Consider the following 288,358-nt stretch of genomic DNA (forward strand, 5'->3'; position numbering starts at 1 on the left):
GCACCTGACATACAGCTTGCTACCTTCTTAAATATGGACCCCGCTCCATTACAAGCATTGTTCAGGTGTGGCCAAATTCAGGCTTAGAATCTAGTTGATGTGTTCAGTTTACATTTTATACACTCCTGGAAATGGAAAAAAGAACACATTGACACCGGTGTGTCAGACCCATCATACTTGCTCCGGACACTGCGAGAGGGCTGTACAAGCAGTGATCACACGCACGGCACAGCGGACACACCAGGAACCGCGGTGTTGGCCGTCGAATGGCGCTGGCTGCGCAGCATTTGTGCACCGCCGCCGTCAGTGTCAGCCAGTTTGCCATGGCATACGGAGCTCCATCGCAGTTTTTAACACTGGTAGCATGCCGCGACAGCGTGGACGTGAACCGTATGTGCAGTTGACGGACTTTGAGCGAGGGCATATAGTGGGCATGCGGGAGGCCGGGTGGACGTACCGCCGAATTGCTCAACACGTGGGACGTGAGGTCTCCACAGTACATCGATGTTGTCGCCAGTGGTCGGCGGAAGGTGCACGTGCCCGTCGACTTGGGACCGGACCGCACCGACGCACGGATGCACGCCAAGACCGTAGGACCCTACGCAGTGCCGCAGGGGACCGCACCGCCACTTCCCAGCAAATTAGGGACACTGTTGCTCCTGGGGTATCGGCGAGGACCATTCGCAACCGTCTCCATGAAGCTGGGCTACGGTCCCGCACACCGTTAGGCCGTCTTACGCTCACGCCCCAACATCGTGCAGCCCGCCTCCAGTGGTGTCGCGACAGGCGTGAATGGAGGGACGAATGGAGACGTGTCGTCTTCAGCGATGAGAGTCGCTTCTGCCTTGGTGCCAATGATGGTCGTATGCGTGTTTGGCGCCGTGCAGGTGAGCGCCACAATCAGGACTGCATACGACCGCGGCACACAGGGCCAACACCCGGCATCATGGTGTGGGGAGCGATCTCCTACACTGGCCGTACACCACTGGTGATCGTCGAGGGGACACTGAATAGTGCACGGTACATCCAAACCGTCATCGAACCCATCGTTCTATCATTCCTAGACCGGCAAGGGAACTTGCTGTTCCAACAGGACAATGCACGTCCGCATGTATCCCGTGCCACCCAACGTGCTCTAGAAGGTGTAAGTCAACTACCCTGGCCAGCAAGATCTCCGGATCTGTCCCCCATTGAGCATGTTTGGGACTGGATGAAGCGTCGTCTCACGCGGTCTGCACGTCCAGCACGAACGCTGGTCCAACTGAGGCGCCAGGTGGAAATGGCATGGCAAGCTGTTACACAGGACTACATCCAGCATCTCTACGATCGTCTCCATGGGAGAATAGCAGCCTGCTTTGCTGCGAAAGGAGGATATACACTGTACTAGCGCCGACATTGTGCATGCTCTGTTGCCTGTGTCTATGTGCCTGTGGTTCTGTCAGTGTGATGTATCTGACCCCAGGAATGTGTCAATAAAGTTTCCCCTTCCTGGGACAATGAATTCACGGTGTTCTTATTTCAATTTCCAGGAGTGTATGAGTGAAGTAGGATTCTCTACACCTTATAAAAATGTATTTGTATATATGTGTGTATATGTAGGTATATTCCACTTCTGCTCCTAAACTACCGAATAGATTTCAACAAAATTTGGTATAGATATCTCTTGATATCTGCAAGAAAGCACTGTGGGGCAAGAACCAATGCCTCTCAAAGCGATCAGATGGAGGTGTGAAAGAAGAGTAACTCCATGAGCGACAATACACGGACTATATTCATCCAGTATATGAAAATCTGAGCATTTAGCGACTTGCAACAAATTTTACACATAATTTCAAACCTTTACGAAACATTTTCTCACTGACATGCTCAACAAAGCTAGGAAAGGGAAAAAAGTTTATAGTTTACTATATATTCACTTTTAATGCATTTTACATCTAACTCTCTTCACAACACACTTAGGAGGTAGTATCCGCATATACCAGTGAATATACATGCGAACTAAAATATTTGTACGACACATCAGTCATGACGTTTTAATTTATAACTTTTTTAGTATTAATTCTGTTCGCAATATATTCTACATACAGTATCTACATATGACCCTGAATGCATCTGAAAAACTATCATTGCACGACAAATCATTCAGGAGAAATAGCGTCATGAAATCTGAGATGTGGTGAAAGATTAGGTTTCCTTATGAAGGGGTGCAAATTATCCAGAATATACTCATCCAATGTTTGATAACGAGAACGATTTCCAAGAAATTTTACACATAAGTTCAAATCTCTTCTTACCTATTGCTTGCTTACACGCTTAATATCGAATACTTAACGCATTAACTAGTTTGTAAAGTAATCAGAAGTTCGCAACTATTCAGTTCAGAGGAGTGCAGCTGTTGAAGAAACCGCGGGGTTCTCTGGTTACTTATTTACTATCTGGGAAGAAGTACTGCGGGATTAAGAACTGCCTACATCGTATAGGGGTTGGGATGAAAAGGGAGCCACACTGAAGCATAACTCAGGAGTGTGGGGAGCAATTACAACCCAATTTGTTAGGTAGGTACGTGATTTAGTGTTTGTTTAAAAATACTATGCGAATAAGATTTCCCCTACATCTAAGGGGCCGAGTGGTTCTAGGCAGTACAGTCTGGAACCGCGCGACCGCTACGGTCGCAGGTTCGAATCCTGCCTCGCGCATGGATGTGTGTGATGTCCTTAGGTTAATTAGGTTTAATTAGTTCTAAGTTCTAGGGGACTGATGACCTTAGAAGTTAAGTCCCATAGTGCCCAGAGCCATTTGAACCATTTGAACATCTAGGGAACGTAAACTATTCCAAAACGACCTGTTGGTATTTATTTCCCGTATTTAGTTGATTTGGAATACTTTGAAAAAGGTGAATTTCGGTTTTTCTCTTATTTGTGCTGTTTAATATCTCAGCCAGTTCGCTAGAATTAGCACTGCACTGTGCCAATAATTTTGTGAACGTGTTTCTGGACCTTATGTCAAGCCACACGGCTGAATACCATAGGTAAATTTAATATCGCCTTAATAATGGTATGATGTAAGACAACAAATAGACATGTATGTGTCCAGTATATGCGTAAGTTGAACGACTCCTTCTAAGGCCCTATATCGATATCAACCAAACTTGGTGTACATGTTATTTACTATCTGGAAAGGAATACTATTTGGGTAAAAACCACCAATCTCCCATAGTGGTGCAGGTGTAGGTGAAAACGTGATGATGGACAAAGAGGGGGGGGAGGAGGGGGGTGAGATGCAAAGAGAGAGAGAGAGAGAGAGAGGGGGGGGGGGAAGAATGGATTGAGGGAGGAAGAAGGAGAAATGAACAGATAGAGGGGGAGGAGAAGATGATAAAAATGAGATGGGGAGGAGGAGATGGACAGATAGAAGGGAAAGGAGGAGAAGATGGACAGAAAGCTCACATCAGCAACATAGCAGCAGTCTACAAGAGCTGCAAAATGAATTTCAGTTAACAATGAACTTCTTGGACATCCGTTATGAGGAAATGCACACAATTAAAAATACATAATATCACAACATGTCACTTACTATTACCTGCATTTGTCCTGTTCGACACTGTTTTCATTAGTTCCCTAGGAAACTGTTGGGCGTAGAACATATGTTCATATGACGTTTTTTGTTCAGAATCACTAACACACTCACACTTGAAAGCATGTACCTTTACTCCTGACTCATCCTGTATAGCAATGTTGCATTTACGAGGGGTGTTCAATAAGTGACTCAACATGTGAAACTTCCTGGCAGACTAAACTGTGTGCCGGACCGAGACTCGAACTCGGGATATTTGCCTTTCGCGGGCAAGTGCCCTACCAAGTGAGCTACGCGAGCACGACTGACGACCGATCCACACAGCTTCAATTCTGTCAATACCGCGCCTCCTTTCAAATAATGCAACATATTTTTTCCTGAAAGCAGGTTGGTTTTATTCCAGATTCCTATTCATCATATTATTCCCTACTCTTTTGTCTAGAAAATCCGTTTTTCAACATTGTCTCCGTTCAAAACGACAGCCTTACGCGACATTGCTCTGAGGACCTATATGCCAGTATGGTACCCCTATACTGATCGACGTCGGAACCAACGTCATGCTTCATTGATAACTTTCTCACAATCCGCCTACTACTTGCTGCAGTGTGCAGCCGTTATTGGGTCAAACAGATGGAAGCCGGAAGGTGCGAGACTGCGCAGTAGGGTGGATGACGAAGAAGAGTCCAATGAAGATTTGTGAGCTCCTCTCGGGTGCGCGGACTTGGGTGAGGTATTGCGTTGTCACGGAGAAGGATAAGTTCGTTCGCATTCTTGTGGCGACGAACACTGTGAAGTTGTTTCTTAAATTTCCTGAGGATAGCACAATACATTTCACAGTTTATCGTTGCGCCAGGAGTTCAAATGGCTCTAGCACTACGGGACGCAACTTCTGAGGTCATCAGACCCCTAGACCTAACTAACCTAAGGACATCATTGCTCACTTCCATGCCAGAGGCAGACTTCGAACCTGCGAACGTAGCAGCAGCGCGGTTCCGGACTGAAGCACCTAGAACCGCTCGGCCACAGCTGCCGGCTGCGCCAGGAGGAAGGACATCAAACAGAACAATCCTTTCAAATTGCCGGAAGTCCGTTGCCATGACTTTCCGGGCTCAAGTTGCGGCGGTGAAATTTATCTTCGGAATAGAGACGGTGTGACGCCACTCTACTGAATGCCGTTTTCCTTCCAGTTCGAAGTGATGAACTCATGTTTCATTGCCTGTGACGCTGTTCGACATAATATTGTCACGACCAACGTGGTAACGACCAACCAATTCCACACAGATGGTCCTTCGTGGCTGTTTATGATCTTCTGTTAGGCGTCGAGAAAATGCAGCGGGCGCACACTGCTGAGTACGCGAACTGGTGGACGAGTGTGTCAGTACTACCGGCAGAGACATCTAGTTGTGCAGCGAAGTATTTGACTGTGATTCGTCGGTCACATCGAATGAGAGTGTCCGCACGTTGCAACATTGCAGGAGTTTAATCTGTCCGCGGCGGGCCGGCACGAAGGAGGTGGGACAGGTTTGGGTGACCTTCTTGCAGTGATGACGGACTCCTCGCCCCATGATTCACCGTGCTTTTGTTCACTTCCTGGTCTCTTTAGACACACTGCAAGCCACTGTGAAGATCTGCGATGCTCTGGTTTTCCTCCAAAAGAAATTCATCAACTGTCTGCTCGGAGCGCACCTCCGGGACAGACGAGTATACCTCTGTCTCCTGTAGGAATTTTGTGAAACTATAGGAGCTGAGGCGAAAACATTCCATGGCCTCCCGCAAGAAATTTCGCATTGTTTCAAACAAAATTGGTCGAGAAAAAAAGTGTCGCATTTCTTATTCAGTGCCTCTCGTAGAATATGACATGCGAGGGAAAATGTCTACTTTCTACAAGATTTCCAGCCAGTCCTTTATTGTGTTTCGTTTCTGTTTTTCCCCTCTTTTCATCGATATACTGGGTGTTTCAGCAGAAACAGTAATATTTTTGCAACTAGTACAGATGAATCCGAATAAAACGGTTCATGTAAACGGGGCCCAATTATAGCTGGTTACAGAGATACGACTGCTTACAGAGATAAGTTTTCATTTCATGTATCGGCACTGCAGTTGCTTCGTTTCTTTAGCGACTGGCATTTTGTTTTGAATTGAAAGTTGTAAAGCTGAGCTTGAACTTACAAAACGGAAATTTTTCAACTGTGGTTATGGTTTTTTTTGCCAATTCTGCTGTGTCGTTTATGCATGCCGCACGTGTTTACAAATGCTGAGTACACTGATACGGTATTTGTTGCTGGTTTTGTAATGGAAACGCTGTTGTCCCTTGTAAAGTAATAGACAGTTTTCTAACCGAAAAATAATCGAATGTTTCTGATAAACTCCGTGAAAATGATGTAGTGCCCAGCAGTGATATTTCATTTGAACGTTGTTCAGTTGGTAGAAGACAGCTCGTCAAAAATCGTATGCAGAATTTCTACGCTTGACGATGTTCCACTTGTAGGATTATATAAGACATTACGTATGTGCGGCCACTATCTTAACATTCACAGTCGATACACCAACTTCTAAAAGGGAAAGCAGATGTACGATAGTAAGTTTGTGGCTAGCTAATTGCAAATGGCCGAATAGTCCCATTAATACTATTTACTGATGAAGCCTCCCTGTGACGATATAAATACCACTCGTAAGTCATATCGGAAATGAATAAACAAATAAATAAAAATCCTGCTGAAACGTACGAAAAAATAGATAAAAATTACTGACATAACCTCACATAAAAATTGTTTCTGGAATATCATTGTGTGAGGAAATTCTTGTGCATGCATAAAATATTAAGGTTCAAAGAAAATCAGATAGAATACTTAAAAAGAAAGTAATGGGCCTAGTGTCACATGTTAAATATTCATCAGTAACATAGAATATGAGCGACATAGCGTCCTCGAACTACCTCCGCGGTCCTCAAGATGGAAAGATATGACGATATCATCAGAGGGGGCAGACGTGGCATTGTAAATAAAATCTCAACAAAATTTGAAATAGGGCGTAACGCAGTGCAGGATACGATTCGAAGCTTGATTATCGGAAATTTTGTGTATATTGGGTCTCACATTAACTAGCAGTAAAATAGTTCAGAGAAGAATCATAACTCAGAGCCTTCTTCACGAATTTAAAATTGAAAGAGACAGTTTTCTGCAAATTATTGTAACAGCGATGAAAATTTGGGTCCGTCAGTGTGGCCCCAAAGCAAATTACCAACTTATGAAATTCCATCATTTGGATTCGCCGTAAAAAAAGAAGAAAGCGAAGACAGTTTCAAGGTGCTCGGATAGTTACGGGCAGCGTAGTCTAGGAAGGAGGAAACGGTATCCAAGTCAACTTTCTTGAAGCTGGAAAGACGAAAAATATTCTCAGCTACACTTCCGTATCTCAGTCATGCATAACATGATAAATGACCTGAGTAGAAAATAATCCAACAACACAACATGACTCATCCTCACACTGCTGGTGTCTGTGTAGAGAAAATTAAGACTTATGGATCTGAAAGTGTTGTGCACCCTCTCTGTAATACCGATTTGACTTTCCGACTACCTTCCTCTCGTTTCTATGACCGATTAGCTACGAGGCTAACCTTATGGGTCGCTGGTAGACGAAAAGCGGTGCGCCTCTGTCTTCGGGCACCCTGGGCAGACTTATCACTTAAGGAAGCTGTCAAACTCACAGAACGGTGAGCAAAATGTCTGCAAAGATATTAAGAGTATAATGAAAAATGACTTGAAAGATTGTACACATTGAAGTGGTTCGACGAAGAAAAAGTAAAGACCAGGTAGACAGTAAAAAGCAAGTTTATTGAACTCAGCGTAAAACTTCACTTCCCTTTATTTGGAGCATAATTACACATGTAATAGTTCACAACTAAGTCTTTATCTTTAAAGTGTGTAAGCCGGCCGAAGTGGCCGTGTGGTTCTAGGCGCTGCAGCCTGGAACCGCGTGACCGCTACGGTCGCAGGTTCGAATCCTGCCTCGGGCATGGATGTGTGTGATGTCCTTAGGTTAGTTAGGTTTAAGTAGTTCTAAGTTGTAGGGGACTAATGACCTCAGAAGTTGAGTCCCATAGTGTTCAGAACCATTTGAACAATTTTTTTTTAAGTGTGTAAGATAGGTAAGCCCTGTGAACTGTCAGCCTCTGAAAGCTAGGCGCAAAGTATTTGTTCAGAAGGAAATTATTGTCTCTAATTACGCAAACACTGTGTCAGGCGAAAATAATTGTGCTACACTGGATGTCTGCGCTGTAGAGGCCAATTCCTGACAAAGCTTGAGGACGACAGCTGAGGCTCAACGTTTCACCAGAGGCGAAGATTCCAGGCAGGTAGACTTACGTCGTACGACATGTAAGGATAGGATTCCGGGAGGGCTTCTGAATGAGGGACCACGGTGGCAGTCGGGGTAAAGCCCAGAGACCTCGTCCATGAACTAACTAGCCATAGGCACGGGTCGTCTTTTAAAGGGCGATCATTAATAAAACCGACAAACTGCAGGAACGGATTCCTGACTATAAATGGAGGAAAAAACGTCCGATAAGCCTGTGTACGGAAAAGCATCGTTGCCGCGGTAGATGACACTGATGAATGAAAGTTCTAATGATCACGTGTGCGCCTGTAGCCCACATATAACTATATGCAGATTGTTGATACCAGTTCTGGTTAAAGTTTCTTCGTCGGTATAGTGGACGGATGACAGAAATGCCATAATAGTGATTGTCTGGTGCAAAATCCATCGATAAAATCCTTCCTATAGAAGGAAATCCACTACTGATAATCCTTCAAATGGTTCAAATGGCTCTAAGCACTATGGGACTTAACATTTGATGTCATCAGTCCCCTACACTAACAACTACTTAAACCTAACAACATCGCACACATCCATGCCCGAGGCAGGATTCAAACCTGTGACCGTAGCAGCAGTGCGGTTCCGGACTGAAGCGCCTAGAACCGCTCGGCCACAGCGGCCCGCTGATAATCCTTCGTTGGAGATGATACGGATAGCAGTGGTTTTCATGCAGGATACACACGCATATCGGTACTCTGGCTGACACCATGTTGGCGGGCCACTTGCATGGAGCTTGTACTACGGTTCGTTTTAATATTCTGTAGAACCGGTCGTCCAGATGTGGTGTACTCACAGTCCGCCGCCTCCATGAACGTCCGTCCGTGATGGTCACACAAACGCACACGAAGGCATTGAAATGTTGTGTGAAGTGGCTGGTTTCTGTGAGGGTACATTTCTTGTGTAGCCGTGCTGCCTCTCGACTGTTTCAATCTGCTTGGCCGCAAGCAAGCACTATCTCTGCTTGTTCCCGACATGAATACCGGACCATTCTGCTGCTTGCAGTACGCTACGACAGTCACACAGCCTGCAACACACAAGAAACACACGGCACGTGGACAGTGGAACCATGATTCGTCATCGCCATCTACCGCGGCAACGATGTATTTCCAGACACATGTTTATAGTTCCTTTTTCCCCCAATTTCCAGCCAATAATCCGTCCCTGCAGTCTGTCGGTTTTTTTAGTGTTCACTCTGTACAGTGCTGAGGTGACAGGATATCGTGAGACCTGTTTTCGAGCACGTGATCCTGTGAAAGCTGGTAGGTACACTGTGAATGCACCCTCTTGAGGCGATGCTGTTGATATGCCTCGGTGAAATGTTGTGTGGCTAGGGCCTTGTAACATTTAGCTACAGCTGCCATCTATTCATCTACATAGTCACCGCTCCGATTTAGACATTTGTCATAGCGTGGTACCACCACTTAGTCCACCTGCTTAGCTGGGTGGTAACGTGCTTGCTTCCCATGCAAACGGGCCCAGGTTCGATTCCCGGCCTTGTTGGAGATATTCTCCGCTCGGGAACTGGGTGTTGTGTTGTCCTAATCATCATTTCATCCTCATCACTGGCGCGCAAGTCGCCCAATGTGGCGTCGAATGAAATAAGGCTTGCACTTGGTGGCCGAACTTCCCCGAATAGGGGCCTCCCGGCCATCGATGCTATACGCCCATTTCCATTTTACCACCATTTAATTCAATTTTCACAGATGGCAGCTGCCTTTGCTGTTCACCAATTCCCGTCGCTTTTCTGCATCTGTCAGTTTGTGCCCAAATCCTGTCCTCATAGCGAGTGGTTCGTAACCCCTTAGCAGATACTTCACATTTGGGAGGAGACTCTACTGCTGTAAGCATCTTTACGTGTAGACTGTGCCGCAGAACTGAAAAGCGCAACATGACGTGATCTATGGGCATACTAGAGACACTACGCAACAAACCTGCACAAAGCTTCATCGGATTTTCACTGTGTTATTAATTTCACGATATATCGAAGGTTAAAAACAAAAATATAAAGAGCCGTCATACATTTAAAAATTGAAAATTATAACTTGCAGTTGACCCTTGTATACAGACACTGATGTATAGAAAACATGAACTTTTGAGTGCACATTGAGCAATCAGAACATTATGATCACCGATCTATCACCGATATAAACCTGTACAGCCGATTGGAGCGTCACAAGGCGAGGAATGACTGATTGTCAGACACCCTCGTGGCGCATGTAGTATCCGTGATCGTGCTGTTGGTATGTACTCGTAGAGTGAGGAAGGAGCACGATCTATCTGAGTTTGAACAGGGGCAGATTGTGATGGCCAGGAGCAATTCGGAAACTGCACGACTTGTCGGGTGTTCTAGAAGTACTGTGCTGAGTGTCTCCAACACGTGGTGAAAACAAGGTGAAACCACATCGAGATGTGAGGTTGGACGTCCACTCTTCATTACAGATGTCGGACGTTGTAGGCTGGACAGACAGCGAAGTGTGGCGAAACTAACATCAAATTGAATGCTGGGCGGAGCGAAGTGCATCTGAACACGCAGTGCTCCGAACACTCCTAACGATGGGCCCCACAGTTGACGACCCATGAATGCGCCACTGTCAGCACCACACCTTCGGCAATTATTAAATTGGGATGTGGCCATGGGCACTGGACTTTGGCGTAGTGGCAGAGCGTTGCATGGTCTGATGAACCCGATACTTTCTTCGTCATGCCGACGGGAAGTCGCGAATCCGTTGTCTTCCAGGGAACAGGTCCTTGACACCTGCACTGCGGGCCGGAAACAAGCTGTCAGCGGCTCGAGTATGGTCTGGGGAACATTCATTTGGGCATCCATGGTCCAGTGGAGCTCCTGCGAGGCACAATGGCGACCATGGAGTATCGCATACAGTTTGCAGACCATATACACCCCTTCATGACGATCATGTTTCCCGACGACATTGGCATTTCTCAACAAGAAAATGCTCCATGCCACAAGGCCAGGAGGGTGATGGAGTAGTTAGAGGAACACAGCTGACCCTCCAGCCTGCCAGGTCTGAACCTGATCGAACACATATGGGATGTGACTGAACTGACGGGAAATATGTGACTTGTGCGCGCAGATGTGGTGCCAACTCCCTGCAGCGACCTACCAGGGCCTTACATGCCGTCACATCTCTTATCAGAGCCAGGGATAGACTTACCGGCTGTTAAGTAGGTGTTCTTAATGTTCTGGTTGATCAGTGTGCAGCGCACACACAGCCGAGCAGTCACAGAGGAAAATGTACTAGATTTTCCTTCAAATATCAAAAAGGTGATCATTCCGAAATATGGTAATAGTGAATGGTAGTTACAAACCAGTGTTAAATGATTTATATACATTCGAAGGGATGCTGAAAAGTACTGGTACTGAATTTTTTATGTGAAAACTCTTAGAGATTTTTTAAAGCTTTTTTAAATATTTTTATTAACCTTTGACGACTTCATTCTTCATGACTGCATATTTGCAGCTCTCTGCCGCTCGAGGGGTCCGAAGTGTAGCGTCTAATATAGCGGTTTGCAACGTAACTCTATGTTGGTGAGTTAGAAACAGCGTGTTGTAATTGACTTTCGAATTCGAGGAGTTTGCCCACGTATGGAGCACCCTCCCCTTCAGCGACAGTACTGGGCCACACATGAGGGCTGTGAATCTGCAACAGTCCGACGCCTAGGGTTCACTGTCACCGATCATTCTCCAGTGTGCAGAATTGCTATTTAATTTAGGGGCGACTAGACACTTCAACAGTAACAACAAACAACAGAATTAGCGTTGCCACAACTTAACAAATAGCCTCTGGTTCCCTAATGTTACATCCATGCCCGTTTCCAGCTGGCCATGGTTCACTGGCTAATGCAGATGGATTCCTTCAATAACTGCTTACACAACATTACTAATTTAAGTAATTTATTAGTAATAGTTCACCAAAAACAGCAAGTCTTAAAACACTCCATAAAAGGCTGATTAAATAACTGTTCCTTTGGCTAATAAATTCTCAACCAATAACAATAGAAGAAAATCACTTCCAAACAAAAACTTACACAATCGTAATGGTAGAAAGGTACTTTTTAATCTTCAAAATTAGCTTTCATTTAACACGCAGGTATAAAAACGTATACAAAACTCACAGTTAACAGATATAGTAAATTCCAGTATTTATAACCCGCTGAACTACAGCGCAGAACTGAATTTCAAATCTATCCAATGATTAATCCTGATAACAAAATTATGTTCACAAATAAGAAATGTAATAACTTTATGACAACGCCCATCCGGCATTGGCCACACTTTTACACACTCGTCAGTTCCTTTGAAAAGTCACAGTTACTGCTCAATCTCCACACAGTTAAGTAAACTAACACCGCAGAAGTCACTGAAGGTTAATACACGTACCGTATTCCCTACTTTCTTCTCCAATATGATGACATCCTTATTGTGGGCGATCGTGCTACAGCACAGCGTGTTCGGGTTGGCCCCACGCTGTCTTGTTTATCTGCCGTGGCAAAACACCCACAAACGACATCGGCCACAGTTCGCCGTAATTGCGTCCATACAATTCCAGAGCCCACGGCTTATCGTTACACAGCAGCGTTGAATTCCCAAGCGTCTCGGTTTCACCATCAGTCCACAACGACAGAGTGCCAAAATTATTAAATGCACAATTCGACCCATCCGAACCCCAACACTCTGCCGTTCAGTCTTTCTTGCTCGGTATTGTCTAATTCTCCACTTATCGTCGCCAGAGGGTCTCTCGCCGCACAACTCGGCCAATATCGACCTTAACACTCGCGGCTGGAACACAATCGTGCCGAAAATCGGCACACCATACAGTCACGACTTAACCCCATTCGATTTTCATCTCTTTCCATAAGTTAAAGAACAACTTCGAGGCGGTGCAAGCGGAGGTGAGGTTGTGGCTCCGCCATCAAAGTCAGACATTCCACAGCGACGGTATCAACAAACTGGTGCCTCGTTGGGAGACATGTGATCGCCGCCAGGGTGACTATGTTGGGAAATAACATATAGACAAAAGGAACAAAGATGTACAATTTTAATAACGTCTGTTTCGTTCCAAATTCTCAAAGAATTTTCATTGAAAAATTTCGGATGCATTACTTTTCAGGACGCTCTCGTATACACTCCGCAAGCCACGTCACGGCAGCAGTGCAGAGCAGTTATGGTATCACTGTGGCTTCTGCTCCATACAGATCCTGTCACAAATAGCGCTTGGAAAGAACTAACCTCGGTATGTCTCTATATGGGCTCTAATTTCTGCAATTTCGTCATCGCTGTCATTTCTTGAGAAGTTTTAGGGAAGAAGTAAAATGGTGCCTGGGTCTTCTTTGATCACACACACTCGTTATTTTAACAGTACCTCTCTGTGATGCACAACTCATATCTCGCAGCGTGTGACCACAGCGCCTTCTTGTTCCACAGCACTCTCGCCCTTACTATACCGATCCGTGATGAAATGTACCGCTCATCATTGGGTTTCCTTCACTTTTTCTATTAATCCAACCTAATAAAAGATTCCAGCCTGACCAAAATTACTCAAAATGGATCGAACAAATGTTTTGTGAGCCATTTATTTTGTGGGTGAATCACATTTCCTTAAGATTGTTCAAATGAATCTCAGGCTGGCATCAGATTCTGTTCCACCTTATGTCACTACAAACGGTTGTTCCTACGTGCGAGGCGTGTTTTTTAAGTAAGTACCGTTCTAAAATTTAAAAAAAGACGTGCTAAGATATCTCAATAATTTTATTTTTACATAAAATCCTCTACCTTAATATACGCACTGACGCCATTACAGTCTGATTCTTCCTTGTTTACGTTCTGCACTGAGTGTTTAAGATGCCTCCGATAATCGTGAGTCCCGCCGACTGTGAAGTACGGGCTCTTATAATATTTCTTAGTGCTAAAGGCCTAAAAGCTATCGATATTCATCGTGAGATCTGTGCGGTTTACGGAGAAAACATTATGAGTAATGGAATGGTACGAAAGTGGGTGAGAGCATTTAAAGATGACCGTACAAATGTGCATGATGAACAACAGAGTGGGCGTCCTTCGCTCGTTAATGAAAGTTTGGTGCAGGAAGTGGACAATAAGGTGAGAGAAAACAGACGTTTTACGATTTCCTCCTTTCGGGATGACTTTCGTAATGTTTCTCGTAGTGTTTTGTATGGCATTGTGACCGAACACTTGAATTACCGAAAATTGTGCCCACATTGGGTACCGAAAATGTTGACGGATGTGCACAAAACCAAATGTTTAGACAGTGCATTGACTTTCCTTGAGCGGTGCCACAACGACGGTGATGATTTCGTAAGCCAAATTGTTACGAGCAATGAAACATGGGTGGCCTACGTCACACCAGAATCAAAGCAACAATCCGTGGAAGCTGAGCAAGGGCATCGTTTTGCTGCAAGACAATGCCCGTCCGTATGTGGCGAATCAGATGAAAGATCTCATCACATCTTTTCGATGGGAAACTCTAGATCATCCTCCGTACGGCCCCGATCTTGCGCCCTGTGACTACCATCTGTTCGTGCACTTGCAGGAACACCTGGGCGGTCAGCGTCTTCAAGACGAAGACGAAGTCAAAACAGTGGTGATGCAGTGGTCAATAAAGCAGGCCGCAGACTTCTATGATGGGCGTATTCAAAAACTGGTACAACGTCATGACAAGTGCCTCAATATTGACGGAAATTATGTAGAAAAGTAGATTAAGGTACAGGCTTCCATGTAAAAATAAAATTATTGAGATATCTTAGCACGTCTTTTTTTAAATTTCAAAACGGTACTTACTTAAAAAACACGCCTCGTATTTTACTGTCGTGACTATGTAACTTGTCACTAATCGTGTTACCGAACAGTAATGGATCTCTTCACTTGTTTACATGTAATACGTTAAATTTATTTACGTTCAGGGGAAGCTGGCAGTCCGTGCACCAATCGCTGACCCTATTCAGGTCTTCCTGAAATTCGGTGAAGCGTTCTGGAGTCGCAACTTTCTTTTAGATAACAGAGCTTCCGGCGTTATCCATCATGTTGTTAATATACATTGTACGCATTAACGGTTCTTGGTGAATTTTGTTCTGTGGACATTGGGCCGTGGACCAAGGCATATTTCTCCGCCTAACATTTCATCATCCATTCTGGCATCGTCATCAGAGGCTTCAAAGAATCAGATAGCACTTTTAACGTGTTCAGCAAGCCGAATTGTTTATACGTTTCCACGCAACGGTCGATTCGTTAGGTCATCCGACAGCTGCCTAAGATCGTGGAGTCACTGAGCTTGTTGTGGGGAAGAGTTTGCGGTAACTGCCTTGTTTAGCACTAAGATATACAACTTGTCTGATTCCAATCCTATTTTTTTTTAAGTTATGAGGAAGTGCTGAAAAGTAATAACTCAGAATTTTCCATGGGAAAACTCTAAAAGAAATTTAAGTGAAACAAACGTTATTAACATTCTCCATCTTTATTCTTCATGTCTACATATTTATTTCTCAACATCGTTTCCCTGGTGATGAACACATTCCGGCCAACGATGAACCAGTTTATTGATACCATCACTGTAGAATGACACAGCCACAGACTCCCCTCTGCTTGCACCATCGTTATCAAGGTGACGGCCTCGAAAGCGTTCTTTAATTTTAGAAACATATGAGAATCTGATAGAGGACTGTACGGAGGATGCTCGACGAAAGTGTACCCAAGGTTTTGGATTGTTGTTGATGTCGCAGCGCTCATGTATGGCATAACATTGTCACGTTGTTGGAGAAGGTGCTCCGTGCATCGACCAATTCTTCAAATTTGTACTTTCAGTTTTCTGAGGGTGCGTGCATAGTTTATGGTGATGCCTTTTGGCATGAATTTCAAATGCACCACACCTAAGCGCGGTCGTCCACCCGAGCTCTGCCACACACGTTAAGGTTGGCACCACCATTTCCTTCATTACTAGCATGAACAACACAATGTGGCATATTATTGATGTCGATACAATCATCACTATACACAGATTTCATTGTTCTATGGATTTCAATTGGAGGAGCGTTTTCTGCAGCTGGAATCTTGTGGTGAATCTAGAAATTCTCCTCTGTGACCTGAAATGACATGTAAACGAATAATTAGATCGTCCCACGTTGGGCACCAAAAATGTAGTGAATCGAGAATTCTTTGTGACATCACATAGCGTACAAATTACCAATCAAGCCATCTTGAATGTTAAAAATGTTATGAATTAAGAATTCTTTGATGTCTTACATACATTATCATGCTGGTTACTAATTATGTTGCCACACATTAGTGACGACAGTATTTAAATGAAATAAAAAAGCAAAAGGTTACAAGATTAAATAATTGATAAGCGAACAGAACAGATTGTTTGGATGAATATAACACCAAATGACTGCATTTAGCCAGCCGCTGTGGCCGAGCGGTTCTAGGCGCCTCAGTCCGGAACCGCGATGCTGCTACGTTCGCAGATTCGAAGCCTGCCTCGGGTATGGATGTGTGTGATGCCCTTAGGTTAGTTAGGTTTAAGTAGTTCTAAGGCTATGGGACTGATGACCTCAGATGTTATGTCCCATAGACAATCAAACATTCTACAGTGACCGTATCGACAAACTCAACTCTCTATGGGAAAAAGGTGCTCGTCGTTAGGCGATTGTGTTGAAAATTAAGTGTGTAGACGTGTAGAATAAAGATGTAAAACGTTAATAAAGTTTCTTTAATTGAAGAAGCTTTAGAGTTTTCACCAAAGAAATCCGGAGGCATTACTTTTCAGCCCCCTCTCATGTTTTACTTCCTTGCATTCCCTTTTCGATGTTTATTCTAAGTTGTAAATCTGACAAAATATTTGATCTTTGTATTTCTCTCTCTCTCTTTCTCTCTCTCTCTCTGGCTGTGTGTGTGTGTGTGTGTGTGTGTGTGTGTGTGTGTGTGGCGTGTGTGTGTGTGTGTTTGTGCGTATGTGCTTCCATACTGTAGAGTCTTTTATATTTACTAATCGCAATTTTATTATTCTGTATCGTGTATCCATATCCGTCTCATAAAATTTTAATACGGGCGATACACTGAGGTGACAAAAGTAATCGGATGTCTCCTGATACGACGTCAGACGTCCTTTTGTCCAGTGTAGTGTACCATGTGGCGTGAACTCAACAAGTCGCTGGTAGTCTCCCGCACAAACATTGAGCCCGCTGCCTGTATAGTCATCCATAACTGCGAAAGTGCCATGAATGTTCGAAGGCTGGCCAGATCATTCACTCGAATTGCCCAGAACGTTATTAAAACCAGCCAGGAACAATTGCGGCCCAGTGACATAAGACATTGTCATCCATAAAAATTCCATTGCTGTTTGGAAACATGATGGCGTTGAATGGTTCAAATTTTAGACGAACATAGCAATTTCCAGTCAATGATCGGTTCAGTATGACCAGGGAACCCAGTGCATTCCATGCAAACACAGTCCACACCATTGTGGAGCCACACCCAGCTTGCTCAATGGCTTGTCGACAACTTGGATCCATGACTTCGCGGTGTCTGCACCACACTCGAACCCAACCATCAGCTCTTACCAACTGAAATCGGGACTCATCTGACGAGGCCACGGTTTATCAGTCGTCTAGGGTCCAACCCATATTGTCACGAGCCCAGGAAAGGCGCTGCAGGCGGTGTCGTGCTGGTAGCAAAGGCGCTCGCACCGACTGTTTGCTGCTATAGCCCGTTAACGCCAAATATCGCGGTACAGTCCTAACAGATACGTTTGCCGTCCGTACGACATTGATTTCTACATTGTTTCACGCAGTGGTGCTTGTCTCTTAGCGCTAACAACTCGACGCAGACGCCGCTGCTCTCGGTCGTTAAGTAAAGCTCGTTGGCTACTTCGTTGTCCCTGGTGAAAGATAATACCTGAAATGTGTTATTCTCGGCACACCCTTGACACTGTAGATTTCCGAATATTCAATGCCATAAAGATTTCCAAAATAGATTGTCCCATGCGTCTACTCCAACTGTCATTCGGCGTTCAAAGTCTGTTAATTCCCACCTTGCAGCTATAAACACGTCGGAAACCTTTTCACATGAATTACCTGTGTACAGATGAGAGCTACGCCAATGCACTGTCCTTTTATACCTTGTGTACGCGATACTACCGCTATCTGCATATGTAAATATCACTATCCCCTGACTTTTGTCACCTCAGAGTAAAGACCTTGTTGTCTAGCGTCCAAACCACATCATCATTATAATCATCATCATTATCACTTTCATCATCATCTGCACATTTTCTGTGTAGTATACCGCTACTACAATACCTGAAGGGTATCAACGCATAGATTATTTGACATTGGGAATCTGTAACAACCTCATCAGATGTTATCGCTATATATTCTTGACATCGTATCACCCGCGGGCAATGTGCAATAGTGTGGCCTCTGAAGAAACTTTCAGACGCCATTCTTTCGTAGTGATCTTAGCGTTTGAAATTTCTTCAGAGCCCAGATGTTATAATGTTCTCAATATCAGTAAAACTTGTTCCATAATTCTACAAAAAGATTGGCGTCGGTGATATAGGTCTACAGTTAATTACATCTGTGAATCGATCCTTCTTGAAAACGGGAATGACCTACGCTTTTTTCCTGTCACTAGGTGCCCTTCTTTGCTCCAGCAACCTACGATAAACTGCTGCTGGAATGTGAGGAAATGCTTTGCAAAATTAACAGTTAGCCTCCTCTCGTGATTTAAATTTTAATCTGAAATTTAGGATTTAATTGCTGTTCCTTCCAATTTTAACCAGCTATCTGTTCCTGATACAGAGAGGTCATTCGTAGCCTTAACAAGTGAGGCCAATTTTGTAACATTATGAATGCTCCTGCGGCTTACTAATATAACGGTAACATTTTTCGTTTCCAACGTGGAAGGAGGTAAGCTCTTTTCTTAGAATATTCTACATAATTTTGCTCGAATTATGGAAGGTAATTCACCACATGCTTTGCTACCCTTGTAGCCGCTTTATTTGCGTAGATCATGCCTGACATTTGGGACGGGGTATCACGTACAATTCTCCAGACGATTGCAGAGGTTATGAAATCTACAACGAACTTCTGTGACGAATCGCAGAGACTTTGTTTAAGACCTTCCACTTACCTTAAGGCAAGGGAAGTGTGATCACTTGGATGCTGCAGACAGCCGTACTTTGACTCCATTTGCGAGGCTAGATATCTTCAGTAAATAAGCCAGCAGTCTAAAGGAAACAGAGATAACCTCAGAAAACAGTTCTTCGTGTTGACATGAGGTACAGTTGCACTCAGTGCATTCAATAGCCCCTGGAAGAGCCTCTTACACATTTCAAGCAAGACCAACCCTGATGCATGACTATACATTGGCCTTTTTTCCGATCTGGCAGTGAATTCCAAGAGGAGCTCCATTACCAGCCTATCTTTGGAAATACAGATCACCAACATAATGCACCCTCTCTGGCTTTGTAGGAAAACAGGGCACTAATCTAACTGGTGAGGTTCCCCTTGCTGGCTCAGATCTGCTAGCTAATATATTGGCCAGCTCACTGCTTGCTAATGAATAAGCAGGCAGCCACAACTGTCTGCACCCGTATACACCATCCGCCTTAAGATACATCACACCACTGTCCGCCACACAACACAAGATGAGAACAAAGTGGTATCTTCTTGCACATTGGAAAGTACTATAACACCAACAATTCCAGCGACAGCAGAGATGTGCACCAATGCCATTGCAACTGTGGGTATAGCCAGTGACTTGTCAAGCACCTTCACACAGTGACCATTCAGTAGCTGTCAACCCTCCCTCTCCCCCAGTCGCTGTGCGAAAAAGGATATGGATCCTGAGACATATTTTTTTTATCACAAACCTCCAGTTCAGTTCAGAGCCACTTTTCCCCAATTTGGGAAATTCCCCCGCCTTCATCCCCCCCCCCCCCATTCCACCTCCTCTACCCTTCTCCAATCTCCCTTCTGTCCCTCCCCTCCCCCCTTTGGAAATTCGTGGGAATTGCTCAGTCTGTGCTGAACTATTGGTGTGGAAAGATCTAACGACAGCCGGCCGTGGTGGCCGAGCGGTTCTAGGTTCTACAGTCTGGAACCGCGCGACCGCTGCGGTCGCAGGTTCGAATCCTGCCTCGGGCATCGATGTGAATGATGTCCTCAGTTTAGATAGGTTTAAGTAGTTCTAAGTTCTAGGGGACTGATGACCTTAGAAGTTAAGGTGATGACCTTAGAAGTTAAGTCCCATAGTGCTCAGAGCCATTTCAACCATCTAACGACAAAAATAAACAGTATATCCTTTGATATACTGTTTATTTATAAAATTAAATTTGCATGTTCTTTATTGAAACAGTTTGCGTGAGATAAGGCTTCTGCCTCCCCTCAACCACTTGGAAATTGGTGGGAAAGAGGAAGGACGTAAGGAACCCGCCAGGTTAGTCAAGTGCCCTAACGCACTGCTTCCTGGACTTGGGTAGGTGCGCCGGCCCAGGATCGAATACGCCCAGCCTGGATGTGGTTTTTAGACGGTTTTCTACATCCCCCTAGGTGAATACTGGGCTGGTCCCCACCTCCCACCTCAGTTACACGGTCTCAGACATCTGAACACTTTCGCACTATTCCATGGATTCCACTAGTTGCAGAGAGTTGAGGTACTCTAATTCCTCCCCAGGGGGTACGGGGTGGCGGCAGGAAGGGCATCTGGCCACCCCTTCAACTAAAATTGCCACATCCGATTAACCATGCCGACCCTGCGTGTCCATGTGAAAAATGGCACAGGCAAAAGAAGGAAAAGAGAAGAGGAAGAACGTAAGGTACTGCTTTGGAAACTGTGTTCATTTATATTTATTTATGTGTGTATTATCCTGATGAAAGTATCTCATAATTTGAGTTGGGAAATCAGATTGACAATTAGCCTACAGGCTTCCTGCTAGAAGTTCAAATAAACACAACTGCTTAAAATTAGTGAGACGACACAAAAACGCCCTTGTGAAGAAACGAATCTCACGACATGGAATTAGAGATAAATAAAAGCAACATATAGTTTATTTACTTAAACATTAATTAAATTAATTAATTAAATTGCTGGGAAATGTGTTCAATCGATGAAGTATTAGTATTAGTGAAAGAGGGCATTACTTGTAAGCATACAGCTGAGGGCTGTGTCCATAGCCTCCTACGTGAGAAATGGAGGGATGTGATAGTGATTGAGTGTAGGGGCAATAGTTTTCAGCAAATAATGCTGACACACCACGATGGACTGATAATGCACTTCGCAACTCATAGAAACTTCTGTCTACGTTGGAGCTGCTTCTGTTTTTTGTATTCTACTATCCCAGACTGAATGAACCAGGTATGCTTGTCTTGGTGTATAGAGCTCGACTGAGGACACTTTAAACGCGTTTTGTTCCCTTTCCGATTGCTTGTGTATTTATAATAACCTGGTTGTGTGCCCTAGTCCACAATACCTCTCGAAATTGGTGGGGCAACTGTCCTACTGCTGCTGCAAGGTGATATGTCTGCTACCGATCTACAAGTTTATAGCTGCTGGGGAACCTGTACACAAATACATGATAAGAAGGGGAAGAGTAGCCTACATGTGATATAGCTCTTGAAGAAGCTGCAGACAAACATTCATACAGGGCAACAATGGAGAGATAGCGAACTATCACTGAAGTGTAGAAAGAGTTGCCATCTACCGATCTACAAGTGAAGTAGTTACTGAGGTACTTGTAGACAGATACACGGTAAGAATGGAGAGGTCAGTACACTATCCCTGAAGAAGACGAATAGCCTCCTACCAATACACATTCGATATAGCTGTTGAGGAAGTTGTACACACAATTACATATGTGGTAAGAAGGGACAGGACAGCAAACAATCACTGAAGTGTAGGGAGAAGTGTCTCCACCAGTCTACAATGAAACAAGTGCTGAGGAACTTCTGCTCAGTTACACAGTAAGAAGGGACAGAGCAGCAAACTATAACTGAAGTGTTGCAAGGCCATTACAACTGACAGAAAATGCTTCGCTTGTTTAATTATATATCGAAACCGTCATGAAAAAACCACCATTTGTTAACAATGGATCATAATGCAACACATACACTGGGAACTGAGTAAAATCGTTTATAACACAACTACCGCAAAGCTGATCCCGAAAGATCTCGCCAGGGGAAACTAGTGCCAGCTGCATGTGTGTTCACCTCGATGTGTCGTTGAAGACTAAGAAGCTTAGAAGCAGTCTTGCCTCTCTCTTACCCCCCCCCCCCCCACCCCTCCCCATCTACCCTCCTCTGGTAAGGATGCTCGTTTTCCAGATCTGCTCTAATCTGCTGCTGGTGATACACAAAGAGATCCATCTGCAGGCAGTGATATACTTTTTCTAGTCTGCAAAGATCAGTCACAGATGGACAAAAGACGCAAGAACAGGGCGCTTCCTGCATCCATTAAAAGTATTTCTTGGAAAGGTTGGCCCTCTTGAACAATAGTGAAATACCTGGCTATTTGTCTAAGGCGCTACAGTCATGGACTGTGCGGCTGGTCCCGGCGGAGGTTCGAGTCCTCCCTCGGGCATGGGTGTGTATGTTTGTCCTTAGGTTAATTTAGGTTAAATGGTGTGTAAGTTTAGGGACTGATGACCTTAGCAGTTAAGTCCCATAAGATTTCACACACATTTGAATAACCTGACTGTTTGTCACAGATGAAGACCTGAATGGTCAACAGCAGTGCGGTTTCAAACTTTCTGGATGTGCTGGCACCATCTGAAAGTAGCCCTCAGCTAAGAAAATCAGTCTCGTTTAGGGAAAATACTGAAATAATACCTGTGTAATTGAGAAGAATATTGATCTTCATACTAATCTCCTCACCGTGCACCGATCTGCCCACTCCGCCCCAACAGATGAAGAGCAGCGTCCGCACTCGCTAGACCCTGCCAGTGCATGCTGTTATAACCCAACACTGCTTGCATTTATTCTGCGTCTTAAGACAAACTGTCCAAAGGCTGTCTGGTAGAGGTTTCAGACGCTCCACTGTACTGGGTAACAGCTGTGTGTGTGTGTGTATGTGTGTGTGCTTTTGTAAACTGTGGAAGGATGAGATTACTGCTATACAGACAGCGGCGGAATATGTGAATGAGCAATTTTACACAGATCACTCGCTACACATAAAATAACACACTGCCTATCTGCCTAAAGTGTTGCCATTCTTAGCAGCTCAACTGCCATAATTTCAGCTCATTTACTAAAAAAAAAAAAAAAAAAGACACGTGTACATGTGTCGCTGTTTGGGGTTAGAGGGCTAACGTTATTCTTTTTCAGACACAATGCAATTACACTATTTTACGCGCTGTGTTCCCAGGCGGGGGCTGTAGGCCCTCTCTCCCTCACTCCATGACAATATGTGTCAACACTGAGGGAAAATGAGAGAATACTTACATGTATGCTTGGTGTAGGAAAATTCTTGTACATGGAGACTGTGTGACAGGAAGCGGAATACGAGAAAATTTAACAGGAAAGCGCTGAGAATAAGGTAACAGTAACTGATCAAGAACAGCCGCAAGGTAACTGGAATAGACTGTTTAACGTGGTCACCACCAACTGTAGAGTAATAAATGTATATATGTTGGATCAGAGGTGTGACCCTGAAATTACTGGCAACCACCTTATAAATTTTTATAATGTGTCTGGGCATGTGTCTACGATAAACTTTGCATCTTTCTTAGCTAAAGAGTATTGTTTTACCAGTTTGGGGACTGCAATGTGCAACTACAGAACGGATAGTACATTTGATCCCATGTGAGAGTGATTTAGTGTTTTAAGCTTTAACAAACAGGATTAACAATAAGCTTCTGTGTACTCTCTACCCATCACACCCATGTGATGTCAGCTAAGAAATACCTTACAGAGAAGTTACTGCATGTTTTTTAACAACATCCTGCAGTATGTCTTCTGAGTTAACAAGAATATATATGCAGGCTGTCTGCTGCCCGGGATGCTTTCCTAGAAAAGAGAACTATCTGCCTCTAAATTGACTTGGATCTGCGTTATAGAATGATAGAAAGTAGATGGAGAATTGATTGAGAGGGGTTGAAACAAGGTCAGCTGATGATTCATTCTAGAGAGAGATGGAGATGTTGTGGCAGGCCATTTATCACATATTGAACCATTCTTTCAATTTCCATATTATGTTACAACGTGCGTTCAACTCGGATGTAGTTTTGTGTTCTGGGTGTGAACGTCCCCATACCTCAGCTGGCAGAGACGTTCAATGCACGTGAGATTAATCATGTTCACCAAACGGATGGAAGATCTATTTCGGCACCCTTCTCTAGATGAATGAATCGCATACTATGTGTTCCATTTCCCTGCCACATCTTAGACATAAATCGAATCTTTAGTTTCATAACTACACTGATTCCAAGTCAGAGAGAGGAGCGTATGAGGCACTGCAGTCTTTGTGTATACATTTGCTTGACAGTTATTGTGTGTGGAAGAGACTGTGTTCTTCTCCAAGAGTTACTGCTGCATGGCGTGTAATTTCACATGTCCAACGCCATTACTCTGCATTTCTCTATTTACTAATTAGATGTCATTGTTTCACACATTTTCCATTACTGACGATGACTTTTTCTAGAGAGGTCATGTGTGATGGGTGATGTGAATAAAATGGTTCAAATGGCTCTGAGCACTATGGGACTTAACATCTATGGTCATCAGTCCCCTAGAACTTAGAACTACTTAAACCTAACTAACCTAAGGACAGCACACAACACCCAGTCATCACGAGGCAGAGAAAATCCCTGACCCCGCCGGGAATCGAACCCGGGAACCCGGGCGTGGGAAGCGAGAACGCTACCGCACGACCACGAGCTGCGGACGGTGATGTGAATAAAATTGGTATGAATCAGTCTTCCCAGAATGGGAGTTATGGCATTGGAGTGAGATAGCATTCTGTATCGCGACCGTTGGTCACTTGTGCAACTTCTGAACAGGTGTTATGCTCTTTCCAAAACCAAAATATCAAAATTTAACATCTTAAAGTTTGTCACCATAGTGAATGAGATAGAAAACTAGCTGGGTGAATATAAGTCAGGTGCTGGAAATATCTTGCCTGCATTGGAGTACTAACAGCGTTACATTCCACAACAACATATTGTAAACCACAGTGCTTTAACATTATAACATGTTTATATGCATAACTTTGTAGCCTTAGGATTGTCTCTGTTTGTCTTCTATGATTATTTTTCTCTCTCTCTCCTATACTATATTGGTATGGACTCCAAACACTAGAACAACACTCCACAATTACAGGTACAAGTGATTTATAGAAAATGTTTCAAAAGCCTTCCATTGAGAGCTTCATCATGCATAATCCATACGTTTCCTCTTCTCCTTAACCTCTTTTATTACACCACGATACTCTCACATGTATATGGCTCATATCTGCTATACAACAATAAGCAGTGGTAAGCACCTCAGCATGTATGCGTCTAGGAGACATTGCGAGTACTGGGATGGGTGACGTGAGCAAGAATGGCTTGGAAAAGTATGGCAGTACGGTACTGAAATGAGAATACTGATCTATATCACTAGTGTCAGTGGGTTACACAAGTTTGAAACACATGTTACGCTCTTTCTGAGAGCAAAATTATTGGTTTACTTAAATTTGATATTGATGATGGGGACTCAGCTCATTCTGTTCCATCGCAAGACGTCGAGTGTAGTGGGTATAATGCCCTCTTGCTTCTGGTCAGTTCCAAATTAAATAGGAGACAAAGTTGCAGGGAGAGTTTTTTAAAGACAGAGGAACAGTTACAAGATGTATAGAGAGAATATCTAGAGTTTTACTCAGGGTCCTTAGCCGACAGGTTCAACGAAGGGGCAACTCGTTTCGAAATAGAGGACAGTGTGTTGCTACGGATGTGGTACCTTTATTGGGGTGGTAATTATCGAAGGTGTTTGTGAGATCTTCCAGTCTCCCGCTTTATGCTACGAATGAGAGAATACTTTGCGATTCACATCCACATACGAAGAGACGACCAATCATAACAAAAACAACTCGCCAAATTCATTTAGTGTTTTGGCTATGGACCATAGTTTTTACACCTCCTCTCTGCGGCTGGCAAAATTGTGAAAATTGATGGGAAATACATAAAATTGAGGAAAATGCGACAAAACTAATTGTTGTAGAGCTCCGACCTCAGCAGTTTGTTGATCTGTCATCGACAACAGTATTGTAGTCCAGGTTCATAGATTTACTCAGTTGGATGTTATAAAATAGCAAAGAAGGAGGGGAAACAAATTGCAGCTTGCAGTTGGGTGTAAAAATTGCTGTGCTTTTTTGTCGGACATGCGAATGAATAGCGTGAAAGCCACTGCTCTGTTATGATATTTGTGCATCTACAATATACATTACTGGCCATTAAAATTGCTACACCACGAGCTGACGTGCTACAGACGCGAAATTTGACCGACAGGAAGAAGATGCTGTGATATGCAAATGATTAGCTTTTCAGAGCATTCACACAAGGTTGGCACCAGTGGCGACACCTACAACGTGCTGACATGAGCGAAGTTTCTAACCGATTTCTCATACACAAACAGCAGTTGACCGGCGTCGCCTGGTGAAACGTTGTTGGGATGCCTCGTGTAAGGAGGAGAAATGCGTACCATCACGTTTCCGACTTTGATAAAGGTCGGATTGTAGCCTATCGCGATTGCGGTTTCTCGTATCGCGACATTGCAGCTCGCGTTGCTCGAGATCCAATGACTGTTAGCAGAATAAGGAATCGGTGGGTTCAGGAGGATAATACGGAACGCCGTGCTGGATCACAACGGCCTCGTATCACTAGCAGTCGAGATGACAGGCATCTTATCCGCATGGCTGTAACAGATCGTGCAGCCACGTCTCGATCCCTGAGTCAACAGATGGGGGCGTTTGCAAGACAACAACCATCAGCACGAACAGTTCGACGACGTTTGCAGCAGCATGGACTATCGGCTCGGAGACCGTGGCTGCGGTTACCCTTGACGCTGCATCACAGACAGGAGCGCCCGCGATGGAGTACTCAACGACGAACCTGGGTGCACGAATGGCAAAACGTCCTTTTTTCGGATGAATCCAGGTTCTGTTTACAGCATCATGATGGTCGCATCCGTGTTTGGCGACATCGCGGTGAATGCACATTGGAAGCGTGTATTCGTCATCGGCATGCTGGCGTGTCACCCGGCGTGATGGAATGGGGTGCCATTGGTTACACGTCTCGGTCACCTCTTGTTCGCATTGACGGCACTTTGAACAGTGGACGTTACATTTCAGATGTGTTAGGATCCGTGGCTCTACCCTTCATTCGATCCCCGCGAAACCCTACATTTCAGCAGGATAATATACGACCGCATGTTGCGGGTCCTGGACGGGCCTTTCTGGATACAGAAAATGTTCGACTGCTGCCCTGGCCAGCACATTCTCCAGAGCTCTCACCAATTGAAAACGTCTGGTCAATGGCGGCCGAGCAACTGGCTCGTCACAATACGCCAGTCACTACTCTTGATGAAATGTGGTATCGTGTTGAAGGTGCAAGGGCAGCTGTACCTTTACACGCCATCAAAGCTCTGTTTGACTCAATTCCCAGGCGTATCAAGGCCGTTATTACGGCCAGAGGTGGTGTTTCTGTGTACTGATTTCTCTAGATCTATGCACCCAAATTACGTGGAAATGTAATCACATGTCAGTTGTAGTGTAATATATTTGTCCAGTGAATACCCGTTTATTAGCTGCATTTCTTCTTGGCGTAGCACTTTTAATGGCCAGTAGTGTATGTAACACCCACATGTATGACAATTTACTTACAAAATTTCTACAGAGATTAATTTTGAATGCTCAGAGGCTAGGAGAGCACGCGGGCTGGGTATGGCTGCTGGAAGTAGCCAGCAGCAGTAGGGGTGGTCGACGCTGGTCTACTGAACAGCGATCGCCTGTAGCGACCTCAAAGGCTGGTCATGGTGCCCATCCCTCTGGTGATTGCAGTCCCATAGTGCTGTCTCTTCCTATAGCGAGATCTAGCTGAGTGGGAGTTGTCTGTTACGAATAGTCAAGTATTTTGCTATTGTTCCAGGGGTCGGAATTTCTAGAAACACGTTGGATTTCTGTGGACCTGAAACAGTATGTCAGCAGAGCGTCTCGAGCAGATGGATCTCTTTGTGTGCTGTCAACCCACCAACAAACAAAGTGGATGTGCAACTTTCTGTACCATCAGTGACAGAACAAGGCTGGAAAAGTAGTATTTCTATTTTCGGAGTAGAAGAGGGAGGTAGGAGGGGTATTAGGAGGGGATGTAAGACCGATTATAAGCAATTTTGTCTCTATCCACACATCGAAGTGCAGACACATGTATTGTTCTGGTGGAAGATATTTTTCTTTTCGATAGTTGTGTGATATTACAGTGTTTCATCTTACTGTAGACCTAAGGCCGAAGGGCAAGGTGCACTCGTGGCATACCATTGTCACTGCTATTAAGTTTTTTTAATGGTTGCTAGCTTGTAAGAGGAGTATGTACACTCCTGGAAATTGAAATAAGAACACCGTGAATTCATTGTCCCAGGAAGGGGAAACTTTATTGACACATTCCTGGGGTCAGATACATCACATGATCACACTGACAGAACCACAGGCACATAGACACAGGCAACAGAGCATGCACAATGTCGGCACTAGTACAGTGTATATCCACCTTTCGCAGCAATGCAGGCTGCTATTCTCCCATGGAGACGATCGTAGAGATGCTGGATGTAGTCCTGTGGAACGGCTTGCCATGCCATTTCCACCTGGCGCCTCAGTTGGACCAGCGTTCGTGCTGGACGTGCAGACCGCGTGAGACGACGCTTCATCCAGTCCCAAACATGCTCAATGGGGGACAGATCCGGAGATCTTGCTGGCCAGGGTAGTTGACTTACACCTTCTAGAGCACGTTGGGCGGCACGGGATACATACGGACGTGCATTGTCCTGTTGGAACAGCAAGTTCTCTTGCCGGTCTAGGAATGGTAGAACGATGGGTTCGATGACGGTTTGGATGTACCGTGCACTATTCAGTGTCCCCTCGACGATCACCAGTGGTGTACGGCCAGTGTAGGAGATCGCTCCCCACACCATGATGCCGGGTGTTGGCCCTGTGTGCCTAGGTCGTATGCAGTCCTGATTGTGGCGCTCACCTGCACGGCGCCAAACACGCATACGACCATCATTGGCACCAAGGCAGAAGCGACTCTCATCGCTGAAGACGACACGTCTCCATTCGTCCCTCCATTCACGCCTGTCGCGACACCACTGGAGGCGGGCTGCACGATGTTGGGGCGTGAGCGGAAGACGGCCTAACGGTGTGCGGGACCGTAGCCCAGCTTCATGGAGACGGTTGCGAATGGTCCTCGCCGATACCCCAGGAGCAACAGTGTCCCTAATTTGCTGGGAAGTGGCGGTGCGGTCCCCTACGGCACTGCGTAGGGTCCTACGGTCTTGGCGTGCATCCGTGCGTCGCTGCGGTCCGGTCCCAGGTCGACGGGCACGTGCACCTTCCGCCGACCACTGGCGACAACATCGATGTACTGTGGAGACCTCACGCCCCACGTGTTGAGCAATTCGGCGGTACGTCCACCCGGCCTCCCGCATGCCCACTATACGCCCTCGCTCAAAGTCCGTCAACTGCACATACGGTTCACGTCCACGCTGTCGCGGCATGCTACCAGTGTTAAAGACTGCGATGGAGCTCCGTATGCCACGGCAAACTGGCTGACACTGACGGCGGCGGTGCACAAATGCTGCGCAGCTAGCGCCATTCGACGGCCAACACCGCGGTTCCTGGTGTGTCCGCTGTGCCGTGCGTGTGATCATTGCTTGTACAGCCCTCTCGCAGTGTCCGGAGCAAGTATGGTGGGTCTGACACACCGGTGTCAATGTGTTCTTTTTTCGATTTCCAGGAGTGTATCTCTCTATGTAAGACACACTGGTACCACTCACAAAAAAGTAAATCTTTGTCCAACCCAGAATGTTCACTCAGTATGGGAAAATATCGGATTCCTTAACGATTTCCAAAATGGAAATTTGTCTAGGACCAACTATCATTCAGCGTTCAAAGTATGTAAATTCACATTATGTGGCCATGATCACGTCGAAGACCTTTTCTCCTGAATCACCGGAATGCAAATGACAGTTCCGCCAATGCACTGCCCTTTTATACCTTATGTACACGATATTACCGCGACCTGTATATATGCATGTAGTTGTTCCATGACTTCTGCAAAATCAATGTACATTACGGAGCCTTCATCAAAAGAAGTTCAATAATGGATTGAGTTACCATTCGTAGGAATGTCACCAGTGCATCATACACAGATTTCCTAAAAAATCATCTGCGGCCTCCAATCAAATCAAAGCGACATTGATTGCTGTCAGCAGGTGTCCTTTTGAAAGATGGCAATGCAAGGCTCCACACTGCCCGTACAACAGTTGCAACAATCACAGACCTGCATTTTGAGTGTCTTCCTCATCCACCATACTCACCAGACCTTGCCCCAAGTGATTTCCATATGTCTGGACCACTCAAAGACGCAATGGGAGGAGAGAAATTCCGTTCTGATGAAGAGGTACGCCACACGGTGCATGAGTGGTTGCGCGGACTACCAAAAGAATTTTTTTCTAAAGGAATTTATGCACTTTGTAAGCGCTGGAGGACTTGGAGCGTGGGGCAGATTATGTTGAAAAGTGATTCAACTTCGTACCACTTCTGCACAATCAATAATATTTTTTAAAAAAGTTTAAGGTTTTCATTTGACTTACCCTCGTAGAATTAGTAATTAAGTGGAAAGTTTAAAAAGCGTGGAGGGCAGGTCAATTTTTAAATTTTTTATGAAATTCGTCTAAGGCTCTACAGATCCACTATTTCTTTTCGTCTTGTTTTCCCTGTTGTATTGCGCACGTTGTTACACACGATAGTCCCGACTCCATACAGTGAGAACTGCGCGCTGTGAAAGCACAGCGGCGCGGTACACCAGTGCTGCGACCAGGAGTAGCGACACGGCTTACGAGTCGAAATGGGCGCAGAGTTAATTCCGGTCGCGTTATCACACGGCACGTTGTTTACCGCGGTCGCGCTCGGGCAGTTGGCGGCCCTGCGGCACGGTGAGTGGGAGGGGCGGCGAACGAACGCGCCACGCCCCGGGCCAGCCGTTGCTGTTTAAAGCGCCTCACAGTCAGCCAACGTGATACCAGGCCGTACGCACACCGCGGCGGTACAAGGCATCAAAAGGGTAGGGTATCAAAGTTCTGTACACCACCTCTAAAAGAAGTGTCAAATGGTGCTGCAGGAGGCAGTACTGGTCAAAAACAGAAGTTACTGTAATTATGTACCCACAAACCAATACCTGTTGAGATAGGGGTCTTTTTACTTGTGACGAGTAATGTATAGTATTCGGTGATGTAGATCGCTTTCAAAAGAAATGATGCAGTATATGACCACAATACACAAGATTACGTAGGTGGAAATCCTGGAGCAATCATGGAGATAAGCAATCAGGATCGCGTCAGTATCAGTGTATGGGCAGGAATAGCCGTTGACAGCTCCATAGGGCCATAAACATAACCAAACACAGTTCACCACCTGTTTCTGAGCTATGAATTAGTAGCGTTATTGGAGAACATTATCTACTCAGAAGGACTGTGTTATATGCACGACAGAGCACCACTCAATTTCTACGAATTGTGCAACAGTACTACACATAGTGTTAACCACACAAAGAAGGACATATGTACACATAGCTATACGACCATTAAACATATAGCAAACCAAAGAGATGCACCATGTGATCTAAACTATCCGGACACTCCCAAAAACATTCGTTTTTCATATTACGTGCATTGTGCTGCCACCTACTGCCAGGTACTCCATATCAGCGACCTCAGTAGTCATTGGACATAGAGAGAGAGCAGAATGGGGCGCTCCGCGGAACTCACGGACTTCGAACGTGTGTGTCACTTGTGTCATACGTCTATACGCGAGATTTCCACACACCTAAACATCCCTAGGTCCATTGTTTCCGATATGATAGTGAAGTTCCACTGTTTCCGATATGATAGTGAAGTGCAAACGGGAAGGGACACGTACAGCAAAAAAGCATTACCTCGGTTTCGAGAGTTCCGTAACCTGTACAGAAAATTGCAATAGAGATCAACATAAACATCATTTCCGCTCTTTTTATTGCTCATGGAAACCACACATTTCATGTGGTACCAGTATACAGCGAGATCTTCAGAGGTGGTGGACCAGATTGCTATACACACCGGTACCTCAAACACCCAGTAGGACGTCCTCTTGCATTGATGCATACCTGTAATCGTCGTGGTATACTATCCACAAGTTCATCAAGGCACTGTTGGTCAAGATTGTCCCACTACTCAAAGGTGATTCGGCGTAGATCCCTGAGAGTGGCTTGTGGGTCACGTTGTCCATAAACAGCTCTTTTCAATCTATCGCAGCGATGTCGTTGTCCTGAAGGACGTCATTCACAAGATGTGCACGATAGGAGCGTGAATTGTCGTCCATGAAGACTAATGCCTCGTCAATAGGCTGCCGATATGGTTGCACTATCAGTCGGAGGATGGCATTCGCGTATCATACAGCCGTTACGGCGCCTTCCATGACCACCAGCGGCGTACGTCGACACCACATAATGCCACCCCAAAACAGCAGGGAACCTCCACCTTGCTGCACTCGCTGGACAGTGTGTCTAAGGCGTTCAGCCTGACCGGGTTGCCTCCAAACACGTCTCCGATAATCTTTTTTTTTGTTTGGGGTTTAAGGGCGCTCAACTACTGAGGTCATTAGCGCCCAGTCACAATTGTTAAAGCACATAGAATCTAGTAAAACTCAAGGGGGGGGGGGGGGAGACACCAGAAAGTTCTTACAAAGATGCAGATAAAATAAGTGAAAGAGTTAGATGTCTTTGGACAACCCAGTCAAAGTAATGAAACGAAGAACACGAGCAGCTGCTCGAGCGTCATCCGCTAAAATATCCTGTAAAGTAGATGGCAGAGACAGGACAACACGGGATTGACTAAAACGGGGACACGACAATAAAAAATGGCGCACTGTTAATGCATGACCACAAGGGCATTGCGGGGCTGGGTCACCGGAGAGCAGGTAGTGGTGGCTAAACCGGCAATGCCCAATCCGCAACCTGATCAGAAGGACCTCTTCTCGCCGAGATGGTCGGAAGGAGGTTGTCCAAGCAGTTGGGAACGGTTTTACTGCCCGGAGCTTGTTTCCTTGAAGTGAGGACCAAGTATCCCACCACAAGGACACAAGCCTCTTACAAACAACCCCACTAACGTCAGATGACGGGACACAATGGGAGGCTGGCCGAGGCAGGACGACTGCAGCCTTGGCTGCAGCATCAGCAGCCTCATTCCCAGGCACTCCTACATGGCCGGGAACCCACAGAAAGCTGACAGGAGAGCCACCCTCAGCGAAAGAATGGAGGGACTGCTGGATCCGTTGCACCAAGGGATGGACCGGATATGGAGCTCCAAGGCTCTGAAGAGCACTGAGTGAATCAGAGCAGAGTACATACGATGAATGGCGGTGGCGGTGGGCATACTGAACGGCCTGATGGAGAGCAAAAAGCTCGGCCGTAAAGCTGGAACACTGGTCGAGGAGCCGGTATTTAAAGGTGACGGCCCCGACGACAAAGGCACAGACGACACCATCGTCAGTTTTGGAGCCATCAGTGTAAATAAAGGTGTGACTGGCAAGTCACGCACGAAGTTCGACAAACCGTGAGCAATACACTGCAGCCGGAGTACCCTCCTTCGGGAGCGAGCTGAGGTCGAGATAAACATGAACCGGAGCCTGGAGCCAAGGTGGTGTCGGGCTCTCACCCGCTCTGAAGGTGGTAGGGAGGGCATAATCCAGTTGCCGAAGTAGGCGACGAAAGCTGACTCCAGGGGGCAGCAGGGCAGACACATACAACCCATACTGACGGTCGAGAGAATCGGCGAAGAAGGACTGATAAGAGGGGTGGTCGGGCATTGATAACAGCCGGCAGTCATACCGACAAAGCAGTACGTCGCGCCGGTAGATCAATGGTAATTCGGCAGCTTCAGCATAAAGACTCTCGGCGGGACTAGTGTAGAAAGCTCCGGTCGCAAGACGTAACCCCCTATGGTGGATGGAGTTGAGACGGCGTAAGAGGGATGGCCGAGCAGACGAGTAGACGAGGCTCCCATAATCCAGCTTTGATCGGATTATGGACTGATACAAGCGAACCAAGACAGTGCGATCCGCTCCCCAAGATGAACCACTAAGAACCCTGAGGACATTAAGGGAACGTGTACAACGGGCAGCCAAATAAGAGACGTGCGGAGACCAACAAGGTTTCCTGTCCAGTGTGAGCCCTAGAAACTTAGTTGTTTCCACGAATGGGAGAACAACGGGACCGAGATGTAAGGATTGCGGAAGGAACGCTTTATATCGCCAAAAGTTGATGCAAACCGTCTTCTCTTCAGAGAACCTGAAGCCATTTGCCACACTCCATGAGTATAGGCTGTCTAGACAACGCTGAAGGCAGCGCTCCAGGAGGCATGTTCGCTGAGCACTGCAGTAGATCGCGAAGTCATCGACAAAAATAGAGCCTGAGACATTAGGTGGAATGCAATCCATAATTGGATTGATCGCTATGGCAAAAAGGGCTACGCTCAAGACGGAGCCCTGAGGCACTGCGTTCTCCTGGAGGAAGACGTCGGACAATACAGAACCCACACGGACCCTAAACTGTCGATCTGTTAAAAAGGAAGCAATAAAAAGGGGCAGGCGACCGCGTAGATCCCACCCGTGCATAGTGCGGAGGATACCTCCTCTCCAACAGGTATCATAAGCCTTCTCCAAATCGAGGAACACGGCCACCGTTTGGCGCTTTCGCAAAAAGTTGTTCATGATGAATGTCGACTAGGTCACAAGGTGGTCAACAGCGGAGCGGCGGCGACGAAAGCCGCATTGAACATTGGTAAGTAGCTGTCGAGATTCAAGAATCCAAACTAACCGAGCGTTAACCATGCGCTCCATCACTTTACAGACACAGCTTGTAAGAGAAATGGGGCGGTAACTAGAAGGAAGGTGTCTATCCTTCCCGGGTTTGGGTATAGGAACAACGACGGCGTCACGCCAACGCATGGGGTCTTTACCTTCGGTCCAGGCGCGATTGTAGGTACGAAGAAGGAAGCTTTTGCCTGCCGGAGAAAGGTGTGCCAGCATCTGAACGCGAATGGCATCTGGCCCCGGAGCAGAGGACTGGGACAGTGCAAGTGCACGTTCGAGTTCCTGCATAGTAAAGGGGGCATTATAAGTTTCCAGATTCAGCGAGTGGAAGGAAGGTCGCCGAGCCTCTTATGCCTCTTTCATGGGAAGGAAGACAGGGTGGTAATGGGCGGAGCTTGAAACCTCCGCAAAAAAGCGGCCGAAGGCGTTGGAGATATCCACAGGATCAACAAGGACCTCATCACCTGAAGTCAGGCCAGGTACCGAGGAGTGGGCCTTAATGCCCGACAGCCGGCGCAGGCCACCCCAGACGCCAGAAGAGGGAGTAAAACTGTTAAAGGAGCTGGTGAAAGAGGCCCAACAAGCTTTTTTGCTGTCTTTGATGACTCTACGGCATTGCGCTCGGAGTCGTTTGTATCCAATACAATTCGCCAACGTAGGATGGCGGCGAAAGGTGCGTAAAGCACGTCGTCGAGCACGGATAGCGTCTCGACAAGCCTCATTACACCAGGGGACGGAAACGCGACGTGAAGAAGAGGCAGTACGAGGAATGGAACGTTCGGCAGCATTGATGATAACAGCTGTGAGGTATTCGACCTGACTGTCACAACTGAGAAAATCGTGGTCCAGAAAGGTCGCCAGGGAGGAGTAAAGTCCCCAGTCATCTTTCGGTATGTTCCAGCTCGAAGGACGTGGGGATGGGGTGTGGTGCAGGAGATGAACGACACAGGGGAAGTGGTCGCTCGAATAGGTGTCAGAAAGGACATACCACTCGAACTGACGGGCAAGAGTGGTAGAACAGATCGAGAGGTCCAAGTGGGAGTAGGTATGAGTAGAGTCCGAGAGGAAAGTCGGGGCACCAGTATTGAGGCAGACAAGATTGAGATGGTTGAAGACATCCGCCAAGAGGGAGCCTCTCTGACAGGATGCAGGAGAGCCCCAAAGGGCATGATGGGCATTGAAATCGCCAAACAATAAAAACGGCGGAGGAAGCTGAACAATCAGGTGCATCATCTCAGCCCGACTAACTGCGGATGATGATGGAGTGTAGACGGTACAAACAGAAAAAGTAAAGGCAGAAAGAGTAATACGGACAGCTATTGCTTGGAGTGGGGTGGTCAATGGGAGGGGACGGTAATAGACATCGTCCCGAACGAGCAACATGACCCCACCATGAGCTGGAATACCATCCACAGGGGGGAGGTCAGACCGCTCCGAGGTATAGTGGGTAAAAGCAATACGGTGAGTTGGGTGCAACTTGGTTTCCTGGAGACCAAGGACGAGCGGACAGTGCAGGCGGAGGAGCAGTTGTAATTCCTCCCGATTAGATCGAATACCTCTTATGTTCCAATGTAACAAAGCCATCGCTAGTCAGAAAAGAGGGGGAACGAAACGGGTGAAGAGCTGGTCACCTCGACGGCCGCGGAGGGCCAGGTGTCGAGGGAACAACGCTACAACCAGCGGGAGGCGGATCCTGTTCCATCGAGTCGTCGCCAGCGGCGGCCGCTTTCCCGGGTTGCGTAGGAGGGGCAGCATCATTCGCCGACGAGAGGCCAGCTGAGCGCCTGGCAGCAGAGCGTCCCGGCGAAACTGAGGACGGCCGGGAGCAGCGACTCACGGATGGAGCGTCAGACGAAACACGCCGGGGTGGAGACGGGGATAAAGATTTCTTCTTGGAGGCCTTCTTGGAAGTCCGATGAGGCACGGGGATGGTGGGCTGGACCCGAAGAAGGTCCTCACGCGCGGGCTCCTTGTTTGAACGCCGGACCTCGGAAGCCGGGGTCCGGAACGTTTCCCCGATGGACGCCTGAGAAGAGGATTGCTTCTCAGGCGGCGGAGGGGGAGGAGGAGGAAGGGTGGCCCCGTGGGAGAGGGGGCAGGGTCCGCGAGGGAGGAGGATTTGGAAGTGAGGGATTTGGGAGGCGGAGGCATAGACCCCGGATGGGGTGAGGAGGTGGAGGGGGGACAGGAGAGGGGTGAGGATACTGTGGAAGGAGTGGACACGACTGAGGCAAACGAAGTTGTCAACATAACGGGATGGAGGCGGTCATACTTCTTCCTGGCCTCAGAATAAGAGACGATCGAAAGTTTTTAATTCTTGAATCTACTTCTCCTTCTGATACGTGGGGCAGTCTAAAGATCTAGGCGAGTGGATGCCAGGACAATTGACGCACCGAGGTGTTGGGGTGCATGTATGTTCCTCACGAAGAGGACGTCCGCAGTCGCCACAAAGGGGATCAGCCTCACACCGTGACGACATGTGCCCAAAGTGCAATCACCGAAAGCAGCGCATAGGAGGCAGGACGTAAGGTTGCACGTCTCACAGGTAGCACATCACCTTTACCTTCTCTGGGAGAACGTCCCCCTCGAAGGCGAGGATAAAGGCTCCGGTGTCGACGCGACGGTCTTTGGGGCCGCGCTGAACTCGCCGGACGAAATGCACGCCTCGGCGCTCCAGGTTGGCCCTGAGCTCCTCATCAGATTGCAGCAGGAGGTCCCGATGAAAAATGACCCCCTGCGTCCTATTCAGTGCCAGATGCGGGACAATAGACACGGGGATGTCCCCTAGTCGGTCGCACGCCTGGAGCACCGCTGACTGTGTGGCGGAGGCGGTCTTTATAAGAACGGACCCCGAACGCATTTTACTGAGAGCCTCGACTTCCCCGAAGATGTCCTCGATGTGCTGGACAAAGAACATGGGCTTGGAGGTGGCGAATGTCCCCCCATTGGTCCGAGAACGGACTAAATAGCGGGGGAAGTACTTCGCCCCAAGCCGGCGGGCCTGTCCTTCCTCCCAGGCAGTGGCCAAGGGGGAAAGGGCAGGAGAACCAGAACCAGAGACAGTACCTTTCTGTTTAAAAGACTCGGCCGCAGAGCGACCTGATACATGTTGACGTTTAATCTGCGAAACGTCCGCCCCGATACCTCCCACTCCGACCAGGGGCTCTCCCCACGGGCGCCACCCAGCCTCAGCAAGGGCCACCTGGCAGGATGACTGTTGCCGGGAGTCCCGATGCCCCAAGGAGATGGGCATCTACTCCTTGGCTGACGTGGGGAGGGTGCAGCTCAGGTATCGGCAGTACGATCCCTGTGTTGTCAGGGGGATACAACCTAGAGGGTACATGACGACCCCACCACAACGGGCTGGCTACCGTGCTGGATTTCAGGTGCCATGGAAGGTCCATCATGATCGTAGGTGCAGATGGGGACGCACTATGGGCGTAACTTGTGCAACCCATCAGGCGTTTAGGCCCAATTTGAGGAATAGTGGGTGCGGTTACAACGCTGTTACAATGCTGAGTGCCAAGGTCTGAGTGCACTGAGGACCAGTGATACACCACGTAAGGCGTCCTTCCCCAAAAGGCTCGTACTTCTGTAGAATTTTGAAAAACGGAGGTCAAACCCCAAGGGGGACCTACTACTAGGAGGCCGAAACAGTTGAAACTCCTTTTAGTCGCCTCTTACAACAGGCAGGAATACCTCGGGCCTATTCTTACCCCGGACCCGCAGGGGGGGGGGGGTCTCCGATAATCGTCTGGTTGAAGGCATATAAGACACACATCGGTGAAGAGAACGTGATGCCAATCCTGAGCAGTCCATTCGGCATGTTTCTGGACCCACCTGTACCGTGCTGCATGTTGTCGTGGTTGCAAAGATGGACATCACCATGAACGTCGGGAGTGACGTTGCGCGCCATGCAGCCTACTGCGCACAGTGAGTCGTAACACGACGTCCTGTGGCTGCACGAAAACTACTAATCAACATGGTGGCGTTGCTGTCAGGGTTCCTCCGAGTCATAATTCGTAGGTTGTGGTCATCCACTGCAATAGTAACCATTGGGCGGCCTGAGCGAAGCATGTCATCGACAATAACTGTCTCCGTTTATCTCCTCCACGTCCGAACACCATCGCTTTGGTTCATTCCAAGACGCCTATACATTCCCCTTGTTAAGAGCCCTTCCTGGCACAAAGTTACAATGTGGACGCGATCGAACCGCAGTATTGACCGTTTAGGCGTGGTTGAACTGTAGACAACACGAGCCGTGTTCCTCCTTCCTGGTCGAATGGCTGGAACTGATCGGCTGTCAGATCCCCTCTGTCTAATAGCCGCTGCTCATGCATGATTGTTTACATCTTTGGGCGAGTTTAGTGACGTCTCTGAACAGTCAAAGGGACAGTGTCTGTGGTACAGTATCCACAGTCAACGTCTATCTTCAAGAGTTTTGGAAACTGGGATTGATGCAAAACTTTCTTTGATATGTGTATAATGTTTTTGTAATTATAATACGTCTGCCATTTACAGAAAGAAAGAGGACTATAATCTGCACGAGACCCAACCTCAACAAGGGCAACGGCTCCCGTGGCCTCATCTGAGATTTGCACAGTGGAGGCTGTTCGTTTCGGCTAAGTGGATTCAGTGGGGCATTACGTCCGGCATAGGCGCTACATCCTGGAACAGCGCGACCGCTACGGTCGCAGGTTCGAATCCTGCCTCGGGCATGGATGTGTGTGCTGTCCTTAAGTTAGTCAGATTTAAGTAGCTCTAAGTTCTAGGGGACTGATGACCTCAGAAGTTAAGTCCCATAGTGCTCAGAGCCATTTGAACCATTTTGAACCGGCATAGAACTTGTTAGATGGCTGGCCCTAGTAGTCCAAAGAGATATCGAAAAGATAAACGGTTTCTAACTGCAGCATTTCTTGGGCTATGGATTGATCGGGGAGGTCCAGTAGCATAGCCACCTCGTCCACCAGACCTCAGTCCGATGGATTTCTGGTCGTGGGGACATTTAAAGATTATGCCCACCCCATAGATACTGCGTAAACGTTTCAGGAAGGTGTGGTCCTTGCACGTGACGGAATTCAACCTTAAGCCACGTGCATTTTGACAGTGTGTGTGGTTCACTGCGATAAAGGGTTGAAGAATGCGTGGTAATCAGATGCAGCACTGCCTGTGGTTTCAGCTTCACCGTAAGAGAAAGATGGGCCCACAGGACAGATTGTAGTATCTGAACGAGTATCGGAAACAACATTATAGGAACTTTGCTTCTAGCTTTGAGCAATACTTTTGTTTGTAGGAATATGTGACAGTTTTCTTTAAACATTCTCAGTGAGTGGCAAGCCAACGTTTACAGCCAGCAGCGTATTCGTATGCCCTAGTCAGGGGGCGCTCGAACGAAATTACCCAGTTTGAATGATAGTGGGGGAAATCTTTTATCTGATTGGTTGGCCTCTTTGGGGGAGGGAACCAAACAGTGAGGTCATCGGTCCAATCAGAGTAGGAAGAGATGGGGAAGGAAATCGGCTGTGCCCTTTCAAAGCAAGCATCCCGGCATTTGCCTGGAGTGATTTAGGGAAATTACGGAAAACCTAAACCAGGATGGCCGGACGCGGGTTTGAACCGACGTCCTCCCGAATGCGTGTCCAGTATGTCTTATCTGACGGCACTGCCAGAGGGGATGTCGTCATATAGTGACAAACCATTATCATTCGGGTATCTGCGTTACCTGCGTAGTGGTCGCTCTACTTTAAATCATCGTGCGTACATACTCTCAGATAATTAAAGGATGTCAACGGTTCTAGTGCTTGTTCAGCAATCATGTAATTAAAAAAAAACTGTTTTCCGCCTATTTATTCTCAATACCTCAACAATTCTTTATGTTGTGGGTGAGCCTCCAATTATTGCAGGATGCACAGATCCTCTGCAGGTCTCCCTGAACTTCCCAACAATTTTCTTGCGTTGTGATTTCGCCCATACACCAAGCATCGTCCGCGATCAGCCTCATTGTGTTTCCAATATTATTCTGTAGGTTATTTGTGTATGTAGAGAATAGTAATGCTCCTGTGTAACAGTCATTTCGTACATAACCGAAGTTACTTTTACATCTGAAGATTTGTCTCCCTTAAGATTGATGAGCTCTGTTCCATGTATCAAACTCTTCAATCGAGTCGCAAATTTCGTCAGACTTTGTTCCTTAGATGTCAGTGCAGAAATGTATCTAAGCTATCCTGAAGTTAAGGAACACGATGTTAATCTGGACACTTCAGTTGGTTCTGCCACAAGCGAAAAACTCTGGCCTCCTGAAGACAACCGCCAAGCAACTTCCTGCGGTGAACAAACAAGTGGCAAAGAATCTGTTGTGAAACGTGGTAATTCACAACCACTTGCGAAATCGAAAACTACTCTTGTAACAGTAGGATATGCGGCTGTAATCTTTGACAATTCATGTAGATAATGCCGTCCAGTGTGATCCATCTACAGGACATTAACTTATACATGACGCCAGTCGAAAATAATTTTATGGTTATTCAAGACGACGGAAAAGTGATCGACATCAACGTTTCCGTCTCATTAATGTCAAGGACGGCGTCACGACTAAACCATCTGACAAATTAATAACCAAAGAAATTGCCTCCGAACGCGACTCACTATGTCACATTTGCTTTCAAGAAGATATTCCATACTATACCCCATCCACAAGTGTGGAAACTCTTTGATATACAAAAGGTGGACAAACATCTGCGTCTTCCTCCTGCTAGCGATCTGAAGTCTGTTTGAAAGTCCATCCGTACAGAGTCTAATGATGTCGAACGTACAGGCGGAACAGATAATCTCTGAGGAGCAATTCAGGTTTTGCTGTGGTCATTCTACAGCTGGTGAAGCGGTGAGTGATACAATGATGGGCAGGGATTCCTTGTTGACGTCTTCGTGGACGTACATCTAGATCTACATGTATAGTCTGCAAATCTCACTTAAGTGCCTCGCAAAAGGTTCATCAAACCACCTTCCACGCGGAAAAAACGAACACCTATGTCTTTCTGTGGGAGCTCTGATTGCCCTTATTTTATTATGATGATCGTTTCTTCCTATTTAGGTCGGTGTAAACAAAACGTTTTTCATTGGAAGGAGAAGTTGGTGATCGAAATTTCGTGAGAAGATTCCACCGCAACTAGAAACGCCTATGTTTGAATGACGTCCACCCCAAATCCTGTATCGTGGCCGTGACACTCTCTCCCCTACCCTTATTTGAAATTTATTGACGTACTCCGTTAATCCTATCTGGTCAGAATCCCACACCGCGCAACAATACTCCAAAAGAGAACGGACAAGCGTAGTAAGGCAGTCTCTTTCTCTTTAGTAGATCTGTTGCATTTTCCATGTTTTCTGCCAATAATACGTAGCCTTTGGTTCCCACCACCAACAAAGATTTCTATATTTCCTTTCCAAACCATCTGTAATTGTAATTTATAGTTGTTTAGTTGAATTTACTGCCTTTAGATTAGATTGATTTGTCGTGTAGGCGAAGTTTAACATATTCCTTTTAGCACTCCTGGGATGACCTCACAATTTTCATTATTTCGCGTCAGTTGCCAATTTTCGCACCATACAGATATATCCTGTAGATGGTTTTGCAATTTGTTTTGATATTCAAATGACTTTACTGAACGATAATTTGCAAACAGCCTACGACAGCTGCTCAGATTGTCTCATAAATCGTTTACGCATTGATGAGTCATAACATTATGATCACCTGTTTAATAGATTCTTTGTCCGTCTTTGGAATTAAATACATCACTGATTCTGCGTGTCAGAGATCCGACAGTTTGTTGGTAGGTTTTTGGAGGTATGTGGCATTAGATGTCTACGCACAGTTCATGTGATTCGCGTAAAAAACGGGCCGCTGATTCGCATACGTGATGATGGGGCCCGATAACGACCTAGATGTGTTCCATAGGATTTGCGTCAGACGAATATGATCACTGAGATACCAACATGAGTTCAATAAAATGCTCCTCAAACCACTGTAGCACAATTCTGGCTTCGAGACACGGCAGATATACTACTGAGACATGTCATCACCGTCGAGAAAGACATCAAGCAGGAAGGCATGCAGGTGGTTCGCAGCTGTCAGAGTGTCTTCGATTAATACCGTAGGTCCCATGCAAGCGCAGGATAATGTCTTCTACACCATAATACTGCTCTCACCAGCTTGCGTCCGTGGCGCGCTGCAGGTATCAAGCTGCCGTTCACCTCGATGACCGCGTTTGTGGAGACGATTATCGATCATCGATTCACCCGTAAAGTCGACATATTTCCATTGATTTACGGTGGATCCCCGATGGTCCCGTGCCCACTACAATCGAAATTGACGATGTCGTTAGGTCAACATGTGAACACGTAGGTGTGGTCTGCAGCAGAACTCCATGTTCAACAATGTACGATGAATGATGTGCTCCGAAAGAGTTGTGCGTGCACCAGTGTTGTGCTCTTTTGGCAGAGATGCCACGTATCACCATCTATCCTACTCTACAGAGCAGACAACCCTCCGAAACCCACGTTCTGCGAAGAGTCGTAGAAGTCGAACCACATAGCGCCGAGTGGTAGTTTCACTGTCTTTTAAACTCTTTCCGTAGATGCTCACGAAAGTAGCACGTGGACATTCGACCACCTTCGCCCTTTTTCGAGATACTAGTTCACAGGCTCTGCTTAATAATAATCTGATCGTTGTCAAAGTCGCTTATCTCAAAGGATTTCCCCATTTTCAGCCCATATCTTCGCTAGGGTGATTCCCGTGCGTGTCTGCTCCTCTTGTACACTTTTGTTACCGCGTCACGTGCCTTCAGCGCAACCACTCGGCATCCAACTTCGCGGTGGGCAGTGGTCATAATGTTTTGGCTTATCAGCGTATAGGTAGGGAACAGCACAGAGTCTTATGACTACCTGGTTGAACGCCAGAATCACTTCTGTTTTACTCGATGACTTTCCGTCAGTTACTACGAACTTTGACCTTTCTGAAAAGAAATCATGTATCCAGTCGTAAAACTGAAACGATAGTCCAATACAAGCCGCTTGTGGGGTACGATATCAAAGCCATAAGGAAATGTAAAAATAAGTAGTACGCGGTTCCAACTTATTTTGACGCTGCGTTCAGCCTACTTAGTATAGACTGGGATCTCTATTGATTCATTACAGGTGGTACAGACAAGCCGTCGTGTGAATTACTTTTGAACACATTATCCGAAAACTGTCTTGAGCAGCTAAATCGACAGCCAACGCGTAATGGAAATATTTTAGATCTGGTAGCCATCTACAGACCAGACCTCATCGACGGTGTCAGTGTTGAGACAGGGATTAGTGATCATGATGTTGTCATTACGATTATGGTTATGAAAGTTAAAAAGTCGGTCAAGAAGGATAGGAGAGTATTCTTACTAGAAAGAGCAGATAAGCAGTTGTTAGCATCCCACTTAGTAAATGAATCGAGTTCATTTACTTCCGGTACGATGGACGTGGAAGAATTATGGGCAAATTTTAAACACATTGTAAATCACGCATTGGACAAGTATGTGCCGAAAAAGTGGGTTACGGACGGAAAAGACCCACCGTGGTTTAACAGCGCAATTCGGAGAATGCTCAGGAAGCAAAGGCAGTTGCACTCGCGGTACAAGAAAGATCGGGAGAATGAGGACAGGCAAAAGTTAGTAGAGATTCGTGCTGCTGTAAAAAGAGCGATGCGCGAAGCATTCAACCACTACCACCGTCATACCTTAGCGAAAGATATTGTTGAAAACCCAAGGAAATTCTGGTCTTACGTAAAATCGGTAAGCGGGTCGAAGGCTTCCAGTCACTCACTGATCAGTCTGGCCAGGCAACGGAAGACAGCAAAACGAAAACTGAAATTTTAAATTCAGCATTTGAGAAATCTTTCACGCCGGAGGATCGTACAAACATACCGCCGTTTGAGTCTCGTACATATTCCCGTATGGAGAGCATAGTGATAGACATCCCTGGGGTTGCGAAGCAGCTGAATGGGTTGAAAATAAATAAATCGCCAGGGGCTGATGGGATTCCAATTCGGTTTTACAGAGAGTACTCTACTGCATTGGCTCCTTACGTAGCTTGCATTTATCGCGAATCTCTTGCCCAACGTAAAGTCCCGAGCGACTGGAAAAAAGCGCAGGTGACGCCTGTATATAAGAAGGGTAGAAGGACGGATCCGCAAAATTACAGACCAATATCCTTAACATCGGTTTGTTGCAGGATTCTCGAACATATTCTCAGTTCGAATATAATGAATTTCCTTGAGACAGAGAAGTTGCTGTCCATGCATCAGCACGGCTTTAGAAAGCATCGCTCCTGCGAAACACAACTCGTCCTTTTTTCACGTGATATCTTACGAACCATGGATGAAGGGTATCAGATTCCTTGACTTCCGGAAAGCGTTTCACTCGGTGCCCCACTGCAGACTCCTAACTAAGGTACGAGCATATGGGATTGGTTCACAAGTATGTGAGTAGCTCGAAGACTTCTAAAGTAATAGAACCCAGTACGTTGTCCTCGATGGTGAGTGTTCATCGGAGGTGAGGGTATCATCTGGAGTGCCCCATGGAAGTGTGGTAGTTCCGCTGTTTTCTATCTACATAAATGATCTTTTGGATAGGGTGGATAGCAATGTGCGGCTGTTTGCTGATGATGCTGTGGTGTACGGGAAGGTGTCGTCGTTGAGTGACTGTAGGAGGATACAAGATAACTTGGACAGGATTTGTGACTGGTGTAAAGAATGGCAGCTAACTCTAAATATAGATAAATGTAAATTAATGCAGAGGAATAGGAAAAATAATCCTGTAATGTTTGAATATTCCATTAGTAGTGTAGCGCTTTACAGACACGTCGATTAAATAATTGGGCGTAACATTGCAGAGCGATATGAGGTGGGACAAGCATGTAATGGCAGTTGTGAGGAAGGCGGGTAGTTGTCTTCGGTTCATTGGTAGAATTATGGGAAGATGTGGTTCATCTGTAAAGGAGACCGCTTATAAAACACAAATACGACTTATTCTTGAGTACTGCTCGAGCGTTTGGGATCCCTATCAGGTCGGATTGAGAGAGGACATAGAAGCAATTCAGAGGCGGGCTGCTAGATTTATTACTGGTAGGTTTGATCACCACGCGAGTCTTACGGAAATGCTTCAGGAACTCGGGTGGGAGTCTCTAGAGGAAAGGAGGCGTTCTTTTCGTGTATCGCTAGTGAGGAAATTTAGAGAACCAGCATTTGAGGCTGACTGCAGTACAATGTTACTGCCGCCAAATTACATTCCGCGGAAAGACCACAAAGATAAGATAAGAGAGATTAGGGCTCGTACAGAGGCATATAGGCAGTCATTTTTCCCTCGTTCTGTTTGGGAGTGGAACAGGGAGAGGAAATGCTAGTTTTGGTACGAGGTACCCTCCGCCACGCACCGTATGATGGATTGCGGAGTATGTATGTAGATGTAGATGTAGATGTAAATGAGGTATCCTGAAAGATATTACTAGAGGGATCCCTCTGTCGTACATTTACCTCCTCTACGCAGCATAGCTCCATCGAAGAACATTGCAAATGTCCGTACAGTATGGGCACTCTTCAACAGACCAGAGTATCAATGCGGATGTGCCGCAAGGGTTGCTGCTGAGAAATGCACTTTAGACGGTTTGCATAGCTGAAATGGTAATCGCAGAGAGAATACAGTTGACAACATATACATCGTTTAGGCCTAGCACTTCAGTCGGCATCTGGGAGACCTGACTGATCGCATGAAGTAGCTTCAGTGTTTTAACAGGTAACTGTGATCAACCGTTGGATTAGGGTAGTGTCCGCCTACTTTCTATAGTCACAAACCTGTGGACACCACAAGACCATAAAGAAGATCTCAGCAGAGTGGTCGATACCATCCTTGCAGCCCAGAATATTTTACCTTCAGTGCCAACAGCGACGAAAGCCTGCAGTTTTACACACCACAAGATACCTGTTGTCAGAGGGGCTGGACGCACAGTAACATGAAAACGCCTTGGGTGCATGAGCAACACGAGAAGTAAGGTCCCAGCGATAGACAGAACTATCTGATGGGTAGCGTGCTAAGTGGGTCAATGTTGGTATGAGGTCTATAATTTTTTCAAGGCCCGATCGCTAGCGTAGTAGAAAATGCAATTAAAATTGAGAATAGTATTTTATTTGCAACATTTAGCTACACTATAGTGTCTTCCCTGCACAGCCATCGTTCCGACTTAGACTCTTGTCTTAGACCGATACCAGCATTCCAGTATCCTCGTAATAGAAGGCAGCTGCCTGTGTTTTGCGTCAATCACTTACTCTGGACTGCAGATCGTTGTCTATGCCAAAATACTGTCCTCCCAGCGGTTCCTGTGACCATGGGGATGAAAATCAGAGGAAACGAACTCCGGGCTGTGTGGTGGGCGATCAAACACTTTTCATCGAAAACGCTTGGGAGAATTGTCAAGAAGAAGGACTATTCCTGATGACAAAACTCCTCTTCGCTTGTTCTGAATTCCCCTTCATAGACGATTTACTCGAATCGCCTGATCCGCCGGCCGGGGTGGCCGAGCGGTTCTAGGCGCTACAGTGTGGAACCGCGAGACCGCTCCGGTCGCAGGTTCGAATCCTGCCTCGGGCGTGGATGTGTGTGACGTTCTTAGGTTAGGTAGGTTTAAGTAGTTCTAAGTTGTAGGGGACTGATGACCTTAAAAGTTATGTCCCATAGTGCTCCGAGCCATTTTAACCATTTTAGAATCGCCTGATCCACTTTTGGACAAGATCGTCGGTTGACAATCACTTCCTTCTCAAAGCGCATGCGTCATGAACGTCTGTACGTCCTACTTTTAAGTTGCTGCACCATTGCCACACTATGTAGTCACGCATGACAGTTACGTTACGTGGGCTGCAATGAATCAGGCGGGACCTCTTAGCATAAAGAAATCGAATGGCAGCACGCACTTCACACTTGGTGGGAGAAACTGTTATCATAGGCATCTTTACGTACTCATTGTGGGCTCACAACAGAAAGGTGCGATGTGACACGATCAACAGGAATACTAGAGACACTGCGAAACACATATGCGGACAGACTCATCGGATTTTTACTGTGGCTTTAATTTCGCGTCCGATCAGACTCAGAAAAAAAAGTCATTATACACTCCTGGAAATGGAAAAAAGAACACATTGACACCGGTGTGTCAGACCCACCATACTTGCTCCGGACAGTGCGAGAGGGCTGTACAAGCAATGATCAACCGCACGGCACAGCGGACACACCAGGAACCGCAGTGTTGGTCGTCGAATGGCGCTAGCTGCGCAGCATTTGTGCACCGCCGCCGTCAGTGTCAGCCAGTTTGCCGTGGCATACGGAGCTCCATCGCAGTCTTTAACACTGGTAGCATGCCGCGACAGCGTGGACGTGAACCGTATGTGCAGTTGACGGACTTTGAGCGAGGGCGTATAGTGGGCATGCGGGAGGCCGGGTGGACGTACCGCCGAATTGCTCAACACGTGGGGCGTGAGGTCTCCACAGTACATCGATGTTGTCGCCAGTGGTCGGCGGAAGGTGCACGTGCCCGTCGACCTGGGACCGGACCGCAGCGACGCACGGATGCACGCCAAGACCGTAGGATCCTACGCAGTGCCGTAGGGGACCGCACCGCCACTTCCCAGCAAATTAGGGACACTGTTGCTCCTGGGGTATCGGCGAGGACCATTCGCAACCGTCTCCATGAAGCTGGGCTACGGTCCCGCACACCGTTAGGCCGTCTTCCGCTCACGCCCCAACATCGTGCAGCCCGCCTCCAGTGGTGTCGCGACAGGCGTGAATGGAGGGACGAATGGAGACGTGTCGTCTTCAGCGATGAGAGTCGCTTCTGCCTTGGTGCCAATGATGGTCGTATGCGTGTTTGGCGCCGTGCAGGTGAGCGCCACAATCAGGACTGCATACGACCGAGGCACACAGGGCCAACACCCGGCATCATGGTGTGGGGAGCGATCTCCTACACTGGCCATACACCACTGGTGATCGTCGAGGGGACACTGAATAGTGCACGGTACATCCAAACCGTCATCGAACCCATCGTTCTACCATTCCTAGACCGGCAAGGGAACTTGCTGTTCCAACAGGACAATGCACGTCCGCATGTATCCCGTGCCACCCAACGTGCTCTAGAAGGTGTACGTCAACTACCCTAGCCAGCAAGATCTCGGGATCTGTCCGCCATTGAGCATGTTTGGGACTGGATGAAGCGTCGTCTCACGCGGTCTGCACGTCCAGCACGAACGCTGGTCCAACTGAGGCGCCAGGTGGAAATGGCATGGCAAGCCGTTCCACAGGACTACATCCAGCATCTCTACGATCGTCTCCATGGGAGAATAGCAGCCTGCATTGGTGCGAAAGGTGGATATACACTGTACTAGTGCCGACATTGTGCATGCTCTGTTGCCTGTGTCTATGTGCCTGTGGTTCTGTCAGTGTGATCATGTGATGTATCTGACCCCAGGAATGTGTCAATAAAGTTTCCCCTTCCTGGGACAATGAATTCACGGTGTTCTTATTTCAATTTCCAGGAGTGTAGTTCGTGCTGTAACGTCGGCACCAGCTTACAAGCCTACAAACTGCAACGACTCCAGTGTACCATTTTCATGCAGTAGAACTGAGTATTACCTCAGCATCAATTGGAACACTCAGTTAGCACACATCAGCATGTACAAGAACTGCAAAGAAAAGCGCTGGCTTGCCGCAAGTTCTTCTAGCCATAGCTAAACACTACATTGACGATCAAAATATCCACGGGTGTACTGCCGGTCTACAGTGCCCGTTGGACACTGTAGACCGGCAGTACACCCGTGGATATTTTGATTATCAAATACGCCGGGAGAAACTCAAGAATCACACTACATTGACGTTTCCAGAAACACCTCGGTGTCAAACTTTAGAAGTCTCTCCTCTGAAAATTTTGTGGGTTCAGTCTACGTAGTGTGTGTCAATGCTGCGAACTCACACATACAGGTAATGCAGTCTGTCCAGAATCGTGTAGTGCCACTGGTACACCAACAGCCAAGGCAGTGCATTACAGGATTGTCGTACAGCGCAACTACAGCAAGTCAGAGGGACGTTTTTGGACGGCTGTTCGAATCTCTTCCGAGAAGATGCGTAGCTATCATATCCAGGCACTAGAGCACAAGGTACAACGTATTCTCAACACAATACAGCTAGATTCTCACGAATGAACGTGTTGAATACGTCATAAAAGGATAACTAAATGTAGCTATATGATCCCCAGTGGGACAAAATGGAAGACGAGACGGTCGCGAATTTCTTCAGCTGCATAGATACTCTGTGAACTACTGTGGAGTATGTAGCACGGGGTACGTCGCACTATCACACAGGTTACGTGTTCCGTACACTGAAGATGTTTCAGGCAGGTGATTTTCGCCACAGTGATGCCACTGCGCTATTGCTGTGGCACCAAAGCGATAGCGGGGCGGTTCCATCGGATGGCCTCTTCCACACTGGAGCAAAACGTTTCGCAGTAGCACCGATGCTTGAGGACCTGTGCACACAATACATCAATTCCTCTGCAGTCAGTTGTCATCATTCGTAGTCTGACAAGACCAGACGGTTCTATTACACTGGCCAAAAGAATTTCTATCTCAAGAAATGCGGAAGACTTCCATGTAGTGCATTAAAAAATGAACAGTCGTCTGACCAGGCTCATCTAACCCATTGTTCAGTAGCATTTTTATCACAAAGAATGTAAATGATATTTTAGTGCCGTCGTGGGTCATTCATCTATATGTATTACTAAAGTCCCCCGCCGCGTTTTTCTATCTGCACGTGTAGGCTAATCTCAGAAACTACTGTAGGGACTTTGATTCAGTTTTATCTGACAGATAAGCTGATTCAGAAGGAAGGTTTATGCTTCTAATCTATTATAGGTACGCCGCACGGGATTAGCCGAGCGGTCTTAGGCACTGCAGTCATGGGCTGTGCGGCTGGTCCCGGCGGAGTTTCGAGTCCTCCCTCGGGCATGGGTGTGTGTGTGTTTGTCCTTAGGATAATTTAGGTTAAGTAGTGTGTAAGCTTAGGGACTGATGATCTTAGCAGTTAAGTCCCATAAGATGTCACACACATTTGAAAATTTTTATTATAGGTACGCCAGACATGGCATGCACCCTATATGACTGCATCAGTTCCTTGTACCGATGGGCTTCCACTGCGAGGATCATCTTCAGTTGACTGTCTCCTTTCTGCAAAAGTCTTAAACCACCGAAACACCTGAACCCTTGACGAAACACTTTCGTAGGCTTGCCGAAGTTTTGCAAAAGTTTTCATTGCACAGTATCCAAGTTTTAAGCAAAATATGATCGCAAGCCTTTGCTTAAAATACGTGTCATTCACTGTCAGAATCCAAAAGCAAAACCTTTTACACTGACAAACCACTATGACCAACCAACCTGACACTTGCGCAGTCCAACATGCAGTTGCGGTACATCACGCATTACCTGCCTGTCCTCCAAATCCGGAGTCACCAGCATTGTTGGGTACAACACCACACTGTCTTCTTACTGTAGTAACCCATCTCATATATCTAGCTCCTAATAATATATCAAGCTCTTATCTGTTTTTTTTTTTGCAAAAAATAAAGATAAAGAAGCAAACAAAATTAGTTTTATATCATTATTTTACTTCAATTTGAACTTCATAGCTGCAACTTCGCTCTTGTATGAGTATGTCACATATACTGCACACATCTGCTTCTCTCCCATCTCTCTGCCCATCTTCTCTTCCCTCTTCTCTATCTATCTCAACATGACCCTCTCTCTATCCACCTCTTCCTCCCCCCTCTCTCTCTGTCCATCTCTCTCTTCCACCTCTCACTATCCATCTCCTCCTCCCCATCTCTCTTCTTGGTCTTGTCCATTTACACATATGCCCACTGAATCACATTCATTGTGATACTATCCCCAGAACACACCAGTCACACAGGGCAGCCTACACATCAGGCAACCCAACCTTTATCATTCCCACCCCATCTCTACCAAATGGGCCAATAAGTTAGAGAGACAATGTTGCACTGACATATAGTTCCGAGTAATGTTTAAAATTTCAAGTTTCTAACTGTTGGTGGAATTCGATTAATATAAATTTACAAAAACTGAACCAAACAGACACAGGCAAGAAAGCGACCTAACAAAAACTTTTTGAAAACCTATCAAACATAGAATGCTGATGAGAAAAATCGCCCCATAGTTTCAAATGTCTTACATACAAATGACTATGCAAATTAAAGTAATATTAGTAGTTGTTATTTACACTAATTTCCTTAACAAGTTAATTGTTATGAGAATCTAATGTGCCACAGACTCAAAGAAGAAAGTAATATGAAAATAAACATTTTTATATTATAGCTTGTGTGCACCATATTCAATACACTAAGTAGTTCTCATGTCTCAAATGGTAAACAATTTTGCAGTTAAACTAATTAAGCCAGAATTCGAAATTCTCCATGTAGTGTGAAATCCAGAGCGCATACATTACCTGTTTATGTCTTAGTGATTATAATGTATGCAGTGCTTACGTTGGTAATATTATATTTTTTGATATCTGCGGTTAAGGCTTTTGCTATGTGAATACGGTGAGTAGTGTAATGTAAATTGTGAGGGCACCAGGTGAAAGGTCGTCGTTGACAGACAATTCAGTTTAACTGTGGCCACTTACATTCATATTATAACTGGTGCACACTTCCGTAACATAAACCAGAGGTTTAAAAAAGTTGCAGTGCCTCTTCTTTTAAGCAGGTAGACATTTACAAAGCATACACTCCTACATGCACAAAATAAATAAAAGACGATTAGGTTCTGATCATTAAATTTAAAGTTTATTCAAGTGTTTTGTGAATGTGGCTACGCAGCTAGGAACGTCACATGTATTTCACAACAAGGATTTAACACATTTCACAAATTTTTATTCACACATTTCATCAGTATCTCCAGTTTGCCTTGCAGATTGATCTGAATTGTGAGGAAACTGGTAATTCTGCCAGTGATTGATTGTCGTTTCGCGAAAAATGACTGTCTCTGGAACTGCGTAATTCTCCACTGTTGTTCAACAAGCGTCTGTAAAGAGGAAATTATATGTCTCTGTAGTATTGAATGATTTTTGACGCCGAGACGTGATGACAAAACTATTGGCTCACGATGTGGTTGACGCTTTGAACAATGCAAATAAAAGATAGACGGCAATTCATACTTTTAAAGTATTCCAAGTTATCTAATTGCAGGAAAGAAATACCAACAGGCCGTTTTCGGACTTTTCTGCATATCACTTCCTGTCTTCACCCCCATCCCTAGCGATAGTAGGTGTATCTTCCTCCATAATATTTTTATACGAATAATCAGGCATGTGTATACCAGATTTGGTTGAATTGCTCCAGGCGTTATGCTCTTACGAGTATGTTACTCCTGCTCATCCTAAACCCTCCGCCATAGCGGTGTTAGGTGTGTTATAAGGTCGCAGTAAATTTTTTTTAAGATAGCAAGTGACTTGGTGAAAATTTGGTAGAAGTTTCTGCAGAAACGCTGCCCTCCTCTCTTCTCCCCCCCCCCCCCACCCGCACAATCCATCCCCCCCCCCCCCCCCGCCCAATCCATCTCACCACCAACTCAAGCTGCAAAAAGTTATCGTGAGTGGCACCAATAAATCTAGAGATCTCTAAAACCGTGAATTTGATAATAATATCGGTCATTATAGAACGTTTGTAGATGATAAATCTTCTCGTCCCCACTTCCAGCCCTATTGTTGTTTATTTTCGTATGAGTACTTATACAAATTGTGAGTCATTTACACACCTAAAATTTGATAGAAACTGCTCCTGAGTCATCTCCTTTGCACCCAAATTCCTATGGGTGGTAGACATTTTGACCCCCACAGAAACTTTCTCGGGGGTGCACGCAACAACTCAGCAAAATTTCATCTGAATACCACAAATTGTATAGCAATGCATAGAAGACGAACAAACAAAGAAATAACTTATTTTCGTATATTAGACAAGAGAAACAAGAGACTATGTTTTCCAGACTTTCTTATGTTTACTAGACTTTCTTGCTTCGAATGAAGGTTTCTGTCATGTCTTTGTATGGTGACCACATCTTCTGGGTATAATATTGTACCAACAGTCGTTATTTAGATATTGTTTCCTGAGACAAGCAGTCTCGACGTCCTAGGCACGTCATCTTCAGGGCTGTCGCATGAGTGACGCCGAGTACCACTGGTGCATGTGTAAGACAAGACACCAATATTCGTATCTGGTTCCACAGGTATTCGAACTTTGTGAGCATGTGTGTTCTTCGCTCACGTGACAGCAGCTACACATGAACAGTAACTTGCTGTCATGTGTGTGGGGAGCACACATGCTCATGAAGTACGAATATCTACGGAAACAGACACAACTATTAGTGCCTTGTTCTATAAATGCTCGGTTGTTACTTTGTGTCATTCACGCGACAAGCTGAAGACGACGTGACTGTGACGTCGAAACTGGTTGGCTACTAAAACAATATCAAGATAACGGTTGTTGGTTCAGTATTATTACATTTTATCGACCAACCACTGTCCTTCACTCCTGAATCCAGGAAGGTGTTATATCTACCCAATATAAAGCATGTCACTCCAGTGCCGTGGGTCCTAAAGCGTGTCAGCCGCGTCAGAACATTATATTATGCACGAGTTTTTGAATTATGTTTTATTTCACCATTCCCGGATGGTAGCTGCTTGTTGACTGTGAAAACATTAATTTTAAATTAATTTTAGCCTATGAAGACAGCTGAAATATTACCTCTTTTCTAGTGTTTCAATCTACTGCAGTGAAATAAAAACCATTGAAATTATTTTCTCGTAAACTAATACCTCCAATGAGAAATTAAATAGGTATTTTTGGACACTTTTATTACTGCTGTTAGCCGGTCGCTGTGGACGAGCGGATCTAGGCGCTTCAGTCCGGAACCGCGCTGTTGCTGCGGTCGCAGTTTCGAATCCTGCCTCGGGCATGGATGTGTGTGATGTCCTTAGTTTAGTTAGGTTAAAGTAGTTCTACGTCTAGGGGACTGATGACCTCAGATGTAAAGTTCCATTGTGCTTAGAGCCATTTGAACCATTTTTACGGCTATTCAGTGACTATCTTCTTCTTCTTAGTGTTAATCGGTCTAGTACGGAGTCGACTGTACCCAATATTTGGCAAATTTATTTTATTTAACACTGCAGCCGGGTGCCCTTCCCTCAGTCGCAGCGCTCAGTGACCTGAGGGATGGAAGTCGTGTGCACTTCCTGTGTTAACCTTGTTGTGTGTGTTACCGTCTTTCATCTGTTTGTGTATCGTATTTTCTGAAGCGGGAAGAGGGGACCAGCCCAGTATTTGCGAAAACCAGTGTGGGAGACCGTCTAAGTACCACACTCGGATATTCTATTTGGGTCTGGCTCACCCGCCTGTCTCACAATATAGGGCGCTGCACGTTACGCTGCCGAGTCGGCCATTGCTATTCGCTGACTATAATATCATATAGTTAATTTTAACTACGGATTATTTTAAAGTCCTTTCGAACCTTGAAATTTGGCGCCCAGGATGACGTCTAGGAGTAAGCACCGACTCACGATACGTCTAGGACCGTGGTCGAAAATTGCGATCCGCAAGCCACATGTAGCACAAGAATTCTTTTGTGCGGCGAAAAGATTCGTTAATACTGAGGAGATGATACAAGAAACAAAATTACCAGAGATTTTATGTGTATTTCGTACTAGGAAAAGGATTTTTGAAATACATTGCTCAAAAGAATCACGAGAACGTGGCTTTGGGCGCGTGCCACACTTCATTGAGCAGTAACTCAGAGCTGAGTACGTTGCCTAATTATATCCTTGCGTTTCGCAAATTAAGTACGCAGCAAACCATCATTACATCCTCCATCGTTTACTTAAAAAGGCTTTAAAGGTTGTAAGTAGGCTGTTTAGGTTTTTTTATTGGTAACGCCACCTCTGTATGAAAATCACTGGCTGTGCTGTGTGCAGCCTGTGGCTGTTTTGCATTGTTGTAATACTCGCCATTGTAGTGTTAGGCAGCTGGCTGTGAACAGCGCGTAGCGTTGCGCAGTTGGAGGTGAGCCGCCAGCAGTGGTGGATGTGGGGAGAGAGATGGCGGAGTTTTGTAATTTGTCATGAACTGCTATATATATGATGATATCAAGGTAAATACATTGTTTGTTCTTTATTAATATCTTTCATTTGCTAACTATCCCTATCAGTAGTTAGTGCCTTCCATAGTTTGAATCTTTTATTTAGCTGGCAGTAGTGGCGCTCGCTGTATTGCAGTAGCTTGAGCAGCGAAGATTTTTGTGAGGTAAGTGATTTGTGAAAGGTATAGTTTAATGTTAGTCAGGGCCATTATTTTGTAGGGAATTTTGAAAGTCAGATTGCGTTGCGCTAAAAATATTGTACGTCAGTTTAAGCACAGTCGAGTAAAATTATTGAAAGGGGACGTTTCAAGGTGTCTAACACAAAGTGGAAACAAAATGTGTGGGAGGTGTCCAACACAAAGTGGGAACAATCTCATCATCCTAGGTGCTTTTCTTTGGTCTTTAAGAGCTTCAGTAACGTGTATGCCCTCCGTGAGCGTTTATCATAGACTGACACTTACGTGGCATGTTCCGTATAATTCTGTGGAGGTCACCCTATGGCGTCCATTCCCATTCTTCAGTTGTAGCCCTTGAGAGTTCTCAGAGAGTCTGTGGTGCAACTTGACGACTGCAAACACGTCTGTCAAGCATGACCTCAGGCATGTCCCACATATGCACAATGGGGTTTAAGTCAGGACTCACCGCCAGCCATTCCATTACTTCGATGTCCAGGCTTCGCGAGACATCCCTGCTGAGGTCCGCCACGTGGGCCTTGGTATTAGAAGCAATTCAGGGCCATCACTGTATGAAGCACATGGTCCATCGGGGCCTGTTCGATGTTCTGTGTGGCGGCAAGGCGGTCAACACTAAAGCTTCTGCATAACATCACAGAATATTGGAAACTGTCGATTTTCTGGACAAATTTTGGCATCTACCGCTCACCACGGCTCTCCACATACGGATGCGGTCATCGCCTTGCGTCAGAGGGTATCTGGGCTCCCCTGTGAATAACACGTCTCGCTAGTGACGAAGTTTCAAGTTGACACGGAAACGGCAGAACTGAAGGGGAGGTGCAAGATGTTGTCCTGTCGTGCAACCTTTTCATTAGGTGCTGATCGAACACAGCGGCTCCAGTGGCCCTTCTGAGATCGTCTTGCAGTGCTCTGGCGGAATCCGTACGACGCCGCAAAGCAGAAACGGCCAGATGTCGGTCTTCAAGTGAGGCTGTGATGCGATGGCAATCTTGTCCAATTCATCTTGTATACTGACCAGTCTCCATGTAGCGTGGCCACTACCTGTGGATGCCACATGGAGAGGCTTTGGCATCTGCAGCAACACGATCGAAAGTCCATCCTTTTTTGATCAAACAGACGCCTCTTGGAACTTGCACTGCACTAAGATGCCGCATTACATGCGCTTGGTTGAGTAAAACGACCACAAATGACGACTGTCATCTTTGTGTCTCCCCAGGAAACACTTGGGCACTGGTACTCACTTCCTTCAGAGGGATTACCCGACGCTGTAATGCATAAAATGCCAGACTTTATCACCGTTAACTCACGAGGTGTGGTCCCCCAGACCACGCGAAAGTTTTCCAACTCGCTCTCCAAGGCTAGTTGTGGTGGAATACTTCTGTTCTTCCCCCACTCTACTTTACTTGCCAAGCCTACGATATTTTACTGACGGTTGCGTTAACGCCTTCTGTATTTATTGTTGACACGTGTTACTGATAGGTACTGGAGTCTCCTAGACCGCGGGTAGTGAACTACGCACCTGTTTTCTTCAGTACGGTACGTATAGCTCAAAATATGTTGGCACGCATGTGTCATTTGTAACTTTCCCGAGTTTGATGAAATTGTTAGTCGGTCTATGGAGGAAGGTGTCTGTGATACAGATCAAGAAATAAACGAAAAAGACGACGATTTTAAATTAGCCAGTGATCACGGTTTTGCTATCGAACAAGAGTATCATTCAGAGGAAGAGCTTCAGGAAAGTTTTGATGGGGATCTGTCTGTTTATTCAATGAAATACTTAAAGTGTCTGTTAAAATCGAATTTGTTCTGAGTGGTGATAAAAATGTAGTTCCCACCAATGAATGTCAATTTGACAGACTTTCTTTTTGTACCTATCGGGCGGAGTTTTTATGCGCAAATGTAACCCTGGAATTTAGTATGATTTGGAAATTTATTTGATACAGAGATTGTATAATTTTTCAGAACGTAAAAGTCAGTACTGTAACAGTCTATTTATGTTTACTGTTTAAAAGAACCACACAAAATTATGTGCTTTTGTGTGATAAATAGTAAAATTCTGCAGGCTTTGTTTAGTGCAATAAAATAAACTAGAAGAATTTAAACAACACTTAAATAATTGTAAAAATAAATGTTATGTAGCATAAATTAAAAATTTGAAAAGATTTTTGCCTTAAATAACGGTTTAAACATGGGGGTTCCAGAGACCCCATCTCGTGGTATGCATCACAAAAAAGTCATCTCGCAACTTAAGGGTTAAGGGGAATTTCCAATAACTGTGAAAATTGGTTCTGCTTCAGCTATTTTTTGCAGCAGGAACTTAGGTCTACTGTCAGATGATCTGGAATAGAGTCATTAAAATAAAGTCTTATCTGAATGGTTTAGCACTGTTTTGTGATCGAAGTTTATTTCCTTATAGATACTACGAGTAACGAAGTGCAAGTGTTTCAAAGCTTTGCAGTGATTTTATCGACTTCTCCGGAGTTTACTTGATAATATGCAAGTGCATCTTTGACATGAAAAGTTTCGTACAGAAAACGTAACCTTGAGCCTCATATATGGATACTAAATAATATTAAAATAGAGCCCCAAAAAATGTTTGTGGCAGCCTGAACAGCAATTATCCCTTCAAGTAAAGAAATTTTGAGATGAATAGATTTTCCTATGTTTTATCACTCGGACACAGAGATATTAGGGGCGATCAGATAATTTCGGTTCGAGGGCCGTACAATTCAGAATCGGTATGCCAATCAAGCGAAATCGTCGTCAGTATTGAAGCGATCATCCCACCGTTGCGCGAAGTTGAAGATACCTGTTTGAAAAATCACAGTTTCCTGTTGCGTCAAGTCCATAACAGACTGCTCCTACGGGAATCGCCGACCCTTCTGAGGCCGTTTTTTAAGGAACCGAAGATGTGGTAATCGCATGGGGAGAGATCAGCACAATAGCACGGATGCTCGAGTGTCTTCCACTTCATCTGGCGTAACTTCCGCGTTACGATGTTTGCAAATTTGGAGACGTGCGATATCATGCAACAACAGCACCTCTTGTTGCAGTTTTCTCAGACGTTTGTTTTAGACAGACATACTGAACCATACACATTCGCCATTCCTCGAACGTCCAGCGGTGTTTGTCCTTCGGCAGTCAAGAAAAGAATAACAGCACGTTGGTTCACTTTGGACGCATTTGGTAATAATGTGGCTATAGTTAATGTTTCTTCACTTACCGCCCGCACGTCGGAAAGACGAATGCCTCTCTAATCCCTTACCTACACGTGAGCGCTTATATACCCATATTGGAGTCGATCTACTTTTGATATGCGCTGCAACAATGCCCTTAAATAGAAACTTTTTGGTCGGCCCTTATACATGGTGCTTAGATAATGACAGCTCGCAATAAAATTTCCAGAATTATGCGACTGCAAAATGCGTCTACTGTAAAATACCAACGAATGTTTCCTCGAACCCTTTATGGTTGAAATGGCTCTAAGCACTATGGGACTTAACATCTGAGGTCATCAGTCCCCTAGACTTAGAACTACTTAAACCTAACTAACCTAAGGACATCAGACACATCCACGCTCGAGGCAGCATTCGAACCTGCGACCGTAGCAGCAGCGCGGTTCCGGACTGAAGCGCTTGGCCACAGCGGCCGACCCAACCCTTTATGCTGGGTTTATTTGTTTCCTTAAATAACAATAATACTGTCTTGAAATTGTAAATTCTCTCTTTTACACGGCTGTATGTTTCTTTCATTGAATTACTATGCATGTTTTAAGCTAACCTCAAACAATGTTAATTGCAGAAGAAAAAATATGATGAATTTTAAATAATTCTTTATTCAACATCGTATTAATATTAGGCTGAAAATATGTGTAGCACAAAAGATATTCAGCATCTGACAATGCGGCCCATGGATAATGAAAGATTATGAGCCTTTGTTATAGAGGAATCTCGGTTCTAGGCGCTTCAGTCCGGAACAGCGCTGCTGCTACGGTCGCAGGTTCGAATCCTGCCTCGGGCATGGATGTGTGTGATGTCCTTAGGTTAGTTAGGTTTAAGTAGTTCTAAGTCTAGGGGACTGATGTCCTCAGATGTTAAGTCCCATAGTGCTCAGAGCCATTTTATAGAGCAATCTGACAAATCACTTTAGACAACGAACTAGATGATGAAGCGTTATTCTTCTGTTTTGTCCGATAGCCAAATATGGAAATATCACAGGTTACTTCTTTAACTCAATGGTCTGTATCATTTCCGATTTTCTAGTTGTCCCAGTTAAGAAGCGCTGACCTTCGTATACTGTACAGACTTTTCCCTATCACTTCGAAAATAGTCGAGCAAGTTGTTTGCACGGTTCATTTGCGCCGCGTCCCTGAATGAAGGTCGCTAGAATATTCTCAGGCGTTACAAAAGTTCTTAATTCCGCAGTTTTGTCTGATTGCCCTGCTCGAGCATGGCAACAGAGTTGGGTGCGTTATCTCCGAGCTTCGCTGCTCGTCACGTTGCGCCGGATTTCATCCTCCGTTGGTTTGCAGCCGCAGCGACCACGGGCACGCTCACGAAACCTACTTTGCCGGGGCTCGTCAGTCCCGCCACCCCCTCCATTGTGCAGTGCCGTTTTACGAGGGCCGAGGCAGAGAGCAGCGCCGGAGATTCAATCAGCGGCCGCCTCGGGAACTAATTCCCAGGGCGCTGCCGTCGAGGGGAGTCCCCTACCCCTTTCCCTCGCCGCGTCGTTCTGCTCGTAGCTCCCTCCCTCTACGTCTCACTCCGCCGACCCTTTCGCGACGAGCACAACACCGTAACTCATTCCGTATTACGGGAACTATTATACTGTTTGCAGCCGACACTGCAACTCAGTCGTTCGTCAAACTAGGCTCTCAGTCGGCGAAAGAAATCAAATTGCTTTTCCTGCGGAAGTGTTTGTGCAGGTTGCTCGGAAAATCGGTCTGATTAGCGTTTCTTATCTAAACGCCCTCCAGATCCAGCGACTTAATTCACTTTCCCTGCCTCCCCCTTCCTTTTGTAGCAGACCGGCCGAGGTGACTGATTAATTCTCTCTCCCTTCTTCCTTTCCTCGCGGCTCTCAGAAACCAATTATGTCCGTCGTGAGCCCGTGTCGCCGGGAAGCCAGACAGATAGATCCGGAGAATTTTAAACTGCCCCGGGACGTGGGGTACACCTGTTATTTCTTCCGGTCCGACGAAGGCGATTCCGCTTCCTCAGATGGGTTCAGTCTGTGACTGACGGATTAAATGGTCCGGCGGACGCCCCAGTTGGTAACAGCTCACTTCAGCAGCACTTCTCTCGTATTCTGTGGGCTCGGAGAGAGTCCTTTGGTAGGTCGACTTGTTTAAATTTATCGATATGATGACGGTAAACATCGGTTTATCAAAGTTCTTATACGACTGGCGTTGATGAGCCAAAACATTACAACTACAACGCACAGCGAAATTCATTGCGCAGTGAGTAAAGTACAGGACTACTATAGATGATTCATTCGTTTTGAAAGCTTTATTTTTTCCAAAGTATTACGTATACAAATGGGTGCGCGTGCTACAGCTGCGCTACTTAACATGTTCCAAAATTTAACGCATGAAAACGATATTTTGAATGGGCTTATACCTCTGGTTCTCTTTGTGATAGGGAGGTAGGGCCAAGTGTTTTGGATAGCCCTTCGTCTAGGGATCGTTTGTATCCGCAACAGAAGGATCACCTTAATATAACTGTTCTGGAGTACGAGGTTAAAGTTTGAATATTACACACGTCCTCCAGCTTAGGAAAATGGAGCAAATCAGTTGATTAATTTTGCGTTATATGCTGTCTATGATACTCCTTAAGGGGCTTATCGAGGCACCATTCAGTTAATGGGAGGTTCCTGAGAAAACCCGAAAAACATGGTTTTGGGTACCAAATCAGACCCGCGAATTCCTAAACGGTTAGGCACATAAGATGGCTGAAATTTTTGCGATATATTACTAAGATTCCGATATGGAACAACCTTGAAAATTTTCGTTGTTGTTGTAGCATACAATCCACGCCAATGGCTGCTCGGGACATGCAACGCGCCATGTACGCAGTCCCACGGAGACAGTAGTGTGCTATGCGAGACACTCTAATGGGATCTGTGGCAATAATCGGAGAAACAATGGTAGCTGTGAACCAGGCAGGACTAAACTTTGTGCCAGACCACCTGCATCCCTTCATGCGTGGTGTATGTGTCTCCCAAGAGCGATGGCATCTTCCAGCAGGATGAATTTCCAACTCACAAAGCTAAAACCTAGCTACAGTGGCTTGAGCAGCATAATGATGAAATCGCGTTAATGTCTTGGCTATCAGATACTCCTGATGTGAACCCAACCGAATACATATGCGAAGCCATCGTGCTCCAGTTCCGCATCAACAAACCATCGGCCCGTTGTCTACTAGAATAGTGTCACCTATGCGTAGACATGTCGCCCCACATACCTCCGGAAATTTACCAAGAACTTCTCGGATCGGCGCCACGCCAAATCGCTGCCGTACTGCGTTGCTAAATTGGACTAAGACTCTGCTAAGCATGTTCATAATACTTTTGGCTGTTGAGGAGGATCGTATGTTTATCAGATCATTCTAGTGCGACATGACCAGCAAATACAAAAAGGAGGTTTGTACGCTATCATGCGCCACATTACACTTAGAATGTGCAACATAAATGCTGAATAACTAAAAGTTCATTTTCGCTAAGGGATACTTACTTAGATATTTCTGAGAAATCATAATGTATGTTAAAAAAGGTGCCCTCCGCGATGCAGTTAATGTGTATACCATAGGTTTGAATTTAGCTGTGATACGTCCGGAAAAGGATACAATGACATTCTCATATGTTGATAAAACAGGTCTTTCTCTTAGATATTGAGAAGTATAATTAGGAAGACGTACTTTTGAAAAATTTGTCTTGCTGCTGTCACGAATATCTGACTAGTATCTACGGGAACAGTTGAAAGTAATGCGGAAGTGTGGAACGTACTTTACATACTAGACAAAGGAATTGTCTAGTGTGAGCTGCTTACAGGCAACTCTTTAAATATAACTAATAAATTATAGAGTGCAGCAATCAGCCGTCCTTTTTTAGATTTTATTACGCAAATGCATATGTCGGCTACTAGCTAGCCATTCTCAATGCACTATTTTCTATTCTCAATGCTAGCAACCAGCCGAAATCTGGATTTGCGTAATAAAGGACGACTGATTGCTGCACTCTATAATTTATAAGTCACATAACAGCCGCTGAGTGCACCCACTTTCAGAATGGAAGGTAACCTGATGAACTCTTTAAATGTGATAATCATCCAAGATATCGCAAATGATGTGCACCATAGCTCGGTACACAGTGTGATGTTACATATTTTGAAACCTCACAAGGTTAACCACGCACAGTCGGGCTTCATAAATGAAAAAAAAATGGCTCTAAGCACTATGGGACTTAACTGCTGATGTCATCAGTCCCCTAGAACTTAGAACTACTTACAAGGGGAGGCCGCCAATTGTGAAATTCAGATTCGATTCATACTGCGCAGAATAAAAGCTCATGGCCAGAGGTGTAATGTGGCAAAGCACCAAGATGCACTTCTCAGCCGTTGTCGAGAAAATCGAGTTAATAGAAACCGTTGCGGTGAAATGCTCTCTACGATGTATAACTTCGTATAGCGTCGTGGCGCAGTGGTAAGTGCTTGGGTTTGTAAGTCTAAGGTCGCCGGATCGAATCTCGCACCATGCAAGTTGTTTTTAGTATTTGTTTTTTGTAATTCAAATATATATATATATATATATATATATATATATATATATATATATATATATATATATATATATCATGGGGTCTCTAATTCGAACGTTTGACTTACACTATACGTATTCGTTTCGGAATATCGTTTCAACGTCTTCCGTTAACTACACGTGTAAACAATATGAAGACAATTAATAACATTTGTGACATACAACTTTGTTTGCAGAAAACATAATCATGTTCGAAGTCGCCAGTTTTTCCACGACAAACGACTTTCAAGAACTTATTATATGCATAATTGTTGCAACTGATTGCTGTGAATTTCCGCTCGGGTTCGTAATCCGAAGGTCACCGGATCGAATCTCGCACCATGCAACTTTTTTTTTTGTATTTGTTATTATATATATATATATATATATATATATATATATATATATATATATATATATATATATATATATATATATATATATATACACTTGACACTGGTGGGGTGTGAACGGAGGTGAGGGGCTGGGGGTAGGGACGTTAAAAGATCACCATTTGAAGATCTGAGGATGGTGATTACAGACTGAAACCGGTCTTCGTCTAAAGAATTCGATCCGGTGACCTTCGGATTACGAACCCGAGCGCTTACCGCTGCGCCACGACGCTGTAGAAATTTACAAATCGTAGAGAGTATTTCACCTCAACGGTTTCTTTTAACTGTCGATTTTCTCGACAACGGCTGAGAAGTGCATCTTGGTGCTTTGCCACATTATACCTCTGGCTATGAGCTTTTATTATGCGCAATATGAATCGAATCTGAATTTCACAATTGGCGGCCTCCCCTTGTTAAACCTAACAAACCCAAGGACAACACACACATCCATGCCCGAGGCAGGATTCGAACCTGCGACCGTAGCGGTCGCGCGGTTCCAGACTGTAGCACCTAGAACCGCTCGGCCACTTCCTCCGCCCCTATGGAAGTCAGAACAGCCTTTATTACCACTTCGTACGAATGTAATTTTTGTGTCTGTAACTCTCCTGTACGTCAAAGCTATGATTCATGATTGTCTGATTGGGTTTACTTTGAAATTTCGTGGCTAATTCTAATCTGTAATATAACATGGTAATTCATCCAACTTAAGATGGCGACAGAAGAAAGTGGTGTGATTTGTTTACATCAGTAACGCACTCCAAGAAGAGTTTTCGTGTTCAGACCGTTATGTCGGTCACAGGCTTCTATGAACCTCTTTCCTTGCCTCCAACACCTTTTTTTCCGAAGCAGCCTAGTCAAAGAAGAACAAAATAGGACGTGCAGGAGAAAAATCTTGTAGATCAAAGCTTTGTTCAGTCATAGGAGGAACTGTCATGGACAAAATACTAAAACTTGACACTGGTGGGGTGTGAGCGGAGGTGAGGGGCTGGGGGTAGGGGCGTTAAAAGATCACTATTTGAAGATCTGAGGATGGTCATTACAGACTGAAACCGGTCTTCGTCTAAAGAATTCATATTGTGATCAGAGACTGAAATAAAAAAGCATTTTATGAATAACTCGAAAACCGCGGCTTGTTACGAAAATGTTTCCCAGTACAAAATTGAACTACAGTAAATTTCGTATAAAAAAGTTCTATTAATTTTTCTCTAGTTCCTGCATTGCAAGGGTAGAAAAATCGCAGATTATTGTACATTGTGGTTTAATGGTGTAGAAGTACCATTTACTGTTAAATGAAGTGGGTTAAGAAAAAATACTGAAAGTGGGTACCACGTCGAAGTGCAGCAGAGCCGTAATAAACGGTAAATTGTGTTCGGAGGGTGTAATAGGTTGGAGGGGAGGGGATGGATGGTAGAAGCGCGCGGGAAGTTAGATAACCTGCTTGTAGTCATGCACTTCCCTCCTCTGTAGGTCTGAAAACTGAAGAGAGAACAGGTGATTCCCCACTCTGTCTACCTCACTGCAACACAAGAAACAACAACAGGGTACTCACAAAGTTATACCGACCGTTCACAGCGTGACTTACGAATCAATGGCGACGCAGTGTGCAGGCACGCCAGGGATGTGTTATGTTTTCCACAAAGTGTGTTAACACTACATGCAAAAATATATGAATTACTAATAATAATAAAGCAAGAAATGCACGTGGACATAATCTACAAGATCTGTGCACACTGTTCTACGCTGATAGAGAGGCTCCGACTCCGATTTTTCGAGGAGGAGGAGGAGGAGATTAGTGTTTAACGTCCCGTCGACAACGAGGTCATTAGAGACGGAGCACAAGCTCGGATTAGGGAAGGATGGGGAAGGAAATCGGCCGTGCCCTTTCGAAGGAACCATCCCGGCATTAGCCTGAAGTGATCTAGGGAAATCACGGAAAACCTAAATCAGGATGGCCGGACGCGGGATTGAACCGTCGTCCTCCCGAATGCGAGTCCAGTGTGCTAACCACTGCGCCACCTCGCTCGGTGATAGAGAGGAAACTCTTCTTAATCATCCTGCACGGCAGCTGTAGCATTCTTCCAAGAAATGCAACTTCCTCCACCGCGAGTGCTTTTCACTTTCCTTTTGCAGACAGACTCTATCTCCCCAGTATTTCCTGTCTAGTTCTCTTACGCGAGTAGACGAAGTAACATTACAGAGCTCGTGTTTAAATAGTGTAGTTATTTTCAGTTTATTAAATAAATACTTATTTGCAATTGTTAAGTGAGATATGATTTAAAAAAGATCAACAGTTGGAGCTGTCAGCTGTCTAACAAGCTAAAGAGTCTGTCCTGTGACCAATGTAGTGACAATACATATTCGACAACTTCGACTTCATTGTCTCCAATATCACTAGCTGGAATGTTTTTCACAGCGTGAGGGGTATCAAATTCATCACTCCAGTGTCGGCTCTTGCAACATTTGAATAGAGCCAGAGGTTTAAATTGACTCCCTCTGCAACAGAAGTACGTCATCTAGTTGCTATTGAACTTCCAATATTTCAGCATAAACATTACAGGAGATTGATGTCCTAGTTATATTCACAGCCGCCTTGGAAGAAATACTGTGGATGCATTATAAGTGACTCCATTTAGTGCTGCCCACTGTACAACTGCCAGCAATTTCCTAATGCAAGAGATTTATGCAGTGTACCAATAACGAAATTAATAATGAGAGAACTGCAGTAACTTTCCGATTATTCCAAGTCGCTACAAAACATTTATATGGATTTACTATACACTGATCACGATAGATAGCAAGCGGGTGCCACATTTACCAATCCAATGCCTTTTCGACCAACACTACAAAGGTCACTGACATCGCACTAACAAATTATAGCCGGCCGGAGTGGCCGTGCGGTTCGAGGCGCTACAGTCTGGAGCTGAGCGACCGCTACGCTCGCAGGTTCGAATCCTGCCTCGGGCATGGATGTGTGTGATGTCCTTAGGTTAGTTAGGTTTAATTAGTTCTAAGTTCTAGGCGACTGATGGCCTCAGCAGTTAAGTCGCATAGTGCTCAGAGCCATTTGAACCATTTGAACAAATTATACAGATGGCAGCCACTGTTTAAAGAAACGTATTTTACCTAAAAGCTGACTTCATAACGGCAAATAATTACCCAGTGAACGGACAAATAACCGGCCGGGGTGGTCGAGCGGTTGTAGGTGCTACAGTCTGGAACCGCGCGACCGCTACGGTCGCAGGTTCGAATCTTGCCTCTGGCATGGAAGTGTGTGAATTAGTAAATAATGTCTATATAACATGTACTTTTAACGCACTTTGTGGAAAATAAACACACCCTGGACACGTCTTGTGCACTCCGGCACCAGCGAGTTGTAAGGCGTGCTGCGGAGGGTCGGTACAACTAGTAAAACGTCATGTAGTAGCTTCTTCTGATGTAGTGTTGTAGGTTGGGTGAGGAAACGCCTGCTTCTTCTCAGCTTGCAGACCAGTGAGCGAGGGAAGTTGATGAGCAGCTTCTACCCTCCGTTCCCTTCTTTCTAAATGGTTCAAATGGTTCTGAGCACTATGGGACTTAACATCTGAGGTCATCAGTCCCCTAGAACTTAGAACTACTTAAACCTAACTAACCTAAGGACATCACACACATCCATGCCCGATGCAGGTTTCGAAGCTGCGACCGTAGCGGTCGCGCGGTTCCAAACTAAAGCGCCTAGAACCGCTCGGCCACAGTAGCTGGCTCCTTTCTCCTCTCCACCCTATTACATCCCAAAGAAAAATGTATCTGCTAATACGCATCTACTGCACTTAGACGAGGTGTACATATTAAAAACTTGCCTTAAACCCACTTCTTTTAGCAATAAACACTTATTTTACACTACTGAAAGCTAGTTTTTAATAATCTGCAATTCTTCAAACCCTACAACGCGGGAACTATTAGTGTTAGAGAAAAAAAAATGATTTGATCTTTTTGAAGGAAATGTGTCGCAGTTTAATTCTGTACATTTTCGCTAGAGTCGGTGGTTTTGGAATTATTCGAGTAAGACATAAAGTAATGACGCTTGAACGCACTTCCCCCCTCCCCAACCCCTGCTCGCATCCCGCTGCTGTGGATTTTAGTACACTCTTCATTACGCTCCCTCCGACCACTGTACAAAAATGTGCGACTATATTGAAATTTGTGGTAAGGACTATGCGACCAACCCTGCTGAGGTCATCGGTCCCTAGGCTTACGCACTACTTAATTTAACTTTAACTTACGCCAAGGACAACGCACACACCCATGCCCGAGGGAGAACTCGAACCTGTGACGGGGTGAGCCACGTGAACCGTAACAAGACGCCAAAGACCGCACGTCTACCCCGCGAGGCGTCTTCACAAGTCTTTACAAATAACTCTGCAGCTGGAGCAGATGATTTAATTTTGAACATCTCCATATATTTTCCTTTGCACCATAAAAATGCAGTAAATGAAGCAGGCAAAAAGGAATACAAACGTCTCAAAAATGAGATCGACAGGAAGTGCAAAATGGCTAAGCAGGGATGGCTAGAGGACAAATGTAAGGATGTAGAGGCTTGTCTCACTAGGGGGTGAGATAGATACTGCCTACAGGAAAATTAAAGAGACCTTTGGAGAGAAGAGAACCACTTGTATGAATCTCAAGAGCTCAGATGGCAACCCAGTTCTAAGCAAAGAAGGGAAGGCAGAAAGGTGGAAGGAGTATATAGAGGGTTTATACAAGGGCAATGTACTTGAGGACAATATTATGGAAATGGAAGAGGATGTAGATGAAGACGAAATGGGAGATAAGATACTGCGTGAAGAGTTTGACAGAGCACTGAAAGACCTGAGTCGAAACAAGGCCCCGGGAGTAGACAACATTCCATTAGAACTACTGATGGCCTCGGGAGAGCCAGTCATGACAAAACTCTACCATCTGGTGAGCACGATGTATGAGACAGGCGAAATACCCTCAGACTTCAAGAAGAATACAATAATTCCAATCCCAAAGAAAGCAGGTGTTGACAGATGTGAAAATTACCGAACTATCAGTTTAATAAGTCACAGCTGCAAAATACTAACACGAATTCTTTACAGACGAATGGAAAAACTGGTAGAAGCCGACCTCGGGGAAGATAAGTTTGGATTCCGTAGAAATGTTGGAACACGTGAGGCAATACTGACCTTACGTCTTATCTTAGAAGAAAGATTAAGAAAAGGCAAACCTACGTTTCTAGCATTTGTAGACTTAGAGAAAGCTTTTGACAATGTTAACTGGAATACTCTCTTTCAAATTCTGAAGGTGGCAGGGGTAAAATACAGGGAGCGAAAGGCTATTTACAATTTGTACAGAAACCAGATGGCAGTTATATGAGTCGAGGGGCATGAAAGGGAAGCGGTGGTTGGGAAGGGAGTGAGACAGGATTGTAGCCTCTCCCCGATGTTATTCAATCTGTATATTGAGCAAGCAGTAAAGGAAACAAAAGAAAAGTTCGGAGTAGGTATTAAAATCCATGGAGCAGAAATAAAAACTTTGAGGTTCGCCGATGACATTGTAATTCTGTCAGAGACAGCAAAGGACTTGGAAGAGCAGTTGAACGGAATGGACAGTGTCTTGAAAGGAGGATATAAGATGAACATCAACAAAAGCAAAACGAGGATAATGGAATGTAGTCAAATTAAGTCGGGTGATGCTGAGGGAATTAGATTAGGAAATGAGACACTTAAAGTAGTAAAGGAGTTTTGCTATTTAGGGAGTAAAATAACTGATGATGGTCGAAGTAGAGAGGATATAAAATGTAGACTGGCAATGGCAAGGAAAGCGTTTCTCAAGAAGAGAAATTTGTTAACGTCGGGTATAGATTTAAGTGTCAGGAAGTCGTTTCTGAAAGTATTTGTATGGAGTGTACCCATGTATGGAAGTGAAACATGGACGATAACTAGTTTGGACAAGAAGAGAATAGAAGCTTTCGAAATGTGGTGCTACAGAAGAATGCTGAAGATAAGGTGGGTAGATCACGTAACTAATGAGGAGGTATTGAATAGGATTGGGGAGAAGAGAAGTTTGTGGCACAACTTGACTAGAAGAAGGGATCGGTTGGTAGGACATGTTTTGAGGCATCAAGGGATCACAAATTTAGCGTTGGAGGGCAGCGTGGAGGGTAAAAATCGTAGAGGGAGACCAAGAGATGAATACACTAAGCAGATTCAGAAGGGTGTAGGTTGCAGTAGGTACTGGGAGATGAAGAAGCTTGCACAGGATAGAGTAGCATGGAGAGCTGCATCAAACCAGTCTCAGGACTGATGACCACAACAACAACATAAAAATCCTGCCAACTATGAGAATATATTGATGATTTGAAGTCATATCATACTGCTGCTCATGCATGGGTCAAAATTTTGCTCAAGAAGGGGAATATTTTTAGGTCGTGTATACTCATATCATGAGACTTGTATATTCAGTTTCAATTTAAATAGGATGTAGGCGACTTTCACCGATTATTAACTGGTATTCTCCCTTGTCAGTCCTCACTCTTCAACACTTGGTTGCTTCTGAGCAATACTATATTTTCCCTCTATTCAGCAGCAGTGTCATTAGTGACTGATATTTCATCAGCTGTTGTATTCCGCCAAAGGATTCCTTGAAAGACAATCGGCGTACATGTGTTTGCGTACGCTTTTGCATGCCACTGTGACGTCGTTCTTCTGAAGGCTCATTGCCCATCTCACGAGTCGATTCAACGGATCCTTCAGACCACTCCGCCAGCACGGTGGATGAAGGTAGTGAATATTTTGCCTAATAAATACGACCAGAACTTGTTCATCGTCCAAACAACTGCAAGGCACTCTTTCGAAATTGTAGAATAGTTCGTCTCAGACATGAAGCACGTAAGCAATTACCTTTTCAGCTGCTTCCTGAATCTAAACATGTCCCATATTGGCATTTTCGTCATACAATGCTAGGACTGGACAAGACGTTAATAACTCCTTAAGGAAAAGGGAAGATCTCTCTTACACCTCATTCCAGGCATATCCAGCCCCTTCATGCAGTAGTTCTTGCGAGGATGTGTCTTTGTACAGTTATTTGTGAATCACTGGTAGAGTGAATAAATTCCGTGAAAACTTCACAATTCAGTAATTTACTGAGATGTCGGAAAATGTATAACTGCTCTGATTTTCTATGGATCTGGATAGATTCCATTCACAGTAACTAGGCGCCTAAAGATTTTATTTTTTGGATGACAAAGAGTCACTTTTTAGGATTGATACATAGACATGCAGTCCGAACACAATTGAGCATTATTGTCGTCTTTAGTTGGCGACGATAAGCATTCGACATTACATAGAGAAAAGCTTTATTAGACTGGCCAGTCTGGCTATGTTTTCCGTGGGGACATTCATCTCTGGCGCCCTAAGCTCCATAGATGATCGCCTCGCTTAATTTTCGGAATTCGGCGACAAGCGACTTGTACCTGTGAGCGGGACTGGGAACGGCTATGGCACATTGGAGGACGACTTTGGCCAGTGAGCGTCGATGGGTCTCGTCCCACACGTCACATACAGGCATCTGCAGTTGACTGGCGTGATAGGACTGTTGCGATGATTGACGTGCTGTGGTATAACAGTGGTCGAACACTCGTCTTCTTTTTTTGCAGCAGTGTATAACGTGCTGATTTCGTCCGTAGTTGAAACATATTGTCGTGTCGTCAGCCATCCTTCAAATGCCTGTTCTTCTGCAGGTGTTATGCTTGGTTTAGCAGTTGGCTGCGTTGGCTGCATTCTGGGTTATCGTTTCACGGCTGCGAGATTGGTCTGTTCCGTTCTCCCTGGTGAGTTCGTCTGTTGGCGAAGATTGGTACTAAAGATTGGAATATATTTTCTTCAGCATTCTGTATTACCTCGCCGCGCTGGGTAGCCGTGTGGTCTCAGGACCCTTACCACGGTTCGCGCGGCTCCCCACGTCGGAGGTTCGAGTCCTCCCTTGGGCATGGGTGTGTGTTATCCTTAGCGTAAGCTAGTTTAAGTTAGCTTAAGTAGTGTGTAAGCCGAGGGACGGATGATCTCAGCAGTTTGGTCCCACAGGACTTACCACGAATTTCCTCGTGAGGCGTGGGGTCGACAATCATGGTTGCTATCTCTTGTGTACTCGCTCCGACATTTCTGGCTGTAATAAACTACTATGTATCTTCTCTTACTATCTGGCTTATGACAGAGGCGACGCCATGGTGGGCTTCCACATCCATCAGAGGTACCACGTACGGGAGGCGGTCATAACTGTCGGACACTTTTTCTGTGGCGCTTCCTCGAAGTGCTGGCACGCCTGATGGATTCCTCTGTTGTAGTGATATACAGGGTATCCGAAAAGTCTTTACCTGATTACATAAATTGATAATTCAGGCTAGAAGTAAGATACAAATATGAAACTTGTGTCGAATTGTTTACAACTATCAAAGTTTTTTTTTCTGTTTTAGGTTCGCAGTACGTAACTGGTGGATGAGGTGCGGTGCCCAAGAAGCCATGTTAACCAATCAGGAGAAGGCACAGTGTGTCCTGTGGTACCATGAGACATGATCACCAATCACAGTGCAGAGACACTTCCAGACAACATTTGGAAGGAATCCACCTGATATCAAGAGCATTAAAGCCTGGTATGAGAGGTTCAAGAACACAGGATCGGTTGCTGACCTTCCGAGGTCTGGTCGACCAAGAACCTCAGGAGACAGGATGGAAGCTGTAAGGCAGTCTTTTCTGCGAAGTCCGAAGAAATCGGTGCGCAGGACCTCACGTGAATTATAGATGCCAAAAAGCTCTCTCCATGACATCTTACACAAACGTTTATTGTTTCGTCCATACAAAGTGCAAGTCTTTCAGGCCTTGTTGCCCAATGACAGTACACGTCGATATGACTTTGCGGTCGAAATGCTATCACGTATTGAGGACGATGATACTTATCTCAGACGAATTGCCTTTTCCGACGAAGCGACGTTTTTTGTCAGTGGAGTAGTGAATCTCCATAATGTGCGCATTTGTGTTTCACGACCCCCTGGCGAGGTCATGGAGTGCACCAGAGGCAGTCCACAGGTTAATGTTTGGTGCGCGCTATTGCACGATCGAATTATTGGGCCATTCTTCTTCGCTGAGGCTACCATCACATCTGCAGTGTATCGGGACATGTTGCAACTGTATTCTGTTCTTCAGCTGCTTCAGTATCACCCCGATGTCTTGTTTCAGCAAGACAGTGCAGCGCCTCATTGGGGTTTGGACGTCCGTGCCTATCTCGATATGACCTTTCCTGGGCGATGGATAGGTCGTGATGGGCCAACGGTTTGGCCTCCACGCTCTCCTGACATGACCCCATTAAACTTCTTTTTATAGGGTTATGTCAAGGACGAGTTCTACCGAGCACGTGTACCAGATCTTGATACCCTGTGGCAACGGATAACCACAGTCGTTGAATCGATCCCTCCAGTGATGTTGGCTAATGTGTGGACGGAAATTGAATATCGCCTAGATGTGTTACGTGCTACCAAGGGTGCTCATGTGGAAGTTTACTGATGTGTGAAAGAAACTTTGATAATTTGTAAACAATTAGACACCAGTTTCATATTTGTATCTTCCGTCTAGCCTGAGTTATCAATTTATGTAATCAGGGAAAGACTTTTCGGACACCCTGTACTTTATCAGAAGAGCTTGGTACATGTTTCCTGGACTCTTTTCATCAAGTGTGAGATTTTGTAAGTTTCTGTCATATTTGAATTCACGATGTGGCATAGAGTCAAAACATTCTATATGTAAGATTGTGTCATTTCTCCATGACATTAGCGCTTGTTCGCCAGTTGTTCCTTCGTTAACATTACTTGCTGACTGTCACAATTTTTTTTCTTCAGTTCTTCCCGAAATTTGTTCCAGATAGCGAGCCTCTCGTCGTTGTTCTCGAACTACAGCTGGGCTGTGCCGTTCGAATAAAAGTACACATTAGTTGAACACAGCAACGTATCCCAACTGTTGTATTCTGAGATTGGATCTAATCTGTCTGATGTGAGCTGACTTGTTGCTATTTTGGAATTCATTGGCGTCCTGAATATAGGGACCTTGTGACCGACCGAGCAAGATGGCGCAGTGGTCAGCACCCTGGATTTTCATTCGAAGGATGGCGGTTCAAGCCCGCGTCCAACCATCCAGATTTTGGTTTTCCGTTATTTCCCTAAATCGCTTTAAGCAAATGCTGCAATGGTTCCTTTGAAAGGGCACTGCCGACTTCCTTCCCCGTCCTTCCCTAATCCGATGGGACCGATGACCTCGCTGTTTGGTCCCCTCCCCCCAAATCAGCCAACCGACCTTGAAAACGATGTACTGCTTTTTTTTCTGGTTCCTCTCCGTTTAGGTGATGGTGGCTTACACGATGCATAATTGGAGCCACGGTGCTGTAAATGTTTTAAAGTATCTGGTGTCTCCACCCAAAACTACCATATGAGAACTGGGAAAGCACATAATTTTGAATGTATATCTATTATCAAAACACACGCAAAAACTGTAACATTCTTTAAATGAAAACCAAGTCGCTAAGTGCACTTGACGAGAGTACTGAAAATTTGAAGGCTTTCGCAGATCAGGTTGGCATTTCAACAGCAACTATGCAAAAGACAAAGCGGAAGAAATACGAGATGATCGCTCTGTACTTAAATTTGATGTACAAAATACTCTTTTACTCCCACAAGTTCCCACTAGTATTGTATGCCGCAAGAGTAAACTTCCTTTCTTGAATTTGGGGTACCTATAAGGGACGATCAAAACGTTCCGTCCGAAGGTATACCAGTCACGCAAAATGGCTGAGAGCACTGAGATACTCATCCCACTGACGCATCAGGTTGAAGATACCCGTTTAGTAAAACATCGTGCTGTGTGAAGAAGTCCGAAACTGCCCGCTGCACGTTCTCGTCCGACAGGAGTCGTTGACCTCCTCCAAAACCTTTTTAAGTGACCGTAGGCGTGATCAGAATCATGGGACAGGTGCTCGAGCGTCTCCTATTTGATTTGGCGTAAATTCTGCGTTACGAGATTTGTAACATCGGGAATTTCGCTGTCGTGAAGCAGTTGCTGCAGTTTTCGTTCTACGACGATGGTTTTCGGGAGCAATACTGCCCCTTACACGTTCTTCATTCTCCAATGAATGTCTCTCTGTGTTTGTCGTCCGGCAACCAAGAAGAGAATAACCGTACGTTGGTCCTCTTTGGATACATCTGGCAATTTACATTTCCGCATTTATCGCACGCATGTCAGAAAGGCGCAATTACCGAGCTAATCCCTTGTTTTAATTTCGGTGTTCATATATATCTGCATCGAAGTCGCGCTGCGTTGCATATATGGTCTAACAACGCCCTCATACAGAAAGTTTTTCAGCGCCTTTTATACAATTTGGGTATATCCAAAGGAACTGTGAAATACTAGCACGAGGAAACAGCAGGCCTAAGACGTGATCAGATAAGATTGTGTCTTTTGAAGCACTTAAAATGCTAATCCAATAAAACAAACAGTTGTGCTTTGGTAAGACACATGTAGTGGCAAAACAAAAGTATCAACTTTGTGATTACTCTCACACGAATACAAATAATCGAATATCCAGCATAGCATATCAAAGAGACCCCTCAAAGATTTTTTAATTCCAGGCGATAGTTACATGCCCAATTACAGTGATCTGGATGACGCCGAGAGCAATCTGAAGTGAAATTAACACATTAATCATCCACACGAAATTCAGAAAGTAATCAAAACTTACAGAGCTGTTAACCAAAAGTTGAATGTTATGAAAATGAAAAGTGATCATTTTTTTAGCTTTGGCAGTATAACGTCAACTTTAAAAAACAGACAAAATTTAGATAGACGAACTGTAGTTGAAGTTGGTTCACTAAATGAGCAACTGGCCAGCTGAGCTTCACAATATTTCTCTGAACCACAAATATTCCTGATAGAAGACATTTACAAGTATAAAGAATAAGGAACTAGACTCAATGGTGTGCTCAATTCCCCCTATACACAACGATTTTTACAATCGCTTACTGAGTGCTATTCAGAGGACTGGAAATTACTGTGATGGCGAAATGTCAGTTCATCAATGAAAATCGTTAAAATTTTTTAAAATGTACAAAACATTCTCTTCTAATAGTATAAAACATAGTCCTTAGCTGAAAGAAACATGACTGTTGTGTGGGTAACGTCCGCGATGAGATAAAGTTAATTTTGGTCTCATCGTACTTACTTAAAACGACAATAACATTTTTCGGGCCTGTGAAGTGTGTTATCAACTGTGAACTCTTGTTGATTAAACACATGTTGCAGGCTTAATATATAGAAATCTTATCATAACTAAATTTCATGAGGAACAGCAAACCTGGAAAGTTAATGAAAAACAGACATTGAGAATGCCGAACCATTGAAGACACTTTCGTGGAGCAAGGCACAAAGAGAGCACCTGCCAATGATTTGTGTGCAGAGATGCAACAAACTTTCATATGGCGATCCCTCCCAACATTTTCAAAAGGAAAAGAAAAATATTTAACTTCCTTTAAAGTAACACAATTTTCCTTACGCCTGTAGATGGTCTATTGACACAAATATCTATGTGATCTTGGAGACAAGATAGAAGTTGCCCATTCAAGGATTCTCCAAGTATGTCATATTTCACTGAACCAAGTCGAATGCATGTGCCAGAAGCATCTGCTTCGTCATCTGTAAGCTGCATAAGAAGTAAAATTGAGAAAATGGTTTATAAAAGCATTTTGTGGCTTTGTAGAATAGCTACTGGACAAATTTCAAGACTGACCATGTCGTGAAGTTATCTACAACTTGGTGCATGAGAATTCTCTTATGAATGACACACATAATCACAACAGTGTCCATTTAGGGGGCAAACTTTAATTTTTCTCACACTTCAATTACATGAGGCCTTATTAAGAAGAACTGTTATTTTACACTTAGAATATGCACCAAAATTACACGGTTGTTACTATTCATACGTACAAAAAGAAACTGTATGTCTAAAACATTAGTTCTTATGACTGTTATCGTTATCAACTGTGTCCACGTTACTTCCTCTCCAACATTGAATTACACAAATGTTGCCACTATTGAGAAAGTAAAGTTCCTCATCACTGACAGTTGTGAACCTTGCTGGTAGATATTGTTGTATACATCGTTCACAACGGTAAAGTAAGGTGGGCTGTAGAGTGGTGTGGCAACTGTCATTATGGAACAGCTGACCATGAACAGAAATAATTCGCGAGAGAATTAACACAGTAAATAAAATAGTTCATTAACTTGTATTTCTCCAAACATATAAAGACTTAATACAAATTATACAGGCAGAATTAGAGTTCAGCTATCACTCTCAACAAGGAAGGGTTTCTCTGTACTAAATTGTAAATGTTGGTGCCGGTCGATATTGAAAATAGTATAAGAACTAATGTTTCAGACATAGAGTTTCTTTTTGTACATATGAATGGTAACAACCGTGTAATTTTGGTGCATATTGTAATTATACAAAATGGTTCAAATGGCTCTGAGCACTACGCGACTTAATTTCTGAGGTCATCAGTCGCCTAGAACTTAGAACTAATTAAACCTAACTAACCTAAGGACATCACACACATCCATGCCCGAGGCAGGATTCGAACCTGCGACCGTAGCGGTCGCTTGGTTCCAGACTATAGCGCCTAGAACCGCAAAGCCACTTTGGCCTGCTATTGTAATTATAAAATATCAGTTCTTGTTCATAAGGCGTCCTGTAATTGAAATATGAAAAAATTAATGTTTGCCCCATAAGGGACACTGTTGTGATTCCGTGTTTTATTCACAACAGAATTCAGTTTTAACATACAAAAACATTGGTTTTTGTGATCTAAATACATTTTCAGAAGTAAAAACGAAAATAATACAGTTTCTCAAGAAAAGCTGCTTTACAAAATCTCAAAACTCTGTTGCCTTTGATGTGTACGATAATACGAATGTATTTATTACACTCAGTTTAGTAGAACTGATGAGAGTTACATTACGAAAATATTCTTCTTCTTGTATACTGCTTGCCCACAAAATGCAGTTCAACGTCAGTTCGATTTTATTAGACATATACAGCTGTTGAACTTGTTGGATGCTGGAAATGTTTCACATATTTACTCAAATTGTAATGACCCACGATTTGCAATAGATCAGCTTCTGAAAAGTGTTGAGTGTGAACAAGGATGTGTCTTAATATGTTAAAACTACTGTTCATTATGTTACTTCACCATATATTGTCCACTGGGTGAAAGCGTAAGTTAGCATTATCAGCAGGAGATGATAAACTATTTATACAAAAGGAGAAAGTTTATGTCCTAGCATGTGGATTGCAGCTCATTTAACTGTGTAAAAAATAAATAATATTGTTCTCTTATTTGAGTGAATGTATATGCATAAGTAAATAAATCAAATGCAATAGACTAAATGTGCTATCTAACTGATTTTAATGTATGTACGAAAACATAAAATGTGTTGTTTGTGGGTTATTTAGCAGAATACATTTCGTACTTCTTGTACCTCATATTTCTTAGACAACTGTATTATTTATTTTCTCTGAAAGTATCTTGTATTTAATATGAAGTGGACTATAAATCTGACACATTATAGTGTTTGTAACAATTTTCAAAAAAAGTGTCATTTAGAAACAGTTTAGCAAACCTGTGTGAAGTGCACTTTAACTTTCTCTACCTTACTGCACTGAAAATAATGGAAAAATGAATTACAAAAGACACTAAACAATGAAATTTGCTGTTGAGGCAGTAAAGTATTTTACATAAAACTTTTTAGCCAAGTACAAAACATGTACAGGAAATTAAAAAAAGTAAACATTTGGAGAGGTGGCACTAATCACCAAATCAAGAAAAAGAAGTCTAATAAACTGGGGATCTAAACTACATACCTTAAGAGCTATAAGCACTTGTTCATTTTGGACACTGGGAAGCACATCTCTTCTAGTGTAAGCTCTTTACTTTCGATAGTTTTGGGGGAGACACTACAGTCAAAAACAAGAGAAATATGCCCAATAAATACAGGCTCTAAAATGCATACTTCAAGTAAATGAGCACTTGTTAATCTTTGCTACTGTGAAAAACATCTTTTCTATTGAAGAAGCTCTCATAGTTGTTAAGGTATGTATTTTAAGAGTCGATGTTTATGTAACATTTTCTTCTTGCTTTCGTGGGTACTACCATCTCTTTGTATATACACAGGGTGTCCCATTTATCTTGAGCACCCTAAATAACTGTTTGTCCAAAAGCAAATTACAAAACGTTTCAAGGAAATGTTCTTTAGCCGTCAGGGGGACGTCAATCAGCATGATTGCCTTCGTTGTAGCTTTGCTTTTTCACAAGGATATGAACAGCGGTATGACTTTTTTAAATGAAACATTGTATTTTTTATTCGGTAATTCATTTCCTTTCCTAAAGACCTATTCAAAAATGTATCACTGTGTACCGTACACTGAAACACAACGTTATTAATTACGTAACACTACTTGGACTTTGAGCCTGGGATCACAAACTCGTCCACTTGCTGGAGTTGTCAGAAAATAAATGAAAACCAAGTACAACATAGCATAAAATTGACTTTGACTCTCCTGTACCATTTCCCAGGAGTAGAACATTCAAAGGTGCTCAAAGTGGTGACCCTGGACACCGATACACTGGTGCACTCGTTGAATGAAAGAATTATTTACTGCTTCCAGTGTTGCTTGATGAAGAGAATTACATGCAAGCACGATACGTTCCTGCATGTCCTCTGGAGTTATTGGAATATCGCGATAGATGTATTTAATGCATCCCCAAAGAAAAAAGTCCAGAGGGTTTAAATCAGGAGACCTAGCAGGCCAAGTAACTGTTCCTCCTCGACCAATCCATCTGGCAGGATACCTTCGGTTCAGAACACGACTTGCACACCGTTCATTATGTGCTGGACGTCCATCGTGTTGATACCGTATAAGAATTCTGGCTCTTAGCGGCACTTCTTCGAGAAGAGGAGGAAGAATTCGTCTGAGGAAGTTCGCATAGGCTGCGCCGTTTAGACTACCATTGATGAAATAAGGGCCAATAATTGTAGTACCAAGCATCCCACACCAGACGTTAACTCTCCATCGACGCTGAAGTTCCATCTGTCTAAGCCATCGTGGGTTGTTGCTGGACCAATAATGCGTGTTCCTCGTATTTATCTGTCCTTTGTTGCAGAAGGAACATTCATTGGTAAATAGAACACTGGTAAAGTAGTTCAGATTGGCGAGGATTTGGTGCTGTAAACCACTGACAGAACTGTACAAGATTCAGGAAATCATTCCCATACAATTCTTGATGTAGGTGTATATGGAAGGATGCAACTGGTGGCGTGTAAGAGTACGATGTACACTGGTTTTAGGAATGCCAGTCTCGTGTTCAAGCTGTCGTGTGCTCACATGTGGATCCATAGCAACGGAAGCGCGAACAGTAACTTCGGCAGCTTAGTCTGTGCGAGTGCTACGACGATTGCGTTGTCATGGGTTGAAACTTACCGTTTCTTGAAGCGGTGCAACAAGACGAGAAAACATCCGTCGAGAAGGTGGGTTCTTGTCAGGACATCGCTCTCTGTACAGTTCCGCTGCCTGCGTAGCATTTCGCCTACCTTCAGCAACAACAATAAAAGAAACGTTATGTCGAAGCAATTTGTAGGAAGGACAGCCTTTACTGTATACCTGCTCTAAACAACAGTATTTAAAAGGACTAAACTACTTTTCTAAATGTACCTGTACATAAGAAAACAGTATTGCAATTACTGTTCTTCTAACTTACATTTCTCACAGATGAGTAGCATTTCTACCTTCTTTTCGTTGGTGTACATTCTACTCACACAGTGGAATGGTTCAAATGGCTCTAAGCACTATGGGACATCTGAGGTTATCAGCCTCCTAGACTTAGAAATACTTAAACCTACCTAACATAAGCACATCACACACATCCTTGCCCGAGGCATGATTCGAACCTGCGACCGCAACAGCAGCGCGATTCCGGACTGAAGCGCCTAGAACCCCTCGGCCACAGCGGCCGGCCACAACAGAATGACGGGTGTATATTCTACTTATGTTTACATTTGTCCTCTGTCAACGTCAGCACGTGGATGTTTTCCATTATCCCGAGTACCTGCTCTACACGCTGGGAGCGTCAGCGTCAGTGTTGTGTTGCGTAATTAATAACGTTATGTTTCAGTGAATGGTACGCTGTGATACATTTTTTAATAGGTATTTAGAAGAGGAAATGAATTACCGAATAAAAAATACAGGATGCCACTTAAAAAAGGCATACCGCTGTTAATATCCTTTAAAAAGAAAGCTACAACGAAGGCAATCATGCTGATTTATGTCCCCATGACGGCTAAAGAACATTTGCTTGAAAAATTTTGTAATTTGCATATGAACAAACAGTTATTTAGGGTGGTCAAGATAACTGGGACACCCTGTATATATATGTGTGCGAATTTATGCATTTTTAATGTGGAAATACTGTAGATCAATATCTGTACGTGTTTTTGTAAATAATTCATATTGATCAGATACAGGCAAGCCGTTGTAGCCGAGCGGTTCTAGGCACTTCAGTTCGGAACTGCGCTGCTGCGACGGTCGCAGGTTCGAATCCTGCCTCGGACATGGATGTGTGTGATGTCATTAGGTTGGTTAGGTTTAAGTAGTTCTAAGTCTAGGGGACTGCAGACCTCAGATGTTAAGTCCCATAGTGCTCAAAGCCATTTGAACCATTGGATCAGATACATACGACCATGACAAAAAATCGGAACATGACACCGCAATATGTCAGTATCTGTACGTGTCCGCAGCTCGTGGTCGTGCGGTAGCGTTCTCGCTTCCCACGCTCGTGTTCCCGGGTTCGATTCCCGGCGGGATTTTCTCTGCCTCGTGATGACTGGGTGTTGTGTGTTATGTCCTTAGGTTAGTTAGGTTTAAGTAGTTCTACGTTCTAGGGGACTGATTACCGTAGATGTTAAGTCCCATAGTGCTCAGAGCCATTTGAACCATTTTTTATCTGTACGGAGCTCTAGTGCCGTGGGCGCATATAAGAGATGAAATTTCCTGATGACGAGGTACAATTTTCTCTGATTGGCAGAATATTTGCTGAAAAGGCAGAACTTTTGCTCATGAAGTGTCGTATCAGTTTACCGTTGACCACTTATCTCGCTCTTGTACATGAGCAAGCGACATTTGATGACATGTGTTTGCCCTTGCATTTAAGCAACACGAAGCTCAAAGGTCAATAATGAACACAGCATTCCTACTACTTTAATACTCTATAATCTGCATAAAGTGTATCGTACATAAACTTAGCGGTTTAATCATTGGTTGTCTGTTTTATATGCTCAGGTACTACGGTAATTTCTCACTGCAAGACACTCTCAGAGTATTGCCGGTAACCTAGTGCTTCTTGGCGTTTCATACGGTGGACGTAGTGCGCTCTGTAATAGCGTACAGAAATTAGCTGTTGTTGCTGTCGCTCTCAATAGGAAGGCGGACAATAGCCAGGCCACGAGAGGGGCGGACGTCTTTGAAGTGGGACTCCACCACGGCATTTCGACCGTCGTCGGCCTAGAGTGTCCTCGTCTCCATATTGCCGGCCGCCCCGGTCCTTCCGCAACAAAAGGGAATGGATCAATTACGGCTCTTCATTGCCGCATCATTGTCGTCCCCTCGACGGGCTGTCACTGCCGCCGTAGGCCATACTCACCAAGACGGGCTCTGGATGGTCAACGGTAGGACTTGGGGGAGGGAGAGAGAGCGACAAAGAGAGCGAGAGAGAGAGAGAGAGAGAGAGAGAGAGAGAGAGAGAGAGAGAGAGGATGGGGGAGTCAGGCACAGAGAAGAGGAGATCTAGTGGAGCAAGGGGAAGAACCAACTTGCTCGCCCAACGTGGCCGCTCCCAGAAGTGGCCATTACTGGAGAGGAGAGGAGAGGAGAGATCCCTCATTTGCAGATAACCTTCCCAAGTTGGGCCGCCACGCCAATTCGCGAGTCGAGGGATCGGTTTGCTAGCCTTCCCCGTAATTGCGTAGGCGCCCCCGTGGCCGGCGCGACCCTCCGGGGGGCGAGAGGATCACGTCTGATACTCCATCGAAGGAGCCAAGTCAAAGACTGACTCAGAGCAAGTGAACTACCTCTGATAACCTGACCTTCATCTGCCTCCAAATTAAGCTGTTTTCTAAGCATCACAAAAAGTCTGAAATTACTTCAGAATTTATTTCTGTAACTGCACTGCTGTTAGACTAAGCATCTACTCGGTTATGAAGGGCATATCTGTTGGAATCTCTTGATAATCTGTCTTCTATGATGAGTCAACAATATTATCAAGTGTAGCAAAGACAAAGCAGTAGATCAAGAAGAAATCTTGAAACGAAATGAAAGTTGAGTTGAAGAAATAAAAACTTGGAAGTTTTCCGGCGGCGTTATCCTTCTGAAAGAGGTGGCAAAGGACTTGGAAAACCAGTTATAAGAAACGGAAAATGCATTAACTTGTTTAATTAATATCGCCGAGTGTGCGTTTCGAGCACGGCATTACATATAATAAGGTACTGTCTGAAAGAAGCTGAATAAATATTCAGTCAGAGCTTTGTAAGATTTCAGAGTGGTGCAAGGATGGGCAAGTTGTTTTAAAAGTTCATAAATGTAAAATTGTGCACTTCACAAAACGAAAAACCACAGTATCCTTGATGTAATATCAATGAGTGACTGTTGTAAACGGCCAACTCATACAAATTCCCCGGTGTAACGCTTTGTAGTCATGGGTAAAGCAGATGGTAGACTTCGGTTTATTGGTAGAATAGTGGGGAAGTGCCATTAGTCTACAAAGGAGATTGCTTACAAATCACTCGTGCGACCAGTTCCAGAATATTGCTGACGTGTGTGGGACCCATGCCAGATAGCACTAACAGGGAATATTGAACGTATTCAATGAAGGGCAGCACGAATGGTCACAGGTTTGTTTGACCGGTGGGAGAGTGTCACATACATACTGAAGGAACTGAACTTGAAGGCTCTCGAAGATAGACATAAACTATCCCGAGAAACTTTGTTAACAAAATTTCAAGAACTCTAGGTATGTGCTACAACCCCCTACGTATCTATCACATAGGGATCGTGAGAATAAGATTAGAACAATTACTGCACGCACAAAGGTATTTATTTTATCGGGTTTCTCGCGCTCTATTCGCGAAGGGGACGGGAAGAAACCCTCATAAGTGGTGCGATGAATGTACCCTCTGCCATGCACTTCGCTGCAGTTTGCAGAGTATATATGTAACTGTAGATGTAGATGTATGACAGTCTGTCATGGGCTATCAGAAAACAGGGAGAAAAGATAATCCATGCGTTTGAGACGCTGTACTACACAACAATGGTTTAAATCAAATGAACTGATGAGATAAGAAGTGGGAGTGTAATAGTAAGGGAGCTTTCAATAAGGCAACAATTTTTTTCTTGTTCAGCTTATATTTCAAAAATGGCTCTGAGCACTATGGGACTTAACATCTGTGGTCATCAGTCCCCTACAACTTAGAACTAGTTAAACCTACTTAAGGACATCACACACAGCCATGCCCGAGGCAGGATTCGAACCTGCGACCGTAGCAGTCGCGCGGTTCCGGACTGAGCGCCTAGAACCGCTAGACCACCGCGGCCGCGGCCGGCTTAGCTTCTGTTGAAAAAATGTGAAATGTTTTGTGGAACATCGTAGAATATTCCCGCTTCATCTCCAACAGTTTCATGAATTTTAGACAGCTGGTGGTACTATATATAGGTTAGAAAGTGGCGTCTGTAACGGAGGTGCGTTCCACGCAGAGAGCTGTTATTGAGTTTCTTTTGACGGAAAACCAGACCATCGAAGATATTCTTAGGCAGCTGCAGAATGTATACGGAGGCTTGGCAGTAAACAAAAGCACGGCGAGTCGTTGGGCGAGGCGTCTGTCATAATCGCACCAAGGTCGCACAAACATGTCCCATTTCCCGCCTGAAGTTCGGCCGCAAGCAGCTGTGACTCCTGCAATATCGGACCGCGCAGACACACTCATTCGAGATGATCGACGAATCACAATCGGACACCTCGTTGCTCAACTGGACGTCTTTGTGGATAGTGCTGACACACTCATTTCCAGTTGGGGTACTAAAAGGTATGTGCGCCCTGGGTTCCTTGCCGCCTGACATAAGACCATTAAGAGAAACAAACGACCATCTGTGCGGAATTGCGTGCACTCTACGAGGCCCGTTGTGACAATTTTTTGTTGAACATCGTACAGCGATGGAAGATGGGTCCATCTTTCCGAACCGGTAACAAAACGGTAGTGCCATACCACCGCTCCTCCGAAAAGAAAAAGATTAAAGCCACACTGTCGGCCTGTAAAGTCATAGCGTCGGTCTTCTGGCACTCTGAAGGAGTTATTCTGTTTAGTGTCCTCCCTGCAATGATAAACTCTGAAGTATGTTATGCTACTCTCACGAAACTGAAACGAACTTCTGCTTCTTCAATACAACGCAAGGTCTCCCACAAGTCTTCGCAACCGACAGGAGCTCATCCACACTAACCCGCATCTCGCAGCTCATCCACACTAAGCCGGATCTCGCAGCTTACGACTTCCATCTGTTTTACACTATGAAGGACACACTCCGCGGGAAGCGGTATGTGGATGACTGGGAGGTCACTGATGTAGCAAGACGTCTGCTCCGACGTCGACCTGTAGAGTGGTACCATGTGGGAGTAAAGCCCCTTCCAGTGAGGTGGTGTAAGGTCGTCGCATTGAACGGAGATTATGTTTTCTACCCAACAGAATGGGGAATAGTTTGGTGTATTGGAATCCTGAATAAAACTAACTTATTTCCAGGAAAAGAAAAATTGTACATTACTCACTGAACGCTCCTCGTACATGTATAAACAGATCGGGAAATAACTTCCGTGGTACATTATTTCATTGGAAGAGAGTGATTGGAATATATCCAAAAAATGATCGAGTACATTTGGCCCAAATGCTACTCTGAGGTTCAGAAGTTATTACAGAAGGATAATTCATGGTGGGCCGCATCAAACCAGTCAGGAAACGATGACACTACAAAACAAAGGAACTGTGTTCGAAAGAGGTTACAAGATGGAAATCGGCGATAATAAACCAATGGCAATCTAACGCAGTCGAATTTAATCAGATGGTGGAGAGGGGATTACATGAATTACGTGAGGAAATGAGACACAAGAAGTGTGAAATGTATCATGCTAAATAACTCACAAAGGTCGAAGGAGGGATTGTCTGGATGAGCTATTCTCAAAATTCTAATAGTATATTGCAAGACTCGTAGCTACCATTCGATAGCTGAAAACTGAATCCTGCTATTGTTGCGTTAGCATGAGCAGGAAAATTCCTCGTGATCTGCTCCTAGCTATCTCTGGAAATTTCTAACGCTATGGCTCCAGAGGCAAATGCTGTATAGAAGCATTCGATTTGCGGGATTCACTAACATTTAATGTTTACCGTGATCCAGATTATTTCACATACAGATTCTGTTATAATGTCAGCAGGTACTGTAGAGTTCTTTCGGACAAATAAATAAATACCAGTCCCTGTTTCTTTAGCCGTTAACCCATCTTATTGTAAAATTTATCACTTAATGATATTTTCTTATCATATTTCTTTAATTTCATATCCAAATCTACCCAAATGTCGATGGCATTCATTCAAAACTTCTTCTTCTCTCAGGCTATGTCTGTATTCATAAGACTTTTCTATCCAGGTTGTGTCACCACTAACAGCTTTCTGATGCTGTGATGAATTTGACTGTTCTAAGCAATGAAGTTGCGTTAGTGTGTTATGTGAAATTAACGGTCGTATGGTGGGATCGTAGAAAGCATAATAGGGCTGAATATTCGTTGAAAAATTAGCATGTGCCTGTGGGATAAAGAGTTACCATAAGGAAAAATTGTAGCATAAATACTGGGGAAGATAGCTGACGACTTGTATTACATAGCGTGAGAGACTAGTTACATTCAGACCCTCCAAACACGACATATGTACACAAAACACGCATAACACAACACGTAAAAACAAGAATTGCTACTTTAATAAATTCAATTGATGGGAAAGGTAATAGGTGTATGCTAGCCTTCAGAGTACATTGCTGCAGAGACCATTGCAAAAACATGTGCTTAATGTCCCTGTTCGATAGTATCTAATCACTCATTTTGTAATAACTCTGAATAAAATATGTGTAAAAGGTTTACATTACGGCACAACACTGACCGAATAATAACGTAGGTACTGCTGACCGATGCAAAATACACTCCTGGAAATGGAAAAAAGAACACATTGACACCGGTGTGTCAGACCCACCATACTTGCTCCGGACACTGCGAGAGGGCTGTACAAGCAATGATCACACGCACGGCACAGCGGACACACCAGGAACCGCGGTGTTGGCCGTCGAATGGCGCTAGCTGCGCAGCATTTGTGCACCGCCGCCGTCAGTGTCAGCCAGTTTGCCGTGGCATACGGAGCTCCATCGCAGTCTTTAACACTGGTAGCATGCCGCGACAGCGTGGACGTGAACCGTATGTGCAGTTGACGGACTTTGAGCGAGGGCGTATAGTGGGCATGCGGGAGGCCGGGTGGACGTACCGCCGAATTGCTCAACACGTGGGGCGTGAGGTCTCCACAGTACATCGATGTTGTCGCCAGTGGTCGGCGGAAAGTGCACGTGCCCGTCGACCTGGGACCGGACCGCAGCGACGCACGGATGCACGCCAAGACCGTAGGATCCTACGCAGTGCCGTAGGGGACCGCACCGCCACTTCCCAGCAAATTAGGGACACTGTTGCTCCTGGGGTATCGGCGAGGACCATTCGCAACCGTCTCCATGAAGCTGGGCTACGGTCCCGCACACCGTTAGGCCGTCTTCCGCTCACGCCCCAACATCGTGCAGCCCGCCTCCAGTGGTGTCGCGGCAGGCGTGAATGGAGGGACGAATGGAGACGTGTCGTCTTCAGCGATGAGAGTCGCTTCTGCCTTGGTGCCAATGATGGTCGTATGCGTGTTTGGCGCCGTGCAGGTGAGCGCCACAATCAGGACTGCATACGACCGAGGCACACAGGGCCAACACCCGGCATCATGGTGTGGGGAGCGATCTCCTACACTGGCCGTACACCACTGGTGATCGTCGAGGGGACACTGAATAGTGCACGGTACATCCAAACCGTCATCGAACCCATCGTTCTACCATTCCTAGACCGGCAAGGGAACTTGCTGTTCCAACAGGACAATGCACGTCCGCATGTATCCCGTGCCACCCAACGTGCTCTAGAAGGTGTAAGTCAACTACCCTGGCCAGCAAGATCTCCGGATCTGTCCCCCATTGAGCATGTTTGGGACTGGATAAAGCGTCGTCTCACGCGGTCTGCACGTCCAGCACGAACGCTGGTCCGACTGAGGCGCCAGGTGGATATGGCATGGCAAGCCGTTCCACAGGACTACATCCAGCATCTCTACGATCGTCTCCATGGGAGAATAGCAGCCTGCATTGCTGCGAAAGGTGGATATACACTGTACTAGTGCCGACATTGTGCATGCTCTGTTGCCTGTGTCTATGTGCCTGTGGTTCTGTCAGTGTGATCATGTGATGTATCTGACCCCAGGAATGTGTCAATAAAGTTTCCCCTTCCTGGGACAATGAATTCACGGTGTTCTTATTTCAATTTCCAGGAGTGTATATTATTCGAATAACGATCTGACCGAGCGAGGTGGCGCAGTGGTTATCACACTGGACTCGCATTCGGGAGGACGACGGTTCAATCCCGTCTCCGGCCATCCTGATTTAGGTTTTCCGTGATTTCCCTAAATCGCTTCAGGCAAATGCCGGGATGGTTCCTTTGAAAGGGCACGGTCGATTTCCTTCCCCATCCTTCCCTCACACGAGCTTGCGCTCCGTCTCTAATGACCTCGTTGTCGACGGGACGTTAAACACTAATCTCCTCCTCCGAATAACGATCTGCTTAGTTCACAGCTTGAGTAAAGACATGTAAAAGGATAAGTTACTGTATTCTGACGCAGTGATTCTTTCTTATCGCTGAATAACCTTGTGATCTGAACAGATCATGTGCTAAAGTAGGCCTTACAGAATGGACACTGCAAAGACAGCTTCATGATCACATCAGATTAGCAACTAATCTGCCACGAATTCCCATTTTATTAGTTGCAACATATTGTTGGCCATGGCTAGACATGACGTCGTCCACATACCATGTCCCGCTGAGGAGGGAGCTCTGCTTCCCCCTGTGAAAGGCATGTGCCCAAGTGTGGTCTTCCTGGGCATCAATGCAGCCACAATTGTACGTCTGGAGAATAAAAATACTTGGTGCCCCATGAGCGGTCTAGCTGCTGGTTCGAAATCTGAAAGAGGTGAGGACTGAAACACATTTTCAAACTTGAGGTAAGAAGTATACAGTTTGTCAAGTAAAGGTGCACTTACTACAAAAGCCTTCTTTCGCATTTACATGTGGTCCTCTGCATTTGAGAAGTGTAGGAGCAACCGTCGACCCAGGCACGTCATACGATGAGTTTCGTGACGCATTTTTAAACAAATACTGGTTCAAAGAGACACAAGACAGGATCAAACAGGAAATAATGATGAGCAGAGACTTGGAGAGTTCAGGGATCCACAGAACAGTGAAGTATTTCGAAAACTTGACCACCAAAAATTATCAGAATTGGGACGAACCATGCACACCAGTTCAGATCATAAGGTTGTGTTACACGAAGTTGCCAATTTCCTAGCAGCAAATGCTCGTCGGCCGATGTGGAAGTGATGCAGAAGGACTCAAGGGTATCCTAAGAGAGTTGGAGCTCGCTTTCAGAGAGGAGCAGGCGCAAGAAAAACGTAGGCAGAGAGATGTGCAAAGTGAAAGAAAGGAGAGCAACAAAACATGGACCATAGATGTCGTAGTGGGAACAATGCACAGTGCAACAAGTATGGCAGAGAAAGTAGGCAATAAAACGAACACAGATGGGAACCACCAAATAATGGCACATCATGGGCGACGATAGAGAATCTCGTTAATGGTCTGATCAAGGATAGGGTGGAATGAATAACATCAGGAATCGGGAACAATTGAAATTAGACCACCTAATCCTGGGAGAGCACGCCAAAATGACACAGAGTAAGTTGGAAGAATTAAAGTGAGATTGTATGTCGAAAGTAAAGTATATTGTATATAGTTCGCAATTAAGTTATTGGACTGAAGGGATATTTTTTGTGCTATTATCATGTTAAAAGAGGTACTACAGTGCATAAAAGGGCACGACGTTGAGAGGGAGAAAGCTAGGGTATGTTTCTTTGTTTAGGCTATAACTATGTGCACACCAAGCTGACTTCAAAAAAGTGGTTCAAATGGCTCTGAGCACTATGGGACTCAACTGCTGAGGTCATTAGTCCCCTAGAACTTAGAACTAGTTAAACCTACCTAACCTAAGGACATCACAAACAACCATGCCCGAGGCAGGATTCGAACCTGCGACCGTAGCGGTCTTGCGGTTCCAGACTGCAGCGCCTTTAACCGCATGGCCACTTCGGCCGGCAAGCTGACTTCACTAGGTGACCTGCACCACATGGCTACGCGAGAGCGCACTGTTATTTGTATATGGAAGTGTTGTATATGATGAGAATAATAAGAGTAAGTAAGTTAGCATTTTGGCTGACTGACAACTAGAACAATAATAAATGTAAAGATAAATGACCTCACTCGTGAGCGCATAGCCGGCCGGAGTGGCCGTGCAGTTCTAGGCGCTACAGTCTGATACATATATACTGTGGACTTAACAGTGCAGATGTTGTAGGCAGAGTCTTAGCAGTTCATGCATTTACAGTGTTAGAGAGAGACTTTACAGTCCAGTTGTTGCTGTGTCCAAGAGACTTAGCACGTTTTGCATGATTTGAAACTTTTACCCTGAAACGTGTAAGAGTTATATAGCCTGGTACGACCTCTCACAGTTTCTTTCAACGTATGAACATTATCAAGCACTGGCCTTAGGAAAAAAAATGTAATTAATAATATGTAGCAGGAACTAGTGGAATGTAAGTTCATGGGCGAGAAAGTAGGATTGACAATGTGTCGAGACAAACTCACACTTCTACTGGCCTACAGTTGACCTTGTTCAGCGAATAAGATTGACAGGGACTGTGATATACCAAACAGTTGTTTCACTATATCAGCAGATTTAACGTCAGCCAACTCCAGCTTACATGGTTCGTTAATGGGTCTCTCAGATGCTTTCTTGCTGATTTACGCAGTACTCCTCCTGCTGCCACATTGCAATCCCCAAGTAGGAGACGCGGTATTTCAGATTTTACAAAGACGAACTTGAGAAATTAACCACATAAATAGCCGTTAAGGATACTACGCGCATTCGAAAATGGTCGTCAGTTGAACTCGACCTCCAATCAAGTAGCTGAAGGCTGCTAGATACTTCAGACCAAAACAAGCATACATGACGAATCGCAGTAGTGTCTAATCAGAATTGTGTGTATCGAACAGGTTAACTACACTAAGCGTTGGTGGCAAGCAGGAAGACCGCCTCTCATGAGCGTCACCCTAACTCTGGTGGCATAATATCGCAACCGCGTTCGAGTACAGCACCACATCCACCTTCGTTGATAATAATTTTATAGAAATGATGTGAAAATACCATGATTTCCAAGACATGATATGGAGTGAATTTCGTAAAAAACTGACGTCATAAACCTCTAGAAACCTATAAACGATATGTGCCAGACAGAATTTATGTTGTATTTTGTGTCCAAACTTTTTAAACTTTGTGATCGTAGTGTCTGGAACTTGCTAGGTAAATACATGTTTACAGACTGCTGGACAGCATTAAATCAGCAGCATGTTCTGATTGTGTGCGTTCTGCACTTCCTCCTTGTGTGCGTATGTTCGATTCTCAGGAAAGACGAAAAATGGTCAACTGGTTCAAAAATTGCGCTGTTCGTGAGAAACGTGAAGGGAACGTTCAGCTTCCAAGTTTTGGTAGTTTTGGGTCTTTGGTGGAAATGCGGATATGTTAACGTGATAGTTCAATGACTAGTACTACCGTAGTCAGAACTACAGGTGTTCTATGATTCGAAGTTACGGTAGATATGTACAACATATTTATGAAGTTTTTCTAGTTGATGTACACAACCAACCACAGAATTGTTGGTGCAGTGTGCACCAATATGCTAATTTTTCAAGAACTGTAGTCAATTTCAAACAGTTTGCTGACTGTTGTCAAATGGTTCAGGACTCTGCCGGTGACTGCAGTTCAGTTTGTTGTGGTGAAACTCGTAGAAACATCCTCATTTCCCGTCATGTGTATGCCGTGCTTTGATGGCTTCCTTTCGATGTGTAACTAAGTATAGGCATCTTTCGTTCTAAAATCATGTTACGACCTGCCCAGTACCTATAAATCTGCATGTCTGCCAGCTCTGTAAGTGTTGGTTATGCTAATGTTGGTAAATAGCCACCGTCAATTCCCACACAATTTTTGTCGTGACTTTTACAAGCATAGTGCCTTAATTTATTTATTTATTTTGTTTTCCAGAACCATTACAGAAAGTTCCGATGCTAGGAGAACAAATGTGCATCTCTAGATTTGTCAGTTTCCATGTAGAATTTGTGTGTGAGTTATAGGTTATTTTCAACTAGCACGAATTTTGACTCCCTGTCATATGTATTGTTCATGGTCCTTGTCCTTTTAACTCAATTCATGCAGGCTGCATACTAAAATTGGAAATCAAAGCTTCTATACTCCATTTCCCGTTAGGTTATCGAATCTGGGGTATGTGTGTGGTTTCACTATGAACGAAACTGTCATCCCTGCAGGGTGGCACGACTCCAGAGCAACTTTGCTCATAGCAGGGGTACCTTGAATGGGTTGGCCATGGACTTATCAGTTGGTCCAGTGACCATGAACTTTGCGATTGTTGGTTAGATTATTGTTTGCTATACAGCTTGGACTTTAACTTAGGGGGATAAGTCAGAGTGTGTGTGGAAGGCTCTGTCCCTCCCATCATTTGTTTAGATAAAGACGCATTTGAAGATTAGAGTTAAGGGAAACAGTGGCCATGCACATCTGAGTCAACAGCAGCTTGGGGAGAAAAATATGTCACATAGGTTAGCAGACAGTCCGAGACATGCCTACATCCTTTGTCTCTAACATCATAGTGCCAGTATTCCAGAACTTGGATTCTGACGTCATAGAACCAGAAGTAACTGGCTCAGAGCTGCGCCTTTATACCTGAGTTATACACTGTTATAAGTCATCCAGCAGGTCGGAGCTGTATTATGACATCAAAGATTATCCTCGCATTTCAGTCCTGGGACAGCATGCTGGAATTCTGTAATGTTATAAATTGCCCAACAGATCTGATTTGGATTGTGACATCGTAGAGCCAGAGTCAGTATTTCAAGTCTTGGATTCTGTTGTCACACAGCCAGTCTGCCCTGGTCGCCATGTTCGGTAGCCATGTTTTGTCGTTGTCTTGGATTTCTCACCAATTTTTCGTTAGGATAATAGCCCCACGTACACATAAGTGGGGAAAACGCTGCTAAAATTTGAATTTCCTGCCTAAATTTGATTTTCCCTCCATTTTATTCATTGGGCAATTGACCTTTGTCAGACTAGGCGAGGGTCGGGAAAAATCTATGCTATCATCGATGACGTCATTGGTGACATACTTTGGACCCAGTAACGGTCCAGAATAGCTACCCATGGGTTTTACCAGCTTTTGGGAGCAGACATTGTGAAGGTTCAGTAGCACTCTTAGTGTGATGGTTGTTCAATTTTGGTAGTACCTTGTAGTATTCTACCTGAAAATTCAGAAGCTTCAATTTGCAGAATGTATTGTAAAATTCGTTACCTCAATTCTCGTGGAAACGGCTGTTTGTGACATCGTATTTGGAAAGAGCGAAGAGTGGTTTGAACTGAGCGAAGAGAAATTTGAACTTTAAGTTTTAATTAAAGTGTTTGTTGGCAAGAAAATGTATAACTGTATAAATACATCAAAACGTCATTCTGACATTTGGAAGACATGCCAGACATAAATAAAACGTAGATCATTGATTTACAATTCGCTCAGTGACTCCTCTCACCTCCTATTTCTTGGGATGCCCCTTCCAGATGTTATTGAACATTATATTTTGTTGTACCCCTCCTCTATCCCGAGATAGTCTCCACTATAACTAGAAATATATCTTCTTATTTGACAATCTTTATGCCTTGACTTGACCTAGAATAATGTGTCATTTTATGCGTAACATTTGCCGCTCTTTTCAAATCTTAAACCAAATATTATGATTTCAATTTAGGGAACCCACTTTAGCCTCAAAATCACCTTGAAAAATACGTTCAACGTCAGGGCTATTGGAAGCAGTACCTGACCCTCTTTGCTACCAACGAATTATATCTGAAACATTTTTCTATATCTCATGATTATTCCTTAAGATAGAAAGAGAGAGAGAGAGAGAAAGAGAGGTAGAGTGGAAGGTGAACGAAGCTGAATCACAAATATCACATAGCTGAAGTGATATTTTAAATTTGCAAATAAAATACAACTGTAAAACAATTAAAATTAATAAATTATGACTGTTTCCGTTATCATGCTGCAGATAAAGAGAGAGAATGATTCTAATTTTATTAACTTTTGAAGTAGATACACAAGACCAATAATAATCAGAAGGAATAACTATGCAGAGATATTTTCTTTCTCATAAAAACAGCCAGATGGCGACACATGCCCTGTATCTTGATGTCAGCCTTGAAAGTCGCCTGTTAACTTGACATTGTCAATATTCAGTTATATTACTACTTTACTGTATAAACCAGTTATTGCTGTCGTAATACTAAGATGGTATTCTGAAGCAAGAAATGATGCAAAGAACTTGGTCAGCTTGTGTAGTCTTTGAAGCTTATGGGAAATCATGTGTTTAGTTTACAGGTCAGGGAGCCAATCACATTGTTACTGACCAAACTAAAAACTCTAGACTGAGGTATAAATTAGTCTTTTGTGAGTTGATCAGCGTGCAGGTGACACATGCTGAGCTGAATGCAGCCAGTGCTGTGTGTGAGGTAGTTTCTGATTTTGGGGCTTACTATCTCAAAGTTATTTAATTAAGCATTCAGGAGGCATTTCAGTTACCTGGATAAATTCTAACTAATTTAGATAGGTAAGTTGTCTTGAACTCGGAAACTGGAATTATGTTCCACATGGCATTGTCAATTCTTTGATTTTGAAGTCAGCAACCATGATGGTTGGTGCAGAATCTGTATTTAGACATTCAGTCCATCGATTAGTACAGTCAACGGAGTGACTCTTCCATTCAGTTTAAGTTCTAAAATGTTTCGTGTTGTGTTATTGAACTTGGTTCACAGGATGTCTGCATATCAGGGTTAGTTGCCACATACCTTTGTGCTGCTGACGGGTCATGTGTTACTTTATTCACTTAATTTTTAAATTAATTCATTTTAAACTAATTACATGAAGTAGTCACATGAATCTGTGGTACATTATTGGGTGCTGAATATGCTATATGTATTATAATATCCACACTTAATCTCAGTACCACAACAGTTAAACCAACATTTTCATAATTAATTTTTGACATGTGTATGATTTCAGTCGACACTGTCGAAACAGTTAACAAAAACGTCCTTCAAATGATTAGGGCAGGCCCACTTACCATGCCTAACACACCACTTCTTGGTTGATTTTTCCCATGCTCTGTCACACTCGTAATCTCTTCCTCTTTTTCCCTTTCTTTCCTCTTGAGGACTGTTTACAGTCTCCATCATTGCACGCAGTGGAAGTCCATGCCTCCTGATCACCTTAGGTACCTGTTGTGCTTGACATCTTCTTTCTGTTTGAGTCATTATAAGTTCCCATGAAATACTGCTGAGGAAAATGGTTGTCATTAAAAGTTTATCTTCCTTTTTTTTTGAAGTAAACTCTGGAAAAAAAGTAACTTACCTGTCGAAATGGAAATGGAAATGATAACACCGATGGTCGCATGGGTGATAGTTGTCAACCAGAGCACTCAATGTGGGTAAACTGATTTTTATACTCCCTAACAATAGCTACCTTCGAACAACAATGGTGAAATACTGATATTGAAAGTGGAACTTGAAGCTATACAAATTGAAGTCTGTGGACAACCCATACAGATGACAACATGACAAAAAGAAAATCACTAGATGACTTTTGGGGAACAAACGCACAAAATATGAACACAATTTTCAAACTACGGAAAAGAGCCGTAAGAATAATAATCAAAAATACCAGTCGAACTCATTGCAAAGCTCTGTTCAAAACACTGGGGATTTTAACTGCTGCATGTTAATACATTTACCAGTCAGTTGTACACATCAAAAATAACTTCGGTAATTACTGCACAAACAGCTCTGTCCATGACCATGTAACAAGAGATAGACTCAACTTACATTTACCAGGGAAAAATAAACATAAAACTCAAAACGAAACTTCATACCAAGAAATAAAACTGTACAATAAATTACCAAAAGAGATTAAAGAAATTACAAAAATACACTTACTTAGAAAGGCAGCTACAAAGTACTTCTTATGCAATATATTTTATACATTGAAGGATTACTTAGATAAAACTGTAGGGGTTTGATAAAAAATGTTATACAAATAAATAATAATAATAATGATTATAAAACATCCAAAATTCCACATAACACCTTCACTTTATGTTTTTTCCATCTTTTTTTCCTTTCTGGAAATACTTACCCCCAAGCTATGCATAGCACAATACTAACACCTCTTCTTCTTTCTGAGCTCAACATCGCACTCATTATGGAGGGACGCTGACTCAGTTTTTCAGGATAGCAAATGGGAAGTTGCGGTTCCGAAAAAGGGCCAGAGATCACCAATGTGTGTGTGTGTGTGTGTGTGTGTGTGTGTGTGTGTGTAATGAGTGAAGTGTTATGAAACAATGTGCCTATAGTGTGTACAGTGACTGATAGTAAGATATGAGTGAACAGTGTGGCATTACATTATTTAATATGTTATTTGTAAAAAAAAGTATCGTATAGCAGGAGTAACTCTAATGACTGTCTCTAACTAGAAGTCTATAAATATTTGTGTATACGAATTAGCTTATTTTAAATTGGTCTAAACTTGTAAATACCGGGTGATCAAAAAGTCAGTATAAATTTGAAAACTAAATAAATCACGGAATAATGTAGATAGAGAGGTACAAATTGACACACATGCTTGGAATGACATGGGGTTTTATTAGAACCAAAAAATACAAACGTTAAAAAAATGTCCGACAGATGGCGCTTCATCTGATCAGAATAGCAATAATTAGCATAACAAAGTAAGACAAAGCAAAGATGATGTTCTTTACAGGAAATACTCAATATGTCCACCATCGTTCCTCAACAATAGCTGTAGCCGAGGAATAATGTTCCGAACAGCACTGTAAAGCATGTCCAGAGTTATGGTGAGGCACTGGCGTCGGATGTTGTCTTTCAGCATCCCTAGAGATGTCAGTCGATCACGATACACTTGCGACTTCAGGTAACCCCAAAGCCAATAATCGCACGGACTGAGGTCTGGGGACCTGGGAGTCCAAGCATGTCGGAAGTGGCGGCTGAGCACACGATCATCACCAAACGACGCGCGCAAGAGATCTTTCACGCGTCTAGCGGTATGGGGGCTTTTTTGGTTCTAATAAACCCCATGTCATCCCAAGTATGTGTGTCAATTTTTGCCTCTCTGTCTACATTATTCCGTGGTTTATTAAGTTTTCAAATTTATACTGACTTCTTGATCACCCGGTACTTTGACATGTCTTATATCCTTGTAAAAAGAGATCTACGGTCGAATAAAGCTAATACTACTACTAGAACTTCTTACGTCATCGTCGCGTCTGCTCAAGGGTTAAACAAGGCATCAAATAACAAAGTGTGTCGATTGTGGACTACCTACGAGCCACGACCTCATCCAGGGCATTGACGGTAAAGTGCTGTACGGAGGGCATCAAGTAATAAAGGATGTTCCTGTCGAGTAAGCATTCTTGACTCGACCCGCATTGTGATCTGGAAAGCCATCCTACAGCTTCCTGCAAACGTAGCTCTTCAGCCACTTATGAGGAAGTTATAAATGGCTGCACTACAGCAAACCCTTTTGTCTCCTTATCGACCTGCGATACGGAGTTGAGTCTCAGAATAACATATCCCTACAAGTACGTTCTGGAAGTAATGCTACGCACATTTTGAGAGTCATTTGCAGAAGGTTACGTTTGCCCTGGAACATTCGGAATGGAGCCCTGGTCTCTCCAGCCAGCCGAAGAGAGCTCGGCAGCAGTAAGACTGGGACGGCGGCGCCTCCAGATGAAGGAGGCTGGCGCGGCAATTATAGGCAATAATTAGGGATAATTAGCGGGGAGGCGAGCGTATCGCTAATGAAGGCGCAGCGTTTGGCTCTCCAGCAGCGCGGTAATTGGTCGCCCCTGGAGTGGGCGATGGGCGATCCCAGGGCAGTCCCCTCCGGCCCTTTTGTGCCGCTGGCGAGGGATTTCCTGCGGCCGGCAGCCAGCCAGCCAGCGCAGCGGGCTCTGCCGACACGGGAAGCCTGCCCCTAGCACACACTCTGGGGCCCACAGAACATGGCATAAGCTGCGCCACAATGGCAAGCAGACGTCCGAGTGCCGCAGTCGAGACCGGCTCTACATGAGGCTCAAAGGGCTCCTTCCAGGCCGCTGCAGGGGACGGAACATATTACTAACGGCACGGGCAGCCTAGACATTATTACCACCACGCTGTAGTAGAAACAAGTAGGTGCAACGAAGGAAGGTGACGTAAAAGGAAGTTATACTAGTGGTGGCAAACAGCCGCTTGCCTGCAAGCAACTTGCAAAAAAGAGAAATTTGTAATGAAATAAATTTTCATTCTCGAAATACGTTATTATTCTCATTTGCAGTGTCTAAATGAAATAGTTGAAAACAAAATTAGGGTAAGAACATTGAAGGCATAGTGTACAGGTTTATACAGGCACTCCCAGTGCAAAGAAACGAGATATTGCAACTTTTCAGGGGATATTTTAGAGCCTGCCGGTGTAGCCGAGCGGTTCTAGGCGCTACAGTCTGGAACCGCGCGACCGCTACGGTCGCAGGTTCGAATCCTGCCTCGGGCATGGATGTGTGTGATGTCCTTAGGTTAGTTAGGTTCAAGAAGTTCTAAGTTCTAGGGGACTGATGACCTTTGAAGTTAAGTCCCATAGTGCTCAGAGCCATTTGAATCATATTTGATATTTTAGAAATCTAGACTTCTTGAGATGTTATTTTAACGTTTTTTTGAGGATTTTAAAAGTGTGAAAACGACATTTCTTCGACATTGCTTGAAGCGCTGCTGAAGATATATCGTACCACTTCCCAAAATGTGCTGTTCAGATTTCTTCCGTCAGAGGTAGCATCACAAACCAACCACTGGGTAGTCCTATACACAAAGCTAACGTGAGTATCTGCCACTCACACGTTTGTCTTTTGTCCTACACTTTTTTCTGTTAGTCACCAAGTGCGAAACCTGACAGTCCATTACATTTTGTCCCATATTGTCTCACCAAAGTCGTATCATAAACTGACGACTGAATCACCTGATGTATGTTTTCATAGTACTGAAGCGACATTTGGTAGTACATTCATCAGCTATGTGTATCTTACAACTTCGTTTAATTTAAACCGAAATATCGACTGTTATAGAGGAAGATTTAATTTGGTTTCGAAGAGCTCTACTGCCTGTTTTAGAACAGATACCGTGTTCGTGTTTTGAAAATTGGTCTTGTTGACATTCTGAAAACGAACCACGGTTTTATTGTTACAGAGAAGAGGGGTACTACACGCTACAGTTTAACAAAATGTTGAAAATCTAGCACAAAAAAATTAAACAAGTAAAAACCTAGAAAATATGTAGTTGGTTGTACAAGAGAACAATACAGCCCCATGAATGCACAGATAGTCTTATGAACACTTGTAAGATGTGTGGATTCAGCATAATCGTTTGAATTTGGTTAAAGTAACAAGTGACAGAAAAAGGGTAGTTTCCTGTAAATCACTTTCTTTTTCGCGAGCCTTCTGGCATGACGACCGTTATAAGGTGGTGACGTTATAGTTTCGTATTTCTTAAATTAATAACGGAGTCTTAACAGAAATGGTGTTTTTATTCATTTTGGGAATGATTTCTTCTCCTGACATTGACTTTTAAATATTGTTACCGCTTTTGTGACAGTGAGTGACTGTTTACGCTGAGTGGTGCTAATACGGTGTTAATACCACTACAGTAGGCTGAATGTATATCGCTTTGTCGATTATACAACCTGCATTCATTCTAAATTTATTACACCAAATCCGATGTCTTATAAAGAATAATTGCATTGCAAAGCCCATGCTGGCATCGATATACTGAATCACAGTCACGCATCACTCTGTTAGTAGCTAATTCGTGACCAATGATTACGCGGACTTTTTTCGCTGGACTGTTCTGAGTGGCCCAGTGACACAAAAGGACAATCTGACACGTATTGCAACAACAATAACAACTGCAAATATGAGAAAGATGAGTTTAATTTATGAAAGCTTCGATATGGTGAGAAGAACACCATATTTTCTGTCAAAATCAATGAGGCAACACAAAATATCCATCACTCAATTGCAGAGCGCAGGTTTCCTTTGAGAGTAACTCATTCTGCCCTCGATATTATTGAAGTGGCTGTTGTATTGCAGAACAAAGAAAGACCCTGCCATTGAAACCTACCAGAGCTGCAAGCTTTTTCGCGGAAAGTGAATTACCATTCAGTCTTGTATGCACAAGCGGTCCCAATCGTCCAACTACTAAACCAGTTACGAAACAATGATATGCAATACCAGTGGACGTCACGCAATGAAAGTGTATGCTACGCCCAGTGCCCTGCCATTTTCACGATGCCAGATACTGTTTCTGGTTGCAGATGTCTGATCACATAGTAGCGGTTCGTTATTGGCACATAGGAATGATTGTGGTTCTTTTAACCTATCACCCATGAATCAAACACGCTGACACCATCCACACCAACCGAAAGAAACTGTCCTCGAGCAGAGAATGAAAAAGGCGTTAGTGATTGTATGCACGATTAAGAAGTTCCACAAATATTTTTGGACACAGTTTGCTTTAATTAAACCCCAAAAACCGCTGGTCCAAATTACAGTGTCTGACAAAGAGCCCAGTTTATAGCAACTGCCATCAAACAATTATGTATGTCAAACGACATAAAACATGTTTTAGTTCACCATAGCATCCATCCTCAGTGGTGATGCGGACATTAAATCAGCAGATGCTGCAAGCAGTGGGAACCGCCATCACCACAACAGCGACATTCACACATTTTCTGAGCATATTCAGGACCACATTTATCCAGGACAGCAGCACAGTGGGAGACGACCACGAACACTACTCCACCTCCGGGGCCCATGTCCCAAAGAACTCTCACACTGGCACTCAGAGTGACACCCACCAAGAGCAGTAGTTTGAATGTGCTCGTATGGGGCAAAAGACTTGTGGACACCAGCAACAGTGGTAGACACCCACAGACAGCGCATCACCTTCATCAACACATCATAGGGATTGGAGTGCTGCCACACAAACTCATTCAGTGCTCCCATCCAAACCAGGATCACCAACAGTGGTACACACAGAACCAAACCCCAACCCTCATAACCATTTCCCCAATTCACTGATATAACCTGCATGCACAGACTGAGAGCAGGAATACCAGTAGCATCATTTCTGGAGATGGACAACTCCATGCAGTCTCTACAGTCATGGCCAACAATACACATATTGCCTCGAACCAGCATAGTGGTGGACGTTTAAGCTCCCAAGGACAACAAACATACCACCAGTCCACCTCCTGAAACACTGTCCCAGGCGCTTCCAGCCATTCCAAGTGACAGGAACCCAGTGTACCACCTGGCGCTTTCAAAGCCCACGGGAAAGTATGGAGCTGGACCCCAGCAGTTGACTCACTCTCCCCAAACAGCAGGGTGCTACTGAGGAGAAAAGCCTACACTATATCTGTGGTAATAATTGCGTTATATCTCGAAGTACATCAGTCACCGATTGGTACTGTGGATCCACCTTGATTGCTATATTCACCCAGTTTTCCAAGATGGAAGCAAGAGGGTCAGCTGAGGCTCTCAGCCAAGTAACACACCTCGACATCCATATTCATGTCTATGATCTGTTAAATAGAGGGTCCAGTATATCAAACTCTCTGAGGATATTAAGAACAAGTAGGCTTGTATTAATGTTCAAAATGGAAAGAACAACGCTTCAGTCCCCCTGTTTGAAGGAGTATATTGAATTAAAAACCGAAAAGAGAGAGGGCACGGCTAGGGACTTCGACAAAGATTTTTATAAATTAATAAATAATTCCATTTTCGGTGAAACCATGCAAAACGTAAGAAATAAATACGATATTTTCATTAGTACCGAATGGGATGAGCGTTGGGGCGTAAGAAAGTGCATTGCCAGACCAAATTTTAACTTCGTTGATGTGTAGATGTTGAAGGTTTGAGTACAGTTTACGAAACCTATCTGTTTGGGTATATGTACACTGGAAGTCTCCGAATGTACCGTTTCATAATAATTCAGTGCATGTCCTCAAAGTACCCATAAGCATTTTTAAAGGTATGCACGCAGCAGATTGTCAGTACTCATCTACTGTTCCGCCCACAACCTTGATTAAATACCATCCTGCATTCTCTAAACCATTCAAATCTGTGGCTCTAAAATGCTCAACCCAAACAGCTTCACTAAAATGAACTGAGTGGAAATCACACTTAATACTAGTATAACTTGCACAGCTAGCGGTAGGTCAAACTTAAAAACTAATCTACTTGCACAGGCACTCACACAATCACACACGCACATGAAGTGCAAAAGAGAGAAATGCGGTAAACTATTTTTTCCTTCATTTACAATTTTATTAACATTTTGATGATTTTTGTCCAGTTTTTAATCCTTTTATGTGTATTTCACATTTCTAACAAATTTTATAAATTTTTTAGATCATGATGCTTGTGTATTCATGCATACATATTCCGCTACGTATTCAGAAGAAATAAATAAACAGAACATATTTATACTCGGGCATACATATTTACAAATACATCACACTCAAACGTACTTACAAGCATACACACAGACACATAACACTCACACATGCAAGCACACAATACATCACACACATGCAATATGTTCCCTATGATAAAAGAGCCACACTATTCGGCACATGCTCTCACTCAGCCAGTCACTCTCTCTCTCATTCACACCGTCGGAGTACCTCACCTCCTCGCACGCTTCAATTAAATAATTTGAATATGGGAGGGTTTCAATCCCGTCATCACAAATGCTCTTTTATCATCATGAGTTGACAATTCGACTTTAGATTGTAGTACAGTCTACACCTTGTGACTAGTTTGCTGCGCCAGGTGTGGAGGTTGCGGTGGAGTACTGTGAACGCCACCATATAGACACTACAAGTCGTCTTCGACCATGAGAACAGTGATGCCGCACGTCGCACACCCTTAACCTGCCTCTGGGTGGCTTCATCTATTCTACGATATGCATACATTTTGGACCTTCGACGCACAGACTCCAAAATGGGCAATCCATCCCCTCATCTTTCATTACGCCGATTACCTTCTTGTTCTGAGGAATAATACCATAACGTTATCGGCTACGTATCCCGAAGTGTCGAATTCATTACCGACACACCTAACTACTTCATTTGGACTGTATTCTTCACCCATTGGATGAAGCTGTCTGTATCCATATAAAGTAACTTTGGTTCCACGAAATGAGTTTCACACTGGAAAAATCCTCCACGGATCCCACGCTCGAAGAAAAGAAGCATGTAAGCATCAGTCAAAAATTCGATTCTCCGCCTCGTTTTCTTGAGCATTGCGTCCCAGGACAACGAAAGTGCCGTGTAATAAAAGGTGGGGTCCAGAGAATATATGGCCATGCATACACTCTGGAATTTTCAGAAATATCCACAATCAAGCACAAGTCGGTGTCCGTGTATAGTCTTGCGTATTCACCCAGATTTGCAACGTTGAATTCCCGCCAGACATTCACGGCATGCTCATGATCTGCATTTGTTATGGCATCGCCTGTGAGAGAACTGGTAAATGTATATATATCGGGTGGCCTGGTTCCGTCGAGTTTCGCCTCACTATCTGGATAATCATAAGGGAAAACACCTTTCCTAGTCACACGCTCAATCTTTTCCTCATCGGGATATGCAGATCAGGTGAGATGCATATCCTACTGACGTATAGTGCACCAAAGTGACGTATCAAGGAAATCGAGGGAAATTTTTGGCGTCATTCATTTGGAGAATGAAATATACTTCTCAACTTTCTCAGAAGGAGTCTGACATTTTTTTCCAGCCGAAAGTAACCAATTGTGAAACTGGAAAGTGACCGTTATACCCACTTAAATTGCGGAAGAAAACATGTATGTGTCATGGTAACTGATATTTCAAATTGTTTGCGTTGTGAGCTGCATCACAGAACTTCACCGTAAGATGATAGTGGTCCCTATGGGGAGTTTCAGCTTTCCTATGTAAACGGAGCTCACAAATATGACAGTTAACCGCATCACTGCATATTTTTTATCCTCCTCTGATTCAATCATGGAGGGCTTTTCAAGGTCAGTGAGCAATCAAACTGCAGGACTGTCCACAATATAAGCTCCAAAGCGGTTGAGACTTGGATCATATGAGCATGCAGTTTGGTACGCTGCCGCATACACTATGTATTTCTGCAAAAAGGTGGTATGTGAGGCTAAGGGACTCCCTTCACAGTGGGTGACTGGGGCAAGGGTACATTGGAAGTCTTCATATACAACAAACAGATATCATTCGTGCTGGTGGACGTTCTTGAATTTAATGAACTTGTTTTGTTCTGTAGGCATAACAACATGTACCGGTTCCTTAGATTCCCAGTCCTCCAGATGTCTTTTTAAATCCATTTCTTCTGAAATAGTATTTAGACACTTGAAGCATATGCTTTTCTTATGTCCTTCTTTCGACGGTTGGCTGCAAAGGAGGCAGGGAACGGCTTTGATCCAAACATAATGCTGATTATCACCTCCAGAGATCAGCAACATTTTTAGAAGAAGAACACGCTCGCCTGCGTATATCAAAAATGCAGTGGTCCATTGCAGTATGCTTGTCCTGCTCATATGGCCTGCTCTTCTGCGTCTTCAGGACATAAACGTGAACTGATATTCGGGGATTTCGTACCTCAAATTTTGCTATGTCCTGAAGCTGTATGGGGAACTGGATACTCTCTAAGTTATAACATCCACGAACGTTAAGACCTATTCAGTATCGAGATGTGCGCTGCGGATGTTTTGTGTAATTTCTTTCGCAAGCCACGATTGACCATGAAAAACAAGCGTTATCCTTTTCATTTTGAACGTTAATACAATCCTGCTTTTTCTTAATATCCTCAGGGGGTTTCATATAACTGAACCCCTAATTTAAGAGATCATAGACATGAATATGGATGCCGAGGTGTGGTATTTGCCTGAGTCCTTTAGCTGCACTACCAAATCAGAAAACTGAGCTAGTATTGCTCCCACAGTGGATTCAAGATACCACTCGTCGATTGTCATACTCCGAGAAATAGCGCCATTATCACCCCAGATGTAGTGCAGACATTTTTCCTGAGCAACATCCTGCAACTTTTTTTTTTTTTTGGGGGGGGGGGGGGGAAGGAGGTGAGTCAATTCGCAGCAGAGCACCGAGTTACGTTTAAATTTAATGTCATTATATCTTGGACCATCTAGAGCTTTGAGGAGCTCCGCCTCCAGCACCGGGAGGCATGCTTCTAGAAACCTGACTGGGACGCGATAACTGCTGGCCCGAATCTCAATTCTAGTAAACGAGATACGGCCTCAAAGGCAAGAGCAACCGCCGAGTGTTATGGAGAGGTCATGACGCTTCTATTCTGATCTCCTTCACTATTAGACCGTAACAGAGCACCACTACTAGCCACAGTTTCACTATAATTAATACCACAACTAGGAGATGACTGCATCGACCTGATGGATGACTGAGATGGGGAGGTATTTCACCCTCGCCGGAATTGTTATTATTGTGGAGCCACCAATCCATCTCACAGAAGTCGTCTACATGAAGATACTAATTATAAGAAACAACAATAATAAAAAATGTGTACTGAATTTGCCTACAGTGAGATATTAATTTTACATCACTACCAAAAAAATAAAAGTAAAAAGTCCATACCCCTGGTCATCATTCTCGACACATATCTCTAATAGAATCTCATCCTGCTCTTGATCCATAGTCTATAACAATGAAGAATATATGCCTCACACAACTGTATATGATTAAAAAAGTAGTCTAATTCCAATATACAGGGTGAAGCGAAATTCGCGCACTCAAGCTTCGCAGCGCGACTCCTCACATGCCAGTGATAAAAAAATGTCTGTCATAAAATTTCTTCCATCGAGTACATCCGGCAGAAAAAGGACATTAAAGACTGGCAATCTGACAACACTGTAAGCAGATGTACGATAACTACCTCTGTCAGCACATATTAGTTACGCTGTACAGTTGGTGCTGTAGATAGATTTTTGAGTTAGCATGCAGCAAGTCGATGGTTCAATCCTTGGTTAGGGAAAAATTTTTTTTATTTGCTAATTTCTTTCTGACATTTTGCATTGTGATACACACTGTTTCTAAGGTCACATGTTTCCTAAATTTACAACATTTTGTAACGCTGACAAATAAGAAATAGGTTGTTGAAACAAATCACTTGTCATAGGACAGAGTAACTACAAAAACATTATCAATTTCGAGCTGCTAAAGATGATAGCACAGTACAATAACACAACATCTACTTCTCATTTCGATTACACATAATATGAGCGCTCAGATGTTGCACATTAGCAACCAATGACAGTAATGTCCACAGTAACGACTGCATGGCCTTCACAGCAAAATAGTTCGTCCTCAGAACAACAGATGCTCAAAGCGACCAGCCTGCACGTCCAAACACAGCGCAGCCTGCCGGATCATACAGCTCTGTTCCTTCGCAGCAAAGCTGCATGAAGACACGCTACCAATTCTTCCACATTCATCAGCGGAGTGGAGTACACGTGCTCCTTCAGGTGTCCCCACAGGAAGAAATCCGGGGGATATATGTCACGTAAACACGGTGGCCATACAACTGGACCTCCATGTCCAACCCATTTCCCTGGAAATTTTCTGTCCAAATACTGTCTTACATTAATCCTAGAGTGTGGAGGTGCACCATCAAATTGGTTCAAATGGCTCTGAGCACTATGCGACTTAACTTCTGAGGTTATCAGTCGCCTAGAACTTAGAACTAATTAAACCTAACTAACCTAAGGACATCACACACATCCATGCCCGAGGCAGGATTCGAACCTGCGACCGTACCGGTCGCTCGACTCCAGACTGTAGCGCCTAAAACTGCACGGGGTGAACCATCATGTTGGAACCATATCCTCTGGTGAATATATAGTGGAACATCTTCCAGCACATCAGACAGATAGTTTGGGAGGGATGCATGATACCCTCGTGCAGTCAACCGGTCAGGCAACATGTAGGGGCCCAAAAACCTGTCACCCAATATTCTGGCCCAGACATTGATACCATAGCGAACTTGAGATCCATGGTCGCAGGTGACGTGTGGGTTAACCTCACAGCATTGGTGGGCGTTGTGTATATTGAAAACACCCTCACGAGTAAATGCTGATTCATCCGACCATATTTCAGTGTTAATGAAGGCATTGTTGGATTCCTGTTGTTGTTAGAACCATTCACAAAATTGCACCCGCTGATGGCGATCTGCAGGATGCAGGTGTTGCGTGAATGCATAATGATAGGGGTGCAGCCCATGCTCCTGCAGCACGTTAATGGACGTGCATTGCAATACATGCAGCTGCCTTGCCACGCTATGTACACTTCGCTGAGGTTCTTAGTTTATGACCTCCAGAACAGCTTCCTCAGTAGCTGGAGTTTGGCGAGTCCATGGACGACCTCTGTCATGCGATGGAGGAAGGAGAGAACCTGACTCCTGAAGGGGCAGCTCCAGACGATGAAACCCATTTGTATCTGGATGGCGTCAACGAGTATATCTAGCACCATATCCACGAAAAGCAACACCAGCCCAGATATCAGATGCACCAATGACCAGAAGCATATCCACATATTCAGCGTTTGTGTACGCCATACATCTGCCACTTTGATTTAGAAGTTTACAATGAGAAAATTGGACACGGGTATGCATGTACTGGAGTCTGTCGCAGGCACGTTACTTGACTCGCAACTAGTCCCTGTATGGTGGGCAGCGCATACACTATAAACACGCCATCAGTCCTGCACAGTGTTCCACATAATGCACATTATCCCTCTGACAGTCAGATACTGTTCTGCATGATTCATCCGGACACTGCTAACTGTGAAATGTTCGGTTTAGAATTACACTGTTTCCCTAATGATAACAGACGTGATGATTCCACAATCCCATCGATAGAATAATAATAATAATAATGCATTGAGATATGTAGTAAACAGCATGTGGTTACCAGACTCAATGTTGAAAGGCATAATTAGCGGAGCCATGGTGATAACACATACAAATAGTAACCGAGTGTGGACATATTCGCAAAACACGTTGCTAGTAATGCTGGTAACGTAAGACCTTAACAAAATGTACTGGACTTGAATGAGGCAAGAAGAATAGTTGGTACTAATCTACGAAACCGTTGGAGGTAATACAAAGAAAACAGGTTTCGCATCTGGTAGACGAAGAGGTGCGAATAAATTCACGCCCACGACGTGGAAAAGGCTTTCTTCAAAGCTGAGCAACCTTCCATTTCTATGATTGTAATTTGTAAGTGCACATGTTTTCTACAGGACCCGCTGCAATCGCAGTTGACGATTAAGATGCCAGATACTTTACCACCTGGACTACATTTACCAAATAAAAAACACATTCCTTAAAACAGGATCGAACCATCAACCTATTGCATGTTAAACCAAAACTCTTTCCATTGCACCAACTGCACAGCACAGCTAATACGTGCTGACAGAGGTAGTTACCTTACATGTGGTTACAGTGTTACCAGATTGTCACTCTTCAACATCCTTTTTCTGACGAATGTGCTCGCCTGACGAAATTTTGTGACAGACATTTTTTTTTATCACAGGCATGTGAGGAGTCGCGCTGCGAAGCCCGAATGCGCGAATTTCGCTTCGCTCTGTATATGACAAATGTACTTACGTTCTTGCTGCATTTTGGACTCCAGCAGCCGATCAATGTTCGTCAACTGCTACTCTAATGATGCAACAACGAGATCAAAAATTTTATAAACACTTGTTACTATCTGAATATACTAAGAGCTGTTTTCGGTACATGTAAACTACCACACATAGTTTGGAAATGTACTTAGATCAGCCCACGGCGCGGGGTAGCCACAGTTTGCATGGCTCCCCCCATTGGACATTCAGGTCCTCCTTTGGGCATAGGTGTGTGCGTTGTCCTTAACATAAGTTAGTTTAAGTTAGATTAAGTACTGTGTAAGCCTAGGGACTGATGACCTCAGCAGTTTGGTCCCATAGTAAGTTACCACCTATCACCACAGATCAGCCCGTCCATACTATCAATCATATTGAATAGCCATTATTTAATGGCGCTTCGAAAGAATCATTCTCTATAATTTGCAGGTTCTTATTTTCAAAACTGAATAACGTGCACTAATAGCTTTTACTCTCTCATAAAGATTCATGTTGGAAATAAAAATTTGAAACTACTTTTCGTATTAGGATATATTGCAATTAGTTTCTGTCGTGAAGAAACCAAAGACATTCGCGCATATTATTACAACAGCCGTCGCCCAATATCGTTAAGCTTATCTCTCATTCGGGTAACTATCACAATATTTAACTTTTCACTATTACAATTTTCAGTAAACATAAAAAATTGTCAAAAATTTTCAGATTAACTTTAACTATTCCCACTGTTTTCAAAATAGAAAAAAAAATCGTCACAATCATGAGAGCAAATTTATCATGTCTTTAAGGAAAAAAAGGCTGAGCAGTCGTATAATTTTCCAATGTTTCTTGGTTGCATATTATTGAACGGTTTGTGTCTCCTTCTTAGCTGATTATGATCTTGATTCAGTTTTCATAAACAGCTTCAAGCATGTGCAATTTCAAAATAAAAATGTTGAAAAGCAGTTTTTCCTCTTCACAGTAATTATCTTCACCGTTGGTTTATTGATAATTCTTAACGATACTCATAGTATGGTACACATTTCCATCCAACAACTGACTTCAATGGAATACAGACATGAATTGAACAAAAATATAATAGTAATTCGTATTAACAATGTTATAATTTATTCTTTGCCGAATCTGCTGGCTCAACGATGAGGCCTTCTGGCATGGCATGGCTGTTGGCTTGGCACATACAGCAAGCAGCTACTGAAGCCGCCGTGACCGTGCTACTGCACCGTCGTTGTTTCAGCGTCCTCGAACACCTGGAATATAAGAACATAAAAACACTACACACAGTACATCTTTTACGTAATTTTAAACTATTGCATTTATGAACATTAACCACAAAACTCGTTAACAGCACGTAACTACAAATATTATAGTAGTCTTACCGCAAGATTATACATCGAAAAATTTACAACATTCACTCAAGAATATCAGCACATTATCACACACAGAATTTTGAGATGTATTTACATGTTACTAGCACAACTTCTTCAGCTTGCTGGCGACATTCAGCTTCCAGCTGACGTTGTAATTCAGCCCACATTTCGTGAATGAATACTGAAGTAGCAAAAAAAAAAAAAAAAAGAACTTTCGTAACCACTTGTTAACAAAATGTTATCACGTTCTCGAAAAATTTTAAAACTTTGCCATCAAATTTTGGCAATTTAAACTCATAATTGTTTTATGAACACATACAAGGAAATTGCTACAAGTTTGCCCATTTCCCACACCACTGCTGCTGGCATCACTGCTGGTTGAACGTTTCATATTGTGGAAATCACATGGACATAACTAGACATTGTCAAAGACCGATGATGATTGTGGTAGAGGTTGGGCTTTATATGCCTTCAGACCCCACCCTCTGTTTTGCAGAGGACCAATAGGAACTCAGAATACCACAGAAACAAGTTACAACAACCCATCTTTTTCTTCAAACAGGCTTGGCGCAGGTATTTAAGGAACAGAATATAGATGTGAGGAAGGAAAAAAATTCTGAGACAAACATCCTTTTTTGCCAGCAAGTGGCTGCAAAATTGGATGTAGCTGCTAGCTTCAGAAAAACATGCGAGGATGCTGATGGCTGATGCAGGGATGGGAGAGGGAGACACCACAGAGTCAGGCACACCAGTAGTGCAGCCATGCCCACAGTGCATCACAGAGCATCTTAACCACTTTGTGATGACAGAATATGAAGCAATCGGAAGTTGTATCCTTTTCAGACCATAATTCACTGATTTCCTATCCTCTGAAATTTTTTATGTCTGCTACCTATTTCCATTTTATAAACAACTTCCATCAATTATTTCCTTTAATTACATCCTCTGAATTGACAAATTCTACTGAAAAAATTCGAAATTGCTGCCAAAATTCGAACTTCCAGCCAGAGATAGGTGAAGGATGGGCGGTGAAGGGGAGAGGGGGAGGGGGAGGGGGAGAGGTGGGGAATCTATATGCCCACTGAGGAAAACACATGATGACATCTGGGGTGGTGGGGGTTGGGGTGGTGCTGTGTTGGTGTGGTTGGTAATTAATAGATCAATTTAAGTAATCTCCATATCCATTTGATATTAAAATTGCGCTAATGCCGCCATTACCCTACTACTAACGTTACCTCACTCGATGGTTTAACGCCTTATTTCGCAAGGAAAGACAAAATATGCCTCACACAAGTTTTGAATATTATCCATTTCTTTTACGTGGAACTTCAGCAGGTAATGAGTAGTATACTGATGCGAGCATCATGACAGTTTTAATGTGGGACAGTAGTACCCAATTGAGTCTCAAGGACTTTGGCAACTCCGTATGGTTGGTCGTTTGATTTTCACATCTAGCCATGCCAAACAATTCAATAGCGTAATGATTTACAGTTCATTATGCAAAAAGACTGAATGCCATCCTGAACAGTGACATGACTGGCATCGATCTCGTCGATGGGATTGGTCTGTAATTCAGTACCCTTTGCATACAAATACGTGTATCTGTTCCAGTAGTCACATACATATCTGGATTTGGTGAACAGAGAGAGAGTTTTTGATTTATCGCAAACAGTTGTTTTACATGCGAGTCAGAAGCACACAAGAGAAATTGTCCGTGATTACAGGAGTCAAGGGGGCACATCTTTTACTTTAGAGTCACGTTACAGGCAGACGATACTGAAAGGAATTAGAGCAGAAAAGAATCGTGATAAGTAGATGAACGTCTTGTACCTGTAGAAGATGTCGAAAATTCTGAAGCGACGACAGATGTTTTGTGCCTCCCTCAACACTACATAACCATACGGATAAAGAAGTGCCAGTACACCACGTAATCACAGTAATGGAGAAGTTAAATGCCAGGGATTATAGACTACCTTCATTTTCGCACAGAGGTAACATGGAAGAAGAAGGATTTGAAACACATGTAAAAGTTGGACACAACGTGAAAAACGTTGAAACATGTATTTTTTATGTTGATACAGGGTGTTTCAAAAATGACCGGTATATTTGAAACGGCAATAAAAACTAAACGAGCAGCGATAGAAATACACCGTTTGTTGCAATATGCTTGGGACAACAGTACATTTTCAGGCAGACAAACTTTCGAAATTACAGTAGTTACAATTTTCAACAACAGATGGCGCTGCGGTCTGGGAAACTCTATAGTACGATATTTTCCACATATCCACCATGCGTAGCAATAATATGGCGTAGTCTCTGAATGAAATTACCCGAAACCTTTGACAACGTGTCTGGCGGAATGGCTTCACATGCAGATGAGATGTACTGCTTCAGCTGTTCAATTGTTTCTGGATTCTGGCGGTACACCTGGTCTTTCAAGTGTCCCCACAGAAAGAAGTCACAGGGGTTCATGTCTGGCGTATAGGGAGGCCAATCCACGCCGCCTCCTGTATGTTTCGGATAGCCCAAAGCAATCACACGATCATCGAAATATTCATTCAGGAAATTAAAGACGTCGGCCGTGCGATGTGGCCGGGCACCATCTTGCATAAACCACGTGGTGTTCGCAGTGTCATCTAAGGCAGTTTGTACCGCCACAAAGTCACGAAGAATGTCCAGATAGCGTGATGCAGTAATCGTTTCGGATCTGAAAAATGGGCCAATGATTCCTTTGGAAGAAATGGCGGCCCAGACCAGTACTTTTTGAGGATGCAGGGACGATGGGACTGCAACATGGGGCTTTTCGGTTCCCCATACGCGCCAGTTCTGTTTATTGACGAAGCCATCCAGGTAAAAATAAGCTTCGTCAGTAAACCAAATGCTGCCCACATGCATATCGCCGTCATCAATCCTGTGCACTATATCGTTAGCGAATGTCTCTCGTGCAGCAATGGTAGCGGCGCTGAGGGGTTGCCGCGTTTGAATTTTGTATGGATAGAGGTGTAAACTCTGGCGCATGAGACGATACGTGGACGTTGGCGTCATTTGGACCGCAGCTGCAACACGGCGAACGGAAACTCGAGGCCGCTGTTGGATCACCTGCTGCACTAGCTGCGCGTTGCCCTCTGTGGTTGCCATACGCGGTCGCCCTACCTTTCCAGCACGTTCATCCGTCACGTTCCCAGTCCGTTGAAATTTTTCAAACAGATCCTTTATTGTATCGCTTTTCGGTCCTTTGGTTACATTAAACCTCCGTTGAAAACTTCGTCTTGTTGCAACAACACTGTGTTCTAGGCGGTGGAATTCCAACACCAGAAAAATCCTCTGTTCTAAGGAATAAACCATGTTGTCTACAGCACACCTGGACGTTGTGAACAGCACACGCCTACAGCAGAAAGACGACGTATAGAATGGCGCACCCACAGACTGCGTTGTCTTCTATATCTTTCACATCACTTGCAGCGCCATCTGTTGTTGAAAATTGTAACTACTGTAATTTCGAAAGTTTGTCCGCCTGAAAATGTACTGTTGTCCCAAGCATATTGCAACAAACGGTGTATTTCTATCGCTGCTCGTTTAGTTTTTATTGCCGTTTCAAATATACCGGTCATTTTTGAAACACCCTGTAAGTACCTAGAAGCATGTGTTTGTGTGTTGTTACTGCAAAAAACTTCTCTGGCAGTTGTAACACTTTAAAGATCTCCTCTACGAAAGTTTCAGCTATTTATGAAAAATGTAGATAAATTCTTGATTAACAGGTCGGACGAAAAGTAACAGTGGTTTGTGGAGATTTCAGTGTAAGTCCCTTACGACATACAGACAGGGAACTGACCTAGAATCATAATTTGGGCGTTTCAGTCTAATTTCAGTTGTCAGTTTTCCAGTGCAGCAAGAGGTAGGCAATTGGTTGATAATATTTTTACATAGAGTGTTCAGACTGAGACAGCGTGTACTCAGTTTAAGAGGACCTACCAAACCATGATGCACAGTTAATGGAAGTAAACAATATGGCACACTATAACTCTGCGGCAGGTTCATACAGTGAGACTTGTTAATAAGAAAGGGATACAATGTTTTAAGGGGAAGTTAAATTACGTGGTCCAGGGGGAGGTATACAAGCTGAACCACTTAAAACTTTCACTGCTAATACTGCAAAATTAGAAAGTGCTATTGATGCGTGGTTTTCACAGAATGGATTGGTAGTCAGGGGCTCGTACTTTTAGCAAGTAAACAGATTGTAACAATATTTACAAACTGTATTTTCTGCGCAAACATACACTTTTTTTAAATGGAACACTCCCTGTTGACACTAGAAAAATAAAAGTGTGACAAATCAGAAAGTCAGTGGTGTTTTTTTGCAGGAGTCTAGTGCGAAAAGCTTATGAGACATCATATTGTGCAAAGTTTCCACAGCGATACTTGTTTGTGTCATTCATTTTGCGAAATTGCTAGGTGTGATGCTTTTTTGTTTGCATACAGTGCGCTTGTGTACTCCTTGAATGCATTGCGACTTGCTAGTCAGCTAATGTGTGACAATCCAAGCAATAGATAGTGAGGGGGCGATGCACACAAAGCACACATGCTCATGGTGTATGGAGAATGCGGGAAGACTGCAGTTGGTTCTTGTACAGTGTATGCAGCAAGATATCCCACGAGACGCCAATCATCTTGGCAGTTATTTATTAGCCTCTTCAACCAGTTAAGTGAAAGTGGTAGTGTAACACTTAGAAAACGAACAAAAGGAAACACGTGGCGGCAGAAGTGGGAGATATTAATGTTCTTGTTGCTGTTGTAGTTGACCTGCACGTGGTCGCACAAGGAAGAGGCATGAGTCAGGCAAGTACCCTACGCTTTCTCCATCGACATAGATTTCATCCCTGTACCACCTGTCTCCGTCAAGAGTTGCATGGAAACGATTATGATAATAATATCAGTCTCTGTACATTGCCACTAAGACATGATACACAGGATGTGTCATGTATGCTGTTTAGTGATGAAATCACATTTACCAATTATGACCAGGTAAAACGCACAATGACTTCGTCAGATGGAACATCAGCGCCCATGGAGGGTAAACGTGTGTTGTGGGATAGTGAACCATTAGCTGATACGCCCATTTCTTATAGACGGAATACTAAACGTGCAGAAGTATCGCAGCCTCATAGCAGACCAACTTCCATGGACGATAGAAGACATTTCTGTGCATACTAAGTGGAACCTGTGGTATCAACGTGATGCTATGCAGCCCACAGTGCATGAAATGTTCACTGGATTGGATGCAGAGGTCCTTTTCCTTGGCCGATCCCTTGTCCGGATTTGACACTTGTTGACTTTTTCTATGGGAAACGCTGAAAGACGCTGTCTACGAGAACATACCAACTACACTCGATAATATGCAATGACAGCATTCTTGGACATCAACGCTGAAATGCTAGCACATGTGTAGCAGTTTCATACCAGAATGGAAGAGTGTATTGCCACTGCCGGTGGCCATATTCAACACAACCTGCAATGGTCAATTGTCCCATTACTGGTCTAAATCCGCGTGAGTTGTGTATGCACTTGTGTTGTGCTTTTGTGTGTGCCATAACAAGTATTGTAAAAGTATCAGTGTGGGAACTTTTCAAAATACGATATCTCTTAAATGATTCGCACTAGAATCCTGGAGTAAACACCACTGACATTCTAACTTGCCCTATTTTTAGTATGTCAATAGGCATTGTTCTATTTAAAAAGTGCATTTCTGCACAAAATAATACACTTTTTAAATATCATTACAATCTATTGATTGGCAATAATATAGATCCTGGCTACCAATCCATTCTGTGAAATTCGCACATCGATGGCACTTTCCATTTGCGAAATATCTGAGGTCCAAGTTTTTGTTGATTCATTGTGCACACGGTGTTAGGAAATTCTCCTTACAAACTCACAGGACTTGTAGAGGGGTGTGAGTACATAGTATTATGAATATAAACTTCGTTGTACGATTATTTCAATTCATTCATTTTTGCTTGAGGAATTGAATTTGGAGTGATGTAGTACTATTATTATGTAACAGTTCGAAAGGAATTATAACGACATCTATTTACCACCTAAGCACATATGATTGTATTAACGTTTGAACACTGCGTGCTTATATTATTCCACAACAGAAAAGAACGAAGCAGAGTCTACGCACAGAACATAATGTTTAAATGTTAATACAAACAAAAGTACTTAAGTGATAAATAGATATTTCGTAATGTTCTTAGAAAGTTTGTAACGCTTAAAAAACGAATGACCTATACACACAGAAAATGGGAGGTAAAGTGCTTTTTATTGAAAACAGTGAGCAAAAAGAAAACTGTTAACTTTCAACCAGTTTGCCACTTTAAAGAAAGGTGTTTGGCTTGAAAATAATGGATCGGACGCTGATCTGACACCTACTGAAGATGCCTTGTAACTAAGACGAAACGGATCCACAAGATAAATAAACAAAAGTTAATGGGCTTTATTCTTTTGAAATACTGCAATATTTTAAGAAAAGTAATTAAAATGCCCAGATGTATGGACGTCCATAAATAAATGAAAAATGCAGGTAATAACTTTACAACTATGTGGGGTATTGTCAAAAGGGAGCCAGGGCAGCCAGTCAGAATACAAGACACTGTAACAATTAAACTAAATGACGATGTTGTGACTACTGATTCACAAGTTTCGAATACTTTCAACGACCGCTTTCTTAATGTCGCAGCAAATATAGAATTAACGTTGAAGAAGCAAGAGAATATCTTAAAAATATCATTCCATGAAACCTTAGGCAACTAGAAGTAGCATCAGCATCCATCACTGAAATTAACAGAATTATGAAAAATCTAAAACAGTGAAACTCAAGTGCTGCAAATGGAATTTCGGACAGAATTATGAAAAGTTGTTCCAACTTATTAATTAATGTCCTCACTTATATATGCAAAGCATCAATGCCAGAGATAGGTTAAAATGTACAATTGTTGAACCTCTTCATAAGAAAGGTGTAATATAGATTTAAATAATAATCGTCTATTTCCTTAATGACTCGATTTTACAAAATATTCGCAAAAGTAATATACTTTGATGCTTGTTCCTCACATTTTAGTTCAATGTCGTATAATTATTTCACTGCATGACTGCTACTAAAGAGCTCCTCTGTTCTATTTCAAAGGATATTTTGTAGCATTCGTTGATGCAGTCCCTTAAATAGACGCTACAGTCGCTTGCTTGACAGCTACACTATTCCTCTAGCTATATTACTAACTGTAAATTAAAATTTATAATCACAATAGGTCAACTTACATTACTTCTACGTATTCCACTGATACGGTTTACCCAATGAATAGAATACCAAAGTAACCACTGGCGTTATTAACTACACACATTAATTAAGTATTTTCGGTTAATTTAGAAGTGAGTGAGATAGTTGGGTCAAGGTGCTTCTTGGTATGGTCGGTTTCATACTTCAATACTGTACTGTGTTAATAGTAAATTTTAATCTCTCTCCCTCTCTGTTTTCACACTCCATTAATGTTTGTGTCAAATACTCTGTGTACTACGAAGGAAATAGGAAATAAAATAAGAACTATAACTATAAATAATTTAGATGAAAAGTATATGAATTCCTAAGAAAGTTAGATGTTCACTTCAGTGAATGTGCACATTTGCGTACAAGAGGGACTATCCAGACTCTAAATTACATAATTTCACACCTGGAAGGTTTTGCGCATTCGTAACACAGTAATAATATTCTAGTACCTTTACAACCAGTTTGTTATACTGAAACAGAATTAATTTTCATTTTACCACACACATTATAATTCATCTTAGACACTTTTCAGAATATCACGTCTATTGTAAACAATGGGTTATTACAATTTGAGTAAGTATATAAGATATCTCCACCAACTGCTCAACATTAATCCAGTTAATGGTGTGCCTCCTACTAAACTGAAGGAACTTTCAGATTAAATAAAAAAAATATGTATTATGTTTTTTATCGCATACTAAATTAGTTATTACAGTTCAAATTATTACACTATCAAAGAAAAATCGACCACCTGCATAGCCACATGGTTAGAATCACTGCCTGTGCTTTGGAAGGATCTGGGTTGCATTCCTGGTACCTCCTCAGATGAAGCCGAGGTAGGAACAAAAGTATTTGTGATCTGAAATTGCGATCTACTATTTACTTTGAATTTACATCAGTTTCAAATAAAATAGTGATCTCAAATTACAGTCTATTATTACCATTATTTACAGTCAATCATTATTTTCGATGTGGTTATGACCCTTGACCATTATATTTACGTTATCCAGAAATGTGTGTCTTTTGTCATCCTCTGCGTGTAAAGGAAGTTTAAATTTTCAGTTGCGAAACAGTAGGCTTGGTTCGATTGAATGAAAAACTGCACAGTGGTTTTTACTTCAGAATCCAAGACACACTGCCTATAATCGTCAATGGTTATTCAACTTACAGAAGACTGTTTTCCTCAGTTCGCTTTTTGCACTTTGCGCCAACAAGTTCTGCAATAGATTCACCATTCGTCTTTCACTAACCAACTGCTTTATTATTTTTCAGCGGAATGTCTTATTTTTATTTGTAGGGAAAGCCGAAACGTCGCACATTTTGTGCACGTCATTCCTGATATCCCCGTAGACTTTAGGAGTTATAACGTGATATATGAGGCTATCTGAGTTGGTTTCATACAATTTAGAGTCTGAATAGTCCCTCTTGTATGCAAATGTGCACAGTCACTGAAGTGAACATCTAACTTCCTTTGGAATTCACATGGTTTTCAGCTAAATTATTTATAATTAGAGTTCTTATTTTATTTCCTATTTCCACACGAGTTAGTACAAATTTTTATAGTATATATCAGTAGTGGAAGTCGAAAAGCACTGTCTTAGAATTTTTGAGATTTGGAATTCGATATGCCATGGGTTTCTCAAAGACCACAGCAAGTCTGCTCATCACCATGGCAATTAACTTTCGTTAAAAGTAACTCTCCTTTGGAGATTTATTTGGAAAATAATGCAGTTGCCCGAAATCCGCCCTCCCAGATTTTTGTTGCTCTTTGTCACGCTAGTGTCGCACATTTTCCATAGTTTTTCCAAACGCACTGTTATTCATAAGTTTAAAAAAGTTCTGCTGAACCTCATTGGTTGCATTCGTGTGATTTTGGACTTTAATCTCGATGTACGGCTTCATCCGTGACGCTTGTCTAAACAACAAGTTTTGATCAGTCTGTTTTTAAACGAAATTATATTAAAAATACTCTTTCAAATTTCTGTAAAGAATGACAATTTTTCTTATCATTCAAGGTTGAAAACAATTACTGTCTGATGGTGACGCTATTTTTTCCGAACATAAGGCCAAATCTGAGTGTAAATCGTGAATACTTTTGGAGTATTCAAGATCTACTTCTAACATTTACACTATACTGGAATCATCTGGTATGTTTTCCACGTCAAAATTTTTCAAACAATTTAAAACTGGACAAGGAAAGGTACTGCATCTTTGCCCAGCTATATAGGCTACTAACATGATGGTATACGGTGTAAGACTCGTTGATTTTTTCATCATAATCGACCATGGATCTATTGCTTGCAACTGCACGTGTGCAACAACGAAGAGCAATACTATCTCTAATGCCTCTTTCAACAAACTGAAGTTATTTGATGTCGGCTAGAAGCCGCAATCCTTCTTTAGTAATTATCAACAGAACAACTCATACGAAGCCAGATGATTTATTTTATTGGGCTGCATTTAGTTGATGTTTTATGAAATAGGCAGCGAATTTTTAAAAAACATCATCAAGCAGTATCGAGTCCGTTTTTAAATATAAATATCAATATTCTGTGGCTCACAATTGAATGCTGTCTACACATTGCAAGCTCTTTAATACTCGGCTTCTGTTATAGTTTTGCTTGTTAACAAACCTTCAAACTTTTCAATTTGGGGTAAGTGATCTAGCAGCATAGACATTCATTGATTTCATATACACATGGAGAAACACCCTTCCGGTTAACTAACTTAATCTCATGATCATTGGGAAAGTATGACGTCATTATCTTTATCTCAGGTAAGATGCACGCTTACCGAGGGAGCACTTCAGAACATGTAATGAACTCTCCTCTGAAATAGAGTATGATCTCTCACCGTCTGTTCCCAAATTCTGATACGTGTTGTTGCACATGTGAAATCTGATGCAATAATTAAGTGGACAGTTTATAATTAATTCGGATTTGCGAAATGTACCATTTGTTGGCGATTTCTCAACTGAAGGAGTGTTCTCATATGGAACGTCTTATTCTGAAATTGAGTCACTTTAGTATTTTCGGCAGCCATTGTTTTAAACTTCAAGCAATGGTTTATGTTTCGCAAGTTTCTCTTCGACTGATATTATATCGTTAAGGTGGGATTACTTTCGAAGCTAGCAAGAAAACTGATCGCTCCACCAATTCGTTCAGGATACTCTAGTGAACAAAATCGACTTGTTCTGGCGACTACCTCACAACTGTCTGCGAATGCCAAGAGCATTTTCGTTCTCTCCTATGCCGATATGTATGCCATCATCCCTTCATAATAATCCACTAATTTTTGGTACTGCAAGCATAATGATATGCACACATTTATATCCTGGAATTCAATGCTGCGTAGAAGAGGTTGTTCTGTTTATGAGCATGGGTAACCATGGTAACTAAACCACAATTCGTCTTGTGTACGTCTTTTTAGGGAGACTAGTTTTAAACAACAGATATTATAACTGTCTCGTTCCTTGGTATCTCAAGCCATGAATGGTTACATCATCTCCTCTGACAGTTGCCTGGGAATTCTAAGTCATCCACACTCTTGCAGTCAATTGAAATCTGATATCGTATCGAGAATCAAGTATATTATCTAGTGGTTTACGAAAAAGCGATGTTGCTAGTTTACCCCCTATCTCTGCTACAGTTTTGTTATCACTGTCATCAGAATCACCATCTCCCTTCTCATATTTATCATAAGCATCATCGCCATTATCTTTCTCTACTTCTTCTTCCTTTTCTTCTTCTTCTTCTTCTTCTTCTCCTCCATCTTCTGAGTTAATAAACTTTCTTTTTATTTGGATTTATCTTCAGTGTCTTACCCTGTCTTGTCCTCCTCCTTCCCCTATCGGAACAGCTGTCTCAAACTGTGTAACGGTTGAGAAGCGAGTTTATATACATTTTCTAGTAGAGAGTCAGCTGCAGCTTGCCTTTTTAGCAAGAGTGCCCGTTTTCTGAGCATATTTCATGCAGATTCCAATATCCGACTTGTGAAAATAATTTTTCATCCAACATAATTAAGAGATATGTTATCAGCTACAACGTTTAAATAACATATGAACAGATTATTAACAAATATCTCAATTTATAACACTACTCGTATGTTGCGATGATGTTAAACATAACTACCGAAATTAATATGATAACCTCCTTTAGTTAGATAATCGTCTTCTCCTACAACCAGAGAGATGTATGCATTACCTTTCGATGCTCGTTTACACATTTTGAGGACCACATTAAAAGTAATATCTCGGTAACCATGATCGCTGATAACATGTCTCAAATTAAGTTTATATTGTTTGAAAAGAATATATACATTACCATTTTCTCTGACAAACTCTTTCGAAATTTTGATCTAAGTCTGAGATAGATGTAAGTTATTTACATCATAATGGCAAGCTATAGAAACGTACACCTTCATATGATCTTGTTATCACCTGCAATATCATCAAAAATAAAAATCAGAAAATGTAGCACTGCATCAGCCAATATTTCATCTTCCTTGCAAGAAAATGTGAAACGTACGACACCATTCACATTTTCGGGCACATGTTCTAGAAATATATATATATATATATATATATATATATATATATATATATATATATATATATAACATCAATCATATCAATCATCAATAATGAATAATCAACGCACATGCACCGACTAATGACTACAGACTACAACAGGAAGGACCCGGACGAAATTGATGACTTTTGGACGACAATGGAAGAAACTATGCGGAAAATTCCTGCACATAGAGTCAAAATAATACTGGAAGACTTTAACGCTAAACTCGGGAAAGAAAAGGAATACAGATATACCACAGGAAAACATACTCCACAGCAGGACACAAACAAAAATGGACAACACCTGATAGACTTTTGCAAAAGCTACGACTGCCGGCCGCGGTGGTCTCGCGGTTCTAGGCGCGCAGTCCGGAACCGTGCGACTGCTACGGTCGCAGGTTCGAATCCTGCCTTGGGCATGGCTGTGTGTGATGTCCTTAGGTTAGTTAGGTTTAAGTAGTTCTAAGTTCTAGGGGACTGATGACCACAGCAGTTGCGTCCCATAGTGCTCAGAGCCATTTGAGCCAAAAGCTACGACTACGCCATTATGTCAACAAAATTCAAGAAACCAACACGGAAACGTACCACATGGAAATTCCCCAGTGGAAAAACAAGAACAACAAATCGGCCACGTAATAGTCCAGAAAGACTCACGAAAAGAAATTTTGAACATAGGCACACGTAAAGGCTACTTCGACTCAGACCACCACCTACTGCAGATCAGAATTCGTTATTTGCCAAGGGAAAAGCTACAGAAGAACAAAATTGTTAGACCAGATCCAGAATATCTTACTTTACACCAGGCACAAATATTATACAAAATTAAAATGGATAAAACGACAGACTGGACACAATTTTCAGGAATAATCAGAGAGGCCATGAAACTGGCACAAGCACCATACACCAGGAAACACCGTTGGTGGAACCACACATGTGACCAAGCTATTGACCAATGAATCAGTGCATGGAAAAAAATAAGTTGTCATAAATCCCCAGAGAATTGGATGAACTTTCTGAAAACACAGAAAAAATCAAGCAAAATCATTCGCAGTGAAAAAGGACAGTATGATAAATGGCGACTAACGGAGATCGAATCGGACTTCAGTAGAACAATACAAGAAACTTCTACAGATCGTTCGAAGAAAATATGACTGGATATCAACCATCAAACTTGCGCTTCAGAAGACCGGATGGAACCTTAGAAACAAATACAAAATAAAATTGTGACATCATGGCAAAGTATTTTGGAAAACTCCTCCCCCCTCCCCCTGCCCTATGGAAGAACTGATGACAGAAACGAGCACGTACAATCCAGATTGTCACGAAAAGTATAAACGAAACAAAAGACGCTATTGAAGAACTACAAGAAGTCGCTTCCAAAACTGGGCCACAGATCTCTTACGAAAAGACATAGTTTATGAGTACAAAGAAACTCTCATCTCTGAACAAAAAATGCGGCACGATTTACAAAACGGCAAATTTCAAATACCTCTGTGAAACACTACAAATGAGCGGACTTAACAGAGACTCAAACGAAGAAAGAAAAACTAAACTCGACTAGGCATACAAAGTAGTGTGGAATCATTACAACAAAAATTCTATCTCAAAAAGCCAAATTACATCCACTACGACACGGTGGTGCTTCTCGAAACACTGTATGCACCAGAGACCACACTAATCCTAGGGCATACACATATCAGACAACTAGAAAAAGTAGAACGGAAAATACTTAGGAAAATATTTGGCGCAACTAACAACAATGGAATATGGATCAAGAAACCTACAGAGGAACTATACAAACATACGGACACAATCATAGAAAAGATTAGAAAACGAAGAATACAATTCTATGGACACCTATACAGAATGCCATCACACAGTCTGACCAAACAGATCTTTGACTGGGTAACCACTAGAAACAACAAATTGATGGCAGAGGTATAAAAAGACATGTACCAACTCAGTATCACACCAGACACAATAAACGACAAAATAAAATTCAGAAACATCATTAAGAAAATTAAATTACATGAGATACACTTTGACAAACGAACAGGCGTAAAATGGACCGCGCCGGCCGCGGTGGCCGAGCCGTTCTAGGAGCTTCAGTCCGGAACCGCGCGACTGCTACGGTCGCTGGTTCAAATCCTGCCTCGGGCATGGATGTGTGTGTTCTCCTTAGGTTGGTTAGGTTTAAGTAGTTCTAAGTTCTAGGGGACTGATGACCTCCGACGTTAAGTCCCATAGTGCTCAGAGCCATTTGAACCATTTTAAAATGGACCGAAGAACGCAAACAAGATCACAGCCAGAAGATGAAATATATATATGTTCTTAAATTTGACACCATTTTCACAGTTGAGTGGACCAAATAAAATGCACCTGACTGTATCTGGAAATCGAACTATTAGGGAAGTGGAAGTGCTAGATACGCATCTTCAATCACGCTTCAGGATTTCTCTGCCTTACAGAAACTAACATATAACAGCTTTGCTTAGATTCTAGTAAGTCACTCGTCTAGCAATAAACAAGGAAAAAAAGAAAAGATGAAGCAGGATGGATGTCATCTGAATAGTGTTATTAACGACTGACTCATAAAATTTCATCTATCTGGGTATCCATACTACAGACCGGGAACGAAGTTCATGAAATTGTTAAATAGAGGTGGTGCTCGAAGTCATTAGATACAGCATGCGGCGGTCATGACATCGCTTATGCGCTGCATCCAGACAGTTTGTCTTCAAAATGTCGAGAAGACCCAATTATGGCTGGAAAGCATGGCGCAGTGTGAATCAAAGGACGATAAGCTCAGTGAAAACGTAGGTGCTGTAGCAGTGAATGGCGCAACGCAAGCTAAACCTAAAATGGAAATGGGTATGAAAAATGTGACAAACAAGAAGAAGAAGAAGAAGAAGAAGAAGAAGAAGAGAATCTAATGAACAGAACTGTTAAAACAGTTTGAACTGGTGTGAAGTGTATGAACCCAAGAAGTAATCTCATAGCGGCTATGAGAATCGCTTGTAAAATTGCTTCACAAGATGCTCCAAAACAAAAGTTGCCCAATAGAGAGCGTATAATATTTATTCTCAAATCAGATGGGACATTATCTCACATTCCTATATTTTCCATATTATCTGAATTTGTATGATTATCAGGAGGTGTGCCGGGGTTCCTTAAGACTCTAAATGATGCAAAAACAGTTCACAAATAGCTAGCTGAGATGCAACGATGTAATCATAAAATGGAAGCAATAGCATTTTGTGAAGATAAGGTGTTGTATTTAGGACCATATAGGAAAAACTAGTTTGGTCTATATTTAACGAAAAAGAAGGTTCTTCCTCAGTAGATTTCCAACAAAAACATTTACTAATACTGGCTGAAAATAATATACTAAAAACGTGAAAAAAGATTTCTGGTATGTGTTTATGAGAGATACTTTAACCAATAAAGATAAAAGATACGAGAGCAATTGTTAACCTCCTGATAGAAACTGAACCACAGTCATACTGAATATTCTACGAGAAGATAGGTATTGTTGAGCATTATTTTAATAGATTTGGTAACTTACTACCTTCTTGCGAGATAGTGCAGTATTTAAGAAAATATACAATAAATTATAATTACAATACCTTTCGGTCACCTGAAAGTCAGAGGTGCGGTCATCGATGTTTATAGTTTCTGAACTCTAGATAAATTAACAAGTTTCTTAGAACATATTGCCAGTATCACATCTGATGTAGTTGAGGATGGTGTAATGTAAAGCCAATCGGGTTAAAACCTTGATAATAATTGCTGTATTAAAGCTCCGCTAATTGTATCTCATCATGCATACGAAATTGTCTTGCTCCACTTATTTACCAGTAATTACATACAGACTGTTAGTGCAAAAACAGTAACTTCTACTTTTTTAAACAAGATAGGAGATGTCGAAATTATGGGCAGAATTGCTTTAAAACACAGAGTTTATCAAGTCCGTTACATTATTTCCGACTTTTTGAGGGAGATAAATTCATGGTATATCAAGAATGATCACAAAAATGATGTGGAAGAAAACAAAAATTTCAGAGTAAAACTTAAGATCAGATACAATGAAACACTCAAGCGCTGCCAGATGAAGAGTAATGTATATGTTGATTTTAAGTGACGTAACAATACAGGCTCGTTTTAAAGTTTAAAATACATAGTTCTAAAAGAAACCTTAAAGACAGCATAACATCTCTTATGTATTCAGAATTCCTTGTGTTGAGCGTAACATTTCTGGAGATTCATTCCACACTGCTGCTCCTACACACATTACATCTCTTCTAGCCTGTAGTACCACGTGGGTACAAGGTTGTTGAATCACCAAATACGCCCATTTAAGTACCATTTGCGGTAAGACAGGTTTCGGAGTTAAGTATTTCAATTACAGGTCAAGAAGGAATTTCGCCAGTGAAGAAATAACTCATCTTTTACATTTAAGGAAACACAACAGACATGGTGTTCAGAAAACATGCCCCGTTTGAAAAGAAAGCAATTCAAACAAAGAAAATGGAGAAGGAGAAGAAGTTGAAAGTGAAAAATATGTTTACTCTTCACAATCGAAAAATGTTAGCATTGCTGCGAGCTCTCTTTCGATGGAGTGTTGAGTGAAGGAGGAAAAAGAAGAAGTTGAAGTAGAAGAAAATGTGTATACTGAATGTGAGAGACAAAATTATCGTTGAAAACTATGTTATTCGCTTCGAATACGATAAGCAGAACCATTTAGTCAACCAGATTTCACTCACAACGATTCCATATCGACAGTAATACAAAATGAAAACAGTTACCTACTGCCACGTGAGATTCTTCTGTATAGTGAAGGATGGCTTCTCTATGAAAAAGGAGTGATTAAAGATACTGACACTGATTTAAATAAAAACTTCACACTTCACTTGTTTTCGAAATTCAGTATCATTAGAAAAACAAATTTATTGATCACGTGCACACTCCATGAATTGCAATGATAACGAAAGAATATAAATATTTTACAGTAAATGATGCAATCAGATTGCAGAATGCTGATTGGGGACAGTGAAACGAAAAAAAAGAATTTGTTGATATGAAAGTACGTTTCAGTTTCCGCATCTCGCTCAGTATGTTCTCCGGTTCACAGCGGATAACAGGATGTTCTTCAATCTGTATATTGAGCAATCAGTAAAGGAAACAAAAGAAAAATTCGGAGTAGGTATTAAAATCCATGGGGAAGAAACATAAACTTTGAGGTTCGCTGATGACATTGTAATTCTGTCAGAGACAGCAAAGGACTTGGAAGAGCAGTTCAACGGAATGGACAGTGTCTTGAAAAGATGAACATCAACAAAAGCAAAACGAGGATAATGGAATGTAGTCGAATTAAGTCGGGTGATGCTGAAGGAATTAGATTACGAAATGAGACTCTTAAAGTAGTAAATGAGTTTTGCTATTTGGGGAGCAAAATAGCTCACGATGGTCGAAGTAGAGAGGATATAAAATGTAGACTGGCAATGGCAAGGAAAGAGTTTCCGAAGAAGTGAAATTTGTTAACATCGAGTATAGATTTAAGTGTTAGGAAGTCGTTTCTGAAAGTATTTGTATGGAGTGTAGCCATGTATGAAAGTGAAACATTGACGATAAATAGTTTGGACAAGAAGAGAATAGAAGCTTTCGACATGTGGTGCTACAAAAGAATGCTGAAGATTAGATGGGTGGATCATGTAACTAATGAGGAGATATTGAATAGGATTGGGGAGAAGAGAAGTTTGTGGCACAACTTGACTAGAAGAAGGGATCGGTTGGTAAGACGTGTCCTGAGGCATCAAGGGATCACAAATTTAGCATTGGAGGGCAGCGTGGAGGGTAAAAATCATAGAGGGAGACCAAGAGATGAATACACTAAGCAGGTTCAGAAGGATGTAGGTTGCAGTCGGTACTGGGAGATGAAGGAGCTTGCACAGGATAGAGTAGCATGGAGAGCTGCATCAAACCAGTCTTAGGACTGAAGACCACAACAACAGGAAGATTATTTTAAGCGGTGGTCATGAACTTGTAGTACTAATTCGTAGCAGATAACACTAATTGTGTTGTATTAAATAATACAGGGACTGAGTCGGAAATTCTGCTCAACAGATTGTATTCGGAAATGCCAGAGAGGCACTTGTCTGAGATAGAGCATATACCGTTATTGAACAGCTTACTATAACATTCCGTCATTGGGAAAGAAACAGTTGACTCTAGCATTCCGTAATTGTTATTTAATTGAAATTAATGGAAATACATGGCAAGCTCAATTCAATACAGCGATTTAAGCAGCAAGATACGTAATTCTAGCTTTTCAGTGAAACAAGAAATCGATTTCAGGTCATTGCAGCATTGTCGATGTAACAGACATAATAGAGTTAACGTTAAAACTAAGTTCCTCTAGCTATCCTGAAGAGAACTCTTCAGTTGATTTTAGCACCAAAAATACAGCGTCAGCTTATGAAATGTACTGCGAATATTCAGGCGCTGTGTTATGGAGAGAGAGGAGTAACGAGAAATCCACTCATGAATAGTACGGAATTCCAAAAATGTCGCATACATATTATCCATAGTCCACATCAGTGCGAAGAATTACTGAAATCACCGGTCATTAATATAAGAATTAAATGCGAACAAAAACCCTGCTTCCTAAAAGATGCGGTAGCGCACTTCCCGGTTATTCGCGATTCTGTTATAGAAATAACACCTTCAGCCAAATGGCTAAAAAAGGTGTATAGATATGGCACAAATTTAATGTTGCACGTATGAAAGGAGTCTCAATATTTCTCAGCCGAAAGTAACGTCATGGTAGTATGATGGACAGTGCGTTCACCTTAGATCTTTAGAGGATATAACAATCATCGAAGGTCACAACTAATCACTAGTCTCCGTGTATCTTACTGCCAACTCACTCTCAGCGGTTTTCAAACACTCTGAACTTTCTCGACGATATTATGTAGGGGACCAACTTTCGAGTTTACCTCTAAAGTAGCACTAATACTTCTGCTGCCTGTGAAAACCACTACTTCCTGAACTATATTTGAAGCCTGTTAATTTTGCTCTCGAGTTTAGTTTTGCAATCCGTGATATTTCTTGCCATTAATTCATCTACATGACTGTTGTAATATTCATGATAATGTCTGAAATTTCTGTTGTATTGCTTGGTCCCATTCACCTTCGGTTTCATTTTAGGAGGAGAGATTTTCATCAAGTATTGATCTTTAGCAGTGTTCCTCTCTTCAACCTTCTTGGTAGAAGCACTACCTACCTCACCATCTGTTCCTTCTAAATTAGCTAGAATCCTCCATACTTCCTTTGATACTGCCTTAATTTTAATCATTTTTTCCGAAAAAGTGTTATTTCTACAAACATTTCAGACTTTTTGCGCGAAACTGATTCATCATCGCGACTAAGTCAACTTCTTGGGCAGCGTTTCTCACCATTTTTAAGTACTTGTACTGATTTTCAATGAATTTCTACCTCGTAATGCCCATATATAAGCTCAGAATAAAACAAATTATATTTAGGTGTCAAACTGATTATACAGTGGTAAGGCAGAGATTTCAGAAAGGGATTTTAAACTGTAAGACATCCCCAGGGCGGATGTGAACTCTGGCGACAATTTATTGATTATGAACAATAGATTAAAACTGCAGAAACTGCAATAAGTTACGAAATTAAGTACATGGGACCTCGATAAGTAGAAGGAACTCGAGATTGTTAAGACTTTCAGAACGAACGTTTGGCTATGATTGACAATAACAGGGAAAGAAATACAGTAGAAGACGAACAGATAGCTCTGAGACATGAAATAGTGAAGACAGCAGAGGATCAAATAGGTAAAAACACAAGCCTAGTTGAAATCCTTAGATACCGCAGGAGATATTGAAATTAACTGATGAAAAGAGAAATTAGAAAAATGTAGCAAATGATGTAGGCAAAAGAGAATACAGATGTCTAAAAATGAGATTTATAGTGTATAAAAATTGCTAAGCAGAAATGGATAGAGGACAAATGCAAGGACATAAAAGCGTACATCACTAACGGAAAGATAAACGACGCCTGTAGGAAAATTAAAGAGACTTTTGGAGAAAAGAGAAGCAGCTGTACGAATATAAAGATGGAAAATCAGTCTTTAGCGAAGAAGGGAAAGCTGAAAGGCGGAAGGAGTATATAGAGGGGCTGTAATATGGGAATGAACTTGACGACGATGTTATAGAAAGTGAAGAGGAGATAGATGAAGATGAGATGGATATTTGACAGTGCGAGAAGAATTTAACAGACCGCTGAAAGAACTAAGTCGACACAAGGCTCCTGCAGTAGGTGACATTCGTTTAGAACTACTGATATCCTCAGGAAAGTCAGCTGTGACAAAACTAGTCCAACTAGTGTGCAATCCGTATGAGGCAGACGGAACACCCTCAGTCTCCAAGAAGAAGATAGTTGCAATTCAAAAGAAAGCAGATACTGAGAAGTCGTGAATACTATGGAACTATCAATTTAATAATTTATGGTTGCAAAATATTAACACGAATTTGTACAGAGACATAGGAAAAGTGGTAGCATCCGACATCGGGGAACATCAATACGAAGATGCGAGGTAATACTGTCCCTACAATTTCTCTTAGAAGATAGGTTAAAGAAAGGCAAATCTACGTTTACAGCATTTTTAGATTTTTGAGTAAGCGTTTGACAACGATAATTGGAGTACACTCTTCGAAATTCTGAAGGCAACAGGGATAAAATAAAAAGAGCGGAAGCCTATTTACAATTTGCACAGGAAACATAGAGCAATTTTAACAGCCGACGGACATGAAAGGAAAGCAATGGTTGAGAACAAGCAGTGAAGGAAACCAAAGAAAAATTCGTAGACGGAATTAAAGTTCAGGGAGAAGAAATAAAAATGTCTGAGGTTTGCCAGCGACATTGTAATTCTGTCAGAGACATTAAGAACGTGGGAGATTATTTGAATGAAATGGGTCATGTCTTCCAAGAAGGATGTAAGGTGAGCATCACCAACACAGAACATGGGAAACTGAATCTAGTCGAATTAAATCAGTTGATGATGGGATTATTAGATTAGGAAATAAGGAAATAAAAGTAGTAGATGAGGTTTGCAATTTGGGCAGGAAAATAATGGATGATGACCGAAATAGGGAGGATATGAAATTTAGATGGGCAATGGCAAGAAAAGCGTCTCAGAAGAAAAGAAATTTGTTGACGTCGAATATAAATTTAAGGGTTAGAAACACGCCCGGTTGGCCGTGCGGTCTAACGACGGGAAGGAGCACCTGGTCCCCGGCACGAATCCGCCCGGCGGATTTGTGTCGAGGTCCGGTGAAGCAGCCAGTCTGTGGATGGTTTTAGGCGGTTTTCCATCTGCCTCGGCGAATGCAGGCTGGTTCCCCTTATTCCGCCCCAGTTACACTATATCGGCGATTGCTGCGCAAACAAGTTCTCCATGTATGCGTACACCATCATTACTCTACCATGCAAACATAGGGGTTACACTCGTCTGGTGTGAGACGTTCCCTGGGGGGTCCACCGGGGGCCGATCCGGCGGAGGGGTGAAGTGGACTGTGGTAGTCGTCGTGGGGTTGCGGACCACTGCGGCTGCGGCGGGGACGGAGCCTCCCCGTCGTTTCTAGGCCCCAGTTAACATACAATACATACAATACAATACAACGGTTAGGAAGTCTTTCCTGAAGGTATTTTTCTGGAATGTAGCCTTGTATGGGAGTGATATGTAGACGATAAGCAGTTCTTCCAAGAATACAACAGATGTTTTTTAAATGTGGATCTACAGAAAAATGCTGAAAATTAGATGGGTAGATCATGTAAGTAATGAGGAGGCACTGAAAAGAATTCGGTAGAAAAGATTTTTGTGGTTCAACTTAAATAAAACATGGAATCGGTTGGTGGGACACATTCAGAGCCGTTCAAATGGTTCAAATGGCTCTGAGCACTATGGGACTTAACATCTGAGGTCATCAGTCCCCTAGAACTTAGAACTACTTAAATCTAACTAACCTAAGAACATCACACACATCCATGCCCAAGGCAGGATTCGAACCTGCAACCGTAGCGGTCGCGCGGTTCCAGACTGAAGCGCCTAAAACCGCTCGGCTACACCGACCGGCATTCAGAGCCGTCAAGGGATCTCAATTTAGTACTTGAAGGATGTCTGAATGGTGAGAGGGAGATCAGGAGATTAATACAGTAAGCAGCTTCAAAAGGATACATGTTGCGGTAGTTATTCGGAGATGTAGAGACAAGCGCAGGATAGAGCTGCATGAAGAGTTGCATGACCCCGTTCTTCGCACTGAAGAGCACCACCACCACCTCCACGACAACAACAAGAGTAGCTTGCTGCTGTATCTAATAATGGCGTCATCTAAAACTTCGCCTTTGTATGGTCTGTTGTGTTCTGTGATTCTGTCCAGTGATCAGGCTGATGGCTATTACGAGAAAGCTTCTCGAAATGAAAGATATTTGCAATGCCTGATATTAAACCTTCAACAAATTTCTGTATGCATTAATACCGTAAATTAACATTATCGTCTTGTGTGCTTTTTCTCCAGATCTGTTTGGTTGCGTCAAGCCCAAATTTCATCTCGTCTTTAATCTGGTAATTTCGCTTTTTGTCTGTCTTCCTGCAGATTATTCACGTTCTCAATTTTCGTATTCGGATTTTGATTATATGAAAAATAAAGTCTCTTGGTGTTAGTATAACAATACAGCCGGCCGAAGTGGCCGTGCGGTTAAAGGCGCTGCAGTCCGGAACCGCAAGACCGCTGCGGTCGCAGGTTCGAATCCTGCCTCGGGCATGGATGTTTGTGATGTCCTTAGGTTAGTTAGGTTTAACTAGTTCTAAGTTCTAGGGGACTAATGACCTCAGCAGTTGAGTCCCATAGTGCTCAGAGCCATTTGAACCATTTTATAACAATACAGGGTGTCCGAAAAGTCTTTCCCCTATTACATAAATTGATAACTCAGGCTAGAAGTAAGATACAAAAATGAAACTGGTGTCTAATTGTTAACAATCTAGCAAAGTTTTTTTTCACACATCAGTAAACTTCCACATGAGCACCCTTGGTAGCACGTAGCACATCTAGACGATATTCAGTTTCCATCCATACTTAGCCAACATCACTGGGGGGATCGATTCAACGACTGTGGTTATACGTTGCCGCAGGGTTTCAAGATCTGGTACACGTGTTCGGTAGACCTCGTCCTTGACATAACCTCATAAAATGAAGTGGAATGGGGTTATGTCAGGAGAGCGTGTAGGCCAAACTGTTGGTCCATCACGACCAATCCATCGCCCAGGAAAGGTCGTATCGAGATAGGCACGGACGTCCAAACCCCAATGAGGTGGTGCACCATCTTGCTGAAACAAGACATCGGGGTGATATTGAAGCAGCTGAGGAACAGCATACAGCTGCAACATGTCCAGATACACTGCACATGTGATGGTAGCCTCAGCGAAGAAGAATGGCCCGATAATTCGATCGTGCAATAGCGCGCACCAAACATTCACCATTGGACTGCCTCTGGTGCACTCCATGACCTCGTCAGGGGGTTGTGAACCCCAAATGCGCACATTATGGCGATTCACTACTCCACTCACAAAAGAGGTCGCTTCGTCGGAAAAGGCAATTCGTCTGAGATAACCATCATCGTCCTCAATACGTGATAGCATTTCGACCGCAAAGTCATATCGACGTGTATTATCATTGGGCAACATGGCCTGAACGATTTGCACTTTGTATGCACGAAACAATAAACATTTGTGTAAAATGTCATGGAGAGAGCTTTTTGGCATCTGTAATTCATGTGAGGTACTGCGCACCGATTTCTTCGGGCTTCGCAGAAAAGACTGCCTTACAGTTTCCACCCTGTCTGCTGAGGTTCTTGGTCGACCAGACCTCGGAAGGTCAGCAACCGATCCTGTGTTCTTGAACTTCTCATACCAGGGTTTAATGCTTTTGACATCAGGTGGATTCCTTCCAAATGTTGTCTGGAAGTGTCTCTGCACTGTGATTGGTGATCATGTCTCATGGTACCACAGGACACACTGTGCCTTCTCCTGAATGGCTTCTTGGGCATTGCACCTCATCCACTACTTACGTACTGCGAACCTAAAACAGAAAAAAAACTTTGATAGTAGTAAACAATTTGACACAAGTTTCATATTTGTATCTTACTTATAGCCGTAGTTATCAATTTATGTAATCAGGGAAAGTCTTTTCGGACACCCTGTACAACATGTTAATCATTTAAATAATTACTTTCCCATCCATGTTTGTTGCTAAACTGGTCCGTGCACAGTCGATACTAATCACCTCCCAAGCCGTCTGTTGATCTGAAAGTCCAACAGAATTCTTACGGATACAAATAGCTGTTTGTTTGTGAGCTCGTCTGCGGTCGGGAGGTAGTACAGCTACTCTCTGGCAACAGGAGCCGAAAATTCTTATAAAACTTGATCTTTACTTTCGGTGTTAATTAACTCATGAGATAAACAACATTTATAAAGTCAGATAAATTTACGTTTTAATTTTTAATAGGCTTCACGAGAGCTTTACACACCAAAAGACGTCGAATTTCTTTTCACTCAAACACCTAAAGACTTTTTCATTAATTTTGTATGACAGAGGGATGTAGGCCCTTGCAGATACAAAAATTACCAACATACCTTAATTACTCTCTAGCAGGTCAGCACATTATGCGTAAGTGCACCGTCATGTACGAAAATCGTATTAACAATAAACCAAGGACGAAAGGGAAGCTATTGTAACTTTCAAAGTGCATAATGCCACCACAATACGCAAATACTGATGTATTTAGTATTGCACTGTAGTAATCTGCAGTTAAAGCCAAACAGTTAATATTATGTCGAATTTGGTGTTATCACAAGGCTTATGTCTTTTGACATCTATTTATACTACTGGATAGTCAACACATGTCAACGTAAGAATCTATGCGGCTGTGTGCTATTCGAAATAACAGAAATTTTAGTTGTCAGATTAGTATGGTGACGGGTATTTTCGGATTCTCATTAACACATTTCTCAAATGTAGCTATTAATTAATATATGTTGACTTCTGACGCTTGATTTACTTTCTTAGATGCCGAAAAAAATTAGTAAACATCCTTTTCATTCATAGAAATTTCTCCATACACCAGTTGCTCTCATATATGGGACACTGCTGCTCAGGGACTAAAATAAATGTTGTTCTCAACATTCGGTTCTAATTAATGACATCATATGGTGCTCCTCACTCGTAAGACAAATGTTACATTATAAATCAGCTTACATCAAATTTGTGTCATTAGTGTTAATACACTAAGAAACGCATGGACAGTGGATGTTTACAGACATCCCTAAGCAGCGAAATGGACACAGGAAACTGCAGAGCTGAGTTGTGGGATGAATTCATAATGCAGTACACTAGTAATTTTTAATGTTGGCATGCAGCTGAAAGTGTATTACGGGAATATGTAGTAATAATACATGTTGTGAAATTTTGTTTCAATTTGTCGGTGTGAACCTGAAAGGCTTTCTTTTATCTCTCCTGTTAACGTGATGCAACAGGTCTGTATGCATATTTATGGTATCCTACGCAATGAATAGCGAGTTCACGTGTGAGAACACACACGCACGCTCACACAAACACACACACATACACACACACGAACACATACACAGAGATAGAGAGAGAGAGAGAGAGAGGGAGAGAGAGAGAGATATATGGGGGGAGAATAGAAACAGGAGGAAACGAAACAGCGAGAATATCTTCGTGTCAGTCCTGACAAAGCAGAGAATTTTTTTCTCGTATCATTCAGACCGACGAAAAATGGAATCAACTGTTTACGTAATTAATTTTCTACATGCTGTGTTTTGTTGCTGTGAAATAACATGCTGGAGCCAGTGAAGGTATTATAGAAGCGGATGCGTGTTGTTGTTCATATGCTTGAATGCATGCTTGTGTCTGTGACTGTGTGGCACAGGGATATAGAAAGCTACTTCATAAGCGCACAAACCCCATAACGAGAAAAACTACTTCCCTGTTCTATAATTCTTTTTCTACGGATTATTAATTCCATTGAAATGAGGGGAAACGCAGCAGCCTTATGAACGCTCTTTGTTGGAAAACGACAGGAGAAACGAAATTTACAGTTAGTAAAGCGGCTACCTGAATGAATTTATGAAGAATAGCTGCACGGTCTGACACGTCGTTAGCATTCCGTTGCTTTCAAAATTTTGGGCACGGTAAGTGTAATGATGTCAGTAAGGCTAGTCAGAAGCTCTGGAAGCTATGCAGAAATCTGTAATCGTACAGTGCCAGAAAAATAAGTAAAAAATTTGTAACACACCGAATAGTTTTTCTGAACTGATGCTCCAGAAATGAGGAACTGGTATTCCCTTGCCGCTACTTTGTGAAAGACCTCTCTTTCACAAAGTAGCGGCAAGGGAATATCAGTTCCTCATTTCTTGAGCATCAGTTCCAGAGGATATGCCTAAACATGAGTTATGGATGACTGACTGCTGCATATACGACCATGTTCGTTGCATCTATATGAGGGTCACTCCAAAAGAAATGCACAGTATTTTTGTAAAAATACAGTTTTCATTCTGCATTTGTGAAAGTTTTACAGTGTGTAGATACGTCCTTCCCGCTTGTTTTCAAACTTAGTTCAACGTGTTCCCGTGAGTGGCGCCGACATAGCATGTCTTCAAGATGGCTGCTACACTTGACGTTCGTCAGAAGCAACGTGCTGTCATAGAATTCCTGTGCTGTGAAAACGAGACAGTGGATAACATCCACAAGAGGTTGAAAAAGGTGTATGGAGATGCTGCTGTCGATCGCACTACAATTAGTCGGTGGGCAAGCGCGTTACGTGATGAAAGCGGGCACGGCAATATAGAGGATTGTCCTCGCAGCGGCAAGCCTCGTACTGCACACACTCCATCTACATCTACACACATACTTCGCAATCCACCATACGGTGCGTGGCGGAGGGTACCTCGTACCACAACTAGCATCTTCTCTCCCTGTTCCACTCACAAACAGAACGAGGGAATAATGACTGCCTATATGCCTCTGTACGAGCCCTAATCTCTCTTATCTTATCTTTGTGGTCTTTCCGCGAAATGTAAGTTGGCGACAGTAATATTTGTACTTCAGTCAGCCTCAAATGCCAGTTCTCTAAATCTCCTCAGTAGCGATTCACGAAAAGAACGCCTCCTTTCCTCTAGAGACTCCTACCCGAGTTCCTGAAGGATTTCCGTAACACTCACGTGTTGATCAAACCTACCAGTAACAAATCTAGCAGCCCGCTACTGAATTGCTTCTATGTCCTCCCCCAATCCTACCTGATAGGGATCCCAAACGCTTGAGCAGTAATCAAGAATAGGTTGTATTAGTGTTTTATAAGCGGTCTCCTTTACATATGAACCACATCTTCCCAAAATTCTACCAATGAACCGAAGACGACTGTCCGCCTTCCCCACAACTGCCATTACATGCTTGTCCCACTTCAGATCGCTCTGCAATGTTACACCCAAATATTTAATCGACGTGACTGTGTCAGGCGCTACACTACTAATGGAGTATTCAAACATTATAGAATTCTTTTTCCTATTCATCTGCATTAATTTACATTTATCTATATTTAGAGTTAGCTGCCATTCTTTACACCAATCACAAATCCTGTCCAAGTCATCTTGTATCCTCCTACAGTCACTCAACGACGACACCTTTCCGTACACCACAGCATCATCAGCAAACAGCCGCATATTGCTATCCACCCTTACCAAAAGATCATTTATGTAGATAGAAAACAACAGCGGACCTACCACACTTCCCTCGGGCACTCCAGATGATACCCTCACCTCCGATGAACACTCACCATCGAGGACAACGTACTGGGTTCTATTAATTAAGAAGTCTTCGAACCACTCACATACTTGGGAACCAATCCCATATGCTCGTACCTTAGTTAGGAATCTGCAGTGGGGCACTCCAGACAATGTTCAGAGAGTTAACGAATTGGTGAATACTGACAGACGCATCTCAGTGAACGAATTGTCACGCTACGTTGGGATAGGGGAAGGAAGTGTTTGCAGAATACTGAAAGTGTTGGCGTTAAACAAGGTTCGTGCCAGGTGGGTTCCCAGGATGTTGACTGTGGCTCACAAAGAAACAAGAGAACCGCGTGACTGCTACGGTCGCAGGTTCGAATCCTGCCTCGGGCATGGATGTGTGTGATGTCCTTAGGTTAGTTAGGTTTAAGTAGTTCTAAGTTCTAGGGGACTAATGACCACAGCAGTTCAGTCCCATAGTGCTCAGAGCCATTTGAACCATTTTTGAAAGAAACAAGAAAAACGATATGCAGCGAACTTTTGGAACAGTGCGAGAATGGTGGAGATGAATTTCTTGGAAGAATTGTAACAGGTGATGAAACATCGCTCCATCATTTTGCGCCAGAGATGAAGAGGCAATATAATGGAGTGGCATCATGCAAATACACCCAAGAATAAAAATTCAAAACCACACCTTCTGCTGGAAAAGTTATGGCTACAGTGTTTTTCGAATCAGAAGGACACTTGCTTGTGGACATCATGCAAAGTGGAACCACCATAAATTCTGTTCTGATGCTTATGTGACGACACTGAAGAAACTTCAAGCTCGACTGAGTCGTGTTCGACCACATCGGCAAAAGCAGGACGTTTTGCTGTTGCACGACAATGCACGGCCACATGTCAATCAAAAAACCATGGAGGCAATCACAAAACTTGGATGGACAACACTGAAACACCCGCCTTACAGTTCTGACCTGGCTCCATGTGACTATCATCTCTTTGGGAAACTGAAAGAGTCTTCGTGGAACGAGGTTTGTAGATGATGACTCCCTTGTATACGATGCCAAACAGTGGCTCCAACAGGTTGGTCCAGAATTTTACCGTGCGGGTAAACAGGCGCTGGTTCCAAGACGGCATAAGGCAGTTGAGAGGGACGGAAATTATGTGGAGAAATGAAAATATTGATCCTAAAGGATGTATCTACACACTGTAAAACTTTCAAACATGTAGGATAAAAGATGGATTAAAAAAATAGTATGCATTTATTTTGGAGTGACCCTCCTATTTCTGTCCTCTGTGTAGTACGCAGCTGATCTAATTTACACTAGCTGATGAGAAGTATTGGGACATCGCTCTGTAATGCTGAAACGACCACTAGATGTCACGATAGACAAACCCGCCGGTATGAAAGGAGGCGAGGTGTATTGTGATGTCAGTAGAGAAGAAGGAAGAGCAGAATGGGTCAGTCAAAGCCACTCATTGACTTCGAACGAGGACGAGGGACTGGATGTTGTCTGAGGCGCCTTAGTTTGGAAGCGCGCGACCGCTTCGGTCGCAGGTTCGAATCCTGTCTCGGGCATGGATGTGTGTGATGTCCTTGGGTTAGTTAAGTTTAAGTAGTTGTAAGTTCTAGGGGACTGATGACCTCAGATGTTAAGTGACACAGTGCTCAGATACATTTGAACCAATTTTGTTGTCTGAGTAACTGAGTAACAAAGGTATCACGGACATATCGACCTTTTCAAAGCTGCCCTAAAGGATTGTTGGTGATGAGATTCTGAAGTGGAAACACGAAAGGATAACTACATGTCAACCAAGACTTAACTGACGGACAGAGACCGTCGAACATTGCATAGGACGGCTACAAAAAAATAACATGATGTCAGCGGAAGGAACCATTTGTGAGCTCGACAGCGCTATCGGAAGTTCAGCTAACACAATGACTGTGCAAAGAGAGTGAAAAACAATGACGTACAACGGTCGAGCAGCTCTTTGTAAGCAACACTTATTCTGTAGTCAGTGTGAATAGGGACGTCCTAGACAGAGCATTTCAACTAACGAGTGATTTAATGTGATGAATCGCGGTATATCTTGTGGCAATCCAATGGAAGGCGAACTGCTGGAGAACGTTATATGCCCACTTGGGTAGTGCCGAGAATGAAAAACGAAATGGGGGTTACGGTGTGGGGATGATGTTCGTGGTTAGGTTGTCACTGTACATATTCCAGGACCACAGTAACAAAGTGATTGACGGTTACGCTCTGAAAGGAGCGACGTCGTCTGTGCTCCGTTATGCATACGCACAACATGGAGGCGGCATCAGGAGCTGGGCAGTTGAGTATAGATTTCCTTCGGACCTTTTCCATCAATATGCCTTGTAGGATCGTAAGTGACTTATCAGTTTCCCTGTTCGCTCCATACATTCTTTTGAGTATTATCAAATAATCAACACAAAAGAACAAAGCGCATGGCAAGAAAGGGTCTGAAGAATTATGTTAGTGGCAGCAAATGTTCTCCACGGATAAATATGACAATAAAAACGCCACGGTAACTCTTTTAGAGAAATTCGGTGTCAGTCACTTTGTTATCTGACAGCGTATACGGAATACTGTGACGTCTATAACCCAATGAGACTCGTGTATTTCTTTTGTAATCATCTGCGGCGGCAGAAAAACTCATGGCATCATAGCTAGAACGATCAGAAGTCATTAGCCACAAACTTGAAATAATTCGGCTTTTAAAAATACACTCCTTGATTAATTTATACGGTTACGCGCCCCATGGTACGACCCCTGTGCTAGTCGCTTTACTTCCACTGGATATGATTACGAAAGAGCCATTCAGCTTACTTTGTGTTATTGCCGTCACGGTATAAGCTGATACGATATGACACGAGAAGTGTTTCTTAAATAGAAAATTCGCTTATCTCAAGGCGAACAGAATAATTAGGCGATGGCCAACACCATATACAAATATTAAAAAATGTATAACACTGTGCTCTCTGTATAATGTTATTTTATTTTAATACCGGTTTCGGTTCTGAAACATCATCAACCGCAGCTGTAAAACATAGCAAATGGACATGTGACAGTGTGAAACAAAATAAGAAAAACAGAAAAAAACGTTAAATGGATGAAAATACTAACGAAAATTACCACAGACATATCACATATACATGCTTCAACATAGGTTACCACAGGAAATTATAATTACCAAGATAATATCAAATCAGAAATAGTAACAAGATAAAAATATGATGGCACATTGACTTCAGGACAAGTGATCTACAGCGACACAAGTCAAAGAACCACAAGCCAAAGATGACAATCTTGACTCAATTTAAAGAACTTGCCATTAAATAATTTTGTGATCATCAGATTACAAAACTGTAGTATTAACAGTTCTACGCTTAACTGAGATTACATAAAGTAAAGTAAAATATAAGGTAACAGATAAGCTAGGTTGATGAATGTAAGAATATAAAATATTTTATAATCATTCAAAAAACATGAGCGTGTAAAATACAAGCAACAGATCAATCCATGGAATTAAAATCAGTCAAGCCATATGCGCGAAAATACACTAAAATTAAATTAATAAGAAGGAAATACAATTTTTATGAATGAAGAAAAATGTAAAAGAGATGTAGAATGTAGATGCAAAACATCTCAAATTTTATGCATATGCCAAGATCTAACGAAAAACTTTTATGAAGAAACTTGGTAAGCATCTAAACTCTTACAGATTGGTTAGAAAAGTATTTCATCCGAATACCTACACCAACACAAAGTTAAATTAAAATTCCATTTACCGAACAGATAAAAATTAATAAAAGGGCGTAGTATGAACCTACACTTTAACACAGGGCTTTTTACATAAATATTTTAATTTGACGTATTGTCATTCTAAAGGGCTATACGATCTGAATCACATTTTTATTTTTTACTTTTATTAACTTGATAATAAGTGAATAATATGTGAATTAATTTACACATAATGCGTGGATCCACTGTCATTCATTACATTTTTTATATATTTTTCATCACTGTAAAGAAAAGGAATTTATAGCACAGCTGACTATAAGAAGGGATCGCTTGACAGAATATATCCGGAACCAACAAGGGATCGCAGAGCTTGTAATGAAGAGAACCGTGTGTGTGCGGAAAGGGGGGAGGGGAGAGAGATATAACGGCTCTTCTTCTTGATGATTTGGTTTGATTTGTACTTGGCCTCGGCTAAAAGTCCGCGACAGTCGCTAGAGTGTTGAGACCGTTATCAAGTTACGAAGACGACGTAACACAAAATAACAGTGCTGAACCGAAATGTCGACGTGCGTGAGATATTTACTTCACCAAGAATCGTAATTAATCGTTCGTAATCGATGTTTAACTAATTAATAATGAAATATTAATAATAAAACCAATACAGTTACATCCACAACAAATTCCCTACAAGCTGGTCGTAATTTCAAGTATCTAAGAAAGCGTAACAGTGGGCTTGTTATCTGAGTCAAAGATTCTACACAAGCGCCGAGCGCTACAGTCAAATATTATCACTGCGCGTAATTATTACTCAGGGGTTTCATGCCAATAATTTGATATAATTTTAAATCACAAATGCACGACTTGGCACGAGAGGGCGTTTTATTGCACAATATCAGTCACTTCCTAACCGAGCCTTGAGGAGAAAACTTTCCCAGGTGTTGAGGGGACTTAAATTATATGCTTAGGACCTGTCACTGAAGTTCCATAAACCACTGGCTACTATGAATGAAAATTGTCTATCAGTGTTCGTTGCCTAAATCACTGTCTAAGTAATGTTTAGTTCATTTATCTAGCTAAAAGTTCACTTTATTCTAGTAGGTAAAAGTCTTCCGTTCGAATTCTAATGCCATGATATCTGAAGTCAGAAGATCATATTACTGCGTCATAACAGATCGCAATTACTCAATCTCAAAAACAATCTAAGCGCGCCTACATGTACGAGCATTCAAATATATGACCTGCTTCGGCTAACTCTCGTAACGTAGTGACAATGCATTGAAATATACTTAGTCATTATTCACGATTCCCAAAGAGTACTCACACGGAGTATTCTTTAGGATCGTTGGTTCTACTTTGCGAATGTTAATTTATGCTAATTTTTCGATTTATTATGATTTTGATTTTAATTTTACTGAAATTTAATCTTTCTTTCGTAGATTGCTAAACTGTGAAGTCTTAGATTCCTGATTTAATTATTTGTTATTGTCCTAATAATAGTGATAAATGGAACTTCGTTAGGTTATTCACTTTTCTGGGAATTTAGGACTTGGGGGGAAATCTTTGGGGTATGGGGAGCTAATTTTTTATTTTTATTTCTCGTCCGAGGAAATGGCATTACAGAGAGAGGGGTAAAAGTTGTTGCGGATGCCCAAGGCTTGAGTACAGTAAGCAGGATCAAATGGATGCAGGTTGCATTAGTTACGCCCAGATGAGCTACGTCAAAGCAAGGAGAGTTACATCAAACGAGTCTTCGGATTGAATACCGCAACGTCCTTTGGAAGCTTAAAAGCTCTAGAGCATCACCTATATCAAATGTGCTGAGAGTCGAACTCAGGTCAGCCACTTAGTATTTATAGATGTTGGTCAGTCAGCTGCAGAGGTAAATGGTACATTATTACCGAAAGGAATCTAAGTTAATTAGTCAGGCGTCCGTGGAGATAGGGCTGGAAATTGAGTCGTCCAACGACTCTGTACGCCGGAGGAAAGTTGTACCACCCACTGTTCAGTGTTCTTGTAACAAGATGAGTGAATATCAAACTCATTACCACCATTTAGTACTGTTGTTGTTGTTGTGGTCTTCAGTCCTGAGACTGGTTTGATGCAGGTCTCCATGCTACTTTATCCTGTGGAAACTTCTTCATCTCCCAGTACTTACTGCAAACGTACATCCTTCTGAATCTGCATAGTGTATTCATCTCTTGGTCTCCCTCTACGATTTTTACCCTCCACGCTGCTCTCCAATGCTAAATTTGTGATCCGTTGATGCCTCAGAACATGTCCTACCACCCGGTCCATTCTTCTTGTCAAGTAGTGCCACAAACTCCTCTTCTCCCCAATTCTATTCAATACCTCCTCATTAGTTATGTGATCTACCCATCTAATCTTCAGCATTCTTCTGTAGCACCACATTTCGAAAGCTTCTATTCTCTACTTGTCCAAACTGTTTATCGGCCATGTTTCACTTCCGTACACGGCTACACTCCTTACAAATACTTTCAGAAACGACTTCCTGACACTCAAATCTATACTCGATGTTAACAAATTTCTCTTCTTCAGAAACGTTTTCCTTGCCATTGCCAGTCTACATTTTATATCCTCTCTACTTCGACCATCATCAGTTATTTTGCACCCCAAATAGCAAAACTCCTTTACTACTTTAAGCGTCTCATTTCCTAATCTAATTGCCTCTGCATCACCCGACTTAATTCGCCTACATTCCATTATCCTTGTTTTGCTTTTGTTGATGTTCATCTTATATCCTTCTTTCAGGACACTTCCATTCCGTTTAGCTGCTCTTCTAAGTCCTTTGCTGGCTCTGACAGAATTACAAAGTCATCGGCGAACCTCAATGTTTTTATTTCTTCTCCATGGATTTTAATACCTACAAATTTTTCTTTTGTTTCCTTTACTGCTTGCTCAATATACAGATTGAATAACATCGGGGAGAGGCTACAACCCTGTCTCACCCCTTTCCCAATCTTTATTACAAAGGTTGCGAATAATTTTAGTGTTGCAGGTCGAGAAACTTTTTATATTGTATATACTCGTTGACTAAAACATAATTTTTTCTTATCATATGTATGATACGTCAGCGGCATGTTTACAGGTGTATTTCATACAATTTATGTGCAGGGAAGATGCCGTGGGACGGAATACTGGTAGATAAACACTAGTCATAATTGTTTCATACTTAAAGACAGCGGATAAATATTCACCACAGTAGCAAGACATTCTGAAACAGCCCAGGGTCAGAGCGTGGTGAAACATTAAGCCTAATGTGTTTTAGTAACACTATAATAATAAGTTAGGCAACGGCCTTACCTCAATGGTCACTCCCGTTTCCCTTAGACCACCGACGTTAAGTGCTGTCGGGCTTGGCTAGCACTTGGTGTGGGTTGCCGTTTGGGTTTGCAAAAAACGGCTCTGAGCACTATGGGACTTAACATCTGAGGTCATCAGTCCCCTAGAACTTAGAACTGCTTAAACCTCACTAACCTAAGGACGTCATACACATCAATGCCCGAGGCAGGATTCGAACCTGCGACGTAACGGTCGCGCAGTTCCAGACTGTAGCGCCTAGAACTGCTTGGCCACACCGGCCGGCTTGGGTTTGCAAAGTGTGTTGGTAAGCGGGGTGCACTCACCCCATGTGAGGCAAATTGAGGACCCTCTAGCAACTAGTGACGCCTAGGGGTTGAGGAAGACACGGCGACGGGTCGGTACCGTTGGGTCTTCATGGCCTGTTAGGACGGTGTTTATTTGTTTGTAATAAGAAGGTAGTTAAGTAGTCTAACTTATGCACAAAGTGGAAATGCTAAAAATGATGAATGTTTCTTGTTCCTTCTTTTGCGCAACGGTAAGGTTTTATATTCCTTCCACCTTGATTCTCTCTCTCTTTCTCTTTCTCCCTCTCTCTCTCTCTCTCTCTTTCTCCGTCTGCCTCCAGTAACTATTTCAGTTCGATTGTAAAGATGCGCTAACTGTTATACAATGACTGATAAAAGAAGTGAAGCACTTAGAATCATAACGTAACTTCTTACGTATTCACACCATCGGCATGTTTGTAAATGACCGGACTAGTAATACTCTGCGACACGTAGAACCGTGATGACACCGGACCTGATAAGGCATACAAGGGGCTGAAATAACGCCAGATGTTGAGTGAACGCTGTGACGGATACGGAGACATCACGTACTCATATGAGGCAGCGTTATCACTGCCTGATGGAGATTTGGAGGGGCCTCATTATGAGTCTCTTTTCGGCGTCCTGGTCGAATCTTGCAGTATCTAGATTTGTGGTGTATTCGTATGTGGCAGTGAGGCTAAGCTGGATTTCAGGGGGACGTGAGGGCAGTCATATTCGTCTCAAGGTTCCGGCCGACCACGTCTGAGCGCTAGAAACGAGACTATTCTGTCCTACAAAGCACATCGCAAACCCTCCACGTCTGGGCCTGGTATACGAAACAAGTTTTAGACCATCTGCATCAATCTGTGTAATCACAGACCACTGGTTGCTGACCAGCAGCAGCCAAACTGAGGGAATACTGTTCCATGCGTAGGCAGCCGTTAACACAGCAGTACACAAGGCTGTGTATGGAGTTGTTCCGAGGCTGGGAAGCATGGATTTGATGATTAATGTCCCCACATTGTGTTCCGCGATGAATTGTGGTTCTCTGTTACCCCGGATGGCCATCATTGGTTACCTGCGGACATTAGCAATTTTTCCAATGTTTTGGAGAGGTACAGCGATGTTATTCCTGACGTGAATATGTGGGGACCCGTCGGATATGAATTGAGGTCACTGCCTGTAGTTACTGAGGGAATTCTGACGGGGCAACTGTACGTAAGAGGGAAGAAGGGAGACTACTGTTTACCGTCGCGTCGACCTTTGAGTTGTTACAGACGGAACACAAGCTCGGATTACGAAACGATGAAGCAGGAATAGGCCGTGACAGTTTCAGAGAAACTATCCCAGCATTTACGAAAACTACGGAAAACCTGAAGCTGGATGACTGGACGGGAATTTGAAACTACAGTATCTCATGGATATCCGGCGTCACAAGTATGACTTCTGTTGCGGCGGTAGCGAGATGCCCTTTGTCAACAGGACAATGGCCGTGTCCCTATGAACTGTCGGCGTTATGTTGAGGCTCTTCCGTGACGAGCAAGATGTCAGGATCGGTCACCGATGGAACACGTGTGGGGCAAACTCAGACGTCAAGTACGTTCCAGTGACAGAATCTGTAATGCTAAGGGCCACTTACAGCAGACCGGCTTTATGACACTCTTCCCAATCGAATCAATGCATGCATCCTAGACAGAGGTTGTGCAACGACCTACTGATAATTAGGCTCATTTGGCCAAGTTCTTCATAAATCTGACTCGATTTTGTAATCAGTGAAACAAAATCGCCTGCCGCTTTGGCCGAAAGGTTCTAGGCGCTTGAGTCCGGAACCGCGCTTCTGCTGCGGTCGCAGGTTCGAATCCTGCTTCGGGCATGGATGTGTGAGATGTCCTTAGGTTAGTTAGGTTTAAGCAGTTCTAAGCCTAGGGGACTAATGACCTCAGATGTTAAGTCCCATAGGGCTTAGAGCCATTTGAACCATTTGAAACAACATCACGTACTCTCTACACCCGTGAAGTTTCATTTCGTTTCTCTTTCTGGTCAGTCAATGTAGTTCCACATCGTAGGAACTTCACGTTCCTGTCACTAATCAGTCTTTGATTACAGTCGAATTCTACAAGAGAACAGTAGCTGCGTCTCACCTAAATGTAAAACTTAACTTTGGTTACGAATTATCACAAATTAATGAATTCAAGTAGGCTCTGTGACTGTCTGCAGATATGAAAGCAATCTCTACGGTCATAATTTATTGATTCACCCATATAACGTTGAGGAATGCTGTCGACATTACTCACGACTTCATGGAAGAATAAAGACATATCTTTACTGCCCAATAACGACATTTTCTGAATCCGTGCTGGCTGTGTGAGTAGATCAATTTCATAGAGGTAATTCTTAATGTTCGAACATGGTTTAAATTCCAAACTCCTCCTAGAAATCTCCATCAGCGATATGGGTCTGTAATCTTGTGGATTATTCCTATTTACTTTCTGGAGTTGAGCGAACTGCTGTCTCTGAAAGCGAATTGTGGAGCTATTACATCCGCATTTTAACTGTGCAATATATCATGGTACAATATCATCTATTACACCATTACTACTAGTAAACATAGGTACAATCAATATACACCCACAGATCGAAACTGTAGAGGACAGTAAAACGAAGGATAAATTTTAAATGACGCGGAAGATTCATAGAGCTGGCTGAAAAAGTACGCGATATCTGAAGTGTGTACACCATGATGTTCACATTGTGTTACTAAATCCTTGAAGCTGTTGTCTTGGGCCTGTGTATATTATATTTTCGCGATTCTGGAGCCAGAATATTTGCAGGGTTAACATATAAAACCCAAATGAGGAGAAAAAAGCGCTCTGTAGTGTTCATGTTGGTTGTCACGGCAGTTCTTTCGAAACGCAGCGTAACAAACACAAATTAACCCACGCACTTCACACACAGCCTCGTAATTAAATTAGCACGCACTGACAAACTATGCAGTTATTCCGACGCTAATGATACGCACCGGCACACGTAGTTATCTCTGGACACACATTTCTGCCCACCGATCTGATTACGCTTAATTGACCCCACGCGTAGCTTCCAGAATTGCTTAATGCTTTGGTAGCCCTGTGATTACAAATTAAATGGGAGATTAACGATTTTTAAACCGGTTACAGGAATCTTAAAATGAGAAATTTTATCTTTATTTACATTATATTTTTGTTGGTTTAAAACTTACGCCGTCTAGAAACAAAGAACGACATGGACTGTGGTAGTCTTCCAAAATACGAACCTCCAAAATCATCGTAAAATGCCAAAAATCATAACAGATGGAGGTGGTGCAATTGTTAAATGCTTGATTCAGAAATAGGAAAACCGGGGATCAAATCCCTCTTCAGACACATGATTTTACTTATTTAGTTGTTTCCCTAAGTCGCTAAAAACTAAGTGTTCCTTCTTCAAGGTTACGACAGATTCTCTTCCGCATCCGTGTCTTATCTGTGAAACTTCTTATCTCTAAAGCCCTCACCGTCGATGGGACGTTACATGCTAATCTTTCTTCGCCTTCTGAACGGTAAACGAAGAATGTCGCATGAGGCAAAACAAGGTAACCACCCGCGTACTGGTTCACCGTTGGAACATTATATGATAGCAATTCTTTGTGGCATGCATTTAACATGAGTAGAGTATCAAAGAGAGTTCTAGATAATATTGATCCCCAAACTTAGAGGTCATTCCAGGACCTGGTTACGGCAGAGTTCAGTGCTGAGGCCATTGTGTTTCCTATATTCCACTGACATCAACACTTTTCCGTATCAGCGTTGCAGGAACTGTACCGATGTCATAACTTTTTGGTGTCAGCATTCCAGGAATTGCATTGATGTCAGAATTTTTTGTTGTCATGATGCCAGGAACTGGCGAGGTCTGCACACTGGAACATCAGCATTTCCGGTGCCTCTTATCTCTCTCCCTGTATCCCACTTTCCCCAAGGCCGATATCATCATGCTGAAAATCAATCGCTGGGAGCGAGAAAGATAGTGCTGCTTTCAGGTAATTTGCTCTCCATTTTAGTTCTGTGCCCTCTAGATAGAGGATCAGGGTGTGGATATATCTTATAACCAATCAATTTTTATTTTTACTCCTGTTTCATCATTCGCCGGTAGTGAGAAGATCATTAGCAGCGGAGTTAAAATATAGCTGCGAATATCAGGAGGTAGAACACTTTGCCAGCATAAATTAACTATGCCATAGTATACTCTACAAAGTGGTGGTAAATACTGATGTAACATACTCTGACATTATAAATTAATAACATCAGTTTGTGTTCTTCAAACTGGCAGTAAGTATTAACGTAACATACTTCGACATCATGGTGTGTTACAGATTAATCATGTCAGGATGAACTATGCAAAATTATTTGTTATCTAGGCGAATTACATCTACGTGCATCTGACTAGGGGCTAATGCACCTAAAAATTATAGATTGCAATAATTAATGACCACCTTCAAGTTTTGAATCTTAATTACACTGTAAGTAGTAGACCATTGGGCTACCAATATTGCATGCCCATTTTACTGATGTTTTGTGCATGTCACAATGACATCACACGTATTCCTACCAACTTCACACTCAATTTATACCGATGCTGCAAACACGTTGCATGTCACCTCATGACACTTTGTGCCGGTGTGTATCTGCCTGCTGTGCAAACATGACAATTTCTTGAAGAAAAAGATTCATGCTATGCAGATGTAACAGCACGCTGTATACAAGTAGCTGGCTTTGGTTTAGCGTAGGTCATGACCCAATAGCGTTCGAACAAGAGCAAATCACCACGAACCTGTGCTCAAAAGCATCCAAAAGATGTGAATTACTTATAAATCATGCAGTATTGCTCTCAGGCAATAGCTGTAGGCTCCACTGCTCTCAGACTATTTTCTCTTTATTCTAGGCCTGTGCTTTGTAATGATAGGTTCACAATGTGGGTATTTTTGAAATATATTAATTTTAGTATTATGTCAATTAGCTGTGCTTAGTCATTAGCAGTATACTAACGAAATGGCTGCAGAAATTGTGAGTTAAGATACCTTCACAACACACATTAATGGCAGCATAGCATATTTTTTGCAAAATTGTTTTAAATACTAATGTAAGATATTTAGACATTACAGTCTATGACAAAATGCTAAATTCTGAAAAAAAGAACGTTAGTCCTCTAAGCGAATTCTGTGTGGAACAGGGTACTGTCTAACCTAACAATCTCCATCTGAACAGACCTCAGAATGCCCAAAGGTATCGGCCAACTACTACGCCATCATCAGCCAATAAGCACCACTGGATGTGTATACAGAGGGCCTGTGGCCAGCACACCGCTCTCCTGACCATTTTGAGTTTTCATGACTGGAGCCGCTACTTCTCAGTCAAGTAGTGTCCCAATTGGCCTCACAAGGGCTCACTCCATCCCACTTGCCAGCAGTACTCGGAAGACCTGGACGGTCACCCATTCAAGTGCTAGCCAAGCCTGACAGCACTTCACTCCGGTGATCTGACAGGAACCAGTGTGATCACTGTGGCAAGGCTATTGGTCCACCTAACAATAACAGCCAATACTATCATGATTAATGGCAGCCTTCAGGTTTCATATCTTAATTACCACAGTTAGCAGCAAAAGTATTGGCCATTTTCCATAACTGTCACTGATCTGTTACGCAAATATTCACTCTAATTACGAGACCAATACATTTCTACTAGGAAACACCTCTTGCACTGCCTTATATGCGCATATACATTAATATTCGACTGAACTCGCATTTCTGCAAGTCTCAGGTTGTCCTGCGAACCACACAAATGTTTTTATACTGCCACAATAATTGCAAAAGGTCTGGGTCTCTGGATAAGTACTTTTGCAGGTCCCAACTTAGCGAGGCGTTGAAATACGAAATTGCAGATGGATGTTAATGTGAAATCTGTCTTGAATGTTGGGCAAACCAGTAGCAATGCAACTTCCTGGCAGATTAAAACTGTGTGCCCGACCGAGACTCGAACTCGGGACCTTTGCCTTTCGCGGGCAAGTGCTCTGCCATCTGAGCAACCGAAGCATGACTCACGCCCGGTACTCACAGCTTTACTTCTGCCAGTATCTCGTCTCCTACCTTCCAAACTGGCAGAAGTAAAGCTGTGAGTACCGGGCGTGAGTCATGCTTCGGTAGCTCAGATGGCAGAGCACTTGCCCGCGAAAGGCAAAGGTCCCGAGTTCGAGTCTCGGTCGGGCACACAGTTTTAATGTGCCAGGAAGTTTCATATCAGCGCACACTCCGCTGCAGAGTGAAAATCTCATTCCAGTAGCAATGCCTTTGTCTAAGTGCTATATGAAAGCAGCAGGAGAATCACGTTTTTGCCAACATTACCGTCCAGCAAGGGTATTGCCAAATTATATTTGAGTCCTACAAGAAATGTTACATTGATATTAAACTCCTTGCAGATCACTATCTTCAAATCGTTGTGATATTAACACCACACATTCGTTATGGTGGTATTATAAGAATCTAAGCTGAAAATAACATCGACATGTTCAGCAACTGTGTATGTACACATGAGAATATTAGCAACACTATATATTACTGAATGCCACTTATATCCACGCATGAAACCATGAACGAGCAACCGTCAGAAGTAGAGAGCCTCACATCATATGTTCTACACTAAGAGCGAGTTGACGCCAGTGTACCGCACGTCATACATTGAACTGTGCAATGATGTTGATCCGGATGTGATCGAGGTATTGAATTCTAGGATATATATATTAAAGAGTTCAGAATTCAGTACCCCAGGTGACTTGATCACAATGGTTTCAGTAAACTAATTAAGCTGATTACATGTTGATAAATAGAGGTGAAGTGGAAAAATTAGAACTTAGAGAGAAATAAAAAGTTTAATAGTACCTACACATTTCACATTGTATCACGATAGAAAAGGTTTACTACTTCTTAATTAAACACACAATGCCCATTCAGTTTACTCTTCCGCTATAAATCAGTGACACAGTCTCGTTATTAAAGAACTATAATTTCTCCTCACTTATCTCGGAAAAGCGTGAGTGCAGGAACACTTTTTCTGTATGTCCATATGGTGTCGTTACTTTTTTAGCTCTACTGGCGTGAAAGTTCTTGTTAATTGGTTAGACTGAAAATTTTGTGACTGGTTTCCAAATTTCTGCTTCATTACGAATTTGTTACGGCATCACACGTTGTACTATCGAAAACTATACGATAAAGAAGTTCACATCACACAGCACCTGTTTTCATAGGGCAGTAATTAACATTATGCATTCATACCTGCAGAATTCTCACTAACGGATGTCAGTTACATCAACAGGTTGCAAGAAGCGCCTATGTTACAGCTCAAAGTAACCTATTAAACAAAAACAGACGACACAAAATGAAGGGATTATTCGAACTAGACGGAAATCGGTGGCTGTGATAGTTGTACAGACGTGAAAATGATAACAGTTTCAGAAAAATAGTAGTATACATTCAAGAGAAAGAGCTTCACAAACTGAGCAAGTCAATAACATGTTGTTCCACCTCTGGCCCATAAGCAAGCAGTCATAATTTTTGGAATTTTGGATGTCTGGAGAGACATCGTGCCAAATTCTATACAACTGGTGCGTTACATCGTCAAAAACCCGAGATTGTAGGAGGGCTCTGTCCATAATGCTCCACATATTCTTAGTTGTAAAGAGATCCACCAAAATTATGGGACAAGGTAGAATTGGTATCCACAGTTGCGAATACATTCCTTCCGTTTCGTAGAGGTGTAGATCGTAGCAGTATCTGTTTCTACAGACACGTGTGCACGTCTGAAAGATATTGCATAGTACACCGTAAAACAGAATACCTGCGAAACAATATGGATTTAAAAGTGTTGTCACTCAGGTAGCACTGTGCTGCCTTTGTAGCGCTGATTCCAGTCGACAAATGTGTCGTCGATATGGCACCTAGAGGTTTACGGCACCAGATGACACAATTCCGACATATTACAGACCGGTGGCTTGTGGACGTGGAGCAAGCGCCCAGTATCATTCCAAATGTGGTCTTTCGGGTGGATATCAGGCAAATTTAGTGGCCAAGAGATGCCCGCCTATCCATCTTTACAGAGCAACAAGCATACAACATTCTTGTTCTGTGATGAAGCATGTCCATAGAACACACTGTCATCTATTCGTGGGTTTGTCGTGACTCAATCCCTTCCCATGGGTGATCACGAAAATGGCACTTGAACAACCAAAAAGGACGGCCATGTCCGAGATGCTTGTTTGCAAGCGCCTGGCCATAACAATGTGCCCTTTGTCGCAGTCGCTTATGTAAGTAAATTAACGCTGTTGTGGCACATATCGTAGCTAAAATAATTTCCCATTCGTCTCTGTTTCACTTGATATATACACTATAGGACAAAAAAAAGGACGTACCACGAAGGAATTATCTGAATTCGACGGAAATTGGTAAATGTGATACATTTGTACGGACAAACGAATGATTATAATTTCATAATAATAGTGTGATTTATCCAACAGAAAGAACTTCACAAACTGAACAAATCAATAAAACATTGCCATCTCTGGCAGTTATTCGACTTGCCATTGATTGATATACACACATCAAGAAAAGTTTTGCATTACCCCAGTTCCAAGAATTCCTGAAGATAGACGTTGACTGTGGATATTGTATCACAGACACAGTCCCTTTGACTGTTCAGAGATCTCACTAAACCCGCCCAATGATGTAAACAACCAGACATGAGCCGTCCCTATTAGACGGAGGGAGTCCCACAGCCGATCAGTTCCAGTAATTCCACCAGTACAGCGGTACACGACTCGTGTTGTCTGTAGGTCAGCCATGCGTAGACGCATTGTTAATTTGTGCCAGGAAGGGCTCGCAACAAGGGAAGTGTCCAGGCGTCTCGGAGTGAACCAAAACGATGTTGTTGGGACATGGAGGAGATACAGAGAGACAGCAACTGTCGATGACATGCCTCACTCAGGCCGCCCAAGGGCTAATAGTGCAGTGGCTGACCGCTACCTACGGATTATGGGTCGGAGGAACCCTGACAGCAACGCCACCATGCTGATTGTTGCTTTTCGTGCAGCCACAGGACGTCGTGTTACGACTCAAACTGTGCGCAGCAGGCTGCATGATGCGCAACTTCACTCACGATGTCCATGGCGAGGTCCAACTTTGAAACCACGACACCATGCAGTGCGGTACATATGTGCCCAACAACATGCCGAATGGACCGCTCAGGAGTGGCATCACTTCTCTTCACTTATGAGTGTCGGATATGCCTTCAACTAGACAATCGTCGGAGACGTGTTTAGAGAAAACCCGCTCAGGCTGAACGTCTTAGACACACTGTCCAACAAGTGCAGCATGGTGGAGACTCCCTTGTGTTTCGGGGTGGCATTATGTGGGGCCGACGTACGCCGCTGGTGTTCACAGAAGGCAACGTAACGGCTGTACTATACGCGAATGCGATACTCCGACCGACAGTGCAACCATATCGGCAGCACATCGGTGAGGCATTCGTCTTCATGGACGATAATTCGCGCCCCCATCGTGCACATCTTATGAATGACTTCCTTCAGGACAACGACGTCGCTCGACTACACTTGGGTTGGGTTGTTTGTGGAAAGAGGCCAAACAGCGAGGTCATCGGTATCATCGGATTAGAGAAGGATGGGGAACAAAGTCGGTCATGCCCTTTCAAAGGACCCATCTCGGCACTTGCTTGGAGCGATTTAGTGAAATCACAGAATACCTAAAACAGGATGGCCGGACGCGGGATCGAAGCGTCGTCTTCCCGAATGCGATTCCGATGTGCTAACCACTGCGCCACCTCGCTCGGTGCTCCACTACAGTGGCCAGCATGTTCTCCAGACATGAACCCTATCTAACATGCCTGGGATGGATTGAAAAGGGCTGTTTATGGACGACGTGACCCACCAACCACTCTGAGGGATCAACGCTGAATCGCCATTGAGGAGTGGGACAATCTGCACCAACAGTGCCTTGATGAGCTTGTGGATAGTATGCCGCGACGAATACAGGGATGCATCAATGCAAGAGGACGTGGCTACTGGTATTAGAGGTACCGACATTTGCAGCAATCTGGACCACCACCTCTAAAGGTCTCGCTGTATGGTGGTACAACATGCAATGTGTGGTTATCATGAGCAACAAAAATGGAAGAAATTATGTTTATGATGATCTCTATTCCAGTTTTCTGTACAGGTTCTGGAACTCTAGGAACTGAGGTGAAGCAAAACTTTTTTTGATGTGTGTAGTAGCTGGATGTACTCCTGAGGTATATCGTGCCAAATTCTGTCTAGTTGACGCATGAAATGGTCAAAATCCCGAGATGGTTGGAGGACCCTGTCCACAATTCTCCAAACTTTCCCAATTGAGGAGCGATCCTGCAACACTGATAGCCTACGTAGGGTTTGGCAAGTACGAAGACAAGCAACAGAAACTCTCGCCATGTGCGGGTGGATACTATTTTGCTGAAATGAAGCCACAGGATAGCTTCTCATGAAGGACAACGAAACGGGGCGTAGGATATCGTCGATTGACGAGTCAGACTGGTATCCCACCGAAGTTAGGGGAGTCTCCAGACACGTCTTACCTTGTCATCAGGGTCTAGTTCGAATTGGGACTAATCACTAAAGAGAATTCTACTCCTATAAATGAGATTCCGTTCCGAAGACGTGCCGGAGATTTACTTACATTCTGGAACATTAAATCACATGACTACATCTGCTTCGATAATCGTTGTGCTTTTAATAGTAATATGACCTTGCATGTTCTTTGGGATGGGAACAATGCAGAGAAGACAATTGAGAAGAAACTGAAAATGAAGTGATACATCTCTGTGATTGGGTGCTTGTACTAAAGCAATACGGTGTACTACTTTCAGTAGCTCACAAGCTGAAGTCTCCTGTGGCTCGAATTGCAAGATGCAACGAACTTTTCGTTATTTGTTGCAAACAGTTATTTAAAGCTAACTATATTTCAGGAAGATGAATTGTGTAAGGGACCAACAAAAAGTTTCCCTTTGAGGGCTTTGCTGCAGAGTACATGTAATTTAGTACAACGTCAAATGCGGGTATATAAGTACCCACACATGTTCAAGGGATTTGTGTGGCATTTGTGTCTTTTCCGCGGTGCGTGTGGTAAATGTGGAAATGTGAACTATGGCGACGCTACCATGTTGGGTCCAAACATGATCAACATTCTTAGCTGGCGAAGGAAAAATGCTGGGTGGCATCCATCACAGAAGGAGGAATGTGTATGGGGCAGCATGTCGGGGGAAAACCACCTTCAACTTCTGTGCTGTTGTTTCATGATAACGCACGGCCCCGTCTCGCAAATGTCGTAAATCAGGAATTACGTCTTCTCAAAAGAGTGCCACTCGAGCATCCGCCCTGTAGACCTAATGCCCGCCATACTTTTTTCAGGGCTTCTGTCCATTAAAATAGGCCTTGAATGATCGGCAACACCTGCTGAACGAGGATGTGCAGCAGGTCTTTACGGTCACGTAGCAGGACACAGTGTTTTACCAAATGGGTGTCTTCTACTTGGTGCATCTGTGGGATGATCGCCTCAATGCTCAATGCGATTTTTCCTGATTGGCACACCGATTATGGACTGTACGACTTTCGAACAAACACTTTTTGATTATCCCTTATAGCAGCACTTAACTGAGCGCGTTTGTTCCTTACAAACTTCAAGTGACGTCAGGTATTTAGTTTCACACCCAGTAAGTGATATAAAACTTGTATGAGTGAAGAGGTAGTAACTTCTTATTACACAGTGGAAGTCTCCTTGAAGTTGAATGTTTCCATAACCTGACCGAAACTGATCTGTATCAGAGCTGGTCTGCCGGCCTGTGTGGCTGAGCGGTTCTAGGCGCTTCAGTCCGGAACCGCGCGACCGCTACGGTCGCAGGTTCGAATCCTGCCTCGGGCATGGATGTGTGTTATGTCCTTAGGTTAGTTAGGTTTAAGAAGTTCTAAGTCTAGAGGACTGATGACCTCAGATGTTATGTCCATAGTGCTCAGAGCCATTTGGACCAAGAGCTGGTCTGTCAGTATGTAGCCAACTACGGACGTTACAATGTTAGGCTTCTACTGCCGATAGACAAGGACGTCGTATAACTACACCTGCATCTGTATCCAAAGCCCGCAAACCACTGTGGATTGGAAGACTGAGGGTGCTTCCCACAGTAACATTGTACTTCTTATTCCAGACTTTTTGGTTATATTTGTGGTGTCACCGCCAGACACCACACTTGCTAGGTGGTAGCTTAAATCGGCCGCGGTCCATTAGTACATGTCGGACCCGCGTGTCGCCACTGTCAGGATCGCAGATCGAGCGCCACCACACGGCAGGTCTCGAGAGACTTACTAGCACTCGCCCCAGTTGTACGACGACTTTGCTAGCGACTACACTGACGAAGCCTTTCTCTCATTTGCCGAGAGACAGTTAGAATAGCCTTCAGCTGAGTCCATGTCTACGACCTAGCAAGGCGCCATTAGCCTTAGATAGCTTGTATCTAAAGAGTCTCACTTGTATCGCCACAATCTCCAGATGTCTCATCAAGAACGATGTATACAAGGATGTATTAAAAGTTAAGTATTCAAGGAGCTACGTACTTTTCTTTATAACATTCATTACTTATCCTGTTTCAGACCTCACTCCATCCTTCGTGAGTTAGCGCGTGCATCTTGGCCGCCTCTTTCAATTAGTGTACGTAGTGTTGGCAAGTCTGCCGACACTACAATATTCACTTACGGAGTGCTGGAAGAAAGATTGTTTAAACGCGTCTGTGCGTGCAGTCTTTATCTTGTCCTCGCAATCTCTGCAGGAGTGATACATTGGGGTTTGTAGTTAGTTTCTAGAATTTAGATTAATCATTTGAAGCTTTTGGGACGTGTAACACCGTGGCATTGGAGCAGTGAGGCCTTGATAGGTCGCTGGTGGGAGTCCGCACAACATCTGCACACTTACCTAATTCCCATAAATCCTATTGAGGGGGGGCGATCAGCTCCGACCCCGGTTCAGTCATATCCAAGACGTGATATATCGCATTCAGATCTGGCGAGTTGAGTGGGCTGGACATCAATCGAAAGTCGCCACTGTGTTCCTTAGCCACACCATCACGCTCTTGGCCTTGTGTTATGGCGAATTATCTTATTGAAAAGTGCCACTGCCGTCGAGAAACATAATGGTCATGAAGGATTGTACGTGGTCTGTAACGACTGTACGATACCCGTCGGCCGTCATGGTGTCTTGCACGAGCTCCTGTCTTGCACGAGCTTCTCTGGACCCATGGATGCCCACATGAATTTACACCCAGAGCATAACGGAGCCGCCGCCAGCTTGTATCCGTCCCGCAGAATTCACGCCTTCCGTCGGCGTGATGAAGAAGGTAATTTGGAAATTTGTGGTAATGTCTCATGGGACCAAATTGCCGAGGTCATCGGTCTCTGAGCTTACGCACTACTTAATCTAAATTAAACTAACTTACGCTAAGGACAACACACACTCCCATGCTCGAGGGAGGGCTCGAAATTCTGATGGGGTGAGCCGCGCGGACCGTGACAAGACTCCCTAGACCGCGCGGCAACCCCTTGCATCTATGAAGAAGGTATCGAGATTCATCAGACCGAGCAACGCTCTGTCGCTGCCAACATCCAGTACCGATGGTCACGTGCCCATTTCAGTTGTAGTTGCCGATGTTGTGATGTTAACATTGACACATGCATGGGTAGTCGATTACGGAGTACATCGTTGGGAGTGTACGGTGGACTGTGGGTTCCAGATTCACGTGTACCCTGCCCAGCATTAAGGTTCGATGTTAGTTCTGCCACAGTTCGCCGCCTATCGTTCTCTACCAGCATGCCCAGTCTGCGACGTCCGACATCTGTAATGGGGGAGTGGCTGCCCAACTCCACCTCATCTGGACATGGCTTCATCCTGGTTGCGCCACGTGTCGAAGACACTCAGCATAGCACTACTCGAACACCCTACAAGTCGTGCAGTTTACGAAATGTTCATGCCGAGCCTTCAGACTATCACAATCTGCCCTTGGGTCAACTCCAATAGATGGCGCTCCTTCCCCACTCCAAAACCGACAGCACGCTCACTGATACTACATGCACTATGCGTGTCTCTCGCTAGCAGTCATCCCTCACTAGGTGCCGCTGCTGTCGCCTTGGCGGATTTAGATCGGTTGTAGGTCGGTAGTCATAATGTTCTGGTTGATCAGGGCATATTGTCAACACAGTGTATTATCTCGTAACTTTTCTCTTAAAACAGTGAGTCTAATTGCATTAAATACGTGAAACTGAATGAGTTCAGGACAGTTCAAAGCGTTATCTCTATTGATAATTATATTATTAATGAGTTCTTATAACACCAACGAATATCGTGATTTGTTGGATTTCAGCTAATTCGGAAGGTTCGTTCAAGTAGCAGTACTGTGCAGCAGAGGGTTAAGAACACCAAACTGATTTTGTCACCAACCTACATTCTCATCCTATCTACTGTGTGGCTCCCTGGGGCGAGGTACAATCCATGGAGCCAACTTCCCTTTTATACGTTATGTGTGGCAGAAAGCTATGTAAGAGAATAGATGGAACTTATATGAGATTAACAAAACAGCAAGGAATATAGTCTCTGTTGTACAGAATATGTTTAGTACGATAGTTACTTCTTGAAAGATTCACTAAAGGTTGCTAACAGTAATTCACATTAAAATATGATTTAATACAGAAATTAAAATGAATAGGAATACAGATTTATCGGAACTAATGATCCTCGACACATTATTTACATCTGTTTAAGGTGTGACTAAATTAATTTGACGCTTCCATTTTGTTTAAGTGACCTATCAGTACACAAGACTTAGGGGTAAAACATCGTTTAATTACATTACAACAAAACGAAATTACATTCACCTTGAGACAATGCTACATTTAATGACCCACCTCTCAGTTACTTCATACGATTGATATTCCAAATCCAATTTGTTGCAAGTAGCTTCATAAGTTACTTCTGCACTTGTGACAAGCTGACTCATTTATCTGACGAGTGCGAACTTTGTCGTGCACGTATCCCTGCAGTGGAGCAATCACTCCTGAGGCTGCAAACGAACACAGGACACGGCACCTGTAGGGAGTGTACACTGAAGTGAATAGCGTGCCTTTGCAGCCCCAGTACTGATTGAAAACGCCAAAGAAGCGACATTAACATCTGTCCAGTGCAGTGGATACGGCGCTTTACAGGGTTAATGAAGTGCACTGCAGTGATACGAGTGACCACACACACCCAAGTAATGGTATGGCTGTAGCATGTCGGGCTGTATCTAGTTTCACGTCAAGCAGTGTCTTTCTATCAGAAGCACCCAAAAATGGTCACTTAGCTGACATTTGTCAAAGAAGAAAAACAAGAAGGAGAGAGAGAGCGAGAGAGAGAGAGAGAGAGTGGTGGAGCGTAACAAATACGACAACATTTTTGATATAAAATTTATGTATTATTAATTGACTAATGAAATAAATTGCACTTTTGATGTTAAATTGATGTAGTATTAAGTGAGTAATCAAACAAATTGCTCGATTAAGCCCACAACCCCTTCTCCCATTCCTCAGGGAAATCTTCACTCCTCCTTCACCTTGAAAATCGTCAGCCCTCCTCTTCCTATTTCTCTTCAACTCATTCCTCCCCCTCTTCCCTCCCCACTCTTGCACCGTTTCCCCACCTAGGAATTGGCTGTAAACACTCAGTCTGTGCTGAGCTGCTGGTGTGGAAAGACACAGGGAAGTTTTCTCTTTATTTGGCAGATTATTGTATTATGCTTTTGGATGAATTTTCCTAAACCGCTTGGAATTGGCCAGAAAAGTTGTTTGTCAGCCTCAGTGGTGTGCACAATGTGTTTATATAGGTGCGAAATGAGGGTTGCCTTGCCTTCAACCACCTAGAATCAACTGCAGCCCTAGATCATCAAACTATCCACCTCCCATACACACAGATCATAGTAAATAGTAATCCTTTCTTGCGAGTTGATAGGATAGAGAGAATTTGAAAATACATATTCTTGTAAGAAACGTATATTACTGTCTACATATACATTTACTTGCAGAGAACAACTCATTCTTTATTTTTGGTTGGTGTTGTTTTAATAACATCCACCCTAACTTATGCCTTATAATCTAAATCTACGTTGGACCCTTCAAATTCTTTCTGCAGCCAGTGATTTGACAGGTGTATAGCCGGTACAGGCACGTTCTCCAATTCCAGAACATATCGGAGTTTTTTCCTGTAAACAATCTCTTTTCTGGATTTCACAATTAGTTCTGTTCCTTCAAGCAGTTTCTCTCGACGAGAGTATTCGGTGACTTTCATCTTGCCTCTCATTTCTTGCATAACACTATTGTTATAACGCTCCACATCTTCCTTGGTGATTCAATAAGCACTTACAGCTCACATTCTTGTGGAATTCCCGCGAAGAGCTTTGTGTTTACAACTTACGCAAATGGGTGGCCATTAAATGTTGCTATACTGTTGGTTTTAAGCTCTACAAACGATTGTTCGGTTGCCATGTGCGTAACATCCAATGTAGCTCACTTAGAGACAATGTGACCAACATTGTTAAGCAGGTCCAGGCGGGAATAAAGCTTTGAAAACAGGTTTTTCGTGTGTCCTGTAATGTAGTAAATGTTCTCCAATCCACTATTTTCTACCACAACTGCAACATAGGGTCACTGACCAACGCTGTTAACAGTAAATGCAGATATTTTGATTCGCCAGTTGTTGGCCGGATTTCACTACATACACACACACGCACGCACCCAAACACAAACACACACACACACACACACACACACACACACACACACACACACATACTCTCTCTCTCTCTCTCTCACACACACACTCTGTATTTAAAGCAATATGTAATCCTTTTGCCAGTTGTAGTGTTTCTCCTTTACGTCCGTTGTCTTCATCATATACTCGAGTTTTCGTTTTTTGGCTTTCATGTCTTCCCTTTCCAGTTTTTTTTTCTTCCACACAACACAGTAACGGCACTTAAAGGCAAAATTTCTTTAATGGGAAATGGCTTAAGTCTGTGTGTGTGTGTGTGTGTGTGTGTATGTATGTGTGTGTGTGTGTGTGTGTGCGTGCCATTTACTCTTTTTCTTAGGACTTGTGGAGAAACATTATTTGTGGGTACCAATCCCAATTCGGCGACATCTATATCCGCCTGCATTGTTGAGAACAGTGTCCTGGATTGAGAGACATATGTTTTTCCTGCATTAATACAGCACGTCTGTGTAGTACTTATACTGTCTTTGATGGAGTCAGGATTTAGAAACTCCACATAGTTTAAGGGTAGATAATTAAAACTGTATGTAGCTGACACATAACTTACAAGCTTTTCTTGGACTTAAGAGTCTGACAAACATACTTGCACATGGCATTCTTTGATATTCTTACTACCCTAGTAGACAAATTGCAGAACGTTGCTAAACACCACACAGCTGATGTTATCTCATTTATTAGTTAACTGATACCACATAGATACGGTGAGCACAGAGTACAGTAGAGCGCATTTTAAATTCCGTTTGCTAGAATTTAAAACATGTAAACAGTTTTGCACACGGTCAAACTCACGATCTATTCTGTAGTTGTATATTGTAACCTCTAGTCTGCTAGTAAAAGTTTCTCGTGGTCGCCTGTCTGGATGCTTTAGAACATGTATAAGGTGAATAGCGATCACTTTTTCCTCCCATGGGCTTTTCAGTTAACATATACTATCTTTAATATGGGAGATATGATAATATGGGAGACATGATACTGCGTGAAGAGTTTGACAGAGAACTGAAAGACCTGAGTCGAAATAAGGCCCCGAGAGTAGACAACAATCCATTAGAACTACTGACAGCCTTGGGAGAGCCAGTCCTGAGAAAACTCTACCATCTGGTGAGCAAGATGTACGAGACAGGCGAAATACCCTCAGACTTCAAGAAGAACATAAAAAATTCCAATCTCAAAGAAAGCTGGTGTTGACAGATGTGAAAATTACCGAACTATCAGTTTAATAAGTCACGGCTGCAAAATACTAACGGGAATTCTTTAGAGACAAATGGAAAAACTAGTAGAAGCCGACGTTGGGGAAGATCAGATTGGATTCCGTAGAAATATTGGAACATGTGAGGCAATACTGACCCTACGACTTATCCTAGAAGCTAGAATAAGGAAAGGCAAACCTACGTTTCTAGCATTTGTAGACTTAGAGAAAGCTTTTGACAATGTTGACTGGAATACTCTCTTTCAAATTCTGAAGGTGGCAGGGGTAAAATTCAGGGAGCGAAAGTCTATTTACAATTTGTACAGAAACTGTAAGGTGTCAGGCAAATCCAACACCTTCCATGAAAACCCTGACATGATAAGCAAATCCAGCAGTATGTCACATAGCTCCGAGTAAATCCTGACATTAAATTAACCAAAGTAATACGATCAACGAGTGAGGAAATGGAATACCACAGACTAACACAAGAATGCCTAAATGCATATCATACCTTCCCACCGTGAGACAGACGCAGTTCCGAGGGGAGAAACGAGAACAGAAGCCGAGAGCAGAACCGTGTTAAGCTAGAAGGCCCTACGATAATGGACGGACACCCACATTGCCAGCCGACCACCAGGACTACCCCCCAGCCCATGTTAAAAGACAGAGCCCTCCAGAAGAACAGTATAGATCTTACGAACACACTAAAAGGGCCACACCAGCTGCAAGTTTTGGGTGAGACTTTTTAGTGTCTCTGTTACATTGCCCCACCACGAAAAGTATAACGTTTCTCATTGGATACACAGAATTTTTGTAGGCGGAACTTAAGGTTAACATTGAGACCCTGATTGGTCAGATGAAAACACAGCCAAATAGTTTTTTTTTAAACCAACTTCGGTAAATTGTGGTAAGGAGAAGTTAGGAGAGAGTTGCTTCCGAGACAGCGAGCTGTATGGAGCTGCGCCGCCTGCCACCCCCTGACACCGCCTAACCAACAACAAGGTAATCAAAGCATGCGATGCCGCATAACAGCGCATAAAGCTTCACCCAGAACTGCAGAAGTCTCATCTGTTACACCCCCTTTTTACATAATACTGTCGATCGTCAATTAAATCTCATGGTGTTCACATTTGCTACTTGAAGTAAAAATCTGAAACGCGATGATTTTTCTGTTATATAATTATTGAGAAGCCACATCAGCCACTGTAATTTACGACAAGTCAGATACATGGGAATAACAGTGTGACAGTAAGAGGAATCTTGGATAAAAAGGACAAGGAACTTCTGGAAAGGATTTCGAAGAAATATAAAAATACTGTGGCTGAACCGTATAAAGTGGCATTTGTTGACATTAAAATGAATGTTATAATGGAAGAGTTTTTTATAAGATTGCAACAGCTAGTTGTAGACGACCATCATTTTTGGCATTTGGACATAACGCAAGATTTTGCCGGGATTTTTAATAAAACAAAGGTGTGTGGCTACCTAATATCAAACCACAACATTGGCGTCAATGAAGACTATCATTAACGTATCACTGTGATTCTGGAATACCGTAAGACAGTTGAAACAGAATGTTTAACGTGGATGACCTCCAACTGTAGATTAGAGATATGTTGTTTGTTGTTGTGGTCTTCAGTCCTGAGACTGGTTTCATGCAGCTGTAAATGCTACTCTATCCTGTGCAAGCTCCTTCATCTCCCAGTACCTACTGCAACCTACATCCTTCTGAATCTGCTTAGTGTACTCATCTCTTGGACTCCCTCTACGATTTTTACCCTCCAGTATTGCCCTACAATGCTAAATTTGTGATCCCTTGATACATCAGTACATGTCCTACCAACCGATCCCTTCTTCTAGTCAATTTGTGCCACAAACTTCTCTTCTCCTCAATTCTGTTCAATACCTCCTCATTAGTTGTGTGATCTACCCATCTAATCTTCAGCATTCTTCTGTAGCACCACATTTCGAAAGCTTCTATTCTCTTCTTGTCCAAACTATTTATCATCCATGTTTCACTTCCATACATGGCTACACTCCATACAAATACTTTCAGAAACGACTTCCTGACACTTAAATCTATACTCGATGTTAACAAATTTCTCTTCTTCAGAAACGCTTTCCTTGCCATTGCCAGTCTATACTTTATATCCTCTCTACTTCGACCATCATCAGTTATTTTGCTCCCCAAATAGCAAAACTCCTTTACTACTTTAAGTGTCTCATTTCATAATCTAATTCCCTCAGCATCAACCGACTGAATTCGACTACATTCCATTATCCTCGTTTTGTTTTTGCTAATGTTCATCTTATATCCTTTCAAGACACTGTCCATTCTATTCAACTGCTCTTCCAAGTCGTTTGCTGTCTCTGGCAGAATTACAATGTCATCGGCGAACCTCAAAGTTTTTATGTCTTCTCCCTGGATTTTAATACCTACTCCAAATTTTTCTTTTGTTTCCTTTACTGCTTGATCAATATGCAGATTGAATAACATCGGGGAGAGGCTACAACCTTGTCTCACTCCCTTCACAACCACTGCTTCCCTTTCATGTCCCTCAAGTCTTATAATTGCCATCTGGTTTCTGTACAAATTGTAAATAGCCTTTCGCTCCCTGTATTTTACCCATGCCACCTTCAGAATTTGAAAGAGAGTATTCCAGTCAACATTGTCAAAAGCTTTCTCTAAAACGTAGCTAGAAACGTAGGTTTGCCTTTCCTTAATTGTTCTTCTAAGATAAGTCGTAAGGTCAGTATTGCCTCACGTGTTCCAACATTTCTACGGAATCCAAACTGATCTTCCCTGAGGTCGACTTCTACCAGTTTTTCCATTCGTCTGTAAATAATTCGTCTTAGTATCTTGCAGCTGTGCTTCTTAAACTGATAGTTCGGTAATTTTCACATCTGTCAACACCTGCTTTCTTTGGGATTGGAATTATTATATTCTTCTTGAAGTCTGAGGGTATTTCGCCTGTCTTGTACATCTTGCTCTCCAGATGGTAGAGTTTTGTCAGGACTGGCTCTTCAAAGGCTGTCAGTAGTTCTAATGAAATGTTGTCTACTCCCGGGGCCTTATTTCGACTCAGGTCTTTCAGTGCTCTGTCAAACTCTTCACACAGTATCTTATCTTCCATTTCATCTTGATCTACATCCTCTTCCATTTCCATAATATTGTCCTCAAGTACATCGCCCTTGTATAGACCCTCTATATACTCCTTCCACCTTTCTGCTTTCCCCTATTTGCTTAGAACTGGGTTTCCATCTGAGCTCTTGATATTCATACAAGTGGCTCTCCTTTCTCCAAAGCTGTCTTTAATTTTCCTGTGGGCTGTATCTATCTTACCCCTAGTGAGGTAAGCCTCCACATCCTTACATTTGTCCTCTAGCCGTGCCTGCTTAGCCATTTTGCACTTCCTGTCGATCTCATTTTTGAGACGTTTGTATTTCTTTTTGCCTGCTTCATTTACTGCATTTTTATATTTTCTCCTTTCATCAATTAAATTCAACTTTTCTTCTGTTACCCAAGGATTTCTACTAGTCCTCGTCTTTTTACCTACTTGATCCTTTGCTGCCTTCACTACTTCATTCCTCAGAGCTACCCATTCCTCTTCTACTGTATTTGTTTCCCCCATTCCTGTCAATTGTTCCCTTATGCTCTGCCTGAAACTCTGTACAACCTCTGGTTTAGTCAGTTTATCCAGGTCCCATCTCCTTAAATTCCCACCTTTTTGCAATTTCTTCAGTTTTAATCTACAGTTCATAACCAATAGATTGTGGTCAGAGTCCACGTCTGCCCCTGGAAATGTCCTACAATTGAAAACCTGGTTCCTAAATCTCTGTCTTACCATTACATAATCTATCTGATACATTTTAGTATCTCCAGGATTCTTCCATGCATACAACCTTCTTTTATGATTCTTGAACTAAGTGTTAGCTATGATTAAGTTATGCTCTGTGCAAAATTCTAACAGACGGCTTCCTCTTTCATTGCTTAGCCCCAATCCATATTAACCTACTATGTTTCCTTCTCTCCCTTTTCCAGTCACCCATGGCTATTAAATTTTCGTCTCCCTTCACTACCTGAATAATTTCTTTTATCTCATCATACATTTCATCAATTTCTTCGTCATCTGCAGAGCTAGTTGGCATATAAACTTGTACTACTGTAGTAGGCATGGGCTTCGTGTCTATCTTGGCCAGTATAATACGTTCACTATGCTGTTTCCATCTGGGCTAATATGATATGACAAAAACTGGATAGCGGAGGCGCTAGCTGCGACTGTTATCTACATCTACATCCATACTCCGTAAGCCACCTGACGGTGTGTGGCGGAGGGTACCTTGAGTACCTATATCAGTTCTCCCTTCTATTCCAGTCTCGTATTGTTCGTGGAAAGAAGGATTGTCGGTATGCTTCTGTGTGGGCTCTAATCTCTCTGATTTTATCCTCACGGTCTCCTCGCGAGATATACGTAGGAGGGAGAAATATACTGCTTGACTCTTCGGTGAAGGTATGTTCTCGAAACTTCAACAAGAGCCCGTACCGAGCTACTCAGCGTCTCTCCTGCAGAGTATTCCACTGGAGTTTATCTATCATCTCCGTAACGCTTTCGCGATTACTAAATTATCCTGTAACGAAGCGCGCTGCTCTCCGTTGGATCTTCTCTATCCCTTCTGTCAACCCTATCTGGTACGGATCCCACACTGCTGAGCAGTATTCAAGCAGTGGGCGAACAAGCGTACTGTAACCTACTTCCTTTGTTTTCGGATTGCACTTCCTTAGGATTCTTCCAATGAATCTCAGTCTGGCATCTGCTTTACCAACGATTAACTTTATATGGTCATTCCATTTTAAATCACTCCTAATGCGTACTCCAGATAATTTATGGAATTGACTGCTTCCAGTTGCTGACCTGCTATTTTGTAGCTAAATGATAAGGGAACTATCTTTCTATGTATTCGCAGCACATTACACTTTTCTACATTAAGATTCAATTGCTATTCCCTGCACCATGCGTCAATTCGCTGCAGATCGTCCTGCTTTTCAGTACAATTTTCCATTGTTAAAACCTCTCGATATACCACATCATCATCCGCAAAATGTCTCAGTGAACTTCCGATGTCGTCCACAAGGTCATTTATGTATATTGTGAATAGCAACGGTCCTACGACACTCCCCTGCTGCACACCTGAAATCACTCTTACTTCGGAAGACTTCTCCCCATTGAGAGTGACATGCTGCGTTCTGTTATCTAGGAGCTCTTCAATCCAATGACATAATTGGTCTGATAGTCCATATGCTCTTACTTTGTTCATTAAACGACTGTGGGGAACTGTATCGAACGCATTGCGGAAGTCAAGAAACACGGCATCTACCTGTGAACCCGTGTCTATGGCCCTCTGAGTCTCGTGGACGAATAGCGCGAGCTGGGTTTCACACGACCGTCTTTTTCGAAACCCATGCTGATTCCTACAGAGTAGATTACCAGTCTCCAGAAAAGTCATTATACTCGAAGATAATATGTGTTTCAAAATTCTACAACTGATCGACGTTAGAGATATAGGTCTATAGTTCTGCACATCTGTTCGACGTCCCTTCTTGAAAACGGGGATGACCTGTGCTCTTTTGCCATCCTTTGGAACGCTACGCTCTTCTAGAGACCTACGGGACACCGCTGCAAGAAGGGTGGCAAGTTACTTCGCGTACTCTGTGTTATTCCAGTTACATCTCTACAGACACTCAAGATGGTGTACCCTTCATCACGGAGGCAGTGATAACACTTTCAATGCCACTTTAATGTGGTCTGACCATTAAAATAACCACTTGAGTATGTTAATAGCAATTGATACAATAATGTATGTTCGCTATCTGAAAGGAATAGATCAGCACACATATATCAGGACCAGTTTTTGTTACCACACGGATTACGTCTATTTTTGCTGAGATGTAACTGATGTTTACACTTTTATAATAGGTGCCACGTCTATCAACAAACAAAATTTAAGAAAATAACGTATAATAAACCAGCCGAAACGGACATGTTACTCCTATGACTTCCAGAAAAGAATTCATTGGCGTAATATGTCGAAATAGCCTGTATTTTCGTAAAGAATGTATAGCCTTTGATAGCAGTCAAGAAAAAAGAATTGTCAATTGAGTGATCTGACGTTTGTCTGAATCACTCAGATAAGTAAAATGTATCAGGGAAACTGTGGATAGGGATACTAATTTTATATGAGTTCGAAAATAGTTTTCGGTCACGACTGGTTTAATTGCTCATATTTCCTTGTTTGAATTATCATACGTTTGGAAGAGGTGGTGGCAAATAGGGATGTGACAGACTAAAGTGCTCAGTGTCCCAAACAAGCTCTCGCTTTTGAAACGTCTCAAACTCTGTTGCGTATGCACAACAAACCTCTCCCTGGTTCTGTCACATTCCCGCTTATTAGTTTCTGATATCGGATCCACCGATCTCTATTTGCAGCAAAATATCCCTGCCAGACGATAGCTGTTACCAGCTGGAAATTGATATTCATAGGATTTTTGTAAAAGTTTCCACTGAAGTGAGCTTGTTCTGCTCGTCACAGTCAGAGATTTTTCTCAGTTCTCAGTCCTGGACACGGGCATTACACTTTGGAAACCGTTAGAATGCAGGTAAACCTATGTAAATGAGCAGCCAGATTTCTCCTGTCTCGTTCCACGAAATTATCCTTCATCCCTTGCGTTTCTCTTGATAAACAACAGCAATCTTGTATGTTAGTATGGAGAGATTTAACGGTCTGTCGTGTCCTGTCCTCCTGGGTCTTTGTCATTGTAGAATGATTATAATGCCAAGGGTACGTTGGCTATGTAAATCAACTAAAGGCTGGTACATAATGAATAGTACACAACAAAGTTCCATGTGGAGGAAGGCCCCAAATGACAAAATTTAGGTGGCTATCTTTGTACATTTAGCGAATGTTTTGGTCCAAGCACTCTCTTGGAATTTGGTTGTTTGTAAAGAATAATTGCAATTCTTTTGAGCTTATATCCTCATATAAACATTAAGTGATCAAAAGTATCCGGACATCCCCCAAAACATACGTTTTTCATATTAGGTGCATTTGCTGCACCTTCTGCCAGGTACTCCATATCAGCGACCTCACTAGTCATTAGACATCATGAGAACTCAAGAAACTCAGGGACTTCGATCGTGGTCGGGTGACTGGTTGTCTGAGCCATGGTAAAAATTGCTGTTTTGAAGAGCGCGCCGCAGCGTGTAGTGTGAAGCAGTCGAGCTCCGTTTCTGGAGGTGGCGCCGCTGTGGCAATCGCAGCTTTGGTGTCTCCCTCTGTTGGGAAAGGGGAAAGGTTGCCTGTTAACGTGCATTTAAGGGGCGCTATGAGCTCGTCAGTCGGCCGGTCTGGGTCAGTCTCTCGTCCTCAGCTTGCTAGTCTGTCTCTCGTCCACATTTGTTAGGCAGTTAGTGTCTGTTGTTCGGAGTGCTAGTATGTCTGTCGATCGGATCAACCTTTAAAGCCGGCAAAATGAGAGTCTTTCCACTCCGCCAGTAAGAGAACTCAGCGAGTGGTCGCCCGGTCGTGGCTTAGTTCCTGCGTCTGAGTCTGCGCGTTAGGCCGCCAGTCTGCTCGAGTTTGCTCAGGCAATTGTCATTGGCGGTTGGATCGATCTGTTGGTCGGTCGCGCACTGAGACACGAGATGACTTGTCCGTCTTGAGCGTCGGCGCATGTGCGGTCGCCACGTGAGTCCAGTGGGCCGCGTGTATAGCGAGGGGTAGGAACTTCGCGGTCGACACGAGAGCAACAGGAGTCAACCCACAACATCAGTCTGGCCGGCGCGAGCTGCGACGCCGTGAGACGGGAGATCTGCGTGCCTTCCTGCGTCCGTTGAAGCGGCTGGCAGCCGACGGTTCGGGAGAGCGACTTGGGGGTGCTGCGCCAGGTCTTCTAGAGATACCGCATTTTATTAGAAGTTAAGTGATTGGCCATCCTTGTAGAATTTTATATAAGCTTGCATTTCATGGGCCTTTATTTTAGTGTATAAAATTGCCACCCTTTCACCGTAAGACTTTTTCTTGGAAGTTAAAATCAAGTCGCACCTTCGGTGGCACAGCTAATATTTTAATTTTAGTGTTTTGTACCATTTCCATTCCTCCTACGGGGGGTGCATAGTTTGTGTGCTAGTGTAAATTGTTAAAACTTTTAGTTTAAAGTAATCTAGTGTGTTGCAGATTTACACCAGTGTAGTCTTTCAGAGGCTGTTGTGAGCGGTCGTAACTATGGCCATGTCAAAAGGGAGCGGGAAGTTTCTCTGCCCTAAAGCTCATACAGTCAAAACTTGTTTCCTTCTGCCTCTGAATAAATTGTAACTTTGAAATTTAGAGGGTGTTTTCTGATTATAATTTTAAATCCGTTTCTTTTAAAAAATGCTTTTAGGCACTATTAAAGTGAATAAAATTCCCATTTGTTAAAAGGAATTTGGTTATGATTTCATCAGTTACTCCCTGGCAACTACTTCCATGCTTACATAGTGTGATTAAATGTGTTAATGTTCTTGATGAATCGCTAGCAAATAAAATAAATTCTTAAGAATATTCTTTGAAAATAAATCACGGTTTATTGTCATTTTTGTCATACGACTGTATGCGAGATTTCCACACTGCTAAACATCCCTAGGTCCACTGTTTCCGATGTGATAGTGAAGTGGAAATGTGGAGGGACTGTAAGTTACGATTCAGGGAGAAATTCTCCACCACGTGACCGACAAGAAAGAAACTATGGAATCTACCGACATGACGACAGACGATATGATCGTAACGACGGACCTGAATTTCATCAGAACTGGCGGGATTCAAACAGAGCAGGGCCCTCTCGACAAAGTGAATTTGTAGAAGTTAGGTATCCAAATCCCAATAACGACGCGCGCCAACAAAGACACAATAGGCAATGACTCATACCGCTGGCAGCCACGAAACGTACGTATGAAACTGACGACGCAGCTGCCGTAACTAGTAATTACGTAAAAATGGAAGACATTAGGGACATCTTACTCCAGGAAAACGACGTAAAACATAACAACATTGCATATCCTGTGATTCACATTACAGTAAATGACGTAAAATTTACGGCAGTACTTGACTCTGGCAGTCCCATTTCAGTAATTAGTGAAACAGCCTTTAGCAAATGTAACAAATCGAACGATTGCCCCACATTTCCGTTACGTAAGATTAAATTACAAGGTGCAATCGTTGGAAAAAGTGTAGATGTACGCCAACAAACCAATTTAGAATTCTTTTGCCAAAGCCACAGCTTCTCTATGAACTTTCTTATTGTTCCATTATTGTCGACGGAAATTATATTGGGAGTAGACTTTTTGAATGAATACAAAGGAATCTTAAACTTTCACGATGTTGAAATAAGTTTAGAGAGACAAGGTAAGTCAATAGCTTTGAAATTTGAAGATTGGCTCTCAAACCATGACGAGGAGTTTAATCGGCTTTACCTTCTGTTAGACAACAGTTCGGAATTTTCTACGGAACTAGACACTAAAAGTCACTCTGCAAGTACTGACAGGGATGATATCGACGGCATATTTGAAATTAATGAGTTAATTGAGAACAAAATTAAAACAATTGAGAATTGTAATGACACTGATAGGCAGGACCTTTTTGAGATTTTACAAGCACATTCCACAGTTTTTACTCACAAAACAGGAACAATCAAGGGATTTCAATACCAATTTCGTGTTCGTGAGCATACTGAATTTTGTGTTAGACCATACGTAATTCCAGCACATTATAGGGACCGTGTTAGAACAGAAATACAACCTATGCTTGACGAGGGCATTATTGAGCCTGCAGTAAGCTCATACAACAATCCATTACATGTTGTTGAGAAGAAAAATGGATCGATCAGGCTTGTCTTAGATTCGAGACAAATCAATACTATCATTATTCCTGAAACAGACAGGCCGCAAACGTTGGAAGAACTTCTTCAAAATTTTAATGGTGTAAAAGTGTTGTCTTCCATTGATCTCAGATCCAGCTTTTATCAGATCTAACTTCATCCAGAATGTAGAAAATACACAGCTCTCCTTTGTTTCGGCGTTTGTTATCAGTTTCGGAAACTTCCTTTTGGTTTGAACATTTCTTCAGCAGCATTCATTCGCGGGCTAAATTCCATATTACCTGAGTTCTTAAAACGTCACATCACTTTATATGTGGACGATATTCTAATAGCAGAAGCTTCATGGGAACAACATAATCGCATCCTCAACAGTTTGTTACGTATTTTTGCAGAATCTGGAATTACAGTTAACTTGGAAAAGTCTGAATTCGGTAGGTCAAAGGTGAGGTTTTTGGGACATATTATTTCTTCTGAAGGCATTCAGACGGATCCTGAAAACTTAGAAGCAATCAGAGCCATTCCAGTTCCATCCACAAAAAGACAAGTCCGCAGTTTTCTAGGTCTTGTAAATTTTTACCGTCGTTTTCTGAATATGCAAATTCTTGTTACACCAAAACTTTGTTCTCTCACTGGAAAAAATACTATTTGGAACTGGGACGAACAAGCACAGTTGGAATTCAATTCTTTGAAAGAATCGCTACTTAACGCGCCAGTACTAGCTCATCCAGATCTGTCACAAGATTTCTGCCTTAGCACGGATTCTTCTAAAGTCGGTCTTGGTGCCCATTTATTTCAAGAAGCCATAGAAAATGACACTACCATTCAGAAAACCATTGCTTTTGCTAGCCGAGTGCTAACAAAATCAGAAAAAAATTATTCCGTTACTGAATTAGAAGCTTTAGCTATCGTTTGGGCATTTAACAAATTTCGTTTCTTTCTTTCTGGTAAGCACGTAAAAGTATACAGTGATCATCGTGCATTACAATTTCTTAAGTCTTCAAAATTAAATCATGAGAGGTTAAAACGTTGGGCATTGTTTTTGCAAGAATTCCACTTCACAATAGTCTACATTCCCGGCAAGGAGAACATTGTTGTGGACGCACTGTCACGCGCACCGGCTGGGCTTGAGAAAAGTAACACAGAAGGCAACCTCGAGAAAAATTTCAGTATTCTTTATATTCAGAAAGTCGCCTTTGAAAACTTCATCACCACATCTTTAAAGGACATTGCTCATGAACAAGATAAAGATCCGATTTGGAAAGACATCAAGACACAGACACAGATTCGGCATTATTATCTGGTTAGAAACAACATAATGTTCAGACGCTGCACTGTTGATGACAAACTACGGGTACTTTGCATTCCTGACGATTTTGTTAATAAGCTCATTTGGTACATTCATTTCAGCTATGCACATTTTGGCCCACGAAAATGTTATCATGTTCTTCGAACGACTTGTTATTTTAACAATATGAAAAAGAGAATTCGAAGAGTCTTGTCTATTTGTAAACTTTGTCAAAAGGCGAAACCATCTACTATCTCCCATCGTGCTCCGCTGTTTACTATCATTCCTTCTAAATTAAAAGAATTTGCTGCCGTTGATCTCTTGGGACCGCTTGTCAGAACATCTAATGGATTTTCGTACGTTCTAGTCGCTGTTGAACTTACTTCAAAATTTGTTTCTTTCACACCGTTACGTAAAGCCACTGGACGATCTGTATCCAACGCCTTTGTTAAAAATTTCTTACGTGAAGTTGGACACGTTAGTAAAGTCATTTCAGATAACGGACCGCAATTCAGATCTGCTGTTTGGTCACGCATGCTTCGGAATCATAAAATCAAACCTGTTTTTATTACATTGTATTCACCACATTGTAACCCCTCCGAACGGATTATGAAAGAAATTAATAAGCTTTGCAGACTTTATTGTCACAGAAAGCATCAGCAATGGGACAGATATTTACACTTATTTCAAAACGTGCTGAATGAAATGCCTCATGACTCCACTGCTTTACCACCTACTCTTGTACTGAAGAATGAAGAACCACCGAACAGAATCACAGAGCTTGTACCTTTCCCGAATACATGTAAACTTCGACACAAAGACATAATTGATTTGGCTATTATAAATATAAAATCAGCAGCAGACAAAAGGAGAAAACTACACAGTAAAGCAAATGCAAAGAAATTATATATTGGTCAGAAAGTTCTCATTAAAGCCCATTCATTGTCACATAAGAAGAAACACTTGAGTCACAAATTCTTTCTAGTTTACAATGGACCTTACAGAATCCGACGTATACCACATGATAATTGCGTTGAAGTTGAAACTCTGCGTACTAGGAAGAGCAAAGGTTTACACCACATTTCACATGTAAAACCGTTTATTGAAAGATAATCTGCTTTTTAATTTTGTCTTTGCCATATAACTTTTCACTTTACATTGCTAGTATGCTTTGTCAGACTTAGAATCTGTTAATATGCAACAATGTTTGAAGTTAAGTATCCAGTCAAGAACCAAGAGAACTTATTTAAACAGAAATTACGAATGCATTGTTATTGTGAACAGACGACACAGTGTTATTGTGTGTGTACATTCTTGCTTGTTAGTTGCACGATTACGTAACGACTATAAGTCTCACATACGTAGAACATTTACCATTACTGCTAATGATATTTTAATGCAACATTTTGGTTTACTTGAAAATACATTCTGGATTTAAAGTACTTTCTATGAAATACCAGATGACACAGTGGTTAGTTTATGTGACAGCTACACGATTTTATCACGACGCTACTAATGAGTGACAATTTACAATGTTGCTTTTGCGGTGTATCTGTTTTATATCTGCACAGTTTTTCTGAATTCGTCTGTAAAGTAAAACATGCTTTAGTAGTAACTTTTGTGGTATAGCTACAAGGTGACAGCCTTTTCCGTAGGACAACAATACGTTACAGCACAGTACTTTCTTCATCATGGCAATAAGCGTAATAACTAAGATGTCTATACGCAAAGCATTTCACTTTTGTGTATCATGAGGTAAGTACATTGACTTCAGCAGAACTTTGCTTTCGGAGGACGATACCTACGACACTTCCACAGAGATTATCTTGCAACAAGACGCACAGTTTAGCGCTGCAGTACACGTATTTGAGTGATTAATTTTGTACTTAAAACATTTATTTTTAAAGATATTTGAAGTACAATGATAAAAAGGTTTTCCATGATACATCTCATTCCATTGCTGTAATCTGTAACACCTGAGGGTATAATTACATTAATCCTCAGGGGGTACACGTTTACTTTGTGTACCATGTGTTTGGCAAGCACAAGGAGCCCTAGCTAATATGGTATTTGCTTATACAACTTTACACATCGGTACCATATTTCTCTAACACACAAATTACACAGCTATCTGATCATTTAACTGAGAGATAAACATTTTTTTTACTACATCAGTGACACATGTTTACGCAATTACACAGTTGGGTAACTTCACACTTATGAAATTGTATTTTGTCTGTACTTTGTGAACTGTTCATATTTTTTTGGAACCATTGTGATACTATGAGAGCTTTGAATGATGTATTTGGTAAGGGATCATGATTTTTAAAGTATGTTTGAGGTAGATGACATTATTGAAATGAGAGAGAATTTTTTTACATTTTGACATTATTGCAGAAAGCTACGATGTTTTTGAGATTTGACTGAGGTGTTATGATGTTATTTTTACGACGACGATGTGTATTATGCTGTTGAGGTATGTTTATGATCAATAATCTGATGCTATATGAGGAATTTGATTATGCTATGTATTTATTACGATGAAGTATTGAAGTGTCGTCGCAAGATTGACGTGTCGACGAATATGTATATGTGTAATAAGGTAAGGAGTAATGAATAGTGGTTAGGGACTCTGACTTGTGAAAAAGGATGTTGGAAACCGAGAATCGTACTTTAAGAGTTATGAAATGTGTGTAAATGCGTGAATGTATCAGAATGCCGGCGAAAATTTTTTGGACGCTGTTATATCAATAGGATTTTGTTTCTACAGATTTGTAACGCAAATTCTTGACCTGTGAAATATTTTTATATGAAACTGTCACTGTAGCGGAAACTGCTGTCGTAAATTCGGTAAGAAAGCTAAGTGACCACCTTCACGTAATGCGTCATGGGCACCCAGCTGCGCAACTGACGCCTGGAAAAAAGCCATTAGTGTGTGCCTTTCAGAGGCACAGGTGGAGAAGAAAAAAAAAGCCATTATCCTCGCTGTTGACATTCCTTTGTAGATAGCATCGTAAATACGACACCCTCAAACTTGAAAAGATGATTACACTGTAGAATTCTTAATTCATGATATTTATTGAAATGAAATGATGAGAAACATTTCATGTCTATTGTCTTGCTAGTTGAAAGATTGTTTACTGCATTATGAAATGCCATATTTCTAGTGAATGACGTTTGACGCCTTGCTTTGCCTATTTTGTTTAATATCTAGTTCCTAGCTCCACTGCAGCATTGGTTAAAATAAAATTTTATAGATGTACTAATATAAATATTTTATGCCTACAGATCCAGTGAAAAATAACTTTATGATGTATGTACTCCAAAAAAATGATGGAGCACAAAAAGACATTTCCACTTCACAGGAATTGCATACATAATTTTTGTCAGTGACTTGGTAACTTGTCTGCTAGAGCAAGTTACAGTGATGAATCACTCTAGTGTTAAGATGTGACATAGGTATTAAACATGGCCATTTTTTTACTGTAGTATTTTTTCTGCTTGAGCTTTGTCATGTTTAGATATAAGTTATTGCATTTGCTGCTGCTGTTTGCCAGGCATAATGTTACTGAATTTGACTTTGTATTACGCTGTTAAGCCAGTTTTACTACGGATTTATTTTTCTTGTTTGCTGCACAGTGCCTTATATTAATTGTAATATTGCAATTGCTTTGCCAATTTGAACTTTTTGTCATTGCTGTTTGCATTAATTGTTTTGTGCTGCTGCATTGCCTCGTCCCCTAGTTTAGTATCTGAGTTCAGTAGATTTAAGTTAGCTTAAAGGGGGTAGACTATATAAGAAACTAGCTATGATGGATTGAAAGAAATGCATTGAGAAGCTATAAGAAAATGGTTTGGCCAAAAAAGTTGTGTACAGTGGAGAAAAACTATTTTTGAAAGAGGATGTGAACAGAATACAGAAAGCATGCTTGGATAGGATTTTTTTGGTGGAAACAAATGTTGAAATAAGAAAAAAAAAAGATCTATGGAATGAAGCTTTGGGTTGGACTGCAGTACCAAATGTTACACTGAAAACGAACCCTGTCCTTTCCTTTTGTGTTATCCCACTATGTGTTTGTGTACCCTTGTGTATTTGTTTTCTTCCTGTCTCTGTGTACTGTTTCATAGATTTTTTTTTCTCTTCTAATACTAAGCTACATTCACTATGATGAGGAATACTGTTCTCCTCAAATATAACTGGCATTAATAATATGTTATTTACTTTGTGAAGATGTTTAGACATTATTTATTCTGTTTTGTTTTAATGCTCATGTGTGAAGTTGATGTTTCAAAATTTATTCTGATCTTTTATGTATCTACTTATCTCATAATTCCTGTAACACTGATGTATATGTTTATTTCTATTGTTTTGTAAAGCCTGTATTACTACAAATGTTATCTGTATTATTATGTTTTTAATGATGTATTTTGTACCTTTGTTAATGTATTCTTATGTTATAAAATTGTAATTGACACCAGTTCATCCAATTAAGTAACTTGTAAGTTACATTTCGCTGCACACGTTTCTGTTGGTCATAGTATATGCACAGTATGTGAGAAGTTAGGACTGTTAGTGCTTGCACGTGTGTTGATAATTCAGCAAGGGACTGGATAACAGCATTGCTGGTTCTAAAGACTTTTCAAAAAAAAAATTGTGAGTGCACAAGTGGTGGTTTATGGACTTGCTATATTATCTGTAAGACTCTTCAGTGGTGATTGTGCACCTGCACAGTCACAACAGATGGCTGCTGGCCATCTCTACAAGGACTACAGTGGGTCTGCATCTTTGATGACCCAACAATACCATTATTTCTACAAGGACTACAGTGGGTGTACACCTTTGCTGACTCGTCAGTACCATTATTTCTACAAGAACTGCAGTGGGTCTGCACCTCTGGTGGCCCACCAATACCACAATCTCTACAAGGACTACAGTGGGTCTGCATCTTTGATGACCCACCAATACCATTATTTCTACAAGGACTGCAGTAGGTCTGCACCTCTTTTGGCCCACCAGTACCACAATCTCTACCAGGACTACAGTGGGTCTGCACCTCTGGTGGTCCACCAATACCGTATTCTCTACCAGGACTACAGTGGGTCTACTCTGTGATGACCTACCTACCAATATTCTTCAAAACTTCGAATGACTATGCTGTGGGTTTGCTCTGTTGTGACCCATTACCTGTCTGCATGTCAAGAGTCAGCATTGTCTTTCTGTTGGAAGGACAACACTACTTCTTCAAGACTGCATGGAAATCCACTACTTCCTTATGCATTGTCTTTTACTGCTCAGACTTTGAGAAAGGAAACGGCAATTTTACTGTGATGAATGATCAGGACTGTCTTTATGGACTGTGAGAAAATTTAAGCTTTTGACCAACATTGTATTAATAAGTGTGTGCATTTGATATCTTTCTTACTGTAATTATGAAAATTTTTTCAAATCTGTATTGGCCAGTGCCCAAAACAATTTGTAAAATTTTTTGTGGGGAGCATGGGGGCTATGTAAGTAGGCTGTTTAGGTTTTCTTACTGGTAACGCCACGTAGTGCTCTGTGTGAAAAATGACTGGCTGTGCTGTGTGCAGTCTGTGGCTAGTTTGCATTGTTGTCTGCCATTGTAGCGTTGGGCAGTTGGATGTTAACAGCGCGTAGCGTGGCGCAGTTGGAGGTGAGCCGCCAGCAGTGGTGGATGTGGGGAGAGAGAGGGCGGAGTTTTGAAATTTGTAAGACTGGATGTCATGAACTGCTACATATACTATGACTATTAAGGTAAATACATCATTTGTTCTCTATCAAAATCTTTCATTTGCTAACTATGCCTATCAGTAGTTAGTGCCTTCCACAGTTTGAATCTTTTATTTAGCTGGCAGTAGTGGCGCTCGCTGTATTGCAGTAGTTCGAGTAACCAAAATTTTTGTGAGGTAAGCGATTTGTGAAACGCATAGGTTAATGTTAGTCAGGGCCATTTTTTTGTAGGGATTTTTGAAAGTCAGATTGCGTTGCGCAAAAAATATTGTGTGTCAGTTTAAGCACAGTCTTGTACAATTGTTCAAAAGGGGACGTTTCAGGACACGTACAGCACAAATGCGTATAGTCCGACCTTGCCTGTTGACTGACAGAAACCGCCGACAGTTGAAGAGGCTCGTAATTAGTAATAGGGAGACATGTGTCGAGACCATCACACACGAATTCAGCCGGCCAGAGTGGCCGAGCGGTTCTAGGCGCTACAGTCTGGAACCGCGTGACCGCTACGGTCGCAGGTTCGAACCCTGCCTGGGGCATGGATGTGTGTGATGTGCTTAGGTTAGTTAGGTTTAAGTAGTTCTAAGTTCTAAGGGACTGATGACCTCAGCAGTTAAGTCCCATAGTGCTCAGAGCCATTTGAACCATTTGAACACACGAATTCCAAACTGCATCAGGGTCCATTGCAAGTACTAAGACATTTAGGTGGGAGGTGAGAAAACTTGGATATCATGGTCGAGTGGCTGCTCGTGAGCCACACATCATGCCCGTAAATGCAAACGATGCCTCGCTTGGTGTAAGGAGCGTAAACATTGGACGATTGAACAGTGAGAAGGCGTTGTGTGGAGTGACGAATCACGGTACACAGTGTGGCGATCCGATGGCAGGGTATGGCGAATGCCCGATTAACGTCATCTGCCAGCGTGTGTAGTGCCGACAATAAAATTCGGAGAGGTTGGCGTTACGGTGTTTTTGTGTTTTTCTTGGAGGGGGCTTAAACTTCTTGTAGTTTTGCTTGGTACTATCACTGCACTCTCTTGTCCTAGGGGTGGGAAATTGCCCCTAAAGGCGGAAGAATCAGCAATGATCAACGACATGAGGATGCAGAAGGCAATGGAAACCACTGCATTAAAGACACGTAACGTGTATCCACAGGACATGTGGCCTGTAATTGAAGTAAGTGTCATGATGATCTCTCCATTGGCAAAATATTCCGGAATAGTCCCCCATTCGGATCTCCGGGAGGGGACTGCCAAGGGGGAAGTTACCATGAGAAAAAGATTGAATAATCAACGAAAGGATAACGTTCTACGAGTCGGGGCGTGGAATGTCAGAAGCTTGAACGTGGTAGGGAAACTAGAAAATCTGAAAAGGGAAATGCAAAGGCTCAACCTAGATATAGTAGGGGTCAGTGAAGTGAAGTGGAAGGAAGACAAGGATTTCTGGTCAGATGAGTATCGGGTAATATCAACAGCAGCAGAAAATGGTATAACAGGTGTAGGATTCATTATGAATAGGAAGGTAGGGCAGAGGGTGTGTTACTGTGAACAGTTCAGTGACCGGGTTGTTCTAATCAGAATCGACAGCAGACCAACACCGACAACGATAGTTCAGGTATACATGCCGACGTCGCAAGCTGAAGATGAACAGATAGAGAAAGTGTATGAGGATATTGAAAGGGTAATGCAGTATGTAAAGGGGGACGAAAATCTAATAGTCATGGGCGACTGGCATGCAGTTGTAGGGGAAGGAGTAGAAGAAAAGGTTACAGGAGAATATGGACTTGGGACAAGGAATGAAAGAGGAGAAAGACTAATTGAGTTCTGTAACAAGTTTCGGCTAGTAATAGCGAATACCCTGTTCAAGAATCACAAGAGGAGGAGGTATACTTGGAAAAGGCCGGGAGATACGGGAAGATTTCAATTAGATTACATCATGGTCAGACAGAGATTCCGAAATCAGATACTGGATTGTAAGGCGTACCCAGGAGCAGATATAGACTCAGATCACAATATAGTAGTGATGAAGAGTAGGCTGAAGTTCAAGACATTAGTCAGGAAGAATCAATACGCAAAGAAGTGGGATACGGAAGTACTAAGGAATGACGAGATACGTTTGAAGTTCTCTAACGCTATAGATACAGCAATAAGGAATAGCGCAGCAGGCAGTACAGTTGAAGAGGAATGGACATCTCTAAAAAGGACCATCACAGAAGTTGGGAAGGAAAACATAGGTACAAAGAAGGTAGCTGCGAAGAAATCATGGGTAACAGAAGAAATACTTCAGTTGATTGATGAAAGGAGGAAGTACAAACATGTTCCGGGAAAATCAGGAATACAGAAATACAAGTCGCTGAGGAATGAAATAAATAGGAAGTGCAGGGAAGCTAAGACGAAATGGCTGCAGGAAAAATGTGAAGACATCGAAAAAGATATGATTGTCGGAAGGACAGACTCAGCATACAGGAAAGTCAAAAGAACCTTTGGTGACATTAAAAGGAACGGTGGTAACATTAAGAGTGCAACGGGAATTCCACTGCTAAATGCAGAGGAGAGAGCAGATAGGTGGAAAGAATACATTGAAAGCCTCTATGAGGGTGAAGAGTTGTCTGATGTGATAGAAGAAGAAACTGGAGTCGATTTAGAAGAGATAGGGGATCTAGTATTAGAATCGGAATTTAAAAGAGCTTTGGAGGACTTACGGTCAAATAAGGCAGAAGGGATAGATAACATTCCATCAGAATTTCTAAAATCATTGGGGGAAGTGGCAACAAAACGACTATTCACGTTGGTGTGTAGAATATATGAGTCTGGCGATATACCATCTGACTTTCGGAAAAGCATCATCCACACAATTCCGAAGACGGCAAGAGCTGACAAGTGCGAGAATTATCGCACAATCAGCTTAACAGCTCATGCATCGAAGCTGCTTACAAGAATAATATACAGAAGAATGGAAAAGAAAATTGAGAATGCGCTAGGTGACGATCAGTTTGGCTTTAGGAAAAGTAAAGGGACGAGAGAGGCCATTCTGACGTTACGGCTAATAATGGAAGCAAGGCTAAAGAAAAATCAAGACACTTTCATAGGATTTGTCGACCTGGAAAAAGCGTTCGACAATATAAAATGGTGTAAGCTGTTCGAGATTATGAAAAAAGTAGGGGTAAGCTATAGGGAGAGACGGGTCATATACAATATGTACAACAACCAAGAGGGAATAATAAGAGTGGACGATCAAGAACGAAGTGCTCGTATTAAGAAGGGTGTAAGACAAGGCTGTAGCCTTTCGCCCCTACTCTTCAATCTGTACATCGAGGAAGCAATGATGGAAATAAAAGAAAGGTTCAGGAGTGGAATTAAAATACAAGGTGAAAGGATATCAATGATACGATTCGCTGATGACATTGCTATCCTGAGTGAAAGTGAAGAAGAATTAAATGATCTGCTGAACGGAATGAACAGTCTAATGAGTACACAGTATGGTTTGAGAGTAAATCGGAGAAAGACGAAGGTAATGAGAAGTAGTAGAAATGAGAACAGCGAGAAACTTAACATCAGGATTGATGGTCACGAAGTCAATGAAGTTACGGAATTCTGCTACCTAGGCAGTAAAATAACTAATGACGGACGGAGCAAGGAGGACATCAAAAGCAGACTCGCTACGGCAAAAAAGGCATTTCTGGCGAAGAGAAGTCTACTAATATCAAATACCGACCTTAATTTGAGGAAGAAATTTCTGAGGATGTACGTCTGGAGTACAGCATTGTATGTTAGTGAAACATGGACTGTGGGAAAACCGGAACAGAAGAGAATCGAAGCATTTGAGATGTGGTGCTATAGACGAATGTTGAAAATTAGGTGGACTGATAAGGTAAGGAATGAGGAGGTTCTACGCAGAATCGGAGAGGAAAGGAATATGTGGAAAATACTGATAAGGAGAAGGGACAGGATGATAGGACATCTGCTACGACATGAGGGAATGACTTCCATGGTACTAGAGGGTGCTGTAGAGGGCAAAAACTGTAGAGGAAGACAGAGATTGGAATACGTCAAGCAAATAATTGAGGACTTAGGTTGCAAGTGCTACTCTGAGATGAAGAGATTAGCACAGGAAAGGAATTTGTGGCGGGCTGCATCAAACCAGTCAGTAGACTGATGACCAAAAAAAAAAAAAAAATCACAGCACAGGCCAACTCTGATGTTTTAAGTACCTTTTTGCTTCCCACTGCAGAAGAGCAATTCGGGGATGGCGACTGCACGTTTCAACACGATCGAGCACTTGTTCGTAATGAACGGGCTGTGGCGGAGTGATTACACCATAATAACATCCTTGTAATGGTCTGGCCTGCACAGTATCCTGACCTGAATCCTATAGAACACCTTTGGGATGTTTTGAAACGCCGACTTCGTTCTGGGCCTCACCGACCGACATCGATACCTCAGTGCAGCACTCAGTGAAGAATGGGCTGCCGTTCCCCAAGAAACCTTTCAGCCCCTGATTGGACGTATGCCTGCGAGAGTGGAAGCTGTCATCAAGGCTAAGGATGGGCCAACACCATATTGAATTCCTGCATTACCGATGGAGTGCGCCACGAACTTGTAAGTCATTTTCAGCCACGTATCCGGATACTTTTGATCACATAGTGTATTTTTATCCGTGTTGTACGTATAATATATGAACTCTTCTATTATTACTTTTCCCTAGCATTTATTCTTTCTAGCTCAAGGTTCGATTTCTTCAACATTTCGTAAATTTTATTTTGTTATTTAACTTTATGGCCAGATCGTCTTCCTAACATCACAGTCATCAGGGTAACTTAATGGAGGGAAGTTGTGTACTCCATGTGCCTTTGAATCGTGTAAATGTTCTGTGAGTTATCGTATTTGAACTGTTTCTGTATTGACCATGCATATGCCTGCGGTTTCATATACAACGGAAAGGAGAGGCGGACTACAGAATGGTGGAGTGACTGTCTTGTAGGAAAGCTGGCAGGAGCAGAAACGATTAGTAAACAAGTAACACAGCAAAGAGAAGATATACGTAACTTGTATTTTTCCAAATGAACGAAGGCTCATTATAGTTACTGCAGCGAGAAACAGAGTCCAGCTATCACAAGATCTACAAGGAGGAGTCTCTCTGTACTAAAGCACAAACAACGAAGACGGAGCTGCGCGCAGGTGGCGTGTGCACAAGATCCCAGACGAAGTGGCTGTGACCGCGACTGGGCTAAAGTCGCTGCTGCAAGCCGTACTCTATTGCGGTGATAGAGGGCGCTTCGCTTCAAGTACAGAGCTGCTGGAAGTGTGGCCCTGTCGACACACACCATTGGGTCCGCCTGATCCCGCGCGACTGCTATTGGCGACGACGGAAACTTACAGTTCTGGTACAGACGCGTCACATGTGGAGTGGTATAGATATGTGATACCACAGTTTGTCTGTCGCTGTGCCGAAATCACGAAATGTGCAAGCTTAAAGGTTGTGGACACCATCATATATGAAACTGCGTATTGGTCCTAGATACGCGCTGGGTGGTGGGAGTGGTTATACGATCGCTTACGATTGTTGAGAGATCCGGGTTCGACTACTGCTCTATCAAAAATTATCGTGTGTCGGAAAGAGCTGATATCAATGTAGATTCTCGAAATGCGAATGCATTTCATATTGTTTAAGCATTGTGTTCTCTCAGGCAGAATTTGGGGACTAGCTGAGCATTTTCCGAAACCATGTATGAACCATACTCAGACAGGCCGATGTACAAGCCTACATCGTTAATTGGATGCACTGCTTCCATCCGGTTCTGGCTCACCTCGTTGTCTCACATGCTGATGCGCTGCGTGTTACACTATAAACCGAAAATATCTGCACATCTCTGTAAGTGCAGAAGGTATGCACTGTGTGTCTTGTCTGAAAACTAACTTTTACCATTCACCTGCGGTGCTTGCTGCTCACATCAGTCTCAAGCCTATATTCAGTACTGCATATTTTTGTCGCGAATTTGTTTCTCCCGCAGTGCAACGTTAACAGTGAAACACAGCAGTATGCATACGTTTACTTAACAAGTCTTGGTTGATATACTTCGAGTGTAAGGTAAGTTGGGTAAGTCCTGCCAGGTGTAAAACACCAAACTGAGTTTTTGATTTGACTGCCATCAGTTCAGGAATTGACCATCTGGTAGCAGGTTTGTCTTATTGTAACTTATGATTCCATGAAAGTTCGTACCGGCAGGTCGCTCCAGAGTTGAGAAAAAGATGTAAGTTTGTTTTTTACTACTTACAGGCAACGTTAGTGATGTTTTATTTGATCACTGCATAATGTAGGATTTCAAAAGGAATTACTCGTTGGCACTATTGTATTTTCGTGTGGAATTAATTATTCCGTCTTGTACCCAAAGTCAACAATGCGACATTAGTCAGAAAATGTTGACATAGGGCAAATCCCTGCAGGTATTTGGGGGTAAATCATCACAGCTCAAACAATGTGACTTCAGTTCTTCAATAATCACGCATAAGATGACATTCAACCTGTTATGATGACGAATAAATCGTCGCCAATGTTGACTGGTGGTCAATGCTAAATATAAACCACATCAGGTTTGTCAGTAACATCGATAAGGTGCTGGATGCGTGGTCTGGATCTGCAACGACTAAAATAATTAGAAGTCGTTGGTAAAGAATAATATACATTGTACTTAACTGGTTGTGCAGAATTCTTCTTGGCTGTCTTGGCTGCATACATACAATTATAAACAGATAGCTATTGAGGCCTCACTTAGGCCATACGTACTTGTTAGAGGTTGCTTCCTATCAGCTGAAGGCTATGCTACTTTACTACTTGACATCACGAGCAAGAGTGGACGAGACCTCGTTAGAAACTTGATACAAGCCGTGGAGCGCCGCTGGTCGCGACTCGCGGGTCCAACGATACTAATACGGACCGCGGTCGATAACTGCAACCCCTAACAGGTGTGGTATCGAACGTTGATACCACACAACTCACACTGCGTGAGCTTACCACACCTGAAGGTATAATTCAGCTAGGTTAGCCTACTAATCCACCTTTCGTCAACAAGAAAGTATTATTTTTGCACAAGTATTTTAAGCATTACATTGACATTTACGAGACATTTCATTTCAATATTTTCTTGCATAAGTTGGCTGTAATCCAATAATGTTACTCAGGGTTATTTCAAGTGTTTTTATTATGCAGTCATTTATTTTTATTCATGATTATCTCTCGTGGGGCGAACACCCGCACTGCTGGGCTTAACCTATTTCGTGGGGTAAAACCACGCAATTTTTGTTTTACCTAAATTAGAAATTTCCCTGCAATTAATAATTAGCCAGAGCTGGAACTTGGATGTGTTATAGGAAAAAACCGAACCTGTGACTTCAATCTGAAAACGCTAGAAAATTTTCTCCTATTTGACCACAGTACTAGAAAAAAGTTACGGGGTTTTTATCCCCACGTATCCTCTGGGTTTTCAGACACGGGCACCGCACCTACTCGTCTTTATCGATTTCTTCCAAATTTATGGTATAGATATTGTTTGAGCAAAAAGAAATTGACAGGATTGAAACATACACTTGGACAACGATTTCGAAAAAGTAACATTTTTGGCGCTGGTCATGCGCGGTTGTGTCATTTATGGTAGTGTAGTTTCCAGGCAGCGGTTGGCTCAACGCAAAGAGTAAGGAATGGTAATCCAGATGTCGTGGTTTCGACTCCCTAAACATAACTCCTTTTCAGTTGTTACATTACTTAGACTGTACATACATCGACATAACAATCGATATCTTGTATTCATGACTACATTGATAAAAGACATTAAAATTAAAAGCAACGAAAAATTTGGGATTGCAAATAGATTCCAAGGAAGGGATTGTAAGATGTATATGAGGAATACATAGATAAAATTCAATACTTTTGTTATTTCATAATTGATGATCTACACGTTATGAAGTGGCACTCATCCAAAAAATCGGGGAAACAGTAATTTTCTCGACATCTAGCACACGTTATAAATGCGTATTTTTGCAGTTGTAAAGTATCTACAGAAAATCGGACATGGTTTTCATTCATAATGCCTTGACTGGCTGAATCATCTTCGCCCAGCACAAACCATCAAGGATTAAAGACTTGAAATTTGCAGCATAAGTGGATCTTATATTGTAGGGATCGTTTAAGAAGGGATCGTTCTAAATTCCACTCCTGAGTGGATGAAATATGGAATGAGAATCTTTTTGAAAATATGTGGTTATCAAGGCAATTTTGAACCGAGACCTACGTGTTTCAGCATTTTTGCAAATTCAACAAAGAGGGCAGGGGGTAAAGGAATGTACGAAAGTTTCTTGAAAATAAATCATTATTAAAGAACTACAAAATTAATTTTAAAGCTACATGTTTAAAAATTGGTCTTCGATTTTTCGGTTACGAATTAAAAACTTGTTTCAGTATTTTAGGAAATTCAGACTCCTACAAGGGTGCAGTAGGGGATGTAAATTCTTAAGAAAATATTTCGTTATATTAAAAGAAATTTAAAGTTAGCTGCTTGAAAACTGATATTTCACTTCTTGGTTAGATGTAAAGAAATGTGTATCACGACATGAAAGTTTCTATGGAAATATCACCACAAAAACGCAAAAGGCACAATCAACAAAGATCTTGGACTCCGCCTACAAGAGTTGCTGTTTGGTAAGAAGTACATTGGGAAATGGCTTTAATTGGCGTGAAAAGCTTAGGTGTTATAATTTGAAAACAACATAAAAATCGATTAAAGAAAAACCAAAAAGTCCGTTCAGACCATACACAGCGTACGCCAGTGAAGCACCGGGCGCAAAGCTAGACTCTTATAAATTTATGATCAAAAAAGGTTTTTTTTTCCTACTTTTCTTGTTATTAACACGATGTTATTTTGAAGTTTTGTACAACCTCATCGAAGACTAATTATCAATATCAATGAAATTCTCGAACAGTCGTGTAACTGAGATGTTATTTTATTTTATTTTGGAGGCTAAGAGTTTCGGCATTCTACTATACCATCTTCAGGCCCCATATACATGTCTTAAAATAAACGAGAATGTAATGTAGTACCATAAATCATTTGATGTCGTGAATTAAATCGTTTCGCTAGTGCTTCATTACAAGACTTGATACCGGTCGAAGAGTGGTCTAATGACGTGTGAAATATTTTAACAATGACGGACGCAGGACGGCAAATATCAGCCCTCGTCCGTCTCCCGCACACTGTTGCGGCAATGCAGAAAGTGTGCGAGGGAACTGAGCAGCGACTTGCAGATGCATGGAGGCGCGGTGTCGCAGACGTTTTCGCTTCGACCTGCGAGCCTTTATAGACGCTGAAGGGGTGTGCAAAGCGCTGGAGAGGATGCGTGCGACATAAGTGGAGTGCTGCGTTAGGGGTAGGCGAGGGTGCGGGGCTGCATCGATCGGCCTCCCGCCCAACACCCCCATCTCTCGGGCACTTCACCCGCGAACTGTGGCGTCGCTCGTGCTTGGCTGAGCACGGTGGGTTCTCGCGACCCCGCTGACTCACAACACTGCACAACACAGCACGCCGGCCACGTCTTGAGCGGCGAACTCGGCGCGACGGCCACAGTTCCTACCCCACCAGAGACGCTCTAGGCGTCCATCCATCATCTCGGCAGTCGTTTAGCAGCTGTCAAGCACCAAAGTGGCTCAGTCCATTCCGAGAGAAGGGTATCAACGGCACGCAGCATATTTCATTCCCTGCGAAACCTCACCAACCTAAATACACACACATTTTGAAGTAAGACACAATGAAGATACATATTATATTTCCGTACTTATATCGGCGGCGTTTTGATGGTGCAGACAGTATTAAAGTACTTATTTCCGACTCATAAAGGGCCATGTAGTCAAATGTTTTGGACCACGGAATATCTTAAACTGTCATTAACCAAACCTTTACCTCTCAATCAACCGAAGCCACGGATTCCACATTAAACCATAGATACTATTTTTCCCCGGTAGAATTACTGTGGTAGGTTAGGAACAAACTTCGCCGAAGTGACGCACAGTAAGAAGACTCGTAATAATTTTGTCTTGAAACTCTTCCATTTGGTCCGTGTTTGCATACAAAAACAGTAATATCAAAAACTGAGTTTGCCTTGATGCAAAACACCTTGTTATTCGTTTATTTCTTTGTTCTCCCAAACTAGTTTGGCGACAAATATAACCACCATCGGTGATTTTTTAAATATCTAAAACATGCAGAAAATAGCATGGTTATACAAACACAGAAGCACATTATTGCATTTTTACTATTCGTTTTTTGAAATATAGTTTTCTATGGATACTTTCATACTGCCTTATTTATTGTATGTTACAGCATATTTTAAGAATTATTGTTGCTGTTTGCGACATATTATCTGTGCGCTTTTTTTCTGTTGTCGTTTTTGAGTCAGCTAACATCATGTCATCGCTGAATAAAAAACGGCAACAGAAAAAAGCGCACAAAAAAGACGTCGCTAACAGCGACAATAATTCTTAAAACATGCAATTCTTAAAACATACAATAAATAAGGTAGTATGAAAGTATCCATAGAAAACTATATTTCAAAAAACGAATAGTAAAAATGTAATAATGTGCTACTGTATCTGTAGAACCATGCTACTTTCTGTAAATTTTAGATTAAAAAAAAAAACCACTGTTGATGGTGATATTTTTCGCCGAAAATAGTTTGGAGAATAAAGAAATAAACGAATAACAAGGTGTTTTGAATCATGGTGGACTCAATTAGTGATATTACTAAGAAGATTCGTACCAATCTGCTGGGTTACACGAAATTATTGTTATTAATATTATACTTCTGAATACATCCTTTCAAAATTTCAGCCACAAAAGTCACAATTAGGAAATTTCTTGCTCTAAAGTTGGACCACTAGTTGAGTGTTGAGGGACTCATTAACTTCATTGGACTGAGGAGCTAATTTATTCTAATTGAATTTACATTGACATACCTTACTCGTTTAGCACCTATGGTGTCATATTTTGAAGCAATTTTCTGAACTCATTGAAAACATTCTTCAGCCAGGACAGGTTAGACAGACAGATTGGCGGTGTCACTTCGTGAACCTAGTTGTTTGGGTGCATCAGAATTCTAACTCTGCCATCACTGAACATTTTTTCCATGATGAGATTTGTTGTTGACAATGTTGATTTATTTAGAAAAAGAACATTAGAAAGAAAAAGATTTGCACCTGGATACCATTTCTTTCAACATTTATAGAAAATTGTGCGCTGTTCAACAGGTTTCATTTTCAGTAGTCCTCTAGCCGAATTAAAAAAAAAACCTTGATGATAAATAAGAAACCTTGAAATATAAGTAGAGAGATATCCTTGCGGCACCCTCTTTTTGTTCTGACAGGAGTTCCTCACAATAGTTGAGGACCTTTCTTTGTAAAGCGCTATTTATCAAAAACTGTACAAAAATATATTTCGTATTTCATCAATTCTGTTGTTCCTTTTGTTCGCTCATTTTCTAATCAGCTTTCTGTAACCAATGTAGTGATGCGTTCTGTGATTAACTGGGTTTGGTGCTCACGATCCAATGGAACCTCATAAATAAATAATTAATTCTAAAAGTGGAAATTTAGTGAAGAACCTGTATTTAGTATCACATAAATATATTAGATGTGTCAACTGCAGATATGTATGATAATTGCTTGTGCTTCCACAAAATTTGTCGCATGGTTGTGCAATAGCTAAATTAATTACAGTTAACATTAACAAAACTTATTCTGAAAACAAACGGATAATTGGCAGATAGGCTTGTGTAAGTAGCATTAGTGCATTTGACTAGCTGACACTGTTTTTTGGCCGCATCGACATGAGACTCACATTTGTATGAGTTGGCAGCATTTCTGGGTATTTAGAATTGCATTTCTTTGATTCTATAAAGTTAACAGCAACATTCGTCTCTGTGTTTTCAAGGAATGACCTTAGCTGATAGTCATTACTTACACAGTTAGTATTTCATCGCAAAGTGTTAATATGGCTGGAATGGAAAGCCGACCATAAACATGGAGAGCTTTTGTGGAAAATTAGACAACGTGCTCTAGAAATGTATGCCTGTAAGCAACTGTCTATCCAGTTTATATTAGTGCATTATCATGAGTTATTGAAATGTTACACTACTGTTGTAACAGAATTTCAAACGAGTGAACATTTTCCTCTCAGTTTTACTAAGTTTTCCTTAAGAACAAAAATGTAATGTAATCTGTAGGCACACCTCTTTTCAGAAAATGCAAGCGCCGATAAAACGAGCAATATCAATTGTGACAGACAAACTGGAGATGACACATGGCAGTCTGCTTGTAGCTTCTATGAGTCTGAATGTAAAAATAAAAAGTTGCGCCCTAGATGAGGTATAGCTGAACAGCCTGTAGGAATTTCTTAAACATATAGAAAAAGTGTCAATATATAAAATATGTCAACAGCAAATAACGCAAAATTATTAGTCCTGAAGATAATATACTTTTAATGGTTGATGCTCACAATAAGCACTTCCTTTAAAGATGTGATGTATTAATTTTTAAAACTGACTTTTTGGTCTGCTCAGCTGAACCATAAATGACTGTTAAGGCTACATTAAGTTTTTCTAGTCACAAAGGTTCTGTAAAAGTGCGGCACGTTGTGTGTCATTTTCTGATCAGGTTCTTACAGTATGTATGTATTAATAATTTCATTAAGCAATTTTTGCTTAGAAATATGTACATTTCATTGTTACAAAAGGTATTCTCAGAAATGCCAATATTAAATAATATATGCGTATTGGACAGTTTTAAGTTCACTCTGCATCTCAGTAAGTTAATTTAGTGAGCATGTATTTATAATACTATCAAAACTGGGAAGCCAATTTATAGTATTTATGGTTATTATTTATAAATAATGAACTTAATTGGTACAGATGCAGTCAACAAATATTAACTGATAAGTTGTAACAGTTGTAAGATTTTAATTATACGACATCATAACAGTCTTTACTCATAAAAAGTCTAATTTGGAGCAACATCTCCGCACCACACATTAAGATTAAACAGAAAAATAATATGCATATTTCGTTAAAGACAATTTTTGGATCAGTTTCTTGAGTTTCATTTATTATTTTGGTACAAACGGAACTATGGCTGGGAGACTTTTACAGGGTGACTTAGTGCATTTTATTACCATGTGTTATGTGAGTGGTGCGTTGGCACTGAGCACTTCAATGGTGTCACATAGCACATGTGAGACAGGGTATTACAAATGATATCTATTCACAAGAGCTATCGTTTGACTACTTTATAGTTCAGATACCCATGTGGCTGCCAATAGCGGAGAACCTCTGAAGGATTTCACCAACAATTTTCACACATCAATAACGTAGAATCACAATGAAATAAAGCAGCATGTGATAGAGCTAGACTAGTCTTACAATAAGCTGTAATGATATTTAAACAGTTTCTTTGTAACTCGAATTTGATTGATTTATTTATTGTGATCACACAAAAACAATGAATGTGACCTGAAATGTGATTGTGCCAGTTGAAAGAGTGGTCATGCACGGTATTAGATGATATGTCATGAATACTTGTATTCCGAAATTTAACTACGTTTCTTTTGGCATAACAATTTATTACTGCAGCCAATAAAGTATGTACAATTGTATAGTACTTCGTGTAGCTTGAAAAAACAAGCAAACAATTGTTAATTACTGCATCAGCATACCAATAGACACACTGCAGACTGCTTCTATGTTAATTATTTCAATACATACTAGTAAAAGTCTTTTGTTGGCTGATGTGAAGTCGCTACCGGCGTGGCGAGGTACTTCAGTACAGGAACAGGTGGTGCGTCATGGCGATAATGCAGGCTGCGGTCAGCTTAGTAAAACAACATTAACAAATTAAAACTGTTATCACACTGCATGCAGCTACACTCTGATGCTGCGTTGGGTTGGCAAAATCACCTTACAGCACATGGCACGTTAGGTACACGTGCCCAGCCAATGGGTCCTGATGTGTGCTTCACGGAATGCTGAAACTTGTGAACATCTCACAGCCAACGAGCCACTCAGGCGAACTGCACTGTGTGCGAGCGACATCAGCGGTGCAGAATGTGACTAGAACACTTCCAGATGACGTCAAGCTCCTGGTCAGAGTCCTGCCCCTGTCAATGGCAGCGTGAGGCGCCATAGTGCCTGCACCTGCTTAGAAGGGACAATGATTTGCCATGGTCGTGACCTGCTGACCCCAGGATAGGAACCGTGCTGCTGCTGGAACGAGCGTGGAGTGGCCCACCAGTGGAATGGCACCAAGTCTGGGAAGGAGGGCTTGGTGTTAGTGGCTGGTACAGTGGTAGCAGATGACCGGGATCACGGTGGCTGCTTACTGGCCCATAGTGCGGTGATGCCTGGCAAACCTCCCTCCTTGTGGTAGCCCTGCTAGGCTGTGAATTTCTCTAGAAAAAAGCCACAACTATTTATCCGAGATAATACTCATTTCTCGCGGCGAAGCACCGCTTCTAGTCACATACCTAACAACATTCTCATGGCCAACTGGTGAAGAAACTGCTCAGCCCATTCTGTAAGACTCCTGTCCTCTCACTACACTGGTTCATTCGCGGTGACAGGTCTGGTCTGTCTTGCAATGCATAAACAGCCTCGTTGCTGTAACCAACATATCTGCGTCCTGCACTTACTCGAGGCCTGTGGCTTTTTCATTGCTGCACTGTCATGTTACCACAGAATCTCCCAAAATAACCCTCTTCTTTTGAATACCTGGTCCCAGAGTCTGCCGTGGACCAGTCTGCAACAAAGCTCACTGTACATATACAGACAACAATCTACAACATTTACTAGAATATTTCCTCCAGAAGCACATATGCCATACAGCATAGGATTTAAATGCTGTGAACCTACTCTACAATGATAAGAACGTTAGATACCTACAATATTGCATCTATGTTACACCAGTCAACAATCCATCAGTTCCTATATAAACGTATAACACAAAGGACCATCTTGGTAACTCTCCAGATTCCGCTTAACACCTCATCAGACTTTACAAGTCCTTCATGCCAGCTTAATAGTGTAAAAACCACTTAAACGCTAGAAATAGAAATGAGCGTACGGCATTCTGGGCTGGGAGTGCCCCATTCGGGGAAGTTCGTCCGCCGAAGGCAAGTAATTATTGCATTCGATGCCATATTGGGCGACTTGTGCTTCGGAGATAGGGATGAAATGATGATGAGGCCAACACAACACCCAGACCCTGAGATGAGAAAATCTCCTGCCCCTGCTGGGAATCGAACCCGGGCTCCTTGGCGTGGCATTCCATCGCGCTGACCACGCAGCTTACGGTGGCGGACAACGCTAGAAAGTACATTTCTTACTATTAGCCATATTACAATGTCATGCATACAACAATTATCTTTTATTTCTTATTTTCCACTTGTAATTTAGACTGCTACTGACAAACTCTTAGTAAATTACCACATTTAACAGCACGCTGCACTCCGATACTCGATTTTTATTCGGTGGTTTTTCAAGCTATTGTTTTGAAACAGCTTTCCGAATTTGTCCCTGTAGTCCCACTTACCTTCCTGGCTGTAGTGTTAATCAGGAACAGCATTCTTCCCGAAATGCTCGGCTTCCTGGTACTTCTGCTGCCCTTAAACCACTTCCTGGTGCCTTGTGGCACTGTGTCATAGAAATACGAGATTTGATCGCAGTTTAACTGGCTTCTCTCTAATGGTTGACGAACCTTGTGACAATAATCCACAGGCGACAGCTTCTCCTAATTGGCATTCTGACCCTCAAAGTTTCACTGTGCGGTGCCGAGGGTTAATTTTGGTATGATGTTTGGGCAGAATGCCACTAAATTGTAAACAAATGGCTAAATGGCTCTGAGCACTATGGGACTTAACATCTGAGGTCATCAGTCCCCTAGAACTTAGAACTACTTAAACCTAACTAACCTAAGGACACCACACACATCCACGCCCGAGGCAGGATTCGAACCTGCGACCGTAGCAGTCGCGCGGTTCCGGACTGAAGTGCCTAGAACCGCATGGCCACCGCGGCCGGCATTGTAAACAGATAGCAGCACATGACAGCATCTTGTTCTGCAGGACTCTGACCTAGTGCACGCTCTACTATTACACTCCGAACCTCAGACATACACTCCTTGAAAGATTCAACACTGTCGGCCTGATGACCCTCTTTTCGCACATGTCACCTCTTCCTTTCCTTACGTTCGTCCGGCTTCTGAAGGAATTTGTGCATCTTGACCTTTTTTTTGCGTCTACTCGTACAACTGTCAACATTAACAGATTCCTGTGCATTCCCTGTAGTATCTACAATAATATCACCATCTGCAGTTACATCTGCTTGACACAAAAATTAATGGCTCCTTCACTTCCCTGTACATGGTGGCTCAAGATCTATAGTTTCAAAACAACAATAATTATCACCCACTAGAGTAGACACTACAGCACTTAAATTACCCATGATGCTATCTACTCACTTATTTGTTTTGATATAGCCCACACTAACTGCATCTGTCATTACAGATTTCTCAGACTACACAGTTTCACATGATCTTGGAGCTGATCCTACTACGTTACTCCCTTTAACATCAACAATATTAGCACTCCCCGCATTAAGCCAACTCTGCACAACATCATGACCCTCTTCACTAATTATCTTCATTTTCTAACTTAAAAGATCGTTCCATCATTCGTCATGTTCCGTCCTTCTTTTCAGTGGATTGCCGGGATTAGCTACATCAGTGGTGCTTAGGTGTACTGTCGGAATAGGTTCTCTTCAATGGCCTTTAATCACTTCCCAGTTCCCTCCTTCTCTGCTGTCCCTTTTCCTTCTTTCCATCCTCTCCACAATCTTGCTACTCCTCACTTCCTGGAGCCACTTTCCAGTCCACCCGTCGTCGAGTCTTCTCTGCCCCTCCTTCGCATCCTCCACATAATCGCCTTAAGTGTTTCCAGTCGCTTAGACAACTTCACGTTGTCCGCTTGTAACTTTTTGACTTCGGCTGCTACAACTTTGGACGACTCCTGCTTTGGACAACTCCTCCTCGGCAGCCCCTTGTGGCACTGGACACCCAGCTCCCAGTGCTACCGCCAATCTCATGATTACCTCCTATCGATCACACACACACATGCAAACGACAAAGACACTTGAGCATACCACTAACGCAACTTTTATCACTATTTCACATGCTTAAATACATATTTTCGCACTTTTGTCTGAAGAACACGAAAACTGTAGTTTGAAACGCTGACTTGTGGAAGACAGTGATGCACGTATCCATGAATCCAGCGAATTTTTCTAGATATTGCGAGCTTACTAAACACCGTCATTAATTGACAGGAATAGTGTGAACTTTGATACTATAGGACAGTTTCTGATAATCATAGGCTACTATCTTTAAATATTTTACGTAGGTGTATCCAAAAAGTTAGTTTGTGTTATTTATGAAGTAAATAAGCGATCAGTTAAGTTCGCGTATATTGGATTAAATGTAGTGCACGTGACCCGACAAGCTACTCAGGTTATTTCCGGCCACTTCAATGCTATTTATTATTCAGGGACACATTAAACCTATTGATATTAACAAACTAAAAGAGGGGTAAATTAGAATGTCGGTGGGGTTTGTTGCAGAAGTCTAGTGCGTTTCGTTTACGAGGTAGCGTATTGTGCAAATTTTACACACCAACACTGGTTTATGCCATTCGACCTGCGATCTTGTAGGTAAGATGTTGTTATGTTTGCTTACAGTGTCCTTGTGTGTTCCTTGAATACATCGAGACTTTTAGTGTGTGGCACTCCAGGCAGCAGGTCGTGAGTGGGCGATGGAATTTATGCGCAAAGAAAAAAAAGAAAAAAAGAAAAGAAATCTCGTTGTGTATGGAGAGTGTAGGAAGAATAGAGTACGTTCTTCTACGGTGTAATCGGCTAGATACACTATGTGATCAAAAGCATCCGGATACCTGGCTGAAAATGACTTACAAGTTCGTGGTGCCCTCCATCTGTAGTGCTGGAATTCAATATGGTGTTGGCCCACCTTAGCCTTGATGACAATTTCCACTCACGCAGAAGACATGCGTTCAATCAAGTGCTGGAAGGTTTCTTGGGGAATAGCAGACCATTGTTCACGGAGTGCTGCACTGAGGAGAGGTGTCGATGTCGGTCGGTGAGGCCTGACACGAAGTCGGCGTTCCGAAACATCCTAAAGGTGTTCTATAGGATTCAGGTCTGGATTATGTGCAGGCCAGTCAATTACAGGGATGTTATTGTCGAGTAACCACACCGCCACAGGCCGTGCATTATGGACAAGTGCTCGATCGTGCTGAAAGATGCAGTCGCCATCCCCGAATTGCTCTTCAACAATGGGAAGCAAGGTGGTACTTCAAATATCAGTGTAGGCTCGTGCTGTAATGGTGCCACGCGAAACTACAAGGAGTACAAGCCCCCTCCATGAAAAACAAAACAACCACCACCTCCGAATTGTTGGCACTACACGCGCTGGCAGATGACGTTCACCGGGCATTCGCCATACCCACACCCTGCCATCGCAATGCCACGTTGCGTACCGTGATTCGTCACTCCACCCAACGCTTTTCCACTGTTCAATCATCAAATTTTTACGCTCCTTACACCAACAGAGGCATCGTTTGGCATTTACCGGCGTGATGTGTGGCTTATGAGCAGCCGCTCGACCATGAAATCCAAGTTTAATCACCTCTCGCCTAACTGTCATAGTAGTTGCAGTGGATCTTGATGCAGTTTGGAGTTCCTGTGTGACGGTCTGGGTAGATAATAATGCCGTGTGGCTAGGGCCTCCCGTCGGGTAGACCGTTCGCCTGGTGCAAGTCTTTCGACTTGACGCCACTTCGGCGACTTGCCCGTCGATGGGGATGAAATGATGATGATTGGGACAACACAACACCCAGTCCCTGAGCGGAGAAAATCTCCGACCCAGCCGGGAATCGAACCCGGGCCCTTAGGATTGATATTCTGTCGCGCTGACCACGCAGCTACAGGGGGTAGATGTCTGCCCATTACACATTACAACCCTCCTCAACTGTTGGCGATCTCTGTCAGTCAACAAACGTGGTCGGTCAGTACGCTTCTGTGCTGTACGTGTCCCTTCACGTTTCCACTTTACTATCACATCGGAAACCGTGGACCAAGGGATGTTTACGAGTGTGGAAATCTCGCGTACAGACGTACGACACAAGTGACACCCAATCACCTGACCACATTCAATGTCCTTGATTTCCCCAGAGCGCCCCATTCAGCTCTCTCACGATATCTAATGACCATTGAGGTCGCTGATACGGAGTACCTTTCAGTAGGTGGCAGCACAATGCACCTAATATGAAAAACTTATGTTTTTGGGGGTGTCCGGATACTTTTGATCACATAGCGTATCCTATTAGACGACACCCGTCTCGCAAGAATTTATCAACGTCTACAACCAGTCACGTGAAAATGGTAGTGTAACACCTAGACAACATAACAGACGGAGACAAATGAAGAGAGAAGAGGGGGAAATTAATGTTCTTACTGCTGTTGCAATTGGGCACCACGTTAGCTCCCTTGCTATAATGTTTTTTTGACTGTTCTCACGATCAGTAGAGTTGCACTGTAACATACAACACTGTCTGACATCTGTTCGAATAGCTTTGTGAGAAACTTGTGTCACGCTTTCAATTGTTAAAAGGTTATTTCGACTGTTCTCAAGAACAGCAATTCGGCGTGGCATGGACTGAACAAGACGTTGATGGTACGCTGCAGAAATATTGAGCCATGCTGCGTCCATAGCCGCCTATAATAGTGGAAGTGTTGCCGGTGCAGGATTTTGTGGACATACGGACCTCTCGATTACACTCGATAAATTGTACATGGGATTCATGTCGGGTGATGTGAGTAGGCAAATCATTCACTCGAACTGTGCCGAACGTTCTTTAAAACAGTCACCAACAATGACATCGTTATTTGGGGACATGAAGTCCATTAATGACTGCAAATGTTCTCCAAGTAGCCGAACATAACTATTTCCAGTCAATGGTCAGTTCAGTTGGGGTAGAGGACCCGCACCCTTATGGAGCCACGGCAAGTTCCGCAGTGCTATCTTGACAACTTGGGTACATGTCTTCGTGAGGTCTGCGCCACACTCGAGTGCTACCATCAGCTATTACCAACTGAAATCGGGACTTATCTGAGCAGGCCACAGTTTTCCAACCGATACGGTCACGAGCCAGGAAGAGGCTATGCAGGCGAAGTCCTGCTATTAGCAAGGGCACCCGCGTCTCCCACCTTGTTTCATCGTCTCTTAAAACTTGGGGCAAGTCTCTCAGTAGAAGAAAGGTTTCCCTCCTATCAGCGTACAAAATATACGACTTTAAAACATGGTGTACCGTGCGTGTGATACCGCAAATACCACATTATGGTGGATCTTCATGCCACAAGAGATAAGCATGCGTGACTGGGCAGTGTCTGATATGAAGCTGGATGAGGAACATTTCGTCCCTTCAAATGGTTCAAATGGCTCTGAGCACTATGGGACTCAACTGCTGTGGTCATAAGTCCCCTAGAACTTAGAACTACTTAAGCCTAACTAACATAAGGACAGCACACAACACCCAGCCATCACGAGGCAGAGAAAATCCCTGACCCCGCCGGGAATCGAACCCGGGAACCCGGGCGAGGGAAGCGAGAACGCTACCGCACGACCACGAGATGCGGGCATTTCGTCCCTTCTTGGAGTTCTAAAGCAAGTGCTTCAATGTCGAAAAGTTGGTTTGACTGATTTCAGCAAGTTTTTGGCCACTTCCAACCATTCTCTTTCCTACTCATCCAACACTTTCTTCGTCACCCACGACCCGACGTCCTGTAGGGGGCTTTAACGTTGTTATTGTTGTTGTCTTCAGTCCTGAGACTGGTTTGATGCAGCTCTTCATGCTACTCTATCCTGTGCAAGCTTCTTCATCTCCCAGTACCTACTGCAACCTACATCCTTCTGAATCTGCTTGGTGTATTCATCTCTTGGTCTCCCTCTACGATTTTTACCCTCCACGCTGCCCTCCAATGCTAAATTGGTGATCCCTTGATGCCTCAGAACATGTCCTACCAATCGATTCCTTCTTCTAGTCAAGTTGTGCCACAAACTTCTCTTCTCCCATTTCCTATTCAATACCTCCTCATTAGTTATGTGATCTACCTAACTAATCTTCAGCATTCTTCTGTAGAACCACATTTCGAAAGCTTCTATTCTCTTCTTGTCCAAACTATTTATCGTCCATTTTTCGCCGACCGCGGTGGTCTAGCGGTTCTGGCGCTGCAGTCCGGAACCGCGGGACTGCTACGGTCGCAGGTTCGAATCCTGCCTCGGGCATGGGTGTCTGTGATGTCCTTAGGTTAGTTAGGTTTAAGTAGTTCTAAGTTCTAGGGGACTTATGACCTAAGATGTTGAGTCCCATAGTGCTCAGAGCCATTTGAACCATTTCGTCCATTTTTCACTTCCACAAATAGCTACACTCCATACAAATACTTTCAGAAATGACTTCCTGACACTTAAATCTATACTCGATGTTAACAAATATCTCTTCTTCAGAAGCGCTTTCCTTGCCATTGCCAGTCTACATTTTATATCCTGTCTTCTTCGACAATCATCAGTTATTTTGCTCCCCAAATAGCAAAACTCCTTTACTAATTTAAGTGTCTCATTTCCTAATCTAATACCCTCAGCATCTCCCTACTAAATTCGACTACATTCCATTATCCTCGTTTTGCTTTTGTTGATGTTCATCTTATATCCCCCTTTCAAGACGCTATCCATTCCGTTGAACTGCTCTTCCAAGTCCTTTGCTATCTCTGACAGTATTACAATGTCATCGGCGAACCTCAAGGTTTTTATTTCTTCTCCATGGATTTTAATACCTACTCCGAATTTTTCTTTTGTTTCCTTCACTGGTTGCTCAAAATACAGATTGAATAACACCTGGGAGAGGCTACAACCCTGTCTCATTCCCTTCCCAACCACTGCTTCCCTTTCATGCCCCTCAAATCTTATAACTGCCATTTGGTTTCTGTACAAATTGTAAATAGCCTTTCGTTGTTCCCTGTATTTTGCCCCTGACACCTTCAGAATCTGAAAGAGAGTATTCCAGTCAACATTGTCAAAAGCTTTCTCTAAGTCTACAAATGCTAGAAACGTAGGTTTGCCTTTCCTTAATCTAGCTTCCAAGATAAGTCGTAAGGTCAGTATTGCCTCACGTGTTCCAATATTTCTATGGAATCCAATCTGATCTTCCCCGACGTCGGCTTCTACTAGTTTTTCCATTCGTCTGTAAAGAATTCGAGTTAGTATTTTGCAGCCGTGACTTATTAAACTGATAGTTCGGTAATTTTCACATCTGTCAACACCTGATTTCTTTGGGATTGGAATTATTATATTCTTCTTGAAGTCTGAGGGTTTTTCGCCTGTCTCATACATCTTGCTCACCAGATGGTAGAGTTTCGTCAGGACTGGCTCTCCCAAGGCTGTCAGTAGTTCTAATGGAATGTTGCCTACTACCGGGGCCTTGTTTCGACTTAGGTCTTTCTGTGCTCTGTCAAACTCTTCACGCAGTATCATATCTCCCATTTCATCTTGATCTAGATCCTCTTCCATTTCCATAATATTGTCCTCAAATACATCGCCGTTGTATAGACCCTCTATATACTCCCACCTTTCTGCTTTCCCTTCTTTGCTTCGAACTAAGTTTCCATCTGAGCTCTTGATATTCATATAAGTGGTTCTCTTTTCTCCAAAGGTCTCTTTAATTTTCCTGTAGGCAGTATCTATCTTACCCCTAGTGAGATAAGCCTCTACATCCTTACATTTGTCCTCTAGCCATCCCTGCTTAGCCATTTTGCATTTCCTGTCGATCTCATTTTTGAGACCTTTGTATTCCTTTTTGCCTGCTTTACTGCATTTTTATATTTTCTCCTTTCATCAATTAAATTCTATATTTCTTCTGTTACCCAAGAATTTCTACTAGCCCTCGTCATTTTACCTACTTGATCCTCTACTGCCTTCACTACTTCATCCCTCAGACCAACCCATTCTTCTTCCACTGTATTTCTTTCCCACATTCCTGTCAGTTGTTCCCTTATGCTCTCCCTGAAACTCTGTACAACCTCTGGTTTAGTCAGTTTATCCAGGTCCCATCTCCTTATATTCGCACCTTTATACCTTATATTCCTTTATTCCTTATATTCCCCCCTTTAACGTGAGCTGTGGTAATTTCATGGCAGGCTGTTTTCGCTCTTCTGCCAGCTTCCTCATCTCCCTTGATTCGCAACTGCCCAGGCATACATTAGAATGACACCTCTTTCTTCTGCCTATGGAGGAGGATAGCGACATGGACCATTTGAACTCTCCAATCTGCTGTGAATATTTTGTGAATGCCTAAAAGTGCACCTATTGGGCAGGTGTAGGCAAGACACTTAACTCCACCATAAATTCTCATGTGCTCCAGTGTCTTCTTGAGTTCCCACAGTTGTCCATAGTACACAGAGAAGTGCCTTGGTAGGCGGATATTTATGATACAATGAGGGAACGTAATAGAACATTATCTCACTGCCTCGATCCATCGGTAGAAACCACCACGTGCTCCCGATATTCCTATAAAATGTTTTTAAATACACTTTTTACAACAATACGTGGTGCGGACCTGTCAACCAACCAGGGACAGTATTTGTTTCATACCTGTTTACCAACTGGTATTTCTGATACACTAGTTTGCTCGAGGTAGTCCTTCACATGGAAAGAGAAAGACTTAATTGCCTGGTAAACAGTAAACCTTCATTGCATCTACTGTTCAGTCTCAAAACCGACAGTTAGATGTTGGGAAATGGTCCTCACTTCGCATACTTGTCGCTTCATGAGGAGTTCTCGTCGGATGGTAGAAGGCAGATCGCCAGCCTCTGCACAGACTGTATGATTTGGACAGATTCGGTAAACTCCGGTGGCCAATGTAACGCTTGCAAGGTGGACAGCGCCTAAAAAGGTGACAAAATTCTCAGAAGGAAGTACAAAGATTCAGCAACATGTGGCATACGACGATGGATGTTACGCTGAGGTGACCAGAGTCTTGGGACCGTGGGAAGCATGTACACAGATGGCGGTAGTGTCGGGGACACGAGGTATACAAGGGCAGTGCACAGGCAGATCTATCATTTGTACTCGGATTTCCGACGTGATTATTGCCGCACGAAACAGATTCTGAAAATGGAGTGGTAGGTGGAGCTAGACGCATGGGACATTCGATTTTGGAAGTCGTTAGGGAATTCAGTATTTCATGGTGTGAGGATTCCTGCTCAATTCAGCTGGACGGTTGTTTTAATTTGTTTTGGCGTCTGTGGTTCATTGTATTATTTCGAAGACAAACAAACCATCTTAATGCAAACCGCTGTTTTCTTAATACTATTGACGTATGACAACGCTACAGAAACATCTACAGGAAATGATTTGTGAAATTTTGTGTGACTGTGGTCATGTTTTTCGTTTTCACAAGAGTAACACCTCATACACCAGCACCGTAAGGGCGATAATGGTCACGCAGTTTAAAACCCAAAAACCTTATCTCTCAGGCTATGTTGTACGCAGCCGTGAATGAAAGTGTTGGTCATATTTTAGTGAGGATTTCGCAGGATAGTCCAAAAAAAAAAAAAAAAAGGTTCAAATGGCTCTGAGCACTATGGGATTTAACTTCTGAGGTCCCCTAGAACTTAGAACTACTTAAACCTAACTAACCTAAGGACATCACACACATCCATGTCCGAGGCAGGATTCGAACCTGCAACCGTAGCGGTCGCACGGTTCCAGACTGTAGCGTCTAGAACCGCTAGACCACTCCGGCCGGCCAGGGTAGACCAAAATTCACAGAATGAAGAGAGTTTCGAAAATTTAATGTATTTCATCTCCAGTCTTCTTGTTGCTGCCAACATGGAGCAATGGAGGATGAGCGAGTTGTAGAATTATTATCCAGTTCATGATAAAGAGTACCCAAATTGCAGGTATGCAGGAACAAGTTGTTATACAGATCAAGTTTGACGAATTTGAAGAAGCACATCAAAGGTTACACATATTGGTGAACTCTGTGAGATTTGTAGATCCCATCGAGCCAGAGCCAGGTGTATTGCAGTGACAGATAGTCTCATGACAGGTGTAATTAATTTCTGTTTCTTCGTTCTACAGAGGTAGCAATACCGGAGAAACAGAATGCTAGGATGTATGATGTCTTAAGTAAGTACTCTGAAATACTTTCTTTTGGATTTGGCCTTGCACTTTTATTTTATTTCTGTCTATCGCATCTGCTTTCGAAAAGCAACGCTCCTCATCGGATTAAACTGAACAAGGGATTCCCACTGCCCATGAATGAGTTGTGCACACTGCCGTGATACTGGCAATACCACGCGACAACTAATGAGAGCCGGCTGCTGTGGCCGAGCGGCTCTAGCCGCGGGCATGCTACGGTCGTAGGTTCGAATCCTGCCTCGGGCATGGATGTGTGTGATGTCCTTAGGTTAGTTAGGTTTAAGTAGTTTCTAAATCTGGGGAACTGATGACGTCAGATGTTAAGTCCCATAGTGCTTAGAGCCATTTTTGGAACTAATGAGAGTCCGACAGAAAGTTTGTCGCAGCCAACTTAGGAGCACTCACATCGCTCGGCCAGCTTGGGGAACACATGTTCAGTGTTTCACATGACAATGAAGCAGTTCATGATAGAATGCTTATACCATATTAATTTCTTCAATTGTAGTACAGGCTTTAACTTCTCATTTCATATATATGTGTAAAACTTGACTAAAATGTGTATTCTAAGTTATAATGAATTGCTGTGGTGATAAATAACGGAGAACAGTTATAACTTTGCTTATACCAAGTGTGGAGTGATACAGGTTATGAATTTGTAAAATGTGATTTAAGACTTACAAATCACAACCTAAAACGTCATTTACCGAAAAGTAACGTTAATCGCGATAACCGTTACCACAAAGATGGTGTTCTCTGCCCCGCGCTTACTAGGGAGGTGACAGCTCACACAAGGCGTTTTACCTGCGGTTCTAACAATGGACGTTAGCGTAACATTCCGTGACTACATGAGTTTCACGCCCTAAGACTTTCTTACTACAGTTATATCGGTAGCATTACGATATCTTTCCCTCAATAAATATTTGGTCCTTTTAAGGCTGATGTAGCGCTAGTAGCGTGACGAAAAGTTGTGTGATGGATGTTTGGATTATTCCAGTATATATGGGTAACTCAGCCAACTTACAAGCATACACCTGTGACATTTAAAACAGAACGACGTTACTGGCTGAAGCTTCAGGTGGTACACTGCGCATTGCTACTGCACATCGCTCCACTACCTGTCGTCTTAACTTCACACTACTATATATTATTAAACAGGTTGGTGAGATTTATTAGCTTCCAGAGCACTACAGCTGTTCAATTCAATCCGCAGCTACATAGCCTGACAAAAAAAAAAAAAAAAAAAATGAAGCATCCAGAATGGGCGCAGAAACGAAATGAACCTTAAGGAGGTGAGAGGATATGTTAGATACGAATTTTTAGCGTATTGCAGCCCCGTCAGCAACTTTGATATACTAATATGTAGAAAAATCCGCCTCAGTAGCGAAAGTTTTCTGGTCTTTACCCAGGTTTCGGCTAGAATAATGTAGCCTTCTTCAGGAGCATAAAATTACTATAACAAGACAGATTAAGGCACAGTCAACGTTAAAAATTAAAACCTATAGTATCGTGGTACCATGTCAATTACTTACCTGCAATTTGCGTACTCTTTATCAAGAACTGGATAATAATTCTACAACTCGCTCATCCTCCATTACTTCATGTTGGCAGTAACAAGAAGACTGGTGATGAAACCCATGAAATCTTCCAAACTCTTTTTCATTCTGTGAATTTTGGACTATCCGGTGAAATCCTCATTGAACTACGGCCAACAGTTTCATTCACAGCTGCATACAACATAGCCTGACAGATAAGATGTTTGGGTGTAAGCTGCGTGGCTATTATCGCCCTTACTCAAGATCATGGTGCTGATGTGTGAGGTGTTACTCTCGTAAAAACGAAAAACATGGCCACAGTACACAAAATTTCACAAATGATTTCCTCTACATGTTTTTGTATCGTTGTCATACGTCAGTAGTATTAAGAAAACAGCGGATGCCTTTAAGATGGTTTGTCAGTCGTGGGAATAATACAGCGAGCCCCAGACCCAAAAACAAATTAAAACTACCGTACAGCTGAATTGAGCAGGAATCCTCAGGCCATAAAAGACGAAAAATCTTCATTACTATTGTTTCATCGTCGCTTAAAACTGGGGGTAAGTTGGCACGTAGTTGCCTATGCCAACCGACCGCGTGGTGAAGTGATACCGGGGCTGGACTTCAGTTGTTTTTATTTGACATGGTACCACGATACTATAGGTTTTAATTTTTAATGTTGACTGTGCCTTACTCTGGCATGTTATAGTAATTTTATGCTTCTGAAGAAGGCTAGATTATTCTAGCCGAAACCTGGGTAAAGACCAGAAAACTTTCGCTACTGAGGCGGATTTTCCTATATATTTGATATATTGTATCATTAATTACAAAATCGAGTCAAATTAACAATGAATTTGTCACTATGAACTCATTTACACTATGAGTTTGCACTGCCATTGGTCTGAATGCATGTACTGAGTCGCCTGGGAAGAGTGTCATAGAGCTGTTGTAACTTTTCCTGAGGCACATTGGCCCATAAAAGTTGTAACTGGTCGTTGACATCCTGGAGAAGGGCGCTGGGATGGAGTTCACATTTGAGCTAGTCCTAAAGACTTTCTTTTGGGGTAGATCTGGGATCTCGCTGGACACGGCATTTCCTCGGCAATACGTAAACAGTTCATATAGACACGTCTCATGCTAAGGAAAGCATGGCATGTAAAAAAAATGGAACCACGATACTAGCTTAGGAGAGATAACACATGAGAAGCCAGCATGTCCATGGTGTAGATTTGTGCCGGCAGATTTCCCTCAATATCTATCAGCTGCGACCTGAAAGTCCTACTCGACAGCTCAGCACATCGTGATTCTGGTAGTTGTATCGTTGTGCCACTCCAAAAAAAAAATTGCGAGATTGGGTCCCCTACTGACGATGGTGATTCGTTGCAGTGAAGAACCGTTTTTTTCGCAGAACACAGCAGTCCATGTTTCCCAGGCAAAAAAATCACTCCGTCTTCAGGCCACAAGTGGCCCATTGGGACCATTCGACCGCCGTATCATTCTCAGTTGAGGATGCGGACAGGAGGGGCGTGTGGTCAGCATACCGCTCTCCCGGTCGTTATGATGGTTTTCTTTGACCGGAGCCGCTACTATTCACTCGAGTAACTCCTCAATTGGCATCACGAGGCTGAGTGCACCCCAAAAATAACAACAGCGTATGGCTGCCCGGATGGTCACCCATCCAAGTGCCGGCCACGCCCGACAGCCTTCCCAGGCAAGGCACAATCCAAAACCCATCCATTTGCATTGTGATGTTAGTGGTAACCTGTGAATGGGACAGTAACTCCATAGCCCGGCTGCTGCTGGTCTTCGACCATTCGTACAGGCTGACACAAAGCGTCGCAGTGTGAGTACATTACTCGTTCTCGGATGGCATGTGCAGGTATGGATGCTCTACGATGTGCCTGGTGCACAATTCGGCGTTCCTGCCTTCTGGTGGTCAGATCTCGTAGGCCGTAAGCTTGGCGATGAGTATGCTCGGTCCTCAGGCGCCGTAAGGTTGACGATGAGTATACTTGCCGTCTTGTATCCCCGTAGTGATATACTGGTGCACTTTCACGTCATAATGCCCCACAAATCTGGGCACGGTGTGATTAGACGAGCCGGCCAAATTGAGACCTACAATGAGGCAGCTTTTAAACTCTGTCAGTTGATGATTAAGCTGTTTCACACAAGTACACATCGTCTACGCGTCTTTCGCAGTGATCACTAAACAACTAACGCTGCTCACATCATTTGTGTGCCCCACCAGGCCTGGTAACGAAGCTAAACACGCACAGCACTAATGCAGTTTCGTGTGGACATTCTACGTATTCTGCAGGATTGCGATTCGTATCATTTGCATATCAGCTGATGCTGTGTGCATTTAAGAAGTTAAAATGACATTCGGTCAGTCTTCTAAGTGCACCTTTTTTGTCAGGCAGTGTATTTGATAGCCACGAAAGAATGTTTTCTAGAGATTGTGCAGACGGCGGCACAACTTGCGGGCAACTTGCGCCGGCCTATGGCGGGACCACAATATCTGCGGCGGCAGGCGGCGCGGCGAGGTGTGGAGAGGGCGCCATCAGCGCTGCTGAGTAATTTAGCAGGCCAGGCCGCGCCGGACTTGTTGCACCATTAGGGCCGCCAAAGCGCAGTAATGGCCCCACTTCGGCAACTTGCCGGCCGCTCTTCACAGGCCGCCTTTCCGAACAGCGCCGGGGTCGGGCCAGGCGGCGCCTGTGTTGGGCTGCCAAGGCGGACCGCGTTCGTCACTGGCTGCTCCCACACAGCAACAAACGAATCTGGACACCAGTGCCTCATTGATAAAGCCGCGACAGGGAACAACATTAGATAGAATATTGGGTTTTAGAAATCTCCGATCACGAATGTAGCACAATACTGATGAGGAGAACACGGCAAGCGCCATAACGGCACTGTGGCGGAGGTGGTGCAATTTTTAGCCCCGCAGCTGGTAACACTACTCACCCAATTATTCAATGAATGCCTTAGACAGCAAAAATTCCCTAAGATCTGGAAAATTGTAAACGTTGTAATCATCAAAAAAGGACCGCATAAAGACCCGGTTGAAAGTCGTGCAGACCAAGCTGCTTGTTGGACTTATTTCGAAAATTGATAGAGAAACTGTTGGCTGACAGACTGACTGCGCATCGAGTGCTGTGCGGGATGACTGGCAGGCAGTTCGGCTAAGGCCTGGGCTGTCAGCATCTGATGCGATCGCCCTGGCGGCCGGGGTCTGTTTCTCAGCCCCATACAAGTACGTGGTAGACATCATGGCGGACATCAGTGGCGCCGGCCGCGGTGGTCTAGCGGTTCTGGCGCTGCAGTCCGGAGCCGCGGGACTGCTACGATCGCGGGTTCGAATCCCGCCTCGGGCATGGGTGTGTGTGATGTCCTTAGGTTAGTTAGGTTTAAGTAGTTCTAAGTTCTAGGGGACTTATGACCTAAGATGTTGAGTCCCATAGTACTCAGAGCCATTTGAACCATTTGACATCAGTGGCGCCTTCGATAACCTGTGCTGGCCTTCGCTCTTCTCCTGTCTACGGGAGAAAGAGTGTCCAGGGCAGCTATGTGGTTGCCTGAGGAGCTATTGCGAGGATAAGGAGGTCTGGCTATCATATCCTATCGGGAAAATCGGAAAAAACAATAACAAAGGCATACCCCCAGCGTTCCGTGTTAGGCCCCCTATTCTGGGTCATATGGAACCACAACTGGATAATCTACAGCAGAGCGAAGAGGTGCTAGAGGTGATAGCCTGCGCAGATGACCTCCTCCTGTTGGTTGGTGGCCGTAACCACGAAGAAACAGAACCAAAAATAGAAAGGGCAATCGAAAAATTACTACTTTGGCCTAGGAACACAAAAATTACAATTTCACCAAATAAGTCCACATATCTTCTGTTAAAAGGACGACTCATAAGGAAGCCCACAGTAAGAATTGAGGGCTCGCCAGTTCTTCGGCGTCACGAGGGACGCTACTTGGGAATCATCACTGATGAAAGGTAGAACTTTGGAAAGCACATTGTAACTCAAAGAGCCCTAGAAGTACTTAATAACCTTATCTTCATTGGTCACGAAAGATTTCATCTTCCCCCTCATTTGATAAAACTGTATCACAACAGCATATTAACGTCAGTAGTAGGTTACGGCTCGGGGGTCTGGGCGCACGGGCTCACGAGGGCGGCGCCCGCCATGTCTGTGATAAGAGTGCAGAGGAATATGATATTAAGGTCAGTGGGGACCTATAGGCCATCTCCATGTGGGGCCCTATTAGCGATAATGAGGCTCTGTCCTCTGGACATCAAGATTAGAGAGCAGGCAGGATGGTTCTGGGCCAAGAAAGTGAATTTTGAGAAAACAGAGGATATTCTGGATGTTTGGGTTGGGGACAAGGGTGCGATTAGGAGATGAGAACCTGTGGCAGGAATCGTGAGAGGCTGATGATACTGGTCGTAGAACATTTCAGCTTCTGCCGGATGTGAAAGAACCGCTTGTGGTTTACGAGTGCCCCCTTTCCAATGATGTTGCTGCCTCGTTACAACTTCAACTACCCAACAGTGACACATACTCCCTACAAAGACGTGAGGAGATATTTCGAACTCTGAACAACCTAGCCAACGAGGTATCACGGTAAGTTTTAACAGAATACCTTACGAAAAATCAGGAATAGCAGCAAATAACTAGATGTGTCCCAGTACCCTCATCCAGTAACGCCTGTGCGTGTATAGGTCGACTCACAATACAATTGGAATCCACCACGTGCAGGACTAGGAGGATGGGCTGAAACAAACCGAACTGAGACATGCACCGGACTTGGCAGAATAGGATCTTGGTTAGTATGACTTAGAAATAGGAAATACAAATAGGAACCTGCAACGATTCAAGTCATCCTTGGCCTGCCTATGGTCAGGGCAACACTTATCGGGATTCGCTCGGTGAACAAGGCCGCACAGTAGGTTTGTACAATCACTGACACACCTGTGACGCTGCACGCAGTAAAGGTTTTAGTCATAAGTAGCCATTAGAACTAAGTAGAGTACTAATAAAATAGAAATTTCCCACTGTAAAACTGCACTGTAGTTCACTTGTAATAACTGTAATTAGCTGTTAACAATAATGACATTGTAACATACTAGGACCCACTAATCATGTAAGGTGGTGGGTTTTATATGTACCAGGCGATCAAAAAGTCAGTATAAATTTGAAAACTGAATAAATCACGGAATAATATAGATAGAGGGTAGAGAGGTACAAACTGATCCACATGCTTGGAATGACATGGGGTTTTATTAGAACCAAAATAATACAAAAGATCAAAAAATGTCCGACAGATGGCGCTTCATCTGATCAGAATAGCAATAATAAGCATAACAAAGTAAGACAAAGCAAATATGATGTTCTTTACAGGAAATGTTCAATACGTCCACCATCATTCCTCAACAATAGCCGTAGTCGAGGAATAATGTTGTGAACAGCACTGTAAAGCATGTCCGGAGCTATGGTGTGGCATTGGCGTCGGACTGTTGTCTTTCAGCATCCCTGGAGATGTCGGTCGATACACTTGCGACTTCAGGTAACCCCAAAGCCAATAATCGCACGGACTGAGGTCTGGGGACCTCGGAGACCAAGCATGACGAAAGTGGTGGCTGAGCACACGATCATCAACAAACGACGCGCGCAAGAGATCTTTCTCGCGTCTAGCAATATGGGGTGCTTCTAATAAAACCCCATGTCATTCCAAGCATGTGTGTCAATTTTTACCTCTCTATCTACATTATTCCGTGATTTATTAAGTTTTCAAATTTATACTGACTTTTTGATCACCCGGTATATTATAAAGATGAAGAATAAAGAATTTTCAAAGTTCCTGCGAGAATATCGAAGGGAGAACCAGTAATTAGTAGAAGATAGTGTATCATTCCTCGCACCTATCTCATTCCGCCGGGGGGCGGACTCGACGATCGCCGTGACGGTCGGGAACCGCCACGTCCTAGTATAGGGGGAAGGGGCGAAACAAACCCGACAATGCACACCGATTATCACTCGTAGTAGTTTAGTTCCTAAAGTAGGCTGTAGTGTTTTTTCTGCAGTATCAGTAGCAGTACCTACAGCGATTGAAGTTCACGGCCAGCCCGGTGCCAGGGGCACGCCCACTCGGGTTAGCTCGGTGGGCATGGCCAGGCAAAAGTAGGTTTACGTATCTTCTGGCACACCTGCAACGCTGCAGGAGTGTAGTTTGGTAGGGTAGTTTAGTACAGTTGACGTAGTATTAAAAATGCTGTTGCCCATACAGTAGCTTACATTTCCTGTAGCAGCAGAGAAGCTGTGAAACGTCCCCTTAGAAAAATTAATGAATGACTTTGCTGATAAACCCCTCACGTTATTTGATTTTCTAACAGCTGAGCAAAACTGAACGTACTCAGACATTCACTATACTGACACACAATATTTTTAGCGCAACGTAAACTGACTTTGAATAATCCCCACAAAAGAATGGCCCTGACTAACATTAACCTATACCTTTCACGAATCACTTACCTCACAAAAATCTTCGTTACTCGAACTACTGAAATACAGCGAGCGCCACTACTGCCAGCTAAATAAATGATTCTAACTACTGAAGGCACTAACTACTGATAGGCACCACATTCACCACTGCTGGCGGCTCACCTCCAACTGCTCAACGCTACGCGCTGTTAACAGTCAACTGCCCAACACTACAATAGCAAATTCCAACAATGCCACCCAGCCACAGACTGCATACAGCACAGCCAGTGATTTTCATACAAAGCGCTACGTGGCGGTGGCGTTACCAATATAAGAACCTAAACAGTCTACTTACAAAGCTAATACCTGTTGTAATAGTTAATACGCTGCTAACGATTGTATTGTAAAAAGTTAGATGGCGGGTTAATGTAGTATTGATAATGTTGTCGTTGAAATAAATATTTATTTTTAAAGTGCCATAACTTAATACTATTTGGTATGTTGAGTGGTACTTAAGTAAATAAATTAGTGAAATCAAAGTGAACTAGAAATTAGAATATAAATGAAAAACTTGGTTTAGTTTAGAGAGTTACATACTGGCATTCAGCGGGCAAAACAGCAGAACAGAAGAGACAATGACCATGAAGTCAGCAACTTCCACATAAGCGGGCGCTGTCGATTCAGCCGTCAGGGCATCGCCCGACCGGCTCACGTGTTTCTCAGTTGTCGTATGTGAGCAAAGGCCCTCGCCTACATCCCAAGAGCCAATGACCGACGTAAAGAAGATTCTTCGAGAAGCTATTCAACGTGACAGAAGAGGCAATGACCGGCTCACGTGTTTCTCAGTCGTCACATGGGATCAAAAGCCCTCACCTACATTCCAAGAGCCAACGACCGACGTTAAGAAGATTCTTCGAGAAGCTTTTCAACGTGACAGACGAGGCAATGACCGTGAAGTCGTTCACCTCCAGTAAACTGAAGTGAATAAATACGCGAGACGCAGTGGGCCAGACAGATGAAGTCAGATGAAGACGGAGACGGAGACGGAGACGAAGACGGAGACGGAGAGAAGAGACGAAGAAGACGAAGAAGTTTTCAGTCAGTTTCGGTGCTGAAGACCGTCATGCAAGAAGAGACTGCATCATGCACAGACGCACCAAGTCCGCCGCTGTAATGGAATAGCAAGCAGCAGCCGCGGCGCCAGAAGACAGAAGTTAAAAGGTATTTGAAGTCTGGTTTTTACATACCCGGGTGGCTCGTGAGGACGGGAAGGAGACGGCCTCACGTCAGTAGTCACCTGTGAGCTGGGATGAAGACCTGACAACCGAAGACTGGCAAGCGGGAGTCCGTGGTTCGAGTCCGCCACACTGGCCTTCCCCCGCCGCGCCGCTCCGCTGGCCGACGCAGAACACACGCGGCCGCTTAGAGAAGAGAAACACTGGGACGCGACACCCAAGGTATCATCCGATGCACGATTTCGCTCGCGATAATTAAACGGGCCACCTCGCGCTGCGCTTCGCCAGTCAGCTGGGCGAGACGGCAACACGAGATACACACCGCTACGCGTAATCAGACGCCGCCGCCGCCGCCGCCGCCGCCGCCTCTGCCGCAGCAGAAGACTTCACAAACGACACAGCTGCCGCTCTCCGAACCAGAACATCCCGTAAGATACAGTTGTACAAATCTTCAATAAAAGTTATCTTATGTAAAAATGATGTTTCATTCGACCTCATACCCGAGCCAGGAAGAACCCACCCTGCCCACATGTTGTTAAGAGAGAAAAGTTAATTTATTTAATATTTTCACCCTGACAGAATGCTTTAGAATGCTCATCCTGACAATTGACTTGCATCAAAAGAGAAAACCCAGTTACATTTAGTGACAGAAGTGCCACATTTAGTAACACAATTGTTACATTTGGTATCAGAAGCCGTTATAGTTGTTACAGGTAGTATTAAGTGCCATAAACTGATTACCCAGAAACTTCTCTCTGTGGGAGAGGAGTCAAAATAAGCGAACACATGTCTCGGCTTATCCGTAGATACTCAGCAGTTTCTCAGAAAACGACAGTCAAAATTTTCGAGGAAATTTGCCTTATAGCGACCAAACCGTCCAGCCGAAGTGGCGACGCAGTGGCTAGCATCACAGCTTCTACAATCTGCGCCCCTGTTCGAAAGCCGATTATCGTTTTTACGTTTTCATTTATCTGCCAATGTACGTACAGGATTACTTCACGGATGTTTCTTATCAAGTTAGGGGACACAAGGGCGTTTAATTAATTGTAAAATTACGGGTGTTCATAATTTCATGCAGTTATTATACTATAATACAATGAAGCACCAAAGAAACTGGTATAGACATGCGTATTCAAACACAGATGTATGTAAACAGGCAGAATACGGTTATGCGGTCGGCGACGCCCATGTTAGACAAAAGTCTGACACAGTTGCCAGATCGGTTGCTACAGCTACAGTGGCAGGTTATCAAGATGTAAGTGAGTTTGAACTTGGTGTTATAGTCGGCGCACGAGCGATGCGACACAGCATCTCTGAGGTGGTGATGAAGTGGGGATTTACCCGCGCGACCATTTCACGAGTGTCGCGTGAATATCAGGAATCCGGTAAAACATTAAGTCTCCGACAACGCTGCGTCCGGAAAAAGAACGGGACCAACGACAACTGAAGAGACAGAAGTGCAACCCTTCCGCAGATTGTTGCAGATTTCAGTGCTGAGACATCAACAAGTGTCGGCGTGCAAACCATTCAACGTAACATCATCGGTATGGGCCTTCGGAGACGAAGGCCCACTCGTGTACCATTGATGACTATACGACACAAAGCCTTACGCCTCGCCTGGGACCGTCAACACCGACTTTCGGCTGTTGATGACTGGAAACATATTGCCTGGTCGGACGAGTCTCGTTTCAAATTGTGTCGAACGGACAATATGGAGACAAGCTCATGAATCCATGGACCTTGCATGTCAGCAGAGGACTGTTTTAGCTGCTGGAGGCTCTGTAGTGGTGTGAGGCGTGTGCAATTGGATTGATACATCTAGATACGACTCTTGACACGTACGTAAGCATCCTGTGTGATGACCAGCATCCATTCATGTCCATTGTGCATTGAGACGGACTTGAGCAATTCCAGCAGGACAATGCGACACCCCCACTTTCAGAATTGCTACAGAGTGGCTCCAGGAACTATGACTCTTGACAAGTGACACGTACGTAAGCATCCTGTGTGATGACCAGCATCCATTCATGTCCATTGTGCATTGAGACGGACTTGAGCAATTCCAGCAGGACAATGCGACACCCCCACTTTCAGAATTGCTACAGAGTGGCTCCAGGAACTATGACTCTTGACAAGTGACACGTACGTAAGCATCCTGTGTGATGACCAGCATCCATTCATGTCCATTGTGCATTGAGACGGACTTGAGCAATTCCAGCAGGACAATGCGACACCCCCACTTTCAGAATTGCTACAGAGTGGCTCCAGGAACTATTTTCTGAGTTTCCACCGGCTACCGAACTCCCCAGACTTGATCATTATTTAGTATATCCTGGATGCCTTTCAACGTGTTGTTCAGAAGAGACCACGGCCCCTCGTACTCTTACGGATTTATGGACAGCCCTGCAAGATGTATGGTGTCAGTTCTCTCCAGCACTATTTCAGACATTAGTCGAGTCCATGCCACGTCGTGCTACGGCACTTCTGCGTTCTCGAGGAGTCCCTAGGGATAATGTACCAGTTTATTTAACTCTTCAGGGTATAAATGTGCGTGCGGCATTTTCAGGGATAACAATTTTTTTAAATTTTCATGTCATATTTATTCTTATATCAGTTCCTATCTTAATTCTTGTATTTTTTTATGATGTTCATTCTTCAGGAAAATTTGGTATATTCCATTGAATGAGGTCGATCGTAGAAACAATGGAAACACAGAAACTCAAACGCCACTAGCATCGCAAAAGGGGAAGTTACCACAGCAACATTTTTTCGTATGAATTCTACACCGAAAAGAAATGTCGCTAACGCAGCTGAAGATTTCAACGTTGGTAATAATTTCGCAGTAAACTACGCATAACAAATTATTTTTCTTAAAACAGTGCTTGGAACTGATTACAAATGAAGATAAACTACAGGAATTTCACCGAAAATAATTTGAAATAATTTACTCATTTATTAAATTGTTTTTTTGATCCATTCATCAGCCATACAATTAGTAGACGAATAAGGACAACTGTGTCAAAATAAAATAGTTTCAACTGCCAACTGCCGGGCAATTGGCAGTTGAGGGTTGGGGTGCTGACACATTATCTGATTATCTGCCAATGCAGTTATGCTGGCAACTGATGTGATGTATATTGGGTCATATCAACCCGTAACGCATCAACAACAGCCTGAAGATGGCGCATTGAAGCGCTGAAACTGGTTGCAACAAAATAAAATAAAATCATTAGGACGGCTGTAGGTGTTTTATTTTGTCGCAATAGTAAACGGCCTTCGTCTCAAAGACCTCCTGCAAAAAGGATGGACATACAAGAATAAGAACAAGGTTATTGTAATATGCATTATAACACCCGTGTAGCAATCTTGTACGAACATCGAAAGATAATTAAAAACAAAAATAAAAATAATAATCGAGTTTCGAACAGGGGCCGCAGGAGTGAGAAGACACAATACTAAGCGCAGTGCCATCGCTGCGTCTGAACAATTTACTGGCTAAGTACACATAAAGTACTTCATAAACGTCGATCGTCGTTTTCGTAGAAACGATACAGTATCTACGCATAAGCCGAGACACGTGCTCGCTTATTTGATCCCTCTTCCACTGGAAGATGTTATTGGGATGTCCGGTTATTTCACTTGCCGCATTCTTGTGAACAACAAAGCGCAACGTACAGCTCGTAAGGGCTATGAGCAGGTGCAGAGAGCATCTGAGCACTATAATCAAAGTATGGACATCTTTTAGGGAGCGTTAATTAAAAAGACGTAGATTTCAACGAATAAACATTAAGTTTATTCCTTATACGAAATACAGCTGGGCGGTCCTGTGTTGGTTTTCTAGGCGCCAGAGAGTCTTGTCGGCTCGAGGAGCTTTCAATAAGCACTCCAACACATTTTCTTCTTAGCCAGTTTTGGTTCAAAAATACCGGACAGTTGCAACTAGGACTTGCTCACTGAGGGTTCCGTACAAACTTAGTCGTGTCTATAGTTTATAACAATAATTTGTTCGGGCTTAAAGGCCTGATGCAAGCCTTTCTACTTGACACCCCTTCGGCGACTTGCGTGTCCCTAACCTTCCCCAGTCATCCAAACGGGGAAAGGGCTCCAACAGCTATTTCTGGCGGCTCCTCATATCGTTGCGAGGTGGAGGATACGTCAAAACAAATACTAAAAAACCCATGGTCCGAGCGAGAGTCGATCCTGCGATCTCTCGGTTTCTATTTACGCTAAATTTCCGAGTATTAAAATCTGTGACGTACAAGTGAACATCTATAAAGCCGACAAACAGCAGGGACGAATTCTTGAGTGGAAATTTATGAAAACAATGTCCTCTGAACATGTGTCCGGAAACGTATAGTTGACACGGTACACGGTGCTGACGAATGCCAGTTCGTTTAACCACGTGCCGTGTGGTCCTTGCATGCTGTATGATTGACGCAGCGTACTGCAAGCAGCAGGGCCCGGTATCAGCGTATGGAACAAGCCGAGGGAAACGGTAGTGGGATAAAAATTGTTCAAATGGCTCTAAGCGTTATGGGACTATCTGAGGTCATCAGTCCCCTAAACTTAGAACTACTTAAACCTAACTAACATAAGTACATCACACACATCTATGCCCGATGCAGGATTCAAGCCTGTGACCGTAGCAGCAGCACGGTTCCGGACTGAAGCGAGTAGAACCGCTCGGCCACAGCGGGCGGCGGTCGAGAGACAGCACTGTTATATCAAAACAAGTACCCTCAGAAACACCAACCACATCACACAACATTTTGTGCGTTTGTGTTCCTATGGGTCTTTTCATAGAGACAAACGTGTAGGGAGGCAGCGGTTTATGCGTATACCAGATTAGGAGGACCAGATTCTAAGGTAAACAGAGACCAACCCTAGTACAAGCTCCAGGCAAGTGGCCAGCAAACATGGTGTAAGCCGGAGAACGATTATGTGTATCCTGTGCGACGACCACTACTATCCCTATCACCTGCAATCGCATGGAGGCCATTTTGAACATTTGTTGTAACGTGGATACAATGCAGCTCTATATTGTGTTCCGGGACAATTTGTTGTCGTTGTACGAACATTTTTGGCCATATATTCAAAAAGCCTTTTTTCGTGCATTTCCAATCAGGAATCGGTGCCGGCAGTTTGCTTCATTAATGTTCACCCGTATATGACAGTATCTTTTGATTGCATTACTTTATAAGCTTAAACTATGGACCCTACCAAGGGACCGTAAATCTTAGTGTCTGACACGTATTTCAGCTAGGTCTAAGTATCTGATATAAGTTTCAACTTGGTAGCTATACCCATTCCTAAAAAAAGTAGTCTTAACGCAGGGACATATATGCAGATCGACAAGAAATGGAAAAGAAGAATATTTTTATGTGACATATTTACAAATTAATAATTTTCGGAATTTTCCTTTGCTGGTGCTGTGAAACTCTCTACTTATCGAATTTCATTATTCTAGGTCTACGGGAAATACCTTGTAGGTTTTGAGGAGTGACTGCGTCTATCGAAATATGTGACATAAATGTCCGTACCTTCTGATTCCATTCACTCAGAAGCATAAATTGTTCACACCGCCAAGTGACCGTATAACTTGGCACCTGACATGAATTCCAGCTTGATACCTTTACCTGTTCCTGAGAAAATGGGGTCTCAATAGTCGGACAGGTTGACAGGTGGTCAACTCGTCGATCGTGATGGAGTAGTCGATCATGGCTTTATGACTCGATCTCTCAAAACCTTTTTCCGAAATCTATTTATATGAGCTGTTTCTGTAAAATATCAATTACTGTCAGTTGTGTACGGTGTTTGTAGTCGGTAAGTTTGACAATACTGTCTCCACCTCTTTCGCCTTCATCTGATTTTGACAGCCTTTAACGCTACTCCTATATGGTGAGGTTACTGCTCCTGCGCTGTACTTTGTCGCACTGCTAACGGGGCTCGCGGTGAGCGAGGAGAGTGATCAGAGCTCCGCCTCCAGCAGGCGACAACAAATTCAATTTTTGATCATCCAAGAGAGCAATTTGCACGACCTTGGTAATGATCAGTTAAATACTTTGTGCTATCGAAACTGAGGATGCTGTATGTGTTGACATCTCAAACAACCGGCTCATCACTCATTTTTGAAACAATCGCTATAAAAGTAGCGCGACAGTACACACCACTGCGATAGCGCAAGTCAGCGACAATGCACTCAACACCGGCGACTTGTATGCTTTGCAATTGACACCAAAATGGTTCAGATGGCTCTGAGCACTATGACACTTAACTTGCGAGGTCATCAGTCCCCTAGAACTTAGAACTACTTAAACCTAACTAACCTAAGTACATAACACACATCCATGCCCCAGGCAGGATTCTAACCTGCGACCGTAGCGGTCGCACGGTTCCAGACTATAACGCCTAGAACCGCTCGGCCACCCCGGTCGGCTAGTTGACACTGAATGTCTCCAAATGACTGCGATGCAAAGTCTTTCGAGCGCTGCCGAGTGCTACCCGTTAGAACTAAGACAGCCCGCGAGCCGACTTACAGTCCTCACTTAGTAACGTGCTCGTGGAAGATGAGTGCAGCTGAACACAGGAAATCATGCCACTTCCATTTTGAGTGGAAAGAACAAGTTTTTTGCTCCGATCTATAAAGGTAGGTGTATATGTTTGATATGTAACAGTACTTTAGCCATATCTAAAAAGGGAAATATTAAACGACATTTTAGAACAATTCACGAAGACTTCGAATAGGAAGCAGCTGTTGGTAATGTGTTGTGGGGCAAGAAACTCTCTAATGTTGAAAGTAAATTGCAGTCACAACACTCACTTTTTGTAAAGCCTATACGAATAATCTTTTTCAAATGTAGAATAATTTCGTGTATCAGAAATACTGATGGAATGTGAAAAACCATTTTGCGATTGCAACGATGTTAGGAATGTTTCCTGGCAGCTAATGAGTCCTTGTTTTCGACTCTTAAGAACGAGACAGAGATAATATCAACTTTCAGAGGCATGCCTCTGTCAAGACCTACTATAACAAGAAAAGTGGAATTAATAAAGGAAAGTATAAAAGGTGGGCTGCAGACAGATTTGCTCTCGTGCTCACGTTTGTCTTTGCATTTATACAAGTCAATAGATGGAGTCGATTCACTTCAAGTTATGATTTTTTAAGGCTGATATTTTCGGATGTCAGTGTAAAAGACCCGTTTACAATTTGGCTCTGAAAGACATTACTGGAGAAGGGTTTTACAATGTATTAAAATCCTTCATTTATGAGCATGAGTTACCATTTCAGAAACTTGCGTCTATTACCAATGATGGAAAGCCTTGCATGGTAGGCAAACAACGGGGATTTAATACCTTGAGCGTGAACGACGAATCTTTCCCGCCTTTCATTAGGTCTCATTGTAACGTACATCTGCAAGTGTTTTGTGGACATATTTTGAAAATGGCACATGTTATGAGCATTGTCGCAAAAACTTATCGCTACAGATAAGAAAGCACAGTTAGAGAAGTTAAATGTGAAACACTTTTTTCAAATACAGTCAGAACTGTCGGATCAACAAATATCGTTCCATCGAGACACTATAAAGAGGTAAGCAATCATCCTGACAACAAATGTCAAGTAACAAGGCTATGGAACCTGTTTTAGCTTTAATAACTCAATCATTTAAAAAAGTTGATGTGGAAGATATTTCAAGTAAAATGAGTGTCCTCTTCTCTTATAGTAAGACTGAGCATGAAGAAGATAGAATTCTGTGCCAAAATAACGTCCCCTTAAAGTCAGAATACAATAAAGATAACTTTTGGAAACTAGCGAAAGTAGATATCTATCATATTACTGTAAAAGTGCCATCGTATGTTTAATCGTTTTTTAGATCAACTTATCTATGTTAGACAAGGTTTCCAACGATGAACATTGTGAAATCTAAGTGTGGAAATAAACTGACTGATCTTCATTTTTCAGACTCTGTCAACTTATTCACCAATTATAAAAAACTTGCCAGTGAAATGCAGAGCGAAGTATGTCACTAGACTTTTCAACATTTATGATGGTATATACTTTAATTTTTTTCGCGTGTGTAATATACTGAAAATTGAGTAGTATACATACAACTTTTGTTGGAGAGAAAATTACATTTCACTTATTTTGTGTAATTAAACTGCTTAATTTTGACTAAGGTGTTGTTTTGCGCTTGAAATCTTTATGACTCACAATAGAACTGAACATCTTCGGCAGGACGACTTTTGGTGTGGCGGTAGCTTTGTTGACAGACCACGGCGTTGAATTATGATGAAAATACAGAGAGCAACGTTAGGATGGAAACTAGTGGCGTGTTTGCTATTGTGAGACCCTTAACTGACATGCAACTTAGGGGGAGGAATCACGATGTAACGTAAATCACACCCAAGTAGATTTATATTGAATCCACACAAGGTTTGTAATGGCCCTAATATAAATCCTATATTGGGTGGCTACCCTCTCATGTAATTTATTAATTAAATTAACTGATCCAAGTTCCTCTCCAAATATGGTGATGGGAAAGTGTCTGGTGAGAGTGACTGTGCAATAGATAAACGCCATCCTAAAAATTTACGATTAAATTTATTTCCTTTAAATGGGGCACAAAATTGACCATGAATTTTAAAAGGAACAATGATGTATATTAATTAAACCAAACATGTAAATAGTCCTCACCTGATGGATGTATTGGCAAGGACCTAGTGCAACCGGCACTGCACAGAATCTAGTGTGCTGAGAGAACGGGGAGCACAGAGAACGGGTGAAATGCATAATAACGGCAAACAACTGACTAACTGGATGCACTACCACGATGTCACCTATGGAGACAAAATGGATCTACAGATGCCACCGCTGAGAGACCTCACTTCGATTTTTGGGCGGCTGGAGGAACAAGCGAAACCCTACAGGCCGGAGCAGCGTATATTACCGACAGTACGGCACAAGGCGACGTGCTGATAACGGCTGATACTCAGGGTTGGACTCTGCATGATGGACTTCGCCTTGGAGACCGATCGAAGCGCGAGCGCGGAAAATACCTGAATGTTTGCCCGGGTGGCCGGACAAGTGAAACTGCGGATAAAATTACTCTGCAGCAAAGGCGGTAAAGTACGCCACCGTCTCCTGCGGCGGCCATGAACCAACTCCTAACAAAATTCTCTTCCACCCTGCTCCCAGGAAGCGACCGCTCCCCTGTACTAAAACGGCTATTAGTCGCCGACAGACGGAACTTTCGCCAATTATGGCCTTACGACAAATTCGTCTCGACTGCCACTACCACACTCCGTGAACCTGGGCGCCAATACCATTCCTTGCCCCCAAGTTCACCAAGGTTACTGCAAACGTGTTGTGACGTAACAGTCGAGCAGCCCATCACTGCCTCCGCCAAGACTTTGTGTGGGAAGTTTTCTGGCGACCGGCGCCAACGGAAGATGATAGTTGGGGTGGCGCCCATCTGTCGGCCGTCCTGTACAGCTTAGTAATCACGAATCGACATGGTTTTGGAAAGCATTGCTCTTGAAAAACTCAGCTTGCCCTTTTCTCACGTGATATAGTGCGAACATCGATGAAGGGCAACAGGAAGGTACCATATTTCTAGAATTTCCGAAAGTATTTGACACTGTGCCCCACCGCAGGCTGTTAACGAAAGTAAGAGAATATGAAATAAGTTCACACATATGTGAGTGGCTCGAAGAGTTCTTAAGTAATAGAAACAAGTGTTTTGTCCTCGACGGCGAGTGTTTATCAGAGACAAGGGTATTAACAAGAGTGTTCCAGAAAAGTGTGACAGGACCGTTGTTGTTCTCTATATACGTAAATGATTTGGCGAACAGGGTGGGCAATAATCTGCGGTTGTCTGCTGATGATGCAGTTGTGTATGTTTAAGGTGTCGGAGTTGAGTGACTTTAGGAAAATGTAAGACGACGTAGACAAAATTTGTTGTTGGTGTCAAGAATGGCAGCTATTCTGAAGTAAGTTAAAATGTCAGTAAGTTAAAATGTAAGTAATGGACATGAGTAGGAAGAACGAATCTGTGATGTTTGGGTACAGTAGTACTAGTGTCCTGCTTGTCCCAATCATGTTGTTTAAATGTCTGGGCGTAACATAACAAAGCTATATGAGATGGAACGAGCATGGGAGAACGGTGGTAGGGAAGGCTACTGGTCGACTTCGGTTTATTGGGAGAATTTTAGGAAAGAGTGGGTCGCCTTTAAAGGAGACCGCTTATAGGCCGCTGGTGGGACCGAGTCTTGAGTACTGCTCGAGTGTTTGGGATACGTACCAGGTCGGATTGAAGGAAGACTTGAATGCAATTCAGAGACGGGCTGCTAGATTTCTTATCGGTAGGTTCGAACAACACGCAGGTGTTATGGAGATGCTTCGGAAACTCAGATAGGAGTCCCTGGACGGAAGGTGATGTTTACAAGGCACGCTATTGAGGAAACTTAGAGAACCCACATTTGTAGGTGACTGCAGAACGATTCTACTGCCGCCAACATACATTGCGTGTGAGGACCACGAAGATAAGATACGACAAATTACGGCTCATATGGAGACACAGAGACTGTCATTTTTCCCACGCTCTGTTTGCTAGTGGAACAGGAAAGGAAATGACTAGTAGTGCTATAGGGTACCCTCCGCCACGCACCGTACGGTGGCTTGCGGAGTATCTATGTAGATATAGATGTAGAAGCATAATAGATAATTCAGTGAACATTAGTACATGACAGTTTCCGATGAAATTTGTGAATAAAATATAGCTCTGAAGTAAATCATCGTGCACGGCCAGTTCCCCCAAGAGACCAGAGTGCGTCTGCTGTGTGCTACGCCCGTGTGGATAGGGCTCAGTCGATACGCTGCCACGTAGCTATGCTGCCAGCGAGTGCGGCGAGCGTCTAACATATTGTTCCGCCGAGTGGGGCTGTAGCGAAGGTGGTGAACTGCTGTCGATTCGGTCGTCTAAGCACATTAACAAAATTCTTGTAGTACACCGATATCTTGGAGTTCGTGGGTTGATTTGTGGGGGCGGCGGGACCAACCAGCAAGGTCATCGGTCCCCATCAGATTAGGGAACGATGGGGGAGGAAATCGGCCGTCCCCTTTCTAAGGAACCATCCCGGTATTTGCTTGATAGGGAAATCACGGAAAACCGAGATCAGTAAGCCCGGACGCGGATTTCTACCATCGTCTTCTCGAATGCGCCACCTCGTTCGGTGTCGTGGAATTACAATGAAGATTAGATATTAAGATGTTTCATTTATTAATGTTATTCGCATGATGTATTTTGCTTCTTAGTCTCAAATTATTTGTATTGCCAATTTTAGACAATTCTGTGGTATATTATAAGAACGGATATATCAGTCTTTTATCTCTCCTCACACCTTCCTCTCTCTCCACTACCCATCTTTCACGACGTGTGGATTTGCATTCTGCATATAGGGTACAGTACTTTTTTGACGTTACCGTTATTGTGTAACTTTTACAATGTTCTTGTTTTTGAAGACTGGTAACTTTTCACTACTCGCGAATAATGAGGTACTCTTTTACTGTTTTATGTGTTTTATGTTTTAAACGATCTCAGTCTATGTAATTTCAATACACAATTACAATTTTAATTTCAAATGTTTGTCTATCCATATTATCCAAAAACGTAGTTATTCATTAATGTTTCTTTTCCTTTTACATTTTTGCCTGCCGGAGTGGCCTAGCGGTTCTAGGCGCTACAGTCTGGAACCGCGCGAGCGCTATGGTCGCAGGTTCGAATCCAGCCTCGGGCATGGATGTCTGTGATGTCCTTAGGTTAGCCGGTCGGAGTGGCCGTACGGTTCTAGGCCCTACAGTCTGGAGCCGAGCGACCGCTATGGTCGCAGGTTCGAATCCTGCCTTGGGCATGGATGTGTGTGTGTGTCCTTAGGTTAGTTAGGTTTAAGTAGTTCTAAGTTCTAGGGGACTGATGACCTCAAAAGTTTAGTCGCATTATGCTGAGAGCCATTTGAACCATTTTTGAACCTTTTACATTTTGATAAGAAAATGATAACTGATTATGATCAGCACTACGAGGGCGTGCTAAAATATAATGCTTCCGAATATTTTCTGCGAGAACTTTTAAAGCTTTTTAAGTAAAAACGAACGTTATTAACATTTCACACCCTTATTCTTCATGTTTACATGTTTATTTCTCAACATTGTCACCGTGGTGACGAACACACTCCTCCCAACGAGAAACAAGTTTGTTGATGCCGTCAGTGTTTAGAATGTCTGACTTTGTTGACGGTGCCATAATTTCACCTATGCTTGGACTGCTTGGAAGTTCTCGAAGGCGGCCGTTAAATTTGGAAAACAGATGAAATTCGAATGGAGCCAAGTAGGAACTGTATACAGGATGATCGATGACAGCGAACTCAAGGCGTCGCTGTGTTCGTGTGTGTTCTCACGTTGCCAAGTCGAAGGAGAGGGTGCACTGTGTGTGAACGAACTCTTCGAATTGGAAACACGGTTACAGCACTGCTCTAAGACCGTACACAGTTCGTCCTCGATGGATCAGTCTTAGCACAAGGGCCTCTTACGCACATCTGCTGTTCTAAACCACGTGCAGGAAGCTATATGTTCTATGCTGTGGCAGGAAACATCATGACGCAGCCCTGGAGGCTTTCAGTAGGCTACCTATCACCAAAATACTGATCAGCAAAAACATCGGACACACGGTTGCCCCTCCTATCGACAAAATCAATATTGTGGCGCCACGGATATGAAGTTTAGAAGGATGATGAAATAATTGCTTGTGGTTGTGTCATGGCTATTAAGACACTTCCGACGACTACGGAGAGCTTGGCTAGAACAACCTTACTGAAAAAAAAAAGAAACAGTATGATTAAAACGAGAAGAAGAATGCGATACTGGACAACTGCTCTCACTAAACTGTTTTCGAGACCGAGGACAATAAACAAATCTCAGCTTTGAAGAGAACACTTGTTTTGGACTACTTTTCTTACACTGTAGGCCTACTTTAATGGTCATTTTGAAATGTAAAACTTACGCCACGTTGTCCGGGAGTCTGCTTGTTTCTAAGGAGACTCCCGATTATCCAGGTTAATGTGGACCCGAGTCTTCACGGATAATCGAAACACACGAATAATCCAAAATACACACGCTATTATAGGAAACTGCTAATTACTATTTTTGCCAAAAATGCAGCATGTCACATTCGAAACGTCATTACTGTAGTTATACGCCGGGTACTTACTTATCTACAAAATTATATCTAAACTGCACTACATTTCACTGCCTCTTATATTATTGTTTCACAAATCTCCGAGATGTTCGCAGATAATCCGAAAGCACCACCCATGCAAAAAATTCCAAGTCTGATTTTTTTCCCGTCGTAGGGGCAACGTCAGCACAGTAACTACGGTGGCACCTTCAACTAACAACTGTGAACAGCAGATGGGCGTTAGAACAGCCAGTTATGGGCAGGCAATGTTTAACTATGGAAGCGCGGCTATAATTTCTCATCTTAGTTGCGTCACAAATCGTAGTGGCGCAACATCTCTAAATCAAGTGTTCAAGACATTGTCCAGTATATTTTCAGTAGAGAAAAGGGTGAGCAAAGATTGTCCTTCATAACTCGATCCCTGAAGAAAAAAGTCTGTTGGACGTCAGCCACAATTTCATTGAAATGCAAAGAGCGGAAAGTTCTTTTTGGAAAAAAAATCGTCACTGGTGACGAGACTTAGTGTTATCTATAAGATCCAAATGGTTCAAATGGCTCTGAGCACTATGGGACTCAACTGCTGTGGTCATAAGTCCCCTAGAACTTAGAACTACTTAAACCTAACTAACCTAAGGACATCACACACATCCATGCCCGAGGCAGGATTCGAACCTGCGACCGTAGCGGTCGTGCGGTTCCAGACTGTAGCGCCTTTAACCGCTCGGCCACTCCGGCCGGCCCTATAAGATCCGACGACAGGCAAATGTGGCCTATGAATTGGACAACATCCCAAAGAAGTATATTTCTGGCGAATCGGCATGGTTGCACGAATGGTCTGTGAGTGGGTGGGAGACAATGTAGAGCACCTGAGGCATTAAAGCCACCGCCAGTATCGTATTAGAGTACGTGCTGTGGAGCCCCGTTAATCCGGAGTGGGTGGGGCCATAAACCATCCAATTATAGGAAATCTGGATTATCCGACAATTCGGAAACTCAAGTAGAATGATACGCGTTAAATGATCTACGCACGTGTTAAATTTATTTTTCTATAAAACCAAAAAATTTACATTATTTTAGCAAAAATTTTGACGAGATATTAGAAAAAAGTGCAGTGAGTTTTAAACACTGACGTAATCAGTAAGTTACTTCTGAGTGAGATTCATATGTTGTTTGCATTCAGGACGATCGCACAATCGTTTAGCATTAGTGTGACCGAGGTGGTTTCCGCCTGGTTTCACAAAATACAAGATATTTTTGAGCTGAATTGTTGTCTCTGTATATGCCTTAAAGTCTTCATAATGATCACCAAGTTCGTCAGATAGTCCATCAGCAGTATCACCATTATCTTCACGTGAACAAACAGGAAAATGCTCGTCGTCGGGAATCATAATTTGGAAACAAAAGTCTTCGAATTTCTTGCTGGTTATTCTCCCAATCTGACAACGTTAAAGTTCCATCGTCAAATTCAGTATCAGTTATCTTACACAATTCTCCTTTGCCTACTATACTCATATATACGGCTTCTAACTCTTTGCCCATGGACGCTTTACTCACAACAAGAGGGAGCAGTGCAAAATTGTAAAATTTCTTTTCAAATTGCTTACTGACACCATGCCAGGATTCGTGTATGGCACTCGATGAAATCTAATTTAATAACCTTCGTCTGTTGCTCCTATTTGCCCCGGATTTTCAAATACTGTATAGTTACTGCACTGAAAAAAATGAAAAAGATATCGATTCCAGTGAAACACAGATCTGCATTATTGACTGCCAGATGAACAATGTTCTACTGTATGTAAGAGGAAAAAACTTTAGCGGCACCGTTTTCTAGAAAAAAATTGAAATAATGATTGCATCCCCAGCTCTGAGTTCAAGTGGTTATAGTCCGTTTCATGTGAGTTGTATGCCGCCGCTATAAGGAGCCTAAAATAAAAATCTACTGGAGAAATTAATTTACCAACATTACAATCATGAACAGGGCCCTAGAATACTTACCTGACTTCAGTTAATAATACTCCACCGGTCTGGACATGGCCAAGCTCCAGAGAACACTAAATGGTAAAACTAAGGAAAAACAATTGTCTCAATTCCATCCAGCAGTTAATGAAAAAGACTGCATACTGCATACAGTTACGGAAAACTAAACTATAATTTTTTCATTTCTGTTCACTCTTTAAAGGAAACGAAGCACTTCTGATAACAAAAGAGCATGTGTAACTAAATAACATTATGTACACTGCACCTCGTAGAATTAAACTTCCTGTCTTTTAAAACACGAATTAATTAACTTCCATCGCCGTAGCTTCGCACCACACCACCACGTCAATCCAGAATGGATACAATGCTGAGACAGACTAGTAAAGTTATGAGATTTTTCTTGTTTCAGCACTGCAACTGCGAGTTGTGGTCTCCCTTCTCTTTGGCCATCATTCAGCGCGTCCAGCGCATGATCGTTATGTCCCGTATTTCTCGGAACTCGAAGATCGGTGGCGACTGGCAAGTTCTTAGATGACGAGAGGTAACAAGTGTTTCCAGAAATAACTAACGAAAATGCTTTTTCACCTCATGTCGCACTTCTCCCAACAGTCAGAAACAATTTGAAATTTGTATTTTCATAATTGCACTTGACATTGATGTTTTACTGCGAAATAAAAAATATTACACTCTCAGTCCAGAAACTTTCGTGAGTGCTTATATTCCTGGCGTATAACAGATTTTAGCACAAGCTAAACAGCTGACGTCGCTTATACGCCAGGAATGTAAGCACTCACGAAAGTTTCTGGACTGAGAGTGTAATAATTTTTATTTCGCAATAAAACATCAATGTCAAGTGCAATTATGAAAATACAAATTTCAAATTGTTTTTGAGTGATGGGAGAAGCGTGACATGTGGTGAAAAAGGATTTTCGTTAATTATTTCTGCAAGCATTTGTTACATCTCGTCATCTAAGAACTTTTTACGTATATTTTTTATGCATATAGAGAATAACAACGGTCCTATCACACTTCCCTGCGGCACTCATTACAATACCCTTGTCTCTGATAAACACTCGCCGTCGAGAATAAAATACTGAATTCTATTACTTAAGAAGTCTTCGAACCAGTCATGTATGTGGTAGCCTATTCCGTATGCAAGAACCTTCGTTAACAGTCTGCAGTAGAGTACCGTATCGAATACTTTCCGAAAATATAGAAACATGGAATCTTCCTGTTGCCTTCATTCATAGTTTGCACTAAATCACGCGGGAAAAGGGCAAGCTGAGTTTTGCAAGAGAAATGCTTTCCAAAGCCATGCAGATTGGTGGACAAAAGATTCTCACTCTCAAGAAAGCTTATCATATTCGAACTGAGAATATGGTAAGGATTGTGCAGGAATGTGACAATTGGTCTGTAATTTTACGGGTCCGTTCTTTTACCCATCTTATCACACTGGAGTCACCTACGTTATTTTCCAGTCTCTTGGGACTTTGTACTCGGCAAGAGATTCACAACAAATGCAGGCTAGGTGAGGCGCCATCTCTGTACTCTACTCTTTGTAAAATCGAATTGGGATTCGATCTGGACTTGATGAATTATTTGCTTTCAACTCTTTTCGTTGTTTCTCAGTGCCAGGGATGCTTATTACTATACGGGAGTCTGTCCGATGGTCAAACGACGGTATGTTTTGACGATTCTTCTGTGTAAACGATTTCTTGAACGTGGAATATAAGACTTCGGCTTTTATTTTGCTGTCTTCAGCTACCACACCAGACCGGTCGACAAGGGACTGAATGGAAGCCCCACGCCCCTTAGCGATTTTACGTGGAACTAGAAACGTCAAATTATTTGTATTGCTGTTTTTAGACAAATCTGTGTTATATTTTAAGAACACATTTGCCTGTATTTTACACTACTGGCCATTAAAATTGCTACACCACGAAGAAGACGTGCCACAGACGCGAAATTTAACTGACAGGAAGAAGATGCTGTGATATGCAAATGATTAGCTTCTCAGAGCATTCACACAAGGTTGGCGCCGGTGGCGACACCTACAACGTGCTGTGCTATGAGGAAAGCTTCCAACTGATTTCTCATACAAAAACAGCAGTTGACCGGCGTTGCCTGGTGAAACGTCGTTGTGATGCCTCGTGTAAGGAGGAGAAATGCGTACCATCACGTTTACGACTTTGATGAAGCTCGGATTGTAGCCTATCGCGATTGCGGTTTATCGTATCGCGACATTGCTGCTCGCGTTGGTCGAGATCCAATGACTGTTAGCAGAATATGAAATCGGTGGGTTCAAGAGGGTAATACGGAACGCCGTGCTGGATCCCAACGGCCTCGTGTCACTAGCAGTCGAGATGACTTATCCGCATGACTGTAACGGATCGTGCAGCCACGTCTCGATCCCTGAGTCAACAGATGGGGACGTTTGCAAACAACAACCATCTGCACGAACAGTTCGACGACGTTTGCAGCAGCATGGAGACTATGACTGCGGTTACCCTTGACGCTGCATCACAGACAGGAGCGCCTGCGATGGCGTACTCAACGACGAACCTGGGTGCACGAATGGCAAAACGTCATTTTTCGGATGAATCCAGGTTCTGTTTGCAGCATCATGATGGTCGCATCCGAGTTTGGCGACATCGCGGTGAACGCACATTGGAAGCGTGTATTCGTCATCGCCATATGGCCTGTCACCCGGCTTAATGGTATTGGGTTTCATTGGTTACACGTCTCGGTCACCTCTTGTTCGCATTGACGTCACTCTGAACAGTGGACGAAATATTTCAGAAGTGTTACGACCCGTGGCTCTACCCTTCATTCGATCCCTGCGAGACCCTACATTTCAGTAGGATAATGTACGACCGCCTGTTGCAGTTTCTGTACGTGGCCTTTCTGGATACAGAAAATGTTCGACCGCTGCCCTGGCCAGCACATTCTCCAGATCACTCATCAATTGAAAACGTCAGGTCAATGGTAGCCGAGCAACTGGCTCGTCACAATACGCCAGTCACTATTCTTGATGAAGTGTGGTATCGTGTTGAAGCTGCATGGGCAGCTGTACCTGTACACGCCATCCAAGCTCTGTTTGACTCAATGCCCAGGCGTATCAAGGCCGTTATTACGGCCAGAGGTGGTTCTTCTGGGTACTGATTTCTCCGGATCTATGCACCCAAATTGCGTGAAAATGTAATCACTTGTCAGTTCTAGCATAATATATTTGTCCAATGAATACCCGTTTATCATCTCCATTTCTTCTTGGTGTAGCAATTTAAAGGCCAGTAGTGTATTTGTGAGCCAAGGTGAGTGGGAAAAACTTTGTACACACTTCTCTCTTCTTCAAAATATTAAGGAGAATATCTGTAACACTTGATTTAGAGGTTTTATTCCATTTCTATTTTAGACACAACAGTTGCACTTCCACTATTACACACTGTCCACTCACAACTGTCTGGTCGAATGCACAGCTGCTGTTAACAGGTTTGTGGCCGAGTTGTTCTAGGCACTTCATTCCGGAACCGTGCGACTGCTGCGGTCGCAGGTTCGAATCCTGCCTCATGTGTGTGATGTCCTTAGGTTAGTTGGGTTTAAGTTTTTTACTGCGGAATGAAAAATATTATACTCTCGGTCCAAAACTTCTGTGAGTGCTTACATTCCTGGCGTATAAACATCAGCTTTTAAGCTGTTAACAGCAGCTGTGCATTCGATCAGACAGTTGTGAGTAGACAGTGGTTAATAGTGGAAGTGCAACTGTTGTGTCTGAAATAGAAATGGAGTAACACCTCTAAATCAATTGCTGCAGATATTCTCCTTAATATTTTGAAGAAGAGGGAAGTTTGTGGAAAGTTTTTCCCACTCACCTTGGCTCACAATTATGTACAACTACGCATGAATGCCCGTCGCGATTTGATTAAAATACAAAAAGCGTGCAATTCGTTTCTGGAAAAAGTCACCACGGGCAATGAGGTTAGGTTACATATACACGACCACACTACAAAACGACAGAGGGCGGAAACTGACACGAACGGTAAGGGCTATGACGACAAGGCGATGGCCTTACGCTGCCAAACTGGGAGCGTCTGTACGTTCACACGGTACCACTCTAGTGATCGATGTCGAGCCAACGTCCCGTTGCATCAATAGCCTCCACATCATCTACATACTGCTTCCCTTGGAATGCATCCTACTTTGGGCCAGACAGGTGGAAGTCAGAAGGTGCGAGATCCGGGCTAAAGGGTGAATAAGGTAGAACAGTCCGTGTAGTTTTGTGAGCGCCTCTCGGGTGCGCAAACTTGCCTTTCTCTCTCATGGAGAAGAAGAAGTTCGTTTGCATTTTTGTGCTGATCAATACGCCGAAGTTGTTTCTTCAGTTTGCTGAGGATAGAGCAGTACACGTCAGAGTTTATCGTTGCACCATGAGGAAGAGTGCCGGCCGTTGTAACCGAGCTGTTCTAAGCGCTTCAGCCTGGAACGGATGTGTGTGATGTCCTTAGGTTAGTTAGGTTTAAGTAGTTCTGTTCTAGGGGACTGATGACCTCAGATGTTAAGTCCCATAGTATTCAGAGCCATTTGAACCATTTTGAACCATGAGGAAGAACGTCAAACAAAATAACCCCTTCAGAGTCCTAGAAGAACGTCGCCATGATTTTATCGGGTCATCGGGTCAGGGTACGACTTTGAAAGTTTCCATCGGAGGAGAGATGGTGTGGCGCCATTCCATAGATAGCCGTTTTGTTTCCGATTCGAAGTGATGAACCCATGTTTCGTTGCCTGAGACGATGTTCGACAAAAATGGTCACGAACAACCTCACAAGCAATTCTGCACAGATGGTGCTTCGTTGCTCGTTATAGTCTTCTGTTAGGGGGAGAGGAATCCAGCAGTCACAGACCTTTGAGTACACCAATTGATGGACGAGTGTGTCAGCACTACCAATAGAGAACTGTGCAGCGAGCTGTTTCATTGTGATTCGTCGCTCATCTCGAATGAGAATGTCTGCTCTTTCCAACACTGCAGCAGTCGCAGCTGTGTGCTGACGCCTGGCACGCGGGAGATCGGACTGGTTTGCACGACCGTATTGTTTGATAGTGACAGATACTTTACCGAGCGACTCAACGTGCTTTTGATGAATGCCAAGTGTCCGCAGACATTCTACATGCGCCTACTAATATCTGTGATGCTCTTGTTTTCAGCAAAAACAAAACAAAACTTCAATCAAATTCCAATGACATGAACACCCTTAGCTGCTTACATGCGTTGACATACTTCAACGAGGACACATGAAAATGTGTGCCCCGACCGGGACTCGAACCTGGGATCTCCTGCTTACATGGCAGACGCTCTATCCATCTGAGCCACCGAGGACACGGAAGATAGCGCGACTGCAGGGATTTATCTCTGGCACGCCTCCCGCGAAAGCCAAATTCTCAACGTATTGTCCCGCACTACATTCGTAGTGCCCCAGCCCATTATACTCACTACTCGCGGCGCGTTGGTGATTCCCGTGAGTTCGGGCACTGTTTGTGCATCAGCACAGAAGGAGAAGATGGTGAAGTGGCCGGTAAGCCTTAACTATATATATACTAAGGTGCTATCTGTTCTTTCGGACATGTCCGAAAGAACAGATACCATCTTAGTATATACAGAACTTCAATGACAGCTGTCTGCTTGAAGGTTACCGCATAGAACCGACATCTGTCGGAACCTCATGAAATTATAAAATCTGAGCCCGGAATATTCCACGACGTTCCACAAAAAAAAATCCACATTGTGTCAACTGAAACTGCCTCTGAAAAAAAAGAACCGTGTTACGTTCCTAATTGAATTCCCCCCCTCCCCCCTCCCCGGTGAAACAGGTAAGAGTATTAAAACCACGTGTTAATTTTTATCTATCTTTCAGCATACCAGTCGCGACACTTATTGGACTGACGGGGAATGTAGCTAGGTCGTAGTATGGTCTGACTTCGCCTTGAAGGGCAAAAAATAAATTACTCCTCGACTCTGACGACCGTGGCACACCGTCTCCCGACGCAGCCCGCGGCCGGAGGTCAGAAAGAAACCCCATTCTGACAACCGTATGGCGGATGAACTCACGCAGGCGGCAGCAAAACCAGACGGTCGTTCCTTTTGTCGGTGGACCTCCAGCAAAGCAAAGGCCCGCAAGTGGCCGGTAGGGCGGAGGCTGTGAAGTACGGCGGCCAACCTGTGGCGTGCTCGTCCCGTCCCGGAGGTCCAAACGAGGCGTTTAAGCGCCATGCCCCGGGCAGACGCAGAAAATGCCCGCCCTACCCTCTCCGCACGCACAAAAATACCGCTCCTCAGTGCAGAGGGCAGCGCAGAAGAACAGAGGGCCCACAAGTGTTACAGTGTACCGGCACGGATTATTTGCCGGGTGTACAATGAGCGGCCGAACAAAAGGACGCCGCCGTCTCTGCCGCCCCCACTGCCTCACCCCTCGTACCACCTCCTTGCCTCACCACCGCCGGCTCTGCGGCGACGCGGGAGGTGGAAAACGCGACGTCGCCAGCTGCCAGCAGACATCTGTCTGCACTGGCGCCGATGCAGCAGCGGGAGCGGTCGAGGGGTGGGGCCGCCCCCAGCTTCTATCCGTGCCGCCTCCCCCGCCTCACGACCGCCGCTCGAGTGTGTGCGCAGCCCCGCCGCAGGGGGAGGAAAAACACACACGCCTCCAGCCGCAGGGTACACACTGCTGCATCCCTCCGCACCACTGTGTGTGTGTGTGTGTGTGTGTGTGTGTGTGTGCAGCCTCCTTGGCAAACCGGGCCCGTGCCTGGGGGCGCTGGTGTTTGCTGTTAGCCGAGCCGCTGGGTTGATACTCTGCCTTCCTTGAGTCTCGGAAAGAGAATTTCCGGGGATTCCTATCCAGGCGATCCGTTTTTGTTTCCTTTCTTGAATGTACTTGCTTCCCTCTCTCTACATACTCCTTCTAACCCCATACCATTTCATTGTTTTCACCATCTCTGAAACGTTTTTCTGGGAAGAAATTTTTGTACGTTTACACAAGCAAGAATAGCATAAACGTTGGTAAACAGTTGTCCTCATCATATCAGCATGCGATTTTGCGGAATCACAAGTGACTCTATCCCACCACTTCGAACAGTATCGAGAATTAGTTAATAAAAAGTACAGACAGTTATGAAGGCGGTTTGCATGCGTCTACCCGGAAACAACGCACAGAACCTTCCTGCAACCACAAGAACTCAGAAACGTTTTTCTTTTGGATCTCGTTGGACTCGGCCAATGTTTTTTTTTTTTTAAATCACACTATCAGTTAATTTCGACCGTAGGCCATTTTCAAGCACCTGAATGACCAACACGGAAGACTGCCACATTGTCTGCATAAATATTCATTCATCACCATGTATGAATAACACATTACACAACTGACATTAACATACTACATTACTGTGCAATATTTCTACTTACATTTTTCGTATCATATATCATATATTGCAATCATAAAGTTCTTTTACTTTATACCTATAAAACCGTACATGACGTTCGATAATGACATTAGAAATAAGTTCAAATCAAGAACACTGTATATATTAATAACTAAACTCTGAGTACTAGAGCTCATCAACTTATAGCAACTATTGCTGCCAAAGATACACAAACATCAAAATATTGGAAACTATCAACAGCAAATGTAAAAGGCACATCACATATATTTCTCGTGTGACAAGCTTAGTTGACATACTAGGTAACAGATACCTTACATCCCGTGAACAGTCTGTAAATATTGGAACTAAAAAGTTGCAATGGATGGATTTAGTATGTGGGATACTGTGGTTCCACAAGGATCAGTATTATGCCCATTACTTTTCTCATTACATATTAATGACACATTATTATTCTCTCCCATTGGAAATATCCCCTATACGCTGATAACCTTCAGTTCTGTCTAAGTGTAAGTTCAAGAAACTTGTGCACAGGCATCCAGCATATAGATGCAAATTTACTTGCCTTATCAGAGTGAGTGCAGAATATGGGTTCGAAATCTAACCCATCTGAAACGCAAGGAATCTTAGTTGCTCAGAAAAGACTTACTATCATGCAGTTCAGAGAATCTCTTCCACTCTTAATCCTAATTTGCACGGAAATAGCCTCTTCTGTAATGAACTTTGGGTTAATTCTGGACCATCACATAGACTGGGTAGAAACTATACTGTGGTCTATAGGAAGGTGTCAGCATCACTTCATTCACTACAGAGATATAAGGAAGTAGTTTCTCTAGATCTTAAAAAGAAGCTACTAGAGACATTAACACTCCCCATAGTTTACTATGGTGATGCTATTATCGAAGAAATTTCGTACGGAAGCTCACACAGGCTAGAACTGACGAAGAATGCTTGTGTGTGTTGCGTATGTGACGTGTGATATTTCTACCATATCACTCCTGCCACTGAACAGTTATCATGGCTGTGTGTTGATAAGCGTAGAATCTCTATATTTGCTCTATCGCCTTCTCAATCATTGCACTCCCTGAAACTCTTTAACTCTTACAACGCCCATCTGAACAGCACAGCGTAATGGTTCAAATGGCTCTGAACACTATGCGACTTAACTTCTGAGGTCATCAGTCGCCTAGAACTTAGACCTAATTAAACCTAACTAACCTAAGGACATCACACACATCCATGCCCGAGGCAGGATTCGAACCTGCGACCGTAGCGGTCGCTCGGCCCCAGACTGTAGCGCCTAGAACCGAACGGCCACTCCGGCCGGCACCACAGCAGAAATACTCGTTCTCAACAAAGTTAAATCATTTCTGTACAATCACATAATACTGCCATCTTCTCTAAGTCATTTTCTGGGTCAGGAACCCGACTTTGGAGCAGCTGTCCCCCCCCCCCCAAAAAAAAAATAATAAGAGAAACTAAATTCCTTCCGAACTTTTAAAGAAAGCTAAATTCTGTTTTTTCCCAACAGCCACTGTCACTGTCATATCACTTCAGTCTTCTCCTCTTTCTTCATCCCTTCCACTTCTGGAATACTAAAAATGTATTCAGATGTACTAATCTATGCACTTCACTGTTATTAACATTTTTGTTGTTATTGTCAACTACTTTTTTCATTATTAATATTATTGTCAATTATCATTATCATTATTAATGTCAATTATCATATTTTATTATCATTTCTATGCCCGTCTGGCTAGCTGTGCGGTCTATCGCACTGCTTTCCGTGCGGGTAGCCGTGCCGGTCCTTGGTGAATGCGGGTTGGTTCCACTGATTCCGCCTCAGCTACACTATGTCGGCGATTGCTGCGCAGACACTGTCTCCACGTCCCGTACACCATAATTACTATACCACGCAAACATTGGGCTTACACTCGTCTGGTGTGAGACATTCCCGGGAGGGGGGGGGGGGGGGGGTCTGGGGCTGAACCGCACAATAACCCTTGGTTAGGTGTTGGGAGGCGGTGGGGTGAGTGAACTGCTGTAACCTGTTGTGGGTTGTGAACCACTGTGGGCTACGGCGGGAACGAAGCCTCTCCGTCGTTTCTAGGTCCCCAATTCCATACAATAAATACAATACAATCATTTCTATTATTATTATTATGCCTGTGAATGTTTTTGTAATATCTTTAGTATGTGTTGTTCCTCGTCAGATGTACGACAGGTCCTTTGGGTCTTTATCCAGTCAGGCTAAATAAGCAATAAATCAAAAGATATGTAAATAATCAGCGACCAGGGACCGTCTAAGACAGGAGTGCACAACATATGGCCCGTCGGCCATATGTATCCCATTACGTCTCTAGCTGCGGCCTATAGGAAAATCTTTGAAGAATGATCAGTTCCGTATTGCTCTGATGTAATTCTCAGATTTTTTAGATGAATCTATTATGATAATAGATCTAGATATCATTTGAAAATACTTCGAGTTATTAGCAATGGTAATCTCTGAAGAAGCCAGGTTAAAATATATTTTCGGTATTGAACTCATTCGTAATGGAAGTTCCTGCGACAGGTTGCAAATTCTGGGCTTGGGTCCAGTCGCGCTATCATTAAACAGTCGTCGGAACGAAAATGCGGTGCTAGTCCGCTCCACTAAACACGTGGTATACAGACCTGACAAGTGGCGTACAAGTGGTGATTAAAGGTGCGTTTACACCTGTGAGCCTTTCTCCTAATTGGCGTGCGACTGTGCTTGTCCCACACGAAAGTAGAGGCACGCTTGTGAGCTTGTGGGGCAAGCTACAGCCACACAGCGACCAGCCGCAAGACGCACAGGTGTAAACGCACCTTTAGGGTCGGAGATACTAATTGATCGGCAGCTGTCCCATGCGGACAAAATCGCGCTTGTAAGCTGGTTGTTTCGTACATTCACATAGTACTCCTCGGAAAGGACGATACCTTCCCTCCAGTGATTCAGAGAGCGTCAACCTACCGTCTAGCCCAAAAAACAACTGCATGTGACTGTTGCACGTTCAGTCCACAAATGAACTGTTTCCACTACTTAAATACCATTTTACTTACAACTTGTGTCAATTATCTTGAGCCCTCTGCTTTTACATGTGCAAACTTTGTTTGGTTTGGTGCGAAACAATCGCAGTTGTAAAAGAACATAGCATCAGACGTAATTTTGTAACAAAACATGATGAGTTGGCGCAGTCTGATGATAATGAGAGGAAAATCAGGCGCGAAAGAAGCTAAGATTTTTGTCTACTCAAGAGCAATTTTTCAAGGATGCAAAGACAGACAGTAAAGTTACAATGTTACTTACAATCCGTCTTGATTGCAGAATGTTTATTCATATGACCGGTTTCACTTCATGAGCCGAAACCGGTCATATGAATAAACATTTTGCAATAAAGACGGATTGTAAGTAACATTGTAAAATCACTGATTGCGGTTATAGTGTCGGACATTATGTCTGTTTTTGTAAAGAAAGTAAAGTTGCTATGAAGGAAACTTCTTAATTTCTAAGGAAATTGATGCTGCTATAACCCTTGTCATTGAAGATGATTTCTTAAAAACGCGCATAATGATCGTGTACAGAAGAAAATCAAATTTTTTGAGCGCGTAAAATTGTCTAGGATGACACTTACAAGAAGAGTGCATGATCTCTATGAAACTTTATCACCTATTCAGAAAGAAAGCTGACGAATTCATTGCTATTCATTAGCAATGGATGAAGTACTGGGATAAATGATACTGCACAGCTTTTAGTTTTTATCCATGGAGTTGATATTAACTTTAATAATAGCTGGATTGTTTTCCATGAAACGGCGAACAAGCAGTGGAAACATCTAAAACGGAAATAAAGTTATGTGTCACGAAGGAGCTGGGTTTGGCTCTTGAAAATATTGTGGCCATTTGACGGATGGAGCACCTTGTAAGTGTGGAAATTAGATTGCAGTATCACTATTGGAAGAATATGCCAGAAAAAAAAGTAAGCTAATTCCACAGTTTTGTTCATTAACAAGTTCTGTGCAGCAAATTTCTGAGATAGACTATACCATGTCATCTGTGATCTCTATTATCAGTTGATTGTTCCCAGAGTCGATTGGGGTCCTTTGGTGAGAGCCGTGTGGAGGGTCTCAACCAAACGCTTCTTCGACTCTGTGATGGTCTTGGCTGCAGATTTATCGACCTGTGCTATCATTTGGGGAATTGTAGGACTTCCCTTCGTATATAAGGGGTGCCCTACACAAAAGAAGCAGCTACAAGGGTATCAGAGTACTTGTTAAGTGCACATGGAGTTTTTTTGGGCTAGGCGTTAGGTTGAAGTTCTCTGATCAGTACTCACCAGGCGGCTCACAAATAGCGAAATCGGACCGTGTTCAGAGTAGACGCTTCGACAGTCAAAAGTTCGTGAATTAATTGTGGACCTATTCGTAACAAAATTCCAGAATTCACTGCCCACAGGAAACTTCTTGCACTCAGACTATTCTTGGGACTGAGATCTCGCTGCAACCCGAAGTTAGGAACCTCAATTAATGAAACGTATATCGAAGACAGATTATACGCCGAAGGAAGTGGTGCGTTCATTGGAGCTGACAAAAATTTTGTCTCTACTGAGGTCGAATTTCAGTGTGAGAGTGAAGTTACTTGGTCGCGTTTAACATGTCTGGGTGAAACCAAGTTAATTGCCGGACTTCTTACCAGCAGTCCGATTCCGCTGTGACAGTTTATATTGACAGAAAGGCTACGGTCAGTAGTGCGGATGCACCCAGATCATGTAATATTAACTGGAGTCGACGTTAACCTACCCAGCGTAGACCGGGACGTCTATGGATTCATTGTGGGGTTATAGATAAGAAGTATAAAAGAATTGATCTGCAAAATTACAGACCGAGATCTTTAAAATCGTTTTGCTGTAGAATCCTTGAACATATTCTCTGAATATCATAAATTTGTTTGAGAAGGGAAAGCTTCTACCCACAAATCAGTGTGGTTTTACAGAGCTTCTTTCGTCTGAAAGTTAGCTTGCTCTTTTCCCACAAGAGGTCCTACGAGCCATGGATGAAGGGCTACGGGTGGATTCCATACTGGTAGATTTTCGTAAAGCATGCCAACTGTTAGCGAAATTAGAAGCGTACGGAATGGGTTTCAAGGCATGTGAGCGATTCGAAGACTTCTTAAGCAACAGAATCCAGGGTGCTGCCCTCGACAGTGAGTGTTCATCAGAGACAAAGGTATCATCATGAGTGCCCCACAGAGGTATGAAAGGACCGCTGTTTTGTCTGTCTACATAAATGACCTGGCAGATAGTGTGTGGTTATTTGCTGAAAATGCTGTCGTGCATGGTAAGGTGTTGAAACTGGCTGTAGGAGGAATCAAAATGACTAAGATAAAATCTCTAGTTAGTGTGATGAATGGCAGCTAGCTCTAAATATGGAAAAATATAAGTGAATACCAGTGAGTATAAAACAAACCGATAATGTTTGAGCACAACATTAGTAGTGTCCTGCTTGGCACACTCACGGCGATTAAATTGCGAAATAATATGGCATGGAATAAGCATGAAAGGATTGTAGTACCGAAGGCGAATGGTTGATTTCAGTTTATTGGCAGAATTCTAGGAAAGTGTGATCTATCTGTGAAGGATACCTTATCTAGGTCGCTAATGTGACCCATTGTTGAGTACTGTTACAGGTTTTGGGATCCGCATCAGGTCGAATTAAAGGAAGACATCGAAACAATTCAGAGGCAGACTGCTTGGTTTATTACCGGTAGGTTCGAACATCATTAAAGTGTTACGGAGATGCTTCGGGAACTCAAACAGTAATCACTGGAGGGAAGGTATCGTCCTTTTCGAGGAGTACTGATTACAAGATTTAAAAGAGGGGCATTTGAGGTTGACTACAGAACGATTGTTCCGCCACCAGCGTACATTTCGCGTAACGACCTTGAAGATAAGACAAGGGACATTACGGCTGATGGCCGTGCGGTTAAAGGCGCTGCAGTCTGGAACCGCAGGACCGCTACGGTCGCAGGTTCGAATCCTGCTTCGGGCATGGATGTTTTTGATGTCCTTAGGTTAGTTAGGTTTAACTAGTTCTAAGTTCTAGGGACTAATGACCTCAGCAGTTGAGTCCCATAGTGCTCAGAGCCATTTTGAGCCATTACGGCTGTTACGGATATACGTAGACAATCGATTTTCTCTCGCTCTGTTTGCGAATGGAACAGAAAAGGAAATCATTAGTGGTGGTACAGGGAACCCTCTATACGTACCATATGGTGGCTTGCGGAGTATGTAAAGACTACTTTTGAGTTGTGCAGCCCTGATCTAAAAGTTGGTTCAAATGGCTCTGAGCACTATGGGACTCAACTGCTGTGGTCATAAGTCCCCTAGAACTTAGAACTACTTAAACCTAACTAACCTAAGGACAGTACACAACACCCAGCCATCACGAGGCAGAGAAAATCCCTGACCCCGCCGGGAATCGAACCCGGGAACCCGGGCGTGGGAAGCGAGAACGCTACCGCACGACCACGAGATGCGGGCTCCTGATCTAAAAGATTTAGTAAATTATTTTATGCAGGGAATGAAAAGTAATACACGAACTAATTTAAAATTTTGTAAAATATTGAAATATCAACTACCTTTGAAAGGCTGGTATGTCAGACTTAACAAATGCATTATATTGTACATTGTCGGTGCCTGGAGGCTACGTATAGATTTACAGGAACAAACCGATTGACATTTTATACAGAACAGTAACGCATAAAATTACAAATTTCATAATACTGGAAACGAAAATGAAGTCCCATGGTACTTGACAGAGCGTACCGGAACGATGCTGGAGACTCGCACCGCCTATTAAGGGAAGGTGCTAATAGAGTTGGTTAGGCGTTGCCTTCCTCCGACCGTAATGGAGATGAATGATAATGATGATCAAGGAGACACAACAACACCCCATCATCTCGGGGCAGGCGAAAATCCCTGACCCCGCCGGAAATCGAACCTGGGATTCCGTGCACGGGAAGCAAGAACCCTACCGCGAGACCACGAGCGGTGGGCTTCATAATAGCAAAAAATTATATTACCACTGATGCACCAACAGAATCTTCTAACAAAGGACACTGTATACGAACAAAAATATGTCTGCTTCTATTTCGTCAAAATTGTTATATGGTGACAACCGGTACGAAAAGGAAAAGACTGTATATTTAAGGAACAGTCGTCTCTGGGTACACCTTACTGGACATATAAGGATGCCAAAAGGATTCTCTCAAAAACGGTTATAAGCATCTTGTTGTTGTTGTTGTGGTCTTCACTCCTGAGACTAGTTTGATGCAGCTCTCCATGCTACTCTATCCTGTGCAAGCTTCTTCATCTCCCAGTACTTACTGATACCTACGTCCTTCTGAATCTGCTTAGTGTATTCATCTCTTGGTCTCCCTCTACGATTTTTACCCTCCACGCTACCATCCAGTGCTAAATTTTTGATCCCTTGATGCCTCAGAACATGTCCTACCAATCGGTCCCTTTCATCTTGTCAAGTTGTGCCACAAACTTGTCTTCTCCCCAATTCTCTTCAATACCTCCTCATTAGTTATGTGATCTACCCATCTAATCTTCAGCATTCTTCTGTAGCACCACATTTCAAAAGCTTCTATTCTCTTCTTGTCCAAACTATTTATCGTCCACGTTTCACTTCCATATATGGCCACACTCCATACAAACACTTTCAGAAACGACTTCCTGACACTTAAATCTATACTCGATGTTAACAAATTTCTCTTCTTCAGAAACGCTTTCCTTGCCATTGCCAGTCTACATTTTATATCCTCTCTACTTCGACCATCATCAGTTATTTTGCTCCCAAAATAGCAAACCTCCTTTACTACTTTAAGTGTCTCATTTCCTAATCTAATTCCCTCAGCATCACCCGACTTAATTCGACTACATTTCATTATCTTCGATTTGCTTTTGTTGATGTTCATCTTATATCCTCCTTTCAAGACACTGTCCATTCCGTTCAACTGCTCTTCCAAGCCCTTTGCTGGATCTGACAGAATTACAATGTCATCGGCGAACCTCAAAGTTTTTATTTCTTCTCCATGGATTTTAATACGTACTCCGAATTTTTCTTTTGTTTCCTTTACTGCTTGCTCAATATACAGATTGAACAACATCGGGGATAGGCTACAACCCTGTCTCACTCCCTTCCCAACCACTGCCATCTGGTTTCTGTACAAATTGTAAATAGCCTTTCGCTCCTTGAATTTTACCCCTGCCACCTTCAGAATTTGAAAGAGAGTATTCCAGTCAAGATTGTCAAATGCTTTCCCTAAGTCTAAAATGCTAGAAAAGTAGGTTTGCCTTTCCTTAATCTTTCTTCTAAGATAAGTCGTAAGGTCAGTATTGCATCACGTGTTCCGACATTTCTACGGAATCCAAACTGATCATCCCCGAGGTCGGCTTCTACCACTTTTTCCATTCGTCTGTAAAGAATTCGCGTTAGTATTTTGCAGCTGTGACTTATTAAACTGATAGTTCGGTAATTTTCACGTCTGTCAACACCTGCTTTCTTTGGGATTGGGATTATTATATTCTTCTTGAAGTCTGAGGGTATTTCGCCTGTCTCATACATCTTGCTCACCAGATGGTAGAGTTTTGTCATGACTGGCTCTCTCAAGGCCGTCAGTAGTTCTAATGGAATGTTGTCTACTACTGGGGCCTTGTTTCGACTCAGGTCTTTCAGTGCTCTGTCAAACTCTTCACGCAGTATCGTATCTCCCATTTCATCTACATCCTCCTCCATTTCCATAATATTGTCCTCAAGTACATCGCCCTTGTATAGACCCTCTATATACCCCTTCCACCTTTCTGTTTTCCCTTCTTTGCTTAGAACAGGGTTTCCATCTGAGCTCTTGATATTCGTGCAAGTGGTTCTCTTTTCTCCAAAGGTCTCTTTAATTTTCCTGTTGGCAGTATCTATCTTACCCCTAGTGAGATAGGCCTCTACATCCTTCCATTTGTCCTCTAGCCATGCCTGCTTAGCCATTTTGCACTTCCTGTCGATCACATTTTTGAGACGTTTATATTCCTTTTTGCCTGCTTCATTTACTGCATTTTTATATTTTCTCCTTTCATCAATTAAATTCTATATTTCTTCTGTTACCCAAGGATTTCTACTAGCCCTCGCCTTTTTACCTATTTGGTCCTCTGCTGCCTTCACTACTTTATCCCTCAGAGCTACCCATTCTTCTTCTACTGTATTTCTTTCTCCCATTCCTGTCAATTGTTCCCTTATGCTCTCCCTGAATCTCTGTACAACCTCTGGTTTAGTCATTTTATCCAGGTCCCATCTCCTTAAATTCCCACCTTTTTGCAGTTTCTTCAGTTTTAATCTACAGTTCATAACCAATAGATTGTGGTCAGAGTCCATCTACTCCTGGAAATGTCTTACAATTTAAAACCTGGTTCCTAAATCCCTGTATTATAATTATATAATCTATTTGATACCTTCTAGTGTCTCCAGGATTCATCCATGAATATAACCTTCTTTCATGATTCTTGAACCAAGTGTTAGCTATGATTAAGTTATGCTCTGTGAAAAATTCTACCAGACGGCTTCCTCTTTCATTTCTTACCACCAATCCATATTCACCTACTATGTTTCCTTGGCTCTCTTTTCCTACTCTCGCATTCCGGTCACCCATGACTATTAAATTTTCGTCTCCCTTCACTACCTGAACAATTTCTTTTATCTCATCATACATTTCATCAGTTTCTTCATCATCTGCAGAGCTAATTGGCACATAAACTTGTACTACTGTAGTAGGCGTGGGCTTCGTATCTATCTTGCCCACAATAATGCGTTCACTATGCTGTTTGTAGTAGCTTACCCGCACTCCTATTTTTTTTTATTCATTAATGAAACATACTTCTGCATTACCCCTATTTGATTTTGTATTTATCACCCTGTATTCACCTGACCAAAAGTCTTGTTCCTCCTGCCACCGAACTTCACTAATTCCCACTATATCTAACTTTAACCTATCCATTTCCCTTTTTAAATTTTCTAACCTACCTGCCCGATTAAGGGATCTGACATTTCACGCTACGATCCATAGATCGCCAGTCTTCTTTCTCCTGATAACGACGTCCTCTTGAGTAGTCCCCGCCTGGAGATCCGAATGGGGGACTATTGTACCTCCGGAATATTTTACCCAAGAGGACGCCATCGTCATTTAACCATACAGTAAAGCTTCATGCCCTCGGGAAAAATAAAGGCTGTAGTTTCCCCTTGCTTTCATCCGTTCACAGTACCAGCACAGAAAGGCCGTTTTGGTTTGTGTTACAAGGCCAGATCAGTCAATCATCCAGACTGTTGCCCCTGCAACTACTGAAAAGGCTGCTGCCCCTCTTCAGGAACCACAGGTTTGTCTGGCCTCTCAACAGATACCCCTCCGTTGTGGTTGCACCTATGGTACGGCCATCTGTATCGCTGAGGCACGCAAGCCTCCCCACCAACGGCGAGGTCCATGGTTCATGGGGGGGGATAAGCATCTTACTATGCATTTCATTAAAATAAGCATCTTACATTAATGAAATGCATAGTAACGCAATCACATTATTTGAAGTAATGTATGTAATGAAGTAGGTAATTTAGGAAAACCCACATAGAAATTATCCCATGATGTACAGCGGTAAAAATATAAGCTAATACATACTGAAAAAAAGAAAGAAAGGTGTCAAAGTAGCATTTATAAACATTTTTTAAACTGTGCTTAGAGGGTACCAAAAGATCGTTTGTACGTGCATCAGAAACTGTAATGTGGTGTCACCGCCAGACACCACACTTGCTAGGTGGTAGCCTTTAAATCGGCCGCGGTCAGCTAGTATCCGTCGGACCCGCGTGTCGCCACTATCAGTGATTGCAGACTGAGGGCCGCCACACGGCAGGTCTAGAGAGACGTCCTAGCACTCGCCCCAGTTGTACAGCCGACTTTGCTAGCGATGGTTCACTGACAAATTACGCTCTCATTTGCCGAGACGATAGTTAGAATAGCCTTCAGCTACGTCATTTGCTACGACCTAGCAAGGCGCCATTATCATTTGCTATTTATCTTGTGATGCATGTACCGTCAAGAGCGATGTTCACCAATTATGGATTAAAGTTAAGTATTCCAGAAGCTACGTACCTTTTTTGCTAGTCTCAAGACATTGTCCTGTTCCAGACCTCACGCCAGCCTGCGTGAGCTTAACACGTGGTTTTCGGCTGCCGGTCATAGTGGATTGGCTGTCTGGCCAGTCCACAACATGTAAAATGCAAGGGAAGGCAGCAAACAAATAGAAACTTGGATAAGAAATTTCGGCACCGGTAATGGTACAGCATGTAATTCGTGACGTACTGTGTATTATGCCATCATAACATAAAATAATGAAAGATTCCTTAGGCGTCAGTTCAATGTAAATCAAAAATACTGAGCTAGGATGAAATTGGAAAATGAAAATGAATCTATGAATCTACAAACCAGATGGATGTGAACAAAGAACATGAGGCCACATAAAAGTGAAAATAACATCGAAATATAAACTGTGCAAAAATTAACACTATACTTTTATTTTTTAGCTGGCAAAAGTATGCACTTAACATTCACTGGAGAATAAATTATTGGGCACATAAGAACGCCAGAACATTTTTCTCAACATTATGCATAAACATTTAATATTAAGCAAAATACGTAGTTAATGCATCATATTATTCGGAAAAGAAAGAATGGTACAGAAGTAGCGAAATTAGGAAAAGCACAGATAAAAATTTTTCAATGATGTACATCGAGTAAAAATATGAGCTAATACAAACTACCAATTAGGAGCAAACAAGGCGTCAATTAAAGTGGCATTCCACAACCTTTAAAAAAATTATTTAGAACAGAGGATCCAAAAATGAAAGAACTTTTTTGTATCTGTCAACAGATATAAGACCCAAGGAAAGGCAGCAAACAAACCATAATTGCGGTAAGAAGTGAAGGAGCCAGTACTAGGTACACGATATAGTAATGATGTGCAGTACACTGGGTGAATCACCTAAAACTTGCAGCTCAAATATTGCGGAATTGGTAAGTGCTATTGATGTGCGGTTTTCACAGAATGGATTCGTAATCAACGACTAGTACTGTTAGCCAATAAACAGATTGTAATAATACTTAGAAAGTGTAGCAACTCTGCAAACATATACATTGTTAAGTGAAACAATGACTATTGAGATTAATAAACTAAAAGCAGTATAAATTAGAATGTCAGTGGTGTTTGTTGCAGGAGTCTAGTGCGAGTCGTTTACGTGACATAGCGTTGTGTAAAGTTTCCGCACCGACACTTGTTTGTGCTTTCAAATTGTGTAGTAGCTAGGTACGATGTTTTTATGTTTGTTTACGGTGTTCTTGCGTGTTCCTTGAGAAGACTGGGCCTTGCTATCCTGTTAGTGTGTGACAGTCCAAGTAGTAGATCATGAGTGGGAGATGTAATATGCCAATGCAGAAATGTGTGTGCGGCAAGATATCCCAGTATCCAAACATTCTGCGTGGTGTCTGTTTGATCTATATCGTGTCTCCCTACCACTTTCGCGCAACGACGCTCTGAGCGTGTTTTTTAGGGAACTGACTAGTTTGAACCTGGGACCTGTTGCTGGCAAGGAGACGCCAGACCACACATGACATGTAGAATTCAGAAGATTTCAGTGAGACTAGCGATGATATAACCAAATACTTAATGATTTCAGCGTCAGCTCCACTGCACTCCCTGTAAAAGAATCTTAATACTAACTAAATTTAGTGGAAGGGGTTCAAGGCTTTCCTATTTTTAGTTAGCTGGTAAAATAACGTCGAAAAAGCAGTTAAGTTTACCATTGGAAATTTTATTCTACTCACAAAACATCGTTTATAAATTGCACTATTGATAAAAGTAAATGTTTTAATACAGGATGGTAAAAACCAACTGTGTTCAACAAAAATGTGAACGAATATTCCCTAAATGGGTTTCCTAGTTTTACAATGGATCGAAGGATGACCTATGCCATATCACATCTATAATCTAGGTTTTAATTAAGTTTCACAAAAGAGAAAACTATCAAAATGGTCTACAGTGACCCTCAATTATCTTTAATTACTTATCTAACTTGTAAATTACAGTGGCTGATGTGGCTTCTCAATAACTATATAACAGAAAAATCATCGCGTTTCAGATTTTTACTTCAAGTGGCAAATGTGAACACCATGAGCTTTAATTGATGATCGACACTAGTATTACGCAAACTGACGCTGACTGCAAAACCACGTTCTTGATGAACATTAACCTGTTGATGCTACGTACTGATGTGCTTGATGCTAGTACTGTAGAGCAATGAGTCGCACGTCAACACAAGCACAGAAGTCAACATTACCTTCCTTCAATTGGGCCAACTGGCCGTGAATCGAGGAAGTGCAATACATACTGACGACACTAAAATGAGCTCTAACATGAAAAGTAAGCGTTTCCGGACACATGTCCACATAACATATTTTCTTTCTTTGTGTGTGAGGAATGTTTCCTGAAAGTTTGGCCGTACCTTTTTGTAACACCCTGTATATGCAGTGCAGATCCATTTCTTCAACTCTTCTAGGTTCTGTGATAGTGTTGATGCATATACGCTATCATTATTGAACCCCACAGGGAAAAGTCACTGGGCCTCAAACCTGGTGACTGTGGAGGGCAGCTGAGAAGTGTTAAGTCACTTGTGCTTTGATGAGCACTCCAACGGCTGTTTGCCTTACACACACATCCTGTGTGCGCAAATTGTCGATTTCATCTGTGAGCGTTCCATCCATTCGGAGGATCCGTTTGGTATCTTATCCTGAAACGGCTTTGCACTGTAGTCACAAAATTACGCTTTGCACACTCGAGAACAAAAAATTATTTCTGTTGTGGAGTAGCAATTTTGCAACATGAGATAGTATCCAAGCAAACAGAAGACAACTGACGTCTAGCGAAAATCAACACAAGCTAAACAAGCCATTCGTTTCTCCAATGGCGCAGGAATCTATAATGCTGACAACATAATACTTCGTAATTTGTGTATCCTTATCCCTTGTGTATCCCTGACACCAGTTATCAACAAGAACGCTGTCTAGATGACAAAGTTCGCTCATCAATACTTAACTGATCATTGCAAGCTGGGGAACAACAGCTGGGTAAAAAAATTCCTTGGAATTAATCCAAACATAAAAGATACTGACCCCACACCAACTGCAAAACTTACAAATATTTATTTGAAAGACATGTATTTAATATCGCCTGCAAACAATATACAAGAGCATTCAAGAGTGAATATATACATTTGACATATGCAGAATATATAATGATAGGTAGTCACCATTAGATATGGATGAAATAGATATGGTAGTTTCATACTATAACAAAAGGAAGGGAATTTTACGCGGACTGACATAAATAGAAATGGTTCAAATGGCTCTGAGCACTATGGGACTTAACAGCTGTGGTCATCAGTCCCCTAGAACTTAGAACTACTTAAACCTAACTAACCTAAGGACATCACACACATCCATGCCCGAGGCAGGATTCGAACCTGCGACCGTAGCAGTCGCGCGGTTTAAATAGAAATGAAAATACGCTAAATGAGAAGAGAAGCAAACACACACACACACACACACACACAGTGCTGTACTACTCACTCTCCCCCTCCTCCCCCGCCCCCCCCCCCCACCTATATACCATTTCAACACCAGACTTCACACTTACCCTCTATAGTTCCCATTATCCCTAAGTCAGTGATACAGCAAATGAGCAAGATCACATGCAGTGTGTAGCAGGATAGTTTGTGTGTTTTGAATTGTATCGTATCAATTGGGAAATTGAACTGTGTGCAGCTGGTACTACAGCAGGACAAATCGATATTTAAAATGTATATACTACTGAAAGAAAGTGATAAATCGCAGCCATGTACTTGTAAACTGCTATATAAGATAAATGAGTTACCAGAATCAGTACACGTCTTCTAACAAATACAATTAAATAACCTTGTTTATATAATAGATTTGCTGACAATATCGAGCATGAATACACAAATCAGGTTTTGTTAGAAACAAATGAAACATAAAATGGCAAAAGACAGAATGTTTGTTATTTACATAACAAAGATAACTGAAGTAGCAACTGAGTAACAATGGCATCAAAGAAACACAGCAAAATGTAAATTTGTTATAGTAATTGACGTACCAATTGTATTTTATAGTAATAGATGCAACATATGTACACCAATTGTCAATTAAATAAAATGTAAACTAGTAGTGATAATATATCAAATAAACTGATGAGCACAATGTATTATGACAATTGTACATACTGCAGTTCCATATATCATTCAGAAATTCAGAATCCTTTTAACTCATTGTGTTAGAGAGGTATGCTGACGATTTCAGTCTTACTGTTGTCATTCTAAGAGGATATTGCATATTTTCCGTAAGTGTTGCTTATCACGCTAATTACGTTTGCAGCTAGTCCAACATTGTTCCAAGAATAATTAAGATAAAAGCAGTATTATTCTCTTTGTTATTGCTTTTTACATTATTTTCATTTCGTAGGTAGAGATACGACCCATTATAGAGTGAAGTATTCCGCCGTCTAAGCCTAAGAATGCTGGTTATGGAGTTTAGACAATCCCATGTTTGAGTATACTCACGGAAAAAAATCGCAACACTAAAAAATAATTAATGTATAAGTAAATTTCTGGAATACACTTGTCTAGGTAACATATTTAAGTGATTAACATTGCAAGATCACAGGTTAATGTAAGTGAAGGCTAAACCATTTCAAATGTGAAATGTTGATACGTTAATAACTAATGACACCGCTAGAATGTTGAGAGCAAGCATGGAAAAGTGCGTGCATTGTGATGTACAGGTGAAGATCGTCAACTTGTGGGACATTGTTCCACCCTGCCGCACTTGACAAATTATTACACGAACAGTTAATGCTGTTCGAGGATGATGCTAGCGTTATTGTTAGATAATGTCCCATATCATCTTGATTGGATACCGATCTGGTGATTTAGCAGGCTAAGGCAACATGTCTACACTCTGTAGAGCATGTTGGTTTACAATAGCGGTATGTGGGCGAGCGTTATCCTGTCGGAAAGCTGCCCCAGAAATGTTGTTCATGAATGGTACAATTCTAAGCACCACACTGATGCACATTTTGCAGTCAGGGTGAGCGGGATAACGACGAGTGTGGTCATACGAAATCGTATCACAGGTCATAACTCTAGGCTTAGGTCCAGTGCGTCCAGCACGCAGACAGGTTGGTTGCAGGCTCTCAACTGCTTCTAATCAAGACAGATCCACCAGTGGGAGCGAGACAGAAGCATCTTACATCAGCAAACATAACAGACTCGCACCCTGTCCTCCTGTGAGCTCTTGCTTGGCGTCGCTCAAGTCGCAAATGACTCTGGTTTGTGGTCACTGGAATGTGTAACTTCCCCGTCACTTATCGACCTTAATGACAGTGAAAAATTAAACCGCGTGTACCTAATGGAAATTTGGGAAAAGCAATCGTCACCGAAGTTAATTTGTCGGTAAAGAGGGAGGAAAGGGTTACATCTAAATGAAAGGAAAAATGCAAATGAAACTGGTGGAAATTAATTTTGAAAAGGGGTAAAGTTAATAAAGAAAGTAAATATGCGGCCGTCACACTAACAATTAACTAGCGGTAATTAGATATTTGAGATTTGGGGAAAATTACGGTCGCCAGTCCTAAGGACAATTACTATAGTAACTGAAAAAGAATGGTTATTACACATATAATTAGCACTAGAAGCGTGGCAACTGAAGGTTGACATGTGTAGTGTGAAAACTGAAAGTTTGTCAGAAGTAATAAATTTCGCTACACTCTGACTTAATGTAGCAAAAGAATTAATAAAACCGGAAAATCGAAAGTTAATTTAGTGATTGAAGTTAATAGTGAGCTTTCTTTCTGAAGCTCATCGAAATTCAGTAAAATACGGTTGGTCTTGGACTACCTCAACAATCATTTCAAAAGCTACTTGAATCTACGCAGTTTAGAAATAAGAGATTTAACTTTGAACTTGAATTAAATGATTCTGAACAATTAACAATAGTAAATTTAGTACGTACCAAGCTGAGCTGTAGTCACAGGTAAGCTAAAATATGGTAACAAAACTCGCACTCATAATTTGTGCTTGTGTAATCTAAATATTGTAGCCAGCTATGAATACCTTAACTGAACTTTGAAATTAAAGCAGTGAAATAGAATAATATTGCTTTAATGCTGGCGTTTGAATTTCAACGACACTCGGGTTCATTCCGGAAAAGGAAGGGACCCTGCTTGGTAATGCAATTGGGACAATGAGCAACAAAGGTTCATGCTACGTTGCTGTAATTTTGTGATTTGAACAGTTTTAAAAGCTGAGGTCTGCCATACGGTTCTAAAACTTTACGTGCTTCCAGTCTTCCTTGTTGGTTGATTGAAGGTTTGAAACCGTCGATCGAAGAGGTGGCGACAGTCAACTCATTGTCGGCCGTCGCTGTTGCAGAAGCTGGATGCTGGCGCGCCTTCTTCTCGACACGGTCACCAGGCGAAACGGGCTCTTGATGTGTGCCAGCTAATGCTTCCCGTCCGCGACACCGTGTCAGAAACTATCATAGCAAGTCGAGCGCAATTACATGCTGCCAAACCCCGAAAGCGCGGCAACTCGCGGAAGCGTCACACAACGCACCTGCTCCACTGCACTACCCCAGCCAGACCCCCTCTGCCCGGCGCGCGCTCCACGCGGCAGAGTTAACACTCCCAAAGATCCTAACACTTTCGTTCTCCACACGACCTATCGATGTACTCGTTCGATAGCATAGTTTTCCCTAGGCCAGACCCAGCGTATAAATACAAATAATATTCACAAAACAAACCAATTATACATCGACATAAATGCATATATATATATATACAAATAGTAAAACAATTACAATATACAAAGACACAGAAATGTTATATCTTCAGGTAACAAAATAAGGAAAAAAATTCGCAGTGCAATAGACGGAAATAGGAGGATATGCATTTCCGGCGTTACAAATGCACGCTACAAGGCATCTGGCTCGGAGTTGTTCTTGGAGTAATTAATTTCTAACAGTTCGTTGTATCACGGTGGTGCCAACTGCTGCTCAAATTAGTGCCGCAGATGCAGTATGAAGCACCAGAACCATACGCCGAACGCGAGAGTCTTTTCTCACAATAGATCCACGAGGCCGTCCAGATCCTAGTCTTCTTGCGGCCGTACATTCTCGGGACCACCGCTGACCGCTGACAGCAATAGAATACAGCGCCTACATTCCTACCAAGTCTTTCTGCAGTATCGCAGAGGGAACAGCCAGCTTCTTATAGCCCAATTACATGACCTCGTTCGAAATCAGTGAGGTGTTTATGTCGTCAAGAAGCATTCTTCACTGACATCAACTCGCCACATTCAATCTCAAAGTTAACTAACTCTCACCACCATTACAGCGAGTATTTGAAGCAAACCTAATTTGCATCCTACTAAGGCCACTCTTATGCATATGACACGAAATGTGAATAGACATCGTCTTTCGGATGTAGAAACACGCCTAACATCTTTCGTTTATATCGCAAAATTCCTTCTTGGTACTGCGATATTATTTTCCGTCAAAGTATTTGAGAGGGGATTTCTAGTTCCAGCAATTGCGATACAACTATGGTGACGGTTCAAAAACCCTAGTCAGAGCAGGGAGATGGAAGCTGCGTTTAACAACAATATATCCAAGAAAAATGCTACAAAAGCCTACTTGATGTGTAAGTATTATATTTGTGTATAAAGCAAAGGTGATAATTTGTGACATATTTGCCCACACATTGTTGTTCTATTGTGAAGCTTTTTTATAACAATATCATCATGACTTCTCTTGCGAGAGAGAATAAATAAATTTTACGAATCGTACCATATATGGATTTCAATTTTTATGAAGCAGATATACTGGGAAGAAATGCATTTTCTGGCGTTTCGTTTTTGCTCTGTACTCTACTCTTTTAACTACACGTCTTATAGTGAACCAATAACTTTTATAACCTGTACCACATACGGAAAAGGAATTTGACAAATATGTATGTCAGGGAACAAATTGCATATACAGGGTGTTTCAAAAATGACCGGTATATTTGAAACGGCAATAAAAACTAAACGAGCAGCGATAGAAATACACCGTTTGTTGCAATATGCTTGGGACAACAGTATATTTTCAGGCGGACAAACTTTCGAAATTACAGTAGTTACAATTTTCAACAACAGATGGCGCTGCAAGTGATGTGAAAGATATAGAAGACAACGCAGTCTGTGGGTGCGCCATTCTGTACGTCGTCTTTCTGCTGTAAGCGTGTGCTGTTCACAACGTGCAAGTGTGCTGTAGACAACATGGTTTATTCCTTAGAACAGAGGATTTTTCTGGTGTTGGAATTCCACCGCCTAGAACACAGTGTTGTTGCAACAAGACGAAGTTTTCAACGGAGGTTTAATGTAACCAAAGGACCGAAAAGCGATACAATAAAGGATCTGTTTGAAAAATTTCAACGGACTGGGAACGTGACGGATGAACGTGCTGGAAAGGTAGGGCGACCGCGTACGGCAACCACAGAGGGCAACGCGCAGCTAGTGCAGCAGGTGATCCAACAGCGGCCTCGGGTTTCCGTTCGCCGTGTTGCAGCTGCGGTCCAAATGACGCCAACGTCCACGTATCGTCTCATGCGCCAGAGTTTACACCTCTATCCATACAAAATTCAAACGCGGCAACCCCTCAGCGCCGCTACCATTGCTGCACGAGAGACATTCGCTAACGATATAGTGCACAGGATTGATGACGGCGATATGCATGTGGGCAGCATTTGGTTTACTGACGAAGCTTATTTATACCTGGACGGCTTCGTCAATAAACAGAACTGGCGCATATGGGGAACCGAAAAGCCCCATGTTGCAGTCCCATCGTCGCTGCATCCTCAAAAAGTACTGGTCTGGGCCGCCATTTCTTCCAAAGGAATCATTGGCCCATTTTTCAGATCCGAAACGATTACTGCATCACGCTATCTGGACATTCTTCGTGAATTTGTGGCGGTACAAACTGCCTTAGACGACACTGCGAACACCTCGTGGTTTATGCAAGATGGTGCCCGGCCACATCGCACGGCCGACGTCTTTAATTTCCTGAATGAATATTTCGATGATCGTGTGATTGCTTTGGGCTATCCGAAACATACAGGAGGCGGCGTGGATTGGCCTCCCTATTCGCCAGACATGAACCCCTGTGACTTCTTTCTGTGGGGACACTTGAAAGACCAGGTGTACCGCCAGAATCCAGAAACAATTGAACAGCAGAAGCAGTACATCTCATCTGCATGTGAAGCCATTCCGCCAGACACGTTGTCAAAGGTTTCGGGTAATTTCATTCAGAGACTACGCCATATTATTGCTACGCATGGTGGATATGTGGAAAATATCGTACTATAGAGTTTCCCAGACCGCAGCGCCATCTGTTGTTGAAAATTGTAACTACTGTAATTTCGAAAGTTTGTCTGCCTGAAAATGTACTGTTGTCCCAAGCATATTGCAACAAACGGTGTATTTCTATCGCTGCTCGTTTAGTTTTTATTGCCGTTTCAAATATACCGGTCATTTTTGAAACACCCTGTATTATTCGCTTACTTATGATCAGTACTACGGACACACTGGTGCACCTGTTTGCAACAGGAAACTTCGGTCTCCATGCACATGTAGTATCAAAATTGGCGTCCCGGATCATGCATAGAGTCATCGGCAATTATCTCGCGCAAGCAGTCAGTGCAACGTCATCTGCCCCTCCCCCCCCCCCCCCCCCAGGCAATTTTAGTTGTCGTTATCTGATTCAGCGTCAATCTGCGGGCCTCTAAATTGGAACAGAAGGGCTTTGTGAAAGCGATGAGATGGGCGCTGCCGTGCAAACGGGTACGGCTTTCAGCTATGTACAGTCATCAGAACATCTGCGACACGTACCAGGCATTTCATCAGTGTTGATTTCCATAACGTGACGACAAGAAGAGTTTGACAAGGCTAGAGAACGATTATAAATTTCGGAAAATCTCTTTAGACCTAATACAAGTAACTTCAGAAAGGGATGTTCAATCACCGAAAGAAGTCCGCCCCCGGTAGCTGAGTCGTAGTCGGCACGGTAGCTTAGCGTGTTCGCTCAGAGGGCTGCGTGCTCTCTGTAATAATAAAAAAAAAACTGAGTCAAAGAATTAACGATCAACTTGAACGGATGTCTTGTGGCGTCCGCCCAGACCAAACGCAACGAACAATGTCGAACAAAATGAAAAAAACAAGAAAAAGGAAAAAAAGTGGTCAGCGCGACGGACTGTCAATCCAAAGGGCCCGGGTTCGATTTCCGGCTGGGTCGGAGATTTTCTCCGCTCAGGGACTGGGTGTTGTGTTGACCTAATCATCATCATTTCATCCCCATCGACGGGCAAGTCGCCGAAGTGGCGTCAAATAGAAAGACTTGCACCAGGCGAACGGTCTACCCGACCGGAGGCCCTCGTCACACGGCATTTACATTTAGTGAAAGAAACCCGGGGGTACGATGGAAACTGAACAACAAGGAGAACACAGAAACAACGATAGTAGTGTATTACAGTGATATGGAGTTTATCACTTTGCAGTGTTGCTCGATGATTAAATTACTGGATATCGTTTTGAAGGGGCATTAATGAAGTAGCTTGTAGTTGCAGTATCGGCACTTAACACTGGCAAATGAGCAATGAACGCTAGCAATAAAGGTTATTAAATAAATACAGTATTAACAGCTGTACAGCGAAAATGTACAAACTGTGTTGCTAATCACATAAATTACTTCCCGTTAAAAGCCATAGATGTCATAACTTATCATCATCTGAATTTGACTATTTTATTATACTTAGTTGTCTCCCTGAGAAGCGTAGGTTTCATCCGCAATGTTGATTTTCACATGTTAGTTTCGAACATATGAATACTAAGTTTACGAAATCTTGTTATTTATTTATGCGTATTTGCCTCGTAAGTGCCTTGGTCCACGTTTTGTTCATCATCGTCAGACATTTGACATGTACTGCTAGCTAAAGATCTCTTCCAGATAATTCTAGCAATAATGTGTTCATCTATATGCATTTTTGTAGCTCCTACGTAGTTTGTGATGGCAGGCCTCCCATCAGGTTTTCATCACGGTCTCCTCTTGGAATCTAGCTAAGAATTCTCTGGTCCAATGTGTCATACGTCTGCTTTTCTACATGTTCTTCCTCCAGTTCCTTTTGAGTTTCACTGCATTCGTAATGAAAGGAGGATTATCGAAACTGATTAGTGATAGTTCACATATTTGTTCCGTGTTTTTGTGGCAACTGCACCTTTTTTGCCAGCAGACGCTGATGGGAGTCTAGATTATCCATAATTTGTATAATAAATCTGTAAAACTGCCGCGTCTGTCTGTTTGTGTTTCAACAGCCTCCTCCAAAACTATATGGACGAATTTTGGTGATCTTTTCGCAGGCAACTTGAGCATAGCTTGAGGCGCCATAAGGGGCTGTACTTCATAAAAATCAGTAACAGGAAAAAAAGTATCGTGATTTAAAGGTTTACTATAACTGTTTTGTCAGTATATTTATCTGTTTGAACACGCTAATCTCCAAAACTACTAGACGAATTTTCATGGGATTTTCGCTTGAGAATGGCATGGAGAACACCATAGGCTTGATTCTATCAAATTCGGACCACGGAAATGTGATTTACAATTTCATCTAAATCAGACCTATCTGTCTGCTTCTCTGTTTCAACATACTAATCCCCAACTCTACCAGACGAATTTCCTTGGTGTTGCCACAGTTAATGTGAGCACAGCTTGAGACCCCGCATAGGCTTTATTTGACCAAAATTGGATCACTGGAAAAAGATCTAGAGCAGTCGTATGTGTCTATTTGAGCATGCTAATCTCTTTCATGGAGTTTTCACAGGTGCTTGGTCGTAGCTAGGAGCACCGTACTGGCTTTATTTCATGAAAATCGGATCTTAAATTAGTGAAAATGCTTTTATTGGTCGATATGTGATTAAAAGTGAGGAATACAATGCTTATTGAATCTTCAGTCTGTTTAATCCATGCTTCCACACTCTTTGCTACATAATGAATATGTATGACTACTTCAGTAGCATAATGCATAGACGCACACTCGTGTCCATCCTCTTCTGTACGCACCGCTCAGTAGCGACGATGCTCATACCAAAACATCATACGTTGCATCGGTTTAGAAGGTGGGAAAGTGGGGCATGAGATACTTTTACCCGAACAGGCAGAGGGCTACTGATGTTACTGCACACACAGTAGTTTATTTACTCGCTATCATTCATCATAATACAGCTACTGATATGCAAGGACAGCCATGGGTAACAACTGCTAACAATAATAAACACTGTATTGAAAACACTATGGTGTAATTACTGATCAAGAATCTCTGCAGATATGTGTGCACTATTTTTAAATTTCCTGACAGGGGAAAAACTGTTTGCAGACTGGGACTCGAACAAATGATCTTACTGAGTGGGCTCTCCAGGGACGACTCACAAACCGCCATCTCAGCATTCATACATAGATACATACATACATACATACATTAATCCTTGTTCCATAGATCATGAATACGACATTTCGTAATGATGTAGAACGTGTCACTCTAACATAAGTCTTCTTTACACAAACTAATTAACTTTTTTTACAGTTACTACTTCATATCTAAGAGGTCATCTATTGAGTAGTCATTCAGAAATTCTTTTAATTTGCTTTTAAATGTTGGTTGGCTATCTGTCAGACTTTTAATACTATTTGGCAAATGACTAAAGACTTCTGTGGCAGCACAATTCACCTCTTTCTGTGCCAAAGAGATTTAAACGAGAATAGTGGATATCATCCTTTCTTCTACTGTTGTAGCTATGCACTTTGCTGTTATTTTTGAATCGGGATGGGTTATTAATAACAAATTTCATAAGTAAATATACGTATTGCGAAGATACTGTAAATATCCCGAGTTCCTTAAATAAATGTCTGGAAGGTGATCTTGGGTGGGCTCCAGCTATTATTCTGACACGCTTTTGTGCAATGAATACTTTCTCTCTTGAATGAGATCTTCACTCTGCAGCGGAGTGTGCGCTGATATGAAACTTCCTGGCAGATTAAAACTGTGTGCCCGACCGAGACTCGAACTCGGGACCTTTGCCTTTCGCTGGCAAGTGCTCTACCAACTGAGCTACCGAAGCACGACTCACGCCCGGTACCCACAGCTTTACTTCTGCCAGTATCTCGTCTCCTACCATCCAAACTTTACAGAAGCTCTCCTGCGAACCTTGCAGAACTAGCACTCCTGAAAGAAAGGATATAGCGGAGACATGGCATAGCCACAGCCTGGGGGATGTTTCCAGAATGAGATTTTTCACTCTGCAGCGGAGTGCGCTGATATGAAACTTCCTGGCAAATTAAAACTGTGTGCCCGACCGAGACTCGAACTCGGGACCTTTGCCTTTCGCGGGCAAGTGCTCTACCAACTGAGCTACCGAAGCACGACTCACGGCCGGTACCCACAGCTTTACTTCTGCCAGTATCTCGTCTCCTACCTTCCAAATTTTACAGAAGCTCTCCTGCGAACCTTGCAGAACTAGCACTCCTGAAAGAAAGGATATAGCGGAGACATGGCTTAGCCGCAGCCTGGGGGATGTTTCCAGAATGATATTTTCACTCTATATCCTTTCTTTCAGGAGTGCTAGTTCTGCAAGATTCGCAGGAGAGCTTCTGTAAAGTTTGGAAGGTAGGAGACGAGATACTGGCAGAAGTAAGTAAAGCTGTGGGTACCGGGCGTGAGTCCTGCTTCGGTAGCTCAGTTGGTAGAGCACTTGCCCGCCAAAGGCAAAGGTCCCGAGTTCGAGTCTCTGTCGGGCACACAGTTTTAATTTGCCAGGAAGTTTCACTTTCTCTCTTAGTGACGAATTGCCCCAAAATATGATGTCATATGAAATCAGTGAATGAAAATAGGCATAGTAGGCTAATTTACTGATATGGTTATCACCAAAATTTGCAATTACCATAATAGCGTAAGTAGCTGAACCTAACCGTTTCAGCAGATCATCGATGTGTTTCTTCCAATTCAATTTCTCATCAATGCACACACACAGAAATTTTGAGTATTCTACCTTATCAACAGACAGCTTCACTTCTTCACTTCACTTCATTTCACTTCTTTCGCTATCCCTATCCTACGTTCCACTGGTGAATACTGCACGTGACTTCTGGAACAATAATGTGAAATAGAGAGAGTAGGGGTGGACCGTTAAAGAAAAAAAGAAAAGAATCATTCCTTACCACAAGGATTGAACTGCAATAATATCTTCTTTGTTCTATGAGTAGGATCTCACTTTGGTGTAACAAGTAAAACAGTGTATACTCATTTTAATACAGATGAACTTACACAAACGGTTACCAGACGCTGCCCAAACTTTTGTTTATGAGATATAGTAAAAGCACTGACTCTATGGCAATTAAAGTCTTCCTAGAGACATGTCCTCTAATAACCTGAAATCTTCAGTTATCCTAAACCGATCATTGCCAAGTGATTTCGTTCTACCATCTGTCTGACTATTACATCTACCCCAATAATTTGTAGTCATTTCTTGTTAGAAAACCCAGACTGTTAATGCAAGTCAGTGATCTAACTCCTGTTGCTGTTGTGCTTACAATACAGTTCATATTGTTAAGGTTATCTAGGGTGCCACTCCACGTTTGATCACTAAAGCTGAACAGTAATTATACCGATTCATAAAAAACGCTTGAATTATCATTAATCAGCTTTGCTACTCCCTACTCACATACGGATGCTCTTGTAAAGCCACATCTTGTGACATACGGTAATTATATAATGCTGATTGTGACAGAAATGCGAAAAACCGATAATCATTCAAGAAAACATTACAATTATAGTTTCTTATGTGAAACGTATGCCCAATGTCCGTGCATAATTGATTTCAGTACGTATTAGATACGGCTATCCGGAGTTTGATTCTTCCTAGCGAAATTACAGTAATGCACGTACGTTTTTTTTTCTTTTATTTACTTGAGGCGAGGCAGCATTGGCTTATGTAGAACTGTGGAAAAGGCCTTACTTCGCGGCCTCTGTTGTCCCTCATCCAGTCTTCTTCCATCTATACATTATCATCATTTACACCTATTCATCTGCGAATAATAAGCCGTTGAGATGTATTGCCAATTTAAAAAATAAAAAAAGTGTTTAAATGTGTGTGAAATCTTATCGGACTTAACTGATAAGGTCATCAGTCCCTAAGCTTACACACTACTTAACCTAAAGTATCCTAAGGACAAAAACCACAGCCATGCCCGAGGGAGGACTCGAATCTCCGCCGGGACCAGCCGCACAGTCACCAATTTTAACATCAATTACATCAACAGTTTCTTGATGACAGAATATTTTCGCCTGAACTATCAATGAAAACAGGCAGTCCTTCTTGTACTGTATCATTTCTAGCCATGAGGTTTGCGATGTGTGAAACTGTGCATTATTCTGACGAATTTGCTACTATATATTGTAAGACGTATGCTTTGCCGGCGATGGGCGAGGCATGACAGAATCTCTGACCAGAGAGTAGTTTATCGTTAGTTGTTGCTTGTCGGTAGTCTGCGCTTGTCTGCGCGAGTCGACAGCAGTAGTCTGGTGTAGTCTGCGTGAGTCGGCGGGAGTCGGCATGTGTTGGCTGTGTGCTCTGCTCGCGACTCTGGTCAGGACTCTGGAGGATGAGTATTGTTGTAGAAGGTAAAGAAGCAGCCTCGCGCATATTTAATAATGTATGTTAACTATAATTTAATTTGTTCAAAAAATGACCCAATAATATTTTTTATAATATAAAGCAACTCTTTTAAAGAAAAGCATTCATTTCAATTTAAAGAATTTCCAATGAAATATCATTGCTTCCAAGAATAAAAAAAAAATTAAAAAAAATTCCAGCATTGCACGGAGCTGTGTCGAAAAGTGACTAATTAAGAGCAGATATAATTGCAGTTTTATTGAGGTAAGAATTTTTGCTTTTTTTTTATTCAGAATACAGGGCCGAAGGTCAGCGCTGCTGTCCTCATAAAATTCATCAGGTTACTAAACTTTTTTTATTATTTTGGTGTTTAGGAATTTTTCTATTTCGAACTTGACATTAAATGAGAAAAGAATTTTGTGGTAACATTAAATGTGAATGCATTTCTGCACACAGACAATAAATGGGAGCCAATTTTGTTCAGAGGTTACACTATTAGAAAAATTCATTTAATTATTATTTTTTGTGGCGAGGTTACGCTTGGCTCCATTTCCATTTAAATATTACTGTGGGGAGGTTACAATATTTTACTAAAATTTGTGAGTAACATTTACTCACAGATTTTGTTGTTGTCTTCTTCAAGCACCCTAAATCTGTAAGTAAAAGGTACTACTAAATTCTCCAGCATCTGTAGGAACGACATACGAGTGATTACCAAACTCCAAGTCACAAAAATAATGAATCAGCACACTCATCTACATTTGCCTATATACCTACATCTACATATAAATGACTACTCTCCGTGTCACACTTAAGTGACTAGGAGACCACTTTCAGACTCGAACAGTATGTGGGGAAAATGAACACACAAAATCTTTCGTCCGAGTTTTTATTTCTCTTACTTTATTGCGAGGCTTCGGTCTCCTTATGTAGATGTAGCCAACTAAATTCATCCGCACATGGAGGAGGAAGTTGGTGATCGAAATTGCGTGAAAAGATCTCGCCGTAATGTAAAAGGCTTAGAATTAGTGATTACTACTGGAATTTGCGTATCACATTTGGGGCGCCTTACTAAACCCGCAAGACAGGACAGGTAGTTTAAGTTGTGGAAAGGGGCCAAAATGAGCGGCTGTCAGTTACACTCGAACATACAACCTTTTATGTGATCAAACATTACAAGAGCCAAGAAAAATAAAAAAAAAGACACACTTCATTAGCGGCTGAATGCGCCGTACAATCTCATGTCTTAAGGGCAAGACCACTTTAATTTAAAAACAGCTGAAAAGCCAACAATTTAAAGCTCAAGCAAAATCAGAAATTTAACTTAACTTAAAACTTTTAACTTAACTTAAAACAGTTCCTTGATCTGGCTGGAGGCCCAAAGAACCTGACACTTTAAGAGCAACCAACTTAAATTCAAAATCGACTGAAGGCCCAACACCTAAGACTCAATAACGTTAATTTTTAAAATGCCAGAGGCTTTATGTGAAACAGTTCTTAAATTAGGCTGAAGGCCAAACCATCTTACACCTTATAAAAACACAACAATCTTAATTCAAAATCGGCTGAAGGCCCAAAGAATCTGACATTTTAGGAGCAAAACAATTTAAATTCGAAATCGGCTGATGGCCCAACACTGAAGACCAAATAACATTAATTTTAAAAATTCCAAAAGCTTTACATAAAACGGTTCTTAAATTGGGCTGGAGGCCCAAACCATCCGACGCCTTAAGGACAAAACAACCTTGATTTAAAAATCGACTAGAAGCCATACAAGTAGAGTCACCCTGGAATTCAAACACTAACGGTCGCTTAGGTGAGACAGGCAATCAGCCCAACCATTGTAGATCTGACGACAACCCAACCGACAGTTAGTGGACCCACTGACAAGATAACCTCCGCTTCACGGGTGAACAAGGAGTTCAATGGAACAACGTAGAACGTATTGGCGCCCACAACCAATTACACATTGAGCTGTCAAACTACACTTCTGGAAATGGAAAAAAGAAGACATTGACACCGGTGTGTCAGACCCACCATACTTGCTCCGGACACTGCGAGAGGGCTGTACAAGCAATGATCACACGTACGGCACAGCGGACACACCAGGAACCGCGGTGTTGGCCGTCGAATGGCGCTAGCTGCGCAGCATTTGTGCACCGCCGCCGTCAGTGTCAGCCAGTTTGCCGTGGCATACGGAGCTCCATCGCAGTCTTTAACACTGGTAGCATGCCGCGACAGCGTGGACGTGAACCGTATGTGCAGTTGACGGACTTTGAGCGAGGGCGTATAGTGGGCATGCGGGAGGCCGGGTGGACGTACCGCCGAATTGCTCAACACGTGGGGCGTGAGGTCTCCACAGTACATCGATGTTGTCGCCAGTGGTCGGCGGAAGGTGCACGTGCCCGTCGACCTGGGACCGGACCGCAGCGACGCACGGATGCACGCCAAGACCGTAGGATCCGACGCAGTGCCGTAGGGGACCGCACCGCCACTTCCCAGCAAATTAGGGACACTGTTGCTCCTGGGGTATCGGCGAGGACCATTCGCAACCGTCTCCATGAAGCTGGGCTACGGTCCCGCACACCGTTAGGCCGTCTTCCGCTCACGCCCCAACATCGTGCAGCCCGCCTCCAGTGGTGCCGCGGCAGGCGTGAATGGAGGGACGAATGGAGACGTGTCGTCTTCAGCGATGAGAGTCGCTTCTGCCTTGGTGCCAATGATGGTCGTATGCGTGTTTGGCGCCGTGCAGGTGAGCGCCACAATCAGGACTGCATACGACCGAGGCACACAGGGCCAACACCCGGCATCATGGTGTGGGGAGCGATCTCCTACACTGGCCGTACACCACTGGTGATCGTCGAGGGGACATTGAATAGTGCACGGTACATCCAAACCGTCATCGAACCTATCGTTCTACCATTCCTAGACCGGCAAGGGAACTTGCTGTTCCAACAGGACAATGCACGTCCGCATGTATCCCGTGCCACCCAACGTGCTCTAGGAGGTGTAAGTCAACTACCCTGGCCAGCAAGATCTCCGGATCTGTCCCCCATTGAGCATGTTTGGGACTGGATGAAGCGTCGTCTCACGCGGTCTGCACGTCCAGCACGACCGCTGGTCCAACTGAGGCGCCAGGTGGAAATGGCATGGCAAGCCGTTCCACAGGACTACATCCAGCATCTCTACGATCGTCTCCATGGGAGAATAGCAGCCTGCATTGCTGCGAAAGGTGGATATACACTGTACTAGTGCCGACATTGTGCATGCTCTGTTGCCTGTGTCTATGTGCCTGTGGTTCTGTCAGTGTGATCATGTGATGTATCTGACCCCAGGAATGTGTCAATAAAGTTTCCCCTTCCTGGGACAATGAATTCACGGTGTTCTTATTTCAATTTCCAGGAGTGTATATACTGCGCTGGACAGCGACAACATGATGAGGAAAATACACTGCCTCAATTTACGTCAACGCCCAGGGCTGGTAACCGGAATGTTAACGGCCACAAGACAGACATTCTGCTGGCGCACTTCACTTCAAATAACCAATAATAGTTAAACTCCACCGGAGGTTGGCTAAAATTTGCCAACTTGAAAACACACGTTGTTGTTCACAGGAATATCCCAACAGCCGTCAACGAACCCCAAACGACACAATGTGAACAGTCGTGACTTGCTGGTAGATTAAGTAGAAGCTCAACTCTCATGTCCAGGGTCGGTGAGCCACGAACCTCGTAGCAATACAGCAACACACACTCCTACACCGAATAGGGGCCGCCAGCGGGTCCGGCCAATCTACTCACTGCGGAGATTTCCTCGCTGCTCCACGCCAACCGTCCAACTGCCTGCACACAGCCGAGCAGGAAACTATAAGCAACAGGCCAAAGATAGTCCAAGGTGCGAATATCGATACACACCGCTGCTGCCACTCGCGGAAAGAGAGGATAACAGCATAATCGCGATAACTGCGGGAGACTAAACACAGAACAGCAACCAAGGTTCAATCTAACACACAACATGAGCCAGCCACGGCTCAAAATCCGTTACACTCTACCCTCTATTTCGCGATAATACAAAATGAGTTGCTATTCTTTGAACTTGTCGATGTTTTCCGTCAATCTTATGAGGTAAGGATCCCATTCAGAGCAGTACTGCTCCAGAAGAGAACGGACAATAGTGTAATGTGGGCAGTATGTATAGGACACTTTCGCATGTTCTAAGAATTCTATCAATAAAACGCAGTCTTTGGTTCTTCTTCCCCACAACATTTTCTGTGTGATAGTCATATTTTAAGTTGTCCGTGATTTGAATATCATGGTATTTAGTTCAATCAACAACCTTTTAATTTGTGTCATTCATCTTGTTACCGAAATTTAAGGGACTTCATTAGTACCCTTCTACTGGAACACTCTCTTCTTATTGTTTAGGGGAATTTGCCTTATTTCAAACCCTGCAGATACCTTTTCTAAATAAATTTGTAACTAGTTTTGATTTTGTGATGAGTCTATTAGGCTGTAGGTGACAAGCGTTTATCGCTTCTAGTTGCCGTATTACAACACTGTCACTATATTTTTTCTTCTTTCTTCTTAACGCAACTACATAACTTTTCCGTCTGCCATTTGAAAGAAGCGTCTAATAGAACTTTAACGACATAACATGTATGGGAGAGCTAACAATCAAAGAGAGCTGTTCAGATCGTCTTCTAAATGAAATGCGTTAGAAACATCACACCACCTCTACCACTTTCTTAGGGAGCCCATAACACCACTAATGTTTCACTAGATGACTTTCCGTCAGTCATTACAAACTGTAATCTTTCTGACAAGAAATTACTAATCGAGTCACACAACTGAGATGACGTTCCATAGGCATGCAGTTTGTTTAGAATCTCTTTGTGAAAAACGGTGTTAAACGCCTTCTGCTTATTTAGAAGTAGGGATCAACAATGCAAACAAAACACCTTGAAACGTCACAGTCAACGAGGAACACGCTTTATAGTGGAAATTATTTCCTGAAACGCGTCGTGTAGAAAATAAGCAAAGAAAAATCGTGACTGGCAACAGTAAATGTTTTCCTACGATGCAGGGTTTCAAGGCGATATATAGGGTGAGACTGACAGGCCACCCCAAATAAATCCAAAGTCAAGAAATAGATCGATGTGTGGTATTCGCCAAGTTAAAAAGAATAACATAGCGAATTTCCTGACGTTCGTAAGCAATTTTTATCGTTTACCGTCTCCAAATTACGACACCAACTTAGTTTCTTCTAAAGGAACTGTGTACTTTAAGGTAAGGCGTTTGAAAGAAGCTATTAACAAGTAAGGTAATTTCAGCGACATAATATGTATGGGACGTGATAAAATAGCATCAACACAACAGCTCCGCAAACCGCTGTCCCATCATCAGGAGGACAGGTACCATAAACGTCTGCCCTAGTGTACCAAACACCAAGCTCAGGAATGATTCTCGTGTTTACCTGTGCGCTTGAAGCCCATCAGTTTCTGTTCTGGTGATATAGCAGTCGGCCACTTGTTCGTAAAGCTGTTATGCTTACACTACTTATACAACATGCGAAAAAGTGAATACCGTATACGGCGAATATCGCCAAACTCTTAGAGCAGCCGTGCGTTTGTATACTGAAGAGTATCTGGGTCGTGTCAAACTAAGTACACACGATCTGTCTTCCTAAACATTCTAAAAATAGTTCTACAAACTGGAAGTGTGGAGAACAACATACGACAAAAAATAAATTAAAAGATAACAAAAAAAGCGCTGAGGATCAACCAAACGAATGTTCTGCAAACGCTTCATTCCATCGCACTGCTCCCTCCCACATTTCACGGCCTCTACAACTTCATGGCAATGAGTTCAAACATTGGTTACAGTTCTCCGACTGTTATCTAAAGTCATGCGGCATATCTACGCGAAATTTTGTGTAAGGAAGAAGCTTGGTTTAAAAACCATCGACTAATTAGTCTTCCCTCTGAGCGTCAATTGAAAATCGATGCTGACTCAAAGAAGTGGATAAAAGCAACGCTTTTGGTCTATTAACAGTTGGTGCGTGTTGTTCAGGACCCATATCAGTGGTCCATGTTTTATTGATAGGATTCTCAGTAAACTGCCTCTATTTCGTAAGGACTATCACTTATCAGAAGACTTTCCTTTGGACACAGGACACTCAGTGTCGTACCAGCATGACAGATGTTCCTGCTTTTCTGCACCTCTGGTGACATACCCTCGTACGCGAACACGTGGAGAGCTTTAGAACGGTCGTTTACGAAACGTAAAATGGTCTGCACGCTCACCAAACTTAACACCTCTATAATTTCATGGAGACAAAAGGCCTATTAGGAAGCACCGACGACTCCTGAAGACATGAAATGCTTTATTACGCCCGCTTGTGCTGCCGTTATTTCCAGATAAAATTCAACGAGCAATATTGTTTCTCCATAACCACTTTACAGCGCGTAGCAATGCTCAAGACATTTGAGCCTCTTTTATGAAAGCCGTGGTAATAAACACACGAACCGTACCTGAGTTACGTGGTTTCTTACCCCTAGGATAATAGGGCAGATGTTTGCGGAACCTCTTCTCTTGATAACCGAAGAGTGGTTCTCGGCACTGTTAACATGATACTTTAAAATGTCACATAAAAAAGGAAATAGTTCCATTAAGAATAAAAATAATGTCGGTGTCGTAATTAGGAGACTATAAACGGTGAAAGCTACTCGCGTTCGTCAGGAAATGCTCCACATTGTCCGCTATAGCTTAGCTAAAACCATACCTCAATATGTTTAATCTTTCTGGATGTATTTGAAGTGGTGTTTCTTAGCTGTCTCACGCTGTATATTGACAAAATTTTCTTTGGCTTCCATCCACGTGAAATGATTTAAAATAAACATGCTTTCGAAAGAGTACCCCTCGGCTAATGCCAGTTGGTGTCGGTCGTGTGGTTGCTGCAGTGTGACGTCACTAATGCCCAGTGCAGCACCATTCAAGATTGCGTTTGGTTACAAGACGGCGGCGCCCGCTTCAGCATTCTGATGGCCTGGTCCCAAGTCGCATTTCACGGTATGCCGCCCTCTTTATACAGGGTCTTCTCAAAATTTTTTATTTCGATCGCTTCTTTTATGATGCTATCCCAGAAACCATTTGTCGGTTTGATAATAGATGTTTTGTCGAATGGTATTCAGTGTCCGTTTTCCGGTGCGTGTTTTGTTACTGCTGATTTTTCAGGGTACTGTAGGCAGAAACCTCCCATTCTTGATAGGGAGCTGTTCAGTAGTACGTACAGCCTGTCCAACGTAAAACTGTCCCATTCGTAATTCTGTACATTCTTGCCGTTGTGTGGATCACTAACAGGCATGATTAGGAGGCATTAAATCGATTCAATCTTCAGGTCTCCAGCGAAAACACGCCATCTCATGAGTCCTGTGAAGGATGGCGTAGGGCTCAGAACGCCAGGAATGTACGGGGTATCGAGTGGATGTGGGCAGTTTTTGAACAAACTGCGCATACAATTGAAAAGCACCGAATAGAGCTCGAGAAATTGGTTCTGACTACGGTATCCTGAGAAATCAAAGGTAACAGAGCATGCTCTGGAAAACAGACACCGAACTGCATTAGACGAAACAACTTGGTTCAAATGGTTGAATTGGCTCTGAGCACTATTCGACTTAACTTCTGAGGTCATCAGTCGCCTAGAACTTAGAACTAATTAAACCTAACTAACCTAAGGACATCACACACATCCATGCCCGAGGCAGGATTCGAACCTGCGACCGTAGCAGTCGCTCGGCTCTAGACTGCAGCGACTAGAACCGCACGGCACTCCGGCCGGCGACGAAACAACTATCGACCACGCGATAGTCATCACTTTAAAGTGGCCCACTGGTCGATAACTCGTGGATTCCAAACAACTTGAGCCCGAGGTGGATCCGTCAGATCCATTCATGTATTTATCTGACATTGTAAGTCATTCCTTGGTATCAATACCACTCGCTACCTGTCTCTGAAAGGTCGTAATCTTCTCAGAGGAAAGTGAGTTGTTTTAATCTCCATTTTTTCATTGGTACATTGTGCACCTGTTCTTTCGTACGTCCTTTTCGTGTTATTTAATCCGCTGTGCATGACCGGAATGAGTGACTAAGTTTTCGCAAGAGTATACGGTATCTATTATCTGATTATGCAGTTGTGACAGTAATGGTACTTTCGGCGGAAAGGCAGAGAGTTTTATAGTTAACGTAGGTCGAGCATCTGAGAAGTATATAAACTGGCAGGAGCGACCAAGATCATTTCTGGTTGCCTGCACTCCACCCGTAGTGGAAAGTGGTTACTGTTCGTCCGGTACGGTACTCCCCTCCTGAGATCGAATAAGAACAAGTGTCCTTCTGGCGCTGAGTAAATAAGAGTATTGGAATGTAGTTACTGTGCAATGTTTCAACCTCTTTATTTCAGCTACTGGAGTTTAGGAGGAAGTTGTGTTAGTTACGATAAGAAATTTTCGGTTGTGGATTTGCCATTATTTTTGGGCTTGTGGTTAGCAATTCTTTGAGTGTGTGTAAGTTGGTTACCACAAGTGGGGCAGTAGAAAGAAATTTCATTCTCGTGTATAGCCAGTGAAGTGGAAAGTAAGTTCGTGGAATGTAATTGCGAGAAGTGCTCGGTTAAATTTTACAATTTTTAGGGATCTTTGTGATGTTAAAGCAGCTGACTATGTTCAGCTACTACGTCCCACAGGCGTGGTAGGATATGAGTCCATTCTTTATTTAACTTTGAGTAAATCCTTGCACCTTCAGTTCTCACGTAATGTCTACGCAGTTTCCCAATTATAAGTTGAATTATCTTGTCAAAAGCCTGGGTTTCTTTACACGTATAGCAGTTTGTACAATCACGTGTCACTCTAAAAACATTCACATTTAGTTCCTAATTAGTCATTGGTTAGATCTAAATTCGCGGAATAGAATAAACCTCTGCATGTGGGGATGAGTAGTCTTCAATTTCACCTTGTGGATTTCAGAAGATTTTTCGTTGGATAAGACATCTCTGCTGAGTATGCCATAGATTTCACAATGGCTATGGGGAGTGATAAACTACACTCATCTCTATTTCTTTATGCTTGACATTATGTGTGATTCTAAGCTATACATCCAAAGTCAGGTGTCCTTTCGTGAACACATCCTGGTATCGTTACTTTTCTATGAAGTAGGAACCATACTGATCTAGTATGTTGATGAGTTTGCTTCCACTGTGTACATTACGTCCGCATTTAACTTGACTGACCAATGAATATTTAAAAAAGTAATACGATCCTGTGCCATCCTAAAAGTATTGACAAAATAATAACATATCATTTCTTAAGAGTAAAATGAAATTGTGACATTCTGACCCGTAGTTTAAATAATTTAAATGAAATAAGGCTATCTGTAGCTATCTGTAAGAGGTATTATCAGCTCCGCCCTGTGGCCCTATTCCCGGTTAAACAGCTATTTGGAAAGAAAAGTGCACAGGTAGTGTTTATGGCAATCTTCTATTAGCCCACCTCTCCTTACCATCACTCTGTCCTTCCCTTCTACCCCGTCTCTCTGTCCACCTCCTCCACCCCACATTCTCTGTGGGTCTCCTCTCCCTCTTCGTTCCAACTCCTCGTCCCCCTATGTCTGCCCATCTCTTCCACCTTCCTTTCTCTGTCCATCTCCTCCTCTTCTCTCTCCCTATACATCTCCTCCTCCTCCCTTCCACTGTCCATTTCCTCCTCCCCCACTATTTTTCCAACTGGCAATCTCCCCTTTCTCTGTCTATCTCGTCCACACCAAACCTGCGTCCACCACTCTGCCTGTCCATCTCCTGTTCCCCCATACTCTCTTCACTTTATCTCCCCAACCCCAATAGGAGACTGGTGGTTCTTACCACTACAGTATTTCTTTTCAGATAGTAATTAATGTATGTATCAAATTTGGTTCAAATCTTTTCACGGGTTTAAGGTTGAGCTTTTAGCCCGTTCCTTTGCCTGCATGCAGATATGTCAAATGTATTTCACATGTATTTAACATATTAGACACCTATCTGCACACGTATTTCACCTACATCTCTAGCAAATGTAGCTCTGCAGCTCCATTTTCACCGAGCTCAATGATTATAACGTTGTATCTCCTGAACTATGTGTCGTATAATGATATAATTTTGTAGATACATCCAGTGGTTTATGTGGCTACTGTATGCGATATGTTGTTGCTAGTAGAGATAACAGTAATGAAGAATTACATTTAAACTTCATACATGATGCAGCAGTTTTTCATGCAACTCATGTGGTATCACATGAACTATGCCTCGTACATCTAAACAGTTTTGCTGGTACAGTCATTGGTGTATGCGAATACTATCTAAATAATGTGTCACAAATACAGTCCGCAATAAAGAAATAATAAATTAAAACGTCCTGCTTCATGTGACAGTTTTACTGCATGACCAGTGTAAATGTAGTAAGCGATGGACTTCTTTATTTTCATCATTTTGTATGATTATCACCGAGAAAATGTTTAGTAAAGATTTGATATTGTGTTTGTTGTAAGTCATGAAGTGCTGTCACTCTTAGATACTGGACGATTAATGTAAGGGTATTCGCATGTCTTGGGCTACACTTCTTTCTCATCCCCATCCCAACCCCTTTGATAGGTGGACACAAGGTAGCCTATGTTTCAATCCTTGGTATTAGCTAACTCCGTTGCAAATTTCAATCAGATGCGAACATATTAACTCTCTCTCTCTCTCTCTCTCTCTCTCTCTCGTGATGACTGGGTGTTGTGTGATGTCCTTAGGTTAGTTAGGTTTAAGTAGTTCTAAGTTTTAGGAGACTGATGACCATAGATGTTAAGTTCCATAGTGCTCAGAGCCATTTGAGAGCCATCTCTCCCTCTCTTACACACACACACACACACACACACACACACACACACAGACACACATATGCACACCAACTGTGGCATTTATTATAATACATACACGACCCAGTCACATTAATGTGACCACTGCCTTTGTTGGATGTCAGAGTGCAATAAACATCCACAACGACAGCTGGCAGCACTAGCAGTGGAGGGTATATAAAACGTGTCGGAGGATGCAGCAAACAATGCAATCGTCGTGTAATGCGGATAAGGACCAATTTATCTCACATCCAAAAGGGCATGATCATTGGCTAACGGGCCAAGGGTGGACGCATTTTCGAAAGGGCTGAATTTGTAAACTGTTCGCATGCCGTGGTGACTACGATATACCGTGCACGGCAAAACGGCGCTATCCGAAACAAGCGCCGATGCATCACGGACCATACATGACAGGTGCGAAAGATGGCTGCGGAGATGTGTCTGGGCGAACTGACGTGCGACGTCTGAGCAACTGACCACCAAGATGGACCAAAGGCAACGACCGTTCAGCGAACGTTGCTGCATATTGGCCTCGTTCCTGCACCCAGGCTGACTGCTCTTCATTGGCGACGAAGGCTGGAATTTGCACGCCTGTACCGCGACCGAACGTCCACCGAGTGGCGAGAGGAGACGTTTTCAGATGAATGCTCCATCGAACAGATCTCCTTTGCCGAGTACGGCTTTAATCATCAGGAAGTAAACAAGGAGGGAGGGTTATGGGCTGGGCAATGCCTTTATGGCATTCCCTCGATGATCTCGCCATTCTTGATGGCAGAATGGATGAACACAGGTATTCATCCTTTTCGACCGCGTCCATCCATACATGCAGTGTATCTTTCCTCGGGGTGATGGTATCTACTAGCAAGACAATATAAGGTGTCACACTGCTCATAGTGTACGTGAGTAGCTTGAAGTGTTTACTGAACTCCCCTAGCCACAAAGCTCCTCGGATTTAAATCCAATAGGGAGGCTTGGGGACCACCTCAAGTACGTGCCATGTATCGACAACCGAGAAACGTAGCACATGAGGCCATGGCACTGCAGTCAACATGGCTCCACATCCCTCTCGGTACCTCCAGAACCTCATCGACTCTCTTCCTGCGCCTCCCGCTGCGGTCCGCGCTGAAATAGTTGGTTGTTGAAGCTTTTGGCAGGTACTCACATTAATGTTACTAAACGGTGTATAAGACGTAGATCATGTAGACTCTCCCGCGTATTAGTGTATCAAATTCTTGGCGGGTTTCCAGCCGGATCAAACTGTCATCTGAGCACAATATTTCAGCGGTCCACCTGGCCGCCATCATCAAGTGAGAAAAGATACACTGCTCTTGCCGATAACTGATTCCAGTCGCAAATGACTGCACCTTTATATGTATCGGAAGTACAACAGCGCATGCGCTAGATAGAGTGCGCAAGCGCTCAATGAACAAATCGACGGTGTGGCAACGGGAAGTCCTTTATCTCCCATAGTCGGTAATCTTTTTATGGAGGACTTTGAGGATATGGCCCTGAAAATATCTTTTCTAAAGCCTTCATGTTTGCTGCGGTACGTTGACGATACGTTTCTTGTTTGGCCACATGGAATGGTCTCTTTGCACCGGTTATTGGACTATTTTAATTGTCTTCATCCGAACATCAAATTAACGATGGAAATTGAAAATCAGCGAAAGTTACCTTTTTTCGATGCACTAGTTTATAGAAAAGAAGACGGAACTCTTGGACACAGAGTTTACAGGAAACCGACTTGTACCGACAGGTATTTACAAGCAACCAGTTGCCATCCACCTTTTCAACGTACAGGAGTCCTTCGGACATTGGTTAAACCAGCATATGCTGTCTCGGATGCTGAAAATTTACCACAGGAGCTGCTACATCTCAAGGAAGTGTTCAATAATAACGGCTATACGGACTGACAAATACGACGTGCTTTTGAGTTTGAACCTCTACCTGAACCTTCTGAAGACACCTTTAGGTCTTTGGCTTTTCTTCCGTATCTGGGAATTTGTCCGCCAAGATAGGTAGACTTCTAAAGAAATATGAGATCAGATGTGTTTTCCGCCGCCACCTAACATTCGAACACTTCTTGGCTCTGTCAAAGATGATTTAGGTTTGAGGAAGTCTGGCGTTCACAAAATAACGTGTGAGTGCGGGAAAATTTACATTGGCCAAACTCTTCGTACCGTCAATGACAGGTTTATTGAACATCATCGCCATACGCGATTATTACAAACAGATAAATCTGCGGTGGCTGAGCATTGCCTTACAGAAGGACACAGGATGCTATCTATACAATGAGACGCAAGTACTTGCAAATGCTTCACGGTACTGGGATTGTGTGTTGAAAGAATCTGCCGAAATCAGACTAGCAGATAATATCATTAATCGTGATAATGGATACATCTACATCTACATCTACATTTATACTCCGCAAGCCACCCAACGATGTGTGGCGGAGGGCACTTTACGTGCCACTGTCATTACCTCCCTTTTCTGTTCCAGTCGCGTATGGTTCGCGGGAAGAACGACTGTCGGAAAGCCTCCGTGCGCGCTCGAATCTAATTTTACATTCGTGATCTCCTCGGGAGGGATAAGTAGGGGTAAGCAATATATTCGATACCTCATCCAGAAACGCACCCTCCCGAAACCTGGCGAGCAAGCTACACCGCGATGCAGAGCGCCTCTCTTGCAGGGTCTGCCACTTGAGTTTGCTAAACATCTCCGTAACGCTATCACGCTTACCAAACAGCGAGCGAGGTGGCGCAGTGGTTAGCACACTGGACTCGCATTCGGGAGGACGACGGTTCAATCCCGTCTCCGGCCATCTTGATTTAGGTTTTCCGTGATTTCCCTAAATCGTTTCAGGCAAATGCCGGGATGGTTCCTTTGAAAGGGCACGGCCGATTTCCTTCCCAATCCTTCCCTAACCCGAGCTTGCGCTCCGTCTCTAATGACCTCGTTGTCGACGGGACGTTAAACACTAAACACCACCACCACCACGCTTACCAAATAACCCTGTGACGAAACGCGCCGCTCTTCTTTGGATCTTCTCTATCTCCTCCGTCAACCCGATCTGGTACGGATCCCACACTGATGAGCAATACTCAAGTATAGGTCGAACGAGTGTTTTGTAAGCCACCTCTTTGGTGACGGACTACATTTTCTAAGGACTCTCCCAATGAATCTCAACCTGGTACCCGCCTTACCAACAATTAATTTTATATGATCATTCCACTTCAAATCGTTCCGTACGCTTACTCCTAGATATTTTACAGAAGTAACTGCCACCAGAGTTTGTTCCGCTATCATATAATCATACAACAAAGGATCCTTCTTTCTATGTATTCGCAATACATTACATTTGTCCATGTTAAGGGTCAGTTGCCACTCCCTGCACCAAGTGCCTATGTGCTGCAGATGTTCCTGCACTTCGCCAAAATTTTCTAATGCTGCAACCTCCCCGTATACCACAGCATCATCCGCGAAAAGCCCGCTAAGTAATACGTGAAATCCTGTTTTATCAGACATGAAGAAACAACGGCATCTGAATTGGCCGGCTATGAATAATCATTTGTAACAATATATCTTTTTCAACAGTATTCACCACTGGAGGCGCTGCAACACTTTTTGCGCCAGAGGGCAGCAGGGATGATTGAGCGCATGCGCAGTATATCCAGCGCATGCGCTATTGTACTTCCGATGCATATAAAAGTGCAGTCATTTGCGAGTGGAATCAACGTACCCTACAAACCCACCTTGACCAATTCACCGCTTTGTGCAACCAGTGGTTCCTCCGTGTTAATCTCTCCTAGACCCAGGCGATCATCATAGGTCGCACCACCCGCTCCTTCCGCCTCCATGATTTCTACCTCACCATTTATGGCCGTCCTATCCACCTCACTCCTACCCTCAAATACCTTGGCCTCACACTCGACCTTACCATCCAAAACAAAGCTCACAACCGCCTCCACCAACTGAAACTCCTGGCCGGCCGGTCGTGGGGTCTGCATCCTTCCACCATCCTTCACACCTACAAATCCTTGATCTGCCCCATCCTCTGTTATGCCAGCATAGCTTGGATTTTCGCCCCTCCCCGGTTCTATAAAGCCCTTCGCCTTGCCTTCCGCATCCGCCTTCCGTCCCCCACGTGCATCCTCTACGACCCTTCCCCCACCTTCTCCTTTTCCTTGAACACATTCACACACTATATATTGTTCGCCGCCTTGATCCCCCTCACCTCCAGGTGTCTCCCTTCGTCTCCACCTCTAACCTGTTGCCGCGCCTTTACCGTTGTGTCCCACCCTCTCTCCATCTCCACACCCTCCATCTCCTTTCCCAATGCAACTTCCACCATCTACCCCTCCCGGATGATGAGCTTCGCCCTGACTTCTGCGTGCCAACTCCAACCCCATCTTCCTGCCTCCTCCTCAGGGCTCCCTCCTCCTCCTCCCTCCACCTGAGCGGCTTCCCCCTCCTACTCCCCCTCCATCTCTTGTGCCTCATTTCAGTGTCTCTGCGCTCCCTCCTGCCCTGTCTTCCCTCTTCATCTCCTGCCCCACGTGTCTCCTGCCTCTTTGTGTACCCACTGATGCCCCTCCTCTCTTCATCCCACCACTTCCCCTGCTGCCCCTTGCCCTCCCCTCCTTTCCCATCCTCTCTGCCCTTTCCCTCGGCAGGTCCTGCCTGGCAGTTTTATTCTTTGTCGTGCGTGCTCCAAGTGGGTTTTAAGTGTGATGTTCCAGAGTGTTTTTACTTCTGTGGCCGACTTTTAACATGTGCATGTCCATTCAGTGTCTTCTCGGAGTTTTGAAGAATCGCCAACTGTGTTTTTTAACTTTCTGGTGACTATTTTTAACTGTCCTCCACGAACGTATCCATGTTAGTCTATATTTTTTGCCTCAATTTTCTCCCATTATTCTGTTTTAAGTTCCCCTTTATCGCCTTATGTATGTAACATTTTTATTCTTATTTTACGTTGTCATGTCACTCGGCTGAGGAGCGGCGGACTGTGCCGCTGACAGCCCTCCCATGCCCATATGGGGCAGGGGAATGAAATCACAATAAAGGGGAAAAAAAAACGAGTGGAATCATTTATCGGTGAGAGCAGCGTAGCTTTCCTCACCTGATGATGGCAGCCAGGTGGACCGCTGAAATATTGTGCTCAGATGACAGTTTGATCCTGCTGGAAACCCGACAAGAATTTGACAAGAAGTATATCAGTAAACGAAAATTATTAAAAGGAAAGCGACAATGGTTCTGTAACGAGACTGTAAAGTATATGCGTTTTGTATGGAATCTCTTGTCATAGTTATGAGAGAACAGTAACCTTTTACATGCTGATCTATTAGTTCACTCACAACGATAACGTTTTGAAACATCCCCTTAGAAAAATTAATGAATGACTGTGCTGATAAACCTCTTACATTATTGCATTTTCAAACAGCTGAGCGGAACTGAACGTACTCAGACATTTCACTCTTTACCTATTCTGATCAACACTAAACTGACACACAATATTTTTAGCGCAACGCAATCTGACTATCAATAATCCCTACAAAAGAATGGCCCTGACTAGCATTAACCTATAACTTTCACAAATCACTTACCTCACAAAAATCTTCGTTACTCGAACTATTGCAATACAGCAAGCGCCACTACTGCGAGCTAAATAAAAGATTCGAACTACTGAAGGCACTAACTACTGATAGGCATACTAAGCAAATGAAGGATTTTGATAGAGAACAAACAATGTATTTACCTTAATAGTGTTCAAAAGCCATAATATATATATCAATTCATGATATCCAGTATTACAAATTTACTGTCTCTGATGTACACACGTCTAGATCATCCGCTCTCAAAACTCTGCCATCTCCCTCCCGACGTCCACCACTGCTGGCGGCTCACCTCCAACTGCGCAACGCTACGCGCTGTTAACAGCCAACTGCCCTACACTACAATAGCAAATTACAACAATGCCAATCAGCCACAGACTGCACACAGCACAGCACAGCTACATGGCGTTACCAGCATAAAAACCTAAACAGCCTACTTACACTTTGAACATGACTAGATGGCCGACAGAATCTTATGAAACATAATTATTCTTTGTTAAATTCAATGTTTCTAACATTATTATTTATTCATGCAGGCTATGATTTGTTGATTATTTTGCGGTTCTATATCATGAAAATGTCTCAGCATGCAAACAAGGTTTTTTTCGTCGCCTGTATTTTAAGGGTAACCTTCGGAGATATACCACCGTTCTTTGGGCACTGGAATACGCTTAAGTAACCCCGCAATCCATCTCTAGGGGCTTTTGCGCTCGCTGGCATGTCTCTTAAATGCAGACGACGCGATACTAATTCTCGTCGCGCCGGCAGTGCCTCTCAGCGGTCAGCGGCCCACCAATCAGCGCGAGTTACTGCGGGCCCGCCTCTATCTGCGACGCGGCACCGTGGCGCCGCCCCTGCCGCCGCGCTTTTGTTTCCCTCGGTTTGAGTGGCCGCCGACAAACACAACGCAGCGATTCGCGTCGCCGCAGTCGCCCCACGTCGCGTCGAGTCGCGTCGCCGCGGGCACACACCACTCTCGCCCTAACTTTCGCCGGGGCTATTTTCCGCGGCTGTAACTCACTTGTCTGCCAGGGGACACTTCAGCTGTTAACAGCGACGAGCGCACGGGCTGGCCGGATAGCGGCCGAGTGGAGGCTTAGCGGCCGCCCCGGGTCGGCTGTTCATTACATTACATTACAATGTCCCCTCGCACACGAGTGCGCCGCTTCAAACGCGATCTTGTTTGCCGGAATCGTTTGAGTGTGAAGCGATACGCGGGATATTGACTCTGGTGATTATGCCAGATGGAAGCGCACTGGAAAACATCCTGTGTTCACTGTGGTGCAGCGAAAACGACTTCTTTAATGCGATGAACCACAAATTCAGACACCACCGAAGAGTACTTTCAGTATTTAACGACTCACGTATTCTGTTCAATCACTAGGAAAATTGGGAAGCAGATACTAAGGCGCTGAATAACTCCCTGTCACTACAAAATATCTCTGTGATGTCGCTTATACTTCGATCCTGCAAGCTGAAATGATCATAGAGCTATGTGTGCTATGGTGACTATTTTTAACTGTCCTCCACGAACGTATCCATGTTAGTCTATATTTTTTGCCTCAATTTTCTCCCATTATTATGTTTTAAGTTCCCCTTTATCGCCTTATGTATGTAACATTTTTATTCTTATTTTACGTTGTCATGTCACTCGACTGAAGAGCGGCGGACTGTGCCGCTGACAGCCCTCCCCTGCCCATATGGGACAGGGGAATGAAATCACAATAAAGGAAAAAAAAAGCCTGTTAACAACAGGCTCTCGAGTATCTTTCGCACAATAAAAGAAAACTTTATTTTAGTTTACCAGCACTCAGCACAACAATAAATGACAACTCGAATTACATCATATTCTCGATAAATTATATTTTATAATGATTCAAATGTTGGCAGAACTCAAACCCAGAACCATTTCGCAGTGGTGAACATGCTGTACTACGTCTGGCCAAGTAGCCCAGTGACTGGTACTTCCAAAACATAAAATAGAAATACACATAAAGCTGGCCGCTGTAACCGAGTGGTTCTAGGCGCTTCAGTCCGGAACCGCGCTGCTGCTACGGTGGCAGATTCGAATCCTGCCTTGGGCTTGGATGTGAGTGTTGTCCTTAGGTTAGTTAGGTTTAAGTAATTCTAAGTCTAGGGGACTTATGACCTCAGATGTTAAGTCCCATAGTGCTTCGAGCCATTTGAACCATTTCGATACACATAAAAGCACACGGCAACCAGTTCGCTTCAGATACACATAACAGTGCCTCTAGCCATAAATAATGTAGAATAATCATTCAACGAAATAATGTGTAGTCTAAACAAGATAAAACAACAGTGCTTGTATAGTACGACAGTAGCTGTTAACACTTGAATAGCCAAGCAGCAACAACATGTGCTTGATTAATTTAAGCCCCGCAGGATCAGCTGAGCGGTCTAGGCGCTGCAGTCATGGACTGACTGTGCGGCTGGTCCCGGCGGAGGTTCGAGTCCTCCCTCGTGCTAGGTGTGTGTGTTTGTCCTTAGTATAATTTAGGTTAAGTAGTGTGTGTAAGCTTAGGGACTGATGACCTTAGCAGTTAAGTCCCATAAGATTTCACACACATTTGAACTTTTTTTTCATTAATTTAAATCCCAAAAATGGAAACCGGAATAAATTGAGATGGTGCTTGTATCTGACAGTAGCTCCTTAAATAATTTAAAATCAGAAAAATTAAAAAATAAATACAAGAACAAGTTAAAAATCAGTTTGTAACGTATGGCAATGGCTGTAAATTTTGAAACAGTGCTAAAAAACCTGGTACAAGGGCAATAGAGCTAGTTTCAGACATGCAAGGACAGTGCTACTGAGGACTAATCAGCTATAAATCAGAGCGTCACCAAAACTTACAGACAAGTACACTCTCTAAGGAAAGTCAGACCAGATGTATCACACTATTCTCACGATCTACCACAGGACACGGACTGATAACTGACCAATTTAAACCATAAGACAAATTGGTTGATTCCAATCCTCAATGACAAGAACAAATAACGGACATAAATCATGAAAATTAAAAGTAGTGGACCGATTTCAACCGTATCAACAAGTATTAACCATCAAATAAAAGGCTCCTGCTCTTAGATCTACATCTAAATCTACATGGGTAATCACATTTAAGTCCCTGACAGAGGGTTCAATGAATCACCTTCACACTTCTCTATTATTGCTATCCCGTACAGCGCGGGAAAAACGAACACCTATGTCTTTCCGTACGAGCTCTAATTTCCCTTATTTTATCGTGGTGATCGTTTCTCCCTATGTAGATCGGTGTCAACAAAATATTTTAGCGTTCGGAGCAGAAAGTTGGTTATTGGAATTTCGTGAAAAGGCTCCGTCGCAACGAGAAACGCCTTTCTTTTAATGATGTCCAGCCCAAATCCTATATCATTTCAGTGACACTCTCTTCCATGTTTTGCTATAATATAAAACGTGCTGCCCTTCTTTGTACTTTTTCGATGTACTCCGTCAATCCTATCTGGTAAGAATCCCACACCGTGCAGTAGCATTCTAAAACAGTACGGAGAAGCATGGTGTAGGCAGTCTCCTTAGTGGACCAGCTACATTTTCTAAGTGTCCTGCCAATAAAACACGATCTTTAGTTAGCCTTCCCCACAACATTTTCTATGGGTTCTTTCCAACTTAAGTTGTTCGTAATTGTAGTTCCTAGGCATTTAGATGAATTTAAGGTCTTTAGATTTGACTGATTCACCGTTTTACCGAAGTTTAACGAATCCCTTTTAGCACTAATGTGGATGACCGCACACTTTTCGTTATTTAAGGTCAACCGCCAATTTTCGCACCATTTAGATATCTTTTCTAAAAAATTTTTCAATTTGTTTTGATCTTCTAATGACGTAATTAGTCGATAAAAGACAGCGTCATCTGCAAACAACAGCTGCTCAGATTGTCTCCCAAATCGTTTATATAGATAAGGAACGGCTAAGGGCCTATAACGCTACCTTGGGGAACGCCAGAAATCACTTCTGTTTTAGATGATGACTTTCCTTCAGTTATTACGAACTGTGACCTCTCTGACAGGAAATCACAAATACAGTCACATAACTGAGACGATAGCCGGCCGCAGTGGGCGAGCATTTCTAGGCGCTATAGTCTGAAACCGCGCGACCGCTACGGTCGCAGGTTTGAATCCTGCCTGGGGCATGGATGTGTGTGATATCCTTAGGTTAGTTAGGTTTAAGTAGTTCTTAGTTCTATGGGACTGATGACCTCAGATGTTAAGTCCCATAGTGCTCAGAGCCATTTTGAACTGAGACGATATTTCATAAGCACGCAGTTTCACTACAAGCCGGTTGTGTCGTACAGAGTCAAAAGCCTTCCGGAAATCCCTTGTCAATCGCTCTCAACACTTCATGTGAATAAAGAGCTAGTTGTGTTTCACAAGAACGATGTTTCCTTAACCCATGTTGACTGTTTTGTCAGTAGACCGTTTTCTTCGAAGTAATTCATAATGTTCGAACACAATATATGTTCTAAAATCCGATTGCATATCGACGTTAACGATATGGGCCTGTAATTAAGTGAATTAGTCCTACTTAGAAACAAAGTTTGACAAGTAGTGCGGAACAGATTGTACCTGGACGTCGAGCTGACTGCGATAGGCATAGTTCTGAAACGTGTTCATCAATTATCGTTCTTTCTGTTGACCAGAGGTTGTCCCACGTGGCCAGTGGTACAGTCATATCTGAACCCTCTCATGAACCCTGTAACTCCTTAACGTTACGGGGCACCACTAAATCTTTAATCGAAGGCCAGTGCAAAGAAGCAGGATGAATGCCTTTTGAATTTGTGACATGGGTCTAAATATTAAAATACTTCATGGAAGAAGGAGCACTTTTCCTCGGTATACTTGAAGTCAGGCAGAGAACGCATTTTAAACAAACATTCTGAATTTGCCAAATTTTCAGAAGACGTACAACCCGCAACTACAATATCATCCAGATAATTTGTAAATGAAGGGAATTTGGTTGCTAATTGTTCCAGGAAACGCTGAAATTTAGCAAGGGCTGAAGCACTTGCCCAATGCGCCATCCAGCATCAGTCATTTAAGTTGTCATTATTTCCCTCAATGGCTTCAGACAAATGCCGGGATGGTTCCTTGGAAAGGACAGATCATTTTCCTATCCTTCCCTATTCCAATGGGATCGATGACCTCGCTTTTTACCCCCTTCCCCAAATCAACCAATCACCAATTTTCCGAATTGTAGTCTTACAAACTGGAACGAACCCATGTGAGTGTTGATCACAAAATATTCTTAAACTGCTCATCAAGAGGGAACTGTAAGTATGCCTCACGTAAAGTCTTCGAAAAAATTTGCCCTATCCCAATCTGTCCATTAGTCTTTCCTGTTGTTGTATGTATATGAAATGAATCAGTGAAAATTTGTGAGCTTACTGCGGCTTTGAAAGCAGCACACTTACGTAAACCTCCTGATGGATTTTTTAATATGAAAAAGGCAATGTCAACTGGCTTGCAGAAAAAGATTATATGTCCCCACTGTATTTACATCGTAGCAGTCCCTGAGGAACCTGCTCCTGTACAGCATGGGGGACAGGCCATGCACGATAAAATTTGGGTTGCGCTTTGTCTTTAACAGTAATGTAATCCTCTAAATCTTTAACCCTTATTATACTTTGTAAAAAAGATTCACTGTACAAATCAGAAATATTGGCACGAGACATATAAACACGGATTTGGAACACGTTGTCTTGTATGCAGAGGTTGAACAAGTCTAAATCGAAAATGTTTGCATGTAACACTTTACGTAACATCACGAAAAGATGCTGGCAAACTGCACGAGCCAAGTGCTGGATTTTCCTGTACGTTGTATGCAGACAAAACAGGAGAAGACTTCTGCAGCCGTGGGCTACTTGT

The sequence above is a fragment of the Schistocerca nitens genome, chromosome 9 (assembly GCF_023898315.1).
Source record: "Schistocerca nitens isolate TAMUIC-IGC-003100 chromosome 9, iqSchNite1.1, whole genome shotgun sequence".
Taxonomy (NCBI): domain Eukaryota; kingdom Metazoa; phylum Arthropoda; class Insecta; order Orthoptera; family Acrididae; genus Schistocerca; species Schistocerca nitens.